We start from the raw sequence: 285,760 nt of genomic DNA, 5'->3' as shown, positions 1-285,760 counted from the left end.
CTTGGCAGGCTGAGGGAGTACACAGAATTAAGTACAAAAGAGTTTGGAAAACTCCAGTGACATCTGGTACATAGAATCACCTGAAATGTCTCAAACAGGTAGTATTGCAATAAGATCTGATATTAGCCAGCTAATGAGGAAAATATTCTGTGCCTAGGAAATCCTCCCAGAAATGCAGTCAGCAAGAACTAAATGGTCAGTGAGAAAAAGCCAACACAGAAGCGACATCATTCTGTTCCCAGAGGTTTGACTCTCTCAACTTGTTTTTCCTGTTGAAATGAGACCCAGCTAATAAAGTTCTATATAATATATTCAGATTCCTGTGGTAACAACGGATGTTTCTTTTTTTTCCGCATGACATTTTTTCAAAGTCAGCTTTATATGTATGATTCCTTCTTGCCAAATATCTGCCCAACTTGAAATCTATATCTAGCCTGAAACATTTTGTTTTGTCCTTTGGTTGACCGTCTGCGCCAGTGAAAGACATCCTTGTGAAGAAGTGCCCCTTTGCTCCTGTGGTTACCAACACTGTTCCACAGTTTCCAAGGGTGATGCTATTATATTGCTCCAGCCACTCTGTGCACCCTGTTGAGTAATTTATTGGCCAAGATCCTAACAGTGGAGAGGCCTGTCTAGGATCCTGCTGAATTTTAAAAGGTAGGAATACTGCTCTTCATAACAAGCAGCCATTAATGCTAACCAACAACATAATTCTTATGGAATTATGCCTTGCATATGCATGAAATTCCTGAGCATAATAAAAAGCAAACCAAATAAGTTAACCTCTTGTGTGCTGTGCTTCCTGGTACATAATTACAGTATAGTGGAAAGAGCATGACCCTGTAGCTGTCCAACATTATAATTAGCATTCCCCACACTGAAGGCTATTGTCTGGAGGACAGTTTTGTCTCTCCTCTATTCTGACTTGTGCAAAATTATACCCTTAAATGGGAGTTCATGGCCCTTTCTCAAAGCCAGCCTTTTGTTTTCAGCCTAGCCCCAAAATCAATGGACTGGCAGGATGTGCAGCATATACCCACAGGGCCAGTTTGATGCTCATTCACTAGATACATATGGTGCATTGTAAGGATCTATATGAGATAACAATGATTTTCCACTTTTCAAATGTAGCCACATGAGATTAGGATATTCGGCAGAAAAATGCTGTCAACTCTTTTTGTTATCCTATTAATGGTGAGCAGCAGAGTCTGTACATTTTTCTTGGATTACAGAGCCAAAACCTGCTCAAAAATCACCCTGTTTCTCTTCTCATGTATAAATGAAGCTGTGCATTGTACCTTATTAAAACAAATGAAGCCACCTCATTAACCATCACCTGGAAGCAGCTTTCATGTCAGAATTTTAAGTCTGTATAATTCTGACATGAAAAGTTTTACTAAAAGAAAGCTCAGTTTAATTAAGTTGATACTGACAGGTTTTAGCAAAAGATTAACAATCAGAAGTTGGGAATTTTTCCTAATCTGAGGTCTGATGAAAAATCATGATCCTTAACACAATCTGTTTTTTTAGTTGAAAGTTCTGGCATTGTTAATTAAGGGATTTGACTTTTAAAAATTTTTTTTTACTGTTATTTGCCTTCTCTTCCAGGTGAATTAATGGACCTGCACAGGTATAAATGCAACTGTGGGCAAATTTCCCTAATTTTAATCCCAAAATGGGAAGTTCTATTTTTAAAAGTGAAGTTCATGTAAAGTCCCAAGTGAGATGAAGCAAAGGAAATCATCTAGGAAAAAAATTCAAAGAGATGCACTGTTTATAAAGCAATTTTCTCATGGGACCCAGACCGGTGCATTGGTGATCAGCACAGTTTCAAATTACGTATTTTTAAAGACTCTCACATTTAGGAGCAACAAAAATAAAATAAAAAAAAAAAAAAAAAAAAAAAAAAAAAAAATTAAAAAAAAAAAAAAAAAAAAGAATCCTGCTCCTGTTGTTGAAAAATCTTTTATTAGATTCATATTTAAAAAACCAAAGATAATTTTTTCTCATTCTTATTTTTCCTTTCATGATGGTGCACGAAAACATTTAAAAAATTGGTCTCTTTTACTCTACTTATTTTCAGATTTCAAAGTAAGTAGGAGCACCATAGTCCAGCCCTCTACCTCTGTGCTGCTGCCTGACCTGAAATATCGCTGTTACATGCATTTCTGTGCAATTTTATATTACATTTTCTTTTTCTGCCCAGAATAGAAAAAAACCCCATGCCTCATCCACTTTGAGTATGGTGAGCATCTATCCATTCAACCTGTCTTAAATGAACTTCTTGTCCTTAGAAGGCCAAAAAGCAGGCAGTACCTAAAACTGAAGTTTACCATCCATTGTACCAGATTAATACGAGATTTACAGATTTACAGGAGGGTGATTGTGTTGGAATGGACTTCAAAACTCATGCAGTTCCAACCCTGCTGCAGGAACATTTGGGAAGGAATGGGCAGGAACATTTCCCACTGGACCAGGCTGTCCAGAGCCCCATCCAGCCTGGGCTTGAGCAGTTGTAGGGATGGGGCAGCCACAGCTTCTCTGGGCAACCTGTGCCAGTGCCCCACCAACCTCACAGTGAAGAATTTCTTCCTGATTCCCTTCCTATTTGAATGCATCCTCCCTTCCCATGACCTTCTCAAAAACCCTCTAAAACTCTCTTCACATCAACTGACGTCCTCCCCTCATGTGGCACTTTTTCATTCAAATCCCAGATAGCCAGAGCTGAGTGAAAAAAATGTGTTAAATAATTAACAAAATTTAGCCTCTTTTCCTAATTTGCAAGCAAATAATGTTTTTTTGAACAAATTTTTATTCAAATTTATCAAATGCATGCTTCACATGCAGTTGTTTGGTTACTTCACCCTTGAACACAAATAACTCCATAGGCATATTAGATGATTAAGTTCTGGAAAGTCACATATACTGTTTAATTGTAGGTACTTAACTAGGAGTTTTAGCCTTATTTTCTGTGTGAACGTTAAGGAACACACTGTACAACTATCAGTTATTTTCTTTCTTTATTTCTGAGACTGATACATTACTAACTTATCTAACTCCATGAGGTACAATGTATTTATTTTTCCTAGTTTATGTTTTAGTTTTTGCTTTGAAGAGTAAACAGTTCAACAAATTGTACAATTTTGTTGTTGAAATAAGTAATTTATTTTTAGTGCTCTTATTAATCTAATAGCCTTTTTGCTATTTTCATAACATGTGACTCACACTGCACTGACACAACCCTTATAGCTGGCACTAAATTAGAATTTTTACCATAAATTAATGTTAAAAATTTCCTTCTCACCTAATTGAAAAAATGATTTTCAATAAATTGACCTCCTTAACAATACTTGTTTCCTTTTTATTTGGAATCCAATATTTTTTTTAAATTATTTTTATATTCTATCATTTGTACTTTTACATAGTTAGACAAGTTAGATCCATATGTTAGTGGCAAGGAACTCAGTATTGTGGGATTTTCATAATTTTATGTCAAATACATAAATACCTCTAGTTCATGAGAATTTTTAGCTATTGTATAAAGAGGGTTTTAAGTCATATAGCTAAGCCTTCCCAGATTTGCTTCTTTTATACAGAGAAAATAACTGATATTAAGTTTGTTTCCATTATTCAGTGCCAACTGAAACAACAAAAATATTGACCTGGTATTTAGCATCTGAAGCACTCCCTGCATTCCCAGTCCAGTGCAGAAGTTAAATGCCTCTGCTTTTCCACTGTGCAACTCAGAGAATGTGGTGGGAACAGAATTGCACAGCAACTCAGCTGGAAAATATCTCAGATAGACTAAATACTTGTTGAGCAATTTTCTCATGTGAATATGCCTCTGGTTGGTATATGCCAGTCACTAGTCCATGGCATTTGTTTTATCTTCTGTCTCAAGGATTTATTCTCAAGGAAAAACTGCTGTGTAAGGCATCACAACTGTGGAGACAACAAAGTAATGCTAGCTTTAAAAAGAGCTCTGTCTTTCATAAGGCTAACAGACAAAGAGTCGAGTTTTAATATTCTCAAGGAATCCTTTCTTCAGATAAGAATTTTACAACAAAAGAATGTTAAGGCAGGTTCCCTTTCTTCTTCTCTGCTAGACTCACATTCATTATTGCCAACAAAACATCATTTTGCATTTTTTAAAGATGCAGACATCAAATATGATAGTGTTGAATTTAAAATTAATAATAACAACTATATTATTAAAAAACATGTTTGCCCCAGATGTGCTGATGTCTCAATAGAATCTTTGTGCAGAAAAGGAAATAAGGCACATATAAGTGTTTATCATCTTTGCAGCTTACAAAACCAATGTCCTGAATAAAGACAGCAACATATCCACTGGGTGTTATCTGATCAAAAACATTCCACATGTACAAATCAAAGCTAGGAGGAAAAAGAGCCATATAAAGATGAGAGATGAGAAAGCAGCTGCATTAGGAAAGCTTCTCCTATTTAAACAGTCAGGCTTTAAAAAAGACAAAATGAGAGCTAAGTGAATATCCCTTCAGGGTTCATATTCTCACAAATGGGTCTCTGAATCAGATAAAGACACAAAATGATTCTGTTTTCCAGCATGATGTGGACACTTACCTCCATGGAGACCATATTTGAAAGTGTGTGTGGACAAAAAAAGAGAGCTAAGCCTAAAAAGGCATGCAAGCAGCAATTTAATTCAATTAGTATTACAATTAATATTGCAAAATTAAATAATATGAACTTCATGAAGAGAAAGAGTTCTGTACACTAATGCATAATACTTGTGACATGCTAATTTACTGTTGACCTACATCAAGTAAAAGCAGCATCTTCTGCTGCTGCTCTGGATGTGGCAGTAACACCGTGCAAGAGAATAGGTTTTTTGCTCACATGCTGACAAAATTCCCATGGAAAGTTTGCTCATTTAATGGCACTTTCCTCTCTAAGATGACACTTCTGGAGAGCCTTTCAGTTTTTATTTATAAGCTATTTTTGCCTCTGACCATAAAGGTTCAATAAATAGCTCCATCACTACTGAAACTTAAGGGGCTGGTTCATTTATGTATCTCCTTTGACTTACCTTCATGGTTAAGGTGTCAATTTCTCATGAAAATTTTCTGGGGAACAGGCATATGTAACATCACCCTCCCATCTATATTCTTGGGTTTCTACAGGATACCAGATTATACCATCATAACTGCCCTGGCAGCAAATTTAGATGGCTTGTTAACTCTTTCCACAAAATATGCATATATTTGATGGGTTTGTTTTTTTACATAATAACTTCTTGAGCTTTACATTTCACAGTTTTATATCCAACCATTTTCTTGCAAATAATTTACAAACAAAAATTGCTATTAAGTTTGTAATAAAATTACTCTTGCCACATGGATTTTTTAATTCAGCACACTTTAAGAAAAAAAAACTATTCTGTAAAATACAAAGCAGCATTTGTGGTGGAAACTCTGGGATAGCTTCAACAGTTGACTCACCACAATGATTTTTCAGGAGCTGTTTTTAAGTTAAAAAACAAAACAAACAAAAACAAACAAACAAAATAAAATCCATGGCTGAGGAGATGAAGAGGTAAAATAAATAATGTGAGAGTGCAAATCAGCCCTGAGTAATTCTTAGTTAATTCTAAATGTTTCATTTGTATGATATTATTTTCCTATGTGCTTTAAAAGAATGATAATTAGTAATCTCTTTATGTGCTTAGGGGAGAGAAATGTCATTGGTACAATTAAATTAAATACACTGCAAAGAACACTCTTCTTGGATTGGCCACAATACTGAATGCATCCTTGGTCTTAAATGCAATAGGGATTACCTGCTTCCTTGGAAAAGCATTGTCACGGTGTGACTTGGGTTTGCCAACTTTAATATATTTAGTTTCCTTTAGAGATAGGATTCAGGAGCAGAGACAAGGCAGGCTTAAAGCTTAAAAGGGTATAAGAAGAAAATTATTAATAACACAAAAAGAAATCAGAATAAGATTTCTAGATTATTCCCTTCTCCCCATCCCTTCATTCCACATTTCTTAACAACAACATGCAGAAAACACTTCAGTCAGTTATCTACTTAAATAATTATTTCAGTTCACTCCAGAGAAAAGTCCCTTTTTTGGTTTAGGCTTAGGGGGTGTCTCACTTTCACAATCTACATCCACCTGGGAAAATATTGCAGATTATGACTCTCCTCTCATCTCCACAGTGCTTCCAGAGCTGTGCTATGGGTTATGTTACACACTTGGGGTACCACTCTTAAAGGCAGGCTGTTGAAAGACAAAATTATCTTAATCTCTTTTTCTATTAAATGTCTGTTTATATTCCAGTTCCAAAACAGAGAGCCCCATTTCCTCAAAGCGAAAAGGTCTTTTCAAGCACCCAAACCTCCCCAAGTATATTTCACAGTTTAAAGGAATTTTGGTGTAGTCACAGTCCTCTTAGCCCACAAAAAAGATTTTCAGCTACTCATCAGTTGCATCTTTTCAGTCTCTTCACACCAGGAACTTTATCTTCATTCTGCTGACTTCTGTGGACTCCATGCTTTATTCCTTCTCATCCAGGGGATGTCAGGAGATCGAGGATCTTATCCAGGCATTAAAAGAGTTAAAATTGCATCCAGGATATGAAGCCACGTGGGCAGCTGGAGGCCTCTCTTCTCAGAACGGGGCAGGGGAAGGGAGAGCCTTTGCTCTGCCCGCCACCCTTCCATGAGCAACCAGTGCAAGCAAGAACCACAGAACCATAGGATTGTTCAGGTAGGAAAAGACCTTTAAGACTGTTGAGCCCAACCCTTAACCCAGCACTCCCAAGACTGCCAACTGAGGTCCCCAAGTACCACAGCTACACATCTTTTAAATCCCTCCAGGGATGATGTCTCCACTATTTTCCTTGGCAGCCCAAGAGAGCTTTTTTGATAGCAATCAGTGATTTGGATGGGCTGAAAGGAGCCATAGCTCCTCACCAAAGATCAAAGTGATCTCAGACATGTTGCCTTGTATTGCTACACACTTTATGGGATAGTCATTACCAGCTTGCTTAAAGCAAATTTTGTAGCTAGACAAGGGAGCAGAAAGTGGTTCCAGTGATATTAGCAGAAGCATGTTTTAGGTGAATACCCAGAAGTTTAAGAGATTCTCTAAATCAGCTGAAGTTCCATGAGGTCTCACAGACCCTTTATCTGCCCACAGGCTCCCATAATGGATTTTTTATTCCTTGCTCTCAATGTTTCACATTTTTCCAATACTTAGGGCCCTCCAAGACATGTCTGCAGCTACTCTGTCCTGAAGCTGTTTTCCCTTCCCAGCTAAACCCTCTAGTACACTTGGCTGCAGTTTTGAGAGATGTCAGAGGACAGGCTGGAAGGCACCCAACTCCTCACCAAAGCTCAAAGGGATCTCAGAGTGTTGCCTTGTACTTGGTCCACACCTTTTGTGATAGTCATTACCAGCTTGCTTAAAGCAAATTCAGTGGGAAGCACGACAAGAGATCAGAGCCAGGCACTCCTTTTCAGAGAGAGTTTAACCAGCTCTACAAGGAGGGCAGAGCTGCTCCTCATGAAGTGTTTGCAGTCTACAGTGCAGTTGGACCCACAAACTGTTTGTGACAAACCCCCTGGCAAAGCCATGGCACCAGAGAATAATTTAGATTGGAAAAGACCCCTAATATGACCAAGTCCAAACATTAAACCAGCACTTTCAAGCCCACTGAGCTGTGTCTCTCAGTACTACATCTGCACATCATTCTGAAGACTTTCTGGGGATGGTGCCTCCACCATTGCCCTGGGCAGCCTGTGCCAGGACTTGCCCACTGTTCTGCTGAGGAACTTTTTCCTAATATCCAAACTAATTCTCCACTGGGTCAACTTGAGATTGTTTCTTCTTGTTCTGTCATGTGCAACCTGGGAGCAGAGACCAACTCCCACCTGGCTACAGCCTCCTTTCAGGTGATTGTAGAGAGACAAGGTTTCTCCTGAGCTTCTTTCTCCAGAGCACACACAGGTCCCTTAGCTGTTCCTCATCAGGCTTATCCTCCAGATCCCTGCCTGGCTCTGTTGCCTTTCTCTGGCCTTGCTCAAGCATGTCAATGTCTTTTTGTCATGAAGGGTCCAACACTGAAACCAGAATTCATGCTGATGGCCTCAATATCTTGCACTGAAAACTGCAGACAATGAAATTATTTGAATGCACACTGTGCAAGACAATGTGACTTCAAAAATCTCTTAATCAGTAGATTCTTCTCTTGGCAATTGTCCTGGTTTGAAGGACAGGTGTCTGCCAATAAAAGAAGAAGATTCTCTTTGAAATGGAGAATGTAAACCCCCTTCCTCCAAATTATTATTAGAATTTTGAAATTAAGTGGCTCTCAGGCAAAGATGAGGGAATTAGGAATAACAGTTCTTTACTAGGAAAATTAAAATAGAAATGCACTGTTGCAAAGAACAATCCCAAAAACACTGCCAGAGTCAGAATCCAAGCTGACACCCGTCAGTCAGTCAGGGTGGTGGCACAGTCCCATTCAATGGTGGCTGCATCCTCCTGCAGTGGCAGATGTGGTTCAGCTGGAGCAGTGCTCCTGGAGAAGGTGCAGTTTTCCTCTGAAGGTCCAGGGATGATGTGGAAAGGTCTGGCTTTCCTCTGGAATCCAATAGAAAGAAGGTAACTCAAAAATCTCAGTTTTTATTTGGGTAGGAAAGGTTTGGCTCCTCCCCTTGCTGGAGCATCTCCCAGTGGGATGATGTAATTTTATCAGTCATGCAGTGGGACTGAATGGGCCAGCAGCAGATGATATCTTCCTGGAGGGAGGATGGGTTGTGGAAAAGATAAAGATGATTACCCCTGCTTGTTTAAAGATGGCCCATTAGCAGATAATATATGCCAGGAGATAAGGAATCTTCACCCCATCAGATTCACTTCAACAGATGGTGATAGAATGCACATTTCTGGCCACATCAACCCAACACAGCAATGTAAAAACCATTTTGAAGCACAGTTTGTGTTGTAAGTTGGTATCTATAGATGACAATAAACATCAAAAGCTGTATAATTCAGACTGGGATAGTGTGAACAGCTTCACAAGGACAACACTGACACAGGAGCAGGACATCAAAGGTGACCTGTAAGTCCACAAGTCAGCCTTCATTTTGCATCTACCTGTTTAGATAAGCCCCAGATGATGGCAAGATACTCAACCAAATCACAGTTTTCAGTTCTATATCCTAAACTGCATAGGTGTCTCCTAATATACTAACTTAATGCTATGTCTCTTCTAGCTCTCTATTTTCAAGACATCTAATTTAGGAGTGAGAAGATGAGTGTGGAATTTCTCTCAATTTTTCTCTGTATGATGGGGATGACACAGTCTCTAACTCTTACTTATTTTCAGTGATTCGGGTTTTTTAAGAAAAAAAAAGGTAGAGTTTACATATCGCAGAATATATTTGTTCTGCATATCAAAGATAGCTGGCAGTGTAAATGCAGTTAGTTATATTTATTAGATGAGATTAATTTTATTTTTTTAGTATAGTATACTTACAGCACACCAGACCAGTTATGATTTTTTCTCCTGATGAGAAGCAGAGAAGGGAAAGGTATCATAAGAGGGAAAAAAAGAGCAAAACTGAACAGTTGTTACAGCATTCAGTCTTTGACAGGGTATGGGAAGGAGGCACCAGTTCTGGACTTTTATACTGCTTCACAAATTATTTTGCTTTGCCTGCAGCCCATGAAACTGCAAGTCACACACCCATGATCCTTTAGCTCAAAGCCCCAAGGGCCTAGGGGATGCTATTTTTTTCCAGAGTTTAACTCATGACAGTTCCTCCTTCATCTTGTTCCCATTTGAAACTAGGGGGGAGATTTTTTTCTAAATAACACTTAAAAGACTGTGTTTTCTAAATTTAACTCTTGCTCACCTTTGCTCTCTAATACAGTGTAAAGAATGGGTGCTTTGACACTTGATCTGTAGAGGAGTACATCATCTGAAGATACCATCAGACTAAGGATCCCCAAGTTTCTGCAATGTAAGACCTAGTTTTCAACTGTTTATGACCCTGCCAAATACACTTGGATTCATCTTTTCTGTATGAAGTGTGTTCCATTTTATTTTCCTTGCCACGGATGTGAGACGAGTTGTCTGTTTGCATCTAGAAATCTTAATCAGTCCTGTCACCTTTCATGAAAGAACAAAGAAAACTGTTTTAACAAATGAGAAATATGAAGGAAGTATTATAACTGGCATCCCTTGGCTCACAGAAGCAGCTATTACCTCCTCCTGCAGGTCCTCCCACAGCTGTAACCCCTGCCAGATCTTGTCTAACTTGGCTTGTAGTCAGTGCTGTAATACTCAATTGCTTTGAATCAGTGTTGATGACTGAGATAAGGCAAACAACATGAAATGCTGGATATTAAAGATAGAAGTTCTTTTGGTATGTACTTGCCAAATATTGCTGATGCACCTGTTTTATATTCAGAGTGGGAAGATCGTCAAAAAGGAAGTGGCTAGCTTTGAAAGAGAAGCAGTGCTTTCAGTTTCTGAAAATAGCCCAGATACAGAACTGGGTAATAAGAATACATTACTGAGTAAATGTGTGTTTGAAATGCACTTGGGCATTTTTCCTCTGTCATACACAAATAGTATATGCAATGTTTTCAGAGGATAAATTAATTTTCATGAGTCTGGTGTGCTTTTTATCTATATCTACCACTGGCAGACCCAAGAAACTGCTTGGTGACAGTCAGCAAAGGTTTGCTAAAAACCTGTGATGAAACCCACTGTATGAATTGTCCTTTTCCCCCTGATTTTCATTGCAGTTCTCAAACAGATATAATGGAGAAGACTCAAGATGCTATTGTACACAAGCTAACATTGGCTGCCATATAGATTTTCTAGGTAACATACTAATTTTCTCAGTATTTGACAGGAACACTGGCAGAAACTACACTGCAGGTGGGGAAATTATAACAGGTCAGAAACTTTTATGTACGTTAGAGAGTAGAGGAAACATTGGTCACTGGTAATAGAAACCTCCATTAGAGCATGAAAGTCTGCAATATCCTAGGATGTTAGGGATGAGGAAAAGAGTATTCAGCGTTTGACACATCTGCTCTTCTTTGCTGGACAAATCCAGTTAGATGGTACACAAAAGTGTCTTATAATGAAGTGAACAAAGATTTTCCTCACCTGCTAGGGTGGTAACCCTGGTAGCTATGAAAGAAAAAAAAATCTCTTAGAAACCACAGAACACTTGCTAGTACTTTAAAAGATTGTACAAGCCAGGAGAAAAGGTTTTTATGTTGGCTAGTTGAAAGACAAAAAAGAACTTACTAAAAAGTATGGTGTGATGATTTTTTTTTTTTTCTTACCCTTTTTTTTCTTTTCAGTTTGACCATGAGTCCCTCTGAGCAAAGCAGAATCTTTGCAACCTGTGATTCTGGTTATAGGGGTAAAAAAGAGCATGAAACCTGTGGAAATTTATTAGAAAAGAATTCCTGATTCATTCCCATACATATACCTATACTCCAGTATATAATAGAATTTTATCTGTAGATAAATACAGACATATAAGGTAAATGTGGTGCTCCCTCTGCCTTACAAAGCAAAAAGAGTTATAAAGACTGATTACTCTGGCAGGCAGACTGCCTGGTGATGAGATTTAAAGTCTGGTAAGCAAGCAAGTTCCTGAGCCTCTACACAGCACGTGGGAACCATGTTAGGGAGGATTGAGAAGCAGAAAGGACAAATCCCCAGAGACAGCACTTGAATCCTTAGAACTGTTGATCAAGCATACCATTCACAGGGTAATGTCAGCACCATGGGACCAGAAGGAAAGCAATGCTGGTGGTACTGCTGCTCTTCCCCTGCAGCTATTGAGCTTTGCTGAGAAGTAGGTTCAGAGAAGATTAACACACTAAAATTTTGAGTCTCTTGTAAAACCTTATCTTTCCCTTTGAGTTAAATCCTACACAACTTGATATGATAATAAACACTAATTCCACATATGGAATTTTAGAAGAAAGAATCTGCTTTCACAAATGCAAGCAGCATCTGGACATGCTATATGCATAAAATTAAACACATAGCTTTGAAAAAAAGAAACTCAATTTAGAACAGAGGGATGTCTGAAGTTTGGAGCACCAGGTTTTGTTTAGATTGCACACTGTCCTGGCTTGAAAGACAGGTGTCTGCTAGGGAAAGCAAGGCCCTCCCTTGAAATGGAGAAAGTAAATCCCCTCCCTCTGAATTAGTATGATATTGAAATTAAGGGGCTCTCAGGAAAAGATATGAGGATAGGAATAACAGCTCTTTACCAATGTGTGTAACAAGGCAAACAAACAACAGCTATGGCATTAACACCAAGCAGAGCAGGAGGCCAGTTCTGTATCAACCCTCCTCCTCCAAAGTCAAGAGAAGAGAGAGAGAACAACTGTCCCCTCTCTCCTTTTATTCACTTCTGAATCTCCCCAATCTCAAGGATTTAACCATCAGTGCTCCTTAGCATGTCGATGGGAAAAATTCCACAGGGAAAGTGGAAAAGAAAAAACAACAAAACAGCCCCAAACACAGACTTTGCCATCTGAGGATTCCTCTAATGTTCAACACTAGGGGCCAAATTTGGGATGAGTTTGCTTGGTAGACACAGATATTTAAATGCTATTCCCTGGCTGTGTTCTTATTTCCAAAAGGTAGAGAAATACATTGTAAGACTGGGAACATAAGAAAGCATTCATCACCATGCCTTTGGGATGTTCCTGGCAGTCTGCAGAGAAGGTACCACACACACCACCACTTTCAATTGCCAGCTCCCAACAACTACTAAAATGAATGAATTTACACTTTTGAAGATCTGTGTGCTTCACCCAGCTCTCAGATTGTACTTCAGTGGAGGGTGTTTTGCTAAAAACTGCTAGAGGTTAAGAGAGCAAGGATGAAATTCTCCCACTGCACCATCCTACAGACCACATTTCCCATTCCTGGTGCTGAGTGTTACCCCCAGCTTGGCCCTGAACTCTATCTGCCTGGGTTATGTTAGCAAGACAGCAGGTATTCCTGGAATAAAAAGAAAAAAGTTGGAAACAACTCTTATCTGTGACCTGGAATAAGATTTAAATGTGGCTTTTTTTCTAACATGCACAAGAAACAATAGAACTAATAGGTGAGGTTTCTTAATTATATTTAAACTCTTCAAATCTGGGATACTTTCAAGACTTCTGTAGCGCTGCTTAGGTGTGAGATCAAATGCAAGCTAGGTGTTTGGGGATGGTAACATTCAGCAGGTAGCATCTCATTTTGGAACCATCAGGAAATCTCACAGAGAAACAGATTGATGAACTGCATAGATCGACCTGTTGATATAATGGCAAGACTGAGCACATTACCTAAGAATCCAACTCCAAATTCCTCAGATGTCTGATGACACTGAGTATATGGGGTCTGGAATGCTGAAATTTAAATGCAAATTCACCTTTCCCCTGTAGATTTCTAACTTTAACGTGTTAATTTCATCTGCATTACTACCTCAGTCTCTCACACGTGATTTTTTTAAGGCAGTCATTTGAAAAAGTTATTTTTATATAAATCTGAAACATTAAAAAGATGTTCAGAGAACTGATTATTTTAGCTAAAATAGAACCAAAGTAAAATCAAATATTCTCTCACTTAACAAGCACAGTGATAAAAAATCACTTGCAAACGTTTTTAACAAAAAAGACCACAAAAGCCTAAAAAATTTGTTGTCACTTTTCAGAAACACAGTCTCCTCTGAACCTTGAGTGACTTTCCCTCTGAGTCTTTGAGACTACTGAGAACTGTATATTTTACCAACAGACATGGCTAGCATAGCATACTATCAGGATTAGCTGCCTCTCTTTATAAGGACATCATAGCCCATGCCAGCCTCTTCCTCTGCCATGTCTTTATTTGCCAGTGGTCTGAACTACAATCTGAGTTTGCACAAGTGCTTTCAAAGACATAAAAAAGGGAATCTAGTGAGATTAGTGCAGGAAGAATGAGGGGCAAGATTTAGTCCATGAGACATGCTGGGAGGCACTTGCAGATTCTTGGGTTTTGTTGTGGTAAACAATCCCTGCTACTATACAGCAGAATCATCTTTAATCGTGATGATAGCTACTTAATAGCTACACTAAGTACAATGAAAGAAAAAGTGGAATGGAGAAAGCTGAGCAAGTTTAACCCTCTTTTATCTGTGAGTGGTGGTTAGCATCGAGGTATTACTCCAGAAAACCCCCTCGACTGTGAAGATTTCTTTCACAATTACACTTCATTGATGGAGCTAGCAGGGTTAGAGGAGGTAGCACAAGAGATGAGATACAAGCATATGTGACAATCTCCAGGAAACTATTTACATGTCCAAAGCAAAATGTTTCCAAAACTAAGAGCGGTGCGAGCTTGACAAACAAGTATGAAAGCACAGTTGTTCTGAAAGCTGGGCTGCCTCAGACAGACAGGCACCTATCAGACCAGAACAGGGGCTGGTATGGACACTGGTGGAGGGGAGAGCATGGGATACTGCCTTTCAGGTTGGAGTCACATCCAGTTGCAAATTTTGATCAATCTCCAAAATGCAGCAAAGAGTTAATAGCTGTAGAATGCAGTGGTGTTAAACAGTGCACGGCAATGGTGCATGTAACTGGCCTCAACCCCAACTCTGGAACAGTCTGCAATGCCATGGTCACTTTTCCTGAGCAGGAGTAGTGTTCAAAAAGGACTGAAAATTTTAAATTAAAAAAGAAACAACAACCTGCTTTCAAGCAGTCTAAACTCCTAAATTACTACCATGTAAAAGGGCAGTAAGAGTAGGTGTTCACCTGTCAGTCTGCTCTATGGAAGAGAAGAGCCTATCTCTGCTCTTCCATGCACTGACTTTAAAAAATATTACATGGAGAAAAAAAAAACGACACCAACAAAAAACACAACATCTTTGCTACAGAGACATTTTTAACAAGTATTCCAGAAAGAGCACCAGCTATCAAAAAGGCTGCCAGGACCAGAAGGAGCCATCAATCGAACAAGTTTACATTTCAAAGTTTTTTGAGAACAGTGAAAATGTCTTTACCCTTCTTGATGGGAAAACTACAGTGCTATAGGAAAGTAGCTGTTTGCTGCCTCTCATCTGAAGCAGGCCTTTAACCCTAGGAATGGTGCTAGAGTGTTAGACACACACACATACACATACAAACACACACATATACACACACTTATATTTATGTTAAGTAGCACTCCTGAGAGCTCAGCTCAGAGCTGCTTCAAGACCATAGAGTAAGCCTGCTCTCCTTTCCTTTCATATATGCCATTGTTCAGCTCTAGAGCTTCTCTGAGATAATAGAGATGAACTGGTTAATTTTTTAAACCCTTTCCTGACAGTGTTTACAAGATGGCAGAATGATCTGTCTAATTTTGACATTTATCAGATAATTCAGGCAAGATCCCTCATGTGACACAGCTTCGTTCCCTCTAAAAGAGCCTGCTGCAAACAAAAGGCCTCTCTATATTGTACAGCATCACTGCTCCCAGATGTTTCAAAATTAAACTGCTAAGCCTCCCTGTTCCCTGAAAAGCCTGGAAGAGAACAAAAAAGGTGGAGTGATTCTTAACAAGCTGTACTTTATGTTATCTGTGCTGCTTATTTCTTTGTGCTGGATTTTTTTCTGAGTCATTTGAAAATGATTAGGCAGTTCAAATAATTGTTTCCTGGGTATATTAGCAGCACTATAATTGCCATGTTTAAAGCTAAAGTTGGTAAAGACTGCAGTCTACTCTGGAATATTCAAACTTCCTATACACAACAGCTCGCAGATAAATGTTTTGAAACTTTTATTACTAGTTTCCCTAGTAGTTCTTTTCTTTGTTTCTTTGTCAGGACCCCAGATGGATTCAGTCTGACACTGTTCTTCATTACACAATGGCACTCCTGAACTCTGGATGGAAAGGCTGCTGTCTTGCCTTTGGCCAGCATTTTGCAGTCACTCCCATGTGATGCTGTTGCATACTCTCCTCTGGGTGGGAAGGGTGCACAACAGGCCTTTAATCTTCTCTATGTTCAGTAAAGCACAGATACCATCTACAATGACATATCATTTGTATGAGCCTCAGACTGACTTATTGAAATAAATTATACTTGTTGTAACTCACAGTGTGTGGAGGGGGGGAACAGTTATCAGTTACCATGCCAACACTCTTTTTAAATACCATTGGTCCTCAATGAACTCCTTTTGACCCACTGGTCTGAGGTTGCTGCTGTGTGATGCACATAATTCTCTCAACACTGGTCCATTACTTCTGCTCAGGGTTGGGGGTCAAGCCTGTAGTGTAAACTCAAAGAGAATTTGCAGCCCTATCAATAACCAGCTGCAGAATCATAAAAATCCAAGGAAAGATGAATAAAATGTGAAGGAATATGCATGTATATGCTATAGTTTGAGCAGCTGCTGTGGACTATCAACATCATCAGGAGATCTCAGTGCATTAGCATAAATTCAAATGACAAATGCACAGTGCTATTCAGAGACTCATTAATTTGCAATGGGTGCAGTGCTCATGACATATTAGTGAAAAATTCAAATATCTTTGTAGCGTTGTGAGTTTAGTTGCAGGACCTAAGTTGCTAAAAGGAAAACGTGTGCAATTTTTTAGCAGTTTATTAAATTATGAAGTGTGATGACTATATGTGTGCATCTTTTTAAGCAGATGAAGTCCAGTGTGCTCCAGCACCAAATTGCATGGTTTGTGTTGAAATCTCCCTGTCAGATAAATTCTGAGCTGGAGCTGAAATACTGGCTAGGTTCTGGCTGCTGCAGCATGCAGGCTGAGATCTCCCCCTTCTGGGTGAATGGCATTGCCACTGAGAAAAAAGAAAATTCAATTCTTTCAGGGAAGAAATTCTTTGTTATTCCCCTGTCTTGTCTGCCACATTAGCTGCTGTTTTTATTTTATGATGTTTAGAAAAGACACGAGAGCAGAAGTAAAATAATGGTATATTATTATGTATGAGCATGATGGCTTCCTCTGTCATTCCTTATGCAGAACCATAGCTTTTACACCCAGGATAACTTAGACATGTAGTATATGAAAAGTCTTGATTGGGAATAACACATCTTAATCTATGGCTTTGTTCATCTGCGAAAAATGGAAAAAGAAAACATTTACACTTTTATATGGGGAACAACCCGTCCAGAGCACTCTTTCATAACACTGAGATCAAGCTTGCAATTACAGGGTCTGACAACTGAAATACACCACACTGTGTTACCCTCTGTGCCTTGACTCTCCTGTGTGTGTGCAGCTCTTACATGCTGCTATGTCTTTCCAACCTCAATGAACTCTACTGAATACTTTTGCTTCCTCTTGGACCTCTAACTGTATCTTTTTCTGGCCTGAGTTTATGTGCTTTTTTGTCCACCTGGCTGTCACATCTAGAGTGGGTTTCTTTTACCAGAAAAAAATATACTTTAAGTTAATTGCTAGTACTTTTTCTGATGAATAAAAATCATAGTTTTGAAATGCAGGAGCCACAATACCTAACTAGTAAAAAATGCCTGATATTTTTCAAAAACACTAGGGTTTAGCTGGGTTTAAAACAAGGGTTTAACTCTAAAAAATTTTGAAGCAATCTAATTTTTGGAGACAGTGGAATTAGCTGCCAGTTGCATGTCCAAACCCATCAGCAGCTCTTGAGCATTTGAATATCTCTGTAAAATGATATAATATTTTATATATGCACCAGTCATTAGGTAGTACAATAATAAGAGCCTTAATAAAGTTTGCAACATCTCCCAGCATATTTCACACCTCCAAATAGAAGGAAAGCCATTTGTCACTCTTACTTCTCATCTGTGCCATGCCACCTCCCATGCAGGCTATGGTATGCCACAGCTCAAAATAAAAATCAAACCCAAAAGCAAAAAAAAGCCAGAAAATAAGAGAATGTCACATCTTTCCCATTCCTGTCAGGAGGATCACATTCCTCTGAGTCTCTTGGTATTTTGATAATCATGATGCTTGCCAGGTGGCCTGAGCTGCCACTGAACTATAAGAGCACATGAAAAGTGCTTTGCCCTATACACATAAAGAAGAAAAGAATCACCACATCACTATGTTAAGACTACAAATCACTACAAATTGGCTTAAAGCTATGGTTTCCAAATCCCACAAATTGATTAGGATGCTTGTCTGGCCTCAGCTTCCACCCCCTCCAAAGGCTGTCCAGGTAGATATCTAAGGTGAGATCATAAAAACTGCATGAGCCTCCCAATAGAGACAGTTGAACTTCACACCCTAATGCCATGCCCTAACATCTTCATTAACCTGAATGCCCACCAGTTGGATCTGAGCTGTTGGAAGCACAAGAAAGGACTTTGAGGATGAGAAGGCAAGGTGTGATGCCAGCAAAGGATGTATCTGGGTGTGCAGACGTTAGGAATCATTTGGAGCCACAGGTTTCAGCTGTGGGAAATGCTAAAAAATCTGGAGCAACACCCAAGACTGGACCTGAAGTTATTTTCGACACAGAAGGGCAAACACCAGCCACAGAGCCTGCTCTTGGGGATTGATAAGAGGAAAAGGCCAAGAACAAGGAGACCCATGTCCTCCTGGCCTCTCAGGCTGGGAGAGCGCAGCAACTTTCCTTTCCCTTTTGCAAGTGCAATTGTCATTTTAAGAAAGAGCAGAGCCTTAACACATGCCTACCAAGCACACCACATACAGAGCCACTGTCCTAACCAGAGCTGATGGGACAGCTAAAGGCCCCTATATAGAAATACTTCAGGCCCTCAGATGCCTCTCCCTCTCAGTCGTTTCTTTCCCTCCTCTCCACCCAGGATAAGGCCAGAGCTGACTGAGAGGTGCCATGGATAACTGTCTATCTGGTGACAGCAGGACCCTAAAGTTTAAATGACAGCCATGGGATCAGAGGAGACTGGAAATTAATTGGTCACGCTTCTCCTCCCACCACCCACAACAGAAGTGCTGAGGGGTGAATTCTGTGGAGAGACGAAATTTTGTGACTAACTCTCAAAGGCCCAGTTAAACAAAACAGGGCACAGGTGGTATTTCTTATGAGAAAAAAAAAATTGTTCATTAGCAGGCAGCATTGGACAGTAGGCCTTTGCTTTGAAATATAGCACCTACCCTCTGCAGCCAATTGCACACATTTCCAGGTGCACTTGATATTTAGGCATTGACAGAGAAAGCCTTTTGTACTTAATCAAGAAGACAGTCAAAAGAAAAGCTTCATTGCAAGAAATTGATTTCCATACTGCAAAAGGCTTTTCTTTTGTTTCAGAAAAGCCCCAACCTCTTTTTCACTTTGGGTTTTTGTGGATCTCTTATATCACACCACTCAAGAGGCAAGATGCTCTGGACTCTGCATTTCCAGGACACACATTTCAGGAACATATTCCAAGAAAATGTACCTCACAGACGGTCAGGGGACTGTCTGGGTAGAAAAAAAGACTCCAACAGGCTCCAACAGGGAAGTGGAATCTTAAAATTCTACAAAATTATTATTACCAGCATAAAAATCCTAGCACAGGGAGTTTGGTAAGACAAGTGGAAATTTAGATTATGTCTGCATGCTTGCAGAATCAGTGAACTCCTTTCTCAAAAAAATCTGAGCATTGGAAAAAACTCTGGTTTGACACTGTTTGTTAACTTTTTTTTTTTTTTTTTGGTCTGCACAACATGTTTGTATTTCAATTCACAAAGTATTTACGATGAGAAGAGATATATATACTCACCACTAAGGACAATTAATTCTGGGTTACAAAGCTTGTATTTCAGAACAGGCATGAATAATTCAGTGTTAGGCTGTTTAAGTGTGTTTTGTAAAATAGAGCTGCAGCTTTTGTTTTACTTGAAAGATTCTGAGCGGGGGGGAAAAAGGTTATTTTTTTTTTTTTTTCTTTGTCTTTTCACCTCTGGAGAGATCAGTGACCTTTTGATGTTCCACATTGACCTGCATTTCTTGTCTTTCTCCCACTAAAAAATACAATTTAAAATGGGAGCATCAAGAACTAAGGAGTATGGCACTACATCTGTGTGTCATAGCTCATTGAACAGGTTGTGGTGCTTCAGAGTGCTTTAATCATGACCAGCATTGCTGGATTATGAGAATTTAAGATTCTGATGAGCAGAAGTGCATCCACATGTGCACTTTTGGGTTTTTTGAGTGGGTAAATGAATTTACACAGCTGAAGAAAGGGTCTATGTGTGGTGTCTCCCCATCTCCTCTTCAGGTACATCACGTTACATTCATGCTGCTCTGTCATTAGGATACTGCTGGGAGCCAAGAAAGCAGCCTTTTTCTCAGGCTTCTCAAGGACAAGGAATTATAACAATGATTAAACACCTACTGGAGATCTGAGAGGTGATGTTTTCATTAAAGCATGCTTTCAAAGAGGTGCTGCCTTCTTGGACCAATGAGCCTTTTCTATTCTGTATTGCATGAACTACTCTATATAAGTGTAGTGTTTCTTTAAATAAAAACTCTTTTGCTCCTACATTACATGAAGGACTTTGTTGCATTATCCTTTCCACCACCCCTATAGCCAAAATGCAACACTGCTCCATGTTTCAACCTAAAAAAAAAGCCTGGGTAACCACTGGATGACTGCCAAATTTTACCTAAAGCCCTCTTTAGCACCCAGGTTGAAGTCCTTGAAAACAACATAGTTGAACTTATGTACAAACCACTTACAATCCCTGTTAGTGTCTGGGTCAGCAGGGCTGTGTCAGGGGAGAAACTACATTGTGATTCCATCATGGTTTTCAGAATTTTCGTATTTGAAGTCACTCCTTGAGGAATATTTTTAACCAAGAAACAGCAGAAAGCCAGGAGCATTACAGCTGACAGATGTAAACTGTCTCAAGTGAAATAAGGCATAAACTCAGATAATCAACATTGATAATGCAAACCTTGATGGAGTTGAGGGCACTTAAAAATGTTCTCAGGCAACAGGGCAGGCGTGGCCAGTCCTACCAGTCTTGGTAAGTATTGTGTGCTGAAAAGCAAACCACCTCAAATGGGTAATATGGGAAACTGCTCTGTTCTTTTTCTTCAATATGTGCCTAAAATCTCTTCAAGAGGATAAATCTTCTGCGGCAGCTGAGTTGAGCCTTCTCAGTCTAGGCCAATAACCACTGGATAGCTAGCTGGATATAATCTCTGTACCTGTCCACATCTCTGCAGTCAGAGAGGGAACAATGTATGGTGCAGCTTAAATGCTGGATTTTCACACTTTTTGCCTAAAATCCTTTGTGCAAGTTAGTTATGGCATGTCTGAGAAGGAAGGGAGAGTATGTGTACATATTATTTACTGAATATGTAAAGCCTCACACCATGTCAAGCTCGCCTAAATCTTTTCCTGGAGGATTCCACACAGATGTATGGCACACTTTAGGTTGGAAACAACCTCTCAGGTCACCAAGTCCAATCATTGACCCACAACTGCCAGGTCCTTCACTGAACCATGTCCCTGAGTGCCACAAGGAATAATATACACCTGCATGAGGCCACAGCCTAGGAAAGTTAGATAAATATGGAGCAGTGTTTCCAAAATAGTCCTTCATATTTCTGATAAGAGAAATGGCAGTAGATGGCTGCACCCACATCACTTTTCTGCCATTGTGAAATGACAAATGAGAAGATCAATACTGAATATTTAAAGTAAGTTGTATAGATTAGTGGGCTGTCTGCAAGGTTATTGTGATTTGAGATTATGATTCAAAGGGAAAAAAGAAAGTTGAAAGTTGTTTTGTGCCCCTAACCAACATTTCTCTTCAGAAAAAATACAAAAGTACGTCTTAATTGTTACCCAATAGTACTTCTTGTAAGGTTTACTTACTGTTTTCCCTAGAGTGATAAGTCTTGAGCAAGTTCTTGGTTGCTGTAGTGTATGGCAGTGCAGAGCAGATTTGTTTTCTCATTAGTCTTTGGTATTCCTCCTCATTTGTGCATCTGAACGACAACTTCTGAGTGAAATGTCCAAACCTCATGCATCTTAAAATTGCTTAAGAAGGGATACACCAAGTGCTAGGAGAATGTGGAAAGGAGATAAATTGAAAATCAGCCAGTGAGAAACAGAGAAGATAGCATTTTTATACTGCACTATGTTTACAACTTGTACTTTATCAGATCCTAAAAATCCACTGTTTTGCCTGCATGTCTGTAAGACATTATAGTTCACCGTGCATGCACAGTTTTTAGTGTAATGGCTTCTTCAAGCAAATGTGTGCTGAAATTCAGATTTAAAATTGCCTGTAAATTCCAGCAAAATGGAAGATTTAATAAAAGGTTCTGCAAATTACTAAACCTCAATATTGAATTTTCAGCCTGTCTCTTTTTTACTGCTTTTATTCCTGTATGATAGTATTTTATAGGCTGAAGGTACATTAAATGCTTAATACGAGAGTGAGCTATTATAAAAAGGAGGATATATCTGTGTGTCCTGAGCCCACTTGTTGAATCTGGAAAGCTCGTGTACAAAGTCAAGGAATTGCAGTTCAAAATATTCTGGGGTACATATTTTGGGGGATAAATAACATTTACAGAACTATCTCCTTTTCTCTTTCTTTTCCCACCAAGGAATGCTTTTGGTTTTTGTTGGCAGACCAGGGGTGGAAGGGTTGTGTGCCCATGGCATTCCAGATACCCCATCAGCCCTTTGGAGGTCACAGATCATCTGCATCCATTAGTAGGCACCAGTTTCAACAGATATACTTTCTTTCTCACACTTTTAGTATTACTTATAATGTTAGAGTAAGTCCAAGCCTTAATGATTACAAAATGTATTTAGAAAACTTAACGTTCACCTAACACATTTTCCAAAAAGGAATTACTACATTATTTATTATTCATGTCTAAAAATATTGAACAGGGATTCTGTAAAGCTGTTTTATTTTGTGACAGTTTGTTTTCATCTGTTTTACAGTAGCCTTCTTGGTTTTGATAACTACACCATTACTTTTGTTTTCATTATGCCTTCTCATTATATTAGTTATTTTATGTAATTCTTTACCTGGGTTTTTTGCTGTTAAGAAGCTCCTCTGTGACTTTCAGTGTGACAGCATTGTCATAAAATTGCATATTTGGTTTGTTATTGTTTTGTTTAATAAATATGGACTCCTAGACAATTTGTAGCACTGCAATTTCCAGCCTGTAAGACATACACAATGCAAGAAGTCATGTGAGAAAAAAGGTTATATTTATAATACTTCCAATAATAAACCTGGAACAGAATTCACATCAGAGCCAACCTAAACATGATAGAACTTAATAATTGAACCACAAAACATAATCAGGCAGAAATTATGAAATGTTTTGGATATTAACCATTTTGTAGTCCTGCTGCTACCAGCTGAAATAATGGAAACGGTGGTGGGAATAGTGCAATATGTTACTGATTTTGATTTAAAAAAATCATAGTTACATATCAGGAAGGAACAGCAGCTTCAGTTTAATACAATTAGTCATGTTTATCAGTTTTCAGTTAATAAGTAATGATAAATCTGACAGTGGAGGATGCCAAGAGCAACTAGATTACCATCTCTTCAGGCTTGGTCCAGATAAGGTTTTTGTGAGGACACAAAGGCATGAGCCCACAAGAGGTAAGTCAGAGGGATAGTCAGGTTTGAACTGTAAACACATCAGCTGCTTCCCATGCACATGGACTGACATTCCTCATTCCTGCAGATGCAAAAATTCCTGATGCCTCCACAGATTCATCACAAATCATCTTTGTTTTTGGACCTGAGGAAAAAGATTCAGACTGGTGTACCCAGGATAATGATGGCAAAAGATCCCAGTACATATTTATTTCAGACCTGCTGCTTTGCTCATCCACTGTGGAAAATAGTTCATTCAAATAGTCTGGGGCTGCTTAGCAGAGGCTGCATGGCCTCTGCATGGATGGAGATGTCCAGGAGACATTGCTTGAGTGCAAAATTTGAGAATCTCTGCTATTTCATACTGGAATGTTTGAGGTGCTTGTCCTCAGACAGCAGAAGTGGGCAGCTTTATGTTCAATCACAGATGAAAGAGACAACCAAATCAGTCCAAGTGAGGGAGGTTAGAAGGGGCAACTTTTAGTTTTTAAAAGGAATTTTAGTGTCACGGATAATTTTTATCTGCCATTGCATCCCCTTCTTTTTGTTTGCCATCCTCGAGAACAAAGACTGTAAAACTCTATTTCATGCTCTGACACCAGCTGCTTGCTTAAGACAGTACTTGATAAGCAAATGCAGAAGGTGATGAAGATAAACAAAGTTTATCTTTTAAATTTTTAAGGAGGCAATGCCTAACTACCAGGTTTTCTCAAAAAAAACTCAGTAGTTCATCAAGCCTAGTTAAGTAATTTAGGCATCTCACTATTTTTTTATTTAATTCATTTAAATTGAGATGCTTTGCTTCAGAGAAAGGAACAGATAGCAGAGAGATATGAAGCTTCCTGAGTCTCTGTTATATAATGGAGTGCATAAATGTTTGGAGGTGGAAAATTGTGTAAAGGAACCTGATTATACAAATACTATAGATACCTCTTAAAATTATCTGAAATTATATTATATTACCCACACAATTAAAGGAAAGAAAGGATCTTCTTGTTTGAATGCCCATGGTCTATACTATTCGCAAAAAATATGTTTCTCAAAAAGAGAGAATAGAAAAAGATCATTATATAAGTCTAAATCCAGGTAGCAATGCTGGATTTCTAGTTGTCTCATGAGATATATCCCAGGGACATTTGACATTTGCCCTCTAACCTTACCCCAGCTTTCACACAGCTATCTGTTTCCCCTGAGTTAGACAGATCTAAGCTGTCAATTAAAAGATAATGTAAGTTTACTTAGATGTCATGTAATGCTGTTACCCATGTGGAAATACATCAAATGTCCTAGTTTGCTCTAAAGGCTATGGCACTCAGTAAAAATCTTCTCTCATGGGAAGCCTAGCCTTGACAAATGCCTGAGGAATAGACATAGTCAGCCATCTCTTTGTGATGCAAAATGACATAATCTTTGGCTTTTTCAAGTAGTGTTACACTTTTATTTTCTCCAAGTAAAGAACCAAATTCCAGGTTTGCAAACAGTTTAGGATATAAATCTGCTATTGAATAAAGATGCCTTGCTAAATCCCAGGAGCTGAAGGAATGCAATAGCTGAAACACTTGCTTAAAAATTGTAATAAATTCAAGAATGTCTAAAAGCCAATTTTTTTTCAATGTTTGTCATACTTTTGTACCATATTGCTGCAGCACTAGGTAATTGATATCTTAGACCATCCTCTCTAAAGTCACCCTGACTATACATTGAAAGCAGCAAACACAGGTTGATAATTCATTGTAATAGGTCAGAACTTTATGTTATTTAATCTGGAGTAAGACATCCTTATATTGAAATTTTGTATTGTAAATAGGGCCAAAAACCCATTAAAACTCTTGTGTTTCCTAAAACCCAACTTCCAAAACATATGGAAAAAATTGCCTCTAGGTATTGAAAGTTGTTGCCTTTGTCACACTGTGTATCTAAATTCCCAAGGATGATTGATTTAATGAGGTTTGCACATTAAAAATCTTTTTCTTTGTAACAATAGAGGAAATCATAAGAAAGATTAATGCCCTCTGCGTGGTGCCATGGAATTAAAATGTCTTTCAAATGTCTTCACTCCAGGAGCACTTTGCTATGCAGGCCTGTACTTAGCAAAGATTTTTTCAGTGTAAATAATTTATTAGTCATGGCTGATAATGTTGGTGGGCTATAACCTAGATACCTGGAATATTAAGGCAAACTAGGCACTTCAGAAGGCTTTGAAGAACTGTTCATTTTTCTGGCTAATATAATGGATTCCATGTCAGAAGCACATGAGGCTACCCAAAGGTATGACATTCAGTCTTGACATATTTTTCCATTGCAGTAGTGATATCTGACACAGAGCAGAGTAATGTGCTCAGACTGTACTGCCTTAGAGAGTTTACCTCAAAGGTAAAGGGACACAGACCAGGTTGAACATGCTCCTCTTCCTTTAGGGGAAGAACTTGAATCAGGGTGGTAATACAAAAGACTCAGAACAGCATACTGGCTATTTAAATTTCCACCTTCTTCAAGAAATGTATAGCTGCTATCACATTCGTTGTCTCTGGAAAAACAAAAATATTAATTCAGTATTTCTTTCAAGGAAAGTGCATCATACAGAAATATGCCTTAAATGCCTGTGTATTGGAAAAATCACAGCTCTACTTAGAAATCAGTGTATGAGTGTATTTACAATGTGAAGAATAAAAGAGATATTGAATCACATAAGCACAGAACACTTCAGGTTGCAGAAAATCTCTGCAGTTGATAAGATCCAATCTTGCACTGAAAGTAGGGCCACATCAAGTCAATGTATCTATCCAATGAACTTCCAGCACTCTGCTGGGTAAAACATCCAGTGTTTGAATATTTTCACTGTGAAGAATATTTTTAATATCCAGGCAGAATTCCACTTCTGGAAACTTATTCGTGTTGCATCATGTCTTGGCACCATGCATCCTTGTGAAGTGAACATAACTTGTTCTCCATCCGCACCTTTGAGGTCTTGGAAGGCTGTGATTAGAACTCCCCAGGCCACCTTCTCTTTTGAGTGAACTCAGAGTGCTGGGTCTGCCAGTCTTACTTTCTCAGACCAAAGGGACTGAGACTGCTTTCCAAAGCCTAAGAAATGCTGAGTTGAGTGAGATATTCACATCCCTAATTTTCTGATTGTAGTCCAGTTGAAAGACCTAAGAAGACAGTTAAACTTCACTTCAAAGTTGCACTTGTGCCCAGCCTGCTGCCCACCCTGTCAGTCCCCTGCATTTATGATACAGACAGGGAAAGGAAGCAGTGATACCACACATGATATGACCTTGGCCTTGGATCTGCAGTCTTCTGAGGTCTATTAGAGGGTTTTTTATTGTTCCTTGTCCTAGTTTGAAGCACAGGTGACTGCCAATAAAGGCAGAAGACTTTCTCTGAAATGGAGAATGTAAACCCCCTCCCTCCAAATTATTATTAGAATTTTGAAATTAAGGGGCTCTCAGGCAAAGAAATGGGAATTAGGAATAACAGTTCTTTACTAGGAAAATTAAAATAGAAATACAGTATTACAAAGAACAATCCCAACCCTGCCAGAGTCAGAATCCAAGCTGACACCCGTCAGTCAGTCAGGGTGTTGGCACAGTCCCATTCCATGTTGGCTGCATCCTCCTGCAGTGGCAGATGTGGTTCAGCTGGAGCAGTGCTCCTGGAGAAGGTGCAGTTTTCCTCTGAAGGTCCAGGGATGATGTGGAAAGGTCTGGCTTTCCTCTGGAATCCAGTGGAAAGATGGATAACTTGCTGTCCAAAATCTCAGGTTTTATCTGGGTAGGAAAGTTTTGGCTCCTCCCCTGGCTGGAGCATCTCCCAGTGGGATGATGGAATTTTATCACTCATGCACTGGGACTGAATGGGCCAGTAGAAGATGATATCTTCCTGGAGGGAGGATGGGCTGTGGAAAAGACAAAGATGATTGCCCCAGCTGGTTTAAAGATGGCCCATTAGCAGATAATATGTGCCAGGAGATAAGGAAATCACTGTCCCACCCAGCTGCAACAGGTGGGGACAGAATCCACATTTCTGTTCACATCAACCCAACACACTCCTGCAGACCCAAACATCAGGTCAAGAGCAACCAACCTACCAACATAAATTTAATCCATGTTTCATCCATGGAAAAGAAAAACAACTTTCCCAAGGACTTCATGCACAATTACAGTAAGAATGGAAGAGAGAGAATAAATACAGCCTTGATAAAAGACAGAGAGAATGTTGGAAATATAGATTTGAAGTAAATAACTGGGCAAAATGAAATGTCAGAGGAAGACTTGAAGCTAAATAGTATTGAGAAGTGAAATATAAAAAAATCACCTTAAAAATTAGAGGTGTCTTTTCAACAGCAAATATAATCCTTCAGATAATACATGAAAATTCTCTGCACTCTGCCATCTGCTATAATTACTAAAACTCATTAAATATTTCTTGTTTAGCAATATGGCATGAGTTCCATTGAGGCACTTTCGCATTTTCCTTCATATTCTACAAACAAATAGTAATAGACAGTGCCTGTCATGACAAGAAAGATGGGAGAAAACATGTAAAAGAATCACAGAGAGAGACAAGTGATTAAGTTGTTTAAATAACTGAAGTGATTTTTCATTCTTTAACATTTAATAACATTATCCTTAGTGACTGGCACACAGACAAATGGCAAGACTGTTTTAGATACATATTTAGCAAATGTATTCTGAGTCATCATCCAGAGTATTCAACAAAGACCATGCTCCATGAAACATACTGGCCATGGGACAGGGCTTTAGCAATACCACCATGTCCTTGAGATCTTTTCTGATCTTTCCTTAATTCCATTTCAGACAGGTTTCTTTAAACAAAGAAGACACTTAAAAAAACAAACAAACAAAAAAAAAACAGCTACTCTGAGTGATAGGATGTACAGACACCTGCTTTCCCACATAGTTTGCTATTTCTCACTACAAAAAATCCTTAAAATAATGGTTGCTGTTTTCAGGATCTCCATTAAAGTAGATATAATATTATGTTCTTATAATTAAAAATGCTTTAAAGAATGCAATAAAAATAAGACATGAACCCATAATTTTGCACGTTCAATTACTTTTAGCTGGTAAATGTTAATTATAAATATGTTTAAAAAGTAAAAACATTGAAGATTGTTAATATCAACAAAGCCAGTAAGATATTTTGCATATGTAAATGGGAAGAACGGATTTTTTTGTTGTCTTGTTTTCTGACCACTAGTGCAGAAATATATGAAAGGCTAAAACCAGGAACTGTTTTGTTTGCAAAAATATCCTACCTTTTGGCTTTTCTACCAGTTTCCTCACAAAGCCCATACAATATGAAAAACACTGGGTCATCTGTCTTGTTTACCTGGGAGCAGAAAGAGGAAAGAAAAAGAGGATCAGGAGCTACTTGTGCATCTATCATTGTCCCTCAGTGCAAGTGGAATAAATGCACTCTGGACAGTATCCCCCTTTCTAACCACAGAAATGGGATGGGATTTTTTTGGTACCCACCTCAGCAACAAGATGTTTGACAAATCTTATATTGAAAACCAATTTAAGGAATGTGAACTCTTTTCCCTCAGAGATATAAATCATAATTTTGATGACACACCAAGCAATGAAGAATATCTGGGATCTATTTCTTCAAAAATGCCCCCCAGCAGGTAGTAAGAACAGTTACCTTTTAATTCCTAACACAGGTGAAAGGAAATTTTGCTCATGATTCATTAGATAATTTTTCAGAAGTTCTCTCTGTCACTAAAATAGTCTCTACTGTCCTGGACATCTTTAACCTCTCTACCAACTGGAGACACTCCCACCCTTGTAAAGCACTCATGGTCATGAAGTCATATCATTAACCTCATTGTAAAAAATGCATTATTTTTTTTCATTTTCTGTTGTTTAGAAAAACCTCAAAATATTCCACAGTGCATTTTTAACCATTCATTCAATTCATATTCAACTGAGTTTCACAAAAGTTGTTAAGATCATTGGTAGAGTCCATTCTTTCTCATCACAATTCCTCAGTACCTGTAAGCAATTCCTCCTTTGCTGGTACTTAAAACCTTTGGAAAAAGATGGAATGCATTCAATCTTTGGTTGTTTTTTTTTGTTTGGGGTTTTTTTTTGGAGGGGGGACTGGGTTTTTAGGTGGTTTGTTTGTTTGTTGGTTTTTTGGGTTTTTTTTTTTTTTTTTACATGTTAAGTAGGTTTTTTGGTATTTCCCACAAAAAAGCAGGCTCTTAATTTTTACAAAATTACACTTTCAGTAACTTCTTTTATGCCTATCATATCTGCAGTATCAAAGCTCTTAACTGTGCACTTAGTAGACTGACAAGTTCTTTTTTTCTTTTTCTGTCTGCTTGTTTCACTTATTCCCCTTTTTTCTCACAGTATTTTATTCTAAATAGGAGATAGTGAGATCCCTAAAAATAGTAAATTGTTTCAGCAACATCAGACTATTTACAAATTTCTTTTGTTTCTGTCTTCTCTCTGTCTTATCAATGTAAATCTGTGTCATATGCAATTTTAATTTTCATGTAGTAGGTTCTCAAGTGATGGCTCTGCTGTTAGCAGCTGCCTCTTGTATTAATAAAAAAATTTCTTACCAGATGAAGTACTTCCAAACCAAGTCATTTTAGAATAATACAACCCTTCTTATTGCACACCTTTCTAGTGGCAACCACAGAGAAAAGCCCTTACTGTTTTCTTCATATTTTCTCAGTATATCCAGATGGGTTTGGCACTGGTGGAAGTGGTTATTTTTTACCTTTCAGTCAGGGAAGCAGTAACTTTGCCTTTTTCCACTGTTTTGTTTTCCATCTTTGCTTCCAAAGCCACACAAGCAGAGCTCCCAGGCATGCGTCCAGTGCATGATAAGCAACAAAAACACACAGTCTGCTCATTTGTTCTGACATTTTTGGAGAGGAAAGTGCCTCTCATCCCATCATTTCCAGATCAGAAGCCAAGAAGCTGGCTGTGATTTCAGGTGGTGCAATATTTGGTCCTGAAATGAACCTGCATGAGCCAGGCTCAACCAGGATACACTGAACAATGAGTTCAGAGCTGCAAAGGACACACTACAAGAATTTTGCCATAGAATACAGCAGGGAAGACAAGACCCAGTGCACTCAATATTGGGCCTGTTGGAGAAAGGGAAATGTCCATTTTGTTCCTAAATTTAACTCCCTGTCTTGAGACAGGAGAGCCACAAGAGGCTGTGCAGGGCACAACAGCACCAGAGCAGACGCAGATGAAGCAGAGGGTCTCTGCTGGCCCTGGGCACACTGGAGCAGCTGTACTGGCTGGGAAATCTGCTCCAAGATGTGTCTGAGCCCTTGTGCCCAGCTGTGGAGTGTGCTGTGAGCTGAGAGGTCTCACCCTGTGGCAGCACAAGCTGGGGAAGCACAGCTGGGCACGGGCACAGCATCGCTGCTGCCGCCTTGCCTGTGTCACACCTGGAGCCCTGCAGTTTACAGGGAAGGTGTCTTAGCAGCTGGCATTGCTTGAGGTGGAACTGCATAATCCAGCTGCTGCTGCTCAGAAATCCAAACTTCAGAAAGAATTTGAATGCTAGATTTATGTGGTGGCAAATAGATCTATGCCTTCTCACAAATATACTAACTATTGATCTTTATGTCTTAATGACCAAAATAACAACCAAGGTAGAAGCAGTGCTTCCTTCTCCACATTTCAATACATTTACGGTTGCAATAGTATTTTAATTCAGCATAGATAATGTGTCACATGGAATAGATAGAAAAATTGTTCCATATGTAGCCCCAAGAAAGCACTGACAAGACAGCTGTACCCATTCTGTCTCAACACGAGATATTGTCATGTCCTAACTAAGTATTTTGTGACAGTTATTGTATCCAGCATCCTGATAAATGGATATTTGTGGAACTAGAACAAATCTCTCACATAGATCTTCATGATAATGAATAATATTTATCATTTTCAGCATTGTTGCATACTTGCAATTTTGTCTGTGATGTATTTAACTAGAAATCAATTAGTCCAACCATGACAATAAACAGCTAAATAAACCATGTAACTCAATGTGTTACAAATCTCTTGTTATCTCCTGCTTGCTCCAAGTAAAAGATTTGCCTTTGTGTTAAAGCTTTTGTGTTCAAAAATGTTTCTTCTGAAGATGGTTTTTAAAGGTTACCAAAGTCTATACATTTCCTCCAACACTTGAAACACGATGTTGATGGAAATGTACACCAAAAATATAGAGGCAGAAAGAGAACAACTCTTCAGTTTGACTGGTAAACATAGAAGAAAGACCAAACACTGGATCATCTAAACCCTGAATTTTCACTTGAGGTCATCATTCAGTTTTCACCATTTTAAGTTTCCACCAAAATAATTTATGTTGATCAAGTCATTCCAAAAGGGGCAAATCCTCTAAGCTCCTGAATTCCTATATTTGTTTTCATTTTCTCCTTAAACACTTGTTCTTAACTTGGAGTGAATCTGAGAGGGTTGATAGAGATGTTTTTTCTTTAGCTAACTAATAAGTTCACATTCTCTCATCCCTCCAGCTACTCAGTTAAGTCCTGAAAAACTTGAAGGTAGAAAGAAGAGGAAAGTGTGGTCCAAAATTCTCTGCTCTTGGCCTCATAACAAGGCCCAAATTTCTGCTGTAAAGAAGAAAACCTGATGCCACATACAGAAATAATGCCAGATTAGCTGAGAATTCAGCAGAAGTAGCAATAACTAATGTGATAATGTTTCCAAGGAAGCAAACTCAAATTTACCTAGCTGTTTTGGAGATAAGTGTCCCTATTGCTGTTGCCTGTATGATACTCCACTAGAGGGAGATTACTGGAAAAATCTAAGTGCAAATAGCTAAATGTATTTCAAAATGTCCTGTGGTAAAGGTCAGGTTTGTAGGAGAGATGCTTATAGAATAATAAGATGGCTTGGTTTGGAAATTAACCTGAAAATCATCTAATTCCAGCCCTACTGCCATGGACAGTAGGGACATCTTCCACTTCATCAGGTTGCTCAAAGCCCCATCCAGACTGGCCCTGAACATTTCTAGGGATGGGGCAACCACAGTTTCTCAGGACAATCTGTGCTAGTGTCTCATCACCTGAACAACAAGAATTGCTCTCCTGTAGCTCCTTTAGGCACTCAAAGAAGCTTTAAACTATCCCCAGAGATTTTTGTCCTCTCTGCAAGCTGACAGTCAGTCTGTGCTAATGCTCTCTTTCCAGCAGCTGCATTTCTTCTCTGATTAAATCCTGCAGGCCAAGCTCCTCATTCTTATTTTTCTTCACTCTGGAGCAGCTTCAAGGAGTGTGAGTACAAAATATGAAAAATTAAATTAGTCGAGAACTAGGATTTAAGCATGTAAATGCAAATTTCACTGTCTCTGAGGTCAGGTCTGCCTGATGCTGGGCTTTCTGCATTCTTTATTCAGTGCCTTACACTCCTCCTTGATTGCATGAGCTACTTTTAGGCAAGTTCATCCTGCTGCTTGTGTGCATTTCTGCCACATCTTCTGCACAGGACCAGCTGAATCTGCAGGCCAAGGGGGTAATAGTAAGTAGGAATCTACTTACTCTTTGCTCTTCATTTTTATTCCCTTGCTGCTGATCCTTCAGATGTTATTTCTAGGAAAACAAAATATATATTAATGCTTTTCTATGCTAAAATAGAAGGAAATGTGTCTCATAGTTTAACATGCTGTCAGTTTCATTTGAAAAGAAGTAATCTGAATTTATTGTTTTTGGTTTTTTTTAAGAGCATAGCCTTTGGCTGCTGATTGTGGTGATCTGCACAGGTAATGGAAGAATTTACACAACTTTCACTGAGGAGTGGATCTGTACAGAAGCCACTGGGGAATGTTATGCAGTTTCATTGTATTAATCAGAGAAATCTAACCTTGTGGTATGCAAGCAGAGGGCATAATTGGTTTTTTACACAGGAAGACAAGGAGAAGACCAGACTGCTTCCAGTGATTTGTATGTGACCTCTGTAATACGATCTTATTATAGTGTCTGAGTTCCTCACAGAATTATATATTCTTGCAAAACATTTTTCAGTTTAATTTTGGCTTCAGGATTTATAGGTGAACCCAAACAGTTCCTGGCTGTACAGAGGTCTCTGTAGGTTCAGCCCAGAAGAGAGGACTGTGCTGGGATGTCTTGGCAGCAGCACAAGAGTCTGGCAAAGTTTAACCAAGCTCTGCCTTGAGGGCAGACCTGAATGCTTTTAGCTGTGGTCTTAATAGGGGAGATGCTACATTTTAGGATAAGAAAGCCACTTTTTAGTAGATATTTTTAGCTTCTCCAGTGGTTATCAAAAGGGATGGGTCAGTTGCTCTGGTTAGAAGAAATAACACTCTGGAAACTCAGCTATCTTTTTGTGAGGTGTGACAGAACAGCTACATTTTTTTCAGGTGGTTTTTTCGGGGGTTTTTTTGGGGTTTTTTTGGGGGTTTTTTGTTTGGTTTTTTTTTTTTTTTTTTTTTTTTTTTTTTGGTTTTGCTTTAGCAATTGAAACATTATGGCTCATTTGAAAGCAGAAATTTTAAAAGTATCTAAGAATAGTTGTTTCCAACCAGAAGCAGTCACTACTAGAAATCTCCTGAGATCTGGGTGGGAAATTTTCAGCTCAGAGATGTTCCTTTTCACTAGAGCTTCATTGTCTGAGTGGTGACTGCAAAAGGAGTGTCAGGCCAGGGTTTGCATAAGTGCAGTGGAAGGATCAATTGTCTCTGCAAATAGGCACCTGTACAGTCTGGCACTAAATCTGCAAGCACAGAAAATTGGTCATGGTTTCTACAAATAGAAACGATGCTTTACAATACCACTGAGCCTCCCCACTACACCTCTTGCCAAAAAAAAGGTTTAACAAAAAAATCAAGAAATCCTTCTGGATGTATCTCCGTGGCCAACTGATGAAAATCACACTAAAAGGTGTTGAGCAGAGAAGGTCTCTTCCCCAGAAAGCTCACTGGCCTTCATTTTTATTTAAAAGGGTGGAAACACTAACTTGGTGGCTTTTCCAGAGTGGTTTCAAAATTAAATCATTATAATTAATTCAAAATTATATTTATTTTTCTATTTTTGAGGCAAAAAAAGCAACATGGCTGATTTGCCACCACGTAAGAGGGTTGGGTTCATAGCTTGGCTTCTGTTGCCCATCAGGTATCCAAATTTAATATTGAATGCCCTGAATAGAACAGGACTGAGCCTGGAACAGGAGAGATCATTGTGGATATCACCTCCTAATATTTTTCAATTATGTCATAATTATGACATAATTTTGAAATGCCTCCACCTACATTAAGTTGCAAACAAGACCACATAGAGAAATCAATAATATGAATTTTTGTATAACAGTAAATGTGAAATTGAAAGAAACAGGAGAAAAGTAGTGGCACAGAGGAGTGAGAGAGGGGGATTAGTTAGAAAGTTATCACCATCTGTGGATTCCCATAGCATCCCACTGATCCTTCTTCACCTTCTTTAGTCTTTGGTGGTGAGGATCCTGGAATAGTTCTTCTGGAGGAACCACATTTATACAGCCAAGTCCCAGGTGTCTGTGGGATGAAAAAGCCATTCCCACAGCACGGGAATGGGATGGCATCTGTGGAACAGTTGCTTCCTTTCTCACAGTTTGCCACCATGTGAATTTTTGTCCTTGTAGGTCTTAAGTTCTCACAGTGTGTACAGTAAAATTTTGTCCAGTGTGCTAATTCCAAATCTTCCCTTCATTAGAACTGGAATTCAAGCCTTCCTGTTCTGTCATCTGTGCTCTTCACAAGTTCCTGTTGTGGTGGTTTATCCTACAGGATCTTCTTTCTTTAAGAGTGTTTTGGGATGTGCAGCTGCATTCTCTGCCCTCACAGAGCTCACACTCCAGGCTCACCTGTGCTTTCCATGCTGGCACCTCTGTCAAGGCAAATTTTGGGAAGGTTTCTCCATTCTCAGTTTTCCCAAGTATTCTTTGTGAGTAGAAAGAATGTTTAATTTTTTTTTTTTAATGCTTCCAGTATAAAACTACAGCTACCCTTATGCAACCAGTCACTAGTAAAACAGAAGGAAAGCTGGCAATTCTCTCCTCTCAACCCACTGACTGCAATGGCATTAAGGCAAATATCAACACCTCAGTTTTCCATATTAAAAAAACATATATTAATTCCACTTAGTTTTCTCTCTCTTTTTTTTTTTTTGTTTTTTTTTAATCAAAATGAACTGTAGAGCCTCACATTATCAAAACACTTCATCTTTTTCTGTAGGAAAAAAGCTCAACAGGGTTCTTCTCCTACCTCCTTGTCTGGAAGAGACAGGGCAAGCCAAGGAAACTGGTACATGTCTGAAAGATATTTTAAGGCTAGAGGAACAGTAAGCTAGCAATGCAACTGGCATTAAACATAACCACTGATACAACAATAATTTATAAAAAATTCCCAGGTTGTGTAATCCTCCAAAAGCTTTCTTTGAAAGGAAAGCAAAGGACATGCAGTGAAAACTTACACTCTTTTCAAGGGTGGATACTTCAGGGCAGGGTTCAAACTATTTTGTTCACAGGGCTTTTTTGTTGGCTTTTTTTTTTTTTTTTTGTGGTGGTGCTTACTCAATATATAATTTTATAATGATGTAACTTACATCTCTGTAAATTATATTCCATGTGTCAGAATGGATGTTCCTAAAATATTCTCAAAAGGCACAAAATATATTTCATACATTCCTTGCTAACTCTATGTTAGAAAATAATTGATACACAGCCCACAAAACATCTAAAAATACTCTCTCAGCTTAAAAGATGCCTGCAATTTCTTCTGCTGTGCATAGCTGCAGACCACAGAAACCAATCCAAAAATCTAGTTATGGCAATATTTGGGAAGTTGCAGAGAGAGAAAACAACCTTTCACAACCTGAGTATTTGCTTTGTTTTACACCGAGTGGTCAGCATGTCCACACATCCAGCAACAGATTAAATTTCCAGTAAATAGTTTCCTAATGAAAAATATTTTTCCACAGTTCATTATCGGACTTTTTACAGTTAATATTGCATAAATCTAAATGAAGTAAGAGATACAATTATTTAAAAATCGCTTCTGTGTATGCTAGCTTATTTCAAGCTATTTACAATCATTCCAGGAATATTAATTTTATTTCTGAAATTAACAGATCTCCATCACTTATTTTCTGAATGATCACACAATAAGTTTTGTTTCTTTGGTTTTTTTCCTTCTTTACAGTAGTAAAAATTGGTGGTCTACCCTTAATATTCCTCAAATATCAATGAGGTGGCCCCATAGAAACAGGCATGAAGGATTAAACCATATCAAGATTAATTCTTTTCAGCATTGTCTTTCTTTGATCTCAGATTTATTACTTCTGCAGTGACTTTTAGTCAAAAAAAAAACAAACAAAAAAAGAAGAAAAAAAAAAAAGGGTGGGGGGGAAACTAGATGAGAAGCCTCTAAATTTACTTCATATTCTCACCTACATTTCATGATGTAGGAAAGGGACAAGGGGAACATTTCAGAGGTTCCTAGGGAACACAGCCCCATGGAGGTGAGGTGGGGAGCATCCCCTGACAGCAGCTTGTCTCTGCAGCAGCAGGAGGGGGTCAGAGGAGCCAGGTGTGCCCAGCAAACTGAAATGCACAAGGATCCAACTCCTCCAGTGGCTAGAGAACCCAAAAACCACCCACCCAAAATACCATCACATGGTGGTCTCTCTGCTGTAGACAAGGGTGACATTCCTGGGTGCAGAGCCTGGGGCCAAGACTGGAAATGTGGGAAGGGAGGAAGGACCCCCACACACCACACCATGCAGATTCCTTCACAGGGAGCAGGTGTAAAGAACAATTTCAGGAATGATCTGGACTTCCAACATCATCTAACGCAATAATGGCTAGATAGAAAATTCAGTGCTTTGGGAAACATTTATCATATGTGTAGACATCATTAGTGTGCCTCTGGGGACACCAACACAGCAGAGAAATTTCAATAGAGAAACTGAGACTTCCCTACTGATCACATGTGCCAGAGATTTTATTTTGATTCTCTTCACTCCCAAAGAGTAAAGATAGTTTTCTCTGCCTTATCTGTAGGGCACTCCAAGCCCACCTTTGAAGCCCACGGCACATTGCCTGTGACAGAAGCAGCCTGGCCTGTGGGTGAAAATCACAAGCCCACTGACATTTGCAGTGCTGGCCTTTGAGAGAACATCACTAAACCACACGTGGGGCAGCTACAGGCAGCACACAATACAGCCTGTGTTAGACCCTCCAAACCACCACTGATGTGAGCAGGCTCATGACTGCATGGACAAGCCTTTCTACCCTGGAAAAAAACCCAAAAACTGTTTGCAACTTGAGGAGGGAGGGAAAATAAAAAGAAGAAAACTCTAGAAAAACTTTTTCCTTCTAGTGATGCCTTTCTTAACCCTGTGAACAGATTGCTGAGATTAACTGCTCTCTTCTTAAAGGAACTTAAAGTTCCTCTGTCTCACAAAGCCACACTCTTTTTTTCTTATTGTAAGAAATGACTCACATTGGGGGTAGTGTCCAAGAATGATACCCATATGAACAGACAGGAAGTCGATGGTGTAATTTAGGAGGCCAGCTGTCTGCAGCATGCTGTCATTAGCTAGCTCTTGAAGGTGACCAAGGAATCTAAAATAATGTGGAGAAACACATTGTGTTTCACATTTTGCCTTTTCCTTTTTTTTTTTTTTTTTTTTTTTTTTTTTTTTGCTTACAAATATATATATATTTTTTTTAAATTCAAGATCTTTCAAAAAGTAGAGCTGCTGTGTAATTGAGAGTGAAAGTTATAAATTAATGGGAAGGGGGAAAACCCCTTCCCCCCTCCAGCTTCAAATACATGGATAAAAATCCCGTGTTTTAAGACCTGATTAAATATTTAAGGTTGTATTGAACAGAAGCACAGGGAACATCTCAGGACAAGCTGCTGTAAAATCTTCATGTAAATGGGCAAGCATAAGTATTTCTCCAGGGAAGCTTTGATCTATACATTATTTTGAGAGGACTGTTTTCCAACCCCACTTCATGTGATGATGTGCATTTTGTTTAAAAGACCAGGGTTAAGAGAAGACTGATAAATAAATTCACTTTCAAAATGAGTGCCAAACCTAGAGAGGGGAATTTTCACCTGGTGTACTGGATGCATTGACCATGGAAGAGTCATGAATGAGCATGAATAGGCGAGGGAGAGGAATAACCAAACCAAATAGAACTTCTCATCATAAGATCTTTTATCTTTTTTTAAGTTCCCAGGGAAGATCCCTAATGAGTTAAGACCCAAAGAAAACAAGGTATGCCCTAAGCCTTTGCATTTCTGATACATGGAGCTCCCTTCAAAATGGAAGCATGAAACAATATCCCATCCTTTCCTATTCCAGTTCTGTGCTCAAATGACTCCTCGGCTGGCCTCATTGGCAATTTCAAAAATTTCTGTCAGAAATATTACCTAATTAAGGTGAAACTGAAAAGCAACTATCAACAGAAAATGTTTTTTTTGGTAAAATAACTGATTTAGACACTTTCTAAACTGTTTAAGGGGGAAAAAAAATCAGAAAATCTTCAATGACTTCTGTTCAGAACCACAGCAAGTGCAAAACTTGCAAGTGCAAATCTTACATTGTCTAGTAGTTTCCCATAGATTACAGTTTAGAATATTTAGCTTTTTCAGCTCCTTCTCTCATGATGACATTTTTAACATGTCCTTCCAGCTTTTAATTATTTATCCCTGTTTGTAATATTTCACATCAGGGTCCATCTTTATTTTCAGCATATTTCCTATTAGCCTCTTTCTTCCTGATTTGACCCAGATGATCAGATCCAGGTTTGGATTATCACAGGCAGGTTTGAGTAATCCCAAGAGATGTTTTATCTATATATGGATAAATATGCACAAATACATGTATATAAAACCAACAATAAAGATATATATGCATGTGTATATATACATGTAGAAAAATAAGCATGACATGCATACACAATATTTTAATATATATATTGCATAATATATACACAAACATCCCCAGAAGGTGTAGAGAATGATTCACAGACAACTGAAAGCTCTGAGATAAGGGACATACATTGATTGACATGTATCAGACAATGTTCAGTGGCCTCAGAATAAATTTAGAATAAAATTAAAGTAGAAACTGGTGGTGTGACCTAAAGACTGGGAAAAGACCAGATAAACTATTCCCATGCTATCAGATTCCTACCAGTGCTTCAGAGAATCACAGAATATCCTGAGCTGGAAAGGACTCACAATGCCATCATCACATCCAGCTCCTGGGTCTGCACAGCATCATGTTGATTACCCACTTACATGATATGGTGAATTTTATGTGTTGTCTGGTAGTGACCACTGGGTAAATTAAAAAAAAAAAAAAAAAAAAAATTATTCATTCTGGGGATTATTTTCCCTGAAAAAAAACCACAAGAGAACATTAAATGAAGTGTCAGAGGTGACACATCTACTAAAGGTTGCATTCAAACAATGCATGTTGAGAGACAAAAGCCAAAAAAAATAAAATTAAATTAAAGTTTGCACTATCTGTGCTGACACAGAAGTTGTTATCCATAAAAAAAAAAAAAAAAAAAAGAAAAATGAGGGCAGCAAGAGATGAGGAAATTATCTGAGAATTATTGTCAGAAGATCAGCCCAGATTTTTAAACTTAATTCTAAATGTCCTGATCCATGTCAATTTAAATGTTATATGCCCTATATCCATAAAAATAATAACTTTTACTTCCTACAGTGGTAGCAAGTCACTCTATTAAAGCACAGTAGGCACCTGAGTTGCATCACAGCTGTGATGCAGGTGGCACTGTGCACTTTAATCTGCTTTCCTGCCTGCTCTTCAGTGGCACCACAGCAGGACAAGCACTGCCACTCTGCTTCAGCTCCACGTGTTGATTCAGCAGTAGAACAGAGTACTTCACAGATTAGCTTAGTCTGCAGCACTTAAAGGTCAGGATTTATTGTAATGTAAATCACAAAGCAATTTTATCTTGACAGAGATTACATAGTGTTATAATATTTCTCGCTGAATCTCGTGATGCGTTTGCTTTTTCTTTGCAACTGCTGTGTAAAATTGGACTTTAGCCCAGAAAAGAAAAAGAGATGGCAGCCTGTTTAGTTTTTCAGCAAAAACTTAATTTCTGTTCAAAACAAAAACAAAAAAGAAAAAACCTCACCTCCCCCCCCACCACAAAAAAAAAAATCATCACCAAACCCTTTCTATTAATACAAGAAAACCTTGCAGGATGGAAAGCAGTTTGTGTAGATGTTCAGCAGGGCATTCTCAGACTTATACTTAACTCCTGCTAGCTGAAACCAAATGATTTCATTACACAATGCTGAAACAGCATCCTGTCATGTCTTTCAAAATGCATTAAAAAAAATCTGACATTTATAGCCTGAGACTGAAATGATAGTGAGCCAGTTCTCCAAAATCTGCTCCACTCACAGGTGAACTGCCTGGGGTTATGCAGTGCCAGGACTGCAGGGCACTCTACTTGTGAAGGGGAAGGGCTGAATCTGCTCTTTTGTACCATATTTACTAGCACTAACATTTCTGTGTACTTGTGCATTACAGCCACAGCCTTACCAAACACAGCAACCTGCACTCATATTCAGTGGAGCCACAGTTGGGCTCTCCGTGTCTTGTGAAGGCACTTGTCAGCAAAGACTTCAGGGTAGCCTCAGGTATTAAGCACACACATTCCTCACATGTTCCCAGGAGTGGGACTGTGATGGTCCAAATCCTTCTAAAAAATCCTTCTTGAAGGATGAGCAGAGCTGGCGGCACTGGAAGGCTGCATGGAAAAGGATGTGCTGCTGTTGTGACTCCTTCAACTGAGCCTGGCCTTAGTGAGCAACAAGCAAGTTAAGCACTTCCTTCATTTGAAAGCTTTGCTGTTTTCCCAGTCTTTATTTCAATGCTTAGTAGTTTGGGCAGTAACCAGGCATTTCAGTGAACTCCCTTTTGTGTGGAAAACAGAAGGGAAGAAGACAGAAAAGCACATTACAGGGTGGAGGAGCTTGGAGACAAGGCAGCAGAATTTTTATAGTCCTCACCACCACAACCCTGCATTGATGTGGTGACTTGATAAGATGTTGAATTATGCAACCATTCCCACAGATGTACTATTGAATTCATTTTTGGGTCCTTGAATATAGCTAGACTTACTGACCTCAGACTGAGCTCTTAGATAGGATAAACAAGTTGCTGTGCCAGTGTACATACCAAGCCTGGAATTTGAAAAGTCATTAAGACAATAAACATGATGCTAAGTTTACAGATTCACTTTTTCAAGCAGAATCACACTTTAGTCAATATAAAGAAAGCTCTCTTTTCAGTCAAAAATGTAGAGCTGTATATAAACATACAGTTGTACAACTGCTGTGCCTATTTTGTTTTTAGATTAAATGGCAAGTTAGTAGATCCTGGTAGATTTTCTGGATTCCTTTCACCGAATTCCCACCATTTACATTCGTTTGTCTTTTCTAAATTAGGATTTTAAAATGCAAATATAGCAAAATATGCAAATCTATCACGCACTTCTAGATCGAACTTGGGGGAAGGGTGCCAATTAGAATTCAAAAAGTTTGCTTCTAATGAGCAGAAAAAACAGGTGTTCATGAGGGAAAAAAAGCAAATTTCACATAATTCTACAGTTTACTAAACTGCAGTTATTTCAAACTGCAGACACCAGAAATACTTTATTTAAAAAAAAAAAAAAAAAAAAAAAGGAAAAATTAGTAGTAATTATATTCTTGTTTGTAGTAGTTGGTTTGGTTTTTTTTATTGTACACTGTGGCCATTGTAAACAGTGTTGTTGACCTCACTAGTTTGGATTTAGGGTGTATTGCGTATTTACACAGAGATTTTGTAAGCTATGTGAACAAACAAGCAAATACATAATGAAATTAATATTCCACATGAGTTTGAGACCACTCTTTTGGCACTAACTCTCTTTTAGACAAAGAGAATGCATTTTAATCAATTTCAGAACACACAAGTTTCTTTCAGTCCCTCCTTGGTTTATTAATTATAACATCATTACCCTTCCATGGAAATACTTCTTCCCAAAGCTAAAGAGAAAAAGAGACTCAGAAGCAGACACCAGATTCTTGGATTCTTTAAAGCACACAGTTTACAGGCTGCAATCAAATTAGATTAGCAGCACATTTAGGTTATTTTGATTTTTAGATCTGCTAAAGAAAATAAAAAATACTGGTTTGATGATTGCAAATGAAATTTGATATAAATACCTACCCACTGCACATTTTTAGGTGCACTGACCATTTTTAGGTGTTCATTTAGCAACCAGAAACAATAAATTAAATGCTGTAAGCTTGTGCTAAATTACAAGGTCATAACTATTATTATCATTGGGGCATTATAGCTCATTTATTCTATGTCTTATTGATCACAGATCTTCATAGCAGCTTCAAACCAGTAATTTCCTACTAGATTACACATTCTGTCCTTTCCTTTTTCCAAGAACACAATCTGAATTAACACATTTCTTTGCATTGAAGCCTCTATTCTAACAGAGGCCACCAGCCTGAGGCAAGCACCGTGAACTAACTGTGGGATATCTGCAGAAGGTTCCCATGGAAGGACCTTAAAACTTTCATGATACAAGAATTGGGAGCCTCTATACCCAATCCAGTACTGGGGCTGTAACAGGGGATGGAACAGCTCCACTGCCTTCCATGGACTCTAAGAAAAAGCAAGGCTGCAGGTATCACTTTTAATTTTAATTTTAATCACTGAGCTTTTAATTGGCACAATGCAAGGTTTCAACTGACAAATGTCTGGTAGGTACAAAGACTCCATAATTTCAGATGTCAGCATCTCTTGTGTCTCTGATGCCTCTGCGGCCTAAAAACTCCAAAACAAATGCTACCCTAACAAAATACGTAGAAGAGGTGTAAATTTGCACCTTATATGACTTAATCCACCCTAGAATGTTAGGTGAGCACTGGGACACCAGGCTTTACACACTACCCCTCCAGTGCTCCAGTGCAGCTCTCTGGAGAGACCAAGCACATGAGACTAGAGAACTTACACACATTTAATTTCCACTCCATTTGCAAAACATTAGCCATTCCCCACGATTCTGACACGTATTCTGTGTCAGCTCACTGAGGCAGAGAGAAAGGCCTGGAAAATGCCTGTATTTGGAATTGTTAGGTGGATTCTAAGACTAGTGAAGAAAGGCCAACATCAGACTCAGCCCTGCATGACACACTAATATCAACAGGGGAGAAGTAGATGCAGATTTATCCTTCAATTTTATCACAACCACACAAATTTTTTTGCAGTTTGCTCTTATCCCCTTTTTAAAGTCAGATTAATAATAAATATAAAGTAAAATAAAAATACCTGGAAGTCTGCCACAGGTAGTATATCAAGATTCCAACACAGGATGAGAGCAAAAATTGCAAAAGCAGCAATGTGATTTAGGAAATGAAAGTCACTTTAGAGGGATGTGCAGGTACTTATTTTCCAATGGCAGCAGAGGAATTCAAAAGTCCATGAGGTTAAACAGCCAAGACCTTGGTGACTGAGATGGCCATTCCTGGGTTTTCACTGTGGAAATGAAGCTCCAGATCCATTATTTACTCAGTTGTAACCTGAATATTTAATCTCAGTGCTCTGCACAATGTGTAAAAAAGTGCCATTGAACTGAACCAAATAGATCCTTTCCTGGAAATACTTCTTTAAATGGTCACAAAGCACAGGTGTTTATCAGTTTTTGATGTAAGATAAGAAAATTTTACTTCAGTAAATACTAATACAAAAATACATTTTCATTCATTTAAACATATTTGAATATAAAATCCTTATTAAAAAAACAGAATAAATGTTACTGCATCTCATTCCCATCATAACTGGGAAAGAACTTCAAATAATAAATATTTGGAATAGCAATGATAAAGCTTTGCATCCTTTCTGAGAAAAAGCATAGTTACTGATAGCATTAGAAAGTATTAAAATAACTTCACTCTAGGCATGCAGGAATAGCTTATATTGCTTTTTACTTCAAATCTAAGAAACATGCCACCTCAGCTTTTTAGAATTTGTTTGCCAAATTCATCTTGACAAAAGGCAATTCAACAATGAAAAGAAAATGCTCCTCCTCTTCTGCCTCCCATCCAGACAGGGCATAGGAGGAGAGGACAAGGTGTAACACCACCAGGTGGAGTGACCACTGACGAAGAAATGCTGCATGTAGAAACCTCCAGAGCATTTTACTGATGGTTTTTATAAATCTGCTCCTCACTAACCTACCTAAGCAAGGACAGGGCTGTGATGGTGTTAGTGGGATGCTGAGGAGTGGCACAGATGAGCTAAGGGACGAGGCAGCCACAGATCCTCTTCACTGGAGCACCTCAGGAAGCAGGACAGTGTGATGGGCAGCACAGCCAGAACAAAGCTGAGTCCAGCACGGGGGAAATGCTCACATGAGAAGGTATTGCAAGGAGCCCTTGTAAGAGCAGAGCAGGGTGACTGCTTGAGGCAGGAAAAAATCAGGATATGACTGGCAGAATAAAAAAAAGGACACATTTTCCCCACCATTTAGAAATAAAATCAAATAAAATTACCAGCATATCTTTGAATAAGTACATATTTTCTCAGTAAATTCTGCACACCAGAAGCAACCAAATATTTGTTTTCTATTTTTATATGCCTGCAAAGTGTATAACACAAACACCTGTAAGTGCAACACAAACATAAGCCTTCAAAACATGAAAAATAATTCTTATCTGTGCTGCACAGAAGTTGCATCTTAGCAAATTTTGTATAAATGGGTGGAAGAAGCCTGCAGATTTTTATGGTGTGCATGCACAGCAAGAAAGAGAAAAAATTCAGGTATAAAAATTCCACCTGACATTTGATCATGCTGGTTTTATTTAAAAGTTCAGAGTCCACTTTATAATTGTAACAATGGGTCCCCCTTGTGGGTAAAAGCATAATTGACAAATTTTGTCCTTCATTTCTCTGAACACAGCTAAGTATCAAATGTGATTACCAAGTGGAAGTTGCTGCTTTTAGGAAAGTGAACATAAATAGATATGGTTAACTTTTGTGCAACTTTTTAAGGACATAAAGTACAGCCACAACAATATATATTCCTACTGAACTGTCTCATTAAGCAATCAAGTAACATCTTGAACACCTATGTTTTAAAACAATAGTAATATAAATAAATATTTCTGTGAAGATTGCCCTGGGTAGGGCATAAACAATTTGTCAAACAAAAAAACAGTGTGAGAAAGAAAAACTAATCCTGCTAACACTTTTCCAAGTCATGAAATTCAGTGTTTTACAGAGAAATGAATTAGATGCTGTTAGCACTACAACTGCTTTCATACATGTAGCAGCCATTGTAAACTACCATAATTAATTCACTCACACAGCTCCAGACATCAGCACCTATTTTATTAACTGAAGAGATCTCCATTAGGATAGTGAGATTATAGGATGCTCTTTTAGGAGTACTGGGGAAGTAGCTAACTTACAGCAGGGGCTGAATAAATGAATTGTTGCCTTTTTAAATGTCTTTTTAAGGGTGGCCAAGTATGATCTTTATTAACAAGCATTTTTTACTGATGTCATTAAATTGGGTTGTTTGGAAATTATTGTTTTATTTATATACATAGCAATCAATACCATACAGACATTTCTTTCCTTTTCAGGTACAGCATATTACTCTAGTTTTTAATTCTATTGTATAGCTCTACCTTTCACTAACCAGGAGAGCACAAGTTGACTGGTTTGGGGGCGTTTTTAACCCCATCACAACTGGGTTAAAATAGATCTATTTATTTTATGAGTTTTCACAGCTTCCTTTTCAATTGTAACTGTTCTCTAATGCAGTTCTTTATTTTCCTACATTTTCACTTACAGTGAGACAGTCACTGTGCTGCAATTTCTCTGACTCCAGCAGAGGAGTGGGAAGAATGCCTGCCAGCACCTGGGAATGAAGGAAGCGGCTACAGAACTTAATGTAAATTTCTGCAAGCTTTTGCTAGCACAAATTGCACAAATCCGTTTCATGCCAATAAAGTAGGCTTTATCATCAGTCAGACTTGAAGATCACTTAAGAAAAAGATCCAAAACCATAACTAATAAAAAATCCCCCCAAATCCGAACAAAGAAACCCCAAACCAACCAAACAAAAAAAACCCCCAAAAACAAAACAAAAATACCCTCTAAAAATCAAACAAAATAAGACCCTTTCAGAAGTTCATTTCATTAAATTATAATTAAAACATTCATAAGTACAGTTTAAAATTTAGAAAAATTATCCAGATGTTATAATTTCTATTAAATATTTTAAATAATCTTATTTAGAAAAGTAGCCCCTTCCTGCTAGGCCCATTTAAGAGGAATATTTTAAAGGAATTATTCCGTTAAATTTATTTCTTCTTTTGAAACTCATGTAAGTACTCTTTTATAAGTTGTTTTAAAAACAGTAAAGGCTAAAAAGTGGAAAATACAACCTCCACTATCAATACATTCATATGCCATTTCAAAAAGACCTACATATGAAAATTTCCCACTTATGTATTCTGAGAGCTATCACTTCTGTCTACTGGTAATTGCCAATGTGTTCAGTTTGCTTAGCAACAGTTTTACAGTAGATGTACCATTTGTGCAATCGTAAAAGTAAGACACTTGCACATTCTTTAGAAGTACATGATGTTTCTGCTGATTTTCTGTGAATATGTGTAACATCTTAGTAAGAGTCTGAATGGATTTGTCGAGATATTTCCCTTGGGGAAACACCAAAAAAATTGACCTCTTTTTCCCACTGCAGAACCATTTTTCTTTCTTTACTTAAAAATGGGAACATTCTAAACATCCCTACAGACTTATACCTGTAGTAACCACAGAAAATGAGTTACACAGAAGTTTTCTAGTACCAGTTTATATCTTCTATAGCCTACTGACCAAATGGAAAAGTCAAAGAAAATGCAGATCTTGCTTTAATCAGGTTTCTTGTGCACATTTACTGCTTATCAGTAGGACCCAGCTCAAACTAAACAAATAAAGGGTTGATTATATGAGTGTGTCTTGGGGATGCTTTATCATCCCACCCCATTTTTGCAGATGATCTTAGTTTAGTTGAACTGTTTAGTTTTGTGCCCACGGGCAGCTGCTGTGCTGATGCCAAAATAATCCCTTCCCAGCCGAAGAATCAAGGACAACCATTACCCAAAATCCATAAAGAAACCTGGAAGGGAAGGGCGCAAGTCAGGGGGTTGATACATTATAGCATGGGGCTGTGGTTGGACAATTGACCCCAATATGTAGATGAATCAAAGCTTATAAAAGTGTAAAACTATTGACTAGAATCTTGGATTTGAATTTGGGTGTAACTCTGGCCAGGTTCTTGCACTGCCCAAGGTATATCCTTTCATTAAATACCTATTGTATTTATTTTGGTCTGTCTAATTTTGTTTCTGGTCAGCCTTTCCAGGCATCAGTTCTGGCATCTCAGATGGGATTCAAACCCACAATATTCTGATTAGATATTTACTGTTAGATATTTACTGCTATTAGATACTTATCCATTGGTAGATATTTATTATTAGATATTTATCTGTTGTTAGTTACCCACTATTATTAGATACTTATCAGGTATTAAATACCTATTATTAGAAGATATTTAAAACACAGGCCTGACAAGGTAAAGGCCTTGTCAAGCCTCTAAAGGGGGGAAATGCTCATCCCACCCCTCACCCTCCCTGGCTCTGGGGCTGCTGTGATGAAGGGGAGCTGGGCCTTGGTTTTTGGGGTGAGGGGCAGTTCTTCCCTTCCCTTTACAGTGCAGGCTGCTGGACTAACCACACGGCTGATGTCTCCTGAAATTTGTCTCAACAGAGGAGCACATTCACCAGATATGAGCCCACAGAAAAACTCCAACTCTGCGAGCGGTTATGAGAAACTACAAGCAATCCATGGGGCAAGTGGATTTGGTGCAATTGCCCTTATCCTCTGCTCTTGTGTCACTGTGATAAAAACTTATGCTAACAAAGTTCACTTTGTAATATCCCAGAACTGCACATAGACTGCAAAACTTTCTTAGGGCAGGGATTTAACAATTGCAGGATTTCTCCACACTCCGTTTCACGGCTTCACCACCACACAGTCTCCAACACCACTCACAACAGAAACATCTTCCTGAGCTGCAGCCTCAGTGCAGAAAGAGTTATAGCCATGAGCTCTACCACAATCTTGAGAGACCAGAGACAAAGAGATCAAAATACCCTTATGCCCTCCTCTTTAGGCTGCCATTCCTCTCATGCAGGACTGTGGCTTAGCTCAAGAGTTCAGGGCCAGCTGTGACCCTTCCCAGTGGCTCTGTGCTCATCCCTTCTGTCACATTCTGCCTCTTTGGCCTCTGCTGTTGCCAGACAAGTTGTCATGGTTTCCCTTTTCCTCTTTGCCGAGCTCCAGCAGCATGGTTAAGCACAGCTCTGCTGTACATGGTAAAGTCAAGCACACCAGCAAAACACTCAAGATTGTTTTTCAACTCAAGCAGAGCCTCTACATGATACAGCACATGTAACCTTAACTTTATCTAACTATTTATGACTTAACTGTGCCATAGAAACTTCCCCATGGAAACACAAAACATGTATGTCTGATGTCACATACCTAGTATGTAAAAGGCAGCTCCAAAATCAGCCATGGAATAGTATTTGGGGTACACTGCATTCCAACATTGCATTTTTATTCATTTGAAAGTTCTCAATTTCCTCAAAGTTGCATGGGATTAATTAGGGAATAATTGTTAGGATTACTGATATTTGGCCCAGTTATAAACAGTTACTACAAGCTCTTAAAAAGAGGTTCCAGTAATTTCAGTGCAATGGATTACATTTCCTAAGCTGCCATTTTTAGATTCCTGTCAGACATCACTGTCCTCCATGGCAAAGGTGACAGAGGAACATTTGTCCCAGGTACACCAAGCCAGACTTTGTCCATTTAACAGTAATGCATTTTTTAAAGTCTGGAAATAAGGAACACGTTCAACAGCACACCTCTTACATACATAGTGATGACTGCTGAACCTTGGCACTATTCTGAGAGAGAGATGATAAAACATGCCACCAAATTACTCTCTTCCTCTATGATATCATGCAAAGCATAAAAAGAAAAAACTGGGAATCTGTGTCCTATAATACATCAAGAGAACTACAAAGAAAGTAACAAGATAGGTGAGAGCTCCACAAAACACACAGAACTGAATGTAGCATCAATGCTGGGGCCAAGCTGACAGCTGTGAGTTCAGAGATTAGATCTTATCAAGCTCTGGTCTCTCATCTGTCAGTATTGTCAGGTGGCAAATACCAAGAAAAGTCAACAGGAATTACAACAACCCCAGTACACAAAACTGCGAGATCATCAGTCAGCAGCACAGGATAAGCATTGTTTTAAAATGTAAAAGTCTCCAGAACAATGAAATTAAGAAAAAAAGTAAAACCAATCATTGAGACAGTATCACAATTCTGATTGTTTCTTTTTTCCTTCTTCTGTGTCACTCCCACAATCTGAGAGACTCCCAAAATCTCTCTCCAGGTCACTGGCCTGTGTTTATGAAGCCTTACATTATTGTTACCTGGTCCCTAACAAACATTGCCATGTCCACAAGAACAATTAAGGTTTACCAAGCATATTGCAAAAGCTTCTTCTGAAAATACATCTTACTGGAAGAGTTACACATCATAAGTGTGTTTTTTCACCTATCAAAAAATAAGTACCAACCATCTAGGGATGGTACCATCCCCATAAAGGCCACTGTAGCATGTTAGAACACTTGGCACATTCAAAGGTAGGATTTTGAGGAAAAAGTTTTTTGAAGACTACATCACTTTATTGTCTGCAGAAACTAAAAGTGTCCCTCAAATAGTTCACAGAAAAAATTAAAAGCAAAGTCAGAAGCTACTGAAATGGACAATTCTCATACTGATCCTAGAAAATACTTGTTAAGAGACTTCACAGGCTCAGTCCCAAACACTGAATCTTTTCCCCTAAACATTCACCTCCCAAACAAACTTTCTAAGATTGCAAAATACAGGTTAGGAGTTGTGGGGGTTTGTTTCAGGTTTTTAAATGGATTTTTAAAATGTTTTATATTTTATGAGGTATACTTTTGCTGTTAGATTCCAAAGCATACTACTCAGCTTGCAGGAAGTTTGCTACAGCCATTGTCTCAGCTATTAGAACTGTGGATACTGGAGAGAGAATTGCTGGCTTACATCTGAGTGATTTAAGCTTGTTTTGAAATCAGTTTATCATCATGCACAGTTGCATGTAATTTGTTACCATACTGGGGTAACAGTTAATAAACTTCATCTTTAAAGATGCATATGCTAGCTAATTTTATGTTGCAGTTTATCTAAAAGCAGAAGTTTATAAATGAAAAAAGAAGAAAAAAATCTCAGAATCATTGTCCCTTCTAGTTCAGCTCAGACTGAACTACAATAATAACACTTCCAAGTAGTAGTAAAGAACATTTTATTAAAATGGAATTTTTTCAAAACTTACGTATCAAAACTAAGGCCACAACTAATGCTAACACGAAGTCAAGAAACCTCAAAAGGTTCTTATAATATGGTACAATTTAGAAATCTGAGACAACGCTATTTTACAAAGTTACTCCAACATTCTGAAATGCAGCATTACTTACTTGTTCTAAAATATTACATCAATTATTCTAGTGATAATATTTAACGATGCAAAGTACTGAATTATCAGTGCATGTAACCCATTTTTATTTTGGTCGGGTCACAAGTAACTTTCTGCACCACTCCAGCTACTGAAATAAATGAAAGTACAAAACATTGTAATGGAAGCTGCCAATAGCTCCTCCCTTTTGTGGTGAGTTAACTTCTTTTCTTCTAATGCTAAATATCTCCAGTCATAATAGCAATAAATTCTTCTTGATTGACTGTAACAAAAAAAAAGGGGGAAAAAAGAAAATCATTAGACAAGCAGCAAACAACAAACTGTAAAATAAAATAATGCATACCAGTACTTTATTTAAAGGCTTCTCTCTCAGAACTCATTGCATCTGATCCATTACTGTAAGTGTTAAGTGTTTACAAGTTTGCTTCAAGAGTTTTACACAGGTTTTTTAGGCAACATGAAGTCAGAATGCAAGCTTTATTATGTGGAATACTAAAGTCAAAATCTAGCTCACTTATAATCACTTATATTATTTCCAATTATGGAAGTAAAAATATTCTAAAAGAGAAACAAGATAGAAAAAAGAACCTTAGGAAACATATGTAACATGGCTATGCAAAATAGTATCAAAAGTCTATAAAAATGTTAAGAATGGTATCTAAATCCTATTGAGTACTTCTCAAGCAACAATACTCCAGCTAATTATGACTGAATTCAGTTTCATCCTTAAAATTGCAATTCAAAACATTTACGTCCAATCTATCATCACAAATCAAACAATTCTATTCCAATAGCATTCCCAATCTGTAACACATGCCAAATACAAATACAAAATACATTTTAAGACCATTTAGCAATTATTCCACAAATTAGCTAGATTTAAAATAGACATTGATGAGCCTTTCCCCATCTGAACTTTCATTATTCTTCATTAATAACTAACAGAAATTTTACACAAATGCACTTGAAGACATTAAGTCAAAATAATACATTGATTAGCATTCATTAATTATTTTGCTGCAGTTATACCTGAGGTACTGACTCATACTCACTCATATGTTAAAACACAGCCACCCTAGAAGAGTGGCTAGAGTTAACCAGTAAACATGTTCACTCTGTAACTAATTACTCTAGTGGGGAATGATTAGACTAAGTTGGTGGTATGGAAAAGACAAGACACATACAAACCTTGACAATTACCACCCCAGCCAACCCAAACTATTCCTAAATTAATCACAAAGAAAGAACTACACTCACACCTAGAAGAAAATTAAAGAAATTCAACTATGTTAAAGAATAAAAGAAATAAGAAAAACCAAAATATGTCCTGCTGTGATGCATGTAAAATAAAAGAGGAAATAAGTAGATTTAGTCTAGCTTAAGGCCCTAAGCTCTGAAACACCAGTCCATCACATAACTACATCTAGTTCTAATATTGCTGCATGACTCTAAGAGCACTTCCACAGTTTTATCACAGGAACAATACAGTAACAGCACACATGAAAAATATTCTCTGGTTTACAACATATCTGAAACTATTCTGCAAGTGGAAATACACAATATTATAATAACAAACAAATTTTGGAACATTCAAAGAGACTTCAAAAAGCAGTGTAGTTACAATTCCCAGTAACACAAGTAATCCCAGCTAATCCTCTTCAGATGCAGTATCTGTTCACAAATTAAGCACCATGAAAGCAGAAGCTTTTTCATGGCATTAGATTTCCCTCAACTCTGTAACATTGGTAATCATACAAGAATAAACTAGAATCACAGCTAATATAAAGATAATAACATTGACTTAGAATCTTGACAGTTTAAGGTGCACATTTTTTCAGTGATGGGTTTGGGTACTTCTCTTAATTCTGTGCCAAAATTCAAGACATGAGACTGGATAGTGTTTCCTACAGTTGCATCCACAGAAGATGATCAAAACTGCATAAACTGGACACCATGGAGTTTCTAAAGTTAGTTGTGCTCAAAATCAGAAGTAATTATTAAACCAAATAATACCAAAATAAGATTATTTACATATTTAAGGGAAACAAAAATATGTCAAGTATACTTCCTTTTACAGAAATCTGTGTATAGCCTACCAGCAGAGATTAGTGGTTTTGCTGGGAACATAAGGTTTCATGTAACTCAGGTACCATATAAGATACCTCATTTCACTGTGAGCAAAACAATCTCTCAAATGTAATAAAGGTGTTAAACCAGAAGTGCTACTATTCCTGTATCTGACATATTAAAAAAATTGCTAACAAGTAACAGTTTCAGATTTTTTTTTTTTGAGGGCAGAAAAAGGAGCAGAATTAGATGACAGCAAGATTTTGCCATGTGACCAAGGTGTTTGAAGACCAAATAAATGGGTGATTTACAGGACAATCTACTTTCTCAGAATCAATCTTTTAAAATGCTAGGAAGAGCCTCAGTTTTCTTTAAAGAACAAAAATCACAAAGAACCTTAAGGATAAACAGTAGCAGACACATAAACATTATGCTGCCAATCTTCCATATTCAATCTTCTGCTTGATTGCTCTAAAAAAGACAATGAATGGATGACTGAATAATAGGAAACAGAGCCACTTAGTCTTAGCTGATCAATTTGATTTTTAAAAAATGTAGCACTGACACAAAATAATTATGACTCAATAACCCTCCTGAAAGAAGCTATGTTCCATTTGTAGTACCCAAACAGCAATGTGACAAAAGATCATTGGTCCACAATTCTGGCATCTCTTTTGGCAGCTCCAGGAGATCAACAAAACATAACAAAAACATAACAAAACATAATTGCACAAACAATTTTTCATTCACTAACATCTACAGCTACAACTTTCAAAAAATAATACCTATGTCAAATAGCACAGAAGACTATATGTCAAAAGGTTGACAACACAATTTTTTCCACTAGTAGATGTGAGTTTTGACTTCAACAGATGCTCACAAGCATAAATATCATTGTCACAGAAAAAACTGATGACCTGCTAGTGAAATTTCAGGTATGAGTCGCCACCGTATAAGAATGGTGCTTGATGGACTGATACACTCCTTAGGTATAAGGTCTTAAATGAGTGATCCCTGAAATCCAGTTAAGGTTTCTGATGTAAAAATAAAGTTGTTTTGAAGATAATGAAAAACTCTTTTAAGTTTCAGTGTTTACAGTGATTTAACATTTATAGTATCGAACTTGATTTGCTAATTCATTCTTTATCTACCTAGTAAATCCCTTCTGCAGCCTATTCTGTATGGACCTTGTCAGTTGCAGAGACATTTTTCACACTATGCTTTTCAGCATTCTAACGTTCAGAAGTATATTAAAGAAACATGCAAGCTGATCCTACATAGACCCAGGCTACTTCCAGCATGATTCATTAGCTTAATGCTCCATATCAAACTCTGAAATCACCATAACGACATTATCGCCACTTAAGATAAATTACTAAGTGATCAAAAGACTTTCTCTCAGCACTTTAATACTTTTACTGATTTATAAGGAAATAAAAATGTAACGTAGGCACACAGAGTCTCTTACTTCTACCTTCAACTATACTTTCACTCATCTTTTAATAGACACTGGTTGAATAAGAGTTGGTGGTTAATCAACTCAATTCTTAGATTACAGGATTAATAGCTGTCAAAAGCAATTGTCTGCATTATTTGTAAGCTAAATTATGTTTGAAATGAAAGTCATCTAGAAGAAAATTAAAGAGGATATTTTGACAACAAAGTAACACCTCAAAAGGAAACAAAATTAAGAACAAGATTACATGATGTTTCATTTGCCAACACGTACTTTCTCCATCTCCATCCTTATCAAATTCTTCAATCATAGCCCGTAGCTCTTCATCAGACATATTTTCACCCAGTTCTCTAGCAACACGGCGCAGGTTTCTCAGACTTATTTTACCAGAGTCATCATCATCAAACAACTTGAATGCCTTGAGTATTTCTTCTTGTGGGTCTCTGTCCAATATCCAGTCTGTTACTGCAGGAAGGACACGTACGTTAGACTATAAAGTTCTGGACAGTAAACTCAAGAATGACTTTTGCAAACTAAGACATCAGGAAGAACACACGTCTGATTTCACCTGTTCTTATATTACTACAGAACTTAATGTGTATAGTTGTTTGACTGTTGTCTGACCTCTCTTTCTCACCTTTGTTTTCCCAAGCTGAGTTGCCCTCTTTGGGAAGTAACTGTTGCAGAGGAAAGCTGCATGGCAATTCAGACACAGTCACACTTTTCACACATTTTCCAACAGGAACTAAAAGTATACACAGGATGCCTCTCTTTCAAAATTCAAAATTTTCAGAAAAAAACCACCATCAGCTATTTCGGATGAAGGTGTGAAGTTTTTTTATTTTATATGTTTTCATCAAGATTGAATTTTGAACTGGGGAGAACACTGAAGCAGTAAGTGAAGAAAAACATCCACATGGAACCTCTCTTTTAAATATAAAACCACACTAACACTAAAAGCCCCCATACCAACTAATCAACCACATCCTGCCCCCCAAACCTGAAAACAAAAAAAGACTAAGCATGAGACTAAGGATGCTGCTATGAATGACAAAGTGTTTATCCTGAAAGGATCCTTTAGCCTTTATCATTCTTTTCAAGACAACCATTTGTCAATTTCCACAACAGAAAATACAAACTTGCCTCGTGAAATATTTTTTTTCTAGCAATTACTTCAGACCAACCAAAACCAATATATCCCCACATCTTTGTGCCTGCTAGTCTTGCTTTATCAAGCCATTAAAATCACAAAAACACTGTTTGCACATAAAGAACCACTTACCATTTGCTACTAACTGCAGATGGAATATCTGCTCTGGCTCAGCAAACTTGAGAGGGAATTTTTCATACTTATATAAACCAACTAAAGCAACCATGTTTATATATCTGCAGATTGACCCCAACTTTATATATTTTTTTTTAAAAAACAACACCGTTGCATGACAGTATTACATCGTTTGAAAAATGCTACCTCTTATGGCAAAAAGACAACTGAAAAATAATAAAATGTCTCTAACTATAAAATTACAGAAGACAAAATATAACTGCATCTTTATATATCTCACTGAACATTAAATTAAGAGAAACTGATGGCTTAAAAATCACTTAGCTATATTCAGCTCTTCACAGTTAATGTCTCAATAACCTACTTTATCTAACTCACCAGTCTTTCTGTTAGAGGTGATATCATATTTAATTCTGTTACATGGTCATAAGGCACCCTAGCAGCACTACCTCAACTCAAGTTTTCCAACAGGTCCAATCCCTTACCAGATATACACTGTGACTTCTACAAGATTTTTCCCGGCTTCTTGCAGCACTTAATGACTGTCAGTATTGATAGCCAAGACAGAACAAGGAAACAATGAACATGACTGGACATCAGGAATTTAAAAAAGTAACTCCATGGTAACTACAGTATATTAATTTTATATAATATTACAGCACAATGATGTAATTTTAAGAGTTAGCATTACTATCAAATCAATACAGTAATTTTCTTTCTAATACTTCCACATAGGCTTTATAAATCAGAAAAGAATCAAAAATAATTTTCGCTAACCTGGAATATAACTACAAAAATATTACCTGTCATTAACAAGACATTTGGTCCAGTACTAAACTGTTAAACAATTAATTGTTGCCATATTTCAATCACTAATTCTTTTCATATATTAAGATGATTGCTATTTGTAGCCAAGAGCAAACAATGGGAGTTTGGGCATTTTGTTTAATAAAATGCACAGAAATATAAAATGAAATGGACAATCATGAGCATATTGAACTACACATAATGGACATAATAAGCTAAGAATTTATACTCACAGAGATTACTTTTTTTGTAAATATATATTGTATGCAAAAGCACAAATTATGCATAAAAAAATCCCCTAAAATCTTCAAAGAAACATCGTCTAAAAATTCTGCAGATCACTATACTCAAAGTACATAAAATTCTACAATACACAAATTACAGATGAAAGGCACAACTAATTCTATCAGCTTCATCAACATTTGCAAATTCTTGCAGAACAGTATTTAAAATCTACTTCAATTTCTCTCATCTATTTTATATATGACATCTGTAGTCTGCTTGTCTGTGTATGCACTCCTTCCAATGAAATTCAATGCCAAATACCTTTTCCACTGCAGGAAGAAGAATCTTACAGAGATCCATGAACAAGACATGAACATATACACTTTAAAGCAGCATTTATTCCTCTGTGTAAGCTTGAAAGAGATTTGCATAACCTACTTCTTTGTACACTGTAGCTATCATTCTCTTTATATATCAAATTAAGAATTGAGGACACAAATATTTATCTTCCATTACCATTGACCCATATATGAAATTAAATCTCTCACTTCTATATCTTAATAAATAACTGAAGAATCTACAAAGTACAGCTTTGAAATTGTATTCACTATTATAGGCTAAGTTTCTCTAGAGGTAGAAGAGCAATCAAACACATACCAACTTCATTAAAATCTTCAAAGGTAATCTTGCCTGTTGATTCTCGATCATAATCTTTAAGTATTTTCAGGACATCAGCTTTTTTCACATCAAAACCCAAGGCTCTCATTGCCACCTTTTGGAACAAAATGGAAGAGCAACCGTAGATAAGGATCAAAATAAAGATTTATCAGATTTTCATTTTAATTTCAGTAATTACCTTCTTGCCCAAGAGAGAAAGAGCATATTAATGGTTTAGCAACAATAATAAATAAAATAAATAAAAGGAAAAGAGCTTGGGGATATTAAAACCATTTAGAACTACTACAAGGAAATGAAACAACTAGTTACAATGAGGAAAAAAAAAGCCCTTTGCATTTTCAGGGATTTTATAGAGTGGACCAAATGCACCTTAGGACAAGTACATTTACTCCTCATTTTCAAAACCAATTCAAAATCTTGTCTTTTTAAGACAAAACTGAACATCATTCTGCAAATTATTCTTAATTTTTCAGACAAGTGTGTATGTCCATGGATTTACAAGTCCTGCAAGACTTTTAACTGCTTTTCCAGTCAGCCACAGAAGCCAACCTACGTTTTGCTTTTCCATTAGCATAAGAGTTCATATTTAGCTTTTCATTTCACCTTAGAAGGCAATTTCTGAGCACACACTACCCTGACTTCCTCCAAACTGATGAATATAAGCTAACCACACATGGAAATCCATTGAAGTAGTTATAAAAAAATTGATGGTATATGCTGGTTTTGTAGACAAGGAAATAAACAGGTTTTTTCCCTATGTATTTCTGCTCTTTCATGGTATTAGCTTCAGAGTGACAATATTTAATTAGACGGTTAACAGTTTTCCAAGTAATGACAGCTGGGAATTCAAAGCATAACATAACCAGAAAAACATAACCATAACCAAGAGTGTGGCCATCACAACCCTTGTCACAGTGGCTTCCATCAAAGATAAAATATGTGAACTCTGAAATAAAGAGAAGGGAATTGTTCTACCTAACAAACTCCTGTAACAGCAAATTAAGTCAAAATAAGACCTTTTTCCTCCTTCGTGTTACTTGGTAGAGCCAGAATGCAGAATCAATGCATTTGATTAGGTACTCTTTCAAAAAAAAAAAATCTCACCCTATATGTGACTGAAACACTGGCCTCTCCAAAGCTACTGTTTGTTCTTGATGCCTTATATAGAATAGAAATGCACAGAAGACCTTGAGGAGAATTTAGTGAACCTCATTTACTACTCTGTAGACTTTGAGGTGGGAGGCCTTATTCAGAAAGACATCCTAAACTCCATCTGCTAACAGCTTTCATTAGGAACATCCTTCTTTGGGAAGAGCAGCTACTGGGCCTCCCACATGAAGAGCAAAAAGCACACCTTATTTCTACAAATCACAGCCCTTCCTTTGAAAAATACAGGTTTGTTGTCAACAGTTTTACAAATGTGATTTACATCTTTTACCTACATATACAAAACCAACACCAAACTTTAGGTAATACAACATCTTTAAAAATAATAACCAAACAGTTTTTCAAGAGTTTTTTCCACTTGGTCATCTTTCCAAGCTTATCCCTGGTGGGCAATTATACCAAGGTTATTTAGAATGCCACATCAATTCTGTTACTGCATAAAGTATATAAAGTGGGAAGAAAAGTTTATTCTTATACCAATGCAGTATTTCCTGGTTTTTGGCTTTTTTTCCCTTTGCTCCTTTAACCCATCAAGACATCTTAAAGGAAATTTTTAAAGATACACCCAGCATCTTAAGAACTCATGATAGAACAGATATATTATCTGCTGTAAAACTGCTTAAATGAAAGAAAACCTCTACCTTTAATTCATGATAATTTATTGCTCTATCCTTGTCTGTATCAAACAACTCAAAAGCATCTTTAATTTCTTGCTTCTGTTCCTCAGTCAGTTCTCGTCTTTTCTTCTTTTTAGCTTTATCTGCTGAGAGCTCATTCCTATGTAAAGAGAAAGAAATACAGTGTAACAGATTTCTACTAGAAAGATGCCATTTTATGTAACTTTTCCACCAATAGGAAACTCACAATAATTTTAGAAATCACTACCTTGCCTAGTCAATATTTTCCCAGCCTGTATTCCCAGTTTAAAATAAGATTTTTAAATTTTCACAAATTCTTGTGAAATCTGAATAACTCCAATCCCCCACCCAATATAAAAACATCACAGGCATTTTTGTTAATAAGAAGGAACAACAACAACAAAAAAAGGAGGGTAGAAAAATTACCAGTTAAAAAGGCTTCTTGAGGTTACAAACTAGATTAGCACTAGAAATTCTACAACTTATAGAAACAGTTGGATTCTACAATATAGCTTAAAAAAATAAAATATATTTGGGGACAGACAGGTCAGTGGATGACAAAGTAGGCCAGACAGTCTGGCTACTAAAGCTGGCTTCAGCTGCCACAAATCAGCTTTGTTGCCTGTAACAGTTCTTAGATAAATGGTACTTACAGGGTTTTCGTATTTTTTTAATCCTTTAGATCCCACACATGCACACTGTTTTGAAGATTTTTTTTGCTTTGTTTTGGTATATACAAGAAACAAGCCCCCCAAATCAGCAAATTTTGCTCAAAGATTTATCAAGATTTTCTTTGGCTAGTCTAGGAATCAGTCTATATTTTCAGAGGGGCAAAGTAAAAGGACAAGAGACAGTAACTACAAAATTTAAGGGAAAAAACTGCAGCTGGAGGAGGAACTGCAGCTGGATCTAAGGGGAAACATTTTCCCAATGCATGAGGTGATGTGCTAAAAGAGTTCCACTGGAAAGGAATCTCCACCATCAGAAACTTTCTGAACCTAAATATAAAGGTGCTTAGGATCCTCAGACAGCTTTATGTAGAGTTGCTGTGATCAGGAAGCTGGATTAGATGACTCCTGTAGGTCCTTCCTAACCTAAATTACTGTTTAGTTTATGTTATACTCTCAGGAAAAGGCTTTTAATGCTCATTTGTCCTTTTGCCAGAGGGAGAATGTGCGCTGTATCATCTAGTGTAAAATGCATAAAGACTACTCATCAGTGAAAACTTTGTAAGATTAACTTTCCAAATCCCCTCTAATAAGCTGCTTTAAGCCCTTCTTTGTTAAAAAATTGCTAATTTTAATCAAAACGTAAGATTAAACACTCATCTAGAAATCAAAATCTTTTAATGAAAACCTAAGATTAAACACTCAGTTTTCAGCAAATACTGAAGCAAAAATCCTAAATACAGACAAGAAAAGTGCAAGCTGCAGAAGCTGAGCCTGCTTCAAACCACAATATTCTCAAAGAGTAAGGTGTCCTTAACAGGCCAGTTGAGACAAATCCACAGGCTTTGGATTACTACAGCTCTTGGAGGGACTAAAATAACTTTGAGCTGGCCACTTAATTACGACTGGGAGAGTAGTTCAGGTCCAGGAAGCCCAGATTTTATCAGCTACGATGAAGAAATCCTTTTATAAACCTCAAAGCAGATTAACACTGAACTCTTCTGAAAATGCAATCTGGATACTTAAGTGCTCATTTAGCATAAAATTAATTTATCAAAAGACAAAGCAATACTCAAATACAAGCAGTTCCATGCCACTTCTGCAACTACTTTAACCATACTAAGCATGAAGTTCGTAGACTTGAAAATTAAGGATCACAGTCGACACGTAAATGTATTAATTACACTCGAAGACAAGAACTTGCCAGGAACTGGGATTCATAAGCCAGGCTCCTTTATGCAATAGCTACTAAATCAGAATTTATAAACAAAACAAAGCCGAGCAGTTTAACTTTACGCCTCTTCACAGGCCTTTAGGAAGCACATCCCGAAGCGAACCTCACAAGGCCAGACGCGCCGGGCTCTTCTGTCTCCCGGCAGACAGACGGGCCCGATCCGCCCCCGGCCGCGCCCAAGGGATCAGAGCCACCGGGGAGGCCGAGGCTGACCCCAGCCCCGCCACGGCCTGACGCACCCCGCGCTCCGCCAACACCTCCGGAGGGCCCAGCGGGACCGAGCCCGGCTCGTACCGACCTGAGGGCGAGGCTCATGGTGCCGCTGCCGGTGCCGCTGCCGGTGCCGCTGCCGGTGCCGCTGCCGGTGCCGCTGCCGCGCCAACGCGCGCCCGCCCCGCCGCACGGCACGGCGCGTCCGGGCCTCCTGACGCCGCGCTCCAGCCCTTGGCGACGCCGCTCAAGCCACGCCCCCCCACCAATTATCGGTGTCTGATTGGCTGCGGCTGGATAAACTACCGCCCCCCTAGCACTAGGCGCTCTGCTATTGGCTGAGACGCTGCCACTCAGGGCGGAGGGGGTGGTCCGTTGCTACGCGCAGGTGATGGCTGCCGGCGGCGCCTTTGGCCGCTGAGGCGCTTTTGCTGCAAAACGGGCAAAGCGAGAAAGTTTTCCTAAGGAAGGATGTTCCTTGATATTTGATCCTGATTTTTTCAGTAAGATTAATCCACAAACACCAGAGGTTTATGTCCAGAAAGGAGACAGAGGAGTCCTTGCTTTATTCGAATAAAAGGAGAGGCCACGGGACATTTCCCTGGGATCTCTCAAATTTTTGGAGGACACAGGCTGCCTTTTTATCTTACTTTCTCTCATTTCCCTCTCTCTTTCCCCTTGAGCTGAAGTACTTGAGAGGCACAGACTTCCCGGAACACCTGATACCTGAGATTCCCCTCTAATGTATAACCCTTCTTTTTAATTTTTAATTCTTATAGAATTCATAGTTTTCCCCCACTGCTTCTTTCATCTTCCGATATCCAACTCATTTATCAGCAAACCTACGCTTTGTTTGTAAAGGCAAATATCTTGGAGATGTTTTGCACCTATGCTTCCAGTAATAAGCAGAGTACACATTGTTGAGTATGTGGAGTTTGGCTTGCTAAAACACATTTTTCCTGAACAAAGCCAAGCAGAGATGAAACTTATTTGGCTATCCATTCATATTATGTCTGGTCCACAGATCAAATAGGCAGAAGCAAAAGGTTTGTCATTCACTTCTGTTTACAGATGGTAGCTTTGCAACTAAAAGCATAAATTCCTGGCAGGTTTGACCCTCAATGTGTACTGTGATGCAAATATGACCACAGATTAATTTTTTTTTTGTATTTCATAGAACATATTTATTGTCCACAGAGAAATTGAAGCATTAACCAAGTGGTGAGTGGAGTGTGGGAGAGTAGCACCAGCTGCACTGAGAGCCCCCAATTGTTCTGTTTCAGCCCCACTCCTGCCTGCTCTGCATGTTGATTCTGGAGCTCAGCCTAGGGGCCCTTGGTCCTTGCCTGAGCTGCACTGGGGTTATTCCTGTTCTCTGTGCTGCTCTTGCTGACATATTGACCAGACTTCGTGGCCTGGCCACGAACTTGTGTCATCCCCTTGCCACTGTCTGCAGTCACTGCTGACAGGCCAAGTTACTCTGCAGGGAGGTCACAATCCCTGCTGTGCTCTGACTGTGCTTGGCTTCCAGCTCGTCCTTGCCTGTGCCCTGGCTGCTCTGTGTCGAGTGAAATACCTGATATCAATACTCTAGGGATGCTTCTGGGAACTGGAGATCCACATTCAGTCTCTACTTCTAAACTTACAAGCTAAAAAGTTGTCCTAGAAACCAAAGTGCCACTCTGTAAATCTGATTGAAGTCAGCAGCAGTGCTCACACTGCACGTGAAATGGAGATGCAGAGAATTCCAAATAGAAAAGGTAGGCTCAAATAATAATAACTAAAAATAAGTACATGGTTGTGGTCGCAGTGACTTGCAAAATCCTTGCATTTTCAAAGTTGGCTAAACATATACTAAAACAATCTCTTATGAATAGAGTTGGTAAGTAAGCACTAGCAGGTTCCTCACACATACATATTGTCAGCTTAATAAGGAAAATAATTAACAATGATATTTACTTAAGAATCTTGTTACTGGCTTTTATTTAACTTTCAAACTTATTTATTGCTTTTTAAAACTCTTCTGCAAGGCTGTCAGTTCTGTCTTCCCTTTGAGTGAAGATATATTCTTCTCTAGTCCTAATTTTATAGTATTTGAAACTATCCTACCACTCTGTTGTCCTTAACTGAATCTGAGTGTGCAGAAAATCATAAACCTCATCCCAACTGCTCAAAATCAGATCACATATCAGAACCATAATTCAATTAATCCTGAATTTTTTAAATGAGAAGTTGGGCAAGATTTCATGCAAGTTCAAGTTAATTTTGTTCATGTTCTTAGAGCAAAACGGTTGATGTGTAAGTGATTACACACTAGTAAAATAATTTCATGACATTCTAGAGTGCCTGGGCTTCTGACTGCCCCAAAAACCCAGAGCAATGCAGCTAACACATTTTGGCTAGCAGCTTCTCCATGTAATAGTTAGCTTCAAATAAATTTAAAACAAAACATAATGATTTTTTTATTGCTTCTGGATCGTTTCTACGCTTCCTAAGTCCATTTGAAAGTGAAGGGACTGAAGATATAGTAGTAGTATTTTGGATAATACATGTTTGAATTTTTAAGACCCAAGAGGTAATGCTTAGTGATTTAAGTCACATATGCATTAATTACAAATACGAACTTGGACCAGTGTTGCTTGAATACTGAGACTTAGATCTTAACAATAAATATTAATAAATCCTCCTTTTCCTCCACCTTTATCTCCCTCCCCCTTTCCTAACAGGGCTGCTTTTTTTTTTTGATTTGTTTTCTTTGGTTACAGATGTCTGCTCTTGTAAGGCAAGTACATCTATGATGTGCAAACATTTTTAATGCAGTTTCTTTCTCAGGAGTATAAATAATTCTGCTAGCAAGTTGTACAAATACTCCATCTAGAATGAAAAGGGCTTCTGTTGAGAAATACCTAGAAATTACTACTTAACTGCATAGGGTTATAATATTTTATTATGATAATACAATAATACACAAAAAAAATTATGTGAAAACTGTTGTTTAACATCATAACAGCCTTGACAGATTAGAGAACAAAACTTCCCATTTTATTTTTATGTCAATTCCCCAGACTACTACAAACTGCATTAACACATATTTAGATGTTACAAAAAAGTCAACACAATTCTAAATGCTCAACATGACGCAGTATTTAAACTTACAATGCAAGTTTTAAAAATTTAATCCAAGTAGTGTTGAAGGACCACTGTCAAACTCTTATGATTAACATTTGGTAAGTCTTAACAAAAATAATCGGGAACTGTTCTTTTAACTTAAGATGATTTAAGTATTGTTTATCTAGTTAATTTCTTATAATACAAAAAATAATTTCATGACCCTCAAAAAACTACTTTCATTATACTACATTTCATTATAGCAGCAGTTTACTAACAAACTCCACTTTGGGTTATGTGCATGTAAAGCTCACTTCTGAGCTACAAAATTATCCCCGAGGTTTTGACAAAGTAAAAAAGTCAAAGTTTTGGTTACATACTTAAGTAGACTTAAGCATAGCTTAATAGGACATTTTGACAGTGATCTGGCCATTTAAGGATTCTAGCTGATAGAGATACTGAGCCCAGATTAAACACAAATGATGGAGGATGGAGGTTATCTTTCCTTTTGAACTGATGTGCCTGGGAGTCACCTCTTAGGAGCTCAGGCTTCACAATACAGTAAAATCTGGCAACAGAAATTCTAATACTGGATCAAATAAACAAACTGATAGTGGTGTAACACAGAACGCCAATTCAAAGTGATCTTACTCCTCTAGTGAACATTTGCAAAACTTGAGCAGCTTGACATCCATATGGGCAGGCTTTGTGACAGGAGTTCTTGGTGACTGCCTTAAAACACAGAGTTACCACCAGGGCTCCCACAGTCCTCACAAAAGCATTGTTTAAAATGAATTATTATTACTGGTGTTACACCACCATCAACTAATTTTCAGGAATTCAATTACTGAGACACTATGGCATTCTCTGGATAACTGGTATAAGCTTTAGTGATATGTGTACCTTCAGCCTGCTTCCCAGGCTGTTTTTGTATTTCTTCTTCTGCCAGCTGAGGCCAGATAAACACTCTTGGTTCCATGACCTAAGTCCACCACTGAACACTCCTCACATCATACACTGATGTATGTGGATTTCTCAAAAAAAAAAAAAAAAAAAAAAAAGAGACTGATCTGAGTGATAAAGGGTCTTTCAAGTGCTGCATCTCTGCACATGTTCTGCCCACTTACAATTTTGCTTCAGCTTGGAGACAGGCACTTCTAAGAAAAGCTAGGCAACAACCAATCAGTACAAATCCTCTAAAGAATATATCCACAGTAAAGGCAGGAGTGCAGTCATCTATGAAAGGTAAAAAGCCTTACATAAGATATTCTCTTTTATAATTTTTAGACAGAGATGCTTTTTAAATTTTGCAATAGGCTTGTTTTTCTTCTTTCCCCAGAAGAATTTGCATCTATTCAGAAGGCTATCAAGTTCCTCTCCCTCGTGCCTTAGAAAGAGCCCAAACCTTTGGCTCCTCTACTATTGGCCATGACGGAGGCAAAACCTTCTGCATAAAGTAAAAGCCAAACAAGAAAAGTTAAACTGCACTAAAATTTGGGGACAAACATTTGCAATCTTTTTAAGAACATATAGATGTCTATGTACAAAAATAAATTCAGACAGTGTCCTTTCAAAAAAGTTAAATATATATAAACTGTTAGAATAATTACGCAAACTCTACCCATTTCAGCAGCTTTTAAATATCACACATTCAATTTTCATATGCAAACAACAATGCTATTTAGCATTTCTCAATGTATTTAACATTTTTTTAACAAACGCAATATAACACACTTTACATTTCACAACAACCATGTGCAGCATATACTTCAGATGCAAACAGTAAACATTTTGAGTTACATTCACTTTGTAATAAAAAGTGTACCAGGTACTTAATGCAGCACCTTCACTATGGCAAGGTCATCTTAAAGCCTCAATCCTTCTCCTAACACAGATGATTAAGAACAAGTTACAACACAGTCACAAAAAATACCCTTAAGCATGAACAAATGTCTTAGGCTCATCACAGTCCACTTCTCTCAACCTTCCAGAACAACATACTCTCTTAAGTATTTCTTATGAGCTGATCAGAAGAAAATAAACTCACTCAGGAAAAGCTCAACCCACTTTGTACAGGGTAGTGCAACACATTAATTCAATAGTTCACAAATTTTCTAATTCTTAATTCACATGCCTACAAGCAAAATAGTTCTCTAGTCAATGGTGAGAGTGCTCCTGCTTGCTCCCTCTCTTCTGGTGCAGTGGGTTCCTTGCAGCACACCAGGAAACATGAAAGCCTGAATAGTCTGTCTGCACCAAAAGCTTTTGTGGTGAACTGATGTATCTGTGATTGTCAGCTTGAATGTTTGGTCTATAGAACTTCCAGCTAAAATTATTCATAGTGTATTCTGAAGAAACTGCTAGACAAGTACTTTGCAAAGATAAAGCTTCAGGTGGTGACAGGCCCACAGGTGGCAATGGCTGCAGATTAACTTCCTTTTGCCCACTGAGCCCTGCAGAGATGTTGTTCCTGCCGTGACCTAATGGAACTGCTCCTAGCAGACACTAGGTCTTCACAAAAGCTGTGTAAGGTCAAAATCTGAGCAGGAGGTGATGGATAATCACATGTCTAGTACCACATCAATAAGGTTTCAGGCATGAATGTAAAACTCTCATTTTAGCATATATTTATCTGCCAGAGTTGTAACAAAAATAAAATTACACATTTCAATGGCAATACATGTACAAACATGCTCTGAAAAAGCAGAAAGGAAAACTATAGCTTTGGCTAAAGCTACTAGTTTACAGAGTTTTTATAAAAATATGAATAAAGTAGGAAAAACTGAGAATTTTTGAAGCTCACCTCTATCAATTTGCCACCTTTCTGCTAACACATACTGCTTCTGCTTGTTATTGATGCTTTCACAACCCATTTGGTTTGACAGCAGGTGACAGATCACACGGAATTGACTGTCACTGAGAAGTGATTCTTGAATTTGCAACACGAAGTGCTATGCTTGCAATGGATCTCATAGCACAGGTAGAAATCTTGTGACAAACTCCAGCTTGGGAAATGTAGTTGGAAGCCAACCGATACAGCCTTTCTGCTCCAAATATGTTGAAGTGCCCAGGCAGTACCTTCTCCACAAGACCTCTGTCTACTAACTCCATCAGGCGCCGGCAGCTTGCAACATAGTCACTGATTCTGCTGTAGGGAAGCCAGTCGATCATAGATCCATCATACACCACATCTCCGCTGAACAGAATCTTCCTGTCCTTGTCATGTAAGCAAATGCTGCCTCGGGAATGACCAGGCATGTGCATGACAGTGAGCTCTCGATCTCCTAGGCTGATCACATCCCCTGCAAACAGATTTGTTACAGGAAATTGTATGCATTTGTCATGTTTCTTAAATGACACCTGCTCATAGGCAGAGTTTATACATTCTACACATTGCAACAATGGGAGTAGAGAATTTATTTTTTTTAGTGAGCACCAAAGAAGTGTCTGAAATATAACCTTAGCAAAAAGATATTTTCAAATTACACTAACAGCTGACACAGGCTTGGATTGTATTAATGGTTGTATTAATATATTCACATTCTAATAAACTGAACAATGTGAAAAGCAATGCAGTAGAGAAAATAAAACATCTAAACTGGTTTTCCTTTCAAAATTTACAAAGGAAATTTGTATTTCACAATTTATTATAATTTTACCCTTATTTAGTTCATCTAGAATTGCACTGCTGTTAATCCAAAAAGGCAAAAGGCAAAAACATAAATTCCTGGAGGAGAACCAAGACAGGCCTCCACACACTTTCTTAATCTTTCTTATTCATTAAGACATAAAAATACAACTTTCTTACCATTAGGTAATTTTTTTTGCCAGTTTAAATGTGACTGCCTTTGAATTGTACCAGCCACTGAACTGATACTCATGTCCTTTGTCTCAGTTAACATCTTAAAAACTCTGGTGCTACTCTCACAGCCAATGTACTTGTTCTTTTACAGAAGTATTTTTAAAAATAATCCTCTCTCCTTTTTGAGGAAACAAAAAAAGCAACTTAAGCTTCTGTTGATTTACTATAGTTAAATGTCACTATAGTTACTTAACTATTACTATAATTAAATGTCACCCAGTCTTTACTGAAGCCTTCAGTAAGTTAAGTTCTGCCTTTTTTCAAGCACCTATGTGGGTTCCTAATAAAACCAAAAAGAAAGTAAAGCACTGTGCCTAAGGTGTCACCTCTCTGACAGTCAGCCTTTAGCATCTGCTGAACAGTATTGTACAGTTTAGGTGTTTTGTCACCAAAAGCCCTATTCACTGTCTCCCATTAGAGACTAAATGATCAAGGCACTTCTGTAAATGCTACATCAATACCAAGTTATTTTTCACATTTTATGTAAGTCAGGTAAAATCCAGTAAAAGTATTTATGTGGAATTCACATAAATCCCGTAATACAAAAATTGTGATCTCAATACATATTTCAGGAACTGTTCTGCACTTTCCATGTCTTGACAACTTATAAATAATAAGGGTTACCAGAGGGCATAACAAGACCTGCTGACATACCGTCTGGAGCCTAAGGATAAAGCTGGGGTGCTCAATTAGCCACCTAAATCACTGATGAGTGATTCTCATTCTAGATGGAAAAAAAACCCAGCCACCAAAACTTTCAGAGCCAGCAGAAACGGTTTAACCCACTTTTGTCTTTGTTGGTCCCATGCTGACCGCGGGTGGTTTTTAGGCTCACAAGAGTAAAAAAAATCAATCAATTCTATTATTTCATATGTGATAATTGATAAAAGATTCGTTAATTATAAAAGATTCGTTAATTATAAAAGTATTGGTGCTGTGTAAACCAGAATACTTAGGTCTGAAATGAAGCATGACACTAAAGAAAGGAAAATGTGTTATTAAATCGTTCTATTTTACTAACAGTTAGCAAAACAAGGCTTTCACACAGCCCAGTAGATTCTGCAAAATCAAATTTCCTGTTTTTGTGTGATCCATTGCAGCCTGAGACCAGACTCCCTGACTTCTACCATTTTTTATCTACAAAGACTGGATGATTATCTGTGGGACTTGATTATTTATTTAGAGACTTCACGTCATCCAGCGATCCCACGCACCACCACTGCTTACCTGGCAGAATTATGACAACGAAAAAATAACTATTGATGACTACAAGGAAACCATGCTATACAAGGGAGCAATCCAAAGTTATGTGCAGCACGGAGTGGGCAGTGGCCCCCACGTATCCGCAGTGCGCTGCTTGCTCTGTCTATATAAAATAAAGCAATCTAAATTCTGCTGAGTATTTTGCTGAGACTTTTTCCCCTCTCATTTACAACACGCAGGAGGGGCTGCGTGAAGCAGGGGAGCCGCTCCGTGCAGCCCCGGCCCGGCCCGGCCCGGCCCTTACCGTCCTGCAGCAGGCGGCTGGGCCGCACGGGCGGGACGCGGAACTGCCGCGCGCTCCAGCCGGGCCGCGGCGGCCGCGCCACCTCCCGCTCCGACAGCCACGTCACGGCCTCGTAGTTATCGCCCCGCAGCAGCGCCGCCGCCTCGGCGCTGTGCACCGCCACCTCCTCGAAGTGCTGCAGCCCGCCCGAGTGGTCGAAGTGGACGTGGGTGGCCACGGCCAGCAGCGGCCGCGGCGCGGCGGCGCTCTCGGCCGGCGCCAGCAGCCCGGCGTCGCGCAGGTAGTCGGGCAGGCTGCGCAGCCCCAGCCCCGCGTCGATCACCACGTCTCGCTGCGAGCCGCGCACCAGCCAGATGTTGGCCCGGTTGCCCGACTCGTAGAAGCGCTCCTGGATCCAAAAGATGCCGCCGCCCAGGGGCTTGTGCGCGAACCACTCCAGCGCCGACATGGCCCGGGCGGCGCTGGGCGCGGAGCCCGCGGCGCGGGCGGGGCGGCAGCGGGCCCGGCCCGGCCCACTGCGGCTGCGCGGGCGGAGCGGCCGCGCCGCCTGAGGAGAGTGTCGGGATTGTGCTGGAAATAGTTAAAAGTTAGAAGGGAGTGGTTATCTGAAACCTAAGTAATTGATTGTGTGTCATTTCATGTTTGCTTAGCTGCGCTTACAATGGGAAAAGACGAAACTAGTGAGCAGATCCAAAGGAACATAGACAATGAACCAGAAACCCATTCTTTGGAAAACTGGACTATCCCCAGAAATCATTTGTATTGTCAGTGATAGAAAAGGTCGAGAGTTTAGGGTGAGGAAGACTTGCCTTACTTCCTCCTTTTAAGACCCCTCCCCGCAAAAACGACCCCAGACTTAATTTAAGAAGTCAATCAATGCTTAATAGCTATTCCAGCTAATTACCATAGGAAGTGAGGGATGGGAGGGGCTGTTATTATGATTATGTACTTGTTTGAATCCTTTGTCAATAAATAGACTTTGTGATCACCTGTGATTTCGCAGTGCATATTAGAGGATTGCCTCACGCTGCTGCCCAGCGCTGAATAAACATAAACTTTGTAACTTTAAACTGTTAGAGAGTCTTTTGTCCGTCACAGTTGAGTGTCAGTATTAGACCAATACTCTTATTTTGGTAAATCACGCACCTGCCTCTGAAAATCAAGGATCTACGATCAGGAGTGTTATAAATGGGAAACAAAAGTCTCGTTATTCAACAAAATTTAGATTGCTTTATTTTATATAGACAGAGAAAGCAGCTGCCCGGGAAACTGTGTGCATAGGTTTGGAGGAATTTGAAAAGCTTAAATCTGTGAATCTTCTCTTTTATGAATTGTTGGGAGTCAGTGAGCCGAGGGTCTCTGAATTCTTCAGAGAGATACCAGAGTGCAGGGATTGAATTAAAACCTTTGGATGCATTGAAGTATATTAAGCCACTTGCACATAAAGTAGAAGTACAAGTTTAAGGCTCACATCTTGCTTTTCATCCTATTTTCTAAGAATTTCCCTTCCCTTCCCTTCCCTTCCCTTCCCTTCCCTTCCCTTCCCTTCCCTTCCCTTCCCTTCCCTTCCCTTCCCTTCCCTTCCCTTCCCTTCCCTTCCCTTCCCTTCCCTTCCCTTCCCTTCCCTTCCCTTCCCTTCCCTTCCCTTCCCCTTCCCTTCCCTTCCCTTCCCTTCCCTTCCCTTCCCTTCCCTTCCCTTCCCTTCCCTTCCCTTCCCTTTTTTTCTCTTAAAAAATATTTATGCTTATTATTTGATTATATAAAAATGCTTATTTTTAGACAGTATTCTGTGCTGCAGGGTGACACGGAAATGTGGTTTTGAATTATCAAAATATTTCAGTGAAAGTAACAAGTAGGAAAAACAGGCATCAGCATGTTTTCTCTGGCCTTAGTGAAAGGATGCACTGGTGCAGGTACAGCAGTGAGTCTGCAGCACCTGGCTGCACCAGGCAAGGTGCAGTACAGTGATCTTGCAGTTAATAGTGAACAGCTTGTGGGATTTGTGGGCTAGGACCTTCCAGCAGTCTCCTTGTGGTCTGTGGGAGTAAACAGTATCACAGTGCTTCAGCTGAGCTTCCCTCCCATCTATTGTCTTCTTCTCCCGTGGTCACATTTTGTACAGTGCGATGTACAATGGACAGTGTACAGCACAATGAAGTGCAATTCATGAGATAAAGCTTGGCATAAAGTGAAGGTGAAGAAATGTGACTGTAAATGTTTTGGAGGCTCTTCTTTTATGACTTTTGTTAAATATTTTAGTTAGAAACAATCTTTTTTCAGCACTTAGCTTGCATTCCTGCTGGAGTCTTTTATTGACTTTTGATTATCTTAATTACCCCTTTGCCTATGTCACTTTGTCAAAAACACTAGAATGTAGTCACAGAAAGTTCAAGGTTCTTAATCTTTTTTCACACTTCTGGTTCTTCTGGTTGAGCTCAATACAAAAGTGAAATTATAGAAGGTATAAATTTAGATATAAACATAGTTACTATGCATGTAAAAATGCCATGAAGTGTACATTTTTCTTGTAACTTTTGTTAATGTACCTGTATAGTTGGTGGATATTAGAACCTCACAAATAACAAACATAATTTGTACAAAGTACAGGCAATAAGCCAGTGCCTCTGAAAACAGGAGAAGATGAAGATTACATGTTGGCCTTAAAACAAGAGCTTAGAGGAACAACGAAAGAAATGCCATGCTTCTTGACAGCAGGAGATGAACATCAAGGTTTGCTTGTTGCTTTTTATTTTTATTTATATCTACATTTTATTTTGTGAAGCCTGATGTAATTAAAAGCATGTGTTGAGGATGAGTTTACTGATAATGAGGAAGTAAAAATGGCAGCGTGAGCTAATAGGGAATTTCTCTGCTGTTACACTTATTGAAGTGCTGTAACTGGAAAGCAACTACTGTGTGGAAAAGAGAGGTATCAAACATCTATTCCATTTGGTATACAGTAATAAACATTTAGACCATTTACATGCAGCCTTTTCAATTATATGCTAGCCAATACAAGCCAATTTGGTATTTCTATGTGCTACAATACCCTGAAATTTTTCAACAGAGCAAAGAATTACGGAGTAAATATCAGTGTTGCATTCAGGTTTCATTGAAATTGTGTAAAGACATACTCAAAATAATCAATATTTTATTTAATAGATGGAAATTCTAAAACATACTCATTTATTTTGCCCCTAAGTCCATTCAGGAAATATTGGCAAGTGTTACTGACAAGTCCCTTGAAATATGAAGATTGAGATGAGGATGAGTAATTTATTGAAGTTTTTCTCAGAAGCAGAGCTGGATTAGAAGCCAAGTCTTGATTTTACTCTGTGGGACCTAAGATTTTCTTTTGCTTACACATAACTAAAAATTAATTGCTTTGCTGTTGTTTGATAACAATAAATGCAGGAGTTAATACTCGACATCCAGTCATGCATCATTATACTGTTAAAAATCAAGCTTCCTGATCAAAAAAACTGAGCTAATGGGAAAGAAGGAAAGTATAGCTGAAAGACTTATGTGTTTACCATGCTGTGAGGGTTTTGTAAATCTTGAACTCACTGGTGATTATTACAGTGAGAAGTGCTTCTTTTCATTCATGATTTTTTGTCTAGTTTTATTAGCTGCTCAGTGCTTATTCTGAATGTTATAAATGGCAAGTGCTGTTAGAGCTTTATAAAAGTGTTTAAAAAACCTGAAGTGGCTAAACACTGGATGATCTTTTCCGTCTTATCCTGTGGTGATTTTGAATAATCTGACTTAAACTCTAAAATGTAAGGTTTGATTTACACACAAAACCAATCAGAATATTTCCTGGCTAACTATTCATGATGTTGATAATATACAGGTGTATAATTCAATCCCCTCAGGATTTTTTGGTAAATTCTGTTCATGGTGTAATGGTGAATTCTAGATGTTTTTGAAACTGCATTTTTTTTTAATTAGGCTTTGAATGTAACACACCTTACTGTGCAATTGTTTGTGTACTAAAATATGTAAAATGGAGCAGTGTGAGCAGTGAACACATTGCCAGCCAGATGTTGTGACTCACAAACCACAAGAGTATTTTCCCTGACCTGCAGCTGGAGCCCAGGGGGTGTAACTGGGTAAAACTGGTTATGAGGCAAGAACAGGTCTGGTCCTTATTTCTAAACCCCTTTATGATGACAGAGGAATTTTGAATGACTCTTTTATCATATGTCCTCTTCCATCTTCTGGGTAAACAAGTTCAGTGTCTTTGGATTTCTGTCTCACTAGAGGCTTGGTACGGTCTGGATCTTTGTCAGGCTTGAAGTTTGTTATTTCTGTTAGAGGCACAAAAAAGGAAACTGGTGTGTCTGAGAGTCAGCCAGGGTTGTGTCCAATGTACCAGCTGTTTTATGAGACAATGTTATTATCTCTCTTTTCTGACTTTTCCTCATGTAATCATTCTTAGTGTTCATTATGTTTGCTCCTGAAACCTTCTTCCTGAAATAGTGTGATCTCTCTCTGTTGCAGAGTGTATTCCTTAGTAGAACTGTCAGCTTTATAAACTACCAGAATTGACAGTTGCAGGGAAAGCAGATAGACAACCACTCAAATAATGCTTCAAATGTTCTCATCACCTCTAAGGGTAAGTTGAGATATCTTTTTGCTTCATCATTAATTGTACAAAAATGCCACATCTGAGGGGTGGATTATAATTACATCAGTGATGGTGATATAATTACATCAGTGATGGTCTGCAATTTAAAAAGCTTGTTTTCATCTCAAGTTGCAATGTGCAGTTGTCTCTGGGACTGCATTCTGTGGCAAAAGTGGTCTAGACTTAGAAAACTGTAGAATAGATTATTTTTAACTGATATTTTCTGTTACCTGATTTACAAAACATCTTGTAAAACTAAGAGGGCGTTACAGGGTGGGTTGCAAGCAGGATCTTCATAGATTGTCTGCTATGAGAGTGAATGGATTGTTACGAAACCTCAGAACAATATCTGTGAGCCAAATGGTCCTTTGAAGTATGAGAAGGGAAACCCTTTATTTAGTTAGGAGGTATCTGCCTATCTTTCTTTCATTATTCAAGTTGCAAATGAAAGCCGTATCTCATTCTACCTGGAAATTTTGGTGTGTTAATGTGCCATATAGCAAAGATTTGCATCATTCAACACTCATTTTGAGAGCATAGCAGGCATATTCTATAGAAAGTTATTTATTAACCTCACGATGTAAGTTATGAATCATTCAAATTTTTGCTATAGGTGTATCTGCCAAGACTGGGTGACTGACACCTTGGCTATGGTTTGGAATTAATTCATTAATTTTGAGTGGCAAGAGTCAGTGTATTTTTTTACTAATGGCATCAGCAATTATTTCTTCACTAAAGAGCCTTGGTCTGAAATCAAAACTATAATAATATAATAATATAATAATTATATAATAGTATAATTATTATCAAAACTTTTCCTCTCTTTGCTGATAATTTCATCTATGAATGTAACTAGTTTACATCTATAAATGTCCTTTGAGATATTGTTATTTTAATTGTAGACTCTCTTCTCTTTGCCTTCATAATAACTAAGTTTAAGATTTAGCTTCATTTATGATGTTTTCTTTTTCTTTGGTGAGCACATTCCTGCAGGATGGGATGCCATACAGAGAGACCTTCACAGACTGGAGAAGTGGCTGCATGGGAATCTAATGTGGTTTAATAGAGTGAGTGCAAGGTGCTGCACCTGGGTTGGGCATTGCCAGCAGGTTGAAGGAGGGATTTTTCCCTCTCTTCCTCTGGTGGGACCCCACCTGCTGTTCTGCCCTGGGGTCCTCAGGAAGGACAGGAAGGACATGGACCTGTTGAAGCAAGACCAGAGGAAGCCACTCTGTTGATCAGAGGGATGGAGAACCTCTCCTATGAGGAGAGACATAGAGAATTGGGATTATTCAGCCTGGAAAAGAGAAGGCTTCATGCTGACCCAATTGCAGCCTTCCAGTATTTGAAAGAAACTTACAGGAAGGATGGAGCAATAGCATGTAGTGACAGGACAAGGGAGAACAGGTTCAAATTGAAAGAGAGTAAATTTAAATTAGGTATTAGGAAGAAATTCTTTACTGTGAGGGTGTTGAGGCACTGGCACAGGTGACTCAGGGAAGTTGTGGATGCTCCATTTCTGGAGGTTCAGTGCCAAGTTGGATGGGGCTTTGAGTAACCTGATCTAGTGAAAGGTGTCCTTGGTAATGGCAATGGGGTTAGAATGAGACAATGTTTAAGGTCCCTCCCTACTCAAACCCTCATGTGATTCTATAGTCTGTGATTATGTGCTAGAAGTCTTTGACTCTAAAGGCCAAAGGCTATCTTGCTACTATTTTTTGTAAAATATCTGGGAATATTATCCCTACTTGGATTAACAGTGCAATCAGATTCAGTAATTTTGCATGAAGTGGATTTTGCAGTTGCATGTGGTAATTTGGCAAGAAAAAATGAGACTGATTTTAAAATACTAAAGTTTTGGCATTAGATATTGTATGTAAAAGGTTATTCAGTATATCTGGATGTACTTACACTGTATGACTACTGTATTATTTATAATGCATTTCTCAATTGAGTTCTTGTGCCTGGAATGAGGTTAAATGAATTAAAGTGTTAGCTGCTGTTTTGGATAGGATGCAAAGTTTTCCCACTGCAGAAGTACTGAAAGTCTTGGGCAATGATGATCAGACACAGCCTTTTGGATACTATTTATGATTAACAAAGTGATGTTAAATGTTACTCACTGGTTTTGTAAAAAAAGTTTGATTGTAATCTACCTGAAAAGTACCACTACCCTGAAAAGTAGAGAGTTAGTGTTATATTTGATGTTTCAACCTAATCTCTGAATAAATCTACATTTAATTATTTTGTGCTTTTTCAAGATAAAAGAATAAATTATAGTAATTTTGAAGTATTGGGAGTGTTTTGTTTGTTTTGGGTGTTTCTGGGTGGGGTTTTTTTGTTGGTTTTTTTTTTTTTTGTTTTGTTTTGTTTTGTTTTTTTTTTGTTTTGTTATTTTTACTTTTTTTTTGTGCTGTTTAGTTATAGGTAAATATCAAGGACTGTGTCTGGACTGCCTTTTAACTAGGGACACTGAATAACACTTTATCTATTGCAATTGAGAGATAGCCAAGAATACAAGGACAATGAAAAGGGGCAGGAGACATGGACACCAGATCTAAGGTTATCAAAGGCTAATTTCCTCTGAACCTGTGAAATGTTCTGATCTTTTAAGTGTTTGTTTTATTCCTTCTGATTCTGTATGCTAAGAGATATTGTACTTGGCATGATTTCAGATCAAGGTGAGTATTGTTTTGTCAAAAAAAAAAAAAGAAGAAAGAATCTGTTTTTATTTATTTACTCAGTTGTAACAACTGATTTGAAGCACAAATGCAGACTTTAGCTTTCCCTCCTGCTCTTTTTTCCTTACTGCACAGACAATTTTGAACTTGGAGCTGACATTGATGTTACCAAAAATAACCCAACCTGATGTCTGTTGTGGGTATCTGCTCTCACTGTTGCAAACTTAATTATATAATAATTAAATTGAAGAGACCATGGGCCACTGGAATGTCTGAACTTTTGTCTCCTTGGGATAGAAGTCAGTTTTCATTATGTGGGTAAAATCGCAATCCTGACTCCTCTCCCTCAATTTAAATTACAGCTAGAATTCCCTAAAACTGTTATGCTAAAACATTTTGGCATGCATGTAAATAGGATCAAGCACAAAAGGGGTCCCTTCCTTCCCCTGGTGGCAGGGGAAGGATTACTGCTATAAATTATCATTTTTCTACATTGAAGCTATTTTCTGTACAGATTGGAGCAGACTCTCAAGGGAGATAAAACCAAAGAAGGCAAACAAAAGAAGTATGTTATATATTTTAAGAAGCAAGTGTTACATAGTAGCTGAGAGACAGAAGACATACTGGAGGTAGTTACAGGGAAAAAAAATCTAGAAATGTTAATTAGTCTAAATCATTAAGGCTTTTGGCAGATTTTTTTTTTTTTTTTTTTTTTTTTAATATTTTGTTAGTTTGCCTGTCTTTTGTGATTTTTGTTTTGCTTCTGTAGGATGATTTTAACTTACTGGAACAGACTTATCTTCTTTCTGCCTTTCTTGTTGATATACCATATTAACATACAAGATATGTAACAGTGAAAAATTAAAATCCAAAGACGATTTTTGTTTTGAAAACCTGTATCTTTAGTCAGCAATTTCTATTCAATAGTAATTGGCTGTTCAGGTTTCCTATATATTCTGGGTTTTTCAATTATCTTGTTAATGAATTCATTGACTTTGGCACTTAAAAGCCTTTTCTTTGTAATTTAATGTGGGTTATTTTCTATTTTTTCTGATTCTACATTTTTTTTATTTTCATCTTTTTTCTGCAGAATTGTGAATCAGATCCTTCAAAAGCAGATGGAATGGGAAGTGCTTGTTCTTAAAGGAAAACAGATTTTTCTTACACAGCATTATTTGTTTTTAAAAGTGTTTTCTAATATGCATGACTTATTTTAAGTTCTCTGTAGAAATCTGTGGCTTCCCATGAAAAGAAACTCTTGGCCTCCTGTGTTCAGCTGTCTGTTTATGTATAACTGTTTGCTTTCTTCCAGGTCTTTCATGTGTCATTTTTCAGTTCACAGATAAAATAAAAAAAGGAATGTGAATGTGCTTAGTCATAGAGACTGGCTCAGCTGGAAGCTTTTTTCCTTTTTAGAACATCATTGAGAAGCATAGTGCTGAAGGTAGACTGTAAGATTCAACTGAAAATGAAATATTTATGTGCAAAATCTCCACAGCTGGGACCACAATATACCTGGTGTTTTATTCCAAAAGAAGAAACTGAGGGCTTTTATAAGCCTATGCACAAGAGTTTTCACCCAAGATCCAATGAAATAAATTAATATTTCTTGTTAAAATAATGTTGTGGTTATCATAAAAAGACAATCACTGCTCACTGGGGGAATTTTTCTTTCTTTAGTATCCGTTTCTCTAATTAAAAGTACATTCCTCTACATGTTATAATGGCAAAGATCAGCTGACCATCAGAATTTGATTTGATTAAAAAACAGGTTCTCTGTAAAAGCAAAAACCATGTGAGGATAAGGGTTTTTTTTTTTTTTTGTGGAATCCTGATGATACAAAGTTATATATAAGTCAGGAAGTTTACATAGCTGACCAATGACCCATTAGAGCTCTTGGTACTTGTCTTTGTTTTATTTGAGGACAGATAACTTTGGTGACACTTTAACCATGATGGAACAAAGGTGAACAGATTAACAGAATTTGCACAGAAATTCAATCCAGGTTCACTCTTCTCCCTTTTTAGCTTGCAGGAGTGGTTTTGGGATTAGTACAGTTCTATGCACAGGGGCAGCTTTACTTTTACACATCTCCCCTTCCTCTTCCTGGTTTCTGTTTTAACTGACCATCTGCCTTCTCAGTGACAAAACTTTGGGTAGAATTTCACATCTCTCCCACATTGACCCTGGACTGTGAAATGCAATATCCTAGATACCAGCAGTGCTGGCTGGGAAAAAAAAAAAAAAAAGGAAACATGAATAAGAAAGATAAATCAAAATGTCATCTGGATTCAGCTGACATTGTAGGCCAGCCATACACATAGATATATAGCACTCAAATGTATGCATTTTAGCCCAAGTACTGGAAGATAAGGAATTTAGAAATTACATTAGATAAGACTGTATTCCATTGCACCTCTAAGATATATCATGTAGGTAACTATTTTGCTTGAAGTTCTAACAATGGATCAGTGTCACCTAATTTCTTAAGAGCCAAAGATACCCAGCTTTTAGAGACAAATCTTACATGTCTCTTTGTTCTATATGCATTATCTCTGAAAGCCGGCAGGGCTTATGATCCCTTCTGTTCAGGGATCATAATTCTGAATTGCTCTTCTTGTGCTCCTAAAATGCCTACTTCATTTTGGATGTATTTGCTTTGATGCTGTTCCATGTTTTTGCAGAGCAGCTTTACTATCCTGAGCTCTCTGCAGTGCTTTAGTCATATAATCCTTTCCTAGGCAAAACACTGGAATAAACTCAGTATTATTTATGACAAATGCTTTTGATAAAATATAGGTGTTTTCTCAGCAGTTCTTGGTGCTCTGCTTCCTTGAGTATTTGGCTGGTATCTGGGGAACTTTGGTTTTGGGTGCTGCCATTCAAGTAACTTGTACTATATGGAATGCTATTTTTGATCTTTGCCCCACCATGTAGTTAATCAGGGAGTAATTTAATAAAGATTATGTTCATGAAACAAGGAACTAAGTAGAATTACATAACATAGATTCATTAGATGAGAGCCAACTGTAGTGCAAAAGACATGTAACTATAGTGATCATGCCTTCTGTTAGAGCTAATGAAGTTTTGCCTTTTTTCTTATATCTACTTGTTTGAAGCATCCATCATTGATGTCTTGTATGAATTAATAAAAATGAGGTTTTATCTTTTCAAGATAATTAAACATAACAAGTGAGATTTTGTTTTAGTTTCTTTGCATATTTTAAGTATATAGGTGACTATTATTTTCTGAAGCTGAGTGTCATACTTTAGCCCAGCCTCTGGTCAACTACTTGTTCAAACTGAATTTCAGACTGGCCTCTTACATAAATTAGACATTTACATCTCTGTGAATTATATAGCTCAAAATCTAAGGTATTTTTAATCCAGACACTATGGAATTTCTGTGGCATTCTCAGGATATATTTACTCTTAAGAACAAGTAAAACAAGAGAACTTGTCATTTTCACATTAAAAAAAAAAAAGTGATGTGTTTTATCTCATTAGGTGGGAAAAAAAATGGCAAAAAAACTCTTGAGGCTAAAAGTAATCTGGATGTGATTTAAAAAATTGAGGTAAGATGTGCACACTGTTTCTATATTTTATAACAGAAATTGAAGGAAAATGAAACCTAGTATATTTACTAGTTTTAAATGGAATAACCAGCATAGACTTTTTCTGGTCTTGTTATTCTGACAGGCAGCTGTTCTGCAGCGTGGTAGTAGGGGAGCAAGGGTTAGGGTAAAGATAGAGTCTGGCTGTGGAGAGACAACTTCCTTGCTCTTGTTTGCACCTGAACACAACAACCAATTGCTCTTCACTGGGCCTAATGTGAACAACAGAGCTACTACTGGAGCTTACAGAAGGAGGAACTGGTGCCAGTGTTTTTAAATCTTTTGCTGTTTCATCAATTTACTGATGTTTGAACTTAAAACAATTTACTAAGTCGAGAAGGAAGAAACATACAGAAACTTAGGAAGTGACTTCTGTTTTGTAGGCAATTACTTACCTACATGTGGCATGTGGGAACCTTAAAGGTGAAACAGCTTGGCATTTTTTCTCCTGGTGTTCCATGAGTTGTTTGAAGCAGTTATATTATTCCATACAGTATGTGGTGTTGTTTTATCAAGTATGACATGGCCTGTCAACTGTTTGAACAGTGGATGATAAAGGGAAATCATCATCTCTGTTATACAGGACATGATTTTTTACGGCTGAGGCTCGATCAAGTAAATCATTGTGCTTCACATCATACTGGTTGAAATACTGACACAATATTTGCACAGCATTGTTATGCTAACAGTCTTGCTGTTAACTGCATCTTAACTCTTTGGTAGTATAGAAGATATGCTGTTGTTGTAACATGGCATTACCTTGTTAAGGTAATTGCCTGTTGACAGGAGCTAGAAAAGAAGGATGCGGAAGAAAAATCTGAAGATAAGAAAGACAAAAGACAAAGAAGGTGAGGATGATGAAGAAGCAGAAGAACAGAGGAATATGATGAAGAGCATGAAGAGGTATAATATTAGTTTTCCTATTGACACAGTTATATCCCAGTCATAGATAGTGTGTTGGTTGGCAGGGAAATGTCCCTTAGCTCCCAATAAGGCAGAGCTGTTGTGGGAGAAATGATAACATTCATGATCTTTGCTGAACTACACTATATTGTAAATTTAAGTGAGCTCTGGAAAAAAATCTTGTACACATGAGTGTGTTCTGACAGAATCAATACACACAAGTACTCCTTTTCATCATGAGAACAGTGATGCCTGTTGTTTTGTATATATCAAAACTTCATTACAGAATTTTCCTTTTTCTTTCCCAAGAATCTATTACTGTTTTAAACTGTGGGTGCTCAAGTGCAGTTTAAATCATGTTTGTTCTATAAATTGTCTTCCGTACATATATAGTAATTTTTTTTTCCCATTGGTTTAGGAAAATGACTACATTTCTTCCTATTTTTGAGATGCTTTTGGTGCTGTCAGTGATGACAATGTGGTTGAAGCAACATAGTAGCTGCTGGTTTTATGTGATTAACTGTTCAAGCCTTCTACAACTTGAAGCCGAATTCTGGAGGTAGGCTGAGTATCAACAGACTTAATGCTTTAGCTCTGTTTTAAGCAGACTCTCCAAAAAGACATTGGAGTTTAATTGTCCTATGCTAGAGGAGAGAGGAGAGGAAAAAAAAAGAGGAGAGAGAATAATTTTTTCTGTTCTTTTGCCAAGTGTCTTGCAGACATGCCTTTTTAAGGTACTCTGGAATGTCTACAAATAGTGTAAGCTTTATGCCATTGTGTTTCCTATGCACAGAAAAAAATATGTATGCATTTTACTTGAAATTGAGCAGCTGCCCACACCTTTATCTGCCTCCTGAGTCTCGTGGTGTTCTCTCTCTTTCCACACCCCACTTCCCCATAAGAGAAACTTTCAAAAAAACAGGGATAGGGATTATCTCCCCTCCCCCTGTCACTAGCCATCAATGCTAGGTTGTAGCGAATAGATTTCTTAGAAAGACAATAGGGAAAACTCCATAGAGACAAAGGAAAAAAACCAACCCCCAACAACTAGTTAATTCTATGCCTCAACAGAAAAATCTTGAAAGAAATAATGAAATTCTTGATGACCACTGCAAAAAAAGACATATAGCCTTTATGGACATAAGCTGCTTGTTGGCAGCTGATTCTCCTGAAGAACTTTATGTAAATTTCTGAGTTCAGGTAACACAAAATAGTTGACAGCTATGCACTTTAACATAAACTGACTTGGAAGAACCTTAGTGATACATACAAACACCATGACAGTAATTTGAAGAACCGTTCGTCTAGTTAAAAGAACACATTGCTTTTAGTATTTTCGTAAAAAGGAACACATTAAAATATATTACCTTTATGAGTCAGCATAAATAATAATTAAGGATAATTTGGCTTAGAAAGAATATATGGCAGAATTTAAGAAATGATGGAATCCTAGTTTACACCAGTGCATTCACTAGTGATGAAAATTTGAGCACTTTTCCTCAGTTTCTGTGCCTGGGCAATATTTTCTTACCTCAGAGCTGTTAAGTGAGCTGGCAGATGCTATTTAATTGTTGACATACTTGTTTACTTTCCTGCCAAACAAACTGGACAGAAACAGACAACAAATCAGTGAGAAATAAACCCCAAAATATAGAAAAGGAATGTGGTGAAGCATTTCAATGTATGATGTTTCAATTAGAAAAATAAGAGAATGCCAAGAAAAAGCAAAAGCTGAATGTTTGGAAACATTCTGTGTATTTGAGAACCAACAGCTGCAGTGTTGAAAATTTACTACTGAGATTGGATGCTTGAAGAACACTGTGACAGCACATTTTCTGTGTCTCACTCTCTTTTGATAGTAAAAAAATACCATTTTTTATTGTTACATTACTGATCAGGGTTTTTGGGCTTTTTTTAGTTGGCGGGTTTTGAGGTTTTATTTACTTAAAATTATTTCACCTCACTGGTGACTGGGAAGCAATTCTGCATTAAGTCTGTGAACTTCTGTATGCAGCAAGAATTCCGTCCTTAAGGTGTAATTTTGAAATGTTCTGATAATGCCTATCATATGTAAAGGAAACGAAAATAAAATGCTGCACAGGTCACACCACAGAGGTATACCACTTCTGTTTTGAAGTGTTGTTGACTACAATGTGTAGTAAGCATTCAGCTGCACTGCACAGGAGACGCATTCTGCCAGTTAATTTTTTTTTGTAACATCACACATCAGCAGTTGTTTTGTGAATGGATGTGCCCATTTCTTGTGTATGAAATACAAAACACAGAGAGAAGGTGTGAATGAGGTAAGTATGCTGACAATTAAATTTGTTTGCCATGACTGTAACTGCTGCTGCAAGCTGTTCTTTCCCTGCGAGGTGAATGGTGAGACTCCTTGCCCCCTACGAAAGGAATGCAAAGAGATGGCATTTGTCAAAGATGGAACTATAAAATTAACACTAGAAAAGAATTACTGTATGAATAACAATTTGTTGACAAGTTGTGGCTTGCCTGAACAAGTACAGTATCTTATTCTGTAGCAGACAGCAATTCTTGAGGACCATTTACTTTCTCCATTCATCATTCTGCTAATGGACAACTGCCTTCCTGCTGCACTGCTGAGAAATATTACTCTGGTAAAAATCAGATCTTTTTGATCTTTTATGAAGTAAACTGTAGTGACCTCTGTCCTCCAAAAGCAATTGCAAAGTCTTAGGCTGGACCCTCCAGGACTAGTTTAGCTATGGCAAATGAGGCCATCAATTAGGAACAAGTTCTGCAAGTACATAGATCAGTGCAAAAGCACTTCTGAAAAGCAGTGAGATTGTGCTCTTCCAGAGGCATAGTGCTTGCACCTCTTTTTAGAAGCTGATTTTCCGATTGCTAAGAATTTACTGCAAGACTATAATGCCAATAAAACCTACAACTATTATTTGGCTTTCATCAAACTTCAATTTTGGACAGGTATATATTAAAATTCTAATTGATAGCACAGAAGAAGAATATTGCTTTCAGTGTCATCTCACCATCTTAAAAACTTCACTGACTCCTCCCTTAGTTGTTCATACCTATTTCTGAGAAGTAATAAGTTCTCTGAAATTTATGCAGAAAAGGACAAAGTTTACAAGGCATGAACAGAAAAAAACCACAAAGGCTGAAGTTATGGTATGCTAGATATGAATGCTACATGCAGCTACTGCCAACAAAGTATTTGCTGGCCAAAGATTTTTATTGTAGGTCATAGTGGCCTGCTGTAATAAAACATGCAAACTACTTCTTAGAACTAAAAATATATTAGATGTACCATTTTCACTGCAGTCTAAAATAAAATCTTTATTTTACATATATTACTTATATTCTTCTAAAAGCAGAAGAGCAAAAGCATTTAAAATAAGACTTGCATCCTCAGAAAATTTTCACAAAGTTGTATTTTCAGCCCTTAGAAAAGTTACAAAGATTATTGTGAGAACTTACTCCAAAGTATACTAGACTTAAAACACTTCATTTTATATGATCCAACAGTGTAATATGCATTTAAGTTTAGAACCTTTTTTCTGAACAGCATGTTGTAATTAATCCAAAAGGCGATTTCAAGTATTCCATTTTTGTGGGGGTTTTGGCTCCTTTTTGTTTGCTTTTTGGGTTTCTTTTGTTTACTTGTCTTTTGGTTTGTTTGTTTAAGAAGTCAGTTTCTAAAGTACTAACTTCACAGATTTTAACTTGAATCAGATTTAAGTTCCTCACAGAGCAGTTACCTTGTTTATTCAGGGTTGACACGTAATGATGAACTACCAGTTGTGCTGTACTTTGGAAAAAAGCTGTAAAGATTCCCACATTCTGCAGAAAGTCAAGTCAGCTGGTGGTTGTAAATTATGAGGATTAGGAGTCCTACAGTCTTGAAGAGAGATCTACTGTATTTTCTGATTAAGTTAACTCTAATTAAAAATGCATTGTATGAAATATGTTATGTAATACATATGTAAAAACAGGCTCTTGGTTAGAATGGAGTATGGTCCAATAAAATAGCTTTTAGTGTTTTTCCAAAGAGTGCTTATCCTAAAGTAAATCAAGGCATATCACCCTTAATTTAGTGCCAGTAAGCCACAGGTCTTCAACACTGTAAAAGTCTGGGACACACTAGAGGACTCTTCAGCTCCACTGCCACAGAGCTCTGCATCCATACATCAAGAGGTCAGACGCCTCCTGACCTAGTCAAACCACAACCACAGTTAAATTCGCTTCTGCACCACAGCAATTTGGTACCCACCAGTTCAGGTATGTGCTGTAAATTAGGCTTATGCTATCATCACCATAGCTAATTTAAAGTTCTTTGATGAATCTGTAAGAAATGGGAGGATAAAGTGTTACAACTGGTTGAGTTTCAGCAACAGAATGATGGGAGAAGAAGCAAAGCAATAAAAAAGCTTGCAGAAAAAAAAAAGATGCATTCTATACCAGGTTTCATGCTATACAGAAAACATTTGCTTTTATGTGCCAAAGCTTTCTTGTCTGAGTGAGTCACCTTTCAAAGTTTTAACTGAGAACTGTTATCACTTTCGCCATCATAAATTATTTTGTGAAGCATTTTTTCATATAGCATTAGAACTGCAACCTCAGTGTTTCTGTTCTGGCATATTCTCTTACTGAAAAGAACAACTACTTGAAAAGATCTTTGAAAACAAGAGTTATGCAAGGCGTCACATTCATGATGTTTGTAACCTCTTTTCTAGTGCAGAGACTATGAGTAGGCTCACTATCTCCACAGATACTCCTTTAATCAAAAGGTTCAACAGTCACAGATCATAGTTCAGGCAACTATGATTATGTACTAACTGTACACTGTACACCATTTCCCTTCAAGCTTTGGCCTGCCTCAATTTCAACATAATGCAAGTTAGTCTATTATTGTTCATACACTTGGCATGCCAGTGAAGACTATCTGCCCCACTTCTTGGGGCAAGAGGTGCACCAAGAATAGATTGTGCCTAAGACTCGACTCTCAGAATCTGACCAAGCGTTTTGGAATACCTCAACAGGTAGAACACATTCACTTTACCTGCCCTTTTATACTGTATATACTTAGTCAAGTCACTCATAGGAAAGTCAACAATAGTAGTTTAAAAGATGCTGACTGTTTTTCCACTTGTCTCTTTTTAAGCTGTAATCAAGTTTGTTATCTCAGATTTTGGTAATAAATACTATTTTGAACAGGGAATGGAATTCTTGGTCCACAAGTCAGATATAACAAAAAAATTAAAGGCACCATCTCAGTTTTTATTTAAAAGTATTCTGAGTACACAAGTACCTCCTTTCTATATGAAGACTCCAGAGGTATAGAGGTTTTATTTATGTTTTTTATCTTGTAGCATTTTCAGATGGGGAAGAAAAAGAGGGGAAAACCAAGGTTGATCATGAAACTCCAAAAGAAACATTCAAGAGCAGAGTGGTTAATGAACACCCTAATATGCAAAGAACAAGTCTGAAGCTGCAAGTTTGTCCACTCTGTTGCAATTTGCTAGCAGGCATCAAATATAATTTGAAGTTTTCTAGGACATTTCAGGAAAAAGTTAAGTGTTTGAGGTTCATGGGCACAAGACCAATATTAATATGCTCAGTACCCACATGACTGCTGTCTGAAGAATCAGTTGGTCCTAAACTGATATTAACTGGAGGGGGAAAAAAAAAATCTATCAGCAGAAAATAAGGACTACTGGGACAGTTACAGCAAGGTGCCACATTTCTGCATTTCTTTCATTCTACGTGCAGGTGACCAGATGAGAATGCAGTCCAGTCAGTTTTCAGCAGGATACCAAGGAAGAATGTGAAGTTTCAGGAAGACTCGTAACTGGACTGTTGAGGCACAGAGTCATACAGAGAAAACAAATTACCCTAGTGCCAATACTGAGAAGTACTAAAGAATGGGTTGACCATAGGCACAAGATTTCAAGATTCCAGTTAAGTATTTGCTACTGCCTCTGTAATAGTCAGTTGTAAAAAGAAGTTCATAGAGGCAAATAATTATGGAATGATTGAGTCTTTAAAAAATCTTACTCTATAAGAAAGATACAATTATGAGAACACTATTTTAACTTACAACTGCAAACCTGGTATTAAAATGTCAAGTCTACTACGAATTCTATAAATACTTTCAGATGTTTAAAAGTTAGCTATCCCCATATGCCCATTTCTGGGCTGTAAAACACACTCACAGTGAGACTCCTTGTGTGTTAATTTGAAATACAATTTTTCACCTCATCATTAATTAAGAAACATGCCTATCAAAATAGAAAAAAGTGCAAAGCTTCAGAGATGACTTCATACCTTAATTTACACCCCGATCTTGCAAACTGCCTGTCTCAGGCATATTCAAAGATTATGTGATCCCCAGAAATATCCTTGTAGTGGAATACTGCCCATAAAGGCAAGTCACACATCAGTACACTTTTCTCTGTGTTCCAAATGCATTCTGCATTCTGTGGATTCCCCTTTACCTAAGGTAATGTTATGTATCTACAAATAATAGGTGTCTAGGATCTTCCACTACTAATGCTGAAGGTCTCCTTGATTATCAACTTTCATGATATTTGTTGGATTTATTCCATTTTCTGTTTCTTTGTGATGCGATACTGCTGTGACAAACAAATGGGAAGATTCCATTGGAAAATGGTGACTGACATCTGCTTTCACTAGAACTTCATAATACAGGAGATAAAAAACTGGAGTTACTATGCCAATAATCAACATAATCACTACTGCTGTCCACCATCCTATACCCCAGTCTGCTCCATAGTAAGGATCCTTGCATTTTTTAGTTTTACCATCAGTTTCAAAACACATCTGTTGGGATGCTAAAGCAGAAACAACTTCATTCAGATTCTCTCTTTTTGTATCATTACACTTCACTATTTCTTCTATATCTCGATCGACTTCTTTTAGGAAGTTGCCAGCAGTCTCATTAGCAGAGAATTTATCACAAAGAGATGTTTCCTGTACTTCTGGGGAACACAGAGCAGGTCGAAGAGCTGGTCTTCCTTTTGGAGATTTGTGGGTTTCAGTCAACACACTGAACTTTTTCACTGGAATTTTGACAGACCTCAGGGCAAAAAAATCCTGATCGTTGATAAGATTGTTAACTCTCTTGATATCTGCAACCTAAAAATGAAAAAAAGCAGCTGAAACATCATACTTCATTGAACCAAAACTCTCTTAATAGTACTACAACCTTAAGAAATGTAAGTCTTTTGTAAGCAAACAAAGGCAAGACCTTTGTTTTTGCTCTACCCAAGTCAGTTCTCCTTTTCCATATTCTTGCTCAAAACAAATATCATTTTGCTCAAATTAAGTTCAGATTTTAAGTTAAAGTCTAAGGCAAGGCCTTTGGTTTTTATTACCATTACATTTTTTTCAACTCATACCTATACACACAATATGAAGTCAGAAGAGGTCAAAGACCAAATCTGAACAACTTTACAGAAAGAAGGAAATTATGATTCGAACCTCCCTCACTTCAGATAGGAAGGCTGAAAGTCACTTCACATAGATATAGTTACTTGTATGTATGTTAGCTATCAGTTGGCAACTATATTAATTACACTTCACCTCACTTTAAGTGTTCAAATTACGTAAATTTCGCTTAATTTCTACTTCAGTGAAAAACTTCTGAGTTAGGAGTTATTAGATGGTATGACTTTGCAATTATTCTAGCCACAGGTGTGTTATTTTGCTGCTCCTGGGGGCTAAGGCAGAAAACAAGTGTAACTTATAAACTGTCATTACTACCTTAAACTGTCATAAACTAAGTCAAGTCAGCTCTTCCCTTTCCCTACCCTTGCTCAAAATTAATCTCATTTTGCTTGCAGTAAGTTCAGATTTTAAGTCCAATGAGTGAAACACTCTGCAGGGATTTAAGTACCCTGGTAAAATCATTGCCTTTTTAGATGGTAACTCGCTCACTACAGAAAGAACAACCACAAACATCACCATAGTGAAGTACTTCCAAATTAGTGCTTTTCTGTAACCTGCAAAGCACAGGCATTGTGCTCATTTGAAGGTGCACTGCATCCAAGTTCACACAAACCTTTTTCATGTCAAGAAATCCTTACAGTCCCTATGGCACTGTATTTGCTATGCATATGATGCTGAATAAATTGGATAAAAGACTGCCAAATGCAGCAATTTATGATTCTACCACAATGCAACTTATACTTTCTGCCTCAAGCCCCGGGACTGCTCCTCCACATGCTCTTGAATTTGCAAGAGAGAGCACAATTTATTTATCCTTCCTTTCTTAGTGAGGCCTCACCTCATTAATCTGCTCAAAATATGCAATACCAGTAAGTTCTGAAGCCAAGACTTGGCTAATGAATTTAAGGTCTGTCATGATTAGGAAAATAGTTATGTCAAGACTTTAATACCTGAAGTCACAATATGAGGCCCCCAATTCTATTTCTGCCTGAAGAATTAGATGACAGCACATTATATACAGATTTTGAGCTTGACCTCATGGCACCTGTGCACTTAGCAGTCACATCAACACACACAGCTGATTTCCTGTTAAAACTGGAAACATCAACCAAGCACAATGTCATTGTCTTAATAGCACGGGCAGCCAAAACTGGGTAGGCAGGACATTTATCAGACTAATGTAAGAACTGAGCTAGAACTAAGTGAGCACGGTGAACGGTGCACGGGGGTGGAAAGTTACCAGAAGTACAGCACGCTTATGCTTAAAATGCTAGTGCAACTTAGCCGAATTCAAAAGAAAAATACGGAACGTTTTTTTCCCCCCTGCTTTGATGGAATTAGGGCTCCACACAAACCCTTTAGACAGTTCAGTAACACCTCCTCACGCAGCTCGACAGCGAGGATGGCACTAGTTGTGCCGACCTGTGACTGAAAGTAACACGTACTCTGAGTGTCAAAACCAAAACCGTGCACTTATTTCTCACACTTATATCAGTTTAAAAAGGGAAAGCCCACGGAACCGGAACCCCGCGCTGTAACACAAACACTCTGACGTCGTTTTCCAATTCTGAGAAACGCGGCGTTTCCCAGGCGCTGCCGCAGCGGGCAGCGGGCCGGGCCCGGTCCCGGGCACTCACCGAACAGCAGAACTGCAGCGCGATCGCGTTCAGCGTGTCCCCCTCACGGATGTCCTTCGTCAGCAGGACGATATCATCCAGCCTGTCCCTCGACGCGCTCCGCCGGACCTTCTCCCTGCCCCGCGGCCGCAGCTCCGACACCTCGCCCTCCTCCTCGGGCCCCTCGCTCTCCGCACTCACGAAGGGGTACAGGTGACCGCCGGCGAGCGGCTGCGCCACGGCGGGCGGCTGCGGGCCGACACCGGCGCCTCTGCCGGCCATGCTCCGCGGCTGGCCCTGTGGAACGGCCCGCAGGCGGCGAGCCCCACGCCGGCCCCTCCTCCTCCTCGCCCCCGCCCAGGTCCCTCCCGGCGCAGCAGCCGCGGGGAGGTGAGTGGCGCCGTGCCGTGCCCAGCCGGGCCGCGGCTCTAGTCGTCCCCGCTCCGCATGGCAGCCCCCGCGATGGCGGCCGCGCCGCCACGTCCGCAGCGCCGCCCCGCCCCTCCGGCCGCGCGCAGCCCCGGGGGCGGGGGCGGGGGCGGCGGGGGCGGCCCGGGGCTCGGCCGTGAGGGGCCGGCCCGCCGGGACAGCGAGTCCGGGCGCCGCCCGGCACCGGCGCTGCTCCGGGCCGCTCCGCCCGTGCCCCGTGCCGCTCCGCCCGGCGCAGGCAGCGCTGTGTTGGAGCCCCGAGCGCGGGGCTGGCCCTGCTGGGCCGGGGGAGCGCTTCACCCCCGCCTTCCCCTGGAGCTGCCGGTGTGCCGTTCCTCTCTCTGGAGAAACGGAGTCTACTCAGATACACGACGTTGCCATGTATTTGACTAAATGGGGTCATTTTAAGATCCTTTTTGCCTGGCGTTCGCAGCTTTCCACGTTCTGTGTCTCTCAGGCCCGCCTGGCTCTTACCGCCTTGCTGCACCCTCAGAAGCCACCAGGCCATCTTTATATCCCTTCATAGCTGTTCCCTCAGGATTAGTACTGAAGTCGTACAGAAATGTAGCCCTCACTGATAAAGGTTTTTAACAAGATAGCTATCACAAGTCAAACTTGTAGGTATTTTCACTTTCCTTCCGTGGTAGAATAATTTTTGTTCTAAAGCACTGTCAGCAGCTTTTGGGGCACTGAGGCAATAGCCGGATGGCATAGTCTAACTAGTAAATATAATATAGTGAGTCTTTCTCTTGACACAGCCTTAGAGGGAAGTTTTGGATTACAGCAGGAGCAAGAACATTATTCCTTTAAAAAACTGATAGCTCAAAGGCTAGGCTAAAGATGTTGTAAACAAATTGTTGAAGACACATATGTTTGCTGGTCTGGTTGCTAAGTAGATTAAATCTAATCTTAAGGTAATTTTAATTAGGGTTTTTTTTTTTTTCCCTTTTGTTTTTGAGCATTACTACACAATGTTTCCAGACTTCCTAAACAACCAAAGTGGTTAGAAATGTGTTTGATATTTTTAAAAGACAGTTTTTTTTAATGGTTTTACTTTTGAAAACTAGATTACTGAAGTGTGAAGACGTAAAAATAAGAGCTAACAATTCTTAAGCTCTATGAAGTGTCACATTCACACCTCCAAAAACTTAATTGAAGCCACATTTCCAGATATCATAAAACAAGCTGTGAAGATACATTGTGTTCTTTTCTATCAGCCTATTAGATATAGATAGATAGTCACTTCCCTTCTGATGAAACCAAAACTACAGCAGGTGCTAAGGTGCTGCAGGGACATTTTTAGAAAGAGACATTTGTTGGAAGTGGTGCCAGCTGATGGCAATGGGATTTTGTCCAGTGGCACACAGAACATGGAACAGATGAGAAAGACAGATCACTAAGTATTTGCACCTTACCCAGACAGAAGTTTGGCTCTGGCAAGGAACTTCTCGTTCCACCATTTCAATGCCCACAATTCCCACAGACCATATGTCCACTTTGGGACCATATGGCTGACCTGCCATGACCTCAGGTGCCATATATCCACAAGTGCCAGCCACTGAGCTCCGTCTGCTCTGCTCAGGGGTGAGCTGAGCAAAGAGGCCAAATCAGCTGTGGAGAAAACAACACACCATGAAAGCCAGCTCAAACTGGGATTTACGCAAAAGAATTCCCCACTCTATGTCAATGAATGTGCTGTTGATGAATCTCCTGGAGAACTGTTCATGCTCAATTTCCTTGGGGCTTTAGCCAAGGAAGGAGGGAGTTGACCACTTCCAAAAAACCCAGGATTTAAATGCTGCTCACAGCAGGGCCTTTACTCCCCTGAAGGTTGAGATTGGATCTCCCTCTCTCTGGAAGGGACACACACAGACCAACACCACTCTTGACTGCTTGTGGCTCTTCATCATACCTCTGTGCACATTCCAACTGCACCTCCAGCTCAAAGCAGGTGCCCCTACACTCCCACCAGCACCATTTCTGGGGAGCTGGCCTTCACTCAAAGCAACCCCACACCCCACATGCCTGGAACACTGCCCTGACCAAGAATGTACTGACCCAGCTTGACAGAGCCATCGGTTCTGAGAAGGATGTTGCAGCTCTTCACATTCCGATGGATCACGTGGTTTACGTGAAGAAAATCCAGTCCTTGCAGGCATTGGGAAGGAAAACAGAAACAGGAGGGCAAAAAATAGTGATGTGAGTTCATCTCACAGGAAAGGAAACAACTCTAAATGATTCCCTTTCCAAGGGAATGAGGAGTAATGGCAGAACACAGAGACACTGACAGGAAGAGCTGGCTGCTCCAACACCAGCAGAGCAGGATCTTTCTAGGGAAAGGCAAGTCAGCTTCTGAAAGAGTAACAGCAACTGCTGTTGTAGACTGTCCCCAAACCAGGCAGAATGACTGCTGGTGCATGCAGAGGACAAATGAAGGTTTGTCAAGAAAGAAAACATCCGTCCCTTTAGTGTGGATTACTTTAGGGTGGCTGCATGACAAGGGTTTTATTGTTGGCCTCAGCACAGACATGAAAGCATCACATCAGTCACCTTTCAGAAGCAAACATTGTTTTGGGTGCACTATTATCCTTCTTGAGACTTGTGAGAAATGAGTCTCTCTTTTTTCTTTGCTATTCATTTCAAGTCTTGCCACCAGCACCTTTGCTTTTACAGGCAAGGAATGCAGTACAGACAGGCTCGAGGTAAACATTTAAAGAGGCAGGATGGAGAACAGCAAATGCAAACACAAGAGACAGAATGAATATACAATAGCAGGAGATCAGAGTGCAGGAATAGAGTAGAGTGAGTTCTGGGGCACTGGCAGACAATTCACATGAGATGCTTTTACTTTCCCATAGCATATCAGCAGCACAGAAACAAAGCTTGGCACATGAAATCTCTCCAGTTCTGAGCCCCAGTTTCCCAAGCCCTCGGAAGCACAGGTGGGATCCCTGACCTGCCGACTGACAGCTGCAATCTCTCCTTCAGACAGGAAGGTCTTTCTGATGAGATCGCTCAGAGTGCCTCCATCCATGTACTCCATAACCAGCCAGAGTTCCTCATCCAGAAGGTAGCTGAAAGAAGGAAGCAAAAATGTGGATATGAATGTGCGTGGCTACATTGCTGTTTGAAAAAAACAAGGGTTGATTCTTGTTTCTGGGTCACTTTCTGACAAGGACAGATTAAAAGGAATAGACGTTTCCTCTAGGCTGTGCATTGTTTTCAGTGTCTGCAGTCCCAAGGAGAAAGGTACAGCTGTAAAAAAGACATGTGTTAGATGGCAGCAAGTGAAAATGCAGTTTAGTAACAGATAAACAACCTATCATACTGTGTGTTTCTGGAAAAAGAGCACCTAGTATTCCTGGCATGCACAGCAATGGAAAAGAGGAGACACAAGGGAAAGTCTTGTTAGTTTATCCCCATGTAGGAAGACACTTGAAATAAATCAAGCCCCAAAACAATGAGGTGGAAGTGAACTTAGAGGCCATTGATTTATTAAGATACGGTTGATCCAGGTTTTTGAACAATTTTGAAACTACATGTGCCAGGGAAGACTCATGCAGACAAGTTGCACTCTCTTCCCGTCCACTGAGGATGAACAGAACAATATTAATTTACTAATAATTACCAGCTCTATTCTCTGCCAGTAACCAAAGTGGGTTTTTACCCTGCGTGTTTGCAGTTTGTAAACAAAGTCATGGGACACAAGCACAACTCACCAGTCTAAACAGCTGATCACGCTGGGATTCCTACACTTCTTCATGACTATGAGCCCATTGAATTTTAGTTCCTTCTTTCTCACTCCATGGAGATTTATTTTCTTTATGGCCACCTAAAATGGCATTGAAAATCAGAAACTTGAGAAGTTGGTGGCATGAGACCACAGCACACATGACGTGAGTGATTTTGCAATGACACAGCTCAGCTGAGCCAAAGTGCCTTGTGAAGACATTGCAGTAATTAGGAACTGACATTTCAACAACCCATTTCTCTGCTCCCTTGGAGGCCAGTTTAAGAACATGTGGCCACTGATATTTTGCATTATCCACTTGGTAATAAAGATGTCTTAACTATAACCCACAAATCTCTGACCACATTCTCTGCTGCTCTGTCTGGGATTCAGAAGTAATCCCTGCCTTGGGACTCTGTGGATACATCCTGGGCTACAAGCAGGGCTTAGGGCTTTTAGGCATGCCTTGCAGATCTCTCTCTATGTGCAGTTCCCAAGGGTAGCACTGCAGGTGGCTAAGGAACTACCAGGAACATTCAGATGTATTTGCTGGCAGCAGAAAATGAGAACACAGCTCTGAAGCTGTAGCCCCAAAGAGCAGTGAGATGCTCTAAGCCACACCTTTGTTTCAGCAAGTGAGAGCGAGCGAGCGCGTCCTTCTCTCAAAGGATCCGCTGCCCTCCTCGCCTTCCTTCTGGCAGCTGAGAAGGACAAGGACTGTCCCAAGTGCAATTTGCAGGCTGGCACCAGTCTGTGCTTCTTGTGCCTTTACTGCAGAGCTCTACCCAAAGCTCCAGCCACAGCTCACACCAGAGGGGAAAGCCCTCAAGAGCTGCAGAGTCTGCGGGGGCTGTTGACATTTACCTCTCTGCCTGCTGCCTTGTCGATGGCCCTACAAACCTCTCCAAAAGTCCTAGAAACAAAACAAAGCAAAGAACGGAGAAGCCAATTAGAATTTGGAGCGAAAGCTAGCCCAGACATGAGATCTCTCCTATAAGTGCCTAAAACCTGCAGGATGCAGGAGGGTCTGCCAGTGCATGGACACTGGGCCTGTTCCTGGAGTGTTGCGGTTTACTGCCTCAGCTCAAAACCAGAGCTCATTCTTTGATCTCAGGCTTCAGTTTCTACACTGTGCGGTTCTTTCCTGACCATGGACTATTTCCTTCAACAAACTCTTGGAAAGAAATGTTCCTGAGAGCAGTTATCTCACAGATATCACATCAAGTAGGTTGCTCTTTCAGGCAAGCAAGATCCTCCTCCTTTCATTAGCATGGTTGTAGAATTTGGAGCTATTCCAAAATGCTACGGAAATTAACACAGAGCTGTCCCACACTTGAGAGACAAGGAGATCTTCCAGGTCCTGTTCCTTGCTGCAGGTAAGACCTTGGAGGCATGGAGATGTCTTTGACAATGCTTTCTGACCACATTCACAAATTCTGACCAGTACTGAGAACTGGGACAATCTGTCCCCACTGTCTGAATATGTCTGCAGTTTGCCTGACTTCACACTTGATAGACATTCTACCAGCAAATCCCCTGGCCCATGGTTGTGTAGAAGTAACTGTGGCTGGACTCACCCGCTGCCAATATTTTCCAGTTCAGTGTATTTTGTGACAGGATTTTCCATGTTCACTATTTTCCCTGAGGGAAAGCAAATGCAAGATGCTGACTTTATAGCAGAAATCTCAAGTTTCCAGAAGATAAATAATGCAGTCTCACTGTGTGGGTCTCTAAACTGTTTGTGGTTGGCTGAGTAACAACAACAACAACAACCAGACAGACAGCTCTGCAGCACAGATGGTCAGCACAGAGAGTGATTTTCTCCTCTGGGGAGTCCTAAATGTCCCTGTGACACCAAACTGAGGAGGAACATTTGGTACAGCTCTGCTGACACATGCACACAACACCCTGTCCCTCAGACAAGAGATACACAAGACCTACTCAGCAGCTGCAAGTACTTCTCCTCAGTGTCCTGTTGCTGAGCAGCAGCTGGGTCAGTGCTGGAGATGAACAAACTGCCCAGGCTCCTCTTCTCAGGCTGGGGAGCAAAGGCTCCTTTAGACAATGCTGCTGCTGCAGCAGGTTCAGGAACAGAGCCTGTGCAGATCTGAGACAAGCAATGAGTTTTGTGTCAGAAAGGTGGCTGGCAGAGATTACTTTGAGATCTCTTTTCAAATGCAAGCCCTTAGGAAGATGTTGTCAGCCACATGCAGAGTTCTTAAAATGAATTATTTGGATGTCCACTTCTCCAACTGAATGGGTCAAAACCAAAGGCTGGTTTTACTGGAGTTCACGGCCAGATTCATGTTCCATTTTCATGGGTTTTCTGAAGGATGACTGCCACAATGACCATTCCACTTTTTCCCAAGGATTCCTTTCCCCATCTAAGTGCTGCAGACACACTTGTTCAAATGTTCTACCTTCTCCCACTGAGTTCTCTTCTCCTGCACCATCTTCAGGACGTGCCCAACCTGCAGCATCTCCAGTAGGCATAACTCCTGTGTCTCACACAGACAATGGGGCTCGTTGTTTCCAGTCATTTGTAGGAAATCTTCACAGGCTGGCAGGTGAGATGTTAACACTTCCACCTCGAGTCAAACAGAACAAAGCAGTCAGAGACTACAGCTTGTCCCTGTCAGCCAAGAGTCATTGACTGTGAGGAAAGGGAGAGAACAGATTTACTAGGGATATGACATGCTTGGAGTAACACTACAATGTGCTTTGTGGAAAATAAACACATTAGAATGTTCTCTTAGAGTTCATTTATAAAAAAAAGATCTATTTTTTCCCATTTGAAAATACATAGTAGTCGTCCCCTTGGAGCCATACCAGCACTACAAGGATGACTTCAATGCAGAGTATGAGGAATAGAGGAATTTACATTCTCAGATTGACAAGACCAAGAAGAATTTCAGACCATTTAATGAACAGTGGAAGTCTCTGATTCCAGGCTCAGAAGCCTATCACATAAAGAAGGATAAAACTGTGAAGGCTGTGCCTCATCACAGCAGAGTTTTGGACTCCCTGGAGCTGCTCAGTGAGACAAAGGGAAACTGCAGAATTGGCATATATGCTCAGACACTGCTTGGGCTGGATCTGATTTTTGCAACACTCTGCCCAAAAAACCCAGTTTGAGGGGTCTGTGAACAAACACTAAGGTGAGGTGTGTCCCAAGCAGAGTCCTGGAGCATGTGCTCCTTCTATTCCCTATTGAGAGGCTAAATTGCAGATCTTGGATGATGCTGGGTGTTGGGAACTTGTATTTGCAAACCTCCAGGAGAGTGGTGGCTCACAAACAAGAAAATCTCTGGAGTGAAACTGAGGATATTTTTAGTGTTTTACCTAGGTTTGCATTTTATAGTGATAATGAAATATTCTTCATGATTTTTTCTTGAAGATGCTGCTTCATCAAATCCTAGCAGATTTTCAGCAGTTACAACAGGTATGTGTGACACCAGACCTGCAGGGCCGTGGGTACTGCTGAGTCTGGCCCAAGGGTTTTTTAATGCAAAGGACACCAGAATCTAAACTCTGCAGAAAGGTTTGCATGGCCTGATTTTCTTTTGAAATGAAGGACAGGTGCCAGTGACTCACAAAAAGCTGTCCAATATTCAGAGATGAATATCTGAATTTGACAAGCAGTAAGTGGAGTCCTGGAACCACACATGTGCTTTAGCCTGATGAAATCTCTGAACATGTGTTTTTTATTTCAAATTTTGAGATTAGTTTTTTAAGATTACTTAAGTTAGTATTTACAATAGGTTATTTATTTGCACTGAGAAGTTGATTGTTTCTTTAAAATGTAGGATTAGTTCAAAGAAGATTAGTAAGTGTAAGGAGTTGAAAGAAGTTACTTTTGACCTTGAACAATACAGAAATTTCACTGTTGCTAAGTCCTTCTCTCCCTGTGGTTTATACAGCATGTGGAGTGGCTGTTCTGGTCAATTCTTTTCTTCAAGCCTTAGGTTTGTCCATTGGAATAAACTTTTTCAGCAGATGGTGGAAGCCCAGTACCTCTACTATGAAATTGTGCATATTTTAAGAAAATATTGTGGCAAACTGAAAATCTTATGATAAGTAGAGGGATGTCTTCTGAACTTTCTTATTAATTTAAATGCTTTGCCTTTTGCTGTCAAAGGTGCAGAAGTTTGGACAACCCCATCCCCAAATCACCTTGTTTTGGAAGGTTACAGAGGAATGCATATGGGCTGCTCCAATATGTCAGCTGGAGCACCTCCAAGGACTGCCTGTAGACCTTGGTTTCACCTTGTCAGTTATCCAAGGCATATTGAGATATTTGTAAGAGTGTCATAAAACACATAGAGAAGTGTTGGAGGCAAGGTACTTCAGCAGATTTTAAAGAGAAATGGGTTGAATGTGTCCTTAAGGGAACTCTGGCAGTTTTGTATTTTTCTCCTAAATTATCTGCTCCAATCAGTCTTTCCAGACTGACATAGATGTTGATCCCTACACAGACCTATGAGACCATCTGTTGATGTCTAATCCACATACTAAGTTTCCTGCTGTTTATTTACTGAGCTGACAGAGTAGAGGTGTGGCCAGCAATGCCATAAGCTTTTTTAGGGAAGGATATGAAACTGATAGAGGGACGACAATATTTGGGAACATTCAAAGGGGCTGTGAATGCCCCTTTCTTCCTTGGAGTGTATTTTAGAACTCCTTCAGTTGTCTCCACACCAATGATGTTGACACCGTGTACTTGAAGAAATCCAGGAGCATTTTGTGATTGAACACCTGTAAAATTATCTAAACCTCCTTCCATCCTGGTGCCACTCAAAAAGAAGAGAAAGGAAGACTGTGATAATCATGTCAGGATGATTAACTGCCCAACCAGCTTTGAGAAGATTGTTGAAAAGGATTTTAGAGAAAGAATATAGCCTAGGATTGAAAAGAAATAAAGTTTATGAAACTTCAACTCATTTGGAAGATTCGCGTCCTTCTGACCCTGTGAGAAAGTTCAACATTTCCTTCTGAATTGTCAGTTGTTTCTTAATGCTGCCAAGTGACATTTCTGGTTGCTTTGCTGTACTTTCAAAGTGGGAAAGGCTCTTCTTCATTCATCCTCTCTAGAAAATACTGCATTTGGAGTATGGCCCAATGACCAGGTTTTGCCAAGCCATGGAGCTTCTTTCTGAGGCAGAAAGGGCACTGGCATTTGCAGGCAAAACCAAAGGAGTGGGGCAGCCCAAACACCCAGGGCAGGTGCAGGCCTTGAGTGGTGCCTGGGCAGAGGCAGGCTGGAAGGAGGCCCTTGGAGCTGCCAGAGGCAGCAGCCCGGCCCTGGGTGCCTCCTCCTGGCACCGGGCGAATCCTCTGCTCCCAGAGCCAAACTGGCAGCTGGCTGGTGCCCAGGGGAAGCGCAGCCGTGCTGGGCACAGCACACGCTGCTGGCATTGGCCACATGCAGGCTGCCCAGCAGCAGAGAAAGGCAAACAGCAGCCCAGGGCTGCTGGCCTGGCTCAGCATTGCTGCCCTTGTGCCGGCTGCCCTGTCCCTCCTGGCAAGGTCAGCAGCGTGTGCAGCACTCTGGGCACGGCGGGAGGGAGCCGGGCTGCTCCGCAGGCTCCAGCACAGGGCAGCTCCTTCAGGCACGGCACTGCTCCAGGGGACCCAGGCCAGCGGGAGGCACTGGCAGCTTGCCAGCTCACATCTGCAGCACACAGTGCCTCACACAGCTCTGGCAGGAAGCGCCTGCAATCCTGCACTTCTGCACTGAGCCACAGCACAGGTGTGAAATGCAGAGTGTTGTGCACAAATAGTCAGGGGCACCAGGCCAGCCTGCTGTGTGCTCTCTGGAGCACAGCAAGCACTGTGCAAGACAGCTCGGAGCTGCTGGGAGAGAGATTTAGAAATGAATCAACTCTTGGACAAAATTAAGTGGGGGCAAACTCATCAAAGCAAAAGAGAACCATTTGTTAGTACATATGTGTGTGTCCCTCCCCCAAAACCTGAACACACACACGGTCCAACAAAATGCTTCTTTTTATTGCCTTTCCTGGCTGGGGGTGATCCCTGTCCCCTTTCCCATTGGCTGCATACCAGGAAACTTACATTTTCTCTTGACCACCTACTTTTCTGCCTGTCCCCTCCCCTTTTATCCTAGTTTCTTTTTGGTCTGCAGTTCAGCTCACAGTAACAACCAGAAAATTAACTAGAACTAATCCACACCATAAATAAAACCACCTAGAACCCACAGTTTTAATTCTTTTTTTCGAATAACCATTTGGTTGCAGCAAAATATTACCTCATATCTCACAGAGGGAATCCAGGCTGAGCCTGAGGTTTGTGCTTAAGCAGTGAACTGATTTGGAAAGGAGCAGAAGGGATTCAGTAGGCAATTTGTGTTTTCATTTTTAATTTCTGAAGGAAAGACACAAAGTTGTTTCAGTCTGCAAAAGCATGTCCCCAGGTGCACTGACTAAATGCCTGTGTGCAATTCCCACAGAATGAAGGTGTTGAGAATATGTTTAACTGTAACAAATCACAAACTCCTTTAGCTTTAACAGACAGTGTTGAGCCCTCTTTTCCTACAGTGCAGTGATTAATGTGTGCAACTGGCTATGTTAGCTTTGAGAATAAAGAGCATGGCCCTTCTAAGAAGATAGCTGGAATGCATTGAAGGGGAAGAAAGTGGTTTGAGGAAGCTCTTGACCATCAGAGGAGAACTTGAGGAATGGGATGTTCCCCAAATGACCAGCAGAGACCCTCAAGAGACCCCTGCTCTCCTGTCAATAACTTCTGAGAAGTCATTGAAACATGTCAAGTAATTCAAGATAATGATGAGCCTGTGAATTTCAACAAAATAATGAGTGTGTTTTACTTCCATGATTACAAACTAGTAGGTGAGATTTCTGAGTGAGCACGTGTTAGAAAAGTGATTCCCCATTCACCCAGCACTGAAATAAAGTAACGCTTCCTTTCTCACACGGAGCTGGCAGTGGGCATCGGGCCCTGCTGGGTAACTGTCATTGTAGGCACTTCTATTGAAAGGTGAAAATTAAATCTTTTCCAGCCGTTCCCTCTGGTTTACCTTTTTGGGGGCCCAAAGCTCTGTGCCACAGGTGTCCTGGGTGTGTGCAGAGCAATGCAGCCCCCACAAAGCCCTCTGTTTTGCCACAGGTGGTGATACCCTGTCCCAGGTGTGCCGGGCTGTGGCAGCAGAAGGACCCGCAGCGCAGCGGGCGCCGTGCCCTGCCCGGCCGGGGCTCAGTGCACAGAGCACTGAATGAACTCCATCTGCACAGGAAATGCTTTTGGCCTTTTGGCAACAAACAAACAAGAAAACCCCAAAAACAAACAAACACCCCCCCAAAAAAAAAATAAAAAAACAAACCACAAAAAGAAGCATATTGAGACCCTGGAGTTTCTTCCTATTTTCACTTATTTTAATTGCTTTGACATCAAAATACTGCCAGCTGAAGTTACAAACAGGCTGGTGGATGTTTGTGTGCACAGACCAAAGGGGCCACACTGTGTCTGTCCCCCTGCTGTCTGTTCATGTCCATTTAAGCAGAGGGCTGAAAAGGGGATTCTGCCTGCCCCGAGCTGCTCCGGGGCCAGGGCTGGGCCAGCAGGGGCTGAGAGCTCACTGGGAGGGACAGGCTCAGCCCTGGGCACCATCTTGTGTGTGGTGCCTCAGCCCCGGCCACCATCTTGTGTGTGGTGCCTCAGCCCCGGCCACCATCTTGTGCCTCCACCAAGTCCAGCTCTGAAGGAAATGCTGTTATCCAGCAGGCAGGGCCAGCACCCAGACACCAATACCAGTTTAAGGAATAAGTGTCATTTACGGTACTGCAAAGCAGCAAAGAAATACAAAAGGATAAGGTAAGGAATGCACTGGATTATTACTGAAAGTTTGCCTGTAGAGATTAAGAAAGAAATATCACCAGTTACTGTAATATTTGACCATTTTCCTGACACACATGTCCCCTGGGGTGTCCCTGGCACTGCAAAGGATTGGAGAGGTACTCCCAGTTACTGGGAATTCCTATGTCATTTGCCCACCTGCAGGTGGGCCCACCAATGTTGCTGTAGTAACGCCCAGATTTTATACTGTTGAATAAACAAGCTACCATAACTTCTGGTTTCATCCTCCACTTGGCTAGGGCTCAGGGAGGAGCCAAGGGAATTTACTTTGACCATATAACTTTCAGCAAAATCAAATAGAGATATCTGATGAAGTGAATAGGCGCGGGCCGAGGCCTTTATTAAATACCAGCTTTTTTTATTAATGGGGGTCGTAGGGAGGACCGACGCCTGCTGCTGCTGCCTGTCCAACGCGGAAAGGAGGATCCCGTGCAGTTCCCAGGAAGGAACGGGAGTTCCAACCTCGCAGGCACATCCAGAACTCGCAGAGTGGTTCGTTGGTTTAGGGGGTTGCTACCGTTGGTTGCTGTTAAAGTAACTGTGAATAGATGGCTGTGGAGACAGAGATGGTTCGCAATGACTGATGACATGGCTCGTTGATTAGTATAGTCTAGAGGTTTGATTCTGGTTTTAGCTCACTGTTCTTGGGGGTTCTGCTCCGCAGGAACTTTCAGCAGAGATGGTGCTTGGGAGTCGCGACGAATTTACATACCAGGTGTTGCTATTTTGATGGACAGGCAGCAGCAGGGCCGGAAATGAGGTAGGAGAAAGGGTGGAAATAGGAAGTAACTGGGATAAGGGAACACTATAAACTGGGTTTGAGGGTAAATTAGGGATTTTACACTTAACTGGGGAAGGAAATACATTAGTTAGTAATCGGAGATGAAACTAGAGCCACACAAGACAGACAACAAGCAAAAACCCTAATTTAAATGAGGCAATTAACAATTTTAACTCTTTAACTGTCCAAAATTATTCAACACATCTGATTTTACTGCCTTGTCTGGCTTCTAAGTGTGAAAGGGTTTTTCTAACAAGATTCATATTTTGTTAATGGGTAAATAAAAATATAATGCTTAATTGGAAGATTCCTCTGGAAGTCAGCTGTGGCTTAGGTCTTGTTGTTCAGGCCTTAGTACTTCACTGGAATTGTCCTTATTCAGGCAGTGATCCTGTCCCCTCAGCTGCAATGAAATCCTCAACTCTTCCCACAGGGATTGCTCAAGCTCTGGTTGTGCTGAGTTCCTTGTGAGTGGAGTCATAAGTCTCTTGGACAGACAGATTCTCTGTCACAGTGTCCATAATTTTTCTGGGATCCACCAAGGTAAGAGGGAAGTTCTCTGCAGCTCTGACATGAAAATTGTCCAGCTGGGTGTCCTTCGCTGTGAGTCTGAAGCACAGCAGCTCTCTGGGCACATGGTACTGCTGGCAGAGCTGGCTGCTGCCACTCAGGGCTCAGGCAGGCACCTGAGTTGCCTTGCTGCTCTGCAAAAGCCATCTCAGTGCTCAGGGCACCTCCTGAGCCCTGGTCTCAGTGAGAGTCCTGCCGGCAGGGTCAGAGCAGCGGCTCGTCGGGATCGGGGCTGCCCGTGCTCTCCACTCGCCCTGGCCCCGGCAGTGCTGGCCCTGCTGCCATGCACACACAGGGAATGGGAACTGCTGCCTGATGTTCCTGGAGCTGCACCGCTGCTGCTGCTGAGACACCTTGATGGATGAACTAGCGGGACTATGGGCAAAACTGGCCTGTGATAGCAAGGTCATGAAGGCAGAGGTGCAGATGGTCCTGTCAGTCCTATTTCTGCATATTTCTGGAAACCAAGGAAACTTTCTTGGTCAGTGAAGCACTGAGTTTGCAAAGCAATGGCTCCTTTGTTGTTCTTGTTTCCCTTTGGGCAGCATCCATATTTGAAGCCAGCTGAGGATCTCTCCAGACTGGTGTCTCTGATCATTGCAGTGAATGAATGGAGGCAGTTCAGGAGCTGGGGAAAACCATTTCAGGATGACTTTCTCCAGTTCAAGTCCTGAGTGAGATTCAGAATAAAAACTGTACCAAACTACAACTCCATTGGGAGTTCCTTCCTTGTCATCGTGTGAATAAGCTCTCCATTAACTTTCTGAATTGTCCAAATTGGTTTTGGTTTTTTGTTGGCTTTTTTTTTTTTAATTTATTTTTTTTATATGTGGGGGGTTAGGTTTGGTTGTTTGTTTTGTTTTTTTTAATGGAAGGTCCCATTTCTGGTGGTTTTAGTGTGGTTTAGGAATTGGGGAAGGGTCTCCTTCTGAGACAAAATTATTTTTGCTTTTCTATTTCCTTCATATATATTCATGGAAATGTAGACTATTGTTATATGGTTACATAGTTCCTAGGTAACTTGAGTACTTTTCCTCCCCTGGTAGGCAAAAAAGACAAAACACATTCCAAAGGCTCCTGTCCTATCTTAGATACTCTGGGAACCAAGGTTAAAACATGTTCTCAAGAACTTCTCATAAAGTAGTTCTAGCCTGTACATGTGGTACAACTAGTAGCAAGAAAGGGGGCTAAAGAAGAGCTGGAATCAAAGGAGAATTTCCTAATTATTGTGCTTCTAATTGGGAATTCTTATCAATTATGGTAATTTTACAAATTTATAAAACCACATTCACACAATGTGTGGCAGTCATTTTTCCATATCTGCCCCTGGAGGCCTCCAGTTAGAGACCAGAATTGATATCACCTCCTATGCTAATACTGTCTTGAAAGTATTTTGTTTTGTTTCTCAGTTATTAGGGCGTCACTTCCTCCACATTGCAGTGCCTTTGGAATACGGCCCATTGCCCAATTTTTGCACAACCGTGGTATTTGTACACGAGGCAGAAAGTAGAATTTCATTTCCAAATGCTAAATTCCAATGAGGAGTGGGGCAGCCAGAGCATCCTGTGCAGATAGAGGCCTGCAGCTGTGACTCGAGAGCGTTTTGGCTCCTGCCCAGTGCAGCAGGGGCATCTCCTGTGTGACTGCTGCTCCTCTGGTGCCCATGGATAGTAGGCACAGGGTTCTGCAAGGGAAATAGGATGGGGAGAGGGAATGTCTGCTGGCAATAGAGTGCAGTGGAAAATTTGGTCCCATCTGAGTGCTCAGTTCAGGTACAGGCTGTAGGTGCTTGGGGCACTCTTGGAGTTATTCTTGGATCCCTTGAATGACAAGGTTTGGCCCACCCAGGGAATTTGTGCTGCTTTGGGACAGGAAAACTTCCCATGCTATTTTGTGTTTGCAGTGGGGAAGGCTGGGCTGCTTTGCATAAATTCAGGGGCCAGTGCAGAAGGTTTGCTTTGTGATGTCAGGGCAGGGTTGCCACGTTGCTGTGGTGACACGAGAAGGCTGCCTTGGTGCACAAAGGGCCTCAGGGCCAGAGCCGCCCTTGGGCGTGCTCAGCGCAGGAGCGTCCCACGGTTTGTCCGTGGGCTACTGTGCAAAAACAAGAGCCTTGTTTCCTTTTGTGTTCCTAACTTGCAGAACACTGCAGCAATGATTAGGAATATCGTTGGTGTAGTTTGCACTGTTTATGGCATTGGCTATTCTGGATATTATCTATCTAACTTGGCATGTAAGTAGAGATTTTTATTGGGTGTAACCTAACCTGGCTTTTGTATGTCTTCCCACTCTTTCTTAGAGACTGGGTTGATTTGGAAACAGAAAGAGCATTAGGATGCCACTGGATTGGTAAAGCTCCAGTCAACATGTTCCACCAAAATGGGGTGTTTGTTGCCAGAGGGCTGTGAGCAGCATTTGCAAGGGAACATGCAGGGGTTGCATTCCCTCCACGGGAGAGTCTGTGGCAGCACAATTTGACAATTCCTCAGTTTGCTGGACCAGGCAGGACAATTTTGAAAATGCAGACTGGGAGACCTTCTCAGAAGGCCTTCTAAAATTTCTGCAGTTTTTAGAAGAGTTCAGAGAAAACTTCTTTTTCCCTAAATTTTATCATGAAAAGATTTGACTGTCTAACTTGACCCTTTACTAAAAGCTAAAAGAGTGATTCCCTTTACAATGAAGTGCAAACTGCAAAGCAGTGAGTGTTTGCTCCTGAACCCTGGAGGTGCTGCTGTGCAGTTTGACTGCCAAAAGAACTTTGATAGCTCAGAGGAATTTTGGGGAAGCTTTTCTGGGCAACTCTTTCAGCAAGTTAATGAGATTTAGTGCATGCAACTAATTAAAAAAAAAACAAAATAGTACCAGAAGGAGAGGATTAAAAAAAGCTGCTTTATTAGGAGGGCAGAAAAGAAGAATTGAGTGTTAAAGAACTATTTGCATTATAGCGATCAAGATTGTATTAATTTGCTGGCAGAACAAGCAAAAACATAGTCATAGCCCAGAATATTGTTCTGTTCTCTTGCTGGCAGCTTGAATGAGCTGTGTCTCCTTGACACCTGTGAAACAGAAAATGCTCTCTCTTTGGGTTGACTTGTTCTGTGGGATTCATCAGCTCAAGCAGTTGTCTTAAAGAATCTGCTTCATTTTCCTTTCCCACTACAGGTCATCTGACATATGTACTCAGAGGTGCCAAATCTGAGGTGAGCAAGAAAGGAACATTTAATGTTCCTGGTGTTAAAGAAATGAGGACAAAGCAGTGAGCTTGGCCAGTGACACTGGAGTGTAAAGGACAAGCTAAGTGGGATAGGAGAGAATCCACCTCCATGTGTGAAACATCAACAGCAAAGACATCACTGGCTATTTCCCAATTTACCATTTCAGAACTTTAAAGAACTCACAGCTGAGTTTTCAGAGAGAACGCTACTTCCAGATAGTAGAAATTATGGAATGTTTCATTCAGAGCAATATATAGTTCATTCAAAAGAGTCCAAATAAATTTAGTCTGAATGACTTAGAATTTCATCTCTATGAGAGTTTATGATGTTGCCTTAATAGAGGAGGTTGTCAGGATAAAGATTTGGAGTGCTGTTTGTAAGGTTAAGAAAACGAAAGATATCTTGAAATTGTATCCAAAGTCAAGAGTGGAAATTTACACATATGGAGCTGCACTGGACAAAAGGAGCCAGGGGTGCCCGGCAAGAGCCGCTGAACATTTGGCAGCGTGTGCCCAGGTGGCCAGGAAGGCCAAGGGCATGGTGTCTTGTGTCAGCCATAGTGGGGCAGCAGGAGCAGGGCAGTGAGCTGTGCCCTGTGCTGGGCGCCGCTGCAGCCGCTGCTGGAGTGCTGTGTCCAGTTGTGGGCCCCTGTGGAGCAGAAAGACATTGAGGGGCTGGAGCGTGTCCGGAGAAGGGCAAGGGAGCTGGGGAGGGGTGGCAGCACAAGTGCAAAGAGGATGTGCTGAGGGATCTTTGGGTATGGGAGTCTCAGGAGGGACCTTTCAGACACATTTCCTCGAATGCCTGCATGACAGTGCTCCCCACAGGGTGTGTTTCTGTGCCAAGAATCCCATCACTGCATCCCGATGCTTTAAGCTTTGCAGTAGGTGACACTTTGATCATTTGGTTTTTTGGGTCTCTGGTTTGTGAGCAGGAGGACCCCAGATCATGTTCTCTTTATGCAGTAAGCCAAAGTGCTTTTGCTTTAAATTTCCTTCCCTTTTGAAGAAAAGGATGAGATTCTGGTAGTGTTTAAATTTTCCATCTCTGCAGCAGCAACAGCTGGCTATTTCCTAATTTTCCATTTTAGAGTTTTAACGTACTCAAAGATCAGTTTTCAGAGAGAACCTTACTAGATAACAGTATCCATTCCAGAATATTGAATTCAAAGCCACATGCTGTTCTCTTGTACCAGCTCCTTTTCATTTAGTTAGAGAGACTAACTTTGAAACCCATTGTTCTGCGATAGTAGAGCAAGTTGTGGTGCTGAATAGAAATGGAGTTATAAATTATAGATAATGTCTCGTCCCTCATTCTCTCTGTTCTCTCTGTCCACAGCACTCAGAACCAACATCGAGCATGTTAGTGAATCTCTCAGTTTCTGGAGGTGAAGCTGAAGAGGAGGAAAATGACAGCGACCCTGAGGCTCTGGACACAGAACAATCTGAATATTCAGAGACAGTAAGAGCCAGTTCTGGCTAGTGCTGACTTTATTGCTAGACAGATCTGTAACTTTCTGACCAGCCAGCATTTGCCCTTGTTGGCTGAGGGTGCTGAGTGCTGGAGTACTGCCAGGAGTTAGCACTCCCCGTTGACAGCTGCATGTGCAAAATGGACTTAAATCTAGCATGATTTGGCCGCAGTCTACTGGGATTCTGAGAGAGCCCACCAGGAAGCATGAAGGCTCCTAGGCCCAGAAGAAGGGAGCATGTTAAATACAAAGCTGTGATTGACACAAAGGGGGAAATTGTGATCTGGAGAGACCTGTCCCACTCCACAGTGTGAGCAAAGAGCTACAAGGATAAAAAGTGATTGATGTGAGCACACAGGCTCTTTGGGGTGCTTTGTCCCCACAAGCTTCTTGGCTTTCCTTACCTGGCCACATTTCAGAGACACATTGTGGAGTTGCAGAGTGAAGTGAGGGATTTGGTGCCTTTCTTGCCAGGTGGTTCTTTTGCCTCTTCAGGCAGAGCGGTCAGTGGCAGAGTGCAGTCTGAATGCACCTGTGTTTTGACAGGGTGCAAAGAGATGATTGTGGTGTCCATGAAAGTTTGTGGGTCTACTCACGTCCCTTGTGTCGAAACACAAAACCTGCACAGTTCTGGACCAATTTCTGAGGCAAAATCAAGATGCTACATGTATCCCCTGATACTTTATGTTGCTTCGCGTGCCTTGATAATTCTTCTTAAACATGCCTTGGAAGCCTGGAGCAGGAGAAAAGAGGAAAAAGCTTGACTGATGTCTTGTGTTTCTAAAAACAAAATATTTTTTGAATTCTGGATGCTGTGCCCTAAGTCAAATGTGCGACATTGCATCTGGGGAGCTGCCAGAGACAAGGTGAACCAGGGGTGCCCGGCAAGGACCGCTGAACATTTGGCAGCGTGTGCCCAGGTGGCCAGGAAGGCCAAGGGCATGGTGTCTTGTGTCAGCAATAGTGGGGCAGCAGGAGCAGGGCAGTGAGCTGTGCCCTGTGCTGTGGCCGCTGCGGCCGCTGCTGGAGTGCTGTGTCCAGTTGTGGGCCCCTGTGGAGCAGAAAGACATTGAGGGGCTGGAGCGTGTCCAGAGAAGGGCAAGAGAGCTGGGGAAGGGTGGGAGCACAAGTGCAAAGAGGATGTGCTGAGGGATTTTTGGGTATGGGATTCTCAGGAGGGACCTTCCAGACACATTTCCTCGAATGCCTGCATGACAGTGCTCCCCACAGGGTGTGTTTCCGTGCCAAGAATCCCATCACTGCATCCCGATGCTTTAAGCTTTGCAGTAGGTGACACTTTGATCACTTGGGTTTTTCGATTGCTGGTTTGTGAGGAGAAGAAGCCCAGCTCATTTTGTCCTTCTGCAGCAAGCAAAGGTCGCTTTTGCTCAAGATTTCCTTCCCTTTTGCAGCACAGGATGAGATCTGATAGTGTTTTAATTTTCCATGTCTTCGCAGCAAGAGCTGGCTCTTTCTTTAATTTTTCCATTCTAGAGTGTCACTGAAGTCAAAGCACAGTTTTTGAGACAGAACCTTGCTTGCTGATAGTAGCCACTGTGCAGTATTGAATTCATTGCCGTATGCAGTTCTGTTGAATGAGCCCATTTTAATGTAGTGGCAAGTGACTTAGAATCCCATTGCTATGACAATTTATGGTACTGCATGCTAGAGGCAGGTTGTAGAGCCGAATAGAAATGGGATTATAAACGATAGCTAATAGACCGTGTCTCATGCTTCTCTCTGTCCACAGAGCCCAGAACCAAGAGCAGAGTATCCATTGACTTCCTCAGTTTCTGGAGGTGAAGCTGAAGAGGAGGAAAATGACAGCGACCCTGAGGCTCTGGACACAGAACAATCTGAATATTCAGAGACAGTAAGAGCCAGTTCTGGCTAGTGCTGACTTTATTGCTAGACAGATCTGTAACTTTCTGACCAGCCAGCATTTGCCCTTGTTGGCTGAGGGTGCTGAGTGCTGGAGTACTGCCAGGAGTTAGCACTCCCCGTTGACAGCTGCATGTGCAAAATGGACTTAAATCTAGCATGATTTGGCCGCAGTCTACTGGGATTCTGAGAGAGCCCACCAGGAAGCATGAAGGCTCCTAGGCCCAGAAGAAGGGAGCATGTTAAATACAAAGCTGTGATTGACACAAAGGGGGAAATTGTGATCTGGAGAGACCTGTCCCACTCCACAGTGTGAGCAAAGAGCTACAAGGATAAAAAGTGATTGATGTGAGCACACAGGCTCTTTGGGGTGCTTTGTCCCCACAAGCTTCTTGGCTTTCCTTACCTGGCCACATTTCAGTGACACATTGTGGAGATGCAGCTTGTAGTCAGACATTTGGTGCCTTTCTTGCCAGGTGGTTCTTTTGCCTCTTCAGTCAGAGCGGTCAGTGGCAGAGTGCAGTCTGAATGCACCTGTGTTTTGACAGGGTGCAAAGAGATGATTGTGGTGTCCATGAAAGTTTGTGGGTCTACTCACGTCCCTTGTGTCGAAACACAAAACCTGCACAGTTCTGGACCAATTTCTGAGGCAAAATCAAGATGCTACATGTATCCCCTGATACTTTATGTTGCTTCACGTGCCTTGATAATTCTTCTTAAACATGCCTTGGAAGCCTGGAGCAGGAGAAAAGAGGAAAAAGCTTGACTGATGTCTTGTGTTTCTAAAAACAAAATATTTTTTGAATTCTGGATGCTGTGCCCTAAGTCAAATGTGCGACATTGCATCTGGGGAGCTGCCAGAGACAAGGTGAACCAGGGGTGCCCGGCAAGATCCGCTGAACATTTGGCAGCGTGTGCCCAGGTGGCCAAGAAGGCCAAGGGCATGGTGTCTTGTGTCAGCCATAGTGGGGCAGCAGGAGCAGGGCAGTGAGCTGTGCCCTGTGCTGGGCGCCGCTGCGGCTGCTGCTGGAGTGCTGTTTCCAGTTGTGGGCCCCTATGGAGCAGAAAGACATTGAGGGGCTGGAGCGTGTCCGGAGAAGGGCAAGAGAGCTGGGGAGGGGTGGGAGCACAAGTGCAAAGAGGATGTGCTGAGGGATTTTTGGGTATGGGAGTCTCAGGAGGGACCTTCCAGACTCACTTCCGTGAATGCCTGCAAGACAATGCTCCCCACAAGGGTGTGTTTCCGTGACAAGAATTCCCTCACTCCGTCCAGATGCTTTAAGCTTTGCAGTAGGTGACACTTTGATTGCTTGGGTTTTTCGATTGCTGGTTTGTGAGGAGAAGAAGCTCAGCTAATTTTGTCTTTCTGCGGCAAACACAGGCACATTTCCTCAAAATTTCCTTGTCTTTTCCAGCACAGGATGAGATTCTGATAATGTTTTAATTGTCCATATCTTCAGCAGCAAGAGCTGGCTATTTCTTAATTTTTCCATTCTAGAGTTTCAACGAAGAGAAAGCACAGTTTTGACACAGAACCTTGCTTGCTGATAGTAGCCACTGTGCAGTATTGAATTCATTGCCATATGCAGTTCTGTTGAATGAGCCCATTTTAATGTAGTGGCAATGACTTAGAATCCCATTGCTATGACAGTTTATGGTTCTGCCATGGTAGGGCAGGTTGTAGAGCCGAATACAAATGGGATTATAAACGATAACTAACAGACCGTGTCTCATGCTTCTCTCTGTCCACAGAGCCCAGAACCAACCGGAGAGTATCCACTGACTATCTTTGCTCTTGGACAAGAGACCAAAGAGGAGGAAAATGACCTACAGCTTCCCGCTGAGGCGACACCTCAGGATGACTATTCCGAAACGGTACGTGCCACTCGTGGCTAGTGCTGACCTTAGTGACATGCGGTGCTGTAAGGTCTTGACCTCAGAATAGTTGCTGCTGGAGCTGGAGGCTGCTGAGTGCTGGCAGCCTGCCAGAGGCAAGCAAATTCCCCTGGAGCCAGTGACTGCTTGGAAACAGATTTTAATTTGTCTTGTTTGGGACCCAGCTTGCTTGAATTCTGGCAGTGGCCAGCTGGGAGCGTGAAGGCTCCTTGGCCCAGAGGAGGGAGCATGTCAATGGCACTACACAGATGCATGATCAATACGTCACGGTACAGTGTGGTCTGGAGACACCTGTCCCATTCTAAAGTGTGAGCAAAGAGCTACAGGCATCAAAGTGTTTGATCTGAGCACACAGGCTCTTTGGGGTGTTTTGTCCCCACAAGCTCTTTGGCTTTGCTTACCTGCTCACATTTCAGTGACACATTGTGGAGTTGCAGAGTGAAGTGAGGGATTTGGTGCCTTTCTTGCCAGGTGGTTCTTTTGCCTCTTCAGGCAGAGCGGTCAGTGGCAGAGTGCAGTCTGAATGCACCTGTGTTTTGATAAGGTGCAAAGAGATGATTGTGGTGTCCAGCAATGTGTGTGGGTCTACTCGCGTCCCCTGTGTCGAAACACAAAACATGCTCACTTCTGGACCAATATCTGAGGCAAAATCAAGATGCTACATGTATCCCCTGATACTTTATGTTGCTTCGTGTGCCTTGATAATTCTTCTTAAAAATGCCTTTGAAGCCTGGAGCAGGAGAAAAGAGGAAAAAGCTTGCCTGATGTCTTGTGTTTCTAAAAAGAAAAATTTTTGGAATTCTGGATGCTGTGCCCTAAGTCAAATGTGCGACATTGCATCTGAGGAGCTGCCAGAGACAAGGTGAACCAGGGGTGCCCAGCAAGAGCCGCTGAACATTTGGCAGCGTGTGCCCAGGTGGCCAGGAAGGCCAAGGGCATGGTGTCTTGTGTCAGCAATAGTGGGGCAGCAGGAGCAGGGCAGTGAGCTGTGCCCTGTGCTGGGCGCCGCTGCGGCCGCTGCTGGAGTGCTGTGTCCAGTTGTGGGCCCCTGTGGAGCAGAAAGACATTGAGGGGCTGGAGCGTGTCCGGAGAAGGGCAAGGGAGCTGGGGAGGGGTGGGAGCACAAGTGCAAAGAGGATGTGCTGAGGGATTTTTGGGTATAGGAGTCTCAGGAGGGACCTTCCAGAGGCACTTCCTCGAATGCCTACATGACAGTGCTCCCCACAGGGTGTGTTTCTGTGACAAGAATCCCATCACTGCATCCAGATGCTTTAAGCTTTGCAGTAGGTGACATTTTGATTGCTTGGGTTTTTCGATTGCTGGTTTGTGAGGAGAAGAAGCCCAGCTGATTTTGTCTTTCTGCAGCAAGCAAGATCATTTTTGCACAAAATTTCCTTCCCTTTTGCAGCACAGGATGAGATTCTGATAATGTTTTAATTTTCCATGTCTTCAGCAGCAACTGGTGGCTATTTCTTAATTTTTCCATTCTAGAGTTTCATGGAAGTCAAAGCACAGTTTTGACACAGAACCTTGCTTACTGATAGTAGCCACTGTGCAGTATTGAATTCATTGCCATATGCAGTTCTGTTGAATGAGCCCATTTTAATGCAGTGGCAGTGACTTAGAATCCCATTGCTATGACAGTTTATGGTTCTGCCATGGTAGAGCAGGTTGTAGATCCGAATAGAAATGGGATTATAAATGATAGCTAATAGACTGTGTCTCATGCTTCTCTCTGTCCACAGAGCCCAGAACCAGCAGGAGTGAATCAACTAACTCCCTTAATTATTGGAGGAGATGCTAAAGAAGAGGAAAGTGACCTTCAACTTCCTGCTGTGGCCACACTTCAGGATGACTATTCCGACCCGGTAAGTGCCACTTTGTGGCTAGTGCTGACCTTAGTGACATGTGGTGCTTTAATCTCTTGACCTGAGAGTAGTTGCTGCTGGAGCTGGAGGCTGCTGAGTGCTGGCAGCCTGCCAAGAGCTATGAAATACCCCCGAGCCAGTGACATCTTAGAAACTGCTTTTAATTTGTCATGTTTGGGACCCAGCTTGCTTGAATTCTGGGAGTGGCCAGTCGGGAGCATGAAGGCTCCTTGGCCCAGAGGAGGGAGCATGTCAATGGCACTACACAGATGCATGATCAATACATCGGGGGACAGTGTGTTCTGGAGAGACCTGTCCCACTCCACAGTGTGAGCAAAGAGCTATAGGCACCAAAGTGTTTGATCTGAGCACACAGGCTCTTTGGGGTGCTTTGTCCTCACAAGCTCCTTGGCTTTGCTTACCTGGTCGCATTTCAGTGACACATTGTGGAGTTGCAGAGTGAAGTGAGGGATTTGGTGCCTTGCTTGCCAGGTGGTTCTTTTGCCTCTTCAGGCAGAGCGGTCAGTGGCAGAGTGCAGTCTGAATGCACCTGTGTTTTGAGAGGGTGCAAAGAGATGATTGTGGTGTCCAGGAAAGTGTGTAGGCCTACTCACGTCCCGTATGTCAAGAGCCCCAATGTGCATAGTTAAGAAACCAATTCTCAAGCAACACCCAGAGGCCAGATTTGTTTCTTGCTACTTTCTGTTATTTGGTCTGCCTTGATAATTATGTTTGAAAATGCAGTTTGAACCTGGAGAGGGGCTCAAGCTAGAGAGATTTGGACTACTTTGTTGTGTTGGTAAGAAGTAGAAAGTCTTGGAAATTTGGATGCAGTGTCCAAAATCAAATGTTCAACGTTACGTCTGGAGAGCTGCCTGAGACAAGGGGAACCAGGGGTTCCCGGCAAGAGCCGCTGAACATTTGGCAGCGTGTGCCCAGGTGGCCAGGAAAGCCAAGGGCATGGTGTCTTGTGTCAGCCATAGTGGGGCAGCAGGAGCAGGGCAGTGAGCTGTGCCCTGTGCTGGGCGCCGCTGCGGCCGCTGCTGGAGTGCTGTGTCCAGTTGTGGGCCCCTGTGGAGCAGAAAGACATTGAGGGGCTGGAGCGTGTCCGGAGAAGGGCAAGGGAGCTGGGGAGGGGTGGGAGCACAAGTGCAAAGAGGATGTGCTGAGGGATTTTTGGGTATGGGAGTCTCAGGAGAGAACTTCCAGACTCACTTCCGTGAATGCCTACATGACAGTGCTCCCCACAGGGTGTGTTTCCGTGACAAGAATTCCCTCACTCCGTCCAGATGCTTTAAGCTTTGCAGTAGGTGACACTTTGTTCGCTTGGGTTTTTTGATTGCTGGTTTGTGAGGAGAAGAAGCCCAGCTGATTTTCTCTTTCTGCAGCAAGCAAAGGCACTTTTGCTCAAAATTTCCTTCCCTTTTGCAGCACAGGTTGAGATTCTGATAGTGTTTTAATTTTCCATGACTTCAGCAGCAAGAGCTGGCTATTTCTTAATTTTTCCATTCTAGAGTTTCATGGAAGTCAAAGCACAGTTTTGAGACAGAACCTTGCTTACTGATAGTAGCCACTGTGCAGTATTGAATTCATTGCCATATGCAGTTCTGTTGAATGAGCCCATTTTAGTGCAGTGGCAGTGACTTAGAATCCCATTGCTATGACAGTTTATGGTTCTGCCATGGTAGGGCAGGTTGTAGAGCCGAATAGGAATGGGATTATAAATGATAGCTGATAGACCGTGTCTCATGCTTCTCTCTGTCCACAGAGCCCGGGACCTAGAGCAGAGTATCCAGTGACCTACTTTGGTCTTGGAGAAAACGTCAAAGAGGAGGAAAATGAGCTGCAGCTTCCCTCTGTGCTTACAGTTCACAATGAAAATTCCGAAACGGTAAGTGCCACTTCTGGCTAGTGCTGACCTTAGTGACATGCGGTGCTGTAAGGTCTTGACCTCAGAATAGTTGCTGCTGGAGCTGGAGGCTGCTGAGTGCTGGCAGCCTGCCAAGAGCTATGAAATTCCCCCGAGGCAATGACTGCTTGGAAACTGCTTTTAATTTGTCATGTTTGGGACCCAGCTTGCTTGAATTCTGGCAGTGGCCAGTCGGGAGCGTGAAGGCTCCTTGGCCCAGAGGAGGGAGCATGTCAATGACATTACACAGATGCATGATCAATACGTCGGGGGACAGTGTGTTCTGGAGAGACCTGTCCCACTCCACAGTGTGAGCAAAGAGCTACAGGCATCAAAGTGTTTGATCTGAGCACACAGGCTCTTTGGGGTGCTTTGTCCCCACAAGCTCCTTGGCTCTCCTTACATGCTCGCATTTCAGAGACACATTGTGGAGTTGCAGAGTGAAGTGAGGGATTTGGTGCCTTTCTTGCCAGGTGGTTCTTTTGCCTCTTCAGGCAGAGCGGTCAGTGGCAGAGTGCAGTCTGAATGCACCTGTGTTTTGATAAGGAGCAAAGAGATGATTGTGGTGTCCAGGAATGTGTGTGGGTCTACTCACGTCCCTTGTGTCGAAACACAAAACCTGCTCACTTCTGGACCAATTTCTGAGGAAAAACCAAGATGCTACATGTATCCCCTAATACTTTATGTTGCTTCGTGTGTCTTGATAATTCTTCTTAAACATTCCTTGGAAGCCTGGAGCAGGAGAAAAGAGGAAAAAGCTTGACTGATGTCTTGTGTTTCTAAAAACAAAAATTTTTGGAATTCTGGATGCTGTGCCCTAAGTCAAATGTGCGACATTGCATCTGGGGAGCTGCCAGAGACAAGGTGAACCAGGGGTGCCCGGCAAGAGCCGCTGAACATTTGGCAGCGTGTGCCCAGGTGGCCAGGAAGGCCAAGGGCATGGTGTCTTGTGTCAGCAATAGTGGGGCAGCAGGAGCAGGGCAGTGAGCTGTGCCCTGTGCTGGGCGCCGCTGCGGCCGCTGCTGGAGTGCTGTGTCCAGTTGTGGGCCCCTGTGGAGCAGAAAGACATTGAGGGGCTGGAGCGTGTCCGGAGAAGGGCAAGAGAGCTGGGGAGGGGTGGGAGCACAAGTGCAAAGAGGATGTGCTGAGGGATTTTTGGGTATAGGAGTCTCAGGAGGGACCTTCCAGAGGCACTTCCTCGAATGCCTACATGACAGTGCTCCCCACAGGGTGTGTTTCTGTGACAAGAATCCCATCACTGCATCCAGATGCTTTAAGCTTTGCAGTAGGTGACATTTTGATTGCTTGGGTTTTTCGATTGCTGGTTTGTGAGGAGAAGAAGCCCAGCTGATTTTGTCTTTCTGCAGCAAGCAAGATCATTTTTGCACAAAATTTCCTTCCCTTTTGCAGCACAGGATGAGATTCTGATAATGTTTTAATTTTCCATGTCTTCAGCAGCAACTGGTGGCTATTTCTTAATTTTTCCATTCTAGATTTTCATCGAAGTCAAAGCACAGTTTTGAGACAGAACCTTGCTTGCTGATAGTAGCCACTGTGCAGTATTGAATTCATTGCCATATGCAGTTCTGTTGAATGAGCCCATTTTAATGCAGTGGCAGTGACTTAGAATCCCATTGCTATGACAGTTTATGGTTCTGCCATGGTAGAGCAGGTTGTAGATCCGAATAGAAATGGGATTATAAATGATAGCTAATAGACTGTGTCTCATGCTTCTCTCTGTCCACAGAGCCCAGAACCAGCAGGAGTGAATCAACTAACTCCCTTAATTATTGGAGGAGATGCTAAAGAAGAGGAAAGTGACCTTCAACTTCCTGCTGTGGCCACACTTCAGGATGACTATTCCGACCCGGTAAGTGCCACTTTGTGGCTAGTGCTGACCTTAGTGACATGTGGTGCTTTAATCTCTTGACCTGAGAGTAGTTGCTGCTGGAGCTGGAGGCTGCTGAGTGCTGGCAGCCTGCCAAGAGCTATGAAATACCCCCGAGCCAGTGACATCTTAGAAACTGCTTTTAATTTGTCATGTTTGGGACCCAGCTTGCTTGAATTCTGGGAGTGGCCAGTCGGGAGCATGAAGGCTCCTTGGCCCAGAGGAGGGAGCATGTCAATGGCACTACACAGATGCATGATCAATACGTCGGGGGACAGTGTGTTCTGGAGAGACCTGTCCCACTCCACAGTGTGAGCAAAGAGCTATAGGCACCAAAGTGTTTGATCTGAGCACACAGGCTCTTTGGGGTGCTTTGTCCTCACAAGCTCCTTGGCTTTGCTTACCTGGTCGCATTTCAGTGACACATTGTGGAGTTGCAGAGTGAAGTGAGGGATTTGGTGCCTTGCTTGCCAGGTGGTTCTTTTGCCTCTTCAGGCAGAGCGGTCAGTGGCAGAGTGCAGTCTGAATGCACCTGTGTTTTGATAGGGTGCAAAGAGATGGTTGTGGTGTCCAGGAAAATGTGTGGGCCTATTCGCGTCCCGTGTGTCAAAAGCCCCAATGTGCATAGTTAAGAAACCAATTCTGAAGTAAAACCCAGAGGCTGATGTGTGTCTTTTTACTTTCCATTTTGTGGTCTGCCTTGATAACTGTGTTTGAAAATGCCGGTGGAGCCTGGAGAGGGGCTCAAGCTAGAGAGACTTGGACTACTTTCTTGTGTTGGTAAGAAGTAGAAAGTCTTGGAAATTTGGATGCAGTGTCCAAAATCAAATGTTCAACGTTACGTCTGGAGAGCTGCCTGAAACAAGGGGAACCAGGGGTGCCCGGCAAGAGCCGCTGAACATTTGGCAGCGTGTGCCCAGGTGGCCAGGAAAGCCAAGGGCATGGTGTCTTGTGTCAGCCATAGTGGGGCAGCAGGAGCAGGGCAGTGAGCTGTGCCCTGTGCTGGGCGCCGCTGCGGCCGCTGCTGGAGTGCTGTGTCCAGTTGTGGGCCCCTGTGGAGCAGAAAGACATTGAGGGGCTGGAGCGTGTCCGGAGAAGGGCAAGGGAGCTGGGGAGTGGTGGGAGCACAAGTGCAAAGAGGATGTGCTGAGGGATTTTTGGGTATGGGAGTCTCAGGAGAGAACTTCCAGACTCACTTCCGTGAATGCCTACATGACAGTGCTCCCCACAGGGTGTGTTTCCGTGACAAGAATTCCCTCACTCCGTCCAGATGCTTTAAGCTTTGCAGTAGGTGACACTTTGTTCGCTTGGGTTTTTTGATTGCTGGTTTGTGAGGAGAAGAAGCCCAGCTGATTTTCTCTTTCTGCAGCAAGCAAAGGCACTTTTGCTCAAAATTTCCTTCCCTTTTGCAGCACAGGTTGAGATTCTGATAATGTTTTAATTTTCCATGACTTCAGCAGCAAGAGCTGGCTATTTCTTAATTTTTCCATTCTAGAGTTTCATGGAAGTCAAAGCACAGTTTTGAGACAGAACCTTGCTTACTGATAGTAGCCACTGTGCGGTATTGAATTCATTGCCATATGCAGTTCTGTTGAATGAGCCCATTTTAATGCAGTGGCAGTGACTTAGAATCCCATTGCTATGACAGTTTATGGTTCTGCCATGGTAGGGCAGGTTGTAGAGCCGAATAGGAATGGGATTATAAATGGTAGCTGATAGACCGTGTCTCATGCTTCTCTCTGTCCACAGAGCCCGGGACCTAGAGCAGAGTATCCAGTGACCTTCTTTGGTCTTGGAGAAAACGTCAAAGAGGAGGAAAATGAGCTGCAGCTTCCCTCTGTGCTTACAGTTCACAATGAAAATTCCGAAACGGTACGTGCCACTTCTGGCTAGTGCTGACCTTAGTGACATGCGGTGCTTTAAGGTCTTGACCTGAGAGTAGTTGCTGCTGGAGCAGGAGGCTGCTGAGTGCTGGCAGCCTGCCAGAGCAATGCAAATTCCCCCGAGGCAAGTGACATGCTTTAAAAGGAGATTTTTAATTGTAGTGTATTGGACCCAACTTGCTTGAATTCTGGCAGTGGCCAGTCGGGAGCGTGAAGGCTCCTTGGCCCAGAGGAGGGAGCATGTCAATGGCACTACACAGATGCATGATCAATACGTCGGGGTACAGTGTGTTCTGGAGAGACCTGTCCCATTCTAAAGTGTGAGCAAAGAGCTACAGGCATCAAAGTGTTTGATCTGAGCACACAGGCTCTTTGGGGTGCTTTGTCCCCACAGGCTCCTTGGCTTTGTTTACCTGGTGGCATTTCAGAGACACATTGTGGAGTTGCAGAGTGAAGTGAGGGATTTGGTGCCTTTCTTGCCAGGTGGTTCTTTTGCCTCTTCAGGCAGAGCGGTCAGTGGCAGAGTGCAGTCTGAATGCACCTGTGTTTTGATAAGGTGCAAAGAGATGATTGTGGTGTCCTGAATGTGTGTGGGCCTACTAAAGTCTCAGGTGTCGAAACACAAAACCTGCACGCTTCCGGACCAATTTCTGAGGCAAAATCAAGATGCTACATGTATCCTTTGATACTTTATGTTGCTTCGTGTGCCTTGATAATTGTGCTTAAAAATGTCTTCGAAGCCTGGAGCAGGAGAAAGGAGGAAAAGGTTTGACGGATGTCTTGTTTTTCTAAAAACAAAATGTTTTGGAATTCTGGATGCTGTGCCCTGAGTCAAATGTGGAGCTTTGCGTCTGGGGAGCTGCCTGAGGGAAGGGGAAGCAGGGGTGCCCGACAAGAGGCGCTGAACATTTGGCAGCGTGTGCCCAGGTAGCCTGGAAGGCCAAGGGCATGGTGTCTTGTGTCAGCAATAGTGGGGCAGCAGGAGCAGGGCAGTGAGCTGTGCCCTGTGCTGGGCGCCGCTGCGGCCGCTGCTGGAGTGCTGTGTCCAGTTGTGGGCCCCTGTGGAGCAGAAAGACATTGAGGGGCTGGAGCGTGTCCGGAGAAGGGCAAGGGAGCTGGGGAGGGGTGGGAGCACAAGTGCAAAGAGGATGTGCTGAGGGATTTTTGGTTATGGGATTCTCAGGAGGGACATTTCAGAGTTACTTGCTGGAATGCCTACATGACAGTGCTCCCCACAGATTGTGTTTATGTGACAAGAATCCCCTCACTGCATCCAGATGCTTTAAGCTTTGCAGTAGGTGACAGTTTGATCGCTTAGGTTTCTCGATTGCAGGTTTGTGAGGAAAAGAAGCCCAGATGATTTTGTCTTTCTGCAGCAAGCAAAGGCGCTTTTGCACAAAATTTCCTTCCATTTTGCAGCTCAGGATGAGATTCTGATAATGTTTTAATTTTCCATATCTTCAGTAGTAACAGCTTGCTATTTCTTAATTTTTCCATTCTAGAGTTTCAACGAAGTCAAAGCACAGTTTTGAGACAGAACCTTGCTTGCTGATAGTAGCCACTGTGCAGTATTGACTTCATTGCCATATGCAGTTCTGTTGAATGAGCCCATTTTAATGCAGTGGCAGTGACTTAGAATCCCATTGCTATGACAGTTTATGGTTCTGCCATGGTAGAGCAGGTTGTAGATCCGAATAGAAATGGGATTATAAATGATAGCTAATAGACCGTGTCTCATGCTTCTCTCTGTCCACAGAGCCCAGAACCAAGCAGGAGTGAATCAACTACTCCCTTAGTTATTGCAGAAGATGCTAAAGAGGAGGAAATGACCTTCAACTTCCTGCTGTGGCCACACTTCAGGATGACTATTCCGACCCGGTAAGTGCCACTTGTGGCTAGTGCTGACCTTAGTGACATGTGGTGCTTTAATCTCTTGACCTGAGAGTAGTTGCTGCTGGAGCTGGAGGCTGCTGAGTGCTGGCAGCCTGCCAGAGCTAATGAAATACCCCCGAGCCAGTGACTGCATGGAAACAGATTTTAATTTGTCTTGTTTGGGACCCAGCTTGCCTGAATTCTGGCAGTGGCCAGCTGGGAGCGTGAAGGCTCCTTGGCCCAGAGGAGGGAGCAGGTCAATGGCACTACACAGATGCATGATCAATACTTCGGGGGACAGTGTGTTCTGGAGTGGCCTGTCCCACTCCACAGTGTGAGCAAAGAGCTACAGACACCAGAGTGGTTGATCTGAGCACACACGCTCTTTGGAGTGCTTTGTCCCCACAAGCTCCTCGGCTTTGCTTCCCTGGTCGCCTTTCAGAGACACATTGTGGAGTTGCAGCTTGAAGTGAGGGATTTGATGCCTTTCTTGCCAGGTGGTTCTTTTGCCTCTTCAGGCAGAGTGGTCAGTGGCAGAATGCAGTCTGAATGCACCTGTGTTTTGATAAGGTGCAAGGAGATGATTGTGGTGTCCCTGAATGTGTGTGGGCCTACTCACGTGCTCTGTGTCAAATGCCCCAAAGTGCATAGTTAAGAAACCAATCCTCAAGCAAACCCCAAAGGCCTGATGTGTCTCTTGCTACTTTCTATTGTGTGGTCGGCCTTAATAACTGTGTTTGAAAATGCCGTTGGAGTCTGGAGAGGGGCTCAAGCTAGAAAGACTTGGACTGCTGTCTTGTGTTGGTAACAAGGAGAAAGTCTTGGAAATCCGGATGCAGTGTCCAAAATCAAATGCGCTGCTTTGCGACTGGGGAGCTGCCTGAGGGAAGGGGAAGCAGGGGTGCCCGACAAGAGGCGCTGAACATTTGGCAGCATGTGCCCAGGTGGCCAAGAAGGCCAAGGGCATGGTGTCTTGTGTCAGCAATAGTGGGGCAGCAGGAGCAGGGCAGTGAGCTGTGCCCTGTGCTGGGCGCCTCTGCGGCCGCTGCTGGAGTGCTGTGTCCAGTTGTGGGCCCCTGTGGAGCAGAAAGACATTGAGGGGCTGGAGCGTGTCCGGAGAAGGGCAAGGGAGCTGGGGAGTGGTGGGAGCACAAGTGCAAAGAGGATGTGCTGAGGGATTTTTGGGTATAGGGAGTCTCAGGAGGGACCTTCCAGAGGCACTTCCTCGAATGCCTACATGACAGTGCTCCCCACAGGGTGTGTTTCAGTGACAAGAATTCCCTCACTCCGTCCACATGCTTTAAGCTTTGCAGTAGGTGACACTTTGTTCGCTTGGGTTTTTCGATTGCTGGTTTGTGAGGAGAAGAAGCCCAGCTGATTTTCTCTTTCTGCAGCAAGCAAAGTCGCTTTTGCTCAAAATTTCCTTCCATTTTGCAGCACAGGATGAGACTCTGATAGTGTTTTAATTTTTCATGTCTTCAGAAGCAACTGGTGGCTATTTCTTAATTTTTCCATTCTAGAGTTTCAATGAAGTCAAAGCACAGTTTTGAGACAGAACCTTGCTTGCTGATAGTAGCCACTGTGCAGTATTGAATTCATTGCCGTATGCAGTCCTGTTGAATGAGTCCTTTTTAATTTACTTGAAGTTACTTAGAATCCCATTGCTATGACAAATATGGTACTGCCATGGCTAGAGGAGGTTGTAGAGCCGAACAGAAATGGGATAATAAACGATAGCTAATAGACCGTGTCTCATGCTTCTCTCTGTCCACAGAGCCCAGAACCAAGAGCGGAATATCCATTGATTCCATTAGTTCTTGGAGAAGAAACTGAAGAGAAGCAACGTGACCTGAAGTGTCCCGTGGCTGTCACACCTCAGGATGTGTATTATGAACCGGTAAGTGCCACTTGTGGCTAGTGCTGACCTTAGTGTCATGCGGTGCTTTAAGGTCTTGACCTGAGAGTAGTTGTTGCCGGTGCCGCAGGCTGCTGAGTGCTGGCAGCCTGCCAAGAGGAAGCAAATTCCCCCGATGGAATGACTGCTTGGAAAAAGCTTTTAATTTGTCTTGTTTGGGACCCAGCTTGCTTGAATTCTGGCAGTGGCCAGCTGGGAGCGTGAAGGCTCCTTGGCCCAGAGGAGGGAGCATGTCAATGGCACTACACACATGCATGATAATAATGTCGGGGGACAGTGTGTTCTGGAGAGACCTGTCCCACTCCACAGTGTGAGCAGAGAGCTACAGGCACCAAAGTGTTTGATCTGAGCACACAGGCTCTTTGGGGTGCTTTGTCCCCACAAGCTCCTTGGCTTTGCTTACCTGCTCACATTTCAGAGACACATTGTGGAGTTGCAGCTTGAAGTGAGAGATTTGGTGCCTTTCTTGCCAGGTGGTTCTTTTGCCTCTTCAGGCAGAGCGGTCAGTGGCAGAGTGCAGTCTGAATGCACCTGTGTTTTGATAAGGTGCAAAGAGATGATTGTGGTGTCCAGGAAAGTGTGTGGGCCTACTCGCGTCCGGTGTGTGGAAACACAAAACCTGCACGCTTCCGGACCAATTTCTGAGGCAAAATCAAGATGCTACATGTATCCCTTGAATACTTTATGTTGCTTCATCTTCCTTGATAATTGTGCTTAAAAATGCCTTCGAAGCCTGGAGCAGGAGAAAGGAGGAAAAGGTTTGACTGATGTCTTGTTTTTCTAAAAACAAAATGTTTTGGAATTCTGGATGCTGTGCCCTAAGTCAAATGTGCGACATTTGCATCTGGGGAGCTGCCTGAGGACAAGGGAACCAGGGGTGCCCGGCAAGAGCGCTGAACATTTGGCAGCGTGTGCCCAGGTGGCCAAGAAGGCCAAGGGCATGGTGTCTTGTGTCAGCAATAGTGGGGCAGCAGGAGCAGGGCAGTGAGCTGTGCCCTGTGCTGGGCGCCGCTGCGGCCGCTGCTGGAGTGCTGTGTCCAGTTGTGGGCCCCTGTGGAGCAGAAAGACATTGAGGGGCTGGAGCGTGTCCGGAGAAGGGCAAGGGAGCTGGGGAGGGGTGGGAGCACAAGTGCAAAGAGGATGTGCTGAGGGATTTTTGGGTATAGGAGTCTCAGGAGGGACCTTCCAGAGGCACTTCCTCGAATGCCTACATGACAGTGCTCCCCACAGGGTGTGTTTCTGTGACAAGAATCCCCTCACTGCATCCAGATGCTTTAAGCTTTGCAGTAGGTGACACTTTGATCGCTTGGGTTTTTCGATTGCTGGTTTGTGAGGAGAAGAAGCCCAGATGATTTTGTCTTTCTGCAGCAAGCAAAGGCGCTTTTGCACAAAATTTCCTTCCATTTTGCAGCTCAGGATGAGATTCTGATAATGTTTTAATTTTCCATATCTTCAGTAGTAACAGCTTGCTATTTCTTAATTTTTCCATTCTAGAGTTTCAACGAAGTCAAAGCACAGTTTTGAGACAGAACCTTGCTTGCTGATAGTAGCCACTGTGCAGTATTGAATTCATTGCCATATGCAGTTCTGTTGAATGAGTCCATTTTAATTTAGTTGCAGTCACTTAGAATCCCATTGCTATGACAATTTATGGTTCTGCCATGGTAGGTCAGGTTGTAGAGCCAAATAGAAATGGGATTATAAGTAATAGCTAATAGAGCGTGTCTCATGCTTCTCTCTGTCCACAGAGCCCAGAACCAAGCGCAGAGTATCCAGCTGACTCCTTATTGTCTTGCAGAAGAGGCCTAAAGAGGAGGAAAATGACCTACAAGCTTCCTGCTGTGGTCTACACCTCAGGCATGACTATTCCTGAAGCAGTAAGTGCCACTTGTGGCTAGTGCTGACCTTAGTGACATGCAGGTGCTTTAAGGTCTTGACATGAGAGTAGTTAGCTGCTGGAGCTGGAGGCTGCTGATTGCTGGCAGCCTGGCTAGAGGAAGCAAATTCCCTGGAGCCAGTGACTGCATGGAAACAGATTTTAATTTGTCTTGTTTGGGACCCAGCTTGCTTGAATTCTGGCAGTGGCCAGCTGGGAGCGTGAAGGCTCCTTGGCCCAGAGGAGGGAGCAGGTCAATGGCACTACACAGATGCATGATCAATACTTCGGGGGACAGTGTGTTCTGGAGTGGCCTGTCCCAGTCCACAGTGTGAGCAAAGAGCTACAGGCACCAAAGTGGTTGATCTGAGCACACAGGCTCTTTGGGGTGCTTTGTCCCCACAAGTTCCTTGGCTTTGCTTACCTGCTCACATTTCAGAGACACATTGTAGAGTTGCAGCTTGAAGTGAGGGATTTGGTGCCTTTCTTGCCAGGTGGTTCTTTTGCCTCTTCAGGCAGAGCAGTCAGTGGCAGAGTGCAGTCTGAATGCACCTGTGTTTTGATAAGGTGCAAAGAGATGATTGTGGTGTCCTGAATGTGTGTGGGCCTACTAAAGTCTCAGGTGTGGAAACACAAAACCTGCACGCTTCCGGACCAATTTCTGAGGCAAAATCAAGATGCTACATGTATCCTTTGATACTTTATGTTGCTTCGTGTGCCTTGATAATTGTGCTTAAAAATGTCCTTCGAAGCCTGGAGCAGGAGAAAGGAGGAAAAGGTTTGACTGATAGTCTTGTTTTCTAAAACAAAATGTTTTGGAATTCTGGATGCTGTGCCCTGAGTCAAATGTGGAGCTTTGCATCTCGGGAGCTGCCTGAGGGAAGGGGAAGCAGGGGTGCCCGACAAGAGGCGCTGAACATTTGGCAGCGTGTGCCCAGGTGGCCAAGAAGGCCAAGGGCATGGTGTCTTGTGTCAGCAATAGTGGGGCAGCAGGAGCAGGGCAGTGAGCTGTGCCCTGTGCTGGGCGCCGCTGCGGCCGCTGCTGGAGTGCTGTGTCCAGTTGTGGGCCCCTGTGGAGCAGAAAGACATTGAGGGGCTGGAGCGTGTCCGGAGAAGGGCAAGGGAGCTGGGGAGGGGTGGGAGCACAAGTGCAAAGAGGATGTGCTGAGACATTTTTGGTTATGGGATTCTCAGGAGGGACATTTCAGAGCACTTCTCTGAATGCCTACATGACAGTGCTCCCCACAGGGTGTGTTTCCATGACAAGAATCCCCTCACTGCGTCCAGACTGCTTTAAGCTTTGCAGTAGGTGACACTTTGATCGCTTGGGTTTTTCGATTGCTGGTTTGTGAGGAGAAGAAGCCCAGCTCATTTTGTCTTTCTGCAGCAAGCAAATGGCGCTTTTGCCCAAAATTTCCTGCCTTTTTGCAGCACAGGATGAGATTCTGATAGTGTTTTAATTTTCCATGTCTTCAGCAGCAAGAGCTGGCTCTTTCTTAATTTTTCCATTCTGGAGATTCAACGAAGTCAAAGCACTGTTTTGAGACAGAACCTTGTTTGCTGATAGTAGCCACTGTGCAATATTGAATTCATTGCCTTATGCAGTTCTGTTGAATGAGCCCATTTTAATGTAGTGGCAGTGACTTAGAATCCCATTGCTATGACAATTTATGGTTCTGCCATGGTAGAGCAGGTTGTAGAGCCGAACAGAAATGGGATTATAAACGATAGCTAATAGACCGTGTCTCATGCTTCTCTCTGTCCACAGAGCCCAGAACCAAGAGCAGAGTATCCAGAGACCTTCTTTGGTCTTGCAGAAGAGGCTAAGAGGAGGAAAATGACCTCAAGATTCCCGCTGTGGTCTCACCTCAGGATGACTATTCCAAACCGGTAAGTGCCACTTGTGGCTAGTGCTGACCTTAGTGACATGCAGTGCTTTAAGGTCTTGACATGAGAGTAGTTGCTGCTGGTGCCGGAGGCTGCTGAGTGCTGGCAGCCTGGCTAGAGGAAGCAAATTCCCTGGAGCCAGTGACTGCATGGAAACAGATTTTAATTTGTCTTGTTTGGGACCCAGCTTGCTTGAATTCTGGCAGTGGCCAGCTGGGAGCGTGAAGGCTCCTTGGCCCAGAGGAGGGAGCAGGTCAATGGCACTACACAGATGCATGATCAATACTTCGGGGGACAGTGTGTTCTGGAGTGGCCTGTCCCACTCCACAGTGTGAGCAAAGAGCTACAGACACCAGAGTGGTTGATCTGAGCACACACGCTCTTTGGAGTGCTTTGTCCCCACAAGCTCCTCGGCTTTGCTTCCCTGGTCGCCTTTCAGAGACACATTGTGGAGTTGCAGCTTGAAGTGAGGGATTTGATGCCTTTCTTGCCAGGTGGTTCTTTTGCCTCTTCAGGCAGAGCGGGTCAGTGGCAGAGTGCAGTCTGAATGCACCTGTGTTTTGATATAGGTGCAAAGAGATGATTGTGGTGTCCATGAATGTGTGTGGGCCTACTCACATCGGTCTCAGGTAGTCGAACACAAAACCTGCCACGCTTCCGGACCAATTTCTGAGGCAAACATCAAGATGCTCACACTGTATCCCTTTGATACTCTTTATGTTGCTTCATGCTGCCCCTTGATAATTGTGCATTAAAAATGCCTTCGAAGCCTGAGCAGGAGGAAAGAGGAGGAAAAGGTTTGACTGATTGTTTGTTTTTCTAAAAACAAAATGTTTTGGAATTCTGGATTGCTGGGCCTGAGTTCAAATGTGGAGAGCCTTTGCATCTGGGGAGCTGCCTGAGGGAAGGGAAGCCAGGGGTGCCGGTACAAGAGGCGCTGAACATTTGGCCGCGTGTGCCCAGGTAGCCTAGAAGGCCAAGGGCCTGGTTGTCTTGTGTCAGCAATAGGGGGTCAAGGCCAGGAAGCAGGGCAGTGAGCTGTGCCCTGTGCTGGGCGCCGCTGCGGCCGCTGCTGGAGTGCTGTGTCCAGTTGTGGGCCCCTGTGGAGCAGAAAGACATTGAGGGGCTGGAGCGTGTCCGGAGAAGGGCAAGGGAGCTGGGGAGGGGTGGGAGCACAAGTGCAAAGAGGATGTGCTGAGGGATCTTTGGCCTAAGGAATAGGAGTCTCAGGAGGGACCTTCCAGAATCACTTCCTGAATGCCTACATGACAGTGCTCCCCACAGGGTGTGTTTCCAGTGACAAGAATCCCCTCACTGCATCCAGACGCTTTAAGCTTTGCAGTAGGTGACACTTTGATCACTTGGGTTTTTCGATTGCTGGTTTATGAGGAGAAGAAGCCCAGCTCATTTTGTCCTTTCTGCAGCAAGCAAAGGCGCTTTTGCTCAAGATTTCCTTCCCTTTTGCAGCACAGGATGAGATTCTGATAGTGTTTTAATTTTCCATGTCTTCAGCAGCAAGAGCTGGCTCTTTCTTAATTTTTCCATTCTGGAGATTTCAACGAAGTCAAAGCACAGTTTTGAGACAGAACCTTGTTTGCTGATAGTAGCCACTGTGCAATATGAATTCATTGCCTTATGCAGTTCTGTTGAATGAGCCCATTTTAATGTAGTGGCAGTGACTTAGAATCCCATTGCTATGACAATTTATGGTTCTGCCATGGTAGAGCAGGTTGTAGAGCCGAACAGAAATGGGATTATAAATGATAGCTAATAGACCGTGTCTCATGCTTCTCTCTGTCCACAGAGCCCAGAACCAAGAGCAGACTATCCAGAGACCTTCTTTGGTCTTGCAGAAGAGGCTAAAGAGGAGGAAATGACCTCAAGATTCCCGCTGTGGTCTCACCTCAGGATGACTATTCCAACCGGTAAGTGCCACTTGTGGCTAGTGCTGACCTTAGTGATCATGCAGTGCTTTAAGGTCTTGACATGAGAGTAGTTGCTGCTGGTGCCGGAGGCTGCTGAGTGCTGGCAGCCTGGCTAGAGGAAGCAAATTCCCCTGGAGCAGTGACTGCATGGAAAAGATTTTAATTTGTCTTGTTTGGGACCCAGCTTGCTTGAATTCTGGCAGTGGCCAGCTGGGAGCGTGAAGGCTCCTTGGCCCAGAGGAGGGAGCATGTCAATGGCACTACACAGATGCATGATCAATACGTCGGGGGACAGTGTGTTCTGGAGAGACCTGTCCCACTCCACAGTGTGAGCAAAGAGCTACAGGCACCAAAGTGTTTGATCTGAGCACACACGCTCTTTGGGGTGCTTTGTCCCCACAAGCTCCTTGGCTTTGCTTACCTGCTCACATTTCAGAGACACATTGTGGAGTTGCAGCTTGAAGTGAGGGATTTGGTGCCTTTCTTGCCAGGTGGTTCTTTTGCCTCTTCAGGCAGAGCGGTCAGTGGCAGAGTGCAGTCTGAATGCACCTGTGTTTTGATAAGGTGCAAGGAGATGATTGTGGTGTCCCTGAATGTGTGTGGGCCTACTCACGTGCTCTGTGTCAAATGCCCCAAAGTGCATAGTTAAGAAACCAATTCTGAAGTAAAACCCAGAGGCTGATGTGTGTCTTTCTACTTTCCATTTTGTGGTCTGCCTTGATAACTGTGTTTGAAAATGCCGGTGGAGCCTGGAGAGGGGCTCAAGCTAGAAAGATTTGGACTGCTGTCTTGTGTTGGTAACAAGGAGAAAGTCTTGGAAATCCGGATGCAGTGTCCAAATCAAATGTGCTGCTTTGCGACTGGGGAGCTGCCTGAGGGAAGGGGGAGCAGGGGTGCCCGACAAGAGGCGCTGAACATTGGCATGCGTGTGCCCAGGTGGCCAAGAAGGCCAAGGGCATGGTGGCTTGTGTCAGCAATAGTGGGGGCAAGCAGGAGCAGGGCAGTGAGCTGTGCCCTGTGCTGGGCGCCGCTGCGGCCGCTGCTGGAGTGCTGTGTCCAGTTGTGGGCCCTGTGGAGCAGAAAGACATTGGGGGGCTGGAGCGTGTCCGGAGAAGGGCAAGGGAGCTGGGGAGGGGTGGGAGCACAAGTGCAAAGAGGATGTGCTGAGACATTTTTGGTTATGGGATTCTCAGGAGGGACATTTCAGAGTTACTTGCTGGAATGCCTACATGACAGTGCTCCCCACAGATTGTGTTTATGTGACAAGAATCCCCTCACTGCATCCAGATGCTTTAAGCTTTGCAGTAGGTGACAGTTTGATCGCTTAGGTTTCTCGATTGCAGGTTTGTGAGGAAAAGAAGCCCAGATGATTTTGTCTTTCTGCAGCAAGCAAAGGCGCTTTTGCACAAAATTTCCTTCCATTTTGCAGCTCAGGATGAGATTCTGATAATGTTTTAATTTTCCATATCTTCAGTAGTAACAGCTTGCTATTTCTTAATTTTTCCATTCTAGAGTTTCAACGAAGAGAAAGCACAGTTTTGAGACCTAACCTTGCTTACTGATAGTAGCCACTGTACAGTATTGAATTCATTGCCGTATGCAGTTCTGTTGAATGAGTCCATTTTAATTTAGTTGCAGTCACTTAGAATCCCATTGCTATGACAGTTTATGGTTCTGCCATGGTAGGTCAGGTTGTAGAGCCAAATAGAAATGGGATTATAAGCAATAGCTAATAGACCGTGTCTCATGCTTCTCTCTTTCCACAGAGCCCAGAACCAACCGGAGAGCATCCCGTGACCTTCTTTGCTCTTGGTGAAGATGCCAAAGAGAAGGCAAATGAACTACAACGTCCCGCTGCTGTCACACCTCATCATGACTATTCCGACCCAGTAAGTGCCACTCCTGGCTAGTGCTGACCTTAGTGTCATGCGGTGCTTTAAGGTTTTGACCTGAGAGTAGTTGCTGACGGTGCCGGAGGCTGCTGAGTGCTGGCAGCCTGCCAAGAGCAAGCAAATTCAGCCGAGCCAATGACAGTTTAAAAGGAGATTTTTAATTGTAGTGTATTGGACCCAACTTGCTTGAATTCTGGCAGTGGCCAGTCGGGAGCGTGAAGGCTCCTTGGCCCAGAGGAGGGAGCATGTCAATGGCACTACACAGATGCATGATAATAACGTCGGGGGACAGTGTGTTCTGGAGAGACCTGTCCCAGTCCACAGTGTGAGCAAAGAGCTACAGGCACCAAAGTGTTTGATCTGAGCACACAGGCTCTTTGGGGTGCTTTGTCCCCACAAGCTCCTTGGCTTTGCTTACCTGCTCACATTTCAGAGACACATTGTAGAGTTGCAGCTTGAAGTGAGGGATTTGGTGCCTTTCTTGCCAGGTGGTTCTTTTGCCTCTTCAGGCAGAGCGGTCAGTGGCAGAGTGCAGTCTGAATGCACCTGTGTTTTGATAAGGTGCAAAGAGATGATTGTGGTGTCCTGAATGTGTGTGGGCCTACTAAAGTCTCAGGTGTCGAAACACAAAACCTGCACGCTTCCGGACCAATTTCTGAGGCAAAATCAAGATGCTACATGTATCCCTTGAATACTTTATGTTGCTTCGTGTGCCTTGATAACTGTGTTTGAAAATGCCGGTGGAGCCTGGAGAGGGGCTCAAGCTAGAAAGACTTGGACTACTTTCTTGTGTTGTTAAGAAGCAGAAAGTCTTGGAAATTTCGATGCTGTGTCCCAAGTCAAATATACAACTTTTTGTGTGGAGAGCTGCCTGAGACAAGGAAAACCACGGGTTCCCGACAAGAGCCGCTGAACATTTGGCAGCGTGTGCCCAGGTGGCCAGGAAGGCCAAGGGCATGGTGTCTTGTGTCAGCAATAGTGGGGCAGCAGGAGCAGGGCAGTGAGCTGTGCCCTGTGCTGGGCGCCGCTGCGGCCGCTGCTGGAGTGCTGTGTCCAGTTGTGGGCCCCTGTGGAGCAGAAAGACATTGAGGGGCTGGAGCGTGTCCGGAGAAGGGCAAGAGAGCTGGGGAGTGGTGGGAGCACAAGTGCAAAGAGGATGTGCTGAGGGATTTTTGGGTATAGGAGTCTCAGGAGGGACCTTCCAGAGGCACTTCCTCGAATGCCTACATGACAGTGCTCCCCACAGGGTGTGTTTCAGTGACAAGAATTCCCTCACTCCGTCCACGTGCTTTAAGCTTTGCAGTAGGTGACACTTTGTTCGCTTGGGTTTTTCGATTGCTGGTTTGTGAGGAGAAGAAGCCCAGCTCATTTTGTCTTTTTGCAGCAAGCAAAGGCGCTTTTGCCCAAAATTTCCTGCCTTTTTGCAGCACAGGATGAGATTCTGATAGTGTTTTAATTTTCCATGTCTTCAGCAGCAAGAGCTGGCTCTTTCTTAATTTTTCCATTCTGGAGATTCAACAAAGTCAAAGCACAGTTTTGAGGCAGAACCTTGTTTGCTGATAGTAGCCACTGTGCAATATTGAATTCATTGCCTTATGCAGTTCTGTTGAATGAGCCCATTTTAATGTAGTGGCAGTGACTTAGAATCCCATTGCTATGACAATTTATGGTTCTGCCATGCTAGAGCAGGTTGTAGAGCCAAATAGAAATGGGATTATAAATGATAGCTAATAGACCGTGTCTCATGCTTCTCTCTTTCCACAGAGCCCAGAACCAACCGGAGAGCGTCCACTGACTCCTTTAGTTTTTGCAGAAGAGGCCGAAGAGGAGGGAAATGACGTACAGCTTCCCTTGGTGGCCACACCTCAGGATGACAATTCCGACCCGGTAAGTGCCACTCCTGGCTAGTGCTGACCTTAGTGTCATGCGGTGCTTTAAGGTCTTGACCTGAGAGTAGTTGCTGCCGGTGCAGGAGGCTGCTGAGTGCTGGCAGCCTGCCAAGCGCAAGCAAATTCCCCCGAGCCAGTGACAGTTTAAAAGGAGATTTTAATTTGTCGTGTATTGGACTCAACTTCCTTGAATTCTGGCAGTGGCCAGTTGGGAGCGTGACGTCTCCTTGGCCCAGAGGAGGGAGCATGTCAATGGCACTACACAGATGCATGATCAATACGTCGGGGTACTGTGTGTTCTGGAGAGACCTGTCCCATTCCACAGTGTGAGCAAAGAGCTACAGGCATCAAAGTGTTTGATCTGAGCACACAGGCTCTTTGGGGTGCTTTGTCCCCACAAGCTCCTTGGCTTTGCTTACCTGCTCACATTTCAGAGACACATTGTGGAGTTGCAGCTTGAAGTGAGAGATTTGGTGCCTTTCTTGCCAGGTGGTTCTTTTGCCTCTTCAGGCAGAGCGGTCAGTGGCAGAGTGCAGTCTGAATGCACCTGTGTTTTGATAAGGTGCAAGGAGATGATTGTGGTGTCCATGAATGTGTGTGGGCCTACTCACATCCGGTGTGTGGAAACACAAAACCTGCACGCTTCCGGACCAATTTCTGAGGCAAAATCAAGATGCTACACGTATCCCTTGAATACTTTATGTTGCTTCATCTTCCTTGATAATTGTGCATAAAAATGCCTTCGAAGCCTGGAGCAGGAGAAAGGAGGAAAAGGTTTGACTGATGTCTTGTTTTTCTAAAAACAAAATGTTTTGGAATTCTGGATGCTGTGCCCTGAGTCAAATGTACAACTTTGCATCTGGGGAGCTGCCTGAGACAAGGGGAACCAGGGGTGCCCAACAAGATCCGCTGAACATTTGGCAGCGTGTGCCCAGGTGGCCAAGAAGGCCAAGGGCATGGTGTCTTGTGTCAGCAATAGTGGGGCAGCAGGAGCAGGGCAGTGAGCTGTGCCCTGTGCTGGGCGCCGCTGCGGCCGCTGCTGGAGTGCTGTGTCCAGTTGTGGGCCCCTGTGGAGCAGAAAGACATTGAGGGGCTGGAGCGTGTCCGGAGAAGGGCAAGGGAGCTGGGGAGGGGTGGGAGCACAAGTGCAAAGAGGATGTGCTGAGACATTTTTGGTTATGGGATTCTCAGGAGGGACATTTCAGAGTTACTTGCTGGAATGCCTACATGACAGTGCTCCCCACAGATTGTGTTTATGTGACAAGAATCCCCTCACTGCATCCAGATGCTTTAAGCTTTGCAGTAGGTGACAGTTTGATCGCTTAGGTTTCTCGATTGCAGGTTTGCTGAGGAAAAGAAGCCCAGCTCATTTTGTCTTTCTGCAGCAAGCAAAGGCGCTTTTGCTCAAGATTTCCTTCCCTTTTGCAGCACAGGATGAGATTCTGATAGTGTTTTAATTTTCCATGTCTTTAGCAGCAACAGCTGGCTCTTTCTTAATTTTTCTATTCTAGAGTTGTAACTAAGTCAAAGCACAGTTTTTAGACAGAACCTTGCTTGCTGATAGTAGCCACTGTGCAGTACTGAATTCATTAGTATGCAGTTTTGTTGAATCAGCCCATTTTAATGTAGTGGCAATGATTTAGGATCGCATTGCTATGACAATTTATGGTTCTGCCATGGTAGGGCAGGTTGTAGAGCCCAATAGAAATGGGATTATAAATGATAGCTAATGTGTCTCATGCTTCTCTCTGTCCACAGAGCCCAGAACCAAGCGCAGAGTATCCACTGACTCCCTTATTTCTTGGAGAAGAGGCCAAAGAGGAGGAAAATGATCTACAGCTTCCTGCTGTGGTGACACCTCATCATGACTATTCTGAAGCAGTAAGAGCCACTTGTGGCTAGTGCTGACCTTAGTGACATGCGGTGCTTTAAGGTCTTGACCTCAGTATAGTTACTGCTGGAGCTGGAGGCTGCTGATTGCTGGCAGCCTGGCTAGAGGAAGCAAATTCCCTGGAGCCAGTGACTGCATGGAAACAGATTTTAATTTGTCTTGTTTGGGACCCAGCTTGCTTGAATTCTGGCAGTGGCCAGCTGGGAGCGTGAAGGCTCCTTGGCCCAGAGGAGGGAGCATGTCAATGGCACTACACAGATGCATGATAATAACGTCGGGGGACAGTGTGTTCTGGAGAGACCTGTCCCAGTCCACAGTGTGAGCAAAGAGCTACAGGCACCAAAGTGTTTGATCTGAGCACACAGGCTCTTTGGGGTGCTTTGTCCCCACAAGCTCCTTGGCTTTGCTTACCTGCTCACATTTCAGAGACACATTGTAGAGTTGCAGCTTGAAGTGAGGGATTTGGTGCCTTTCTTGCCAGGTGGTTCTTTTGCCTCTTCAGGCAGAGCGGTCAGTGGCAGAGTGCAGTCTGAATGCACCTGTGTTTTGATAAGGTGCAAAGAGATGATTGTGGTGTCCTGAATGTGTGTGGGCCTACTAAAGTCTCAGGTGTCGAAACACAAAACCTGCACGCTTCCGGACCAATTTCTGAGGCAAAATCAAGATGCTACATGTATCCTTTGATACTTTATGTTGCTTCGTGTGCCTTGATAATTGTGCTTAAAAATGTCTTCGAAGCCTGGAGCAGGAGAAAGGAGGAAAAGGTTTGACGGATATCTTGTTTTTCTAAAAACAAAATGTTTTGGAATTCTGGATGCTGTGCCCTGAGTCAAATGTGGAGCTTTGCGTCTGGGGAGCTGCCTGAGGGAAGGGGAAGCAGGGGTGCCCGACAAGAGGCGCTGAACATTTGGCAGCGTGTGCCCAGGTAGCCTGGAAGGCCAAGGGCATGGTGTCTTGTGTCAGCAATAGTGGGTCAGCAGGAGCAGGGCAGTGAGCTGTGCCCTGTGCTGGGCGCCGCTGCGGCCGCTGCTGGAGTGCTGTGTCCAGTTGTGGGCCCCTGTGGAGCAGAAAGACATTGAGGGGCTGGAGCGTGTCCAGAGAAGGACAAGGGAGCTGGGGAGGGGTGAGAGCACAAGTGCAAAGAGGATGTGCTGAGGGATCTTTGGCCTAGAGAATAGGATTCTCAGGAGGGACCTTCCAAACACACTTTCTCGAATGCCTACATGACAGTGCTCCCCACAGGGTGTGTTTCCATGACAAGAATCCCCTCACTGCATCCAGATGCTTTAAGCTTTGCAGTAGGTGACACTTTGATCGCTTGGGTTTTTCGATTGCTGGTTTATGAGGAGAAGAAGCCCAGCTCATTTTGTCTTTTTGCAGCAAGCAAGGCGCTTTTGCCCAAAATTTCCTGCCTTTTTGCAGCACAGGATGAGACTCTGATAGTGTTTTAATTTTTCATGTCTTCAGAAGCAACAGCTGGCTATTTCTTAATTTTTCCATTCTAGAGTTTCAATGAAGTCAAAGCACAGTTTTGAGACAGAACCTTGCTTGCTGATAGTAGCCACTGTGCAGTATTGAATTCATTGCCGTATGCAGTCCTGTTGAATGAGTCCTTTTTAATTTACTTGAAGTCACTTAGAATCCCATTGCTATGACATTTTATGGTTCTGCCATGCTAGAGCAGGTTGTAGAGCCAAATAGAAATGGGATTATAAATGATAGCTAATAGACCGTGTCTCATGCTTCTCTCTTTCCACAGAGCCCAGAACCAACCGGAGAGCGTCCACTGACTCCTTTAGTTTTTGCAGAAGAGGCCGAAGAGGAGGGAAATGACGTACAGCTTCCCTTGGTGGCCACACCTCAGGATGACAATTCCGACCCGGTAAGTGCCACTCCTGGCTAGTGCTGACCTTAGTGTCATGCGGTGCTTTAAGGTCTTGACCTGAGAGTAGTTGCTGCCGGTGCACGAGGCTGCTGAGTGCTGGCAGCCTGGCTAGAGGAAGCAAATTCCCTGGAGCCAGTGACTGCATGGAAACAGATTTTAATTTGTCTTGTTTGGGACCCAGCTTGCTTGAATTCTGGCAGTGGCCAGCTGGGAGCGTGAAGGCTCCTTGGCCCAGAGGAGGGAGCAGGTCAATGGCACTACACAGATGCATGATCAATACTTCGGGGGACAGTGTGTTCTGGAGTGGCCTGTCCCACTCCACAGTGTGAGCAAAGAGCTACAGACACCAGAGTGGTTGATCTGAGCACACACGCTCTTTGGAGTGCTTTGTCCCCACAAGCTCCTCGGCTTTGCTTCCCTGGTCGCGTTTCAGAGACACATTGTGGAGTTGCAGCTTGAAGTGAGGGATTTGATGCCTTTCTTGCCAGGTGGTTCTTTTGCCTCTTCAGGCAGAGTGGTCAGTGGCAGAATGCAGTCTGCATGCACCTGTGTTTTGATAAGGTGCAAGGAGATGATTGTGGTGTCCCTGAATGTGTGTGGGCCTACTCACGTGCTCTGTGTCAAATGCCCCAAAGTGCATAGTTAAGAAACCAATCCTCAAGCAAACCCCAAAGGCCTGATGTGTCTCTTGCTACTTTCTATTGTGTGGTCGGCCTTAATAACTGTGTTTGAAAATGCCGTTGGAGTCTGGAGAGGGGCTCAAGCTAGAAAGACTTGGACTGCTGTCTTGTGTTGGTAACAAGGAGAAAGTCTTGGAAATCCGGATGCAGTGTCCAAAATCAAATGCGCTGCTTTGCGACTGGGGAGCTGCCTGAGGGAAGGGGAAGCAGGGGTGCCGTGGCAAGAGGCGCTGAACATTTGGCAGCATGTGCCCAGGTGGCCAAGAAGGCCAAGGGCATGGTGTCTTGTGTCAGCAATAGTGGGGCAGCAGGAGCAGGGCAGTGAGCTGTGCCCTGTGCTGGGCGCCTCTGCGGCCGCTGCTGGAGTGCTGTGTCCAGTTGTGGGCCCCTATGGAGCAGAAAGACATTGGGGGGCTGGAGCGTGTCTGGAGAAGGGCAAGGGAGCTGGGGAGTGGTGGGAGCACAAGTGCAAAGAGGATGTGCTGAGGGATCTTTGGTCTAAGGAATAGGAGTCTCAGGAGGGATCTTCCAGAATCACTTCCATGAATGCCTGCATGACAGTGCTCCCCACAGGGTGTGTTTCCGTGACAAGAATCCCCTCACTGCGTCCAGACGCTTTAAGCTTTGCAGTAGGTGGCACTTTGATCACTTGTGTTTTTCGATTGCTGGTTTGTGAGGAGAAGAAGCCCAGCTCATTTTGTCCTTCTGCAGCAAGCAAAGGCGCTTTTGCTCAAGATTTCCTTCCCTTTTGCAGCACAGGATGAGATTCTGATAGTGTTTTAACTTTCCATGTCTTCAGCAGCAAGAGCTGGCTCTTTCTTAATTTTTCCATTCTGGAGATTCAACGAAGTCAAAGCACAGTTTTGAGACAGAACCTTGTTTGCTGATAGTAGCCACTGTGCAGTATTGAATTCATTGCCGTATAAGTTCTGGTGAATGAGCCCATTTTAATGTAGTGGCAATGACTTAGAATCCCATGGCTATGACAAAATATGGTACTGCCATGCTAGAGGAGGTTGTAGAGCCGAACAGAAATGGGATTATAAACGATAGCTAATAGACCGTGTCTCATGCTTCTCTCTGTCCACAGAGCCCAGAACCAAGAGCGGAATATCCATTGATTCCATTAGTTCTTGGAGAAGAAACTGAAGAGAAGCAACGTGACCTGAAGTGTCCCGTGGCTGTCACACCTCAGGATGTGTATTATGAACCGGTAAGTGCCACTTGTGGCTAGTGCTGACCTTAGTGTCATGCGGTGCTTTAAGGTCTTGACCTGAGAGTAGTTGTTGCCGGTGCCGCAGGCTGCTGAGTGCTGGCAGCCTGCCAAGAGGAAGCAAATTCCCCCGATGGAATGACTGCTTGGAAAAAGCTTTTAATTTGTCTTGTTTGGGACCCAGCTTGCTTGAATTCTGGCAGTGGCCAGCTGGGAGCGTGAAGGCTCCTTGGCCCAGAGGAGGGAGCATGTCAATGGCACTACACACATGCATGATAATAACGTCGGGGGACAGTGTGTTCTGGAGAGACCTGTCCCACTCCACAGTGTGAGCAGAGAGCTACAGGCACCAAAGTGTTTGATCTGAGCACACACGCTCTTTGGGGTGCTTTGTCCCCACAAGCTCCTTGGCTTTGCTTCCCTGCTCACATTTCAGAGACACATTGTGGAGTTGCAGCTTGAAGTGAGAGATTTGGTGCCTTTCTTGCCAGGTGGTTCTTTTGCCTCTTCAGGCAGAGCGGTCAGTGGCAGAGTGCAGTCTGAATGCACCTGTGTTTTGATAAGGTGCAAGGAGATGATTGTGGTGTCCAGCAATGTGTGTGGGCCTACTCACATCCGGTGTGTGGAAACACAAAACCTGCACGCTTCCGGACCAATTTCTGAGGCAAAATCAAGATGCTACATGTATCCCTTGAATACTTTATGTTGCTTCGTGTGCCTTGATAATTGTGCTTAAAAATGTCTTCGAAGCCTGGAGCAGGAGAAAGGAGGAAAAGGTTTGACGGATATCTTGTTTTTCTAAAAACAAAATGTTTTGGAATTCTGGATGCTGTGCCCTGAGTCAAATGTGGAGCTTTGCGTCTGGGGAGCTGCCTGAGGGAAGGGGAAGCAGGGGTGCCCGACAAGAGGCGCTGAACATTTGGCAGCGTGTGCCCAGGTAGCCTGGAAGGCCAAGGGCATGGTGTCTTGTGTCAGCAATAGTGGGTCAGCAGGAGCAGGGCAGTGAGCTGTGCCCTGTGCTGGGCGCCTCTGCGGCCGCTGCTGGAGTGCTGTGTCCAGTTGTGGGCCCCTGTGGAGCAGAAAGACATTGAGGAGCTGGAGCGTGTCCAGAGAAGGACAAGGGAGCTGGGGAGGGGTGAGAGCACAAGTGCAAAGAGGATGTGCTGAGGGATCTTTGGCCTAGAGAATAGGATTCTCAGGAGGGACCTTCCAAACACACTTTCTCTAATGCCTACATGACAGTGCTCCCCACAGGGTGTGTTTCCATGACAAGAATCCCCTCACTGCGTCCAGACGCTTTAAGCTTCGCAGTAGGTGACACTTTGATCGCTTGGGTTTTTCGATTGCTGGTTTATGAGGAGAAGAAGCCCAGCTCATTTTGTCTTTTTGCAGCAAGCAATGGCGCTTTTGCCCAAAATTTCCTGCCTTTTTGCAGCACAGGATGAGATTCTGATAGTGTTTTAATTTTCCATGTCTTCAGCAGCAAGAGCTGGCTCTTTCTTAATTTTTCCATTCTGGAGATTCAACGAAGTCAAAGCACAGTTTTGAGACAGAACCTTGTTTGCAGATAGTAGCCACTGTGCAATATTGAATTCATTGCCTTATGCAGTTCTGTTGAATGAGCCCATTTTAATGTAGTGGCAGTGACTTAGAATCCCATTGCTATGACAATTTATGGTTCTGCCATGGTAGAGCAGGTTGTAGAGCCGAACAGAAATGGGATTATAAACGATAGCTAATAGACCGTGTCTCATGCTTCTCTCTGTCCACAGAGCCCAGAACCAAGAGCAGAGTATCCAGAGACCTTCTTTGGTCTTGCAGAAGAGGCTAAAGAGGAGGAAAATGACCTCAAGATTCCCGCTGTGGTCTCACCTCAGGATGACTATTCCAAACCGGTAAGTGCCACTTGTGGCTAGTGCTGACCTTAGTGACATGCAGTGCTTTAAGGTCTTGACATGAGAGTAGTTGCTGCTGGTGCCGGAGGCTGCTGAGTGCTGGCAGCCTGGCTAGAGGAAGCAAATTCCCTGGAGCCAGTGACTGCATGGAAACAGATTTTAATTTGTCTTGTTTGGGACCCAGCTTGCTTGAATTCTGGCAGTGGCCAGCTGGGAGCGTGAAGGCTCCTTGGCCCAGAGGAGGGAGCAGGTCAATGGCACTACACAGATGCATGATCAATACTTCGGGGGACAGTGTGTTCTGGAGTGGCCTGTCCCACTCCACAGTGTGAGCAAAGAGCTACAGACACCAGAGTGGTTGATCTGAGCACACACGCTCTTTGGAGTGCTTTGTCCCCACAAGCTCCTCGGCTTTGCTTCCCTGGTCGCGTTTCAGAGACACATTGTGGAGTTGCAGCTTGAAGTGAGGGATTTGATGCCTTTCTTGCCAGGTGGTTCTTTTGCCTCTTCAGGCAGAGTGGTCAGTGGCAGAATGCAGTCTGCATGCACCTGTGTTTTGATAAGGTGCAAGGAGATGATTGTGGTGTCCCTGAATGTGTGTGGGCCTACTCACGTGCTCTGTGTCAAATGCCCCAAAGTGCATAGTTAAGAAACCAATCCTCAAGCAAACCCCAAAGGCCTGATGTGTCTCTTGCTACTTTCTATTGTGTGGTCGGCCTTAATAACTGTGTTTGAAAATGCCGTTGGAGTCTGGAGAGGGGCTCAAGCTAGAAAGACTTGGACTGCTGTCTTGTGTTGGTAACAAGGAGAAAGTTTTGGAAATCCAGATGCATCTTCTCTGTGCACCTACGTGCTTCAGGCATTGGAGTATTTTACATTTTCAACTTCTGGTTTTTTGTGTGTTCGGTCTTCCAGGAGAAGAGCTTTTTTTGGTTTCCTTCCTCTAGGATGGAAAGGAGCTTTTGCTCAGCATTTTTCTGCCACTGGAGAACTGATTTTGGGCACGGATGTTGGTGCAGAAGGATCTCTTTTCGTGCCTAGCCAGCCAGTATGACCTTGCACATCAGTTTCAGAGCCCTAAGAGAGCTCTTACCTTTTGGAAACTTCAGGGGTCTGCCGTCATTCGATAATACAAGCTGTATTGCATTTTTAAATTTAGCAGGAAATAAACACCCTTGCATTCTAGGTCATCATGAGAGATCAGAGGTGCTGGGAGGGGCTTGGTTTAATTTCCCATTACAGCCACTTTAACATTGTCAGTGTGTTTGTAACCAACATAAGAAATTGCCCCAACAGTGATGCTCAAAGAATTCAGTTCCCAGAGCAGTGCTCTGGGTCCAATATCGTTCTATAAGGACCTACACGCTCCACATTCTCCAAAAGTGTGGTTTATTGATGCAACAGGAAAGCACGTTCAGGATTGTTGTTGACTGGGCCACTGGCTGCCTTGTGTTGGTGTGTGTAGTTTAGAAAGTATATACAGAAATTAGAAAGTATATACAGTATATCCAGAAATTATTGTAAGAGAAATTTTATCCTTGAGATCTGTGTATGTATATATGTATGTATGCATCTATCTATCTATGTAACATATGTAACATTCACATAATTGATTTCTCCTGCTCTGGTCAGAGGCAGTTGGCGGTTCAAAGCTCACATAAAGGCATCCCTTCAGGAGAAGAAGTTTTCTGTCCACTGAGCAGGCAGAGATGTTTTCCCTCCAGAAATGGTTGTTTTTTTTCCCCTCAGAGTTGTTTTCCTCCTCCAGCTTCTTGTGTCCTGAAGCCCCCAGTTTATTCTTAAAATTTCTCCCTGTCATAGTGACATGGAACAATTCCATGTTTTAGCTGGTGTTGAGTGACTCTGGCTATACATGCCAAATCCTTGACACGTGATTTTCTTCATTGGCATCTCATGTGTAAGTTCATTTGTTTTTGGGCTGTTATGAGCGTCTCTGTTACCACTGGTCTGAATTCTCATCTGACAATAGAGGAAGAATAAACACCTTGTTCCTCCTCCATATACTGAAGTGGCTGTAGAGGCTCTCTGACCTTCATTAGAGGATCTTTACTTTTTATTGTGACTGACACCCAGCCCTGTCCACAGCTCCATCCTGGCTCTGCAGGTGGCTTCCAGTGTGGGGTCACTCCTTGTGAGACACACTTCTGGAGTTCATGCCTGCACTACCATTCCTGACTTTCTGACATCTGCACTCTTGTTAGAAATCCTGCTCATTCCAGAGAATAAGAACTCCTGCTCACAAGGAGTGACCCCACACTGGAAGCCACCTGCAGAGCCAGGATGGAGCTGTGGACAGGGCTGGGTGTCAGTCACAATGAAAAGTCAAAAAGGACACAGCAGAAGTGGAGAGAGGCCCTCAGCAGAGCCTTGAGAAATGCCACCCCTTCCCTGTCAGCTGCCTGAGAGGCTATTGGAGCTTCAGTCCCAGATGGACCCTGATTGTCCTGCCAGTGTCACTTTGGAATCTGTGCCTCCCCACGGGCAGAGAATGATCCAGGAGAGCAGCAGCACAGTGCCTGGGGAACGTGTGAGCCCATCACTCTTAGACACTTGGCCCACAAATGTTCTCTGGCAAGTTGAAAACCATTTCTTGCTTTCTGTGCAGGCCCTTCTAGAGAGAGAGCATGAGCAGATTGCTTTAGCAGATGTGGCGTGCCAGACTCAGGGAGAGCTGTTCCCAGTCAAAGAGCAGGAAGAGCAGCTCAGGCAGCAGGTAGAAGAGCAACAGGAGAATGGCCAGGTAAGCCTGGCTCAACCAGGTGACAGAGTGAGGGGCAGGAACAGGGGCATAAAAAAGAGCTCTTGGGACTGAGGCCAGGAGTCCTACAGGCATTGAAAGCACAGAGCCTTGTAATCTGCAGAGATCAGCACTGAGATGGGAAGGTTGCAATGGAAGCAGAGGTCGGTAAGGAAGCAGAAAAAAATGGCAGAATGAGTTTGATTTTGAGGCTGAAAGAGGAAAAATCTGAACTTGGTGGCAGCTCCCTGTGACTTGCTGTGCATTTGTATTTACAGAACATCAAGACAGAGCCACAAGCAGAGCTTCCTGAAGCTCAGGTTCCCATCATGTCAGTGAAGAGAAAGCACAAGGAGGACATGAGAGGCGTCAAAGAGGAAATAAATCCCCATCATCAGAGAGGCGATCAACAAAACCAGGTGAGTGCAAGAGTGGCAGACACTCCATTCCAGAAATATTTCTCTGGTATTTTACAGAACCTCAAGGAGCAGCTGGACACCGAGCTGCAGGAAAGTGAAGCTAAGATGAAGGAAAAGAAGAAGAGGCTGGAGGAAGAATTAAAAATTATCAGAGAGAAATGTGATCCTCTGCTTCAGGCTGTAGAAAAGCAAGTGAGTGAAACAACAATAGCCACTGCAGTCACCAAACTGGTGCTTTCTGCCCTTCTTGCCCTTCCACTGTAGAGTAGCAGGGGGTGGGGTGATGCCTCTGAGTGCCATCCTGCTGCAGGGTCTGTCTCAGCCACTCTGAAGGACATTTCCTGGAGTGCTGAATCTCAAATATCTGCCCTGCACAGTGAGACTAGTCCTTTGGCCTTTTGGCCAGCAGTGATTCAAATTGATTCCTGCTGGCCTGTTACTGCACTCCTTGTTTCTTGAGGTATTTTTACAATGGGACATGGTGACCCAGGTGGAGGATTGAAACAAGCGTCTGTAGCCCTTGTAAATCTATTCTCTGCCTTTCCTCACAGTCAATGACTCTTGGCCAACAGGGACAAATTGTAGTCTCTGACTGCTTTGTTCTTTTTGACTTGAGGTGGAAATATTGACATCTCACCTGCCAGCCTGCAAATACTTCCAGGAAATGACTGGGAACAAAAAACCCCGTTGTCGGTGTGACACATGGGGATGGTCCCAATCAGAGATGCTTCAGCTTGGGCACGTTCCAAAGATGGTGCAGGAGAGGAGGACTCGGTGGGAAAAGGTATGATGTTTGAACAAATGTGTCTGCAGCCCTTGGGAAGGAAGTGGAATGGTCATTGTGGCAGTCATCCTTCAGAAAATTCATAAAAATGGAACATGAATCTGGTTGTGAACTCAAGTAAAACTAGCCTTTGGTTTTGACCCATCCAGTTTGAGAAGTGGACATCAGAAAAAACCCGTTTAAGAGCCCTTCCTGTGGTTGACAACATCTTCCTAAGGACATGCATTTGAAAAGAGTTCTCAAAATAATCTCTGCCAGCCACCTTTCTGACACAAAACTCATTGCTTGTCTCAGATCTGCACAGGCTCTGTTCCTGAACCTGCTGCAGCAGCAGCATTGTCTAAAGGAGCCTTTGCTCCCCAGCCTGAGAAGAGGAGCCTGGGCAGTTTGTTCATCTCCAGCACTGACCCAGCTGCTGCTCAGCTACAGGACACTGAGGAGAAGTACTTGCAGCTACTGAGTAGGTCTTGTGTATCTCTTGTCTGAGGGACAGGGTGTTGTGTGCATGTGTCAGCAGAGCTGTACCAAATGTTCCTCCTCAGTTTGGTGTCACAGGGACATTTAGGACTCCCCAGAGGAGAAAATCACTCTCTGTGCTGACCATCTGTGCTGCAGAGCTGTCTGTCTGGTTATTGTTGTTGTTATTTCCCAGCCAACCACAAAAGAGTTCAGAGACCAGAAAGTGGGGCTGCCTTTTATATCTTCTGGAAGCTGAGATCCCTGCTATAAAGTCAGCATCTTTCATTTTGTTTCCTCAGGGAAAATAGTGAACATGGAAAATCCTGTCACAAAATACACTGAACTGGAAAATATTGGCAGCGGGTGAGTCCAGCCACAGTTACTTCTACACAACCATGGGCCGGGGGATTTGCTGGTAGAATGTCTATCAAGTGTGAAGTCAGGCAAACTGCAGACATATTCAGACAGTGGGGTCAGATTGTCCCAGTTCTCAGTACTGGTCAGAATTTGTGAATGTGGTCAGAAAGCATTGTCAAAGACATCTCCATGCCTCCAAGGTCTTACCTGCAGCAAGGAACAGGACCTGGAAGATCTCCTTGTCTCTCAAGTGTGGGACAGCTCTGTGTTAATTTCCGTAGCATTTTGGAATAGCTCCAAATTCTACAACCATGCTAATGAAAGGAGGAGGATCTTGCTTGCCTGAAAGAGCAACCTACTTGATATGATATCTGTGAGATAACAGTTCTCAGGAACATTTCTTTCCAAGAGTTTGCTGAAGGAAATAGTCCATGGTCAGGAAAGAACCGCACAGTGTAGAAACTGAAGCCTGAGATCAAAGAATGAGCTCTGGTTTTGAGCTGAGGCAGTAAACCGCAACACTCCAGGAACAGGCCCAGTGTCCATGCACTGGCAGACCCTCCTGCATCCTGCAGGTTTTAGGCACTTATAGGAGAGATCTCATGTCTGGGCTAGCTTTCGCTCCAAATTCTAAATGGCTTCTCCTTTCTTTGCTTTGTTTTGTTTCTAGGACTTTTGGAGAGGTTTGTAGGGCCATCGACAAGGCAGCAGGCAGAGAGGTAAATGTCAACAGCCCCCGCAGACTCTGCAGCTCTTGAGGGCTTTCCCCTCTGGTGTGAGCTGTGGCTGGAGCTTTGGGTAGAGCTCTGCAGTAAAGGCACAAGAAGCACAGACTGTTGCCAGCCTGCAAATTGCACTTGGGACAGTCCTTGTCCTTCTCAGCTGCCAGAAGGAAGGCGAGGAGGGCAGCGGATCCTTTGAGAGAAGGACGCGCTCGCTCGCTCTCACTTGCTGAAACAAAGGTGGTGCCTTAGAGCATCTCACTGCTCTTTGGGGCTACAGCTTCAGAGCTGTGTTCTCATTTTCTGCTGCCAGCAAATACATCTGAATGTTCCTGGTAGTTCCTTAGCCACCTGCAGTGCTGCACTTGGGAACTGCACATAGAGAGAGATCTGCAAGGCATGCCTAAAAGCCCTAAGCCCTGCTTGTAGCCCAGGATGTATCCATAGAGTCCCAAGGCAGGGATTACTTCTGAATCCCAGACAGAGCAGCAGAGAATGTGGTCAGAGATTTGTGGGTTATAGTTAAGACATCTTTATTATCAAGTGGACAATGCAAAGTATCAGTGGCCACATGTTCTTAAACTGGCCTCCAAGGGAGCAGAGAAATGGGCTGTTGAAATGTCAGTTCCTAATTACTGCAATGTCTTCACAAGGCACTTTGGCTCAGCTGAGCTGTGTCATTGCAAAATCACTCACGTCATGTGTGCTGTGGTCTCATTCCACCAACTTCTCAAGTTTCTGATTTTCAATGCCATTTTAGGTGGCCATAAAGAAAATAAATCTCCATGGAGTGAGAAAGAAGGAACTAAAATTCAATGGGCTCATAGTCATGAAGAAGTGTAGGAATCCCAGCGTGATCAGCTGTTTAGACTGGTGAGTTGTGCTTGTGTCCCATGACTTTGTTTACAAACTGCAAACACGCAGGGTAAAAACCCACTTTGGTTACTGGCAGAGAATAGAGCTGGTAATTATTAGTAAATTATTATTGTTCTGCTCATCCTCAGTGGATGGGAAGAGAGTGCAACTTGTCTGCATGAGTCTTCCCTGGCACATGTAATTTGAAAATTGTTCAAAAACCTGGATCAACCGTATCTTAATAAATCAATGGCCTCTAAGTTCACTTCCACCTCATTGTTTTGGGGCTTGATTTATTTCAAGTGTCTTCTTACACGGGGATAAACTAACAAGGCTTTCCCTTGGATTGTGTCTCCTCTTTTCCGTTGCTGTGCATGCCAGGAATACTAGGTGCTCTTTTTCCAGAAACACACAGTATGATAGGTTGTTTATCTGTTACTAAACTGCATTTTCACTTGCTGCCATCTAACACGTCTTTTTTACAGCTGTACCTTTATCCTTGAGACTGCAGACACTGAAAACAATGCACAGCCTAGAGGAAACGTCTATTCCTTTTAATCTGTCCTTGTCAGAAAGTGACCCAGAAACAAGAATCAACCCTTGTTTTTTTCAAACAGCAATGTAGCCACGCACATTCATATCCACATTTTTGTTTCCTTCTTTCAGCTACCTTCTGGATGAGGAACTCTGGCTGGTTATGGAGTACATGGATGGAGGCACTCTGAGCGATCTCATCAGAAAGACCTTCCTGTCTGAAGGAGAGATTGCAGCTATCAGTCGGCAGGTCAGGGATCCCACCTGTGCTTCCGAGGGCTTGGGAAACTGGGGCTCAGAACTGGAGAGATTTCATGTGCCAAGCTTTGTTTCTGTGCTGCTAATATGCTATGGGAAAGTAAAAGCATCTCATGTGAATTGTCTGCCAGTGCCCCAGAACTCACTCTACTCTATTCCTGCACTCTGATCTCCTGCTATTGTATATTCATTCTGTCTCTTGTGTTTGCATTTGCTGTTCTCCATCCTGCCTCTTTAAATGTTTACCTTGAGCCTGTCTGTACTGCATTCCTTGCCTGTAAAAGCAAAGGTGCTGATGGCAAGACTTGAAATGAATAGCAAAGAAAAAAGAGAGACTCATTTCTCACAGGTCTCAAGAAGGATAATAGTGCACCCAAAACAATGTCTGCTTCTGAAAGGTGACTGATGTGATGCTTTCATATCTGTGCTGAGGCCAACAATAAAACCCTTGTCATGGAACCACCCTAAAGTAATCCACACTAAAGGAACGGATGTTTTCTTTCTTGACAAACCTTCGTTTGTCCTCTGCATGGAGAGCACATCCACTGCACCAGAAGTCATTCTGCCTGGTTTGGGAACAGTCTACAACAGCAGTTGCTGTTACTCTTTCAGAAGCTGACTTGCCTTTCCCTAGAAAGATCCTGCTCTGCTGGTGTTGGAGCAGCCAGCTCTTCCTGTCAGTGGCTCTGTGTTCTGCCATTACTCCTCATTTCCTTGGAAAAGGAATCATTTAGAGTTGTTTCCTTTCCTGTGAGATGAACTCACATCACTATTTTTTGCCCTCCTGTTTCTGTCTTCCTTCCCAGTGCCTGCAAGGACTGGATTTTCTTCACATAAACCACGTGATCCATCGGAATGTGAAGAGCTGCAACATCCTTCTCAGAACCGATGGCTCTGTCAAGCTGGGTCAGTACATTCTTGGTCAGGGCAGTGTTCCAGGGATGTGGGGTGTGGGGTTGCTTTGAGTGAAGGCCAACTCCCCAGAAATGGTGCTGGTGGGAGTGCAGGGGCACCTGCTTTGAGCTGGAGGTGCAGTTGGAATGTGCACAGAGGTATGATGAGGAGCCACAAGCAGTCAAGAGTGGTGTTGGTCTGTGTGTGTCCCTTTTAGAGAGAGGGAGATCCAATCTCAACCTTCAGGGGAGTAAAGGCCCTGCTGTGAGCAGCGTTTAAAAACCTGGGTTTTTTGGAAGTGGTCAACTCCCTCCTTCCTTGGCTAAAGCACCAAGGAAATTGAGCATGAACAGTTCTCCAGGAGATTCATCAACAGCACATTCTTTGGCATAGAGTGGGGAATTCTTTTGCTTGATTCCCAGTTTGAGCTGGCTTTCATGGTGTGTTGTTTTCTCCACAGCTGATTTTGGCCTCTTTGCTCAGCTCACCCGTGAGCAGAGCAGACGGAGCTCAGTGGCTGGCACTTGTGGATATATGGCACCTGAGGTCATGGCAGGTCAGCCATATGGTCCCAAAGTGGACATATGGTCTCTAGGAATTGTGGGCATTGAAATGGTGGAACGAGAAGTTCCTTGCCAGAGCCAAACTTCTGTCTGGGTAAGGTGCAAATACTTAGTGATCTGTCTTTCTCACCTGTTCCATGTTCTGTGTGCCACTGGACAAAATCCCATTGCCATCTGCTGGCACCACTTCAAACAAATATCTCTTTCCAAAAATGTCCCTGCAGCACATCAGCATCTGCTGTAGTTTTGGTTGCATCAGAAGGGAAGTGACTGGTAACCAGTTCAGCAACCGGCAATTTTTTCCTCAAGCCATGCCTGACTTTCTCATTTGCTTTTAAAATAATGTTGGAGGTCTGTTTCTAAAGGAAGCAAAATTTCTTTTTTAAAATGATTAGACATGTGATATGTGACAAATATCCTTCAAAACGGAGGTTGAATCTTCTGAGGTTCAATTTTATAGAAAAAGTAAGAAAGCAAAAAGAAAAAGAGATAAAAACAAAGACCAAAGCAGTGCCCAAACAGTTCTGCTTGCCTTTTCCTTTTCTAGCCACAGCACATCAATTTTTCTGCATACTGTAACATCTTTTCCCAATCCTGTGTGTCTTTGAAACTTCCAGGCTTTTCAGTCATGTGTTCATTATTCTTTCATGTCTCTGGGTTGACTGGATATGTTTAGGATGTGTTTTTCTCCGACTGCAGCTAGAATTGCACACCAAGCCCCTGGCTGTTTCTTGGGACTTTAACAAGTTGATGAGCTGCAGTCAGGTGCCTGTGGCTGGGATCCAAGGGCTGTGGTTGATGCCAGTGCTGTGCTCCTTTATGCAGGAGCTGGGCCATCCCTGGCTTGCACAGTTCTAATGACAGTGAGCATTTCAGCTCCTCAGCATGTCCAGTGGCTGAGCTCAGCTGCAGAGGCACAGGATAAATCCCCTTTTGTGAGCACTGGCTGTATGGGAGAAGGAAAGAAAGCTGCCATAATTATTTTTACTCAAGCGGAGTGTGCTTGCTGTTTTAGGCTTGGAAATTTTCCTCTGGGTTGAGGAGGAAAATAACAAAGTGCCTTTGCTCACCATCTCTTTCAGTGCCACCAGCACTGAGCTGTTAGGATTGTGATGGACATTTTTATGGAGACCAGGCTGGAGCCTGGTGTCATGGAGAATCTTCCAAAACCTCCCATTTCTTGCCAGGCATTTTCTGCAATGGCACACCATAAATGCATTGACTGGAGTATCCAAATGAGCAGAGGGTTGCCATAGGGATAGCACTTCTCCTTCTTCCCATTTACCCATGGAAAGATTTCCTTTTGCCACATAAAGAAGCTGAAACTTTCAGATTGCTGGGAAACAGAGCTGCAGGTGTTCCCTCTTTGTGTGCCCAAACAGGCATTTTCCTTTCAATACATTTGTGTGTGCATCTTAATGTGTTTGTGTGGAATATGAGATTCCAAATGTTTGTTTTCTTACCTGAGGAATACCTGGTGGATTTCCTTTATTTCTTCCAATTCCCATTGTTTACTAGAACAGGACAAAAAGCTTGATGAGTTTTGGTTTATGGCAGCTGTGCTTACGGGACCAACATGCACTTCAGTGATGTCTTTCATGTAATAAACTTTGGAAATAGTAAAGTTAATTAATGTAGAAAAGTCCCTCTTCCAAATAGCCTGTCAAGCTGGTGTGAACCCTCAAAGAAGAAATGTTTTTGCTGATGGAGTTCCCACTGACTGGATCAGTCAAGAAATCAGCTGCCAAGGCAAGATCCTTTGGATCTTGAAAAAACTGTGTTTGCTTTGGGGTTTGGGTGTTTTGCTGGTACAGGAAAGTCATCTCTGCCTCTCTGCCAGGGCAGAAACTGCCAGTGCAGAGTGGAGGTCAAACAATGGCATCTGGGAGAGCAGTTACAGATGGGGAAGAAGCAGGTGGAGCCTCGTGTTTCCTTTTTCTCCAGGCTCAGCACCTGACAGCCACAGGAGGGACCCCAAAGCTGCGGCAGCCCAAGCTCTTCTCGCCTTTGCTGCGGGACTTCCTGAGCTGCTGCCTGCAGACAGACAAGGCACGGCGCTGGTCTGCCAAGCAGCTCCTGCAGGTAAAATGCAAAGGGGCTGCAGTGAAACAGTGTCTGAGGAATGGGCTCCTCCTGCACTGAAGTCCAAGGCATCAGATGTGTCCCCCTCCTCCCCACCTCCAATCCTGGTGCTGATCAAGTGAAAAGAGAGAGGAATCCCAGATTGGGCTGAGTTGTCAGAGAGTTGTAAAAGTCATCTGGTCCAGTCTGAAATGAGCAGGGACATCTTTAAGAATATCAGGTTGCTCAGAGTCCTGTCCCACCTGATCTGGGATGTTTCCAGGGATGGGGCACCTACCAGCTCTTGGAGCAACTTTTGCCAGTGTTGCACTATGCTCCTAGTAAACAATTTCTTCCTTCGACCTACTCTAAGTCAATCCCCTTTTTGTTTAAAAATGATAGCCCACATCCTCTGGTAACTGGACATGTTAAAAAAGGTGTCTCACACTCCCTCAGAAGCCACATTGAAGTTTTGGAAAGTGTCAAGAAAGTCTCCCTGGGGCCTATCCTTCTCCAAGCTGTATAACTCTGTGAGTCGGTCCTCAGAAGAGAGGTGCTCTGTCCTCTCACTATTTCTGTTGCCCTGTTTTGTAATTTGGTGGTGTGTTTAGTTTTATCTAATGGCAAAAGATCTGAAGTAGAGCAATGCAGGGTCCAGAGGTGTGAAATGGTGGTGGAAGAACCCAAGGAAGCCAGTCCCAGCCAAGGGGTCAGAGATTTGGCTGTGGGAAGGAGGGACTGTGGCAGGCTCTCTGTGAGCCTCTGAGGGGCCCTGGTTTGTGACCCCCACTCCACTCTAGAGGTTTCTGCCACACAAACAGGGACAGCTGAGAGGGACTTGTCCCAGCCCCATCTGCTGCCTGGCATGGTCAAGCAAACAGGAACTGCCCCAGGGTTACTGCCAGGTTGTGTGGCAGAGAGGGAACTGCAGGACCCAGTGCCACTCGGCTGTCCCTGCTGAGAAGGAAGGAAGGTGCCATCCAGCACAGGAGGGGCAGGGCATGGAAAGGTAGACACTGCTCTGTCTGCCTGTGGAAATTAGCATGATGGCTGTCTTTCAAAGACAGGCACCTCTTTGTGAGTCTTTGGAGTTTCCTGAAAGAAAGAAACACCAAGGAGAGAAAGCACCATTTCCAGGGCAAAAATTCCAGCAAGATGAAGACACCAGAATAAATAGATGAATGGGATTCTGGGCCAGGTTTTCCTGTGATGGCAAGGTCGAGCACATGAATGTTGATGTGCAGGTGGCCCTGTTGTCCTCCTACATCTTTCAATGAACCAGGGCAATCCTAATTGAGCCTGTGAAGCACTGAACTTGGAAAGTCATGATTTATTGTTTGTTTGTTTGTTTTCCTGTGAACAGCATAAGTTTTTAATATCAGCCAAGCCAGCGTCAACCCTGGCACCGCTCATCATTTCAATGAAGAAGAGGAAGAAGAAGACAAGAATGTAAGGATCATGTCAAGACATTAACTCTGCAATCTTCATAGAGTAGGATTGTGGAGAATAATTGTGGATTAGGACTCTAGAACAGGATTAAAAATAAAGAATGTTTCTCAAACCTCAACTCATTTGGAAGATTCCCTCCTTCTGACTCATTCAGAAAACTCAACATTTCTTTCTGGATTGCCAGTTGTTTTTGAATGGAGCTAAGTCACACTTATGGCTTATTTGGTATGGTTTCTAAGTGGGGAAGGCTCTTCTTCATTTCTCCTCTCCAGACCACACTGCCTTTGGAGTATGGCCCACTGGCCTGTTTTTTGCCCAGCCATGGTGCTTGTATTTGAAGGAGAAAGGGCAGTGACATTTGCAGGCAAATCCAAAGGAGAAGGGGGGGTCACCAAGCCATCCTGTGCAGATGCAGGCCTTCTCTGATGGCCTGGAGGCTTCATAGTCATAGGTACCCAAATGATAATTCCACCAATTTATGTAATTAAGGAAAAGAGGTAAACATCCCTGGGAGGAAGGCATTTCAAAGCTGGGAGATTTAAATGCCAACAATACCAGCCAATCTCTGGCAAGCATGGACACAGGCAGCTACTGGGAAATGCGCTGGGTGGTAACCAAATTCAGCCAATTAGAGCAACTGCACAGGTGTTGTAAAACCATATGGAAACCATATGGAAAGGAACTGCACTCGATAAAATTGGCTGCTGCTGTGGGAACTACGGAGTGTCGTGTCTTGTACATCTCAAGTGGGACAGCCTTCAGATGTGCCTCAAGAGCATTTGGGTTCCTGCCTCTTGGATTTGCATCCCTAAGTGCGATCTCTGGCTGGAGGAGAGTTTTGATCAACTGAGAAAGCAGAAAGATCAGTGGGGTGCTCTGAAAGGCCTCCAGGATGTGGTACAGAGCTGTCAGTGACTGTGAGGGGAGAGTGAGCCCCGCCTTGCCCAGGCTGGAGCTCCAGCAGAGCCCTGGCAGAGCCCGGAGCAGCCTGGGCCTGGCAGAGGCAGGCTGGAAGGAGGCCCTTGGAGCTGCCAGAGGCAGCAGCCCGGCCCTGGGTGCCTCCTCCTGGCACCGGGCGAATCCTCTGCTCCCAGAGCCAAACTGGCAGCTGGCTGGTGCCCAGGGGAAGCGCAGCCGTGCTGGGCACAGCACACGCTGCTGGCATTGGCCACATGCAGGCTGCCCAGCAGCAGAGAAAGGCAAACAGCAGCCCAGGGCTGCTGGCCTGGCTCAGCATTGCTGCCCTTGTGCCGGCTGCCCTGTCCCTCCTGGCAAGGTCAGCAGCGTGTGCAGCACTCTGGGCACGGCGGGAGGGAGCCGGGCTGCTCCGCAGGCTCCAGCACAGGGCAGCTCCTTCAGGCACGGCACTGCTCCAGGGGACCCAGGCCAGCGGGAGGCACTGGCAGCTTGCCAGCTCACATCTGCCGCACACAGTGCCTCACACAGCTCTGGCAGGAAGCGCCTGCAATCCTGCACTTCTACACTGAGCCACAGCACAGGTGTGAAATGCAGAGTGTTGTGCAGAAATAGTCGGGGCACCAGGCCAGCCTGCTGTGTGCTCTCTGGAGCACAGCAAGCACTGTGCAAGGCAGCTCGGAGCTGCTGGGAGAGAGATTTAGAAATTAATCAACTCTTGGACAAAATTAAGTGGGGACAAACTCATCAAAGCAAAAGAGAACCATTTCTTAGTACAGATTCAGCAGAGCCGGGTGTGTGTGTTCCTTCCCCAAAATCTGAACACACACACACTCCAACAAAATGCATCTTTTTATTGCCTTTCCTGGCTGGGGGTGATCCCTGTCCCCTTTTCCATTGGCTACCTACCAAGAAACTTACATTTTCTCTTGACTGCCTATTTTTCTGTCTGTCCTCTCCCCTCTTATTGTATTTTCTTTTTGGTCTGCTGTTCAACCCTGCTCTATTCTCCACTCACACTAACACCCAAGAAATTAACTGGAACAGATCCAAACCATAAATAATGACACCTCGAACCATTAACTTCCATTTTTTTTGTAATAAACTTTTGGCTGCAGCAAAATATTACCTCATGTCTCACAGAGGGAATCGGGGCTGAGCCTGAGGCTTGTTCTTGAACAGTGAACTGATTTGGAAGGGAGCAGAAGTGTATCAGTAGGCTATTTGTGTTTTTATTTTTAATTGCTGGATAAAAGACACATAGTGGTTTCAGTCTGCAAAAGCATTTTCCAGTTGCATTGACAAAATTATTTTCTTCAGTTCCCAGAGAATGAAGGTGTTGAGAATATGTTTAACTGTAAAAATCACGAACTCCTTTAGCTTTAACAGATAGTGTTGAGCCCTCTTTTCCTGCAATGCAGTGATGAATGTGTGCAACTGGCTATGTTAGCTTTGAGAATAAAGAGCATGGCCCTTCTAAGAAGATAGCTGGAATGCATTCAAGGAAAAGAAAGTGGTTTGAGGAAGCTCTTGACCATCAGAGGAGAACTTGAGGAATGGGATGTTCCCCAAATGACCAGCAGAGACCCTCAAGAGACCCCTGCTCTCCTGTCAATAACTTCTGAGTAGTCATTGAAACATGTCAAGTAATTCAGGATAATGATGAGCCTGTGAGTTTCAACAAAGTAATGAGTGTGTTTTACTTCCATGATTACAAACTAGTAGGTGAGATTTCTGAGTGAGCACGTGTTAGAAAAGTGATTCCCCATGCACCCAGCACTGAAATAAAGTAACACTTCCTTTCTCACACGGAGCTGGCAGTGGGCATCGGGCCCTGCTGGGTAACTGTCATTGTAGGCACTTCTATTGAAAGGTGAAAATTAAATCTTTTCCAGCCGTTCCCTCTGGTTTACCTTTTTGGGGGCCCAAAGCTCTGTGCCACAGGTGTCCTGGGTGTGTGCAGAGCAATGCAGCCCCCACAAAGCCCTCTGTTTTGCCACAGGTGGTGATACCCTGTCCCAGGTGTGCCGGGCTGTGGCAGCAGAAGGACCCGCAGCGCAGCGGGCGCCGTGCCCTGCCCGGCCGGGGCTCAGTGCGCAGAGCAGCAGCAGCGCCGGCGCCTTTCCACCCGCTCCTGCCTCGGCTGCACCCGGGACACAGAGGCCTCTGGGAATCAGCACTGCCAGACACGTTCCCAGCTTGGAGCAGCTCCTGCTGACAAATCCTGCTTCCAGGTAGGAATAAAGGCAGAGGTAGAGATTGTTGCATCTGGTTGTTGCTTGGGGTGATAGCAAGTAAAAAAGCAGGAAGGGCCTTTGCAGGAATTTTACAGAGATGTTTTATTTCAGCCACATGTGTGCACCATCCAAAGTTCAGGGAACAAAGGCTAAGGGGCTTGTGGGACTTTAGGTTTAGTACATGGGATGAGCAGGGTGGGGAGAGCATCAGGGACCAATTACCAGGGGACAGGGAAACAGGGTGGGAGCGACTGAAAGGCTGACAGTCAGGGGTAGGGCATGGGGTTGACCTAGGGAATACAACAGGCGCTTGCTTCTCCTAATTAGAAATGCCTTGAGTCTTCACAACTACCCTTTTCTTTATTAATTAAGAAGGTTTCTTTTAAAGGTTTTAAAATTAAATGGTTGAGGTGACTAAAAAAACACAAAATGACAAAAATAATTAAAAGTTTTCATAAAACAATTTACAAAATGCAAGCTATTTCTTGAGTCTCTAATGTCTGAACAGATTTTTGAAGCATCTTGGAACTGGTAGGAAGAGAGGTGAAGTTTTCTTGGTATGGCTTGTCAGGAAACTGAGTCAGTAACAGGATTCTTCAGCATGGACTGGCACTCTGGTGGCTGTTAGCAATGTGGTTTAGCTGTGATTGAGCTTGTAGGAAGTAGAATGGGGATGGAATACCTGCTGAAACTGTAAATAGAAATAATTAATTTTGAATAAAAAACAAAGGTAGTTACCTTGGGAGATTTTCCTTCCCCCCCCCCCCCCCCCCCCCCATATCATGCCTCACTTTGTATTAAAAGGAACTTTGGGAAAAGGGATTGGAAGCTGGGTGGCAAAGGTAAGGAGAAGCATGACTGGGAGGGAGACCATGGAAGGGAAAGGGGGGTAGGAGTTTGGAGGAACATGAAGAAAGGGTAATGGGATTTAGGGAAATTTTGAAAGGACTTATTTTGTGGATGAAAAAAGGGGAAAGTGGAAGGGAAGTAGGGAGGCAGTAGGGAATGGGGGAAGGCATTTGAAGGAGTGTTTGGCAGGTTTTGCAAACAGAGGAATGGACTTCAGGTTGCAGGACAGCTGATTGGTGTTTTATGTTATCTTTGCTTTTGGATTGCTGCTGTGACTTGATGGCTGTTGGCTTTGGGCTTTATCTCTTTGGTTGTTGTGTGAGGGACAATGTTTTTTAGGATGTGGATAGTAGTTGCAGTTCGGTGTGTGAATGTTTCCTTGCACTGGGACTCCACCAGCCCTGTAACATTGTCTGTTTGGGGGCCTTTTCTCCCTTGTACTACATAAAATTCCACAAATTCTCCATCTCCTACACTGTGGAGACATTTTCTGAGGTTATTGTTTTTTATTTCAGTCTGATGAACAACCACATCTGCTTTGGTATCATTTCAGGTGATTAATCCGTATCTATTTTTCACATTAAACCATTTGACACTTCCCAAAACTTTTGTGGCAATGACCGTTTTGCTTTTTTGAGTGAGTTTGTGTCCCCGGCTGTGTTGCTGGGCGTGCTTGTGTTGGTGTTGGTGTTGGTGTTGGTGTTGGTGTTGGTGTTGGTGTTGGTGTTGGTGTTGGTGTTGCTGTTGCTGTTGTGCCGGCAGGGCCGGGTGCGAGGGGCTCAGCGGCAGCCAACAGGGAAACAGGGTGGGAGTGACCGAAAGGCTGACAGACAGGGAGAGGGAACAGGGCTGGAGGCCTCTCATTTTCCCTAACTGGGAATGCCTTTCTGGGTCTCCACAGAAAAGGAGGAACCTGGACCAGACAGGCGACCAGAAGAAACATGGAACTTAAAGTCAGAAGTAATTGGTAAAGAGCGTAGATGGATGAGAGGTTCCAAACACATAATTTATGTAGGTGAGCTACATTGTAAAAGATACTATATGTCTAATGATACCCATCAATGGTGGATTCCAAAGTCATCAAATATATACAGGTCCAGAAAACAGAAACAGGGATGCTCATTTGTTGAAAGAGAAAAATTATGTGAATGTATCACCAGAGAACCTAATCCCTTCTTAGGTGATCCCCAGTCCCCAAATTCTGGAGTGAAAACAGTATTAATTTGGAGAAACAACCACAATATTGGAGGGACCCAGAAGGTCTCTTTTGGCTTTGCGGAAGCACTGCTTATGTAGCACTCCCGAAAGACTGGGTAGGTAATTGCACACTAGACAGCATAAAACCATCCTTCTTCCTACTTCCCTGGGCTGAAGGACAACATCTAGGAGTACCCCTTTATGATGAGTTAACAAGAAGGAAAAGGGATATACAAAAATAGGGGGAGCACAGAAGTGGGAGGAGGAAGAATGGCCACCAGAAAGAATTAGAGCTACCTATGGCCCTGCCAGCTGGCCCCAAGATGGGTCATGGGGCTATAGAGCCCCAATATATTTGTTGAACAGGATGATTTGGTTACAAGCATTGTTGGAAATTGTTTCCAGCCAGTCCACCTTTGTCCTGGACTTACTCTTGCCCCAATCCTGACAAATGAAAACAAAGATTTACCAGAACAGACTGACACTGGATTGTCTGCTATCTGAAGATAGCAGAAGAACAGGCTGTATGTGGAAAATTTAATTCATCAGAATGTTGTGTAGGGATAGACGATCATAATGATATTATTAAAAATACAACTACCAACATCAGGAAACTAACCCATGTTCCTGTGGAACAGTGGACCCCATTATTTAAAACCAATTGGTGGGATAACATTTTTAAAGGAGAATGGTGGAAAAAGGCATTAATAATTGCTGGAGGTGCACTAATCACTATTATTTTTCACTCTTGTGCAATCCCCTGCTTGACCCGAGTGATCAGGAGAACCATACTGTGTTCCCTCGAATTAAGTTTTAAAAACAGACTAAGTAATGAAGAAGTTGAGAACATCAAACTGATGAAAGTAGAAAAGCAAGCGGAAAACCAGAACTCGGGAACAGCTCAAGATGTTTATATGAAATACCAGAGGCTCCGAAAACTATACTGGGTTCATGAAGAAGCAGTTTGATTTAAAGGGTTGAAGCGAGCTTAAGCCCAATCAAAGTTTTAGAGGGGAAGTTCTTATGAGTTGCCTTTTGGGGATGGAGTTGTAAGTTATTGGTTAATATAGTGAAGGTATGTATGCATTGTTAATGAAATGTTAATGTGCTGCGGGTGTGTGGCCACTATGGTGGGTTGACGAGGGTTTGGGTGGAGGAATGAGGAGAAGTTTCTGGAGTGTTGCCTCAGGGGTGATGACAGCGGTTTGAACTGCGGTGGGAGGATGAGCTGACCTATGGGATTGGAGTATTCTGGAATGATTGGTCAAGATTGTACCCCAATATGGGCCAACCAGCAGCCAGAAAAAGGAGCAATGAAGACGAAGACTGAGAAACACACTAACCTGGAAACACCAGAGACTCTAAAAACCCCCGGGTGCCCAGCACCTGGGTTTTTCTCTTTCTTCCATAGATCTCGGGATCTGGAGAAGCACCCTGAGCAGTGCACAGTTATTTGTCTGTCTTGCTTCTCAGGTGGGGCCCGTGCTTATCCTTCGGTGTTTTTAATAAAATGAAGTGGAGTTTCTCAGAGAGTCTGGGCCTCGTTCCTTACTACAACCTGATGGCTGCCTCTCGCAGAGGCTTCTGTGGGCTCTGCAGGTTTGGCAGGGCCTGGTGCAGGTGCTCGGCCGCTCTGCTCCTGTCCTCTGCCAGCTGCGGAGAAGGGCAGGGCACGGAGGGAAGGGTCGGGGTGGGCTCTGCCCCTTGGCCCCAGCCTCACCTGCCCACAGAGCCCTGATGGGGACAAAGGGACTGGCAAGCTCCGGGTGCTTTTCATTTATTAATTTTTATTATTATTTATTTATTATTATTTATAATTTATTATTTATAATTTATTATTATTTATTTTTCCTGCTTAGGACAGCTGGGGATAAGGCTCAGAAAGAATAATGTTCTAAATTGGATGTTATTCCATTTCCCTCACGTGCTGTCTGTCTGTCTGTCTGCAGAGCACCACACCAGCAGCAGAACCTCCTCTGGCTCGCTCTCTTCCTCCCGAGGCCAAACGGGAGGCAAAGGACAGTAAAGGTCCACGGGCTGCCAGTCCAGGGCCTGAGCATCCTGAAGCAGTGAGTGGAGCTTTGGCTGGTACAGTGCAAAGCTTTGGTGCAGGGCAGAGCTGCAGGTTTCTGCTCAGGCAGCGCTTGCCCTTTGTGGCTGAAGATGCTGCGGGCTGGAGTACTGCCATGACCTGGTGCTTCAGCCCAGCCACTGACACGTGGAAAATGGGATCTGAACTTTCATATTGCAGGCATAATTTTCCTGGCATTGTGACGGGGACTATGAACTTCCCTTGGTGTTAGATGAGCTGTAGCATGATGTTGTTTAGTTCTGGTGTGAAAGTGAGCCCCTTTGTGCACAGTGTCTGTGCGGACTCCCTGTTGTCAGCGGAGAGACTGGTCCCAAGGTCCAGTTCAGAGCCTTGTGGGGTACAGAGAATCCATGGTTGCCTGCAGGGAGCCGCCCCTCTCCCTGCACTGTCTAGGTAGCTACAGTCACTTCTTCAATGGCACCCTTAAGTTTAACATGACCCGAGCCTGCTGAGAAGAATCCAGAGAAGCTCTGCATGGCAGAGACAGGGTCTGTCAATGAAGGGCTAGAATGCAGTTCCTAGTGGCTGCTCCTCAATGCTTGAAATACTGAAGGGAACCAGTTGACCAGTGTAGAGCAGGGAAAGACACTTCCATAGTAATTCAAGAGTTATTTACATACCCACATCAACACCCCCACACAACAGCTTCTGCCTTCTGCTGCTGCTTCTCCCAGATCTCAGGAGCCAACTTCCCTGCTCCTTATTGCTTGTTTGTACTTTTTCCCTGCCCATTCCTTGCAGGCTCCAACAGGAGAACTGCTTGCCAGCCGGGACTCCTTGGCCCAGGCAGAAAAAGCAGAGCGGCAGGAGAGGACGGGTAGAGTGTGCAGCGCCCAGGAGTTCAGGTGTGTGCTGAGGTTTCTCACTTTCTCTGGGCAGGGCTGGGCATTGCTGAGCTTCAGGAGGCCCAGCATCAAAGAAAAAATTTGGCTTTCTCATCACTGAGCAGCCTTTGGGCAGGATATGCTGCCAACCAACCTACAGCAAAGCTACCTCCTGGCACTTGCTTCTCAAACCTTGACAAAAAGCATTCCAAAATGGACCAGGGTAGAAGCAAGGTAGGTTCAGGCTGGGCCTCAGGAAAAGCATTGAACAACAAAGGCAAGAATGTCAGGGAGCTTGTGCAGATCCCACCTCTGGAAATTTGGAAGCCACCACTGGATAGAGCCTTGAGCAGCCTGTCCAGATGCTGTAGCTTGACCCCAATTGCTCTGAGCTGAAACTGGGCTTTTAGTTTCATGAGGTCCCTGCCAGCCTAAACCATTTGGGGATCCTTTGAATATTGGATTGAAATTCATAGCATCTCCTCTCCAAGCTATAGCTTGAGCACTCTTTCCTTTCACCAATACTTAAAGCAAGAGTCATTGTGGCAGTGCTCCTATAAACTTACCAAGGATGTCTTATCCCAAAAAGAACTTTTGCATGTGCAGTATTTGCTGTATCAGATAGAAGTGTAAGACCCAGCAGGCAGGAAGGTATTAAGCTGAGAGTAGCTGTGCTTTCTGGAAAAGTTTTGTGGCTTCTGGAAGCCTGTTTGACTCTCTCACTGGTGACTCTGTCCCCTGCACAAAGGACAAAGAGAGATGCAGGTCTAGGGAGGCAATTCCAGCATTCTCTTGAGGTAGAATAAGAGGCCTGTTGGAAGTGCTGGAGACTGCCCCAAATTGGACATTTTATGTAGTCCTGCTTTTGCAAGTAGACTGTGCTGCTATTAATGGTTTTCTCATCTGTCCTCTTGTTGCAGATGGAAGGAGTTGGCTGCATTTGAGAGAAAGCACCACCCCTCACTAGAGAGGGTGTTTGAAGTGGAGGCACAGACAGAGGAGGAATTGCAGCCTCAGAAGGAACAGCTGAAGGAGGGAGTTCCTCTGGCAGTGCCACAGGTATGCTCACCTTATTCCTCAGCAGCACCAGTGGGAGAGGGAGTTGTCCTAGTAGGACTGCCCCAAATGCTGTTTCTGGCAGCAAACTAAGACAAAGAGTGTGTTGTTATTGTTCCTCTACAAAAATGGTGTCCCCCCTGCTTCCAGGTTTGCCGCCCGCAGCAGCCAGCCCCCAGGGTTCTGGAGAGGCTTCTCCAGGACTTCTCTGGCCAGGGGCACACACTGTCCCAGGTGTGCAGGGACAAGGCGGTGCTGGCGCAAGAGAACGCTGCCCTGCAAGCCCGACTGGCAGCCGCAGAGCGGGACCTACGAGGCCTTTCTGAGCAGCTGGCAGAGGCCAGGTAAGGGCAGGAGGGGACCCTGGGTGGGACATTATTGAAGGTGTGTAATTACAAAGGTGATAAGCATTACATCAGGATGTACTGCCTCCTGTGTGCTCTCCAAATGTTTCTCAGACATAGAGGTGATGAGATATGAGAAAAAAAGAAAAGGATACTGTGGCCTGAATGTTATTTTTCAGACCACTCAAGCTCTCAAAGCTCTTTTGGGCACTGCATTGGAACCCTTTGCACACTCTTGTGACAAACGCAAAGCAAAGCAACTTGGCACTGCATTGAGTACCAGGGAAATACTTCCTATGTTTGCTGAAACCAGAAGTTTTCCTCTGCTTTTGGCTTCTCCTTCAGTGCATTTGAACAACACTCTTTCCTTGCCAAGTAGTCTGACATGGGATTTTCAGAACTGACAACTCTTACATGTGAATGTTATAAGTAGGATGCCAATGCTTCAGATGAATCTGAAGGGTCATGCTGAAAATCTTGAGACCCTTCTGAGCTAACTCTTGTGAAGAATGGTGCAGGACATAGAATTGTTTACAAGCAGCAGCAGCAGCAGGAGGGAAAGGTTGTGAGACTTCTCAACAGTCTCTGGGAATTCTTGCTGAGCCCTGCTTCTTGCTCACTTGTTCACCCACCTCTATAACCTGTCAAGGTCCTTTTGTCTGGTTCCTTTTTAAAGAGCGCAACCATATTTGGGAACTGCTGGCTATGTTAGCCCTACATAAATGTAGCTAGTGTTCTTTTTTGGGACATTCCAGTAGTTTACATGACAGAATCTCTGTCCCACCTCTATCATTCTTGTTCAGATAAAAGCCTGGTTCTGGTTTCTTACTCATGTTGCTAGAGGGAAGAGGGAGCTTTCATATATGGTTCAATGCATTCATTTAGTTGATTAAGACAGCTACTGGCAAACAAAGTATCTCTACATACAATATGAAGGCTGTAAACATTGACGAGTCAGCCAGGAGAGCACTGTGTTCTGTCCATCTGCAGAGTGACTTGGAAATGCTGATGAGCTCAGGGCTGTGAGCAGACGCTGGGCTTTTGCTTATTGGCAGAGACTTTGTAGGCACAGCCACCCATGAAGGGTGTGTCAGGCCCAGTTTGCACAATTTGAGTTTTGGCTGCTGAGATAAAACACAGCTGGGCATTCTCTGCTGTGCTAGGTCATGAGGAAAGGCTGCCCAATCACCTGGACGGGCCTGCTTTGCTATTTGAAGCAAAAATTTGAGTTTCCATGCAAATCATTTTCCATCCTCATGTGTACAGATTTCAAGAGACACTTCCCTGGGAAAACTGCCCCTGTGTGCCAGGAACAATTTCTCTTCATTTTCACAACTTGCAGGTCAGAGAAGGAGAGCCTGCAATGCAGCCTGCTGGAGGCTCGGCAGCGCGTGTCGGAGCTGGAGATGGCCAGGAGCCGTCTGGAAGGCCAAGTTCGTTCAGCCACGCAGGCCAAGGAGCTGATCCTGGGTGAGAGCCTCGTGCGCTTTGTTTCTGGTGATCGTCCTGCCCGGTGCGGCTGCTGCAAAGCCAGCTCTGTCCGCAGGGCTTCCGAGGAGTGCAGGAGCTGGGGGCAGGTCCCTCCTTGCCTGCAACTGAAAGGCTTTAAGGTCAGCAGGGTCCTCTGCCTGTCTGGTGTCTGACTGCTGCCATTTGTCACGTTTGCAGAGGATGTGAAGGGCCTTTGGTGTGAGCTGCAAGCTGTAAGATCTTTCAGCAAGCAGCAGTGTGAAAACATGGCTGAACAGCTGCGCTGGGCAGAAGAGCAGTGCACCAAGGCTCTCAGACTCTGGCAAGCTGCTCAGGAGGAAGAAAAAAGGAAGCTGGAAACACTGGTAGGACTGAATCTTTCAGGCAGGCTTGGTGGGCTGGCTCAGCAGAAGAGCAGGCTGAGTAGGTGGCATGGCTGCAAGCCGCTGCTGTAGGCCACACGTTGCTGGGCCAGGCAGCAGAGGGCTTCAAGGGCTCATATTTGAGAGCCTGAGAAGCCCCAGAGGATGATGCTGGGCCAGTCAATGCAGCCACCATTTCAGGATGGGCATATGCCAAGATACCCAGGAGGCTGGGTGGTGTTCAGCCAAAGCAAGGCAGCCAAGAGGAAGGATCTTGCTCACACCCTTGTGCCATGCAGCAGACTGCTGCCCTTGCTTCCAATTGCAGTCCCAGAAACAAGATTATTTGTTTTCTGTCATTCTAGGGTGGACCAAGGTCTTCCCTTTGGGCTTTAACCATATGAAACAGGTCCCATGTTGTTGGTGTTTCAGATGGAGGCCTGTCTTGTGACTAGGACAATGGGACGTTGGCCTCCTCCTAGGCCTGCAGTCCAGCTGTAGCTTTTCCTTGATCAAAGGACACAGGGACTTTGAGGACAGAGCCTCTGATAACAGAAATCCTAAGGAGAGAGGGGCCAGAAACGTGAAGCCAATAGAGTGGGAAGGAAGGTGACATCTCCTTTCCTTCCACTTGCTAATCATCCACCTAAGTTTCTTGTTGGAACCGGAGGACACAAAGTCACTACTGTGCACTCTTCAGGTGGGGGATTGTGGGAGGGATGAAATTTTCATTTCTTCCTTTGGGGAGTTGGACTGGGACTTGATCTGCAAGTGTCTTCTTCTTCTCATCAGGAGAGCCAGCTGGAAAAGCAGCGTTTGGAGATGCAGGAGCTGCTGGAGCAATGGAACAAGTTCCTGGCAGAGGTACAGAGGGAGCAGGAGAAAAACCTGCTGGAGATGAAGCAGGAAGTTGCCAGCGTGCAATGTGAATAAGAAAAGCTCTAAGGCAGAGCCAGTCTAGAGGCAAATGGGCACTGCTTGTCTGGACACTGTGTGGGTGGGATTGTCTCTTAGCTAGCCCCTTCTAAACAGGAGAGTGAGAACAAAATGCTTTTAGAAAGAGTGAGCACATCAGTCTTGGCTGCCACCCAAGTGGTGTGTAGGAAGTTTGAAGCCATCTTCTCTTCCTTTCTGTGCAGCTGCAGCACCAGAAGGTCAAGCTCTTATGCAAGCTGCGCCGGCTGCAACAAAAGTTAAAACAAAGCCAGCAGTTTGCAGAGCTCCTGAAGGAAGAGCTGAAGGAGGAGCAAGAGAATGGGCAGGTGAGTCTGACTAGGCAGGTAGCAGAGGGAAGGGCAGTAACAGGAACATGAACTGTAAGTCACAGGAAAGGGGAGGCAAGGCCTAGTGCAGGCACTGTGAGCAAAGAGCCTGGCAGGCTCCAGCAGTGAGCACCAGGAAGAAGAGTTAGTATGGAAGGGTTAGAGCTGGGTAGAGAAGCAGCAGGAAGTGGCTGAATGGACATGCTTTTGAGACTGGAAAAAGAGAAACCTGAGCATGATGGCAGGTGCCAGTATAATTTTGCTTGACAGAATATCAAGGAGAAGCTGCAGAAAGCTCGGAGGAAAATGAAGGCCATGGAGAAGTGGCTGAGAGAAGGAATGGAAAGGATGCGAGAGATGCAGCTGCAGTTGAGGCATGCTGAAGAGGAACAGGTGAGTGAAGGGGCAGTAGGCAGTGCAGTCATGTAACAAGTGGTGTCTCTTTTTCTCACCTTTCTCCTGCAGAGCAGATGGTGGATGGGGGCAATGCCTCTGGCTGCCAGGCTCTGTGCTTTCCATCACAACTGATCAGAAGGACACTTGCTGGGCTGCTGAACCTCAGCTGCTGCTAGTACTAGTACTATGTGGCCTAGTACTTTGGCCAGTGGCCAGCAATCCTCTGAATGTATTACTGCTGGCTTATTACTGCTCACTTTTGTTTTTTGAGGGCTTTGTTGAGGTGAACATGGTGGCCCACACAGATTATGAACAAGTTGCCTCTGTCCATGGTGGATGCAATCCTCAGAACAGGGTGAAATTTTAAATTGTTCTTTCCCTTTCACAGTCTCTAGCATGGCTGGCTGTGACAAGCTGGAGTCTCTGGCTGCTTAGTGGGCTTAGTGACAGCTCTGCTTGCAGCCTAACACAACTGTTATTCCTAAGGGCTCACCTTTGAACTGCACTGTTTGGGGCATCTCTGCCAGCCACCTTTCTGACACAAACAAATTTCTTTGTCCCAGATGGATGCAGGCCATGCCATCAAAGCTGCCCCTGCAACAGCATCCTCCAAAGAGGGCTCCTCTCCACAGCCTGAAAACCTGAGCACCAGCAGTTCTCCCAGCTCAGGCCAGGAGGCAGAGCAGCTGCACCAGGAGGGAGAGGAGCAGTGCCTGGAGCTGCTGAGTACGTCCCATGCATTTCTTGTGTGATCCAACAGTGTGTTGTGTGTTTGCCTCAGCATGAGCTGTGCCACATGTTGCTGCCCACTGTGGTGTCAGACACATTTTGGACTCCCTGCAGAAACTATAGTTGAGCTTCAAGGCAGCCAGGGAGCACTTGGGGCATTCCTTTTGCTTTGAGGGCTTCTGGGAGTGGGGAGGCTGTGCCTGTGCTTCCCTGTGCAGCAAAGGCAAAAGCTTGCATTGTTTCCTGAGCAGTAGAAAGCTGCAACACAGCAAATGACCCAGGGGATGTGTGTGTGCTAGTCTGGCCAAACTGATCAGAATACTTGGCTTTCTAGATGTCCCTGTATCCCCTGATTTGTCACCAGCCATTGGAGACAAAATGCTTCAGGGGAATTGAGTGACTGTGGGGCTGTTTTCACACTGGTCTTGGTTTTATGACTGGTAGTACTTCTAGAATTCCTTCTATTGTTAATTTTGGTAGGACTGCTACATTTTGGTTAGTTCAATTTCTTTGAAAAGAACAGCAGGTGAGAGCACAAATACCAGAGAAAGAGATCTTTTTACTACTCCCCAAATGTTTAAAAATTTTTATTCTTAGAACAATCCTTAGGAATTAGAGAGGATGACATCTTTTCAATGTGCAGCAGAAGAAGAAAAACTGGATACATTTTTACAGTCCCTCTCAGATATGCTAGTTGAATGCTTAGGAAATGCATCAAGGAGACACATCTATGTTGTCAGATGAAACTGTCCTGCAGGCAATTCTCAGGAGCAAGCCTGCAGCCCCTCTGCTGCATGTTCCTCTGGTACCAGGCGCTTTGTCCCAGCTCATGCCCAGCCCATAAATACTCTTGGAATACTAAGCACCAGCCTGAATCCCAGCACAGATCATATCCTAGGAAAGGACACCAAGGCCTTGGTGTCTCTAAAGTACAACCAACGGAGTCGCTTCTTGCAACTGGCAATAGCTGCCAGTGCAGTGCTGTCAGAGAATAACTGGTCGGGTACAGAACCGAGCCCAGTTGACTCAGTGTCTGCCATCAGCCGTTGGCACAAAAGGTGGATTGATCTCTTCCTCTGTGTCTCTGAATTCAAAGACAATGGTGGTGTGTCTTGAGTGAGGTCAGCAACTCATAGTGGAGCTCTGGCTCTGACTTCACAGTGGTTGTCAGTGGCCATTTGTGGGCTTTACCAACCTTTTTGTCATACCTGCCCTGCCACTGATGGCTGGAGTGGCTGCAGAGCCTGGAGCCTTCCTTAGCTGTGAGATTTCAGTTGCCAGACCGTTGCTGCAGCTTTGCCTGGGCTCGTGACAGGATCAGCATCTCATGTGGGCAGCTGTCTGTGTCAGGGCTGCACCTGAGGAGCAGCACTGTCCTTGTTCCCTGTCTCAGCTGTGCCCATTTGGAATGTCAGGGCACGTGGCCCATGTTCAATGGGCCGAGTCCAGCGCTGGAGACTGCCGCACCTCAGGCTGAAGACAAGCAGTGTAGTTCTTCACTAGAGGGGAATGGACAGAGTTGTCTTCAGAACTTAGGCTGCTCATAAATTAAGAGGGTCCAAATTCTTACAGCCACTGCTCTTGGTTGTAGTATGAGCTGCTGTTCTTTAAAAATGTCAAGGCATCTTTTAGGCAAACTGCTAAGAGGTAGATCCCTCCTCTCCTGGAAATCACTTTTCAATATTCTATCTTCTCTACAAAATGCAGCTGGTGTTAAAATCCGTTCCAGATCCCAGCGTGCATATAATCTTTACAAGTATGAAATCTTTTGTTGAATCTTACAAGAGAGGGCCTATCCCCAAGAAGAGAAAGGGTCATGATTTTTTAGCTCTCCTACCCGTTTGTAGATGACTGTAGTTTTCTGATCTTTGTTTGCTCTGTTGGTTTCTCCATGGCCTTACTTTCCTCTCAGGGTAACATTTCAAAGCAGTGTGGACAGTCTGACTCTGGGAAGGCCACGTGTGCTACAGAGCTGCCTGTCCTGCTCGGTCTGTTGTTGTTATCATTGTTACTTTGGTTGTTAGTCAACTGATCATAAATTTTGTCCTGGGTTGGTTTCTACACGATTTGGGGATAACATCAACCCAGGAGAATTGCTCAGAGCCCCAGAGAGTGGAGCTGAGTTTCTGACCTCCTGCAAGTCAGTATCTCTCTTTTGAAGTTTGCTTCTTGCATTTTGTCTTTTCAGGTCATGTTGTGGCAATGGGAAATCCAGAAGAGAAATACAGCAGATGGGAAATTATTGGCAGTGGGTGAGTGCAGCCATGCTTACTTATACAAAATTGTGGGCCAGGTATTTTTCTGGTGTAATATCAAGTGGGAAGTCAGGCAAGTGCAAGCATCTTCAGAGCCTGGCTTTAGATTGTCTCAGTACTGATCACTGGGCATCATCAAAGATAACTGGATGCTGACAATGTGTTGCCTGCCTCAATGAGCAGGACCTGGAAGCCTTCCTTTCCTTCAAGTGTGTGGCAGCTGTTTGCTGATTTTCCTAGGAGACATGGTTTTGTGTGATTTAAGGTAATATGGCCACACGAATGGAAGAAGAAAAAACTCAGAGAGTGGCTTCCCTCCTGACAGATGTCAAATAACAGCTCTGAGTAGCATTTCTTTCCAACGTTTTGTGGAAAACAATATTCAGTGAACAGGACAATAAGAAAGTTGGTGTGGTGTTGCCTGAGTTGTGTAGAGAGAATCAAAAGAGAGTGGTGAGAAGGCCCAACAGGACTGTGTGTTTCAGTGCCTGAAAAGGCATGGGACATACAGAGACACAAAAAGAAAAGGCAAAGGAAACTCCTGCTTCCAAAACCTAGTGTGTACATTTGAGATGTGTAGCAGCCCTTTTTCTTACCAATGGACCCAGCTTATCTCTTGGCAGAGTGCTGCTGGGCTTCTGTGCTATTGGCTAAACAGCAGATGGACCCTGGTGTTTGAGAGACACTACAGGCAGCAGAGAGCTCCTACCTGGGCTGCCTCTTGCTCCTCAGCACTAAACAGCTTCTCTGTTCTTGCTTCTGTTCTGTTTCCAGGAGTTTTGGAACCGTTTATAAGGCCTTTGATCCTGCCACAGGACGAGCAGTAAGTGCAACAGCCCATGAGCATTTTGCAGCTCCTGAGCACTTTCCCTTGGCATGTTATCTGTGCCCAGAGCTTTGGGCTGCCTATGTTGGCTGCAAAGGCTGTCCCTTCATTTTGGACAGACTTTGTCCTTCCTACCTAGCTAAATGAATGCAAGGATGGCAGCAGTGTCTTTCAGAGAAGGACACGCCAGCTTGGATTTACAGGAGAAATGTGCATGGATTAGCTGCTGGCAACAGCCAACATTCTGGCCCAATTCCTCTTAAGCCCAGGTTCAGACACACATAGCATTTCCCATTGTTTTCCATCCTGTGGTTCAGCTAGAAAATACAATACAGCACCTACAGATAGATCTTGTCTGGAGTGCAGTTTTGCATTTCAGTCCAAGGGAACCTTGTACACACACACACACACACACACAGGCACGCACGCACACTCCCACACACACCCACACATACAGATTGATGAGATGAAGTAGATGAAGAGCCTTTAACAATACAGCATTGTGTTGTCCCCTGTGGCAGTGCCATCCCATTACAGAGATGCTATTTCTACTGTACAGGACAAATGGTGGTGTCTTGGAGAGTCCCAGTGCTCTTTGGGGCTAAAAGTTCAGAGTCCTGAATTCTCCTTTCTGTCTCTCAACAAACATGACTCCATCTTCCTGGTAGTTCATTTATCCATTTGCAGTGCTGTAGTCAGGAAGTGCACTTGAAGAGAGGTCTACAAGGCATCTGAAAGCCCTAAATCCTGTTTATAATCTGGGGGTATATCCATAGTGTAGCACAGAAAGGATTCTTCCTTTTTACACCTACTACATAATTGCAAGTCAAAACCACGTTCAACAATGTTCTTCATAGATGCAAAATCCATATTGAAGAAGTTAGGATGTGCTAGGATTGTAACTTTATTTTGAGACATTTTGGAATTGTTTCTTGGGCAGCATTTTCTCTCTAGTCTGTGTACTTACTTTGGTGCACAATCAAGAATGGCAGCAGTTTCTGAAACACTGGTCAGAGTCCCTGGAAATGCCAATAAATTGTCAGCGGTTTCAGTTTGTTTTCACAAGAAAGCAAAGAACAAAACTGAGCAAAATTGCTTTTGGCTAGCAAAACATGTAAGTTATAAAAGTGGTGATAAACAAAGACTGTTTGTGAAGTGAGTGTGTGCAGATAGTGTTGGTAGCACTTTGTGGTTGATGTTTAGAGTCCCTTTTGACTGGGGTGACAGGGTGTTCTGGCCCACAAGTGGAGAAGAAAGAGGCTCTTGTAATGTCTGTTCCTAACGCTTTCAACACCGTTATAGGTGGCCATAAAGAAAATCGATCTCCAGCAGCAGGGCTGCGAGGATGCTTTAAAAGAAATCCTGGTCATGAGGGAAAAGAAGAACCCCAATATTGTTAGCTACCTAGAAAGGTCAGTAGTTCTACTCTTTTTCTGGGGATGTTCGTTTCTGTACTTGCAAGGCAGAGGTTTAAAAGCTCTTTATTCACTGGCATGGGAGGAGATTGTGTTCTGTCAACATTCATGGTTCCTGGAAAGACAACTTGAGGATTGTTTCCAGAAATGTGGCTCTCTTACTAAGCCAGCAGCCTGTATGTTCACTTGCTGCATGTTCTTTTGCTGGTTCGGGGCGTGATTATTCTGAGTGTCAGAGGGGGAGTGCAGAGAGAGTATCTGAGAAATGATTCCCCTTGCACTGTTCCCACTATTTCCATTGCCTTGCATGCCAAAAGATTGGGACAGGAGATACATCATTTGCCAGGTTTGAAATTGCTTTTCCCATTTGTGTATAACTTTTAGGATAATTTTTCTACCAGGTTGTCTGCAGTGCTGCACACCCACGTGCCCTGGATAAAAGCTGTGGAAACTGTGTCTCCCTGTTGCTGGATTTAATTGTGGATGGAATTTGTGTATGAGGATGATGAAGCAGCTGCCCGGGATATGTCTACTTCCAGATCTATCCTTGCCATCACAAACCTGCCTTTTTCCCCTGCTTGACACCCAAGCCATCTCCTTCTGTGCAGATGTGCCTTCCTCATTTAGACAGCACAGACTGCAAGCACTGGATAGCCTAGGTGGAGCGGGTCTTCATTTTATTCCATCTTCATTTACCAGTGACCTGGATCCAAAAGTCAACACCAGGCTATTCTTTGATATGGCAATTTAGCTGTGCACATTCAGCCCCACTTGTTGTTTTCATCTTCCAGTTACCTTGCACATGGGGATGTCTGGATGGTGCTGGAGTACATGGACGGAGGCTCCTTAGCTCAGGTGATCAGCGAGAAAAGGATAATTGTAGGACACATGGCAACTGTTTGTCGGGAGGTAAGGGATCCTGCTTGTGCTTTGCATGTCTTGGACAGGCTGGTCCTTTGAAAGCTCTGCTAAGTGAGTGATTGCCTGTTCAGAGCTTTCTGTGCTGCTCTTATGCTTCAGAGAAGAGTGAGCATCTGCACTGGACTGTCTGCCAGTGTTCCTGCCCTTACTATAGTCTGTTCTTTTCTCTTATCTGCTGTTCTTGAACTCTCTGTCTCTTTTTCATTTTCATTTTTTTGCCTCTAAGTGCAAAGAATGCAATGCAGAAAGGTTCTGGATGTCCCAGTTTTAAACAAACAGCAAAGTCAAAGAGAGACTCATCTCTCTCACAGGTTTCCACTTCAAAAGATGGCATGGCACCCATCATGGTGCTTGCATCTGAAAACTGACAAATGAGCTACTTTGACCCTTGTTCTCTACTCTCCTACCTGACAGTGATCCCCTTGGTACCCAAAGCAGGGACTTTTCCTCTTTTGGAATGTCATTGTTTGTCCTCAGGATGGGGAGATCACATCCACTGTAGCACCAGCGCTCATTTGGACTGGTTTTGCAGGGGGCAGTCTCCTGCAGTGACTGATATTTCCCCCTCAGAAATGAATATGCCTTCCTTTGGAAAGATCCTGCTCTCCTAGGGTTGTAGCAGGAAGCTCTTCCTCTTGCCAGCACCCACTGCTCCTGTGAGATCTGGGAATCTTCAGAATCTGGGAATGCTTCAGAAACAGTTTTCTTTAAAGCATGGAATGCAATCAGATTAGAGTAACTTTTGTGCTCCTGTTTCTTTTTCTCTCCCAGTGCCTGCAAGGCCTGGCTTTCATTCATGCCAACCGGGTGATCCACAGAGACATCAAAAGCAGCAACATCCTTCTGGGCCGGGATGGCTCCGTCAAGTTGGGTGGGTGCTCTTGGTCAGGCGCCGCGCTCTGGGGAGGCTGTGGGGCTGCTTTTGGGTGGCTGCCAGGTGCCCGGCACTGGTGCTGCTGAGAGCACACAGGGCACTCCTGCAAGCTTGTGAGCCTTAGAGTGAGCAACTCTTGTCCTTAGTTTCCTACTTGAAGCAGTGTTTTCTCCTCAGCTGATTTTGGCCTCTGTGCTGTGCTCATCCATGAGCAAAGTAAACGGCGGTCGGTGGTCGGGACCACTTGCTGGATGGCACCTGAGCTTGTGAGAGGAGAGCCATACGGCCCCAAAGTGGACACCTGGTCCCTTGGCATTGTGGGAATAGAAATGGCCAAAGGAAGGGCTCCTTATATTTGGAAAACCAAGGGAAGGGTAAGGTGCAAATACGCTCAGATACCAGTTTCCTTCTGGTCCATCACCATTAGACAAAATTCCTACAGCTGTAACTGGTTCCCCCAAGACCCACTTGTAAAAATATCCTTGGGGTCCGCAAAAACTTCCAAGCCAAGAGTTGCTGAAGGTTGGAATAGCTGGGGCTTCACTGGGGCCTTTTCTCTTTTGGGAGGGAAGACTCATCTCTTACCATCTGCTAGGCAAAAAATTGCCACTACAGACTGCTGCTTAAAATACAGGGTCTTGGGGAGCACTTCAGGATACGGAGGGATCACACAGAGTCTTGGGTTTCCTTTTCCTTCAGGCTAAATATCTGATAGGCAAGCGAGGGATACCAGATCTGCACAAGCTCAAGCTCCCCTCTGCCTTGTCTGAATTTGTCAGCTGCTGCCTGCAGATGGACGTGGACAGGTGAGGCTCTGCCCAGGAACTCCTGCAGGTACAATGCAAAGCAGCTGCAGGCCAAACAGCTGCTCCCTGTCAGGCTTTGCTCCTCGGCCACATTCCAGGGCATCAGATGGTCCATTTCCCCCCCCTTCCCCCCCCCCCCCAATAGTAATCTGCACTCTGGGGGCTTTTCAGATGAAAACTAAGTAGGGTTCAAATCTGGTTGAGGTTAGAAGGGACCAGTGAAGGTCCAAATTTAGTCCTATTCCCCTGTCACTAGCAGGGACATCTTCAAGTAGGTCAGGTTGCTCAGAGCCGCATCCAACATGTCCTTGAATGTTGCCAAGTGTGGGGCATCTCCTAGCTGTCTGGGTAACCTGTGCCAGTATTTAAGCACTCTCCTGGTAAAGAATTTCTACCTTAGAGCCAACCTGAATCAACTATCTTTTAGTTTAAGACCATTCCCCATTGTCCTCTTGTAATTGGCCCGGCTAATAGATGTGTTCCCATCTTTCTTAGAAACCACTTCAAATACTGAAAGGCCACAACAGGGCTTGCCCTTCTGCAGGCTAAGCAAGCCCAATTCTCTCAGCCACTGCTCAGAGGGCAGTTCTCAGCTTCTGGTCATTTCTGAGGCCCTCCTCTGCTCTTGGGGGGTGTATTCAGGTTTCCCTGGTAGCAAAGGAACTGAAGTCAGTGCTGGGGATGAAGGCCTGCAGTGGGGCTTGGCGAGCACAGTGGAAGCAGTCCCTGCCAAGTGGTTCTGGATTGCTCTGTGGGAAGGGGGGGAGCAGTGTTGGGGAGACTGTGAGCATCCAAGGGCACCCAGCTTGTCCCTCTTGCCCCACTCTTAGATGTTTCTGCCAGCCAAACAGGGACAGCTGAGCAGGATTGGTGTCAGCCCCATGTGCTGCCTGGCCCACTCAGGTAGATGAGAACCACTGCAGGTTTGCTGCCAGGTTTTGTGGCAGACAGGGAGCTGGTGACCAGGCCACTTCCTTGGCTGCCCCTGCTGTGGAGGAAGATGCCAGCCAGCACAGGGGATGGGGGCTTGCCAAGGCAGACACTACTCTTCCTGCAAGCCAGAGCTGAGTCCATCTGCACTCTGCCTCTTGTGTCTGTGTGTTTCTGGGCTCCAGAGAAATCCAGCTTGACCCTGTTAAAAGTTCATTTTGGAAAATCACGGTTCATTTTTCCTTTGTCTCTTTCAAATTGCTTTCTTTTGTGTCTTTTTTCTCTTTGGGCAACATCCATTTCTCAAATTAGCAGAGCCTCTCTCCAGCCTCTTCTGAAGCCTGATTGCTGTCATCCCTGCAGCAAAGTGATGCAGGAAGCAGAAGAGATGACCAGGAGCACTTCAGCATTGCTTTCTCCAATGCCAGCTCGCAGCCACATTCAGAATAAAGGTCCTAGACACCCCCAAGCCTGTTGTAAGATTCCCTTCCTTGTCACCCAGGGAATACTGCTCTACGTTCATTTCTGACTTGGTCATTCCTGCTCAAAGATGCAAAGTCCCTTCTGTGGGTGTTCTGGTGTGGTTTGAAATTGGGAAAGTTCTCTTCCCTTTATTATTTACTCCAGGCTACAGTGCCCTTGGAACACTGCCCTTTGGCCAAGTTTTGTCCAGCTGTGTATTTCTTCATGAGGAAGAAATGCAATTGCAATTCCAGCCAAAATGTAATGAAGAGCAGGTCAGCAAAACCATCCTGTGGGTTCTGCAAATGAGCTACTTAAAAAAATTGAAAACATATAAAGCTTTACTCGCCCTCATCTGAGGTGTTGCTTGGGCCATCTCCCCCTTTTGTTGCTCTAAAATGCATTTTGGAGTGTGATGTGTTCTTTCAAAAATTGCTTAACTTGTGGGTAAGTAGAGAATTCCAAAAGTGTGCTGAACACCCCAATCCATTAAAAATGTGGCCAATTTTTGAGCTGTGTATGCGTGGCCATTTTGTCTTTATTTCTTGAGGTACACCTCATGAAGCAAAAGCTTGTAGAAAATGTTGATGAGCAGGTTTGACTGTTTCTGCTGGGTGGACAGAGGAAAAAACTGCACCTGCAAAAACATCCACAGACACATGAATATTTTTAAATTTCCCAAGAGATGGGTATTTGGTGATATCTCTCTGCCATAGTTGCAGGCTTTGCAACCCTCGTGGGTTGACAGCTCCTGTAGAAAGACGAGGTTGTGCAAGTTGAGAATGGGGGCAAATGCCAATAATGGCTTTGCTTGACCTTCAGAGACGTGAAACGTTTGAACAAGGGCTTGTGCCTTTGGATGGAAAAAGACATGACTCGGCTTTGCTTGTTGAAAAATGTTTGGCAGATGTTTGTCTGCTCTTGCATTTCTTTCTGCCCAGAATCCTGGAAGCGAGGAATGAGACCTGATATGAGATACATAATATTGGCTAGTTCTGTACTGCAAAATTGCATCAAGATATGAAAGTCAATGATACCGGGTATCATTTGTTGCATCCTTTAAAACTGATCCTTCTATTCCTTAAACAATACTGACAACATGAGATGGATCTGGAATTAAATGCAAAGGTTCTGCAATGAACTGGAACGCCCTAACAACTGTGGCCATTTCAACCATCTCAGGAGAGCCCTGTAGGGTTGGAACATCCAATTCCCATGTTTTGGCTGTTTGATTTTGCTATACTATAACTGATTTGTGCGTTTTCCCTGATCCATCAGGGAGGATAGTTATAGCACTTACAGGTTCTTCACTTTGCATGGGTTTTTCTCGAAAACTTAATTTTGCTTGCAATGATTTGTGGCCTGGGTAATGAATAGAACAACCACCTGAATAATTTAACAGAGCAATTTGCAAGTCTTCTGATTTTGCAAAGCTCAAATATTGGTGTCTTTGTTAGTGTAGGGTCTTCATGGAGAGATGAGAAAAGACATACACATCAATGTGATGCAAGTCAAATCCAATTTATTAGTTGCACAGTGGTTCTTTTACACTAAAACATTGTTGCAATATGCATAGCACGCCACAAGCACCTTAACATGATTGATTCTTAAGCATTGTCCACATATTACTTGTTAATTGTTGATTGGTTTCACACATTTTTATGGCATCTTACCCACCCCTTGGCTCAAGCAGTGTGCCACTCTGATTTAGTCATGTCCTTTTTCCTTATTTGCTACTTTACTATACTTTCCCTGCACGTCTACTTACTTATTTGCTACTTTAATGTACCTTCTCTTTCACTTGCTGTTGCTACTCTTTTTCACTCTGTGGCTCCTCAGCACTTCTCCAAATCCTGATGGTTTTACACTGTTACTTTCTTGTTCTTTCTCTTAGTCCCTTTTTTGAGGTCCAAGTCTCTCATAATCATGCAATACAGCCAGGGCCCCAACAAAAGAGGATGCTGGTAGTTTTAGGCCAGCTAGCCTGACCTCACTACCAGGTAAGATTATGGAAGTTTATACTCAGTGCCATCACACAGCACTTACAGGATGGCCAGGTATCCCACCCAGCCAGCACGGGTTTAGAAGGGGAAGGTCATGTTTGACCAACATGGTCTCTTTCTATAACCAGGTGACTCACCTGGTGGATGCAGGAAAGGCTGTGGATGCTGTGTACCTGGATTTCAACAAGGCCTTGGACACTGTCTCCCACAGCATTCCCTGGAAAAGCTGGCAGCCCCTGGCTTGGACAGGAGCACTCTGTGCTGGGTTAAGAACTTCCTGGATAGCCGGGCCCAGGGAGTGGTGGTGAAAGCTGCTGCATCCAGCTGGTGACCAGTCACCAGTGGTGTCCCCCAGGGGTCTGTGCTGGGGCCTGTTCTGTTCAGTAATTTTATTGATGACATGGATGAGGGTTTTGAGTCTTGCATTAGTAAATTTGCAGATGACACTAAGCTGGGAGTGTGTGTCGATTGGTTGGAAGGGAGGAGGGCTCTGCAGAGAGACTGGGATGGTTGGATCGATGGGCAGAGTCCAGTGGGATGAAGTTGAACAAATCCAAGTGCCGAGTCCTGTATTTTGGCCACAATGATCCCCTACAAGGTTAGAGGCTGAGGATGGTGTGGCTGGACAGTGCCCAGGCACAAAGGGACCTGGGGGTGCTGGTCGACAGCCAACTGAACATGAGGCAGCAGAGTGCCCTGGTGGCCAAGGAGGCCAATGTAATCCTGGCCTGTATCAGGAGCAGGGTGGCAGCAGCAGCAGGGAGCTCATTCTTCCCCTGTACTTGGCACCAGTGAGGCTGTACCAGGAGTGCTGTGTCCAGTTCTGGCCCCTCAGTTCAGGGAGGACGTTGAGACACTTGAGCAAATCCAGAGGAGAGCAAGGAGGCTGGTGAGGGGCTTGGAGCACAATTCCTGTGAGGAATGGCTGAGGGAGCTGGGATTGTTTAGCCTGGAGTAAAGGAGACTCAGGGTGACCTTATCCCTCTCTACAAGTTCCTGAGAGGTGTTTATGCTCAGCTGGGGGTTGGTCTCTTTCTCCAGGCACCAATGGACAGAAGGAGAGGACACAGACTTAAGCTGCGTCAGGGGAAATATAGGCTGGATATCAGGAAATATTTTTTTAAGGAAAGGGTGATAAAACACTGGAATTGTCTGTCCAGGTGCATCCCTGGATGTATTTAAAAAAAGACTGATGTGGCACTTGGTACCATGGTTTAGTTGAGGTGTTAGGGCGTGGGTTGGACTTGATGATCTTGAAGGGCTCTTCCAACCCAGCAATTCTCTGATTTTCTGTATGTATGGTTATATAGCTAACCATCAAACTCCACAAGCCATGCCTCATTTATTTACAGTGATTTTAATCAGTGGTATAATAAATTGATTCAACTTCTAAATAAATTCTAGCAACAACAGCATGAAGTAGAAATTCAATTCTCCATCCTTTTAGTAAATACCAGCAACTTAGAGACTTTGATTAAGATATAGAAAGCTGTATCTCAAATGCCATGAGTACAAAGTATGTCAACCACTGTATCAGTACAGTCAGAAATCAATAGAAGACCTCACACTAGAATGGAAAGAACTTATTCAGGGAGCATAAATGTGGCATAAATATGAAAAAATACCATATAGCTCAGGAAAGCAGGAAGGGAAAATGAAAGGAAGAGAGCACACTGACATTTTCACACAGTTTTAGCATGGGTATAGCAAGGACCAACAGCAATATATGAAATGCTATTTATACTTAGTTTCTGCTACATTCTTCTGCTTTTTCATTTTGGGAAGCAAACTCAAAGCTGCCTTAATGGAGTAAACAGGATCACATGCAAAAAGCTTTGGGAAAAGCACAAAGCCAGCCAAGGCAATAAATATTTAATTTCATATGAGAGCCATTAATACAACTCTTCCAAAAATGAATATTTTTATAACCTGCTCAGGATAGTCCTGTGGTTTGAAAACCTTTGAGTGAAGCAATTGAAACAACCAGCTCTATGAATGACAGTGAGACAATCTTTTTTTTTTTTTTAACCTTTCAGTAGCATAACATTAATTTTGAGCACACCATTAAATAGTGTTTCCATTACCAGAAACCTTAGTCATGAATAGAATCTTGTCCTCAATTTTTGTCATGTGTAACATATATTTTTTTTATGGATGACAAATAAAAAGGAAAACTCTTACTGGAACAGCAGCTAGCAAGCACTTAAGGTTTCTAGTGGAACACTTTCAGCTTGTAATTTTGTTTAGTCATCATAGATAGCAATAATTTTTGTCTGTGGTCTGGGTAGACCATTGCTTTTCTCTCTATGTATTCCTTTTGTGCCTGATGAAATTAATTTGTCAAGCTAACTAGGCCAGAAAATATCTTTTAATACATTAATGCTGGCATGGAAGAACCTGTTATTCTCCCAGAAAGATAAAAGAAGATTCTGATTTTAGATTTCTTTGGTTTATTAATGCAGATCTTCCCGGGAAGTAAGTAACACTAAGATGGGTATAACTTCATCCACTTAGGAAAACTCCCACTAACCTGAAAAAGGAAAGAGAAATTAAAAGAAGCAATTAAAACCAACCAACCAACAACCCCCCCCTCCACTCAAATCCTACTACAACTACTCCCCAAAACATCCAACCAACCAAACAACTAACCAACCAACCAACCAACCAACCAAATGCAAACTAAAACCAAAAGCATCCAAGCAAATAGGGGCCAGTAGAAAAAAAATAATACAGTAGTTATTTTAATCTCTATGTTAACTTTCACCATCCTCTTCTGAGAAAAGTCTCAAAACGTTTCTGTTTGCACTACTTTATGTTTCCATTATGCTTAAAATTAAATATTGTTGCATTTGCCTACAGAAGCTGTTCAGCATGAAGGGAGATGCTGGCTAGGAATCCACATCCAAGTGACTCTAACTGCTCAAAAGTCAGATTTACCATCAGGAGCAGGACCATGAAGTGTACTGGCTCCTTGGGGTGCCAAGCTAAGCTGAAAAGATTCTGTTCAGAGAAAGAAAATTTTAAAATTAAGGAAACACATAGAACTGAAATGCTTATGGTTGCAAGGAAAGTCTATGCTGGTTCCAGACACTGTACAGGCTCTGTGTCTAGGTTCTCTCCTGTGTGCTGGAATAAAATAAAGAACAAAAAATAAATCTAGAGAGAATTGACATTTGCTGTTAAAGACCTCTCACAAAGGTACGTATGTGAACAATTTATAAATGTTTGCTTCTTAAGTGCTGATTTGAAACACTCAGCACCCGATTATAGATATTAATGTTTAATAGACAAAGGACATTAGCACACATATCCTGCCCTAGGAAGTGTTGAGGAAGAATAGCACTATATTTGAAGTGAGACAAATACTCACAGACATCTTTTACCCCTCTGTCAGAGTTTATGATGCTGTATTATATCCTCTCCAGCTGCTTATGCTGGTTATTGAGTTCTGTGCCTTTGAGACAGGTTGTGAGAGCAAAGGGTGGCAGAAGAAGCATGCACTTTGTGTGTAGAAGCTTCATTTTACTCTCCCACAACTCATTTCTCATGGACTGTGCTGACTGCAGCACGGACAGCAGGAGACAGTTCTCCTTTGGTTTTAGTTAGTTCCTTCTAGTTAGCGCTGACCAGAGGTTGTGTGGGGGTTTTTTTGTAGGCTTTTGTTGTTGTTGTTGTTGTTTGGTTGGTTGATTTTTGTTTTGTTTCTATTTATTGGGTTTTTTATTAACTGTTTGATTAACTCTCCCTGAAACCAAAATAATCCAACCACCCAAACCTAAACTAAAGCCAAAAATATCCAAGAAAATAGGGGCCAAAATAAAAAACAAATTACAGTGGTAATTTTAATCCCTGTGTCATCTTGCACCATCCCCTTTCTTTTCTGAAACAAATATCACAACGTTTCTGTTAGCACTAGTTTACACTTAGTTTACACTTAAGTATTGTTGTATTTTCCTACAGAATCTGTCCAGCATGAAGGGAGATGCTGGCTAGGAACCCACATCCAAATGACTAAAATTGCATGAAAAGCAGACTTACCATGAGGAGCATCAGCAGGAGGCAGAACAGCTGCTTCAGGTTTGAAATGAGCCCACAAAGTTTCTCCTGCTATTGTTAATGCCTCAACTCTGGCAGCTGCCAGTGAGTAGAGATCCATAAAATTTAGAAGGACGTGCTTTAAGTAAAAGTAAAAGTGAAAGTAATCATTAGTGCCAGGGAAGCAATACTTAAATGCCAAATAGCACACACTCAAATTTGTTACACAAGACACTATTTTTTGCAGAGAAGCAAATACAGATTGTAAACCAGGCAGAATTTCAGTCCCAGGACTTAAAAGTTCTAACACTGGATTTTATATTTCTTCTAAAATCTTGAATATTAATATCATTGAGGAAAAGGGAATGACTCAACACCCTAGTTAGATGATGCTTTAATGAGATGTTTTCAATGCAGTACAGCATTGAGCGCCTGATATAATTTTTTTCTTTTTATTTCAATACAAGACTAAGTGCAGGTTCATTTTCTGTTCACAAAAAATGACCACACAGTTTCAGGATAATGTTCACACTTCCACAAGTCAATTTATTAATCCTTCCACCCACATAAAAAAAATTAACTCGGCAGTAACAAGAGAAACATTGTAAACCTACAGACGTCTGAAAACAAATAATCTGATTGAACTATAAGTGGAAAAATGTGTCTGTTTCCATGTATGTAGTGGAAGAATGTCCCCATTTTGTTCTGGTGATTAGACTGATGATAAAGTTAGCAGGACAAGAGAGCACAAATGATTTGGCAGTACTGGTAACTTTATATCTCCCCAAGTAGTCTCAACTAACTGTTGAAATTACTGGTCTTCTTTACAGTGGTTAATCACATTTTATTTATTATTTTATTTGCAATTTTTCCCTTCAGGTAGTATGAAATTGGTCTTTTGAACGTAAATCTTTGGTATAGACAAAAGTCAGCCTAGTACCACAAACAGGGATTTACAAGGAATTTTTTTGCAGTTTTCCTTTCCTTGGTTTCACACTGCTGCTTTTCAGCATAGATGTTAACACGGCTGAAATCATGTTATTTTTTGAGGTTGTGGTGTCTAGGAAATAGCAGTGGCAAATTAACCCATATGACATCTTTTCTTATCAGCAAGAATCTCCAAAATCTCTTGGTGCTGTGGTTCTAGTTCTAAAAGAAGATTCTTGCAGATTTTAAGGCCTTTAATTGAATAATGCCAGTCACAGACTAAGGCAGCCCTAGAGGATGTGCCTGCAAACAGCTCCACAGCTTTCAATGACAAGTGTCCCTAAAGTGATTCCCAGCTGCTTACCTCACTCGAGATTCCATGATTGCCCTTAACACAGTTTGGCATAGAGTAAAATTAAAATCCATTAGGTGATCTCTGGCTATAAAATGCCAATTTTATAGTAAAACCTTGATAATGTGCTTGGAAAACAATCAAACAGAAACTAGACACAAGGGCAGGGAAGAGAGAGAAGAAAAAGGGGGAAAGAGATGGGGAGAGAGAAAAAGAGGAAAAGGGAAGGAGAAAAGAAGTTCACAGTTCCACAGACTGTGAGCCATTGGTGCTGTTTATGTATGTCCTCAGTTGCCAAGAGTATCTGAAGCTGCCAGGTGAACAAGAACTTTACAATTCTGCCCCACCAGGGATCTCCCCAGCACGCACTGGACTATGTTAGTCAGAACATGCACTTTAAGCAAATATGAAATGCAACATTTTGTGTCCTGATTTTCTTCCAGAAAGAAAGAGGGAACAGACTGCAGGTGCTTCTGCAACCATTACAAGGTCAAAAAGAATGAGAGTCGAAATGGGGAAAAAAAAAAGCAGCATCCATTACCAAACTAGAAAAACAGCATTTAAAAGCTGGTGATTGTCACAATGCCTCCTGTGAAATGATACCACCCATGGGACCTTCTGTGCAGCTTTAAAATGGATCATCACTAAACTGGGGAAACAGCTGTAATTCTACCCTTTGACAGAAAAGTTCATCTGTGCTAATTAAGCTTCATGGGAATCTCAAGGCATTACATATTTCCATATTTAATGTGGCAACACAATAACGCACACATAATATATATATTTATCATATTGAAATGCATGTATGCATGTAAGAGGGCAACTGTGAAAAATTTCCAGATTAGAATCTACCTTTCTTGAATGTTAGACTTTGTGACCCTGATCCTGCAATTATATATTGCATTAGAACAGAAAATCTACAATAAATTGGGTGAAATTACTGCAGAAAATGTACACACTGTGTGCAATACTTCCCTTGTCTAAGTTCCTTGCACTTTACTTGATTACCTGCTCTCTCTCTAATTCAGACAGAGAAGCACAATGAAATATGTACTCACTCTGCCTTTTGTTCTCACATTGGGAAAAAAAATCTGCTTTAGCACTGATGTATTCTGCTCAACTATAAAGACTAAGGGATAGTTTCTGCAGAAGAGATCAAGCTTTATAATCAACATTGCACCGAATCTGTGTTCAGAGCTGAAAATGTGGCACATTTTCAGTAAATTTCTCTTTTTTTTTGCATTCATGGTTTTGTCCTAACAAAATTGTTATTTTAAAATGTGCAAGTCTTTAAACCTACATGAGCAAAATAGCTTCTGTATTTGAATATTCTAAATAGCAGTTTCTTTTAAATGAGGAATGCTTAAAACCCCACAGTTAATTTGAGCACTGTGGATTGAAAAAATCTAATACTGGCCAAGAAGGAGCATGAAAATCTTGTCTTTTCTGTTTGTTTGGTTTTGTTTGTTTGTGGAGATCTTACTTGGTCTTGGTTTTGTTTTTTGGGGTTTTTTAATTAGTCTTGTGTATATTAATGGGTAAAAAGGGAGGGGGATAGAGGGGTATTAATTTTCAGGTATAGATTTTTTTTTTTTCCCATGTTTGCATTGTCATCAGTATTTAATGCTGAAAATAACTTCAAAATTGAAAGTTGCCATTATTTCTGAAACACCATGAGCAAGACTATACAAGGAAATTGTCTTTCAATGCTTGATAACAATAGTTTTGAAGCTTTTTGCTCTCCACATGATCAGAGCACTCTATCTGCCTGTTTTATCTCAGATAAAAAAATTAAATTTAAAAAACTCAATTAAATAGGATTGGTTTTAGAGTCTGACCTGGAATGCTGCAGCCTCTGGCCTGCCCCTCATTGCTTCCTCTGAAAGGATCTCCAGCTGCAGGCTGGGGAGCAGCATGGCTGCTGCAGCACCTGATGCCACAGCCTGGTCTCTTCCCTAGAGGGAAAAACAGACCCAGCTTTAACAGTAATTCTCCTTCAGACACACCAGATGGGATGAACTGGATCTCCTGGAGCCCATTGAGTGGACTTGCTTTGATTGCTGACCCTAACATCCATGAATAAAGCATGATTAAATTTTCATTGCAAATAAATCTTTAATGGACAGTGCTAGGAGAGAATGTCACCAAAAAACCCCACAAAAACAAAACAACAACAACAACAACAAAAAAACCACCAACCTTGCCCAGGTCTGAAAAGAGAAAGGCCAAGGATATGGCATGTATGTACTGTAAGAACACAGCACTTGCTGCATGACATCCACTTCCAAAGTCTGAAAGAAGCCAGAGTGAAGATGGTGGTGGCACAAAGGAAATTTTCTAACAGCAGATTTTGCTGCAGCTGAAACACACAGTTTAGGTTCTGTCACTTTCCATGAACATCTGTGTTGGCTTGATGTGGACAGAAATGTGTATCCTATCACCATCTGTTGAAGCCGGGTGGGACAGTGATTCCTTATCCCTGTGGCACACACCATCTGTTCATGGGCCATCTTTAAGACAAGGTGGGGCAATCATCTTTATCTTTTCCACAACCCATCCTCCCTCCAGGAAGATATCATCTGCTGCTGGCCCATTGAGTCCCACTGTGTGACTGATAAAATTCCATCATCCCACTGGGAGATGCTCCAGCCAAGGGAAGAGCCAAGCCTTTCCTACTCAGATAAAAACTGAGATTTTGGACAGCAAATTACCTGCTTTCCACTGGATTCCTGAGGAAAGCTGGACCTTTCCACATCATCCCTGCACTTTCAGAGGAAAACTGCACCTTCTCCAGGAGCACTGCTCCAGCTGAACCACATCTGCCACTGCAGGAGGATGCAGCCACCATGGAATGGGACTGTGCCAACACCCTGACTGACTGATGGGTGTCAGCTTGGATTCTGACTCTGGCAGTGTTTTTGGGATTGTTCTTTGTAATACTGTATTTCTATTTTAATTTTCGTAGTAAAGACCTGTTATTCCTAATTCCCATATCTTTGCCTGAGAGCCCCTGAATTTCAAAATTATAATAATTTGGAGGGAGGGGGTTTACATTCTCCATTTCAAAGAGAGTCTTATGCCTTTATTGGCAGATACCTGTCCTTCAAACCAGGAGAACATCAAAGGAAAGAGACTTGAAAAAGAGATCTGAAAACTAAATTAACAACAGTTGTGGTGATTGCAGAAACTGAGTTTCCCATGTTGCTATGACTTAAAGACGTAGGAAGGGAAACTGACACTCTGATGTAGGACAGCATTTTGCTTTGTGCTGCTCTAGATTATAAAAGTATCTGCCACTAGAGCTATAGTTGAAAATAGTCCTTTCTCCTAAATAGTTAATATATAAGGCTTTGTTGGACCTTCAAATAGTCCTATAGCAGGGTGCAATTGTGCAAGTCAGAGATAAAACTTGAGATTATTATTGAATTTAAAATATGCTTTAAAAAATACCATGGAAGTTTCTGACCACAGATTATGACTTCCTGCCTTTATGTTCCTATTTATGATGCTTCTGAGGTTAAAGTAGCAGACAAAAGGACAACTGTTTTATGGCCACCAAGTGTGTGACCTCATTTCCAGTAGAGGGCTAAATCCACAACAATTGCCAATTTTTTGTGTGTTGCATTAATCTTCACTTGGCAACTAGAAACAGTGCTCAGTGAGGGAAGGAATATTAATTTTGTCAAAACTTTCACATTTAGAACAAGTAGTTTGTGTACTACAGACTTGCATTTTAATTCACTGTGTTTTTTTTTTTTAATGGAATAGGTTAAGGGGGGAACCTCTACTCTAAGTAAAGGAAGTTGCTTTGCAACAACTTCTCCTCTAAGCAGTTCTAAGGCTTTGGCATGTGTGGATGCACAAATCAGAGGGAACACTTCAAATTCTTACCACATTCAGGGTGGCATTCACAGCTTTCATATGATTAATGATCAACTCATAGTCTCTATTGTAAAAGAAAAAAAAAGACAAAAATAAAGCAAGAACAATGGGGTAACTTTATAGAACTGAAGCTCAACCAATGTAAAAATTATTCTTCTGCTACTTTATGGCCATCATGTCTTGTAAAATAATCGTTGATAACTCCAACTGTTAGGATTTTCTCTCTTTTTTGTATCTCCAATTTAAAACTAAAAAATGTTCATGTAACACTATTTGGTACATTTCCATATGAAGGATGCTTCTGTCAAATGGAGCAATTAAAATAGATGTAACTATAGTCCTATCAATGAACAACCATCATGGCTTGGATGCAGAGGCCATAAAAAGTCTCTAGTAGGATGGTATTATATTCTTATATTGGAAAACACTGGTAGATTCTGTTTATTTAGTCTGCTTTGCCTATATCTTCCAAAGGGAGAAAAAACATATATTTGTTGTCAAGACATGCTAGAGCAATGAAGGGAAGGGTAGTTTTCTTTGTTGATATTCAGCTGTTTTATACAGGGAAAAAACACCAATTTTAAATCCACTTCACATTAAAAAAAAAAACATTTTCTGGATATATGTATGGCCACAAGGAATGATGTTTACTAAAATGTTCAAAATAGATTGAGGGAGGATGAAAAGGGCAAGCTTTCTAGAATATATCCTTCTGCAGGTGACACTTGCTTTGATCAAAGAATACCAAATAGCATTTGTCATTTTAATTAGCTGATTAAACATTTCATTGAGGCCTATATGAATTGCATTATTTCCCTGGGGCATAAAACCATTAAAGCTCCCCAGGTGTTGTTTTTCAGAGGTCAAATAACCCCAGGCACAATGAGAAATTTTAATTAACTAAAATTTTTTTAGATCCTAGCCATCGAACAACAATATTCATAATACATATTTCATATTATGATAAGTATTAGAAAACAAAGTCTGCAAAGATTTATTTTTTTATCTGACCATATGACTGTAAGAATAGGTCAGTAATGAGTCAAGGGGTCTCCTTTTGACTACCCATCTTTTCAAGAGCAGTGCTTGAGACTTTCTTTCCACTCCAGGTTATGATGTAAATGGTACAAAACTCCCTGAAATCAGCTGGAAGATCCATCTTGTCCCACAGGAAAGGCTAGGTCCAAAATGGTTCCAGTCTCTTTGGCAGCTAAGACCTGCCCTCCAGCTGATCTTTTGTATTTACTATCAATCAATTGTATCTGTCTATAAAAAGATGGCATGGAAACACAGGGATTTATTTCTTAAATAAAGTGAACTTTAAGCATCTACCAAAGAGATGTGTCAGATCAGTAAGGCAGCACAAGTATTTTGTTTGTCAGTTATTTCAGAAACCAGAATTTGGAGCACTATTATGGGATAACTGCACAAAATGCATGACCTAGTATTTTGAGCTAACACTTTTGTTTTTAGAAGACTATCCCTGAATTTCAATAAAAAAGAGACAGATGTAGTTTTCTCCTCTAGCCTAACACTGGCCATGTCTAAAACCTTGCCCACGAATAGGAATTGAAATTTTGGTTTCTTTTAAGGGAGATCCTCCAGACCCCAGGGCTCACTTTGCTGCCTGTTGGAGGGCATGTTCTGCCTCCTGGAGTGCCTCCCACAGCTGCTGCCTTTCCTGCTCCATGTCTTTCAGGAGTTTCTTCTGGTCATTTAGAGCTTGGTCTCTTCTCCTCAGCTCCACTCTTGCATCAGAGAGGCTCTGCCAGCAGACAGAGGGCAGAGTTACTCGTCAGACCAAATCAGCTTCACTCCAGGCTATTGGCAATGTGGATGACAAATTGATTTCAAGAACTTCTCACGAACATTCTTTTTGAATACCCTCATTCCAGCTGACTTTAGCCTGGTGAAGTGAAATCTTCTTTTAGGATAAAGAAATCACAACATTGCCAACAAATGGGAGATCCTGGATTGCTGAAGACCAAACTGTAATTTATACGGAATATCTCTTTCTACAAATCAAAAGGAAACTCCAGTGGAAAAGGGGCATTTCTAAATACATCTGACTTCTAGTTTAGTGACATTTAAAGGCAAGTTTTCTGGAAAATTCTGTTAAAAGTTAATCAATGTTATGCTTGTTTTCCAAAAGAATACAAATAAAAAAATGTGTAGAAAGGAAAACCTCTTTCAAGCAAGAGAGTCTCCAAATCAGACTTACATGCTGAAGTTCATTGAATTGCTCTTGCAGTCTGTGGGCTTTTTCAGCATCTTTTTGCATCTCATTGGATGTCGATTGGAATTCTTCAAGCTGCAAGGGCAATGAACGGGACTCTTCCTCTGCTCTATGAAGCCTCCGTGAAAATTGAGATATTTCTTGCTGCAAGATTGCTATGATTTTCTGTCAGCAAACAGAAGTTGATGGGCTATAAAATCTGCTGTTTTAGCAATAAAATAAATCATATTTAAGACCCAAGAAAATTAAGTCAAAACTTTTATTTTTTCCTCCATCTCTAAAAGACATACACAAGGACAAAAGTTGAAAGAAAGGATGGTAAATATAAGAAAACGGAAAACAGTAATAAAAAGCAGCCTTAACATTCACATCAAGCTAAAATTTGTTCTTATATGCTAATACAGTTCTAATGGAACTTGGAAAAAATATTTTACTTGGATACAGTAAACCTCTTCCAAAAAATTCTTTGTCATTCAAAGAAAAGACCTATCCACACCTGTTGGGGGTTGAATGTTTTGCTACTACTATGTCAATTTAAAGAATTTTTGCCATTATCATGCCAATGGAGCTGGCCGGGTTACACCCAGCATCTTTTGAGGGCTCCAGACAAAAGTGTAGGTGGGAGCAGCTTCTGGAGGGGGACTCGTGTTTCCAGCGAGCTCGGAGGAGGATCCCCCGTCTCCAGGCAAGTGGCTGACTGCAGGAGAGCCAGACGGTCTGTGATCACCTGCCCTGCATCAGCCCCGCTCCTGCCTCTGAGAACACTGCTGACCACCAGAACCCAAACGGTGAGCGAGGAGCCGCCGCTCCAGCCCGTTCCCACCCGAGACCGGCGTGGCCGCTGCCGCCCCTCCCGCCTCCGCTCCCGCCTGCCCTCGGCAGCTCCGGGCTTTGCTCTGTCTGCAGCACCAGGACCGAGCGCAGAGAGTGTGCCTGCAGTTAAAGAAAGGACTGGAACCGAGTTATCTGTTCTGTTTTTTGGTAATTTTAACAACTGCTGTTGTATGGTTAGATATATTAGTAAAAGAGTTGTTATTCCTACCCCCTTATCTCTGCCTCAGGGTCCTTGTTTCAAACAATTATCATACTTGGAGGGAGTAGAATTAAAGTCTCTATTTCAAGGGAAAACTTCTGCCTTTATTGGCAAACACCTGTCCTTCAAACCAGGACACACTGTCATGTAGGCATTCATGAAAGTGTGCCTGGAAGGTCATTCATGAGATTCCCTTTCCCCAGGCGAAAAATCCCTCAGCACATCCTCTTTGGACTAGTGTCCTCACCCCTCCCCAGCTCCCTTGCCCTTCTCTGGACACGCTCCAGCCCCTCAATGTCTTTCTGCTCCACAGGGGCCCACAACTGGACACAGCACTCCAGCAGCGGCCGCAGAGGCGCCCAGCACAGGGCACAGCTCACTGCCCTGCTCCTGCTGACCCACTATGGCTGACACAAGCCACCATGCCCTTGGCCTTCTTGGCCACCTGGGCACACGCTGCCAAATGTTCAGCGGCTCTTGTCGGGGAACCCCTGGCTCCTTTTGTCCAGTGCAGCTTCATAGGTGTAAATTTGCACTCTTGATTTAAAATACAATTTCAAGATGTCTTTCCTGTTCTCAGCCTTACAGACAGCAGCGAAAGTCTTCAGCTGTACAGCCTCCTCTACTAAGGCAATATCATAAACTTTCATTGCAGTGGAATTCTAAGTCACTCCGACTAAATTTAAGTGGGCTCATTTAAGAGAACTACATATTGCTCAGAATTAAATATTCCATAATTTCTACTATCAGGAAGCAACGTTCTCACTGAAAACTCAGCTGTGTGTTCTTTAAAGCTCTGAAATGGTAAATTAGGAAATAGTCAGTGATGCCTTTGCCATTGATGGCATGGAAGTGGATTTTCTTCCATCCCACTAAGCTTGCCCTTTACACTCTACTGCCACAGGCCAAGCTCACTGCTTTGTTCTCATTTCTTTAACACCAGGAACATTAAATGTTCCTTTCTCACTCACCTCAGATTTGGCACCTCTGAACACAGATCTCAGATGACCTGTAGTGGGAGAGGTAAATGAAGCAAATTCTTTAAGACAACTGCCTAGGCTGATGAATCCCACAGAACAAGTTAACACAAAGAGAGAGCATTTTCTGTTTCAAAACAGGTGTCCAGGAGACTCAGCTCATTCAAGCTGCCAGCAAGAGAATAGGATGACAATCCTGGCTGTGACTATGCTTTGGCCTGTTCATCCAACAAATTAATACAAACTTGATCGCTATAATGCAAATAGTTCTTTAATGCTCAATTCTTCTTTTCTGCCCTCCTAATAAAGCAGCTTTTTTTAATCTTCTCTCTGGTACTGTTTTTTTTTCAGGTATTTTTGTTTGGTTGGTTTTTTTTAATTAGTTGTATGCAGTAATTCTCATTAACTTGCTGAAAGAGTTGCCCAGAAAAGCTCCCCCCAAATCCCTCTGAACTGTGGAAGTTCTTTTGGCAGTGAAACTGCACAGCAGCACCTCCAGGGTTCAGGAGCAAACACTCACTGCTTTGCAGTTTGCACTTCATTGTATAGGGAATCACTCTTTTAGCTTTTAGTAAAGGGTCAAGTTAGACAAAGGGTCAAATATTTTCATGACAAAATTTAGGAAAAAGAAGCTTTCTCTGAATTCTTGTAAAAACTGCAGAAATTTTGGAAGTCCTTCTGAGAAGGTCTCCCAGTCTGCATTTTCAAAGTTTTCCTGATTGACCCAACAAACTGAGGAAATGTCAGACTCTGCTGCCACAGACTCTCCCGTGGAGGGAATGCAACCCCTGCATGTTCCCTTGCAAATGCTGCTCACAGCTCTCTGGCAACAAACACCCCATTTTGGTGGAACATGTTGACTGGAGCTTTACCAATCCAGTGGCATCCTAATGCTCTTTCTGTTTCCAAATCAACCCAGTCTCTAAGAAAGAGTGGGAAGACATACAAAAGCCAGGTGAGGTTACACCCAATAAAAATCTCTACTTACATGCCAAGTTAGATAGATAATATCCAGAATAGCCAATGCCATAAACAGTGCAAACTACACCAACGATATTCCTAATCATTGCTGCAGTGTTCTGCAAGTTAGGAACACAAAAGGAAACAAGGCTCTTGTTTTTGCACAGTAGCCCACGGACAAACCGTGGGACGCTCCTGCGCTGAGCACGCCCAAGGGCGGCTCTGGCCCTGAGGCCCTTTGTGCACCAAGGCAGCCTTCTCATGTCACCACAGCAACGTGGCAACCCTGCCCTGACATCACAAAGCAAACCTTCTGCACTGGCCCCTGAATTTATGCAAAGCAGCCCAGCCTTCCCTACTGCAAACACAAAATAGCATGGGAAGTTTTCCTGTCCCAAAGCAGCACAAATTCCCTGGGTGGGCCAAACCTTGTCATTCAAGGGATCCAAGAATAACTCCAAGAGTGCCCCAAGCACCTACAGCCTGTACCTGAACTGAGCACTCAGATGGGACCAAAGCAAAGGAAACCAGACCAAGAAATTTGCCCAAAGCATTGCACAGAACAAGGAGAGAAGGCACTGTTGGCATAACAGCTGAAATATTTCCTAACAAATGTCTCCACATATTTGCACATTTATTGAACATGCCCAGGGCTCCCGTCTATGTACAGCTCTGCCATTATTCCACTTTGGAAGCAGTTAAACTGGCAGGATCTGCCAGGTACGCAGTGCCCTTTCAGGACATCTCCTGGATCACACCAGTGTGCATCATGCACTTCTCAGCCCTCCACCCGTGAACCAGGCCTTCTATCTCCTGCTCAGGACTGGAATTTTCCCAGTTACAGCTCAGCTCACACATGTCCATGGCATGAGATGAGGCCATGAGGGCTCATGATACTGACTCCATGCCAGCAATGGCTCCATCATGCATTGTTCCTTTTCCAAAGGTGGACTGCCCACTCATTCACCAATACATCATTTCCCTTTCAAGGGTCAAGTTCCCACCTGTTAAACAATACAGTTTTCTTCATTGCCTTGTCGACCTGCTCAAACATGGATCAAATATGGCAAGGCCTCAGACACGACTCTGGTCCCTGACACAGTGGTTTGGGTAACATCCCATTCCTCAATTTCTCCTTTGGTGGTCAAGAGCCTCTTAAAACCACTTCCATCCCTTGAATTCATTCCAGCTACCTTCTTAACATGACCACTCTCTTTTTTCTCAAGACAAAGCCACTTGCACACAATCATCACTGCCATGGGGGAATATAGGACTAAGCACTGTCTGGTAAAGCTTAAAGAATTCACAATTTGTTACAATCAAACATTTTTCCAACATTTTTCACTGCACTCTATTGCCAGCAGACATTCCCTCTCCCCATCCTATTTCCCTTGCAGAACCCTGTGCCTACTATCCATGGGCACCAGAGGAGCAGCAGTCACACAGGAGATGCCCCTGCTGCACTGGGCAGGAGCCAAAACGCTCTCGAGTCACAGCTGCAGGCCTCTATCTGCACAGGATGCTCTGACTGCCCCACTCCTCATTGGAATTTAGCATTTGGAAATGAAATTCTACTTTCTGCCTCGTGTACAAATACCACGGTTGTGCAAAAATTGGGCAATGGGCCGTATTCCAAAGGCACTGCAATGTGGAGGAAGTGACGCCCTAATAACTGAGAAACAAAACAAAATACTTTCAAGACAGTATTAGCATAGGAGGTGATATCAATTCTGGTCTCTAACTGGAGGCCTCCAGGGGCAGATATGGAAAAATGACTGCCACACATTGGGTGAATTTGGTTTTATAAATTTGGAAAATTACCATAATTTTCCATAAGAAATCCCAATTAGAAGCTCAATAATGAGGAAATTCCCCCCGCCTTTGATTCCAGCTCTTTTTGAGCCCCACTTTCTTGCTACTATTTGTACCAGACATACAGGCTAGAACTACTTTATGAGAAAGTGTCTTGAGAACATGTTTTAACTTGGTTCCCAGAGAAGCTAAATAGGATAGGAGCCTTTGAAATGTGTTTTGTCTTTTTTGCCTATCAGGAGAGGAAAAGTACTCAAGTTATCTAGGACTATGTACATAGTACATACAACAATAGTCTACACTTCCATGAAAATATATAAAGGAAATAGAAAAGCAAAAATAATTTTGTCTCAGAAAGAGACCCTTCCCCAATTCCTAACCACACTAAAACCAACATAAATGGGATCTTGCATCTTAAAAAAAATAAACTAACAAAAACAAGAAAGAAAAACAAATTGGACAATTCAGAAAGTTAATGTAGAGCTTATTCACGGGATGACAAGGAAGGAACTCCCAATGTAGTTGCACTTTGGTACAGTTTTTATGCTGAGTCTTACTCAGGACTTGAACTGGAGAAAGTCATCCTGAAATGGTTTTCCCCAGCTCCTGAACTCCCTCCATTGATTCATTGCAGTGATCAGAGACACCAGTCTGGAGAGATCCTCAGCTGACTTCAAATATGGATGCTGCCCAAAGGGAAACAAGAAAAATAAAGTAACCATTACTTGTTGGGAGCCTAGCTGCAGCTCTGACACTCATCCCAGTGTATTGCAAGATGCCGTGACAATGAAAAGGCAAAACATAGGCCATGATGTCCTTGTGACTGTTCAGAGAAGGAAAACAAAGTAATAAAACATTTACAGTGACTGCTCAAGGATAAAGGAAAGCACATCTGGAGAGACAAAGCTCCTGTTTTGACTATAGTAGAACTACTTCAAAGAGATGATTTTGCAATAGCTTTATTTGATTTATGTTATCCTACATGTACCTATTAACAAGTAGCTTTTATAGAAAGGAAAACATTGTAACCAATCAGACTGTATGTTAGAAAAGGTATCCCTTATACACTAATGTACAAAAAGAGGTAGTTAAGACAATAAAATGGACTCTTTTGCAGCAAGAAGATCTCGGTGTCTGAGTCTCATTCCTAAGGGGCTGTAACATCCTGGTGAGCCTGACGTGATGGTGAAAGGGTTAAATGCTGACTCCTGAACAAGCGGCTGCGGCCGGACGCCCGAGAGCGGCGTGAGTGGCCACAAATCCACCGGTGAGTCGGAGCCGAACGTCGGCTGCAGCTTATAAACTGGATTTTGCGAGATGGGGGGTACTGTCTCTGCCCTAGAAAAGGCAACAGTGGACTCAGTATTAGACTTGGCAAAAAAGAATGGAGAAACTTTGGATTGAACAAAGTTAGTCGACCTCCTTTATTGGGCAAAACGGCGTGGCTTTCTAAAAGATACTGTTGATATATTTTGAGTAGAGACTTGGCAGGCAGTAGGAGCTGATTTATGGGAAGCTGTCCAAACTGGCAATAAAGAAGCTAAGTCCCTTGCTCCTGTATTCAGATAAATGCGCCATCTAATTGATAAACTTACAGCAGAAACAGAGGTCAAACTAGCGGCTCGAACAATGGTATCTGCAGCAGATAAGAGAAGTTGTCGCTCTCTATGGAGCCATATCCCTCCGCCGCGGAGCCACAGTCGCTTTCTTCTGACCCTGGCGCGTCTGATCTATCATCTTTTGAACATCTGTCTGACCCACCTCCACCTGAAAATGTAGCAGCCCCAGTTCAGAAAGGACAGTATGATGATATCATACCCCCTTGGGTAACTGAGCCTTCTCAGCCATCTGCCCCGCCTTTCCCACCAGTAGAGAAAAAATCGGCAAGCGACATTGATCCTGCTTTAGTTCCTCTGCCAAGTGATATGGAGGTGGACACCCCTGTTGTTGATGATGCTTCTGCATTCTGGGTACAGTTAGAAGATCAGAAGAACGCTATGCTACAGTTACTAGAAGAGTAGATAGAGGGTCTTCTTCTAAAGCAATATGGAAAGCATATAAACAGGCACATGACGCTATCGTGACTGGTTTAAAAACTTTGGAGGATAACTCCAAACCAGTGACATTGGCAGACCAAATGGATAGGAGACGCAGAACCTTGCAATTAATATATGACAATGCTTTTGATTTGCCCACTGCTCAGAACTATTTGAAGGCAAAAAATTTGCGGATTCTATCCCCAGAAGAAGCTGAGCGTTGGATAAAAATTTCTGATAGTGCAGCACCATCTACCAGAATTATGGACACTGTTGCAAATTGGGTAATGGGTAAAAATGATTGGGGAAAAGCTGGGGGAACGGGACTGGGTCGGGGTGATCCAGGCTCAAAGATTGCTACTTCTGACCCGCCCTGGGATCATTCCTTTGATATGCTTAAGAGGTGGAAAGGAGCAATAACTAATGCTGAGCTGCGAGGTGATTTTCAAATAATAGCAGCTCCTGTAACTCGCACGGCAAATGGAGACATGTACCAGCCTTTAGACTGAAACCTTATTGCTAAGGTCCAAAAAGTGGTTATGGATTATGGGGTTGATAATCGGCTAGTTCGACGACAGGTAGAAGCTATATTGAAATATCAAGAGTTAGTTCCTGCAGACATAAAAACTATTTTTGAATTCATTTTGGGTCCTACTAGTTATATGTTGTTCCTTAATAAGTGGCAAGAAGAATTGGTGGGAAAACAACTAGAAAATATGCAGCTGCCACAGGGTGATCCATTAAGGTTTGCAAGTCTGGATATGCTGATGGGACAAGGTCAATATACTGATCTGCAGTGAAAAGCTGCAATGCATACTCGGGTGATTGCTCAGAGTAAGGCTGCTGCTTTAGAGGCGTTTTCTTTACTCCCTCAGGTTGGAAAACCAAAACAACCTTACTTGCATTTAAGACAAGAGGATAACTAACCTTATTTAAAATTTGTAGACCGTATAAGAGAGGGAGTAGAATCAGCACCTGACATACCTTTGCCTTTAAAGGATACAATGGTAAAGGAAATTGTCCTGCAAAATGCTAAAGCTATTTGTAAGCGTTTGCTAGCCACTTTGCCACCTAACATGACACTGCTACAAATGATTGAAATTTGCTCTCGAGCCCCTATTGAAGTGGAAAAAGAGAAGGCAAAGATTCATGCCACTGCCCTTGCAGCAGCCTTAACAAAAGCTAACACCTCTATTAAGAAAGACACAGCTTTTTCAGATGCGTGTTACAACTGTGGTCATAAAGGTCATACTCGTAAACATTGTCTGTTACGGTCACAGAAAACTGCAGTATCCTCATCATTTTTTATTGGAGTATGCAAAAGTTGTGATTGCTGGTTGGTACTTCAGACATTAACGGTCAGGTTGTGTGGACTTCTGAAGCTAATACTGCATTGGAAAGCATTTTGCAAAAACTACAAAATTCTTATGTGTATAGATATAATCCAAATCTGGAAGTGGGGATTTATGTTTTGCATCACTCATCAGAATTTATGGTTATTGTGGGACAGTGTGAGCCAGACAAGAAAAGCTTTTTTCATTTGGAATGGGTTTTTGTATCTAGTGTGTCAAATCTAACACTTGTACATAGGCTTGACTTGTTAGGACAACTGTTGTTAAAAGCACGAAAAAGAATTAGATTGGTTTATGGCAAAGAACCGGGCTTGATTTGCTTGCCTGTGTCGTCCTTGCAATTGACAGAAGAACGGCAACAGATTTCCATTACGTTTGCCACTGCAACTTTGGGTATTCGCTTTGATAATCACTTTCCACCTTCACCTTTATTTGCTACAAATTTACCAATACGATTGACTTCTGTGTGAGCGCTGTCGCCTCTGAAGGATGCAGTGACTGTTTTCACAGATGCTAGTGGCAAGAGTGGTAAATATGGTTATGCACATTTTGCCCAGGGTAACTGGAACACTGTTGTTCATTCAGAGAAGGATGCCTCAGTACAATTATTGGAATTAAAGGCAGTAGTCCTAGCATTTTCTGATTTTCATGACAAACCTTTTAACCTTATTTGTGATTCCCTATATGTTGCTTCCATTTTAGAACAGGTAAGTGAGTCAGTGATGGGGAAAATTTCTAATGAAAAGATTGCATTCGCTTTGTGTACATTGATGAACCTTATTTCTTGCCATACTGTACAGTATTTTTCTACTCATGTTCACAGTCATTTACCATTCCCAGGAATTACATTTGAAGGAAACCGAAGGATTGACGCTGCGGTATCAGCTGTCGTTGGCTTGAAACCGTTTGAACTCGCTCGACTTTCACATTCATTTTTTCACCAACCTTCTTTATCATTGCAGAGAGAGTTTCACATCTCACGAATTGATGCTAGGAGCGTCGTTGCAGCTTGCCCTGATTGTGCAAGGCTGCCCCCTTTACAGGAGACGGGCATTAATCCACGAGGGTTACAATCCTGTGAGTTGTTTCAAACAGATATGACGGTGGTTCCCAAATTTGGGAAACAGAAATACGTGCATGTTACAATAGACACCTTTAGCAAATTGGTTTGGACAATGCCCTTGACTTCTCAAAAATCCAGAGCTTCTTGTCGTCATTGGATAGAATCATTTGCAGTGCTAGGACTTCCAAAGTGGATAAAGACAGATAATGGGCCTAATTATACGAGTTCCTATGCCCAGGACTTCTTTCATCGATGGGCATTGAACATATTACAGGAGTGCCCTATAACAGTGGAGGTCAAGGTATTATTGAACGAAAACATCAACATCTTAAATGTTTGTTCCGTCCTTTTAGACGGGAGGGGGAGATCCTTCTCTCCCCTTCTGAAATTGTTTCTAAAGCTTTGTATGTGCATAATTGGGAACTATGGATTTCTCAACCACATGGAATGTCTCCTATGAGACCAATACATGCTCATTTTTTGCAACATGACAAACGATTTGATCGGGTATTTGTATCCTTGTGGGATTCAGTCATACAAAAATGGGAAGGTCCAGTCAAGTTACTTACTTGGGGGCGGGGATATGCTTGTGTATTGACAGGAGATAAGTCAAAGTGGATTCCTGCAAAGTGGGTGAAGCTGTGGTTGCGTGACAGTGACCCTGGAGCACCTGCAGCATTGGGAGACACCGGAGGAGACGAAGCAACAGTATCAGACCAGACTGAAGAGGTGGAAAAACAGGATTCGATGGATCAAGGTGTTGATAGCCAAGGAACTGAGCATTGAGGAATCTTCCTTTCCTGACATTCCTTCTTCTCAAACTATTGTGAATCTTATTTGGGACTTGCACTCCTCTCGAGTATCCAAAATTTGCTCACCAGAGTGTGAATGTTCCATTTGGGTTGAGGGCCAATTTGCCTGTGGAAGGTGTGACAATACATTTACTTCTCATAATATACATACTGCTTTTGAAGGTTGTTCCTTTTGTTTGTATAATACTAATGTGTTACTTGATGATCCTTTGCTTCCTTTAAATAGATGGCTTAAAACAAGACATGATCATGCTTCAGCATATGCCTTATTTGAAAGTATAGAAGAACGCGAATTAGCTTTATATGCTTGGCATTTAGCCCGGCCTATAGAGGTTTTATTAACACTTAACCGAACAAAAGTTTTAAAATCTATGTATCTTATTGATTGAGGGAAACATTATGAAGATGAATTTGAATTTGCTGAAGTTATGCCTTGGTGTGTGCAATCTTGTAGCCATGTCAACTGAACAAGCTGTGTCATTACCACACAACAATTTTTTGTTGGCCGGGGCTGATAAAACCAATGTTAAAGACTTTTGCCTGCACCTCAAAGCCGCAGCAGACCCATTTAGAACATGCTTGATCGGATCTCCTTTTTCAGTATCTAGACTTGCCTCTAGCTGTGTTACAGGCAATGCTAGTTACTGCACTGCGAAATACATAAGTACATTTAACCAGACATTACCTTGGGATCCACAAGAATTCAACCTTTTGGATAGTCGGTCGTTAAATCACAGCGGTTGTATCTACTTTGGCCATTTTTCCTGGAGACAACAAACGAACAAAGAAGGCAAAATTGGGTAACACCCAATCAAAATTATAATGTTTCGGAATATTGTGGCTCTTCACCTTATGGATGGGATACAGGGCACATCCATCTGAACATTTCCAAGCCCCTATCTCTACCTTCTGATGTTTATCTTATTTGTGGGGCATGGCAAGGTATTCCTCGTAATGCTATGGGAGGACCATGTTACTTGGGCCAACTTTCTTTACTTACACCTACACAAAGCCTCATCAGAACTCTAAACAACACTCGTACCAAAAGAGAAGCTATGCAGCTGGCACCAGACTGTGACGATGAGGTAGAACTTTGGAGCTGGACTGCCAGAATATTTACTTCCATGGTTCCTTTTGTAGCAAGTGCCCAAGCCTTAACTCAAATTCAGCATCTTGCTTGTTGGGTAGTAAAGCAATCTAATGTCACCACTTCTATAATTACTCAAATGGCCCAAGACACTAATAGCTTACGACAAGCAGTGTTGCAAAACAGGGCTGCCATAGACTGTTTACTGTTAACACCAAGTCGGGGATGTGAAGAATTCGAAGGAATTTGTTGTTTCAATCTGTCTGATCACAGCGCTTCCATACATGAGCAACTTCAATGGCTACAAGATCGTACATCAAAGATTACTGTAAACCATAACCCGTTCGATGATTGGTTGCTTTCTTTTGGTATTTCAGCTTGGCTTAAGGACATTATCAAAGGAGTTATAGTTGTTATACTAATAATCATTATAGTTATTATTATGGGACCTTGTCTCATCCGATGTTTTTCTTTTCAAATAAAACGAATTGCAGACACTGTCTTTGAAAAGAGAGGGGGAGATGTTGGGAGCCTAGCTGCAGCTCTGACACTCACCTCAGTGTATCGCAAGATGCCGTGACAATGGAAAGGCAAAACATAGGTCATGGTGTCCTTGTGACTGTTCAGAGAAGGAAAACAAAGTAATAAAACATTTACAGTGACTGCTCAAGGATAAAGGAAAGCACATCTGGAGAGACAAAGCTCCTGTTTTGACTATAGTAGAACTACTTCAAAGAGATGATTTTGCAATAGCTTTATCTGATTTATGTTATCTTAGATGTACCTATTAACAAGTAGCTTTTATAGAAAGGAAAACATTGTAACCAATCAGACTGTATGTTAGAAAAGGTATCCCTTATACACTAATGTACAAAAAATAGGTAGTTAAGACAATGAAGTGGACTCTTTTGCAGCAAGAAGATCTCGGTGTCTGAGTCTCATTCCTAAGGGGCTGCAACAATTATTTTGCAAACTCAGTGCTTCACTGACCAAGAAAGATTTCTTGGTTTCCAGAAATATGCAGAAATAAGACTGACAGGGCCATCTGCACCTCTGCCTTCATGACCTTGCTATCACAGGCCAGTTTTGCCCATAGTCCCGCTAGTTCATCCATCAAGGTGTCTCAGCAGCAGCAGCAGCAGCAGCGGTGCAGCTCCAGGAACATCAGGCAGCACTTCCCATTCCCTGTGTGTGCATGGCAGCAGGGCCAGCACTGCCGGGGCCAGGGCGAGTGGAGAGCACGGGCAGCCCCGATCCCGACGAGCCGCTGCTCTGACCCTGCCGGCAGGACTCTCACTGAGACCAGGGCTCAGGAGGTGCCCTGAGCACTGAGATGGCTTTTGCAGAGCAGCAAGGCAACTCAGGTGCCTGCCTGAGCCCTGAGTGGCAGCAGCCAGCTCTGCCAGCAGCACCATGTGCCCAGAGGGCTTCTTCCTCCTTCTTCTTCATGTCATCCATGTTGAAGTTGCACCCTGAGAACCACAGATTGGATGAGGAAAGAACTCACCCACCTAGTTCAGAGAACAACTTGCAAAAGACCTGGAGGCTTGGGAAGCCCCACCAGGGGAATAAAAGCTGTTGCTGTACTTAGATGATCTCCTAATAGCCACTCAGACAAAAGAGGCATGTGTAGCCTAAACAGTAAACCACCTAAATTTGCTGGGACCCCAGGGGTACAAAGTATTAAAGAAGAAGGGTCACGTAGTGAATAAAAAAGTGATCTGAAATACAAGATCACTGCTAGACTATGAACCTTGGGGTAAAATCCTAATGAAACTATATGCCAAACTCCAAAACCTAAGACAATCATAGAACTACAAACCTTTATAAAAATAACAAGGTGATGCAGATTGTGGATCTATTATTATCGACTACTTGTAAAACCACTGTATGTTCTCATTGCAACTAGGAACAAGGACTTTCAATAAACAAAGAAGGCCATATGAGCCTTCAACCAACTTAAGAAGACTCTGTCAGCCCCAGCTCTAGGACTGCCAAATGTAAGTAAACCATTCTTCCTATTTTCCCATGGAAAACAGGGGATTGTCCTGCGGATACTAGCCCAAAATCTGGGCCCATATCAAAGGGAAATTGCTTACTTTTCTAAGCAACTAGATGCGACTGCCAAGGGCTGGCCCGGATGCTTCTGAGCTGTAGCAACAGTTGTACTAAACATCCAAGAAGCACACAAATTCACCTTGGGTCAGAAAATGGCTGTGCTAGTATCTCACACAATGTCCGCAGTGCTAGAAGTGAAAGGTGGCCTTTGCCTTTCCCCACAGACATTCCTGAAATGCCAAACCATTCTAGCAAAATAAGACAATGTAACAATAGTAGTAACTAACATCGTCAACAAAGCTTCTTCCCTCAGTAGAAATCAAGGGGAACCGGCACAGCGTAACTGCCTAAAAAACCATTGAAGCCACCTACTGCAGCCATCCAGACCTAAAGAACACCCCCTTAATAATGCAAAAACCTAGTTTACTGGTAGGAGCAGTTCCATCATCAGTAAAAAGCAACATGCCAAGTATGCAATTACCATCTGCAAAGAAGTAATAAAATCAAGACTTTTACCAGTAGGCACCTCTGCACAAAAGGCAGAGATAATTGCTCTAACCCGTCCCTTGGAATAGGCAAAAAGAAAGAAAATAAACATTTATACAAACTCAAGATATGCATTTGGAGATGCACACGCTCATAGAGCCACTTAAAAAAAATAAGTCTATTAAATTCACAAAAACCCCCCTTGAACATGAATAACAAATAATACAACTAGTAGAAGCAATTCAGGTGCCTAAGAAGGTAGCAATCATGCCTATTAAAGCACACCAGAAGGTGAGGTCAAAATTGGAGAAAAAACCTGAACTAGCCGACAAAATGCAGCAAAAGTTGAGGTGGCAACTAAAGGAGGCTACTGGGGATTGGGGTTTGTTCCCTTACTTTTCCTTCTCTTTTGGAGAATTTTTCCTATTACTATGCTAAGGAAGCGGCACTCCCGGCTCTGGCTGCTCAGGACAAGGGGATGGGCAGGGCTGTCTCTCTCTCACTCCCTGGCGGGGTTTGGGGGGTCCGGGGTCTGCTCGTTTCCAGCCCACGCTGCCGGAGCGCCGGGAAGCGAGGTTCTCTGCAGTCAGACACTGCCCTGCATCTGCTCTGCTCCAGCCTCCGACCTCTGAGAGCACAGCTGAGCACCGGGACCCAAACAGGGAGCAGGGAGCCCTTCCTCCATCCTTCTCCCACCTGGGACAGGCGCGGCCGCTGCCTCCCTGCTCCTGTCTGCTGCCTCTGCAGCCTTCCCTGCCTTTCAGCGCCGGGACTGGACACAGGCAGAGGGTCTGCGGCTGAAAAGGGACTGGAACTGAGTTATTTGTTCTCTTTTGTTGTTAATTTTCATAGCTGCTGTTGTTTTCGTTTGTCCGGTTTGATGTATTAGTAAAGAGCTTTTATTCCTACCCCTATATCTCTGCTCGAGAGTCCCCTGCTTCAAAAGTTTTAATAATTTGGAGGGAGTGGGTTTATATTCCCCATTTCAAAGAGAAGCTTCTGCCTTTATTGGCAGATATCTGTCCTTCAAACCAGGACAGAGCCTTAATTCCAAATGGACAAATTTCCCTTAAAGTTAAACCAGTATATCATAAAAAGAATAGGCAACTAATTAAAAGTCAAAGAGGAAAATACAACAAAAAAAAAAAAGTGCTGTTATTTAAAAAAAAAAAAAAGCAAAGCTAATCATCCCCTCTAATTTATTGTGGTCACCAGTAAAGAATAAAACACCAAGAAACAAATTATATGCCACTGGCACTCAAGTAATTCAACAGTGTGATCTTTACCTTGAAATTAAACCCAAAAACATCCTCAAATCAAAACTTAGCAAAATTAAAAATGGGGCCTGGCCAACAGTAGCAAATTAATTTTCCAAAACTTCCAAAAAAAAAACCTCTTGTCAAGTCGGGCAGCCATTTGTGATTCTCTTTTGTCATGACATAAATTCCTGGAGCTGGCCGCACTTTTTTGTACTTGGATGACTATGGCCTGTGTCCCTCCATGGGATTGATCATGAAACCATCTTGCCAGAGTGACTAAATAATTCTTTGTCTGAATTGGTATTCCCCCAGTTGCCATCATCATTTTGAGTTGCCTTTCTTTGTTCCCATTGTATCTCTTCTTCTGAAGAGCCAGAAATGTGGCTAATGTGGCTATTAGCATTTGAATAAGGCAGTGGCATCTGGTCCATGGGATGGGGGAGTGGCAACAGAGAGGTAAAATGATGTATTTTTTTCTGCTAACTTCACAATAATATGGAAGAAAAGGATGAAATGAGTAACAGAAAAATCTCCATTAGTTTGAAGAGTGTATATTTTGGTCCCCACACAGTCCCAGAAAGAGCTGAGACAGACAGTGTCCCCATTACAGTCAGGAAATTGCTTGCAGATCCAAAGGATAAGCAATTTAAGATTCCTTTTAGAAAGATTTCCTTTAGAAAATTTAAAGTTGCTAGCAGAAGGGGTATTCAGAAGTTGGAAATACAGATCTCTCCCAGTTTGGGATAGGCAAGGTCTTCCCAGTCTTAATCCCATCCTGGCAGTCCTGTTCCCAACCAAGCAGGAAAAAGAAAAAAAAGCAAAAATGACCCAAATATAAAAGCACTCAGGAAAGGCTAAATTTAATTTATAATCATCAGCTGGTCAGGTCAAAAGGAAGCCTGCTGGTTTGGGGATTAGCCGTGTGGTCCAAGCCTCAGGGTTTCTTCTCCCAGGTGGTAAGTGAGGGTCCCTTCAGAGAGCCTCTGCTAGAACAGTCTTGTCCGGAGACTGATGGTCCCATGGTGGTTCAGTCCCGAAGCTCTCTCCAGGGACTTCCAGTGGAGGGGGTCCAGAACTGGAGTTTGGGCACCAGTTATCATGGCCAGCAGTCTGTTGGTCTGACCTGGAGTGCTGCGACCTTCCTAGGGAGAGGTCTTGCAAGAGACAACCTTCCAGGGGGCTTTGGCACTTCTCTGGCCACCAGGGAACTTCAGCAAGGGCAGCCTGGGGCTACTAGATGTCAGCTCTTATCAGTGAATTCCAGCTCTGTGATTCCAGCTCTGCAATTTCAGCTCTGCCTTGTGAAGATTACCCCAGGCCAACTCAGAGAGACAGAAGCATCAAAAAGCAATTTCACAGAGGTAGCATTTATTGCTCAGCAGCTCTGTGAAGGGGGCCAGGGACAACAGCTCCCTAGTGAACTGAGGAAAACCTGGGGTTTTTATGGAGAAAGAAAGGGTGGTACCAAAGGGGGAAGGACCAATGGGTTAAAAAAAGTCAACATGGGCACCAAAGCACTGTGGTTCATCTCTGGTGGGATAGCTGAAACCCTTGGGATAGCTCACCAGTTGTGGTAAGGGTATTAGCTTCCACAGCCAGTTCAAGGGATATTCTGGTAGGGGAGAGGTATGGTGAGGTTGTGGTCCTCCATAAAAGCCAGTCTGTCACTTTTTCTAACTGCAACTTGCAAGTTCTCAAGCAAAAGTAATCTTGGAAATGAGTGTCAACACAATAACTTATTCTTGGTGAGAAAAACAAGTCTGTACCTGGGTAAACTATGGGTCTATCCAATGAGAATCAGTGAAGAAAATATGTAAACAATTCAAGAATAGAGAGATTTGGTGGACAAGTAAAATACCTTACTAACCAGTAGAGTAATTAGCAAGAAAGCTATCAACCAATTAAAGTTGCACATCACGTCTGTAAAAACTGTAAAAATGCATTATGTGAATAAAGAATTAGCTTTTCTGCATGAAGAAAATGGAGTCTCGGCTGATTTATTACAACCAAAAAGATCATTGGGAACACATGAAAGGTCAGGTACTGTGCCCACATGAACAGAACAAGCAACACTGTAAACAGCGGCTCCCTACCTAATACAACGAATGTTTAGATCCAAATTGTTTCTGGCCCACTCTGGGCAGATCTATTATTATCTCAATCTTTCATGCCTCCCATTCATTACCAAGGAATACTGGCTTGGTAAAGGATTTGTAGTCCACAATCTACTGTTCCCTTCTGATACTCTCCAAACACACTTCCTGACCCACCAATTTTAAGGAAACAGATAAATTACTATTGATTTTATTGTATTTAAAAGGTGCATGTGGAGAGAGGATTTCATCAGTAGGTGACTGTTGTGTCCACATCCCAAATGTTTCAGTGCAACTGCACGAAGAGATGAACAAAATGACAAAGATTGCTAGACATAAAATGAAGAATATTGCTAATAGGGAGATTGCTGCTGCACTGGTAACTAACTGGCTAGGAGCAGTTCTAAATGTGCTTTGGTTTTCTTGTCAGCTGGCTAACTCGACTCTTTCAGACTTTGAGAATGATTATAATTGTGATTATTTTCATTTGGATCATTCCCTACTCCATTAAGACCACCATAATAAAATCAGTCTCCATGGTAAAACCCCCTTAAACCCCACCTGTGACATTAATGTGCCCTGAAAACAGACATATGCAATTAGCATTCCTCATCTGCCTCCTTTTTACGTTAGATGACCCCATACAATCCTAAGATGGTGCCTGCATCCTTGTTTGCTCATTGCTACTGTTAATTGTTCCTATGATGTTGGTTCTTACTGCATGCTTATTGTTCTTACTGCTGATTGATTGCTAATAGTACCTGAAGAAAAGCCATCTATAGTAGGCATTGCAACTCAAAAACATTGCATCTACTTTTAATTTTGGAGGCACCACCACCACTCCAAAGACACTGGTCAGAACATGACTGTGGTTCTGGGCTAGAGTGTTATAGAGGTACCCACTGTTGACACTCTTGGCACCAGTCTCCAGTGTTGATGCCTTGCTGAGCTAAAGGTCTTCTGGGCTGTGCTTCTACTTTCCTTTTCTTGTGTACAAACCAGGTGACTTTGATGTGGTGTGTTTTGTTTCCCTCTCTCTTTGGATTGTAGGATGAGAGACCTGGGAGGCTGCAGTCTGACTCACTGGGACAAACATGAGAACCCTGGATGAAGAAGACATAGTGGCTTGAGAAATGATCAGAGAATCCAGGTAAAGAACATTGGTGGAGACATCCTCAAAGCAACACATGCCCATAGTTCTGATTTCTCCATCAATAAACATGTTCATGGCAACCAACCACCATGATATGGGCACTGACAATTGGATGGCACATGCCATGGACCCCTGTGTTACCCACTGTGATGTAGCCACTGTCAATTGGATGTTATGTCATTGGATGCCATAAGGCCCTTTGTGACCCACCACAATATGGGCACTTTGTGACCCCTCTCCAGTGTCAAAGCATCCACCCACATAACCCAGGAGGACACAACAGGACAGGAAGGAACAGAGCGGGGCTGCAAGGAGGCCCTGCATAGCCACCTCATGTCTTGCTGACCTGCATCTTCACTTCTAGGACATCTGCCACCCCTGTGGCTGAAGCCCTCAACGCCAAGCTCCAACAGGATTGAACGGAGGGATGCCCCAGTGTTCCAGAGAACCCCAAGCATGCTAAGACTGACCTCAGTGAAGGGGAGGGAAGGGGAGGAGGGGGAGGAGGAGGACAAGGATGATGATAAAAGCTCTGGGGCTATACCATCACAGCAACCTGAAGAAGTGGAGGGAGTCCAGCTGCTGCAAGCATGTAAGTGGCTGAGCTGGACCATCCCATCCACGGTGGACATCCTCAGGGAAGAAGGGGAAATGGAATGGGGTTGATTTCCCCAGTAGTCCTGCTCCATCCACTGGGCACCTTCAGGCCCAGGCTGCAGGCAGAAAGAGATGGGTGCTCCCACAAGCTGTTGTCTGAGAGCTGGCCCTTGCTGTAGAGTGCAGGGCTCAGCTGTGTCTTCAGCCTCTGTTGCAGTCCCTCAGCTCTGACTGTGCTTGCTTTTTGCCAGATACAGCTGAGAAACTACCAGAAGAGAAGCAGCGTACCATTTGCCACAGAAATGCACAGGCACTTGCAGACTTCTTTGCCTGGGCTGAACCTATTGTTGCAGCTGGGGTAAGCACTGTTGCACAGCACTAGATGGGACATGGCTCCTTTTCCTGCCCTAAGATACTTCTGCAATTCCATAAGTCTATTGATCATGAGGACAGTACCATCAAGTTCCCTAAGGGCATGGCAAGTGCTCACTCCTACAAAGGAGAGGATCGTGCTGCCATGCTGGTCATGAGCATGGGAAATGGCACCTCCAGACTGGAGAAATTAAGTTGTCTAAGGTAAGGGCTTGGCCAATTATAAAATTTGCACATTCTCAAGCTGGGTCTACTGGGGATCCAGCAGACTTTTAGGCCAGCACAGTGTGCTAGGATAGGAAGCATTTCTTCAGGGTAAACACAAGAAATGGCTCATGCTAGTGACATTCCAATTCCCTGCCACATCTGCTGTAGGTGCCGATGACAGTGAAGGGCATTTATCAACGGCTCTCATCCATCAAGGATGTGTCTGCTGAGCACAGACTGGATAAGACCCTGCAGGAGATGACCCTTGCACAGCCACATGATGTGGTGGTGACCCTCCTGCGGTGTGCCCCATCATGTGACAGGTACAAGGCCCACTGGCCTAGAGAGCTCAGAATTCATATGCCTGAAAGCCCATCTGTGGGAGTCCAGGGTTTTTCCCTGGCTCCTTTGGGGATGCAAAAACCCCCCTGGCAGACCCCTCAGAGACCCCCGAGTGCTGCACAGGAGCTGCAGGAGCTGGATTTGGCTCCTTGGGAGAATCTGCCCACATTGAGAGAAGAGACACAGAAAATAATGATGAGTAGAGTATAATTTAAAATGTTAGAAGGTAGTATAAGTAGTTTTTTAGATTGTTTATATTAAGGGCCATGTGGCCAAGATGGAGGATCCTGGGTGTGGTGGGCTTCTTCCTCCTTCTTCTTCATGTCATCCATGCTGAAGTTGCACCCTGGGAACCACAGATTGGACGGGGAAAGAACTGGACATTGTAAAGAGGTTGCATGGCATTGGGGAAAATTTGTAAATATTGTATATGTAGTTTAGAGTATAAAGGCCTTGGCACAGCCCGCCAGGAGACCTTTCTGCGATGGTCAACCTGCAGAGCGGACCTGTGTCGGGCTGCAGAAACATTTTTAAGATAAGATAAATAAACACCCCAAAACAACACAAGGTTGTCTCAAGCTGCTTTCTTGCCGGCGCCTCCGAGAGAACCAGACTTTTTACCACCTTCATGCCCTCTCTGGGGAGGTCTCAAGCCTGCAGAGACCCTCAGAGACGGGACACCCATCAACCTGCCCCATGTGTGCTGGCAGAAAGAGGAAGATTTTCAGGGCCTTCTGACGCCTTTGCTTCCCTGTCATGGCATGTCAGCCTTGCTGCCATGCTCCTTCCCTGCCCCTCAAAGCACCATCACTTGGCTGTCTGCTACTCACAGTAGCAGTCTGGTTGGGTGCTGCTGCAGAGGGGCAGTGGGCACGGGCAGAGCTAGTGACCAGTTGGGGATCCTGCAGCTGCTCAGGCCACGGTGCTGTGGCCAAAAACCCCACTGACACAGAGTTCTGCACCTGCAGAGTTGCTGTGACCATGTGGATGGCGATTATCTCCTCAAACAAAACTACAGAGAAGGTGCTGCCAGAGCTCCTCTGTGTGCTGGAGGACTGGCCACTGCACAGCACATTCACCTCCGATAAGGACAACTCAGATGTCTTTTCCCTGGCTGTGAGTTTTTGGACTAGACCCAAGCACATCCTAAAGAGCTGCCTCTCTGGCATCTCTCCATCCTTTGTGCCCCACCACTGCATCCCCTACCCCACAGAGTTTGCTACAAACCTGTGTTCATGGCAGGTGCAGAGGCAGCCAGGTGTAGATACTGCTCCTGCTGCATCTGCCTTGGCACAGAGCAAGGCCTGAATTTCATCCTCCCATGGCTGGGCCCTGCCATAGAGATGTCTCAGTGCTGAGTGGTCTCTGGCTGTTTTGGGTTTTTGCAGGCAACCAGAGCAGTGTGGGAGATCATTCACCTGCCCCAGAGCCCAGAGAGAATGATTCTGTATTTCCCCCGCCTCTTTGTGGCTCTGCTCTTTCAAGTTTTCTCCAGCACAGAGCAGATGCCAGAGGAGGTCAACACCTTCTGGAAGCAATGCCAGCACAAACACTGCCTGCCCACAAACCCCAACAGGTGCTCCATTCTGATCCTCCCATCTCTGCACTGCCCTTGCAGCTGGGGCCAGGATTCCCAACATGACCTGGGTTATGCTCTGTACACAGATTTGCACTGCTGACCATGAAAGCACTGCTCTGTCACCTGGAATATGAGGATGTGGTGTCTGAAGTTGAACGAGAGTGTGGCTGGGACACACTCCTCAACACTGACACCCACCACTATACAGTGAGACTTCTGGCCAGGTAAGAGCCACATTCTCCCTGCTCCAGCTAGTATTTCTCCACAGTCTCTACATAATCCCCGTGATCATGGGTGAGAGGGACTTGTCACTGAGGGATGGTGCACATGAGTGACAAATCTTTGGAGGGCTGGGTGCATTGGAGCAGCCACAACCCAAAGTGCCAGCATCTTGAGGAGTGTCATCATCTCTGTTGATGGCACAGAGCAGGAGCTTTGTTTGCAGGCAGCCTCACTGAGGACAGTCTGCTAGGAATAGGGAGGTTGCATTGAGGGCCATTGACAGCCTGGGGGACAGGACTTCCCCGTGGGAAGAATGGGTGGTTTTTTCAGTCTTTTCATTCCTGAAATGAGTCTGCTGGTGTTCAGTTCCACCCTCCTCCTTGCAAGAGGTAGTGGTGAAAGAAGAGGCCACTGTGAGTCAGTTCCAGGAGAGGTTTGTCTGTCCTGTTTAGAGTCAACACTGTCCCTCTTCCCCCGCCAGAGCAATGCTCAGGGTCTCGGAGCCCTTGTGTTACCGGATAGCGCGCTACCTGTTCCGACTGCTCCGCAGAGAGGAGGCACACTGGGAAGTCGCTGCCATGGCATTCCTTGTAGAGGTGAGCTGATGACGAGCTCTGCCTTGCCGAGCTGTGTCCCACCACTCTGCCCTCTTGCAGACACAGCTGCAGGGGAGTGTGGTCAGTGAAGGAAGGGCAGATTTGGAATCTGCTGTGCGCCCTTTGTCCCCTGCTGCTGGCTGACACCATTGGTTTGTGTTGTCCTTGTGACAGCTCCTCCTCTTCCATTATGCCTTCTCAAGGTCAAGATATTGGAGGCTGGCAAAGCTGGGGCATAGAGTGGAGGAAGTGAGCTACCAGTGAGGACACTGGATGAGCAGGGGTGCTCTGCAACCTCTAATATCTTTGGGCTCTGCTGTCTTTGATCTTGCATATGCCCTAATTGCTGTCTCTACCTAGACCTGTGCACTGACAGAGTTATATCAGCTGTGCATCCCTGTCATTGACCTGTGTATTTCAGGTCCTGCCTTGCCTGAATATAAAGCAATGGGGTGAACACATTCTACAGCTTTTCCAAATCTACCTACGGAGGGAGCACAGAGTGACGCATCTCCTGGTGCTCGGATGCCTCATGGTACTCTGCAAAAGGCCCTCTTTGGTGAGAAGTAGGCAGCTGCCAGCCATTACGGGACTGAGTAACACTGTAGCTTACACTTGGATGGGCTTTAGAAGATGGGCAGCTTCTTCCTGCTCTCCTGATTTTCCATTTATCTACCAGACACCATAGGAATAGGCTTTTGGCTTCTGGGCTCTGAGACAGCAGCATAGGATTGAACTGCTGGAGTGGTTCTGGCAATGCAGCCTTTCATGGCTTCATAACATTGCACTGTCTTCCACACAGGCCAATACAATGTCGGCCCTGACTGAAAGCCTCGTGGAGGTTCTGAAGGATGAAGACAGGGAGGTGAGGGGGATGACCCTCTCTGTGCTCAGTGAGATGCTCCTGAACAGAGATGTGCCAATCGCTGGTTCCCTTGCTATGCAGCTGTTTGAGGCACTCCGGCCACTCTTTGACAATGTAAGGCTCTGTGCCCCCACCACAGGTGCTAGATGCTGCCAGGAAACTCTTCCTTTGTGGATTTTCAGTTCTATGTCCAGGTGGGCGTGGAACAGTCATTTCTGAGTTTCTTGCTCTCTTCTTTTTCGCTAGGATTCTAGCCATGTGCAGCTGCTGTCCATTCGCATCTTTCAAGCGGTGATGGAGTTGGTAGAGGAAGAGGGAAAAGAGCACCTAGAGAGAACTGTACACCAGAGCCTGTTCCCACTGTTCCGCCACTTGCATGACAAGAACCAGTTTGTGGCAGAGGTTAGAACTTCTGAAATTCTGGTATCCAATTTGGAAGTGACTCAGGTGTGCTGATGCCTTGTGGAGCCTACAGCCCCTGCATCCTCCTCCTCTTAGCCACAGAACAGCAGTTCTGGGGTACCTCTTTTCTGCTGTCCTTGCAGTACTAAGTGCCTGAGATGGGGGATTACCTCTCACCCTGCCCAGGCAAGAGATCCACTCATGAATTTGGATTCTCAGTTGTTGCATCTTCCCACTAAGGGCCAGGAAAGGCCCCAAGCCTTGCCCACCAGCAGGGCATACAGGCTGCATGCTCCCAGCAGTGATTAAATCTCCCAGTATTTGTTGTTCCACAGGCCTCTTGGGAAGCTCTGCTTCAAGTTAACACATTCCTGCAAGAAAGGAAGTTTGATCGACTATTGGAAACAAAATGGAGATGTGAAGAATGCTTGGTAAGGATGGACTCAAAGCCTCAGTCAGCTTTGTCAATGCTTTTTAAAGCCAGCAGAGTGTATTGCAAAGGAAAGCACTTCTAGGGGGTAAGTTGGGGAAATGGCTCACGCAAGTGGCACTCCAATTCCCTGCCATGCCTGTCTCTGCCAGGTACCAGCCATTGTGAGGGACATTTACCAATGGCTCTCATCCATCAAGGATGTGTCTGCTGAGCACAGACTGGATAAGACCCTGCAGGAGATGACCCTTGCACAGCCACATGATGTGGTGGTGACCCTCCTGCGGTGTGCCCCATCATGTGACAGGTACAAGGCCCTCTGGCCTAGAGAGCTCAGAATTCATATGCCTGAAAGCCCATCAACCTGCCCCATGTGTGCTGGCAGAAAGAGGAAGATTTTCAGGGCCTTCTGACGCCTTTGCTTCCCTGTCATGGCATGTCAGCCTTGCTGCCATGCTCCTTCCCTGCCCCTCAAAGCACCATCACTTGGCTGTCTGCTACTCACAGTAGCAGTCTGGTTGGGTGCTGCTGCAGAGGGGCAGTGGGCACGGGCAGAGCTAGTGACCAGTTGGGGATCCTGCAGCTGCTCAGGCCACGGTGCTGTGGCCAAAAACCCCACTGACACAGAGTTCTGCACCTGCAGAGTTGCTGTGACCATGTGGATGGCGATTATCTCCTCAAACAAAACTACAGAGAAGGTGCTGCCAGAGCTCCTCTGTGTGCTGGAGGACTGGCCACTGCACAGCACATCCACCTCCGATAAGGACAACTCAGATGTCTTTTCCCTGGCTGTGAGTTTTTGGACTAGACCCAAGCACATCCTAAAGAGCTGCCTCTCTGGCATCTCTCCATCCTTTGTGCCCCACCACTGCATCCCCTACCCCACAGAGTTTGCTACAAACCTGTGTTCATGGCAGGTGCAGAGGCAGCCAGGTGTAGATACTGCTCCTGCTGCATCTGCCTTGGCACAGAGCAAGGCCTGAATTTCATCCTCCCATGGCTGGGCCCTGCCACAGAGATGTCTCAGTGCTGAGTGGTCTCTGGCTGTTTTGGGTTTTTGCAGGCAACCAGAGCAGTGTGGGAGATCATTCACCTGCCCCAGAGCCCAGAGAGAATGATTCTGTATTTTCCCCGCCTCTTTGTGGCTCTGCTCTTTCAAGTTTTCTCCAGCACAGAGCAGATGCCAGAGGAGGTCAACACCTTCTGGAAGCGATGCCAGCACAAACACTGCCTGCCCACAAACCCCAACAGGTGCTCCATTCTGATCCTCCCATCTCTGCACTTGCAGCTGGGGCCAGGATTCCCAACATGACCTGGGCTATGCTCTGTACACAGATTTGCACTGCTGACCATGAAAGCACTGCTCTGTCACCTGGAATATGAGGATGTGGTGTCTGAAGTTGAACGAGAGTGTGGCTGGGACACACTCCTCAACACTGACACTCACCACTATACAGTGAGACTTCTGGCCAGGTAAGAGCCACATTCTCCCTGCTCCAGCTAGTATTTCTCCACAGTCTCTACATAATCCCCGTGATCATGGGTGAGAGGGACTTGTCACTGAGGGATGGTGCACATGAGTGACAAATCTTTGGAGGGCTGGGTGCATTGGAGCAGCCACAACCCAAAGTGCCAGCATCTTGAGGAGTGTCATCATCTCTGTTGATGGCACAGAGCAGGAGCTTTGTTTGCAGGCAGCCTCACTGAGGACAGTCTGCTAGGAATAGGGAGGTTGCATTGAGGGCCATTGACAGCCTGGGGGACAGGACTTCCCCGTGGGAAGAATGGGTGGTTTTTCAGTCTTTTCATTCCTGAAATGAGTCTGCTGGTGTTCAGTTCCACCCTCCTCCTTGCAAGAGGTAGTGGTGAAAGAAGAGGCCACTGTGAGTCAGTTCCAGGAGAGGTTTGTCTGTCCTGTTTAGAGTCAACACTGTCCCTCTTCCCCCGCCAGAGCAATGCTCAGGGTCTCGGAGCCCTTGTGTTACCGGATAGCGCGCTACCTGTTCCGACTGCTCCGCAGAGAGGAGGCACACTGGGAAGTCGCTGCCATGGCATTCCTTGTAGAGGTGAGCTGATGACGAGCTCTGCCTTGCCGAGCTGTGTCCCACCACTCTGCCCTCTTGCAGACACAGCTGCATGGGTGACTTCCAGTCACAGCTTCCAGTTGGTGAAGGAAGGGCAGAGTTGGAATCTGCTGTGTGCCCTTTGTCCCCTGCTGCTGGGGTGACACTTCTGACAATGTCACTGTTGTGCTTGTTTCAGGTCCTACTTTACATTGACTTAAAGAACTGGGAGGAACGCATTCTACAGCTTGTCCAAATCTACCTACGGAGGGAGTGCAGTGTGATGCGTCTGTTGTTGCTCAGATGCCTCACGGTACTCTGCAAAAGACCCTCTTTGGTGAGAAGCAGCTGCCCAGCTGAAGCTGTGCAGCCAGTATGGGTCAGAGTAATACAGTAGTTTGCACACAGGTGGGCTTCAGAAGATGGGCAGCTTCTTCCAGCTCTCCCGACTTCTCTTTTGCATGCCTGGATCCTTTGGCTTCTGGCCTCCTGGTCTGTGAGGAAGCAGAATGGAATGGAACTGTTGATGTGATTCTGGCAATGCAGCCTTTCATGGCTTCATAACATTGCACTGCTTTCCACACAGGCTGAAAGCATGGAAAACCTGACTGAAAGCCTCACCGAGGTACTGAAGGATGAAGACAGGAAGGTGTTGTGGATGACCCTCTCTGTGCTCAGTGAGATACTCCTGAACAGAGATGTGCCAATCGCTGGTTCCCTCGCTATGCAGCTGATTGAGGCACTCCAGCCACTCTTTGACAATGTAAGGCTCTGTGCCCCCACCACAGGTGCTAGGTGCTGCCAGGAAACTCTTCCTTTGTGAATTTTCAGTTCTATGTCCAGGTGGGCGTGGAACAGTCATTTCTGAGTTTCTTGCTCTCTTCCTTTTCACTAGGATTCTAGCCATGTGCAGCTGCTGTCCATTCGCATCTTTCAAGCGGTGATGGCATTGGTACAGAAAGGAAAAGAAAGGCAGGGGCTGACAGACTGTGTGCGACAGAGCCTGCTCCCGCTATTCTACCACATGTATGATGAGAACCAGTTTGTGGCAGAGGTGAGGACTGACCCACTCATGTCCTCTGCGAGCGGGCTGAGCGGCCTTCCGCTCTAAGGTCTCCACTGAACTGCCTCCTTCTGGCCTTTGTCTGGTCCTATGCCCTGGAATGCTGTGCCATCTCTCAGTCTCTGCTGCTCTGCAGGCCTCTTGGAAAGCCCTGATTCAAGCAACGATATTCCTGAAGAGGCAGAATCTTCAGCGGCTGCTGGAATCAGAAGAGCTGTGGAGGTTTGGCGAGTGCCTGGTAAGGGTGGCCTCAAAGTCCCAGACTGTGTCTGAACAAGCCCTCTGCCCTCAGTACCCACTGTGAGGGGCTGGCAGGTTTGGCCCCTGCCTACTGCTGCACTCACCACCAACAGCCTGCTCCCCACACACTACTCCCCTCTGGTGTGTGGCCCAGCAGGGTCTTATGCAGGCTCCTGTGGCTACCTGAGCCAAGCTGCCAACAGAGCCCCAACTCAGCTGTGCCTTGGCATCAGGACAGCACTGAGGCTTCCTTTGGAATAACCATCTCTGCTCCCTCCAAGCCAGCTGTTGGCTGGCCATCAGAGGTGTCCACGCAGGGATGTCAGTCCTGGATGCAGGGGCCACCCATCCAAGGGGAACAGTCAGTGCCAACCCTTCCCTCTGTCCCCTTGTACTCCCTCCAGCTGAAAGAGGAGAGGGACAGAGCAGACGGGTACCTGCGCCAGTCCGTGATGTACCTGCAGAGCCCACAGAAGTCCATACGAGAGGCAGCCATGAGGCTCATTGGTGAGAAATATCCTTCAAGGTCCCTGGCTGCCCTACTGCAGCTTGGGCTCAGTCTCAGCAGCAGGATTTAGCTCCGTGGCTTTGGTACCGACTATGCCTCAGGACTCTCTGTCACCCTCTCCCATCCTTGCCCTTATACTTTATACCCAGGGCTCAGCTCTGCCAAGGGGAGGAGCACATGTGGCCAGTCTGGCAGCACTGGTGCTGGGGAGATGTGCCACTGGGGTGATGATAGGCTTGGTGTCCCTAGTGCTCAGCAGCTGCCACATGAGCAGGCAGCAGGAATTGCTCCAGGTCACCTGTAAGGATCAATGAGAGCAGTGGGATGTTAGAAGGGATGGGTGGGAAAGCATGAAGGATACTGGACAGGGTTCTGCTCTCTGTCCACAAGAGGGGTGGTGTGGGCAGAGCAGAGAGAGACTGAAGGGACATATGAGATATTCATCGCAAGCACCTCAGGGCTTATCTTCTCACTTCCAGTTCCCTTCTGGGCATGGGAAGATCTGGGATTGGATGGGGTGGGACAGAGTGGGGCTGCCCTGACAAGAGAGATTCCTGAAGTCCCCAAAGGTCTGGGCTCTGACCTTGTCTCTGTTCCTCTCTGTTCCAGCTCCGCGAAGCAAGACACACAGTTCAGCCCCTCCATATTTAAACTCGTTAACTCAAACGCGACACCTTGTAAGAACAGCAGAGACAAATCCTAACTCCAGATTCAGGCTGCTGCAAAACCAGCTCCGTGAGGCATGGAGGAGGCAAGCTTCTCTTTTAGAAAATGGCTGGTCTTCTCTGTGGCACAAAGTTGGGTTTCGCCGCTGAAAGCCCCCGTATTACTGATCCCAGGAGCTCACAGGGACATCTGAAAGGAAGTATTAGTAGCTTCTGGCATCTCCCAACCCACAGGACAACTCTTGTTTTAGATCCCTTTCCTTCACCCCTTTTAAGGAAAATAAAATGCAAAACTTTTAAAATGCGAAAATAGGCACTACTTCACAATCTCTTTCCTCAGGCTCCTGCCAGTCACAGCCCAATCTGCAGTTGGCACTGCAGCTGCACACTGAGCTATCTGCACTGACTATGTATCTTAACACTCCCATCTGTGTTTTATTGAGCATACCTGCAAATATACTAAGAGGGAGCAAAACCCCTTCAAGGCATTTAACCACCGCTCTTAAAAAGAACATTATTACAAGTAACAAACTTAACAGAGTGAAGGCTAATAAGAATGTCATAGGACAGAAATATTTAACGATCTGAAACCTCAAAGGATCCTCAAAAGTCAATTACTGATCAAGAGATTCATCCTTCTGTGCTTGTTAATATAGTGAGTCAAGCATTTATCACCATCTAACAGGCCTTAACTGGGACGTACGTTCACACAGAGAATATTCTGAATTGAAAGGGACTTACAGTGATCACCAAGGCCAACTCTTGAAAGAAATGGCTCACATGGGGATTGAAAGTGTGCGTGACCTTGGCATTACTAGCAATCTGACTGATTGTATTTCATAAGAACAGTAGAACAGAACAGCATAGCCTTGGAGAAATAAAATTAGAATGCAACTTAAGCTATCAGAAGTCAAGCAGCATGCTAGCTAGGCTCTGCAAGGCTAACAACCCCGAGCTATAAACAAGATTGTGCTTACTCAAAAGCGGTAGTCAAGGAGGAGCCACCTACCTAAAAAGGACACCAGGTATTGAAGACCACAGAAGAAGACCCCCAAAGAACCATATAAGGATTTCCAATAAGGGGTGCGACTATGTCCAATAAAGTAAAACACATACATCAAGAAAGTGGTGATAGCTAATGATTATGTAAATCAATGTGTACGATTATACACTCAGTTTAGACAACATTCAGGGCAATCAATTAGAGGAAGGATTATCCAAGTGACCAGCATGCTTCAATAAAGACAGCCTGCTTTCTAATACTCAAAACTGTTGTAGAAAGTTTCTATCTGGAGAACTTGGGCATCATATTTGCTATAAAATGATCACTCATTTCTTTATGAAGGCTTCTCTTATTCCTCCTGAATAAGTCTTCCTTGTTGCAATGTCTTCTGTCCAGTCTGACAGCTGATCTACTCTCACCCTGCCAGAGGTGGCATGTCTGCAGGGTCTCTTTGCAGTCTCTGAGAAGGGAAATCAATCCATGGTCATCCTTCTAACTGTGAGTTCAGTCTGCTGCTTGAAAACTCTTGTCAAGTCGGGCAGCCATTTGTGATTCTCTTTTGTCGTGGCATAAATTCCTGGAGCTGGCCATATTTTTTTGTACTTGGATGACTATGGCCTGTGTCCCTCCATGGGATTGATCATGAAACCATCTAGCCAGAATGACTAAATGATTCTTCGTCTGAATTGGCATTCCCCCAGTTATCCACATGCCATGATCATTTTGAGTTGCCTTTCATTGTCCCCATTGTATCTCTTCTTCTGTAGAGTAGTCCTTCTCACACCTTATCTTAGAGTCTCTCAAATTTGGTATTTCCTCTGGTTAGCCATCAAAGTCACAACAGGACATAATGTCAGATGATGTGAAAAATCCATGCTTTTCCTGTAACAGCCCTGTTCGTGACCTATCTCTAGAGCATACCAAGGTATGTTCATTCATTTCCCTCTTTCCATATGCTATGTGCTGCATCATCAAAGCTTCTAGTGCTCTCATCTTTGCTGGCAGTGGTTCTGCTTCTGTCACCTGTCCCCAGCTTACCATAGCACACACAACAAGTCTGTTGCTGTCCTTGCAGGGAGTGGCAGGAGCTGTCTGTGAATAGAATTAGATCTGGTTTATATGAGGGAACAACAGCTAAATCAGCTTGTGGTCTACTTGAAATGTGCATCACTTGCTCACACTGGTGATGTCTTTCTCCATCATCAGGCACTGCTCTTAGAGTTTTGGATTAAAGGTGTTAAGGAGTGATATCTATGTGTCCGTTGGGGTGTCAGAACTTTGGGTTCCGCCTGCTGCTGCCACAGAGGTAATACAGGCTGGTGCTCCTGCAGCAACTATATGTAGTTGCAATTGATATCTCATTAGACCCTAATTTCTGCATTACCTCTCCTCTAGCTATTCTCTAAGTTGGTAGTGGTCGCAAAGACTTAGTCAATTCCCCTAACCAAAGAATCTGTGGATATCAGATCCCACAGCTCCGAGAAAACTTCATGCCTACTTTTAGTGATCAGATGTGGGAGCTTCATTCTGGCCTGTCTTTGTTATAACTTATTGCCCCTTCCTCAAAATGCAGCCTAAATGTGGGAGCCCAGGGCATACCCCTGGCCTCCTTGGGGGTCTCAAAACCCCCCTGGCAAGGGTCTCAAAGGCTCCTGAGTGAGACCCTGGTGTCACAGGTCCTGAATTCTAACCCCTGGGGGAAGTTGTCAGCACAAGGAGAATGGAAACAAGCTGCCAAAATTAGTGAAGTGTAAATTAGATTGTTAGAATGTAGATAAATAGGTTATTTTGAATGTTTATGATAAGGAACATGTGGCCAAGATGGAGAATTTGGGGGTGGACACCTTTTCCTCCTCCTTCTCCGTGTCATCCATGTTGGGTGACACATTGGCACTCTTGGATTGGATGGGGTCAGGGCTGGACCATTTAATAAAATTGTATTGTATTGGTAAAATTTTGTAAACATGTAATACGTAGTACTAACTATATAAGATAAGCCCTGCCTTCACCAGGCAGATTCCACCATGGATGCCAGGCTGAGCAGACCCTGCTGGCCAGGCAAAAGGTGCCTGAGATAAGAAATAATAAACAATCCTTGGAAAAAGAAAAAAACGTCTCCAGCAGTCTCTCTTTGGCTGCTTCAGAGAAAACCAGGGTTTGAACCACCTTTGTGTCCCTCTGGGGTGATCTCGGGCAAAGGAGAAACCCCAGACTGGGACACCTAAATATTTAAATTTCCTTTTGACACAGCTGAAACATGGATGGAGATGTACTCTGTTTGCTTCCTGCTAGAGCAACACAATCTAGTATTACAGTCATCCTTTCTCATCACAATTTTTTTAGGACAAGTTGTTTTCATGAACTGTTTGTACAAGAGCTGATTCCAGTAATTTTGTATTAATTGCAGCACAATAAGTGTCAAAGTCTCTGCAGATTCAAGTGGCCTAACACATCTCCTAAAGGTAAAAACAGTTTCTCATACACAATTTTTTTAAACAGGAAAACAATTATTTTTTCCTTTTGTTTATCACCAAAGGGGCAATACAAAACACTAGGCAATAGAGGAGGTTTCTTGCTCAGGCAGTACTCTTTGCATATTATCCTCCTAAAAGAAAATGAAATAGAATTCTCCAAATTAATAGATATAATATTATTTTGAATACTAAAAAGATTTCCTGCTTCTGTGACCATGCCAGCAAACTAGGCCACTGAGAATGCTCGTTTATGATCAGCAAATCTTACCTGACAACTGCAACAGCTTTTCATTTTCTGGAGGAATTATTCAAATATTATTTACATGTTTATCATCCTCTTTACTTTAAAAACATGTACATGTAGAAAAATGTAGGCTTATAATATTTTTGACATATACACAGAATTACCACCATTACAAGCAAGCACACAGAAAAAAAATAAAGCAGCACTTCAGCATAACTTCTTAAGAACCTCCTTTTCACATGGTATTTCAAGTTTACACCACAACAGTTAATTGCAATAGTCACAAACAGTGTGTGGTTTGAAGATGCACCTCTACATCACATCTTTGTGTGTTCCCCTCTTTGAAGAGACTCTATGTGCACATAGCAGAAGTGCAGAAGAGTGCAGAAGTGTGTGTGCTTTCCAGAGACCTGGTCCATCTGTGCACCAGTTGCCCATTTGTTACTTGAAAAATAAACTCTGAAGTAACCACAACATACTGAAACACTGTTGCTTACACGTGCTATAGCACAGTATTTAGAATAGTTTCCTACTTATTTCTTAAAATGCTTAAACAACTCTGCTATCAATCTTTTCTTGCTATACCAAGTTTAGTTAATGCCTCAAATCATCAGTCAATGGTCACGAAGCAATGCTGGGATATGGGCAGTTCACCTTGAGACTTGCTGTGGATACGAATACAGTCTGACATGGACTCTTCCCTCTGTAAGGAATAAATCCCCCAATGCAAGTTTTTTCCCTACAAAGGTGTCCAGTCAGTTAACTACAGTTGTTGGTGTGTGTATGTCCACCCCACTGATCCCAGTTGTTAATATTTTATGTCTTTGTAAATTGTCAATGCTCTTAGTTGTTTGTCCTTTCCCTCTGTCCCAGTACCTGCTTTTGTATCCATGCCCACCTCCACTGCTCCCTCCAGACGGTGTATGGCAGCAAAGACTCACAGGAGTGCCATTTAGTGGTAAAATACCCTAAAATAACGAGCCAACAAAACATATAAAACTAGAAAATGGTACTCTCAGGCTGGGAAAACAGTAAAGATGATGAAACCACCAACCCGAGCTTTTTCACTCTGTTGCCATGACGAAATGGCACTTGGCCAGCATAACGCCATTAGACTACATAGCAGCAAGGACTTTACTGGGGACTCCTGTGAGGATGAAGTCCTGGCTCTGCCAAGAGACAAACCTGTGCTCCTCCTCCTTTGCATTGTCCAGCGTCAGGAACAAGCAGTGCTGTGCGTGACCCCCCTTAAATTCCCCACCGAAAGCTGATTCCTCAATGAAGGCCTTGAAAAGGGAGGTGGTCTCCTGGCCCATTTATATTACCTTCTCCTGCAAGGCCACAAGCTGGTGAAAACTCACTGGGCACTGGCAGAACTTCCCTTGGAGCTCCCAATGGCTTCTCTGGGATGGGTTACATCAGCACACTTGGAGCTTTGTGACACTCATCTGTGCCACTCTGGATCTGGGCATCTGAATATTCCTCTCCCCACCCCAGCTGGTGAAGAGCAGCAGAGATCACGGACTATCTGTTCTGAACAGCTTTTGCCTGGTGTTTAGGACTGACTGGTCCCTGTTGAACAGCTGACCCTAAACTTCAGCTCCTCTGCAGGCCTTGCAAGGGACCCCAGTCCCGGCGTGTCTTCCTAGAGACTCCAAACCCCTGCACGCTTTACAGGGGACCACGGTCCCCACACCCCTTAGCAGAGACCTCAGCCTCTCTGCACACCTTACAGGTGACCTCAATCCCCTGTGCAGCTTGGGAGAGACCCTAAAAACCCCTTTATGTGTGCCTTTTGCTCATCACAACCCATTTGCTTGGGGACGTGATGCTCGCTGTAGATTTCGTTCACTTGAGCAAAGACACCATGCGCCAGGGACATTTATTTTTTTGGTATGCAACCACCTAAAATCCAGCTAGTGACACTTCTAGCACTTCTACGTAAATGTACAAGTGTTGGACTACAAGCTCTCAACTTTTGCAACTAACAACCTGCCAGTCCTCACCAAAGACTTGGGTACAGAGCAAGAGGTAGAACATGATAGCCATACTTTGCCGAGACCTAAGAAAGGCGAGAAATAAAGACGGAAAAGAGAGAAAGAGAAGGGAAATCTTGTTCTGTTAAACACTCAAAAGAACCAGGCCGAGGACTGCGATATTAGCACCTACACTGAACGTCACTGAATAAAATCGCATGATTTGTAACCGGACAGGCATCAGTCACGGCGGAACGTAAGAGGAGGGCGCACCATCACCCCACAGCACACCCTGCGGAATACAGACACGCCTTTCCGCTCGCAGGGCGGCTCCGCCTCCCGCAGCCGCCGCGCCGGGAGCACGTCACCTGCCGGCGCCGCGCCCGCCCGGCGCTGCTGCCGCTGCCGCTGCCGCTGCCGCTGCCCCTGCCCCTGCCCCTGCCCCTGCCCCTGCCCCTGCCCCTGCCCCTGCCCCTGCCCCTGCCCCTGCGGCGGAGCCATGTCGCGGCCCAGGAACATCCCGCCGCGGAAGCACGGCGGGGGCGCAGCGGGCTTGGGCGCTCCCGCCGCGCCGGGCCGCGGCCGAGGCGGCAAAGGTCTGAGGGATATCCGTGTGGACGAGGAGGTGGAGATCGCGGTGAACCTCGCCCTGGAGCGGTTCCGCTATGGCGAGGACACGGGTGCGTGGGGGAGCGGCGCGGAGAGGGGGGCGGGCAGCCTGGCCCGGGCGCTGCCAGGCTGGAGCGTCGCCGTCCCGCCCGGGTGCCAGGGGACAGCGCTGCCGCCGGTCCCGCTCTGCGCCGAGGGTTCGCGGACTGATAAACTCAGGCACCGAGGTCACACGTCAGGGGTGCTGCCTGTTGAGTTTTTATGCTCGGGTTTTTATGTTTTAAATTATCTTTCCAGAACTGGAATTTCCATCCTCTTTCACTAGAACTGAAAGAGCGTTTGTTCATCGGCTCTGTCATTCTCTTGGACTGATATCGAAAAGTAAAGGGTAAGTTTGACTCTTATTTTTATGTATTCTTTTATGCTTTTGGTGTTGATTTATAGTATTTCGTTATCGGTGTGGAAACGATCTGTATTTTTAGCGTATCCTGCAGTATTGTGAGGAGTGATATTAGAGAAGAAACTTTATAAAGTAGATATAAAAATAAGTGTCTCTGTGCCTTGTTTTGTGTCTAAGTGAAAAAACGCATGACGTGCTAGTTTGCGATGCAGTTTTTGAGGACTTCATGTGCGTGAAAACCACTTCCCACAAAGATCCTTCCTGATTTTTATTTTCACTTCCCTGCACTAATGTGTTTTCAGAGCTTTTGCATAGAATCTCTGTCATTGACAGCTGAAGTGTAACTTAGAGTAGCATGTTCAAAAGAGTGCTTCTATTGGGAAGCATAGAAGAGGGTTCAGGTGTTGCTAGCCGGCAGAGGGAGGTCATCCTCCACCTCTACTCAGCCCCGATTAGGCTACACCGAGGGTGCTGTGTCTATCCAGGGTTGGGATCACCAGGAGGACAGACACCTAGACTGGAGAGAGTTCAGGGTAGGACCAACAACCTGGTGAAGGGGGTGGAGCATCTCCTCTGTGCAGAAAGGGCTGGTGTGCTAGGATTTTTCAGCCCGGAGAAGACAAGGCTCAGGGGGGTCTCAACAGTGTATGTAAGCACTTGCAATGAGGATGTAAAGAGGACAGAGTCCTTTTTACCAGGGGCTGCTGGAGGTGCCTGTGCCTCATTACAGAGGCTGCCCTTGCCAGCTCCTGTGTACCTGCACCAGTCTTGCACCCCTGCCAGGGACAGGTCTGGGCTCTTAGTGTGACCTTCTATTCTCACCTTGAAAAGAGTTGTTTCAAAACTGATGTGTTGGTTGTAGCCCAGGCAGAAGTAAGTTCAGTTTCAAATATATCTATGATGATTCTTTGCATTTTGGTGTCAAGAGTTCAGTCTGAGAAGTAGATCAGTGTTATGGTTAAGTGTTTTGGCTCAATTTCTACATAATCTTTAATAATGAACATCTTGAGATCTGGTATGTTTTACTGGATTTTGTTATGGCTTGGAGTGCCGCTAGCAGGGAGTTTTTTTGTCTATTCTGCCTACTCATTGATTTTTAACTTCTAAATCTATCAGGTTAGTCTGAAAGTCAGTTTGATGTTATAACTCTCAGTATTGATTGATAAAATGATTGGTAGAGCTGGCTGTGTTTTGGATAACCAGGGCATAGTCTGCAATGTCTGCAGAGTCTATCCTGCATTACCTTGCATGAATTGAAGGTGCTTTTGATGATGACTATTGTGATGTTGCATTATGCTACTTAGGACATTATTTGGAGAATTTTAGTTCTGACATTATATTTGAAAATAAGCTGAAAGTCATCTTGAAAGAATTATTGCTAAAGATCATTACATGGAGGTAACTAGTTTGCTTATTCCTGAAATACCTTTTTTCCTTTCTTCCAGAAAAGGAGCAAATCGCTACCTAACTGTGAGAAAAAAAGATGGATCAGAACTAAAACGAGCAGTAATGACTTGTCCCTTAACTCCTGCTACTAAGCACGCTGTTCATACTTTAATTTGGAATTTTCCTGTCACAAACAAAGAACGAACAGAACTTCTGCCAAAGAAAGAACGAGGAAATGCCTATGTTGTTGAATCTGGTATGTTCAGTGTGTCTTGTGATGTGGACTTGTCAGTCAACACTACTTGGAAGAAACAATGCCATAACAAACCCCTCTATCTTCTGTCTCTTCTAATGTCATATCTGACACTCCTCTTTCCAAACAAACCTAATAATTTTCTTGACTTTCTGTTGTTAACATAGGGTATTTTAAAACTGGTGTCATAAGGTGCTCAGTCAGTCACCCACATTGCAATGTCTCCCCTGTATCAAGTTAATTTTGATTCTTTGAGTCATTTTCCACCAGATTTTAATACAGTTGTGAGATGTGGATTCCTGCAAGTTGCATGGGGTGAGATTAAAGAGACAAGTGTTACCATCAGTCTGTATAAGAATACCCTTGAGAGAGAATGAGAGTTGCAGTTTTGCTTTTAGGAATCCATGTCCTTGATAAAATAAGGACTTCATGTTTAGTTTTGTCATCTAAAATAGATTAAGTCTCTAGGAGCTATTAAGTAAACTCAGGCTATTATGTAAACTCCTTGATTTCTACCATGTATAAAGTTCTCTGCAACACAAACTTCTGATATAAGATAGGTTTTTAAACCATGCTTTTAACATGGCTGTTGCCTTAACAGTTTTGCTTGTAAAAGTTGTGTTGTATTTTTGTGTACAAAGCTGGATGTAGTGAACAGAGAACATAGCAGTATGCCTTGTTAAATGGATATTTCTGATTTATTGTGTCCATTCATTGAGTGCTTCCTTTGCTAACTTTCTTTCTCAGTTGCTTCATTTGTTGAATAAGATTGTTTAGTGAGCAGAGGGAAACTATATAATAAAAGTACCAAAAAGCAATTTCTTAGAGATGTAGGGTATAAATTAATGAACAGTGTAAAATTTATCTTCCTTTAATTCTCCAGAATGGTCTTTGGCTCTTTTAATCTGTTGGTCTGTGTCTGTCTTGGTAAAACAGTGTTTGTAATTTAATATATGAATGTGTTAATGACACCAAATAACTGCATTATGCCTATGTAATTGCATTAGCATTGTGTTTACAGTGATCTTCTCATTCTTCTGGAAAATAATTGTTAAGGAATTACAGAGTAACATTTAACATATTGACATTGAAGTAGCCTCCTCAGAAGACTGCAGGTTTTTTAGCTACTTTTGCATTGCTGGTACTTGACACTTCTGTGTGGCTTCAAGGCTCTAGATACATCATGTTCCTATAAGTATCTGTTAAAACAAATCTTATGGGCTAGGCTGTTAGGTTGTGTAAGACTGACTGAAAGGAGGTCTTGAAAGACCAATAAGTGAGAGAAGGCATATGCATCACAGTAAAGTGGTCTTTTCTTTGGAAAGCACACTTGTCAGTTTGGAATAACTTAAACATTTAACTCTGTGTTGAATTTTTCTAGGCAAACTCTTAAGATGAGAATGTGTGAACTGATGAGAAGCCAAAGACTTTTTCTCTGACTTAGTTTTATTTCTCTTGAAGCTTTTCATGCCTTTTTTTTTTTAACTTGAACAACACATTGTGATAGTTCAGTTGTGTTCAAAATTTCTATGAAAGGAAAAAATCCTTTGAACTGTATCTATTTCAAGTACCATAACAATGTTACCATAAAAATAATTTTTAAATATGTCATGGATTTCTCACTTTATCAACAGGGATGCTAATAAAATCAGGAGTCTTCATTTTTAAGTGCACTTTTAAACAGTGTTTCAGTGACCTTCCTTTATAATTTATTGACTTGTTTTCACAGAAAACAAAGAAGTGAACAAGACCAGTGGACGACTTAGTGATGGTATTCCCCAGGTTCCAGTGAAAAGAGGGGAATCAGAGTTTGATTCCTTCAGGCAATCACTACCAGTTTTTGAAAAACAGGAAGAAATTATTAAAATAATAAAGGACCATAAAGTTGTTTTGATTGTAGGAGAGACTGGATCAGGAAAAACTACTCAAGTACGTGTCTTTAATGAAATAAAAAAACTTAACAGTATTTGTACCAAAGTGATGCTAAATCTGAAACATTTCTGTAATGATTTTTTAATTCTAGTGTTAAGGCTTTTGTTTTCTTACTAGTTTAAAGTCTAGTGTTCCAGTTAACTTTTTGCTTTTGCAATGCTAAGTCAGCAGATGCATATTAAAAGCATAAATTATTCTGCACAAGTATCTGATGAATATCAGTTTTTCATTAAAACAATCACAGAATATTGAAGGGAAAGTAGCTACAGTTTTGTATACCCTTTTTCTTCTGAAGCTATTTCCTAGCTTCAGAAGATTACTGTGTTGCAATGAAAGATTAAAGGGTTTTTTAGAGACTTCCCTGTAGTAGGAGAGAGAAGCTTCAACTTTTGATTAGTTGGGTTGTTTTGCTTTTGTTTTTGTTGTTGTTGTGTCTTGTTTGAAAGAGATTAAACTTAATAGTTGAAATTAATTTTTGTGGCCTTTTTTGCCACTTCAGGTACGTTTGCAATGATAATCCTACTGTGAGTAATTTTGCAACATGTTTGATACTGAGGCATAGTTAAATTGTTTCATTGTGATAAAAATGCCATGAGTCTATCAAACTAAAATGTAAATTTAAACTACTTATTTACAGATCCCCCAGTTTATTCTTGATGACTGTCACAAAAATGGAACTCCCTGCCGTATATTTTGCACTCAGCCAAGACGTTTGGCAGCACTTGCTGTGGCTGAAAGAGTGGCAGCAGAAAGAAGAGAAAAGATTGGCCAGACAGTTGGTTATCAGATCCGATTAGAAAGCAGGTACTGATGGCATTTCTTAAAGTCAGTTGATCTGGTATTGCTGTTTTGTGTCATTAATCATGTGATTATTTAAATTACAGTGTATTTGAATACAGCCCAGTAAAATATCACTGTATGAAGTATAAGTAGGATGCATTATTTTGAGTAATCAATGTTTAAAGAGTTGAAAAAGATGTTTTTTCTCCTGTATATATTTCAGTTTTGTGCAGTGAGTTGTTCTACAGAACTGAACTGCAGGTGCTTTCTCTTGATTTCTTCTAGCGAGTATGTGTGTGGATATCCTTGTTCTTTCTACTTTTAACATAGATAAATCTAAAAGTTCTGCAAGTTTTGAAAATAGGTGGAAAGATCAGCATGCTGTGACAAAAGCTATGTAGGGAAAGTTGAAAGGGCACTGAAAAGGGAAAACAACAAAATTGGAAAGTGAACAATGATGTTTAGTGTAACCAGTCTACTCTGTGTTAAATTTTCTCTGTTTCATCTTTTATGTTTAAAGCAAAAGTAGAAATTCTAGATGACCTGAGGAATTTGCTTCTGAAGCAGAGCAGAAATGGTGAAAGTCTTCAGACTTTTATGTGTGGTTTCTAAAATCTTGAATTGTGTAAGTAGTGAGATTTTCAGGCATGGGCAGCAGTTTAGACACAAGTGAGAAGATGGCAAAAGGTATGGCTGGTTATGTTGCTTATATGAAGATAATGCATTTCTATTGAAAATTAACACACTTAAACTGCAAAGCCAAGTTAAAAGAATTTTGATATACATACCAAAGGTCACAAGGCTATTAACTAGTTAGAAGAGCAAGTAAAGATGAATTGCAAGTAAGGTGGCTGATTGTGTGGAAGAATTATGCTGGATGAAGAAAAGTAAAGTGTTGCTCAGATGGAGGAATTACTGGAAGCAGTGCAGAAAAACCAAAGAGTTCACTTGAGAAAGAGCAGAAGGGAGAGATGGCAATGTTTCTGTCTTGGCAAAAAGTGTTGGATGGACTGTGTTTGAAGTAACACAGAAATTCATTTTTTTATATTTTAGTGTCTATTAGATAGTAGTGGTGATTTCTAGAAGGCTGATGAAAACAGAGAAGAGTAGAGATTAAAAACTTAAAGCACTTCCATCTGGTATGTGTTCCATGAATTCAACATGTAAGAGTATTTTTGAAGTGAAGGAAGAATTCCAAACTTGAAATACAGACATAAGTATATGTGTTCTTTTGTATAGGACTCTACAATTTTTTCTGTAAGTTTTTAGTACTAAAAGTATCAATGTTGGAGGAAGTAATTGCTGTTTTTTACTTCCACTGTTACAGGTAGTTGGTACTTTTAAAGAATTTTAGATTCTTGAAAAATCAAAGCATTTGCAAAGGTTCAGCTGATTTCTTTGAGATTCAGTCAAGTACAGCATATTGGGTTTCTATGGCAAAGTTTTGGTAGTGAGGGTTGTGTTTTTTTGTGGGAAGAAGCTTTCCAATGTCTGATAAAGCCTGCCAGTTGGCTGTAAGAGAGACCTGCCTCTAGCCAAGGCTGAGCCCATCAGCAACAGTGAGCATGACTCTGGAACAACATACTTGAGAAGAAAATCTGCACAGCAGTCCAAAGAGAGGATTGCGAATATTTGAGAGGAGTTTTGTGGACACCAAGGTCTGTGCCAAAGGAGGGGCAGGAGGTGCTCCAGGTGCCAGAGCAGGGATTCCCTCGCAGCCCATGGTGAAGATTATGGTGAGGCAGGATGTTCCTGGCAGCCCATGGAGGTCCAGAGTGGAGCACATATCCACCTGCAGCCTGTGGAGGACCCCGTGTCAGAGCACGTGGTTTCCCAAAGGAGGTTGTGACTGTGTGGGAAGCCTGTGTTGGAACAGGCTCCTGACAGGACATTTGGCCCCACAGAGAGCAGTTTTCACTGGAGCAGTTTTGCTGGTGGGACTTATGAACCCTTGGGGATCCCATTGTGGAGCAGTCTATTCCTGAAGGAGTGTGTCACATGGGAGGGACCTGCACTGAACGGGTTTGTGAAGAGTGTGCGAAATCCCCCTCATGAAGTGAAAGGAGCAGCTGAGATAAGATGCAGTGAATTGACCACAGCATCTATTGCATGTCCCCCTGTACACTGAGGGATGGGAATTAGAGGAAATTTGAAGTTAAATCTGGGAAGAAGCATGGGGTATGGGGAGGTGTTGTAACATTTGATTTTATTTATCATTATCCTACTTGAATTGAATTGGTAGTACACTAAACCAGGTTGCACAAGTCAAATCTCTTTGCTGGTGATGGTAACTGGTGAGTGATCTCTCTTTGTCCTTACCTTGACCCACGAGCCTTTTGTTGAATTATTTCTCCCCTGTCCAGCTGAGAAGGAGATGGATAGAGCAGCCTGGGTGGGTGCCTGGCATTCAGCCAAGGTTGATCTACCACATTTAGACAAATACTATATGTGAGGGTATTTTGAAGAATTATAATCTGTTTTTTCAAGGCAGTCCACACAGAATTTTCCAGTAAATTAATACAACATGATGAGGTTCTCAAGATTCTGTTTCACTTACTTATTAATTTAGAAAAAAAATGAATCGGCCCTTGTTATTTAATCTCTTGTCTGAGGTTTTGGACCATTAGCCCTAAGAATCCTTAGGAGCTCTTAGGACAGGCATAGTTTATAAACAAATAATATGCATGAGCTCTTTAGTGACATACCTGAGGGTCCATTTCTGGTGAGAACTCTTCAGTCTTTAATTTTCAGTAAATAGTGGAAAGCTAGCAGCATTTAAATGGTAAATAAAGCAGAAACATCTTTGTTCACTGTTCACTAGGGTTTCTCCAAAGACCCTGGTAACCTTTTGCACTAATGGCATCCTGCTTCGCACGCTGATGGCAGGAGACAGCACCCTGTCAACTGTGACACATGTTATTGTGGTAAGGATCCTGTATTATGTGTGACATGGAGCAGTGTGTGTTGTTTCTTAATTGGGAAATCAGACCCTAGTTTTCTGTATTAATTTGATGGAAATTTAAGGTGTTTTTTGTGAAGTTAGAATCTGAATTAACTTTAAAGAGTTACTGATTTTTTATTATTGTAACATGCATTTTTTTCTGAGGGTTTTTTGTTTTGTTTTTTTTTGCCTGTTTTTTTTTTTTTTTTTTTTTTTTTTTAAAGCATCTTATATTAACTAACTGTCAGCAGTTAATTTTGGAATTGTGATGTGATTGTGGAGGGCAGGGGTCAGAATTTTTCTGAATTTCCTCTGTCAGCAGAAAAGACTTAGGAAGGATTACTTAGATATGGTTCAGTGCAAGTGTATCAGTTCTGTTACCAGGTACTTGATTTTGCAGTACCAAGTTTTCAATCCCCTTGTTTGCCTAATATTTTTAACGTGAAGTATGGTCTAATTTCTAGCACATTATTTATGTTATGTATGGTTATGTGAACTTTCTGTTGTGAGTTCTATAAGTCAGTGGAACCAGAATGTTTAATGCAAATTCTCCACTGCTGAAAACAAAAAAAAAACCATGGTAATTTTAGGTGCCTCTGTTTACCAAGGAGGAAAAAAGCACAAGAATAGTTTGTGTACTTTAAGCATTGCAAATCTTGTTCTTGATTCATACATTCAAAATATAAAACTAAACAGAAGATAGACAAAGATGATTAATCAGATATGTGCCTTAATGATAAGCTTTGTACATGATTCAATGGATCTAAGAAATCTATCTTTTTTCCCCATTATGTGGTATCATACAGTTCCTTTAATTCTTACCAGTTGTGAATTTTAAGGGTAATTTTATTGAAATAAGATTTGTCAGATTTGCAGTTTGTGGCATTATCTTGAAAATGAGATTCAAGTGCAAGAATTAGAGAAGTTTCAGATACACTTTTTGATCTCTGAAATGAAAGTCTGTAGTGGGTTGTGCATTACTGTGCAGTCTGCTCTGATACATTTGTAAAACTTCTGGAAGTATTTTTTTTACTTTTGGATAGTTTTGGTTTTTTTTAAATCCTTCTTAAGCTAAACTTAAACATTTTAATTCCTCTGGAATGCATCACCAAATTGCATATTTTAATTTTAAAAAAATCTGATTTATGGTCTTGGATCTGTGATGTTTACAAGTTCTTTTTTTCTGTTTTCTTTTCATGCAGGATGAAGTACATGAGAGGGATAGGTTCAGTGACTTCTTGCTAATAAAACTGAGAGATGTGTTGCAAAGCCAAGCTAATTTAAAACTAATTATTTCTAGTGCTGCTCTAGATGCAGATCTCTTTATTAGGTATTTTGGATGTTGCCCAGTAATACACAGTAAGTATTTAAGTAAACTCTTAAATCTCAGTGTATCTTCCCTGATAGATCTTAACTGAAGTGTATCAAAACATTCTGAGTAAAGGCACGTGATAAATAACACTGACAGCTACCAGCAGTGATTGTTCTTTGTTTGCTCATGTTTGTTATTTCTTAGCTATTTGCATGTGCCTCAGAGGGAAGTTTTTATCAGCAGATATTCTGTAAATGCAGGAGTGTCCTGGCCTCCTCCGTGTTCAATACAAGGAGGAACAAGTTTTTAAAATGCTGGTCTGCATAGTAAACAAACCCTAGGATTTACACACGTGATATTATTAGTATATTGCAATAGATTCTAATTCTGGCTTCAGAGATTGCTGCTAGTTACTGGATAAAGCTCAGATAACTGTATCCATTTCAGAAATACAGTCCTAGGCAAATTGAGGTTTATGTTTTCTTCATATAATTCTTTGCTTCATTTAGAATTTTCTACCCAAATCACTGGTTAATTTTAAGGGATATTCATGAGAAAGAGTTATTTTGTTCTTATCTACACATAAAAGTGTTTATTTCTGATTTTCAGTTTTGAATTGTTGCCTAGGAAAGTAAGGATTGCATCTTGTTGGAGGCATGAATAAAGAAGTTACACTTGATTTAAATATTTGCCTTTTTTTTGAAGAGAAAAACCTTACTGTAATTTTTGTGTGGCTTTCCAGTTTATTTTTTTCGCATCTTCTCATCCTTTTGGATCGATAGATTTATTTTGAAAATTATGACTGCTGTCTCTTTCTTCAGTTTACTGCAGTGGTTATACTGATATCACATACTGAACTTCACAGGATAATCACAATTGAAAAGATGCTTTTTCAAATTTTGCTAATGTAAGAATTAAAAAAAGAGGGTTTAGATACTTTTTGTATTAATATGATAAAAAGGTTTGATTTTTCTGCAGTATAGTTGACCCAATCTGATCACAGAAACCAATGTTTTTTAGTTGTGGGTTTCTGCAGAGCACAGAGTTTGTGATTAGTGTTAGAAGACTTCCTTTGTGACAGCTTCTAAAAGTATGTGAATTGTAGCTTGTTCTTTATGAAGGAGAGAAAAGTCCTAGGTGATACAACCTCAGTTGTGATAAGTGTCTGCTATGGAACTGAAAATAGATCTGAATTCTTCTTGTGTAAAAACATAATTTAATATCTATAAATAAGGTGTAGAAAACAGTGATGTTAAAAGAAAAATTGGGGTAAATTTTTAGGAGAGAAAGACCATTGGAAGTAGTTAGTAAAGAAAGCCTAAATTGGCTGCACTAATTGAGGACATTGTGAGAAGTCATCTCCCCATATAATTCTCGTGAAAGGAGGTAGTTGAATACAGGCATGGCATTCTGCTCATGGGGTCTTACACTAAAACAGTCTGAATTGCTTTTACTCTAAGTAATTCCGGTGGCTGACACAGTGAATTCTCTTTTGTACACATTACAAAAGTGACTCTTCTCATTTGATAAAATTTTAATAAATGTCTATTTTATATGTCTTGCTATTAACACTTAATGTAATGAAGAGGTTAATGAAAAACAAGGTACACAGCTGGCATTTCCTTTTTTGGATTTTTTTTTGTGGCCCAGTTGCTTAAAGAAAATAAACTCAAGTGAAGATACTCTTAGACTTTCCAAGGAATATAATAATTCATTAAATCAAGTCCTAATCATGTTTAATTCAGTTTCCTGTCTATACAAACTATTTTTAAGAACTACTGTACTTAATCCAGAGTTTGAGAATATCTAATCTTTCATGAATTATTTCTACTTTTAGTCCAAGGAAGACCTTTTGAAGTTAAAGAGATGTTTTTGGAGGACATTTTGCGAAGTACTGGGTTTACAAGCAAAGAGATGGTAAAGTACAAAAAAGAGAAGCAGCAAGGTTGGTGGACTTGTTAATTGTTATGGCTTGACATTGAGTCTCATTGGTTGATTGAACAACAAGGTGATTCTCTGTTAAAATTCTACAGTCATATTGCTAAATGAGACATGATTAGATGACAGCAAGTATCTTTAGAACTCTGTATTTACGTTGTTGACATAAATTGCGATTGCAAAAATATTTTTACTTTCAGTGGTTTTATTCTTACTTTTTTCAGTTGATAAATGTATTTTTCCTAATTAGTAGGAAGTATAATTACAAACATGGGGGCATTGCCCACATGAAAAGTATAGAAAGATAAGTTACAATGTGATGACATTTAAGTCCAGCCATTAGAGAAGGCAGGATTTTGTACATCTTGCATGGAAGTAGTTTCTACTATTAATATTTTTCAATGCATTCTTCAGACATGGATGCATTTAACATATTCAGGTCAAGGATCAGTAACACACTTGAACCAAATACAGGGGGTTCTTTTCAATTGGTAAGTATTTGGGTATATTGATCACAGTATTTGAGAATTTTTCCTGATAGCTGAAAGTAATGATCCTCATGAGTATGAAAAAAAAAAAACTGCATATTTATCATAGTGCTCAGCTCTGATCACTGTGGGTAGAGAAGCTCGGTTGAGGCACTGATGGATTCTACTGTTACTTTTACCTGTGCAGAAAAATTAGTTGTGGAATGCATTCCTCTTTTGGAACTCCTGGAGAAAGATCTGGATTGAGAATTGTGTAGAAATCACTTAGGAAGCTTGTTTGAATGCAGCAGTTTGCAGGCTCAATGAGTTAAGCAGCCAAGTGGTATTTGTTCTTAAAGCAGATGTTTGTTGTGGTGCACTTTGTGTGCCCTTAATCATGGAATTTATACTGGACTGGTAACAATGTTCTAGATTAAATAGGAGATCAAATAGTTTTAACTTTGTGATTAGATAAAGCTATTTCTTTTTAAGCTGAAATTAATGGATAATTACGATGACTGTAAAACTTTTAATGGAAATCTGTTACTCATTGTAGAAGAAAAACAGCAAAGCACTCTTACTGAGTGGTGTTCTGCTCAAGATAATAATAGTCAGCTGGAACCTCAGAGACCAAGACCTGTCCCAAGGGCAACTGAAGAATGTAGTCTGTTAGGTGATGATGGTGACACAGTATTTAATCAACTGGTAAGTTTTTCCTTTTGTTGGGAGGTATGTTTCAATCTGCATGAAAAACTGTTTTCTGAAGATACAACTCCTGTAGAATTTCTCGTAGGGTATTAACGTATTTAATAGATTATTTTTTTTTTAATTATCATTAATTCCTCTAACTGAAGTGTGCTTTTCACTTAAAATGGTTTGTACACAACTTTTTTTTCAGCTTAAATGGTTGAACTGCCATTGCTTTAAGTACTTGCATAGGATACTATAAATGCTTAAACCAGTACCTGAATGCTGCATTTCTGATTGTTACTTGGAAAAGCAACTGTTCAGTTTCTTCATGTGTGATACATGAGGCTAAAGATAAGTCTTGGAAGTCATCCATCTTTCGATACTCTTTTTTCTCTTCAGACTGAAAAAGATGTAAATTGCCTTGAACAATGGATAATAAAAGAGATGGATTCTTGTCTTTCTGATATCTGGTTGCATAAAGATATTGATGCCTTTGCTCAAGTGTTCCATCTCATTTTAACTGAAAATGTCAGTGGTAAGTCTATCATTCTATTACATTAAAAAAAAACTAACAAAATTACTTGAATTTTTGTGGCTACTTTATCTCCACTTTCAAATGTTGTTAGGTTTGAATTCTGATGCCTATTGGAAAAGTAAATAGAATTAACAGAATTAATGAATTGCTTTGAAGTATTAAATGTTACAGTGTGTCTAAAGTAATATTAAATTCACATGAACTGAGTGGTGGGATGAAGTCAGAAAACAAATTCTCTCTGGCCTGGATTTTAAGTGTTTTATAAGCCATAGTCATACTGCATTTAGGTGAAAAAGTAAGAAAGTTTTTATTTGGTTTGCTGATATATTTGTTTATTTGTTTATTTGTAATTTTCAGTTGATTATAGGCACAGTGAAACCAGTGCGACTGCACTAATGATTGCTTCAGGGAGAGGCTTTTTGAGTCAAGTAGAGCAGCTGATCAGTATGGGAGCAAATATCCACTGCAGATCATCTAATGGCTGGTAAAAACAAACAGACAAACCAAAACACAGATTCACTGGTCAATATACAAACGAGAAAGAAATTTCTATAACATTTAAACTAGTTACTAATTTAACAGACTATGTAAGCAATAATAAATTTTGACATTTGAAACATTTTCTTATATAACTTCATATAACTTCTATTCATCGCATTGTATTCTGAAAATTATAAATTGAATTCTTAATTCAGAGTCTTAGGCTGTGTGTCTTTTAAAGCAGGAAGTTTAGAAAAGTTTTCTGTGTACTCTTTCAGGATGGCTGTGGACTGGGCTAAGCGCTTTGGACAAACAGAGGTTGTTGACCTGTTGGAATCCTACAGGTAAGCTATAACTGCTTTGCAAGAAATAGTTGAAGGTAAATGTTGAAGGGCAATTTGCATTTTGTTCTCTAATCAGGACAGTTTTTAGTTTTTTATGCCTTCAAATCTGACTGAAATAGCAGGATTTACTTGAGATCAGGAATGTTTAAAAAAAAAAAGTTTGTTTGTATTCACTGCATTTCAATGATTATGTTTGTGCAAATCCTAAATAAATATAGTTAGAGTCATGTAGATTTCTTTCATATTATTGTTATCATTTCGACATGGGTATTGCCATCATGATTATATGTCTAGGCAGGATGAGTGTATAGACAGAGACTGATTACACCATATACCATTTTAATTTCAGATGCTTATTTAGGAAGCAAATCTGTTGCATTTTTATCTATACATTGTTGTCTATACACAGTAGCCATATTAAAGAAACTCAACAGAAGTAATGTTTATACCAGGTCTTTCAAGATTTGGTTTCTGATTAACTTACAGTTATAGTTCAGTTATCATTTTGTAGAGACCAATATTTTTTAAACACTTTTTGGTATAGTTTCAGTTTGCGTAATACCTGCTTGTGGAAGGAAAACATTTGGGAAATACATTTCTTTTAAATACTTCTTATTTAACAGGTGAACAAGTACTTGTCTTTATATTTTGAGTTCTTACACTTTTCTTATGGCTTTGTTTCAATAAAGAGTAAGAAAAAGTTATGCTAAAAACTGAAGTTTCAGTCAGTGGACGGTAATAGTATTTTGGACATGCTGTTCTGCTACACTTCAAAATTAAAATTTGGAAGGGAGGGGTAGTCTTGTTGATGTTGATCTAAGTTTAGTTGGTGGCTGAATGCAAACCTGAAACAAACAGCCATGACTCTGGTCTGTGCATTTTTCTATTTTAGTGCTTCAGCAGGGTTTGGAAATCTGGATGAAAGTTCTCTGGTCCAAACAAGTGGTAATGACCTTAGTGCAGAGGACAGAGAACTGTTGACCGCTTATCATCACAGTTTTGATGATGAAAAAGTGGATCTGGACCTCATTATGCACTTACTTTACAACATCTGTCATAATTGCGGGACCGGTAAGTATAGACACACACTTGCAGTTAATAACAGTACATTCAGCCTTTGATGAAGGCTGCCCTTCTTTTGGAAACACTGAATAGGTAGAACCTTCCAAGTACTTGTCTACACAGTACTGATACATATTTTAAGTGAATTTGCTGCTTAACTCTGCAAACACACTTCTTTTTCAGGAGCGATTTTAATATTTCTTCCTGGATATGACGAGATAGTTAGCCTGAGGGACCGTATTCTTTTTGATGACAGGAGATTTGCTGATGATGCTCACAGGTAAAACCTCTGGTTCCTATGGTTGAGGTTCTCATTGCATCTTTAAAAAATACTTATATATGCTCTTTGTCTTGCATTAGATATCAGGTTTTCATGCTCCATTCAAATATGCAGACTTCGGATCAGAAGAAAGTACTTAAGAGTTCACCTCCTGGTGTGCGCAAAATAGTGAGTTTTAGAGGACTTTGTCAGATATCTTATTAATCTCTTTTGTGTTTGCTTTTAACTTTAGCTTTGGTTGTTTATCATTTTATTTGCAGATTCTTTCTACAAATATAGCAGAAACCAGCATAACAGTCAATGATGTTGTATTTGTTATTGATTCAGGCAAGGTGAAAGAGGTATGATTGGTTAAAATTTTCTGTAACAAGTAAACTTCTAAGTGTTATTGTATAATATATAATATGTAATTTTTAGAGTACTATTTTAATAGTAGGCTGAGAGCTAGAGCATGTCAAGTAACAAAGATCACTGAGAAGTTTTGACGTTCATTTTATGACAAATACTGTAATTAGCTGTTATTAAACCTTCTAAAAACTATTGTAGATTTAAATGTTGATACATGCTTTTTTTTAAAATTTACAATTTATGTTAGTTTTTTTCAAACAAGTCTGTCTATTTAGACTGTCATGTCCCTGAGACTTAAGAGAGCACTGAGAGTTCCCTATGTTCTATTACTGTGTCATGTCCAGATCAAATCCATTAAGTTTTTAAGTAATTGCTTCTGATGTGTGGCTTTTGTATGGCTTTGAAAATGAAGTTGGATTTCATAGGGGAGATACATACCAAATTTCCAAAGTTCCCATGGCAATACAATTTTTCTGTAGTTTTGCATCAAATATAAGAAAATATGAATGTAATTTTCAAGTGAGACAAAGAAGAAGACTTTAATCAATACAATAACATATTTTTTCCTGATTTATGATAATTTAAAATACAGTCCATGTCTTTTATTGACTCAAAATTACCTTCTGACTAGAAAGAAAACTTCAGTTTCGTAAACTGTAGCACAAAGATAATGCAAAACATCTATTATAAATTCACTTGAAAGGAAGTACTTCAGAGCATGCCTTTATGCCAGAAGCTGCTGGTGTTTGGTCAAATTATTTTTTCTGCATTTTTAAGAACTTCTGTTAAGAGCTTAGTAATAACTTATATTTCATGTATCATGGTTAACCATGATTTTATGTTCCTTGCTCTGCTTTCATAGAAATCTTTTGATGCACTGAGTTGTGTTACAATGCTAAAAATGGTGTGGATTTCAAAAGCCAGTGCTATCCAGAGAAAAGGCAGGTAATAAATGCTTCATACTTACTTTTATTTTGCAGATATCCACCATCCCTATGTTAAGAGTAAAGTACAAACCTGTAGCAGCCACACTGGGTAATGTTTCTAGCCTAGTCCAGTATCATCTTGAACAATGGCTAATACTTCTCTGCAGTAAATTATGAGTCAGCATGTATTTTCTTGGAGTAATTTCCCAAGATACAGAAAAGTGGCTCTCAAGAATGCCCCAGAACTTACATTAGGTCTAGGTTACTGTTCCCCATGAACTGAATTTCTCCTTCTGGCATGTAGCACCCACAGCCACAGTTACTTGTCTGTGGGTAAAGGACTGCCCACTGCTAGTTTTTAATTGATACCCTGGCAACCTTTCTTTAGAAGTGACATTGAGCACTGATTCCTGGTTGACCATCTCCAAAGTATTCATGACTTAACAGGCTGTTATCATACTCTTCCCAGCACTGTGAGTGAGGGCTGGGAAGTTGTATGTGTTGATAGCAATGAATGCCTCTTTGGAAACATGATGTTGTCATTATTCTCCATGTTTATGAGCATGAATTGTGAGCACTTGCTATCTCTGTTCCTTCAGTCACACACTGTATGGTTTTCATGCTACCATTTGCATCTAGACTTCTGACTGGGGAATTTGAAGAGGAAGAAATAAAGTTTGCAACTTAGATTCCTTATGGCACAAGACGGCCAAGATTTGGATTGATTTCAAGTTAGCAAAAATATTGTATCACTTTATTTAGATAGGTCTTACCTTTTTTCTCCAAATTTTTCAGTGTAGGGTTAAAATTAAAATAACTACTAGAAGTATTTTTATAATAAAATTATATAAATTTCCATACTGTCAAAAACAATTAATGTACTGGAAAACTTTTAATATGAGGGACTTCTTCTTAACAACAAAATTACCATTCTCTTAGACCTTCTTCATCACTTGCATTCTAAATTTGTGTGGGTTGTTTTTTGTTTGGTTCATTTTTCTTAAAAAAGAAATTCTGATTTTCACAGCCTCCCACATTTTATTTTCCAGGGCTGGGCGCTGTCAGCCTGGAGTCTGTTTTCGTCTCTTCAGTAGGCTTCGTTTTGAGAACATGTTGGAATTTCAGACTCCAGAACTTCTAAGAATGCCCCTTCAGGTTCGTGTTTACGCAAAAGTTACAACTTCTAAAAAATATATAACTCCAAAATAGTAACTAATAATTCCAGAAGGTGTGAAGGTATTCTCTCTTTCCCAAACCTTACTAGTATTTTTCTTCTTTTTAACTTGCAGGAGCTTTGCTTACACACAAAACTTCTGGCTCCAATTAATTGCCCAGTTGTTGACTTCCTTATGAAAGCTCCTGATCCTCCACCAGCTTTAATTGTGAAAAATGCTCTGCAAATGCTCAAGGTCAGCAGAGGAATGCATTTAGATGGGAATTTGTGGTGTGGTAACATATCTTACTGACCTTTAGTTGTACTGAAAGTCTTTTTCACTTACATAATGATACTTGAATTTTTGTTTGTTTTCATTGTGTATGTGTGTATGTATTTTTCCATATTAAGGGAAGGGACTGCTGTAAAATCTCATCTTGAACTGAAACTAGTTTGACTTGCTTCTTTAGTGTTTGAGAGCAAATGTAGGAAATGTCCAATATTTGTATTCTTTCTGCTTTTGTTGTAAATTAATTTTGCCCCCTTCTTCCCTTTGTCCCTGCATCCCCACCTTTTTTCTTTTTTCACACAGACTATAGATGCCATGGACCCTTGGGAAGATCTCACTGAACTTGGTTATCATCTCACTGAATTGCCAGTGGAGCCACACCTTGGTAAAATGGTGTTGTGCGCCGTTGTTTTGAAGTGTCTGGACCCTGTTCTTACCATTGCCTGTGCTCTTGCCTACCGAGACCCTTTTGTGCTGCCCACACTGGCCTCCCAAAAGCGTGCAGCCATGCTGTGCAGGAAACGTTTTACTGCAGGAACCTTCAGCGACCACATGGTGCTTCTCAGGGCTTTCCAGGTACCCCTTCAGAAGGAAGACTGTCCACACATCAGGGGAATGATGTGCCAGCCAAGCTGGGTGTAGAATGTTAGACTGTGGCTTTCCTCTGTGTTGTACTCTCAGATTTCTGAGGGACACATTTTCTCTGATCTTTTCAAACCTGGTTAAATTTTGTGATTTCCAGCAAGATGCCACTTTATGTCCTATAACACTGATAACTTAAAATGGCAATCTTGACATAGTGATCTCTATAATAGCAGAATGAACTTAAAATAATGTCATTGTCATTATGTTTCGGTTAGGGAATGGTGAAAAGAAATCTAATAGTTAAATTAAAAAAAATTGGTTTGATACATTTACTCTAGTTAATGTAACTTAAATGTAACTTAAAATGTAACTTAAATGTAACTTAAAAATACGTATTTTTAAATTTTAGACCTTTAAATTAATAGGCAAATATTAAAAAATTATTCTTTACAGGCATGGCAGAAGGCCCGCAGTGATGGCTGGGAGAGAGCCTTCTGTGAAAAGAACTTCTTGTCTCAAGCCACAATGCAGATCATTGTAGGAATGAGAACACAGTTGCTTGGCCAGCTTAGAGCCTCAGGTAAATAGGTTGGAAAAGGTTCTAACATAATTTTAGAATTGTGTGCAAATTGTAAGGAGAATAGTGTTCACTTCTCATTTTCCTTCCTTAATTTGAAAAAGACCAGTATATATTCATGCTGGGTATGGGGGAGATGCTAGGGTGAGAAATGTGGCTGGGGAACACTTGGCATAACTGAAAACACCCTGAATGTTCACTATCCTGCTGTCTTGCAATGTGAGACATTTTCCTTGAGTTTTTATTTTCTAGTGAATTTTTTCTTGAGACAGTTGTTAAAATGAGTTCAGACCCAACTTCTGGGGCAGAGTCAGTTAATTTCAGCTGAAGCTGGATGTCCCTGGAGAGTGTCCTGAATAAAGAAGTCCCTTTAACCCTTACTGTCAGACTACCCAACCTTCATGTACCCTGCTTTTGCCTCACATTCTCCTCTTGATCCAGTGGCAGTTTATGGTCTGGGGTCTTCTACTGCCTCAGTGTGGACAGCCCATTACCTGCTCTTATATTCCAGCTTGAGCCACTTGTGTGGCCCTCCAAAGTCTCATCCTTTATTCAGAGGTATCTGTTACTTCCCCTGCTTAGCTGTTCATGCTAACAGTTCACCTACACTACATTTAAAGTTCACATACCCTAGGTTTTGAGCAGAGTCCATTCACGCTAAATTGTAAGCAATTTGAAATTGAGCTACACAATTTCTATAACTCTCTTAGGTAAAGAAGTATTGTAAAAAGTATTTCTATTCTGCATTATCATGAAACCCCTTACCAGGAAGAAATTCAGTGTAAGAATTTCCTCTTGGTGCTGTTAATGTTGGCAGTTGTAAAAAATGCAACTAATTTGTAGTTTATTTAATTTTTGTTTTACAAATTCCTTTTGAGGAGCAAAAAAATGTAAATCTTAAATACAAACAAATATAACACAGTTTTGATCTCTTTATTTCTACAGGCTTTGTTAGAGCCAGAGGAGGAGCCGATATTAGAAATGTTAATGCTAACTCTGAAAACTGGGCTGTAGTTAAAGCTGCCTTAGTGGCTGGGATGTATCCCAATCTTGTGCATGTAGACAGACAGAGCCTGGTTTTAACTGCACCAAAGGAGAAGAAAGTGCGATTTCATCCTACCTCTGTTCTTAGTCAGCCTCAGTATAAAAAGGTAAAGCCACTTAAAATTTTTTAGAAAATGTTTTTTTCTGGCTGGTGATAGAAGGAAAAATTGAAGTTTATTTTTCTGGTATTTCAGTTAGTCCTGCTAAGTGGAACAAGACAAAATAGTACAAAGAAAAAGCTAGATGTAAAAATATTTTGAAGAGGTAACAATCTCTGCTCATTGTTATAAGGAAAAAGTTCTGCTCTGAAACTGGTATTTCTTTAGATCCTCTTTTGAAAGTAAAATATTTTGTTTCAAGGTGACAGGATAACTTTTAAGTCTAGTTGAATATATTTGTGCTTTTAAGATTTTTATATATGGCAATATTTATGTATTTATTTCTACATACATAAAGTAAGAACTAAGTTAAAATTTGTTTTTGACTACACATAGACCATAAAATAGCCTAGTCTTGTTTGCTCCTGCACAGATTCCCCCAGTGAATGGCCAATCTGCAGCTGTTCAGGCCCTCCCTACTGACTGGCTGATATATGATGAAATGACAAGAGCTCACAGGATAGCAAACATCAGGTGCTGTTCTGTTGTGACACCCATCACTGTGGCTCTCTTCTGTGGACCAGCTAGGTTACCAAGTAATGCTTTACAGGCATCTGCATCCTGTCAAGGTATACTGAAGTTTGGATTTGGAATGTTTGCATTGGTATTATACTAGTATGTGATTTGGAAAACTTAATTTTCAAGTCTACTTTCTATATACTTGGGCTAATTCTTAAAATGACAGAGCTATGTATAGTTCCTGTAGGTGTTCAGGAATAATTTATAGGCTGTGTAACAAATATCTCTTGTTCAAGGGTTTTGTGAACCTTTGTAAGTTCATAAAGTTTACAGTTCTGGAGTCTCAGAAATTACAGTGTGGTTTTTTAAAAAATAAATGCAACCAACATGTTTAAAGACAGTACTAGTGCTGAGAAGTGTAGTGTGTATATTTTTTCTAGAGCCTCATTTATTTGATACTTTGAACCAGATTATTCAAACTGAATAGTGCAGTTACAATTAACATGGCCAATAATCATATTGCTTCCAGTGGACACATGCATTTGAAAGATTATTTTCTACTGATAACTTTTAATGTCAATTGGTCATATTATTAACTACAGGTAGAAGAGAATTTATTAAAATTTTCTTTTTTTAATATTTAAGTTGAATACTTTAAGATTAGAAACAAAAATAATCTTATCTGTTGTCAGTTCTGCAGAAATACTAGTTTGAATTGAAGTAAGAGTCCAAACTGACTTTCCTGACTTGCTATGACACTATTACCCTTAAAATAGTGTTAATGCTGATTGAACTGTGCTTTGAAAAAGAAAAATTAATCCTAAATAGCCATGTGCATTTATAAACTTATTTTGTTAATGGGCTTCAAATGTATTGTTATACTAAGATATAAAGCAAAGAGCTATGTGTAGTTTTACAACCAACTTCAGGAAACAATTTGATAAAGGGGGCTTGTTATTGATGAAGGTACTTGAAAGAGTCAGATCACATCACTGTAGGTGTTTATGTAGTAGGGCCCTTAAGAAGTCTAGGAACTTGTTCTGCTTACTGAGGCAAAGATCTTCACTGGGGTGTATATGCAGAAATGAAAATGTTTACAAATGGTTACATTTTAAGTGAAAATTTAGAAAGAAAATTAGCTTGTTGATACTACAGTAACGTTTAAGTTTTATATGTAAATAATACAGAAATGTTAATGCACGTTTTATGATGCATTCAGGAGACAGGGTATCCAGTGATAGCAGTGACAGTGAGATGGAAGACAGAGCAACCTCTAATGTATCACTACTGAAGCTAGATGAATGGCTCCACCTCAAACTGGACTCTGAAGTATGTAACCTATCACTTCCATGCTTGTTTTGTGTAGAAGAATATTTATGCCATATCATCCTAAAAAGATTCCTAAAACAGTTGGATACTCAAAAATTTACTGTAAGAATGGTTATTTTGATCCCTTTAGATCTCTCAAATTTACAGGAAAACATATTAATGAGTTAACCTTTATTTCATGAATTCAGTAATAAATATGAAAAACATACAAACAGGGACTCAATCTCCTTTTGCCCAGGCTGGTCAATTGTGTGGATTCACATACTCAGCATCCAGGTTTTAGGGCTTCCTGTGGGTTGTGACAACACATAACTCTTTAACTCTTGCATCTGTGAGCAAAAAGGAAGAAAGAATTAGTGTTCAGTGTGACTAAAGTGACACATGGATTCCCCAGTATTCTCGCCTCACTTTAGGGAACGTCAGTACACACACACAGAGCAATAAACAAGAACAGTGCAGCTCTGCCTTTTGCACCAAGAGATCTTTTGTGAATTTCTGAAAACAGAATCCTCAAACGAGCGTAGGGATGCTTTTTACTTAGGTGTGTGCAGTTTGTGGGAAATCTGAAATGCCCCCCTTGCTTTCTAGTCTGGCTCACCCCTGTTGCGGTGGCCAGCTCGGTGTGGCTGGAGCAAGATGTCCTTCCCCTATTACAGACTACACAAAACCAGCAACCCTTCTGTCTGTCAGAAACCCTTCTGTCTCTCCATGACACCAATTTATGTCACAATTCGCTCAACCCGAGCGGGAGTCGTGATGGTTTGTTCGACCTCAGAGTGCAAAAGACAAAAGGCAAGAGACTCAGGTTTGTTTAGCAGAAAGCAGTAATACAGTTTATTGCGTGCCAACAATTCAGCTTTGCAATAGAAGAGAGAGAAAGAGAGAGAATTAAAAGAAACTAAGTAAAAGGTGGGAGAGAGAGAGAGAAAAGAGGGGGATATAGCTACCAAGAGGAGGGATGTCATCTTTAGGTTGTCTGATGACAGACACGTCTTCAATCCATTGGGGAGAAAGAGATCTCAAAGTTTCTTTAGAAAAGTCACTTTTTATTGTCCTTTTCTGAAGCAAGGGGCCTCTGGCCAAAAGGTGGGAAGATTTATGGACTATTGTGTGTGGAGATCATTGCTCCAAGAAACAGGTACAGAAATAGGACACTACAGCCAGTACCCTGCTCAAGAGCAGCGTACCATGGCAAGCACCAGGCACATGTAAAAACAATCTTTGGCAAACATCCACCTCAGCCAGGCCAGAACTGAGGTCCAGAGTGAGTGGTGGGGTCCTGGGGTCTCAGTCTCTGATGATGGTCGTGAAGCAGATTAGAGAAACTTCAGACTGACTATTACATCTAGCCAGCTGCAAGATTGCTCATTGTTCTTCCTCTGTCATAATGGGGTTGTCCCACATATCACTGGAAAGCAGGAAAGTCTCAGCAGTCAGCTGCTGTTGGATCTGCTTCAGAAGCACTTTGGGTAAGCTGATGTTCTATAATTTCCAGCTTGGAAATCTGTTTGATCCATTTCCATAAGTTTGATCCATTTCCATAAGTTTGATCCATTTCCATAAGTTTGATCCATTTCCATAAGTTAAGAGATTCTAAAGAAACTGTCAGACATCAGAAAATGGCTGCAAGTAACAGCAAGCTGTGGTAGTGGCTGCAGTGGCCCTCCTGCTCTTTGTGGTTCCCTGTATTGCCTCTGTGGTGTTCCCAGCACACAAAACCTTAGACTGAGCTGAATTACCAAAATCTGAGCAGGAGTTGAGAGAATAGTAAAAATAGCATCTTGTGTATTTCCTTTGCTGAGAGGATGACTAAAGTTGCATCACTAAAATGAAACTGGAACTGCTGAAATAAAGTTACTGTCAGATTTTATGAAAAGAAGAAAAAATCCCCAGCCTTTGAAGATACAAGTTTTCTGGTTATTGTAAAGCTCTGATTGTGTTAGAAGGTAGAGTAACCAGAGTTACTCTACCTTTTCTATCAAGTATGCCTAAAGAGCCCATAAATACAAACTGAACTGGCAAGAGGGGCATTAGACATGAAAAGACTGCTTTTAAAGAAAAGATAAATTTTTTAAGTGAAAAATTAAAATCTCTGTGTATTTACAATGGAATTTTAAGTATTGTGCTGTGCTGCATGAAATAGACCTAAGGAAAGAAAAGGTAACAGCTTAATTTAAATGGAAGGTTTACTTCCTCTCCCCGAGACCTTAGTCTTGCTTTTCAGTTTGCCAGAATGCCAGCTGCTGCCTTATAGGTGAGATGTAGGGTATCTTTTGCCTAACTGATGTAATTTTTATTAGTCTTTAACAAAACTGAAATTCATTACAGGCTGCTGGTTTGCTATTGCAACTCAGACAAAAGTGGCATAGCTTATTTCTGCGTCGTATGCGAGCTCCTTCCAAGTCGTGGTCTCAAGCTGATGAAGCAACTGTAAGAGCAATTGTAGCTGTTTTGACTGCTGAAGAACAGTCTGCAGGTTTGCAGCAGCCTTCAGGAATTGGTCAGAGACCAAGACCTCTGGTTTCTGAAGATCATCTTTTAGCATCTACACGGAGATCAACAAACACCAGGAGAAGTACAGCCGAAACTGAATTCCCTGACTCTTCTAATGCTGGAAAGTAAGATGTTGAGATCTTCTAGGGACTGCAGCTTGTAATTTATTTATCTATGAAAGCATCACTTGAATTTCTGCTAGTATTAAGAAGAAAGACACAGTATAAATGCAGCTGAAAGCTTTGATGCTATCCTGTGCTTTGTTGTAGTTGTGATTTCATTGATATTTATTTCATATATATGCTGGCTGTTTGGGAGAGCAGTCAGAAATAGTGCCCATGAGTTGTGCTCCTTGGGAAGTAGCAGTAGAGGTTTAACCATAACACTCAGAATGAATGCATGCTTTTCTTTTAGAGTGTTAAATATGTTTTGGAATTACTGTAATATATGTGGTCATCAAGTAGGCTGATATGTAGATATAAATTGTTCTGTGACCTCTTGCAAAACTCACACTCTGTTGTGTATCTGCCTTTACTTTTTAGAGTTCTAATGAGGTCTACACGTCCCATACTTCATCAGCCAAAGAAGTACAAACAAAAAAATTTTTTGCACTCCAAACAAACTTCTGATGACAGGTCAGATCGATCATCAGTGAAGTCTGCAGACAGCAGTAGCTTCCCTAGCCCCTGTGCTAGTCCATGTTCTCTGATACCTGGAAAGGTACAATTCTCATAAACACACTACTCTGCTTTTCAAAATTAATAGAATCTCTTGCTGATATTTTTCAGCAGCTATCATGTATTGTATTGATAAATTGAGACCCTAACATAGATTTTCATTGTTAACAACCACATAATATTTGTTTTGGAATTGAAAATCAAGAATAAATATTCTTGTTGTACTAGTTTAATACAGTAAAAATAGTATTATTTGGAGACTTCTGAAGTAAAGTTGTTCAAAGCAGACAAAAATGGAATTTTGAGTGGTGGGGTTGTTTATTTTCTTTTTGAACCTTGGTATAATAAATAGTGACAGTGTATACAGTACATGCATTTCTGAACTCTTTGTATTCTGTCTTCTTCTGTTTCCATTACAGCATACGTTGGTACTGATTCTCTCTAAGTTCTGTGTTGTCTGCCTCATTATGACTTCTTGGCAGTATTTTTTATGATTATTTAATAAAGTATTCATTTTTAGTGACGTTATTTTCATAACTCTCCCTGTATTTTTTTAATTTAGCCAGTGTTACAGGGAGAAAATTTGTTTCCTGAAAATGGAAATGCAGTGTGCTGCAGGCTACCAGTCTAGGGTGATTAATTTTGTATCATCTGAAATTGTCTCAGACTTCAAATAATTGTAATTAATCACTAGAATATGTAGGCCTGTTCTGCCATAATTGTTTGCTCCCCCTCTGAATGAATTATAATTTTGGAAAGTGCTTAAAAATGTAAAATAGATGTAAATATACTTGAGGAAGGGGAGGGGAGAAACTCAGTGAAGGGTCTGCCTTCATGTGTGTAGAACTTCAGAACTAAATCCTAGTTTATTTCATTGTATTTATTAATTTAATTTAATTCTTGCAGGCTTCACCGAGACAAAATATGCCAGTTCAGTACTTTATAATGAAAAGTAACAACTTGCAGAACATTGAAATTTCTCAGCAGAAGGGTATATGGTCCACTACGCCAAGTAATGAACGAAAACTGAATGGAGCCTTTTGTAATAGCAGCATGGTTTATTTAATATTTTCTGTTCAAGGGTCTGGACACTTCCAGGTGAGTCGTTGGCTGATTCCAACTATTGGTGGTGGTTGATAGTTTAGGAGAGTGCAGCAAATGGCTGTATATAGCATGAAGGGCTTTTCTTATGACTTCTGACTTTCTAGTAGGTAGACTATTGTGCTAATGTTTCTGCTCTGGAAGAGTACTTTATTCTTTTCTAGAATAGTCCCTTTTGATGAACTCTGTTTTTCCTGCAAAGAATAAAACTAAATTGCCTCCAAACATAAAGAGTCAGAATAATGTTTCTACTATACATAAATAAAACAGCAGAAATGAAATGAACAGAGAAATCCATACAAAGCAGGGAATTGCTGCTGTTCTCTCTGTATGCCAAATAAATGTTGTAAGTGAACAAGAAGATACAATGAAGTCACACCTTTCTAAAGCTGGGAAACTCATATGCCTTTAATGCAAATTTTAGTAAAAGCTGTTTTGCTTGAACTGTACTTTCTCAAAGTTAGGAAAGTCATGGCCACATTTCTTCCAGAGCCATCTTGAGTTCACATTTAGTTAGGTATTTATCAACAATTTCCTGACAAATTTGTGGCCAGTTTAAAGGTAAAGACTTAACCTGCTAGTGAAAAGTTGCAGGTTAACTCTGTTGTAGAGCCTCCTAAACTCAATTGTTCCAAGTAAAGAAAGTTCAGATTATATCTTTATATATTATAAACTATTAATAGAAGTCAGCTGGACTTAAAATTTAATGAACCAGTCTAAACAAAGACATGCTGGTGATACCACAGAAGGATTGTGGTGAATTGTACATATGTGTGGTGAAATGTGCAGTGATTTGGCAAATGCCATATTAGAAAGTAATTTTCAGCATGCCAGTTGAATCTGAAAATGGGCTGTTATGTCGGTGCTCTTAGACAAGAGAGCTGGGAAGGAAGGACTCTGAGGTCAGGATGTAGGTAGATTATGTTGCCTTGCCCTTCCAGTTTTGGCAATGCACTGGATCTTCATGGGAATGTGAGAATAACATTTCTAATATTATTCTCTTGCACCAGGTGTCTCTACTTCCCACCTGTATTTTTCCTCTGTTCCTTTTATTAATTTTCATAGAGTTTCATTTAAGGCTTGAGCTGTCTAGGACTGTGGGAGTATGTGCTGTAACTTTAGGCAGTGCACTGCATCTCTGGAACTCCTAAGTGTCAGAACTGGAGTAAATTTGCCTGAACAGTTGATACATTGTGCGTGGCCTGGTTTTATTTTTGGTTTGTTGGTGTGTATGTTTAAGGGGTGTCCTTAAGTAAATTAGATGCAATCTTGCATTTATGGTTTCTTTCATTTCCTTTCTGAATACTTGTCTTGTTAAAATTTCTTTCAGCTTCATTAAAGAAGGAGCTTTTAGCAGCTTTGACTTATTTCTTAGGAGAATAGCTCTATGCTTTTAATTGTGTATGAACATTTGTTAACAAAGAGGGAAACAAGGGAAGGAAGGAATGGAGTTTTGAAAAAAATTTGTAGAAGTAGTTAGGAATAGCTAATGGACATAGAACATTCATCTTGATACCTTGCACTTCAAATGTTTTTACAACAGCTTTTCAATCTTTGTTACAAAGCCTAAAAAAAAACCCCTGAATGCTTATTGTGAGAGATTAATTGAAACATCTCTCCTTTGTGGTCAAATTCTAGAAGGTATATTTGAAGTGAAAAAACCAAATGATGCTTCTAACTTTCTAGGTGTAAATATTTTGGCAGATCTAGCTTCACGTGAGTGAGTTTTTGAATCACTTTGAAACTAATTTCGTATGAAACTAATTTCAAAGTTTCATATGAAGCTCAGTTGTTTATTTAATTCCAACAAAAATAGATATTCTCTCATTATGTTTGTTCTTTCATATTTAATTTTTTCTTCCAGGGTTTTGCTAGAATGGATTCACCAATAGGATCTGAGAAAAATCAGGACTGGGGATCTGCTGGATTTGGAGGTGTATTTAAAGTGGAATGGATCAAAAAAAAAAGCATTCCTTTTCAGTTTGCACATCATTTGGTCAACCCTTGGAATGACAATAAGAAAGTACAAATAAGCAGAGATGGCCAGGTAGTTATTCTCTTCTTAAGTCTTCTATACTTGGTAGAACTGTGTTTTATTCATTAGCTTGTTCAGCCTTGAACTCAGCTGTGCTCATGTATGCATTAATATGAATCACAGTTCCTTGCTGCGCCTTGTACCTTCTGCTAATGCAGAATTACTGTTGAAACAGTGGATTTCTTAAAATGAAACCAGTTTCTTACTTAATGTTGTTTAAAAAAGATATTTAAAGCTGAATTTTTCCAAAATAAATGGGGTTTTGTTCATGAGGTTGTTTTTTTTTTTCTTCTTTTTTTAATCCCTGGAGGCTTGTTTCCTATTTGATTCAGATGTGTTCCCCAAGATAAGATAGTCTGTCATATCCAAATAAGTGTTCATAATTATAGGTTTACATTTTCCATTAAGCCTCAAGAGAATCTTGATATTTGAGGTAGAATAAAGCTTAATAAAGTTCTCCAATTTGTTAAAGCCAAATGTCACTACAAAAAACCAGAAAAGAATTTGCACAGGAATTCTCTGTGGCAGTTTTTGCATTCTCCTCAGTCCCTTCCCAAAACCTCTCCTTGATACAAGATTCTGGAGCTAAACTTTTTGTATTATTTTCTCACTGCTTCCCCAAAACCTCTTCAGTTGTAAAAATGAGGAAAGGAGCATACTGTAAGAAGAGGGTAAGGAATGGAGCACATACTGAAATTAACAGTGCTTCTCTTCTAAATATCTCTTAACACTTAAAGAATGTCAACAGTGTCAGAAATAAATGATTTATATTAATGTTTGTGATTCTACCAAGAGCCACTGCATTATCTGTGACCTGCCTTTCTGCATTCTCCACCACATTTAATGGAATTAAACTTAGAAGATGTGGACAGTAATTATTTTTATTTAATAAAGAAGTGACCTGTGGAAGGCACAAATTGAATGGTGCATCTGTTCTTGGGGTGGTGTGTTCATTGGGAATTCTTTTGTAAGAACTGGCATCTTGCCTGAAACAAAAAACCCCAAACAACCTGTAGGCCAGGATTGCTTATGAAGCTTTTTAATCTTCCTTTTGAACCCTTGTTGTAGGGATAATTTTAATACTTCACAATAGCAAAAGTAACAACTCTTTCAGAAAGACCACCAGCAATCTCTTCTAAGGATTTTTTAATAAATAATTTTTATATGCACAATGCTTATGACTTTTCTAATTTCCTGATCCTGTCTAGGAGCTGGAACCACAAGTTGGGGAGCAGTTGCTGAAGCTTTGGGACCATATTCCTTCGGAATGAAAAAACTCAACTGATTAAGCATGTCTGATAATATGATAGAGGTAGTTATTATTTCATGTATTGTATTCTGATTTTATGATAGAGGAAAAGGTATTGACATGCACTGTATCATTACAGTCCTGTCATTTGTAGCTTCTGGAAGAGCTGGTACACAGAGGACTAAATATTTTCTTCCTTTTGATTTTTTCTAGTTGATATTGTTGAAACATCAGCTCTAACCACTAGAACCAGCAGCATGCCTACAATACCAAGATAAGAAGAAGATGGCACAACAAACTAAGTGCTGAAGCTCTTAGTCATTATGTGCAGCTAGCAGTGAAAAAAAAAGAGGGAATTATATTTGTTTCAGTGTTTCCTTGTAAAAAATGTCAATAAGATTATCCACCAATCTTTTTTTGACTGAATTATTTTTTCTACAGTAGTGTGCAGATATTTGAAAGTGTGGTAAAGTTCAAAGATAAATTTAAAGCAATGCACCATGTGTAAGCTGTTTCTGGGTTTAAAACAGCACAGCAGACAGTTTACATCTAAAGCATTCTCAATTCAGTAAATATGTGAAAGAAACAAGCTTAATATTAATTAATTCTTGCAGTTTGAATAAAAGAAATTGAGAATAGATGTCTCCAAGTGTGTTGGGAAATTCTGTAATTGTTTGGTGAACTTCTGTATGCACAGTACAAGAAAAAAATATATTTATACAAACAATTAGACAGCTGGAGAATGAATTCTTGTTTAAATACAGGAGGGAAAGAAGCATGAGGCTTTTTTGAGTGTGGATTGGACCAGTGGTATTTCCAGTTTAAATTTTTTTTTGCCCTTAAAAATACTCACTCTGAGAAGTTGAATCAGTCTTTCATAGGCTGGGGCCTAATGGTATTCTAGTAGTTCACTAACTTGGGCATTGTTATAAGATTTCTACTTCTTTTATAAAAAATAAAAGATAATTACTAGTAAAACTTGCTTAATATTTCAATGTAGTCTTCAATTTTTCTTTCTGTACCTTGTCTTTCAAGTTCTTCTCTTTCTTCTGTACTACTGTTGTTTTGGTTTTATTGGGCTTTTCCTTAGTCATTACCATAAGGCTATTACAAATTCAGTCTGCTCACTGTCAGTGTTGCTCATTTTTAGGTTAAACCAAGAGCTTTTTCTGCTTCTGAACTTCTACTTAATTTCTCATGTCCTCTCAGGATGTTCTCATAGTTCAGACTATCCTGTGTATTCATTAATTCTGGCACAGCATCATTGGAAACTTTAGTTAGACCTGCAGTAGGCCACTGCAGGATCTGGTGCAGTCAATAAAAAGACTCCAAGGATATGAGTGGCTGTGAAAGAGGAGATGAAAAAGATATCCAAAGATTTAAAAGAAAAGGGATCTTTAGCCATTAAACTAACAAACAAAAATTTTTAGAAACAAATATGTGTATATATGTTTTCATCTTGAATCCAGATCTGAAAACTCGTTTGCACCAAGTAGTGTTCTTCAAAATCCATCTCTCTTTTTTTCCCTTGGGAGACATTTATTAGTAGTTTAGCACTGTATTTATTTTATATAAAAATAGTCAAGATAACCTACAAGAACCCTGCACTTGGAAAACAGTCACATTTTTTGCATGTTGCTCCTTCTGTCTGCCAGTCAAGATGCAATTGTTTCATAAACAGGCCTCCCCAAGAAAAGCTGTGCACAGCAGGTTCTGCTCAAATCCACATTCTGGCTGAGACAGCAGATGGAAAGCCAAAGTTAGTTTTTAGCTGCACTGCAACCATTCTCTCAAAATCAGTTGTAGTAGGACTGGCTGTTTCAGTGGGAATGTGTTCTGCTGGTTTTTTATAGAATCATGGATGGAGTTTTTAAAGTTGGAAAAGACTTTTAAGTTCACTGAGTCCAAGTCTTAGCCTAAAACTGGCAAGCCACTTTCTCTTAATCATTCAATGAGAGTTGTTGAGGATGCTGGAATTGAAAAATGGGGAGTGTCTAATGAGTACAAAAAATGAGCTACCACATAAAGAAAATAAAAATAACGTATTTACTTAGCAGAAATTGCTGACATAGCAGGCTGATAAACAAGAAAATAATTAATTGAATGTGTACTAAATGTCTATAGGAAAATAAAAAATTAGCTTTTCTAGGTATCTCACCAGCTAATCTGCTCTCAAATTTTCAGTAACTATGTAAAATTTTAATTAGTTTTTAGCATAAATAAGATTGGAGAAGATACTTGTAATTAATTTATTGAAAAAAAGAATCAGAAAATCAAACCCATTTAGTGATGCTTCTCATAAGAAATATTTCTGAACTTTCTGCACAAATGAAGATAGATTGGTTCTCTACTGGTGTAGTTTTGCCAGGACGTGTAACTTCACTGTTTTGTTTCACATTTGAGCTGTGAGAACCCTAGAGGACACATGATGGTTTTGCATTTTGTGGAATTATTGGAAGTATTGTTTTTCAGCTGTAGAATGTTCCCATCAGTGTCTTAAACTTGGCAAGATTCAGCCTTTCTCTGTAGGTGAAGAAAATGACTATATCATAATGAAGAGAATTGACAGCTGAACATCTGCTTTGAAGACTTTTGACTTGTCTTCTTACCACACAGCTTCTGAAGGCTCATAAGCTTGACCTCCATCATTTGTTTAGCCACTTCCCTGGTAATGCAATCACTTTGGGCCTTGAATATTCAATATGACACCAACTCTCACCCTGTCATTGCTGATAGCAGAAGCAGTTTGGCTATCCGAAGATTTTTTAAGAGGGAGATTGAATATTAATGCATATCATTAGGGAAAAACACAAAATAACATCTGCAGAGAACTAACCAAGAAAAGCCATCCCAGCTTTAGGGATAAAGGGGAGCTATTTCTGACTAGCATGTCAGAAGCCTCCTTCCCTGAATTGGGATGGGAGAGAAACAGTTGCTTATTTTATGGAGAGAGTTTTTTGACATTTTGAAAATGGCTATGCTGTGACTATCATTGTATGAAGGTTACTATGATTTGTCTCCATGTCTTCCTTATCTTGGATAACTTGTGATTTCTATCTGGATATTATGGCAGGAATATGGTGAAGAGGGTCCTCCTTGCTGCTGAAATGGTGACCAAGCGTGGTAACTCTTTTCCCTATGATTTCATTACAACAGCTGTAGTATTGAAATTGGAGGAAGAAACTGGTATACTTATTACAAACTTTACACACTTTAAATGAGGACACTGAGCCTAAGGTGAATGTAGTTCGTTTGTGAAAAACTAAGGTGCTAGTCATGTCATGTCTGATGGTTACCCTTTCTCCACATGATCAAAGTGGTCACTGCTGTTTGTTAACATGGCATTTGGAGGAATCCTGAGTACAAGGACCCTAAGAGGTAAACTTACTTCTTTGTAAGAGTAGAAGCTAGAATGTGTCTTTTTCTCCCTAGATCTGAAACTGATGGAAACTGTACTAAAAGGTTCAACTTCTCAGTGTGCCCATTGCACAAGGTACTCTTACTTGGCAAAAACTGGATTTTGTGGACTTGGTGCCTTTCTCTATCCTTCAGGTTTTTGGGTTTGTTTTCTTCTTTAATTGTCTTCATGCTGTCAAATAACCTGTATGAAGTAACCTGTGAATAACCTGTGTAATGAAACAATAGATAAAAGCTTTTGTATTGGTCTTGCCTGAAGTGGTTCTGCAGTTGTTCTGCAGTCTCCTGGAGCATTCCCATTGGCCTGTGGGACAACTGGGATGTGTCTATTGACTGTTTAAGGGAACCATAAAAGTTTGGATTTGGATCACATCTATCGGTGGACAGAAAGTACTGAGAGGTAAAACAAAATAGTGTCTCTGAATTTGGAAGATCATAAGGACCTCCTTGCTTTAATTTCAGGTGAGGATAAGTACACTATGGAGCTAAGATCCAGACCCAAATGGAAAGATGCTGAATTTCACACTAATTCCTGCTTGTTCTGTTAAAATAGATGCCTCTATCTTTCCTTTCTACAGGTCACAGACCTGTAGTCTATGAATCCTGCTGGGGGTTTATACTCAGTTTGGCTGGATTGCAGGTAATTAGTACCAAATACAGAAAGGCTGAATTTGGCTGATGCACGGATTCTGGACATGTTAAATTATGGGAAAAAATCAGCTGTCTGCTGTGGGAGTCTTTGTATTGGAATGGACAAACGCTCTGTATAAGCTGGTGTTAAAGTTTCAGTTTATTGTGAGGGTGTGGGTATACAGAGTCCTGCTAAGGGCTGTCAGCCACAGCCCAGAGTAGGACAGAGAGAGAATGGGGGTAAGAAAGAACTGAGAGAGTGAGGTAAGAGGGGGTGGTAACAGTAAGAGGTAAGAGCAAAACAGCGATTTCCCATTTACAATACAATAAATCTTCTATAATGAATATTCTAATTTCCATTAACCGGTCTAACACAAGATACAAATTTCTATAGCATTTACATACAGTCTATAAGAATCATTACATTACCATAGTGTGTTATACTTTAAACTCTAAAAACTATTCTTTGGACCCTAGCAGGATCTTCTGTGACCTTTGAACCTGCTCTCCAGCAGAAGGCATTGCTCTATTAAGAGGGGATTACTTTTAGCTGGCCATCCTATTGTATTCTAGTTATTGAGTAACTGAGGTTTGGTATCTCAAAGATGGCTTTCATTTCAATCTCGCTTATGGTTTCTATGTTCTCAGAATCTAAGCATTTATATTTGTAAGGTTTTCCTGGTTCATCCTTCCCAATACTCTCCCTTACTGGTGATTCAATGCCTAAATGAAGAATAATGCGAGAAGTGGCGTATTGTGGCTGGCAAAACAAATAGACCTAGAGAAGTGTGGTGAAAGCTTGGAGAATAGCTGCTAAAAGTTCCTCAGGATAGTATCAGCTGTAGAAAAGCGTGCATATGCCAGATCTAACTGGGGAGTAATGTCTGGGAGCTAGTCCAAAATATTAGATCATGCTGGTTTCTTCTGAGGGATATTGATGTGATACAGTTCCAGTATTTGACGAAAGTCTCCTGGGATGTGTGGTGGCCTAGCTGTGTGCTGGTCTCCAGCATGTGAGAAGGCTCTGTCTGGGAGATGACATTCAGATGCTTCTCATTCTTGTCAGGGCCTGGCAGATACATGCTGTTGATGTTCTCCTCCAAGTGGGGCAATGGCAGTTTTGGGTCCTGCTTGTGCAAGGAAGCTGCCACGGGCAGGCTGTGTGCCTGGTTCTGTGTGGGTGCTAGCTGCTGGCTGGGCCTCTGGATCCCAGTGGAGACCAGCCGGGAGGCTCGTACAGGAATGCAGCTCCTGTTCACTGTGTATGTGTCACGGGATGAGGTGTGGTGCAGTGCAGCCCCTGAGCTCTGAGGGGCTGTGGCCATGCCCTGCTCACCGTGGTTGCACCTTCAGTGTGGGATGGTGTTCTTCTCTATTGGCATCTCTGTGGTCCTCTCCTGCAGGACAATTCCAGGAGATTGCCAAAAATAAGAGGAGGAAATCTTGAGACACACTTTGTTAGGGTGTCCATGGTGAAACCAACCCCTTGTAAAACCCCAGTTAAGGGAAGGGAAGCATCCAAAACTTATAAATACTTGTGATCAAAAGCAACAACAAAAGAAGCAGGGTTTTACAGAAATAACTTACACACTTGGCATGGAAACTGTTATATTAATCTGTACACCATACCCTATATGCATAAGACAGAGGGGTGTAGTGAAAGAGAAGGGAGAATAGAAAAGATAGTGAGGGATGGAGGGAGGGAGGGAGGGAGGGAGGGAGGGAGGGAGGGAGGGAGGGAGGGAGGGAGGGAGGGAGGGAGGGAGGGAGGGAGGGAGGGAGGGAGGGAGGGAGGGAGGGAGGGAGGGAGGGAGGGAGGGAGGGAGGGAGGGAGGGAGGGAGGGGAAAAAAAAAAGAAAAAGAGACGAGCAGTGTTGGTTACAGCATCAATCCAGGTGATGGGATGTCATTCCTCAATCCATCATTGATCCAGCTGAAGCAATGTCACTCTTGGTTAAAGCATTAAATTTGATGATGAGATTTTAGTCCTGCTTCCAGCGTTCATGCAGATGATGCCATCTTCATGGTCCTAGGAGCACTTCCACAGGATTCAGGGGGATCCTTTGTATGGGTGGCTTTCCCTGCCCTAAAGACAGCTTTTTGCTTCCTATGCCAATTTGTCGCCATGTGTGTTGTCTGTTCTTTCAGACCTGCCTTGAAATGACTCTGTGGCTTTTTCATGTTCTTGACTCTGCTCTACAGTCCTCATTCACTTCTTGGCTTCTTTCCTGCCGTTTTGCTGTACTATGTTGTGTTTAGCTCCAGGGACTACAGCAAGGATCTTTCTCTAGGAGAAGTGGTGTCCTGCCTCCTCATGGCCCCTTCTCCAGTCACAACTTGTTCTTTCCCATATCTGGTTATTACCAACATTGCTGGGCTCCTCCCAACAGCTCTCACATGTTTTTACCAGGAGTCCTTGGCTGACTCCAGAGCCATCTGGCCGTCAGTGCTTGAGACATACACTGGCCTCTTCTCTTCTGGGATTCTCCACCTGTGTTGCTCCCGTGGGACACTGAGCAGGCTCAGGGCCAGCCAGCGTCTCTGGGGCCTGGCCGGCGCTGGCAGTGGGGCACTAATCCTCAGATGTTCCCCCATGCAGGTAGAGGGCACAGCCTGCTCAGAGGCTGCAGAGCCCACGGGAAGCAGGAGGGACTTTGGACATCCTGATCCCTGCTGAGGCCATGGGCTTCCCTGTGGGAGCATAGGGCAGCGCTGGCACCCGGCCATGGGCCTGTGCCTCCTGAGGCCTGAGCCCCTCTTCTGCAGGAGCTCTGGAGCTTTGATCTCTGTCCATTTCCCCATTGACTTTCTGTGTCTTGTCTTCCCTTTTGGACATTTCTGTGTTGTGTCCTACTTAGGACAGGTCCTGGACTCTGTAATCTTTCCTTTTCTTCTGCTCTTTGTTCATGTTCCACCTTACACACATAGGAAATACAATTGACAGAACTGATGAAGAGGGCCTGGAACTGATCTTTACTGGCAGGAAAGGCATAAACATGGTCCTTCCAATGTACTTATAAGCAGAAGAATTTGAGAGAATAGGCTTTAGCAGTCACTTAAAGAGGCAAAGCATTTATGAGTATGATGAAGCGAACTTCCTGAAAAGTGGCCCTTTTGTTGAGATGATTCTAACCTTGTTAAACTGGCTGCAAGGTCATTTCGTTGTCTGAATATTTTCTTGCTTTTAACATAGGTTTGTGTGACTCCTCGTTAGTTATATCTGTGTTCATTGTTTGAACAAGCTGAAAACTCCAGGTATGCCCACTTTTGAGAAACATTTGAGGGAACAACTCAATGTGGCTGGCTTTTACATGTGCATTATCTTTTACTAACATTCAGGTCAACATAGCAATGACATTTAATTTTACAAGTCTCTGAATGCATCTTCAAAAATTTGGTATTTTTCCTCTTTTTTTTTTTAATATTTAGAAAATATGTACTTTGTTAGACTTTATTTTGTTTTTCTGCTTTTAAAATTACTCCAAAGGTGAACATAGTATAACTGGAGGGGTGGTATGGTCTTACAGAAATAAACATTTTAATAGTGATTGCAATAATAAGTGATTTGTTTGGGAGAAGCTTATCTATAAGTGAGACCTCCATATTGATTCATAGATATCTTAGAACCAAAAATAAATCCAGAAGAAACTTACCCATTAGAATATATGTGATGCTAAATATGGGGTTTAATTCTATTATATGTACCAACATGGTTTTAGGATATGACATGGAATCAGGACACTATTTCTGCCTAATAGCTTTCACTACTAGGAAGGTTTCGTGAAGGCATCTCAATTTCCTCTTTCTTAATATTTCACGTGTAAATTTAATTCTGATTTTATCAGATATTACTGAAACAAATGGATCTGAAACAGTGTGGCCTAAAAGGCTGAATTTTCTTACTCAAATAATATTGTTACTTAATTGGTCTCTAAAAATCTTCTTACATTACTTTAGAAATTTCTATTTAATCTTCCTTAGAGACTGTTTCCACTGTAAATAACAAAGATGATTTTTCTTCACTTAAATTTTCTTTTTTTTCTCCCCATCAGCCTTCTGTTTTCAGGTTCTAATCAACTTTCTGGAAGCTCCTGTAAGCACACATCATCACTAGGTGGTGGTGTTCTGCCAAAGAAAAGCTTAACATGTGGGAACTACAGATGCATGAATAAAGGAGAATGTAGAGATTGCAATTATTTAGTTATTGTAGTTTTTTTCTTTAAAATTTTGTGAAATTTATAAGTTAAGGGGGGAGAAAAAACTTCTTTTCTGGTTGATTTATTTCAAAATGACAAATTATTTGTTGTGGACCTTAAGTAATGGCCATGTACATGAACAATTGCATCTGCCATCACCAGGCAGACTACTGCTGTAAAGATCTAGGGAAGGTTGGTGGCACCTGATACTGCATTTCAAATCAAAAGTTTAAAAATATACCTGGAGTCCATATAAGAAGACAGTAAGGAAGATGCTGAGATTGACATATTGTTATGAAACATTTCTGCTTTCATAAATGTATTTGCTTTGTTTTATGTTTTTCTTATCTATAAGGAGGCGCAAAAATGTTCCTTAAAACTGGGACGGCCCTCCCTTAAATAACAGGATAATTGTTGCTTATGTCACAGGCAATTGTGTGCAGGGTACTTGAAGTTTCATAAGAATAATCTTTCAATAATTTTGAAACAGATGTTAAAATCTCATCAGTTTTCCCCCAAATGCTCAATTTCTTGTTATCTCCCAAAATTTTGACCAGATGGGTAGAATTTGACTTTCTAGAGTATAACGGAAGTCTTGTTCTTTACCTCTGTATTAAAAAGAAGCTGAAAATATATATTTAGTTATTTTCTCTCTTGAAGTTGCTGATTGCAGCTTATGTTACGAAACTTGCACAGAGCACCTGTATGCTAAAATAAATTAATTCAGTCCTGTCTGCCTTTTGATACAGACTTCTCTGTAGCATGAGTCTCCTTTTCCAGCAAATACAAATACTTTCTTTAGAGTGACTACCATTCCTACTTCTGCAAAATCATTTGTATTTGCAGTTTCTTTAATGTAGATTAAGAAGGAGAAGAAACACACTGGCAACTATGAAATGATATAACAATCTTCTGGATAGTCAGCCTTGCTCTTGTGGATTATCAATAATTTTAATCTGTGAGCACAGTATTTTGGACTGGATAGGCACAAGGGGAAAGAAATAGTCTCCTTAATGCACAGCAACCTGTTTAGGAATTTCTACATGTACCTTGAGAATTGTGAATGTGTGAAATGGTAAACCAAAATTTTCTACCCAGATCCTATTCCTGCTAATTGAATTCTGAAACTAGTTTCTGAGGTCTCATTAAATTAAAAAGAAAAAAAAAAATTCCTCCCTTGCTTCTGCCCCTAAAAATGCTTTCTAAGAAAGCTTTTCTAGGGGCAGTGAACAACAAATGCCCAAAGAACTTATAGCTACCCATCAACCTCACAAACAACACAGTCAGTTATGAAATGCAGACAACAGGGGAGGGAGAGGGAAAGGCATTGGGACAAGTAGGTGCAAAAAGCTTTTCCGAGTCTTGTGATGTCTGTGAGACTTGTGGAGTAAAAAAGTAAAGTAATCAGCATTTTTATACCAGCAGAGTAAATGTCTGGTGCAAATGCAACTCATTTTGACAAACAAGTCAATACAGTTTATTTCCTTTGTGACAGTAGTAACAAGCTGTGTCAGCATAAGCAGTCTTGCTGTGTAAGCTGTTTCTGTCCTGTGGGGGTTCATTAACTTTGTCTGATGTAGACCAGACCTTTTAGAGGAGCTTCTTGCTTACTTACTGTTTGCACACAAAAAATGGGAAAGACACTAGTGACTTCAAATTTTCAACTGATTAATAAGTTCTGCATTCATCCCTTTGAAATGTCATGACTGTTCTAGCATTGCTGTAGATACTGATGACACCCCCTGATACAGAGGTGGGTTTTAGGCAAAAATCAATCCACACTATTATAGCTTGCAATTTCACAGCAGAAAACATGCACCCTGTGAGCAGTTCCACAGCTTTTACTGCCCCTTAGTGTCTGAAAGCTTTTGTCTGTTTTATGCTGTGTCTAATCTTGCTGCAAAAGGAAGATTTTTTTCTGGTGTGGAAAATACCAAAATTCTATTACTAATCATATCTTGAAGACAAGAGTGCTATTAGAAAAGCAAAACCCAACTCTATAATGCTGAAATCTTAAGAAACTTCTGGACAGCCAACAGGATTAAATTTAAATTAAATTAGGAATTAAATTAGGAGACTACTATATGGATGCTTCTGTTTATTACACGTATTTTTAATTTCATGGTTTCATTTTAGAGTCAAGTAGAAAGTTGTATCCAACAGGATAGGAGGAAGTTTGTCCATCAACTTACCTGGGTTCATCAGGTCCAGAGGATGAGTCCTTAGCATTGCTGGTGAGAGGAGCATTTAGCAGGAGTCTGTGGTTATCCAGTACATTTTTTCATTTAACCAGAAACATTTAATAAAAAAGTGTAGCAGCACATTCTAGTACATTCCCCTTGCAATGAAATATTTTTCAATCCACAGGCTGTTGGCATTTAGTCCTTTGAAAAGCTAATAACCTTTGAAATATCCTCATTCATAAAGAAAATCTGTTATATTTTCCGAAAAAATAGGTTTTCAGCTATGCTTTCCATATATATTAGGATTTTGTTGCGAAAACAGGATTCATATTTATATTTGAAAATTGCATTTCCTCTGTAAATGTCTCAATTCTGTAATGACATTTGAGTTTTACCATTTTTTAATGCTGCTACTTAGGAACTCTGTAGACTCCACATCTGGAAAAAATGCACATCATCTGCAATCATAATAATCTTTTAAGGTAATTTTGCTTACCCCTGACAGAAAGCCAATTTTTAATATATTTAAATATGCCACACTCTTTCTTTTGTTGTGAAGCATTAGGAAAAAAGCCCCAATTTAAGGTTTGAGGCTCCTGCTTGAGACCCCTCAGTAAAATAACCCTGATTCTCCTGTGGGCAGTCATGGTAGATCTCAATAATAGCAATGTTCTTTTTGTTATATTGGATAGTAATAAAATGCTGAAGCCTGATAACTATGTTGGTGATGCATTCAGAATGGCATCTGTTCTTTCGACATTTAACTGATCCCACTTTTGAGCAAAGGGAGATTTTGGGCATTCACTTAACTTCTGGAGAAGGAAACAGCCATCAACAGTACTGTAATGCCAGGATTGTGCACAGGTAACTGCTTTTGCTTCAGTATTTTCAGACAATACTGGGTAAAATTACTGCCAGTAATCAGTCATAATCTGTTTTTTCTCCTGCTGTGCGAATAGTAGGATTAGCATAACAGTTATTTTACTTAGTTTTTCTAGTTTGGAAGATTTTCATTCATAAAGGCCCCCAAAGACATCTGTGCAGTAAAGCCATTCTGGTAATGCCAATCCCAGCCCCAGTGAAGCTGCTGTGGGGAGCCTGTGTGCAGGGTGTTTTTGGAATACCTGGTTGCATAAGGCAGACCTGTGCCTACAGCAGAGCTCTCTGGCATGCAGCAGGAGAGTGAAATCAGCATCAAGTCCTTTAACAAAGGCCACAAATACGAGGAGGTAGCATAGACTCTTTTCTGACTGGGAACAGAAATCTTTACAGTTTACAGTGGCCAGATTTTACAGGGCACTCTCTTTGGGTTCAGGATGGATATACCCCTTAATTTCATGCCTTTTTGTGTAATTGTGATCAGTTGCTGGTACGTCTCTGTCCTTTGATATTTCAGAACTTTGAACTGGTGATAGAAAAGGAAAAAGTTCTGCACATCAAAAACTGTCTGTTGTCTACTATGTTTTGCACAGCTAATCAAGGTGATCAATGGAAGAGTTTTAAGGATTATGGCCACCTGGATATATAGCAAAAATAAAGGGAGAAGAATTGAGGTCACTCAACTATAATGAGATAGTGATTTGTAAATTATTTTTCTTTCAATAAGCTGTGCTAGTTTGAAGGTAAGCCAGCAGGAGAAGTTAACCCCACACAAATACCTGTCAGAGATTTTAAGTCGAAGTTACAATTTAATAGAAAGATTGCAATAAATGCAATGAATACAAAACCCTGGCTTAAGACCACTGGCCCCTGTTAGGCAGGGTGGTGGTCTCAGTCTACAGGGCTGTTGAGAGATGACTTGTCAAAGGAGGTAGTCCTGTGAAAAGTCTGGTCCCCCTCCAGATGTCCAATGGTAGTGGTGGTGTCCTGAGCCACAGACTATATACAGTCAGGAATGTTCATTACCACTCCCAGGGTGACCATTTTCACAATGGAATGATGCAAACTTATGAATCAGGATATTATAGCTCTGTATTACTCATGGCCGGTAGCTAAGAGTTAAAGTAGGTGAAGGGCTTTTCATCAGGAGACCTACGATCTTTCTGTATAGCAACAAGTGTTGTGGAGAACAGGGTGAATAAATCTGGAGCAATGAGGGTTATTTTTTCCCTAAAATGCCCAAAATATCTACTTACTATAGAATCAGTTTTGTTGGAGGTCTCAAATGTAGAGAAGCATTCAAATATTTTGTCTATATTACTATCAAATTGAAAAATTGCTGTTATCCTGCCTTCCACAGTTATGCCATGTAAGACAGTAGAGTTTTTGCTTTATGACACTGGCAGGGTATTGGTGAGGCTTCTTTTCACACTGAATTGCTTCTCTGGAAGTGATGCTTTGCAGTTTGAGGTTGTGCCTGTGATACTATAGGGTCAAACCCATATTGACCATACACCTTATCTCTTTCATCTAGTGCTTTACATCCATGAGGCTGACGAGTCTTTTCCACCCTAAGCCATAGTGAAGCAGTTCTTGGGTTACTCTACTGTCTTGAAAAGTAGATTAAATAATCCTGAACAACTTTTATGAGTGCTCAAGTAGTAGCATTGCTTAATCTCTCCCTCTCAGCTCGTGTAGGTGAGACTAGCAGATTTTGTTTGTGTTCTACCTCAATTGATTTTCAAAACACTTATTATTTCTGTGCTTTACTATTTACATATAGCCAAAAAAAAATTAAAAATTGCAGTAAATTGTGTCATAGTGTTTGGTAACCAAGTAAAATAAATCTGCTTTTGTAATATTTAGTAACTGTTACTGAGTTTTACTTTGAGTCTCAAAAACTCCATCTCAATAAGTTGTATGCTATCAGTGGTAGGTGTTCTACTTCACTTGCTGTTTATCAGTTATTGCTGTTACCAAAGCTGGGTCACATTTCCTTTGTGTCCAATGGTTTAACCTTGTGACTTAAAAGTAAAATTTGGAATCAAGCTGCAGTAAAAATATGGAAGTGTATTTGAACATACCCAGCCAGTGCTAGTCTGTTTAGTATTCAACTTACGACGTCAGCTTTTCATCTTCTCCTTTTATTGGCATAAATTCTGTCCCTTACTTTCCTGCTAACTATTAGTGATCTGAAGGTTCCCAGCTGCGTGTTTCCCCATATCTCCAACCTAAATTGCATTATGGAGGAATCTGCAAAGCTATGTGCCCACAATGGACTTTAGTGGTTTTCCCATATGAGAAGACAGAAAACGATGGATTTGTTTCACTCTGTGTGTGTGCACCAAGATATGGGACACATTTTCACCATCTTCTCAAGGGAACATGGAGGGACAAAAAGACAACAGAGTTTGCCATGTTGTTGTAATTGTGGAACTACAATTAGTGTAGCAGGATGAGAGTTGAAAGGTGGCTCCTGAAATATGCTTGTGATTTCTTAGGCACTCCACAGGTACTAGATTACCTGCACATGCTCTTTCCCCACCGTGGCAGGACTGACCCAAATGTCAGTTTTTCATGAAAGCAAATTGACAGAAAAGGGCAGAAAAGGGCCAGGATAGGGAAATGTACTGGAGGAAAAGAGAAGGTGAAGATCTGGCTGCTGCAGGAATTCACAGGAGAATTTTTATGCAAAGTGTTTGAAAGAGGATGGTAGGCTTATGGCTACCAGCATTCTTGTAACCTGAAAAGCTTTTGTGTTTATTAATTGGAGACTTTTAAATTTTCTCAGTGCTGGTGGGATACCTTTGTGACACATAAATACCAACCTAAAACATAAGCTTTCATAAGCTTTCATAAGCTTTCAGCTTCACCGGGGCTTCCAACTCTTTGCAATACCACCAGTCAAATTTGCAAGGTGAGAGCACAGCCCCCAGCAATTCTCTGTTCCCCTCCTTGAGGAGAATTTATAAACAAGGCAGCTGACATGGTGAGAAGAGAATGTCAGGACATCAGATTGCTTTTCCTGATGCCTGTCTCTTTGAGGCTGATTCCAACAAAGTGGTTATTTATGTATGTCTGCAGCATGCTTGGCATTTCTTTTTGTGAAAATTCAGAAGGCGCAAGTCATAATAAATGTAAGTGACAGAACTCAATTATGAAAGAAGCCAGAAATATTTCACATAGGTGCCAGGATTTTTATTTTTTTTTAAATATAAGATGCATTTTCTGTAGGACACTGAAAATACTTTAGGATAATAAATTCTCTTCATACTTTAATGCATTGCTTGACAACTAGTCTTTGCACTCAGATAGCTTGAAAATTATTCAGAGGAATCAAAATAATCTTATAAGTACTTATTTATTCATGAGCTTCTCATTTGGGTGATTCCCTCTACCATCCCCCTTCTTTCAGTCTGCGGCAGATGAAACTGTTCAAGGTTTTATTTTGCAGTGAATAGAATCACCAAGAAGCAGACAATTGATAAGAGGTTGCCTGGGAAACCCTGTGCCCATTGATTTTCATTTTGCTGCATTATGTATTTGTAGGTGTAACTATTTTCAGCCAACAAATTCCCCCAAAATTCTTCCCATTAAATCAGTCCAGTGGTGGGAAAGTTACCTTTTATTTTCTAGAGAATTTAATGTTAGTTTCTCATTTCATTTTTGATAATCTCTAACAATGGAGGTGTTTCATGTGTGTGGGGGGGTTGGTGAAGTGGTTGAGGTTTTTTTGGAAACACTTGCAGCAATATAAATTCTGCTTGAGAAAGCAGTATGGAAATAAACTGCTTTAAAGGCAGCTCACGTATAAAACACAGTCTCCCTGCCAATGGAAAAACCCCACCAGTTCTCAAGAGAGCCCTGCTCTGATCAGTCTGAGTAGGTTATTCCTTCAGCTTTAATAATTCAAACTCCCTGTCTGCCTTACAGGGAGTTTTCCTCTTGCCTGGAAGACACATGATGCTGACTTGGGAGATCCCCAGTCTGCTGCTCGAATTTTTAATGATAGGTTTGTTCTTGACACTATCATCTTAAGGAAAATAAAAAAACAAAAAAATTTTTAGTAGGAAAATCTGTAAGGAATCTAAGAGATTTACATGGACTTTCACTCCCCAGTTATTTGATATTTTTTTCCTCCAAGTACAAGGAAAAATCCAAGGTTAAATATTTAACTTACGCTAACAATACAAGACTAATCAAAATCACAATTAGCCTATTTCACCTGACTTGGTACTCTGGGCATCCTAATACCCATTGTGTGCCCAAAATATTTTCTTGATACAAGATTTGATGCTAGGGTACTAATAAAGAAATAAATTAAAACTCAATTCTGTGTTCTGCATATCCACTATGCAATTTGCTGAGTCCTCTGTATGTAGTATTGGCAATATTTTGCTGACTTTATTGCTGCAATATTTTAGCTCTGAAAATCACAGTACTAATGGTGAAATCCCAGGAAACCGTGCAATCTAGCTGTGGCCTCTACCCTTCTGTCAGGGTGGGTCTCACCAGCCTGGCTGAAATTAGTAAGGTCAGTCAGTGTGTCTAAGTAAATGACCATTAGTCATGGCCAGAGCATCCTTCCCTCTATACAGGAATTAAGTCTGACCAGACATATGTGATCAAACTAGGAAAAAAGGTGGTGGAGGAGCTCTTCATCCATCAAACTGATTTTGGTAGGTTGGTGTCCTGCTGGAACTGCTACAGAGGAGAGGTTTTCCAGGGCTTGAGCACAACATTGGTGCACTGCCTCCTGGTGCAGTCCATGTGCACTTTGGTGGGCTGTTCCACCTGGCCACAGGAGAATCTGCTCAACACCTGTATGGTGACAGTGGGGCTTGAATGTGTGGGGCAGTGAGCACTCTGTGCTCACACGAGTTTTCTTCACCCACCTCGCTCACAGAGCAACAGCAGAGCAGCTCAGCTTGCAAAAGCAGCCTCGGATGGAGGGGCAGGGAAATGGGTCAGCTGAGGTCTGAGCAGGCACTTGTTTCTGCAGGTTCTCATTCTTCTTGCTGTCCTGCATCTGCAATGCTCTCTCGTGCCAGTCGGGGCTCTGATGCAGCATCCTCCTGAATGCATACCCTTGAAAATTTTCCACTTGGGGTGAGGACAGCAATCAAGTGAATTCAGAGCAATGAACTGCTTTTCTTAGTTGCTCTTCATGTACACAATGGGAGTGATACTCAGACCTCCAGGTGACCACAGACCAGTGCAGTGGCTGAAAGCTGCTGAAACACAATGTGACAGAGGGCCATTCCAGAAACAAGGACATCTATCTTCGTCCTCTTTGCAGAGCCAACCTGCCAGTGGGGTCAAACTGTGTACCAGTAAGTGCAGTACATCAAAAGGAGAACTGGGTTCTTTATCCTTTTTTAACTCGCTCTTTTCTTTCTCATCAATATTTTTTCTTTCTGTGAAACCTATTTTCTGCTTCTAAGACTGCATTTCTACCAAGCACTCACTTTCCTTTCTGTCAAAGGGTGAAGAGAATCAAACCTCAACTTTTATGCTCATTACTTTTATACCAGAGTGGTGAAAGCAAGATATTTGTATTTCAAAAAGCTAATAACACAGAATGTAAATACAGCTGACTGTCAAATTCACTTCTGTTGCTATGCACAGGTTTTGATCCAATGTTATGCAGCTACAAATACTTCACTGAAAGAAGTGATACTTTTAGTTGTTTCAAGTCCTTCTTTGCACATAGTTGTTACTTATCTATTTTTTAAAAAATACGTTTTCTGCAAAAGCTGTATATTTCTTTTCTTCTTGGCAGGCAATGATGCAATGCAAAGATTTGGTTTCCATACAAATATATTACGTCTTCCAGGAGAATTTCAAATTGCTAGCAGCATTGCTTAAGCACAGAAATTCGTTTAGTAAGACAGATTTATTGGAGCAGTACTGAATTAGTTGACATAATGTATAACCCACAGTTTGATATTGCCTTCTGCCCTCTCAGCTTTACCAATATTAAGTAGATTAGCTTCACCATGGAATAAGCTGTGCTTGCAATTTCCTCTTTTATGGGGAAGTTAAATGAAACACAACAGAACAGTTGCGCTGACTGTGCTCATAGAGAATATTTGTCTGGACAAAGTAGAAGTCTTTTATTTTCCATGCCTCTACTCTACTCCAAGGCTGACACCCTTTTTTTGACACCTGTTATTTTACATGCTGTAAGTTTTCAATTTGCATTTCCAGTTACGTTTATTACTGCTTAGTAAATTATTAGTTAAAAAGTAACTAGCAAACTGTTTTTACTTGAAATGTTCTGCTTTCTCTTAACAAAATATACGTGATTAGGTTTTGCTTTATTTAGTACTCTTTTGGTCTTATTTCAACCAAGCAGAATGTCACCTTAATTTAATATTTCCTGTCAGAAGTGAAAATACACTGCTATGGGTAAAAAATGCTAGCTAAGAATCCAAATGGTAGAGAAAAGTAAAAGACTTTAAAATGTTGAGTTTTGAAAAATATGCAAAAGACAGTAGGAGATGAGGTATAAGGGGATACAAATATCCAGGATAAGTGTGTAAAGGCAGCTTTTTCTTCAGTGCTGAGTAGTTTTTCCTTGGTACCATAAGAACTGAACCACTAAACCACTTCTACTGTTCCTGAGATAGAAAGTGGCTTAGACATTGCATCAGGTCTTGCTATTTTGTCCTGTACTAATAGTCTGCATTGGGTTTAGGACCCAGCAAGCCTAATTTTTCTTGAATGTGGAAGAATACATTGCCTATGTATACATAACCTGAATTTGGCCATCATTAAATAAACTTTTGTGCATCTGAAATGGAGATGAGAGTCTTGGCTGCTACTGCTGAAGTTGGATCAGAAATTCAAAGGAAGTTTTTTGCTCCAAGAATTAGTTGTTGACATACCAGGTAATGAGTTCCATCTAAAAATAATTTTTATTTAGTAAGACTCTCTATGGCAAATTGATGTACAAATGTATTTTGTGCTAGGATTTCAGTCTTGTACACTGATGGAAATACTGCACATCTAATTAAAACAGACAGCAAGGATTTGTACTAATTGACTACTGTCATTTTCTATCCCTTATGTTCCTCAACCACACCCCCTTGTTTTCACCCCATCACTCTGAGCACCCTTCGGCCATAGAAAAGTGGTCAAAAATACATCCAAAGTCAGTTAGAGGTGTTTTTCTCTTAGCCTGAGTCCAATTGTCCTGGGCAACTTCCAACTTTGAGCAGCAGGTGTCAGAACTTACTCAAGGTGCAAATTGTCAAAAGCTGGTGCCGCCAGTGGATCTTACTTAAGTCTCTGCTTTTGTGTGCCTCTACTGTAGGTCTTCCCACCAGGGTTTTTGCACTGTTGCTGAGAATAATTCTGTTAATCTTCAGTCCAGTTTCACCCAGCTAAGACTAGTTTTCATCTTTTTCCCTGGCCTTCACCATTAGCTCTTAATGGTCTTCATGTACTTGCTGTCCTCTGTCAACCCTTAGTGGTGGGACCTGAAATCTATCCTTTCTCCCAAGAAGATAAGTGTATTTTCTTATTTTTCAATAGCTCCTGGAGGGCTGTTGGGTCGTAGGCCCTTAGTCAACAAGTCAGACTGCAGTAACAGGTATTGAGAAACCCAAAGAATCAATGTTGCACAAACCTTAATTGTCAAGCTGCTCAAGCCTGTCAGAACTCTCTAGCTGCACTTTATTTTTAGAAGAATTATAGTAGTGTGCTTGTTCAGCTATGGCTAAGATGATGTTGGTTTCAAAGTAAAAAAAAAAAAAACCTAAGATCTTGAACATCTGCACAGTTGTTCAGATTGTCTCAAAATTTGCTGTTTCTCTGAGGTCAAGGAAATTACCAGATTTGGATACTCTGAAGCTTGCAGCCTGACCAGAACATGGTCACTACAGCCCTCCAGCTCCTCTTGGTTTGTGTGCACAGTGGAGGCTAAAACTGCTGTTTCACTACTGTTTGAGGGAGTACGTGGGAATTTACTGAAGAATTTACCTACTTTTTGGTAAAACAGCAGAAACTTCTGCTTTGGCAGAAAAAGCACAGTAAATGTAGTGAAGGATGAAATTTGTGACACCAAATGAGGATGAGAAAAACAGTGGACTGGGAGACTGGAATGGATGTGTGCAGCAAAATTATATCAGCACAAGGTTTTGTTTACAGCATCTCTCTGCTGACCTGAGCATCTCTAGGCAACTTGTCTGTAATTTCAGAATCTCAGTTGCATTTGTGGTTTAGGAATTTAAAACTTGCGTCAACAGCTTTCTGGATATGTAGTGTAGTGTAGTGAACTGTCCAAAATGACACCAGTGCCTCTAGACTGAAAATTCCAATATACTCTACAGACCACAGGCTCACCCAAAACGTTCACTGCCAGTGACTTCACACCTGAATGGGACTGAGGATACTTGTTGTGGCTGATGTTTTTGTATTACATGTAATACAAACATCCCAGGACCAGTAGTTCAGTATTACCCAGTTCTTTTTGACTCAGCATAGAAATAAGTTACTCCAAGCGTGATAATTTGCAGCTCTTGCAAGTAGTTCCAAGCTAAGAGTTTTTCTTTTAGTGTCATAAATGTGTAAAAGACAAAAGGTTAAGCTGGTTTAAGGTCTGTTTAATTTTTTTTTTCCTAAGTAGGTCAACTGACATCATGATTATTTCTTTCATCAGATGAGGATCTTCCCATTCCACAATAGAGTTAAATGCAAAGAAGACATCTTTCCTCCATCACAATATTTCTTATAGGAGCAGATAAAATGAACAGTATTCATTGAAATGCATACCTTAATCTTAGCAGTGACTTCAAAGAGACTGCATCTATTGCATACATAAAATTCAGAAAGAGTACAAATCAGATGCATGGCACTTTACAACTGCTGCATCATCACACTAAAGTTGGGGGAGCACTGTAAAATAGTGACTGTTTGCCCCAAGCAAAGCACGAATCAGTCTGGTTGCCAGGCTCTTTCTCACCTGATCATGATCATAGTTATTTTTTCTTTATCCCCTCAGGTCAACTGAAATAGTGTAAGGAAAATTAATCCACAAATGCCAGACGTTTATGTCCAAAAAGGAGACAGAAGAGTCCTTTTTGCTTTATTAGAATAAAGGGAGAGGCCATGGGGCATTCCCCTGGGATCTCTCGGATTTTTGGAGGACGCAGCCTCCTGTTATCCCAATTTCCCGGCCGCATTTCCCTCTCTCTTTCCCCACTGTCTGAGGTACTCGAGAGGCACAGACTTCCCGGAACGCCTGACACCTGACATTTCCCTCTGATGTATAACCCTTCATTTTAATTTTTAATTCTTGTAGAATTCATAGTTTCACCCCCTGTTGCTTCTTTCATCTTCTGTTACCCAATTTCATTTACCAGAAAACCTACAGTTTGTAAAGGCAAATCTCTTTTTCCATTTATCAGTCAGTGTAATCCCTCCCATTGTTTCTGTTATCTCTAGGTGCTAACTTTATCTACCAACAGATCTACAACTTATTTGCAAAGACAAATGTAATATTCCTCTCAATAATAACAAAAATTAAGGGACATCTAAATGGTAGAAAGAAAGCCACCTATTCCTGATATCCAGAGTGAAAATCAACTTGATTGATGATGTCTTTGTGCTGGAGGCAATGCAAATCCATTTGCAATGAAGAACAGAAGACTGAATGAGTGTGATACATCCCCTGTATTGTCTGAACACTTTGTTGCAAGACAAATTACAGACAAATAACTGACTAGGTGAAGGGAAAACAACCTGGGGCTTGGGAACAGCCACTATGGTCAATTTAGCTGGTAAGACATGCCTTTTCTTGTTTAAAGAGTCTTTTCCTGGACTCCTGTGCAAACAGGAGTATGCCCTTGGGAACCTAAACTATTTTATGAGATGGGTACAAAATATACAACTTCTTTTTCTTTACTTTCGAACAGTGCTGTACTTCAGGGTATGAGTTCTGCTGATATGTTTGGGCAATGATTAGCTTTCATATAAGTAGCTCATATTGACATATGATCAGATGTTTCAATGTGTGGGAAAAACATGCGCTTTTTTCTTTTTTTTTTGCTTTGATATTTCTCTGCTTTTACAGTCATGAGAGTCATTTACCTTAGTAGCCTGCACTTCAGTTATGTTCTGGGGAGCAAGAACTTGTTTTTCTACTACTTTCAAATTTCACAAAGTGTCTCCCCAAATTGTATCCCCATCAAACCTATTAATTACCTGTTAATCTCTTTTGTTGTCATCCATGTACCATTTTTTTCCAGCAGCCATTTTTTTTCAAGGCTGAAGGAATCTTCATCTATTTATATTTTCTTCCTCAAGGAGCTGGTCTGCAGCACTTATTAGCTACACCATGTTTTGCTATAGCTCTTGAATTTCTGCAATATCCCTCTGAAAAGAAGATAAAACTTTTTGATATTTTTTGAGATTGTATTATATCAAACTTGATTTCTCCCCTAATACTTCTTAACATTCTATTTACACTTTTGACTAAGGTTAAATATTGATGTTATGTTCACATGGAACTGCCCCAAATGCTCTAAGCTTCTTCGTGAGAGATATAATGGCTAAATTAAAACCTTTAATTGTATATGTATATCATTAAGAGCTTCATCTTTTCCCATATATGTTACTTTGCATTGATTGATGGAGAATTTCACCCACTGTTTTTTTTCCTAATAAATGTTCAGGAGATAATGGTACCCATCATTTATGAGAAAAAATTCAGTTATCATAGACTCTGCTGTACAGGCTTTTTTTTTTTTTTTTTTTTTTTTTTGTAGCTGGTACAGTGCTGTGGTTTGGATTCAGTATGAGAATAATGTTAGTAACACACAGATGTTTTGGCTGTTGCTAAGTAACACTTACCCTAAATCAGGGACTGTTCAGTTTGCTCATGCTTTGCCGGGGTGTAGGTGCACGAGAAACTGGGAGGGAGAACAGCCAGGACAGCTGACCTGAACTGACCAAACATAGAATGCCATGTTCAGTATTATAAATCAGAGGGAGTTGGCTATAAGAAAGTGGTTGCTGCTTAGGGAGAGGCTGGGCATTCGTCAGTGGGTGCTGAAGAATTGTATTGTGCATTGCTTTTTTCTCTAGGATTTTATACCTCTCTCTCATTTTTCTTTTTGTTGCTATTAGTATTAATATTAGTATTAGTATTAATAGCAACATTACAATATTTTACTTCTTTTCAGTTACTAAATTGTTCTTATTTCAAACCACATTTTCACTTTTGCTAATTATTCCTAACCCACCAGAGGGGAGGCACAGAAAGTGAGTGAGTGAGTGCAAGATATTTAGTTGCTAGCTGGGGTTAAACCTGGTCCTTTTTTGTACCCAATGAGGGGCACAAAGAGTTGAGATAATGGTAGATCTGACCAGAACACATTGGAACACATTTATTATAAACATGAATTGTATTAGTTTAATAGCTGGTCAAAATATTGACCTCTTTTACTCTCAGAAATGTTGCATTTGTTCCCAGGGTTGTTTTATGCAACAGCTTACTTGTAGTATGTGTTCCCTGTCACACTGTTTATAACCTTCAAGGGCTGGGCTAAAGTTAATATGTTGTTGTACTCTTTAATACTTGCTTATGATATTACAGAATCAATGGTCATGAAATTAACCTGGTATGGTACTCAGTGTTGCTGTCATGTCATGTCATCTTTTGGAAACTTGATGATTGCACATCTTACTTTTTCTCCAAGAACCAACCTATGGAGAAGGCATCTTCACACATTTTCTCCTTCTTTTCTATGTCTAATGCTATAACCTTTGAGAATTTTGAAATTTTTGGGTAGCTGTGGAATGTTCAAACCAGCATGGTACTCTTGCTAGGAACCATGAATGTGGGCCAAATCTTATGTAGGGTTAGCAACTGTTTGTGTCTACTCCAAACTGTGGGACAAGGAATGCTGCTACTCAAATTCTAGTAACAGGCACTAATTTTCCTCAAACCCCTGTGACAAACACTACCTCCTCAAACCCCAGCAACAGGACTGCAGCTACTTGTACCCCAATGGTGGGTGATGCAGCTGAACCAGAGAGCCAATCTATGCCTGTATCAGTTTCCTCTATATATACAAAGAAATGGACATGAAAGTCAGGTTGTTTACTACAGGAGGACAAAGCAGGAACACCATGAGAGAAGAAAGAAGAGGCAGAACAAGAGGTAACCACTTGATCCCAGTCCTCAGATGAGCTTTGTGGTGTGTGGAAAGGTTTCAGTTCTTGTCCAGTATTAGCACATTGTTATCTGGCTGCTTGAATGTATTGTGGGGCCAGTAGCCTGGAATAAAAGGTTAGGGAAGTCGAGCAGCTGGATCACCTTCTAGGGAAAGGGCCATTGACAAAATAATTGGAAAAGGGACACAAGTTCTCAGACTCACTGGAGGTGACTCCTGCTAAATATGAAATAAAGGAATCCCTACAAAAAAAGATGTTATGTGACATCCAGGCAAGTGGACCACAATTGAAAGACATATCCCATACTTCAGAGAATTAGCTGTGCTAGAGATTACACATTTGCACACAAAAAAATCTGCAAGTGCCTGCAGATCCAAACCAAGTCCAATGCACATAAGCCATTTGTGGACCAGTATCTCAGCTATTAACAGGAAGCCTTCTTTTGATCAAGAGAGAGGTAGAAAAGACACATCATAGAGTACTCCGTGTATGTGGAAAAGGCATGATTATGTGGGATGGAAAATCTACCACAACCCTCGAGGCATGAGTACCTGGGCTTCAAGGGAAAATAATCACAAATGTTGGCTCTTCCAGAAAACTTGCTGTCCAGTGTCCAGTTACTAGTTCCCCTGGCAGAGTGAAAGGATTGATCTTCCTCCACATCATATGGAAAGGAATTCTAATCTGTTTTTACAAAAAGTGAGGAATCCTATGACCAGGACTGGAGGGGTCTGACCCCTGCCAGGTGGAGGAGTGGCACATGGTTTACTGGACTCTATGGAACTGATAGCCTGGCCCATCAGCCCCACAAGGGTTTCTAGTAGACACCAGTGCACAATGTACCCTTTATGCTGTCAAACTGTGCGAGGACAGAATCCATTCATGTTTCTGGAATGATAAGGGAATCCCAACAGCTGCTCTACAGGAGGCTGAAGTTAGCCTGACTGGGACTGAGTGGAAAAAGCACCTTGTTATAATTGGCTGAGAGGTATCTTTGGTATAAACTACCTGAGAAGAGGGTATTTCAAGGACCCAGAAGGATAGCAATTGTCTTTGGTATAGATGCCTTGGAGATGAAGGATATTAGGGTAATGTCTACCTTGACTAATCTCCTGGGGGACCCTTCTGCTAGGCACTGCTGAAGGCTGAAAAATAGCAGGTGCCAATGGCTACAGCAAGCGGTGATCAGCAGGACCTGCTTACCATTAACAACCCCATATGGCAAGTGTGAAAGTTAACAGAGAATGGAGACTGAAAGAAGATTATTGTGGCCTTGGAGGGAAGGGAAGTCCAAGACAGTCTGTGATTCAAGGATAGTTTCCTCAGACTCAAGAATGATACATACTGATGAGCAAGAAATTGGACAAAGGGGTGGGATACCTGCATGGGTAAATAAAGAACTCCTGCCATTACTGAACTTTAGCACAAAACCCAGGAGGTGGAAGCAGGGTCACACCACTTAGAATTAATGTTGAGAGGTTGTCAGAATGAGTAGAAATGATACAAGGAAGGCCAAGGCCCATATATAATTTAATCTGACCAAGGATGTCAAGAAGAACAAGAAAGGCTTTTCCAAATTTATCAATAACAGAAAGAAATGAAGGATAATGTGGGCCCAGGGGGCCATGGTAACAGGACACAGAGAAGTAACTGAATGACATCTTTGTTTTGGTCTTCACTGGCAAGACCAGCCTGCAGGGATCTCTGAGGCAGAAGATCAGGGTAAAGGAATGCTGGAAGAGTTTTCCTTGGTCAAAGAGCACTGGGTTAGAGAATACCTAGGCAAATTCAACATACACAAGTCCATGAGCCCTATCAGGATGCACAAAGGAGTGCTGAGAGAGCTGATGGACATCATAGCTATGCTCCTTGCTATCTTCTTTGAAAGGTCATGGAAATCTGGACTAGTGCCTGAGGACTGAAGAAAGCAAATGTCACCCCAGTCACAGGAGGATGCAGGGAACTATCATCCAGTCAGCCTCACCTCAGCCCCTGGAAAGCACCTCATTCCCTGTGGATAGAGGCCACCTCTTTCCACAGGAAACACAAGAGGATGATCAGGAGCAGTCAGCATGGATCCACTGAAGGCAAGTCATGCTTGACTAACCTGATTGCCTTCCAAAATAAAACAGCTGCCTGGATGGATGAGAGGAGAGCAGCAGATCTTGTTCTACCTCGACTCCAAGGCTTTCAACAGTCTCTAAAAATGTCCAAAGGCAAACTCAGGGGGAGAGGACTGGATGACTGGACAGAGAGGTGAATTGAGAACTGGCTGAATAGCAGATCCCAGAGTCATAATGGCACAGGCTCCAGTTGGAGGCCTGTTCCTAGTCCTGTCTACCAGGGTCCAATACTGACCCAGGCCTGTTTAACATACCCATCAATGGCTTGGATGAAGGGGCATTTCACTGCCTCCTCAGCCATTTCACTGCCAACACACAGCTGGGAGCAGTGGCTGATACCCCAGAAGAATGTGCAGCCCTCCAGAAGGACCTCAACAGGCTGGAGAGAAGGGCAGAGAGGAACCTTCTGAAATTCAGCCAAGGCAAAGGCAGGGTCCTGCACGTGGGGAGGAACAACCCCAGGCACCAGCACAGGCTGGGGTGACCTACTGGAAAGCAGCTCTGTGGAGAAGGAGCTGGGGCTCCTGGTGAACAACAAGCTCCCCATGAGCCAGCAGTGTGCCATGGTGGCCAAGAAGGCTGATGATGTCCTGGGCTGTGTTTGGAAGAGCAGTGCCAGCAGGTCAGGGGAGGGATCCTGCCCCTTGTCTTGGCCTTAGTGAGGCTACAACTGGAGTGTTCTGTCCAGTTCTGAGCACCTTAGAACAAGAGAAATGTGGGGTTCTTGGAGTATGTCCGGCAGAGAACTCTGAAGATGATTAAAGCATTTTTCTTATGAGGAAAAGTTGAGAAAGCTGGGCCTGTGCCATGTGTTCTAGAATGTTCGTGTCTGAGCAGGGCAGTTGGACCAGATGACTCCCTGGGGTCCCTTCCATCACTACTGACTCTGTGATTCTGTGATTCTGTGATTCATGCCATCACTGTCTACTCCATGCCAGACATACTGAAACTGGAACATATGAACTGGAGTTAAAGGTAACCCAGTGGTGCCACAATTGATATTGATGATGCATTTTTCTCAATCCCTTTGGCAGCAGAGTGAAGACCACAGTTTGTCTTCACTTAGAGGTGTGTCTTGTACAACTAAAATCACCTGCCCCAGGATGGATGTACAGCCCTAACATCTCCTATTTACTGATCCAGACTGCTTTGGACAGACTGAGTCCAAGATCATGGTCTAAATTAACTAATTGGACTTTTACAGGGATGGTCTGTAGACTAAGGAAATTATATCTGTGTGTAAAATTGCCAAGAGACAGGAAAGATGATGTGTTATTAGGAAGTGTTCGACCTTGTGTTAGGTAAATTGTATGGAATCAGGGATGGATACTGTCCTGGTTTTGGCCATGATAGACTTCATTTTCATCTTAGTAACTGGTACAATTCTGTCTTTGGAGTCAGTGTGGGAAGGTTGATAACATAACAATGCTTTTGGCTGTTGCTGAGCAGTGTTTACTCTGAGTCAAGAACTTTTCAGGGTCCATTCTCTGACAGTGAGCAAGTGCCCAAGAAGCTGGAGCGGACTATGGACAGGACAGCTGACCTGAACAAGTCAAAAGGATATTCCATACCATAGAACATCATGTCTAGTATATAATGAGGGATAGTTATCTGGAAGGGGGCCAGTTGCTTTCTGGGCTGGGCATTAGTCTGCAGGTAGTGAACAATTATAATGTGCGTCACTTCTTTCTCTTGAGTTTTGCACTCTTTAATTTACACTAAAATTATTATTGTTATTATTATCATTACTATTATTGTAATTATTACTATTTTTGTCATTAGTATCATTAGGAAAATTATTAAATTTTATTATCTTTGAATAATTAAATGGTTATTATATCAATCCATGAAGGTATTTTTTTTTCCTTTGGTTGACCTTTTCACTGGGGCAGAGGGGAGATAGCAGATGGCTGTGTGGTTCTTAGTTGCTGACTGGGGTTAAACTATGATACCTGGCAAAGCAGAAAAAGGCCTTGTTTCTACCACTAATACAGCAGTTTCTCTGTTCATTGCATGAGAATAGTTGACTGGAAGCTACTTAGCTTTGCAATTACATTTTATCCAGATGTTCCTCATTTCCCTGTGTCTGTTTTGCTGCTATTTGTACAAGTGCTGCTTTTGGAGCCCTAGCATCCTACAGCTCTCAGGGAAAGGATGTGCATGTTTTGAGAATGAGCAATGTGTTTTGCTAGTTTTAGATACAACTAGCAAGCTGAAGCCCAGGTCCAACTAACATAATTAGAATAATAAACTGCCACATTTGATAGGTGTGTCCTAAACTACATCCTTCCTTTGTTCCTCTCTTCTGTTATCTTCTCTTGTCTTCAGAAATCACTGACTCCCTTGACACTTCTTTTCAAACTATGACATCTGTCTGTAGGCACTTGTTCTGCCAAGTAATAACACTACCAACATTAAAGGATTACTAACTAATTAGCAGAAATATGTTCAAAAGGGAAATCCTCTCCTTTGAGTGTTCACACATGTCAGTGTGTTTTCCTATGGAAATTATTAAAATATTTTTCTGCAAGGCAGATAAATAAATCACTGTAATGCTATAAAATAAAACTTTTTAGACAGTGGACTTCCCTTCTCTAACTTCTATGTCACTCTTCTATTGCATCTTACATTCAAGAATCTTGGAGAAGTTTGCAGATAGCAATAATTTCCCAGCACTGCTGAGAGCTGTAGAGATTAAACTTTACACTACAAGGGATGAATGTAAAGTAGAAGAGAAATTGTTTACTAGGTATTTATCAAAAAGCAGCCATTATATGGCAGAACTTAGTACATACTAAGTTCTGAAGGTCAAGAATCTCTCGCTGGCTTTCATGTATCCAAATGGCTAGGACACACTTTCTATATCTGCACAATTAATTTGACAATACAAAAAAAAAAAAAAAAAAAAAAGCAACCTCTTGACTGTGCTGGGTACTTTTCAGATCCTGAAGGATAAAGAATCTTCACAGATACATTATAACTTGGAGACTTGAAATATATAGTGCTGCTAAGCTTCAAGTAAAATATAAGGCTGGATTCTACAGCAGAAGAAATGTTTATGTGTGAAAGGACATCAGCAATATACAATCTAAATAAAATGATTGTCTACTGCTGAGCAACAGCATAAAAAAACCCCTGTGGTCACCTTCTCTGTGGACAGATCACAGGCTCATATATCAAAGAGTTAATGTCTGACCACTTCATGAAAACCAGCAAGCTTGGAGCCTTGACAATTTCCAGTGCTTGCCACCTTCTCTGTGAAGAAGATACCCATTCATATCCAATCTGAACTTTCCCTGATGCTTAAAACCATTCCCTCAAGTCTTTTTAGCAAACACAAGACAGAAGAATTCAGGATCTTGGTCTCTGCTTTCCTTCACGATGAAGGTGCAGACAATAATGAGAAAATGCCTCAGTCTATACTTCAATAAGCTGGACAGACCTAACATCCTCAGCTGCTCTCTAGTCCTTTCAACATATTTGTTGCCCTCCTTAGGACACATTCTAATTTCTTTTATTTTTTTTAGGAGTCCAAAACTGCACACAGTACTCAATGTGGCTGCACCAGTGCTGAGTATATTGGGACAATCACTTCTTTTGGCCCATTAGCTACACTGCACTTGATGCACCCCAGGATATTGTTGGCCCTTTTGGCTACTAAAGCACATTGTTTATTCCCATTGGAATAACCATAGGCCAAAACTCCTCCATCCCTTTCTACAGGGCTGCACTCCAGAATCTGGTACCCCAGTCTATGCATACATTTTGGGCTACGTTCTCCCAGGTACAAAACGAGACATGCTCTTGTTAAATTTTGTATGGCAAGTGGTTTAGCACTCTAATCTTTTGAATATTTCTATTTGTAAGGCATTTCTACCCTCTAGGCAACCAGTTTCTCCTCCTAGATTAGTATTGTCTGCTAACTTTCTTAAAGTGCATTCCACATCTGTGTCCAGGTATCTGAATATAAAAAATCATAAAACCACTATGCTGAGGGCCCTCAAACACCACTAGTGACTGGCCATGGCCAAATGTTACCTGTTTTTTACAACTCTTTGAACCCAATCCTTCATCCAATTTTTTACGCATTTTATTTTGTATGTGTCCACCTGTATGCTCAACATTTTGTCCAGAAGGATAATGTCAGAGACTGTTTCAAAAGCTCTTCTAAAAATAAAAAATATCCACATCCACCACCTTCTCTTTGTCCCCTAGGCAGTAACCTTAGGAAGGCATGTCCTTCAGGAACACATCTTGGTTTTGATTGATGACTGCATTGTCTTTCAAATGTTTTACAAGAGCTCCCAGATAACCTACATAATAATATCATGAAATAAAGTGAGAGTGATTGAAATTAAGTTTTGGCCTTATGAATTTTCTCCCTACTGTGTTGAACAACACTTCTGTAATTGTCCTATGTAGCAGATCTTGCTTCCAAAGTCCAGACACTTTCCTTTTCTGCCTGAAAGCCATTGGAATTCCTGACATACAGTAAATATCAGTTTGGATTATGTAATCTGTTTCATTCAGTTCCTATTCTAATTTCATAGTTTGACTGGAAATTTCACTTTTAATCTGATAATGCAGTTTCTAGTCTTGTCAAAGGCTGAGAATTTTCTAGGGGTTGTCTAAGTCTCAGGTGTAGAAACAACATTTTAATTCTAGTAGTGTAGTACAGCAGAAATTCCTATATTGTTTACACTTTATGGGCCTTTAAATAAAAATTCCTATTACTAGCCTCCCACCCACCTCTTATAATCAGATTGTTGACTTTTGAGATTTTTTTTTTTTTTTTTGCAGGAGAATAAGGATTTAAATTCTATATGAAGTTACTATCATACAATTTAAATCCAAATCTGTAAAATTATGCTTTTATGTGTGAGCCTAGTTCAGAATCATTAATGATGTAAAAGCATTTGCTATTGGTAATTTTAAAAGCTCTGAAGCCGTGCAAGAATTCAAGAGTTCTAATAAAGACACAAAATGGAAAACTGGCAAATATTGGAATCCAATAAAAATAAAAATAAAAATAAAAATAAAAATAAAAATACTTAATTGAAATCTTTCTGGTTTCTTTTCAGCTTTGAAGACTTTTAAAAAATAATTAGCTATTTCTTCCAATATATTTCTGTGCCTGAGAAGAAGTGTGTCAAATATGTTCATTTGGTACAGGATTGTGCAATTGATAATGCTGATAAAAGGAGATTGTATTTTCTGCATTAATGAATACTTGAAACTTCAGTATGTTTTTATGTTTAAAAGGTATGAAGACACTCCAGATTGTCTTCCCTGACACAGAAGATGCCTAAAATGTGTTTTTGAAGTACTTCTCTGTCAAGCCTGAATACACTTCCCTTGCTGAATGGAACTAATGATTTCAAAGCAGTCAGGAGTCTTAATAAGAGTGGAAAGATTCATTAGTAAAGCAGAAGATACAGAAGAGATGATAATGTCCTGGTAGCAATGTTTAGACCAGGACTGTCAACCTGATATCTGGATATCTTGGCACAATTGACCTGGAGAGCCCAATTTTCACCTGTCAGAGGAGAAATTGGAATCATATTTCATGACTGAGAAATAGCATCTGGAAGGAATAGCTCATATTTACATGTATTTACATATATTTACATGTATTTGCAAAGTGGTGAACTCTGTAGGCAGTGCCCTGTTCCAGAAATTTGGTTTGATAATCATGAAATCCAGTGGGACCTGAAGAAGGAGTTTTGTTTCCCTTTCAGAATGCCTGCAAAGCCTGTAAGTGTCCTGTTGCTTCAGGAAGGCTCATGTCTACTAGGGAATAAGACCTGGTGCTATATTGTTGTTTTCAATTAGGATATGAAATGGTCTATAATAATGAATTTATATTTTATCTTTGTACTCTCCCCCTCCTTTCCCCCCTCTCCAGTGATTCTGCAAAAATTTTGGCATGCATTATTCCTAGAGCCTAGCCTGCTTTAAAAAATACAAGGTCAAAGCCAGGACATTTGCTTTTGTAGAGGGAAGACAGTAAAGGCATCAGTACAAAGTCTTTGTTAGTTTTCAAGTCACATGTAATGTTTTTCCCTTTGCTACAGCAGTCATGAGAAGCAGCTTTCCTTTGTTATTCAAAGTAGGTATTGTGCTGGCAATAATTCACCCAATCTTTTTCTTTTTCTGGACATTATTTAATGCAATGCTAGTTCTTCCTGCTGTTTTCAGACATCTATTTGTGAACACATGCTGATTACAGCAAGCATCTCCTCACTTTGTGGCACTGTTTTCTCTATCGGGTGTTGGTTGAATATAGAGAAGCAGTCTGGGATCTGCACCCTGAGTGATTAACCTGCATTACAACTGAGGTAGAGTAGCATCTTAGCCTTCAACACAATGTTATGTTCCTCAAGAAACAATACAGATGGTAAAGCTTCATTTCTGAGACACTGATGTGTTGCCTGTTTCTTAACTTTTGCAAGGCAGCATCACAAAACTTTCCATGTTTTCTTTTCATCTGTACAGTGATGACATTTTCAGTCATAAGTTAAAAAGTAAAATGTGTTTAGCAATAATTTTCCCTTAATTCAGCTGTGTGTGAAACAGACTGTGTGACTCAGTATTATTTGTATAAAAACTGATTATATCCAACTACTCATTTGTACTGTACTACTCCACTTCTCTCAAAACCTAAAAGTTACAGATTTCTTCACACTTCTTGCTTACAGGAGTAATTAATTCTGTTTATTTGGAGTTCTTTGGGACACTATGAGTAATGCTTTTAACTCTGCACACAGGAGACCTGTAGAAGACACATATTAATGGTTAGAATGTTATGTGGATCTGAAGTCTGACTTCTGCAGATGACAGATACAGCAAAAGAATGCAAGTTATCTCCATTTCTAGAGATGGAAGAACATAGATTTATAAATGAAAACACTGCCTGCATCATTTTAGCCTGAAATTCATATTTTTGAAGCTATTTTTTGAATGCTTTTTCATTAATATTTGGTAAATTTCCAGTAATTGCAGTGCTGAAGTTCTGCTATGCTTTTTGTTTGATTTAACTATATGACCACAATGATGAAAATGGATTGCTCCCTGAAAATGAACTGCTTACTTCACTCAGACTGTATTTTGCCTAAATTTTCAATCATTCTGAGATTCCCCAG

The 285,760-nt window shown here is 42.1% G+C and overlaps 10 protein-coding genes and 6 long non-coding RNA genes across 20 annotated transcripts; 9 read left to right on the top strand and 7 right to left on the bottom strand.

The window, feature by feature from the left end:
* Positions 1–51,142: 51,142 nt before the first annotated feature.
* Positions 51,143–61,889, bottom strand: CETN3 (centrin 3). Its single transcript, XM_079331431.1, has 5 exons — positions 61,854–61,889; positions 59,657–59,792; positions 57,828–57,942; positions 55,127–55,318; positions 51,143–51,592 (listed from the first exon to the last, which is right to left on the bottom strand). The coding sequence occupies exons 1-5, from the start codon at positions 61,868–61,870 to the stop codon at positions 51,549–51,551; spliced, it is 504 nt and encodes a 167-aa protein (XP_079187557.1). The 5' UTR covers positions 61,871–61,889; the 3' UTR covers positions 51,143–51,548.
* Positions 61,890–64,691: 2,802 nt separating this feature from the next.
* On the bottom strand, positions 64,692–70,745 carry MBLAC2 (metallo-beta-lactamase domain containing 2). Its single transcript, XM_079331346.1, has 2 exons — positions 70,243–70,745; positions 64,692–68,175 (listed from the first exon to the last, which is right to left on the bottom strand). The coding sequence occupies exons 1-2, from the start codon at positions 70,688–70,690 to the stop codon at positions 67,787–67,789; spliced, it is 837 nt and encodes a 278-aa protein (XP_079187472.1). The 5' UTR covers positions 70,691–70,745; the 3' UTR covers positions 64,692–67,786.
* A 2,094-nt stretch (positions 70,746–72,839) lies between these two features.
* Positions 72,840–82,711, top strand: POLR3G (RNA polymerase III subunit G; the record flags this gene model as incomplete). The annotated part of the gene is given in 7 exon segments (XM_079331383.1): positions 72,840–73,018; positions 74,506–74,512; positions 81,955–82,001; positions 82,003–82,040; positions 82,043–82,071; positions 82,490–82,516; positions 82,520–82,711. Coding segments are annotated over 7 exon segments (375 nt in total), but the record flags the coding sequence as incomplete, so codon positions are not given.
* A 2,670-nt stretch (positions 82,712–85,381) lies between these two features.
* LYSMD3 (LysM domain containing 3) lies at positions 85,382–91,663 on the bottom strand. Its single transcript, XM_079331432.1, has 2 exons — positions 91,170–91,663; positions 85,382–89,220 (listed from the first exon to the last, which is right to left on the bottom strand). The coding sequence occupies exons 1-2, from the start codon at positions 91,428–91,430 to the stop codon at positions 88,612–88,614; spliced, it is 870 nt and encodes a 289-aa protein (XP_079187558.1). The 5' UTR covers positions 91,431–91,663; the 3' UTR covers positions 85,382–88,611.
* Positions 91,664–92,047: 384 nt separating this feature from the next.
* Positions 92,048–97,983, bottom strand: LOC306814888 (serine/threonine-protein kinase PAK 3-like; the record flags this gene model as incomplete). The annotated part of the gene is made up of 8 exons (XM_079331382.1): positions 97,728–97,983; positions 97,249–97,414; positions 96,885–96,948; positions 96,172–96,220; positions 95,297–95,409; positions 94,534–94,651; positions 93,063–93,166; positions 92,048–92,123 (listed from the first exon to the last, which is right to left on the bottom strand). The coding sequence occupies exons 1-8, from the start codon at positions 97,845–97,847 to the stop codon at positions 92,048–92,050; spliced, it is 810 nt and encodes a 269-aa protein (XP_079187508.1). The 5' UTR covers positions 97,848–97,983.
* An 8,526-nt stretch (positions 97,984–106,509) lies between these two features.
* Positions 106,510–153,556, top strand: LOC306814913 (serine/threonine-protein kinase PAK 2-like). 2 transcript variants are annotated; one of them, XM_079331428.1, is made up of 14 exons: positions 106,510–106,778; positions 107,708–107,745; positions 144,003–144,137; positions 144,413–144,745; positions 145,170–145,295; positions 145,710–145,797; positions 146,096–146,159; positions 146,824–146,872; positions 147,636–147,748; positions 148,397–148,514; positions 149,329–149,428; positions 149,877–150,073; positions 151,924–152,061; positions 153,404–153,556. In XM_079331428.1, the coding sequence occupies exons 1-14, from the start codon at positions 106,700–106,702 to the stop codon at positions 153,491–153,493; spliced, it is 1,668 nt and encodes a 555-aa protein (XP_079187554.1). In that variant the 5' UTR covers positions 106,510–106,699; the 3' UTR covers positions 153,494–153,556. The 2 variants fall into 2 exon arrangements, with proteins under 2 accessions (XP_079187554.1, XP_079187553.1); XM_079331427.1 differs by having other exon boundaries at positions 145,170–145,337; positions 145,632–145,797.
* LOC306814920 lies at positions 107,416–124,909 on the bottom strand. The gene is made up of 2 exons (XR_013777281.1): positions 124,747–124,909; positions 107,416–107,740 (listed from the first exon to the last, which is right to left on the bottom strand). It is a non-coding gene; the product is annotated as an uncharacterized lncRNA (long non-coding RNA).
* Positions 153,557–160,635: 7,079 nt separating the features above from the next.
* Positions 160,636–164,384, top strand: LOC306814910. Of its 2 annotated transcripts, XR_013777278.1 has the most exons (5): positions 160,636–160,756; positions 161,521–161,624; positions 162,524–162,662; positions 162,810–163,003; positions 164,346–164,384. It is a non-coding gene; the product is annotated as an uncharacterized lncRNA (long non-coding RNA). The 2 variants fall into 2 exon arrangements; XR_013777279.1 differs by lacking the exon at positions 164,346–164,384 and having other exon boundaries at positions 162,810–163,093.
* Positions 164,385–164,409: 25 nt separating this feature from the next.
* LOC306814887 (uncharacterized protein) lies at positions 164,410–170,131 on the top strand (the record flags this gene model as incomplete). Its single annotated transcript, XM_079331381.1, has 8 exons — positions 164,410–164,473; positions 164,672–164,838; positions 165,628–165,699; positions 165,975–166,097; positions 166,368–166,490; positions 167,057–167,219; positions 169,411–169,474; positions 170,101–170,131. 8 exons carry the CDS (start codon positions 164,410–164,412, stop codon positions 170,129–170,131), a joined length of 807 nt encoding a protein of 268 aa, XP_079187507.1.
* A 3,259-nt stretch (positions 170,132–173,390) lies between these two features.
* Positions 173,391–174,228, top strand: LOC306814921. The gene is made up of 3 exons (XR_013777282.1): positions 173,391–173,510; positions 173,691–173,887; positions 174,213–174,228. It is a non-coding gene; the product is annotated as an uncharacterized lncRNA (long non-coding RNA).
* A 5,789-nt stretch (positions 174,229–180,017) lies between these two features.
* LOC306814905 (uncharacterized protein) lies at positions 180,018–189,326 on the bottom strand. Of its 3 annotated transcripts, XM_079331402.1 has the most exons (7): positions 189,132–189,325; positions 188,530–188,675; positions 186,920–186,974; positions 184,867–184,983; positions 181,753–181,888; positions 180,652–180,714; positions 180,018–180,244 (listed from the first exon to the last, which is right to left on the bottom strand). In XM_079331402.1, exons 1-7 carry the CDS (start codon positions 189,189–189,191, stop codon positions 180,240–180,242), a joined length of 582 nt encoding a protein of 193 aa, XP_079187528.1. In that variant the 5' UTR covers positions 189,192–189,325; the 3' UTR covers positions 180,018–180,239. The 3 variants fall into 3 exon arrangements, with proteins under 3 accessions (XP_079187528.1, XP_079187527.1, XP_079187526.1); XM_079331401.1 differs by lacking the exon at positions 180,018–180,244 and having other exon boundaries at positions 180,443–180,714; positions 189,132–189,326; XM_079331400.1 differs by lacking the exons at positions 180,018–180,244; positions 180,652–180,714 and having other exon boundaries at positions 181,464–181,888.
* A 2,231-nt stretch (positions 189,327–191,557) lies between these two features.
* LOC306814882 lies at positions 191,558–193,105 on the top strand. The gene is made up of 2 exons (XR_013777275.1): positions 191,558–192,836; positions 192,938–193,105. It is a non-coding gene; the product is annotated as an uncharacterized lncRNA (long non-coding RNA).
* Positions 193,106–206,966: 13,861 nt separating this feature from the next.
* Positions 206,967–217,788, top strand: LOC306814900 (uncharacterized protein). The gene is made up of 21 exons (XM_079331395.1): positions 206,967–207,919; positions 208,176–208,282; positions 208,672–208,826; positions 209,814–209,961; positions 210,234–210,421; positions 210,511–210,648; positions 211,128–211,242; positions 211,664–211,801; positions 212,045–212,221; positions 212,354–212,509; positions 212,845–212,940; positions 213,092–213,246; positions 213,583–213,730; positions 214,003–214,190; positions 214,275–214,412; positions 214,891–215,005; positions 215,202–215,339; positions 215,589–215,765; positions 215,898–216,056; positions 216,202–216,303; positions 216,710–217,788. The coding sequence occupies exons 1-21, from the start codon at positions 207,784–207,786 to the stop codon at positions 216,881–216,883; spliced, it is 3,048 nt and encodes a 1,015-aa protein (XP_079187521.1). The 5' UTR covers positions 206,967–207,783; the 3' UTR covers positions 216,884–217,788.
* A 5,768-nt stretch (positions 217,789–223,556) lies between these two features.
* LOC306814858 (3'-5' RNA helicase YTHDC2-like) lies at positions 223,557–253,985 on the top strand. The gene is made up of 30 exons (XM_079331341.1): positions 223,557–223,855; positions 224,082–224,172; positions 225,630–225,826; positions 227,553–227,752; positions 228,393–228,559; positions 231,357–231,459; positions 232,679–232,835; positions 234,626–234,733; positions 235,750–235,898; positions 236,283–236,418; positions 236,776–236,902; positions 237,177–237,242; positions 238,135–238,313; positions 238,488–238,584; positions 238,665–238,752; positions 238,845–238,925; positions 239,795–239,877; positions 240,908–241,013; positions 241,148–241,267; positions 241,604–241,876; positions 242,339–242,465; positions 243,408–243,613; positions 244,038–244,233; positions 245,343–245,452; positions 247,781–248,070; positions 248,488–248,665; positions 249,529–249,720; positions 251,588–251,770; positions 252,967–253,070; positions 253,221–253,985. Exons 1-29 carry the CDS (start codon positions 223,675–223,677, stop codon positions 253,027–253,029), a joined length of 4,254 nt encoding a protein of 1,417 aa, XP_079187467.1. The 5' UTR covers positions 223,557–223,674; the 3' UTR covers positions 253,030–253,070; positions 253,221–253,985.
* A 1,542-nt stretch (positions 253,986–255,527) lies between these two features.
* On the top strand, positions 255,528–256,682 carry LOC306814860. Its single transcript, XR_013777266.1, has 2 exons — positions 255,528–256,261; positions 256,375–256,682. It is a non-coding gene; the product is annotated as an uncharacterized lncRNA (long non-coding RNA).
* On the bottom strand, positions 255,970–258,401 carry LOC306814861. The gene is made up of 2 exons (XR_013777267.1): positions 257,754–258,401; positions 255,970–257,148 (listed from the first exon to the last, which is right to left on the bottom strand). It is a non-coding gene; the product is annotated as an uncharacterized lncRNA (long non-coding RNA).
* Between the last annotated feature and the right edge of the window lie 27,359 nt (positions 258,402–285,760).

This window comes from Erithacus rubecula (assembly GCF_903797595.1).
Source record: "Erithacus rubecula genome assembly, contig: SUPER_Z_unloc_3, whole genome shotgun sequence".
NCBI lineage: Eukaryota > Metazoa > Chordata > Aves > Passeriformes > Muscicapidae > Erithacus > Erithacus rubecula.
This window is presented reverse-complemented; position numbering and strand designations above follow the sequence as displayed.

Coding starts and splice junctions, on each gene's coding strand:
- CETN3 (XM_079331431.1), bottom strand. Junction 55,319..57,827: donor TGAAGATTTTAATGAAGTTG/GTATGTGTTTGA, acceptor TCCTTCCTGCAG/TAACAGACTGGATATTGGAC. Junction 51,593..55,126: donor TAAGGATGGAGATGGAGAAA/GTACGTGTTGGC, acceptor TTTTTGTTACAG/TCAATCAAGAAGAATTTATT.
- MBLAC2 (XM_079331346.1), bottom strand. CDS start 70,690: ATGTCGGCGCTGGAGTGGTTCGCGCACAAGCCCCTGGGCGGCGGCATC. Junction 68,176..70,242: donor CAGCCGCCTGCTGCAGGACG/GTAAGGGCCGGG, acceptor ATCTGTTTGCAG/GGGATGTGATCAGCCTAGGA.
- LYSMD3 (XM_079331432.1), bottom strand. CDS start 91,430: ATGGCCGGCAGAGGCGCCGGTGTCGGCCCGCAGCCGCCCGCCGTGGCG. Junction 89,221..91,169: donor CGCTGCAGTTCTGCTGTTCG/GTGAGTGCCCGG, acceptor TTTCATTTTTAG/GTTGCAGATATCAAGAGAGT.
- LOC306814913 (XM_079331427.1), top strand. CDS start 106,700: ATGATTAGGAATATCGTTGGTGTAGTTTGCACTGTTTATGGCATTGGC. Junction 144,746..145,169: donor TTCAGGCTGTAGAAAAGCAA/GTGAGTGAAACA, acceptor TTTTGACTTGAG/GTGGAAATATTGACATCTCA. Junction 145,338..145,631: donor GGAGGACTCGGTGGGAAAAG/GTATGATGTTTG, acceptor TGCTTGTCTCAG/ATCTGCACAGGCTCTGTTCC.
- LOC306814905 (XM_079331400.1), bottom strand. CDS start 189,191: ATGCAAAAAGATGCTGAAAAAGCCCACAGACTGCAAGAGCAATTCAAT. Junction 186,975..188,529: donor GCCCTCCAACAGGCAGCAAA/GTGAGCCCTGGG, acceptor CTTTTACAATAG/AGACTATGAGTTGATCATTA. Junction 184,984..186,919: donor TGAATGCCACCCTGAATGTG/GTAAGAATTTGA, acceptor TTTTCCCTCTAG/GGAAGAGACCAGGCTGTGGC.
- LOC306814900 (XM_079331395.1), top strand. CDS start 207,784: ATGCTAAGACTGACCTCAGTGAAGGGGAGGGAAGGGGAGGAGGGGGAG. Junction 207,920..208,175: donor AGTCCAGCTGCTGCAAGCAT/GTAAGTGGCTGA, acceptor GCTTTTTGCCAG/ATACAGCTGAGAAACTACCA. Junction 212,222..212,353: donor TCCGGCCACTCTTTGACAAT/GTAAGGCTCTGT, acceptor CTTTTTCGCTAG/GATTCTAGCCATGTGCAGCT.
- LOC306814858 (XM_079331341.1), top strand. CDS start 223,675: ATGTCGCGGCCCAGGAACATCCCGCCGCGGAAGCACGGCGGGGGCGCA. Junction 234,734..235,749: donor CAAAAAAGAGAAGCAGCAAG/GTTGGTGGACTT, acceptor TACTCATTGTAG/AAGAAAAACAGCAAAGCACT. Junction 241,268..241,603: donor ATGCTCTGCAAATGCTCAAG/GTCAGCAGAGGA, acceptor TTTTTCACACAG/ACTATAGATGCCATGGACCC.